The 288,358-nt window shown below is 40.9% G+C and overlaps 4 protein-coding genes and 1 long non-coding RNA gene across 9 annotated transcripts in view; 2 read left to right on the plus strand and 3 right to left on the minus strand.

Moving 5' to 3' along the window:
- Nucleotides 1–41,243: 41,243 nt before the first annotated feature.
- On the minus strand, nt 41,244–163,312 carry abcc1 (ATP binding cassette subfamily C member 1 (ABCC1 blood group)). Its single transcript, XM_079744587.1, has 32 exons — nt 163,217–163,312; nt 143,897–144,073; nt 141,751–141,879; nt 127,965–128,102; nt 117,200–117,325; nt 115,779–115,840; nt 115,408–115,539; nt 114,170–114,397; nt 102,766–102,943; nt 92,559–92,720; nt 91,770–91,862; nt 91,442–91,645; nt 87,121–87,267; nt 83,517–83,604; nt 82,723–82,792; nt 72,886–73,012; nt 72,494–72,670; nt 71,470–71,637; nt 68,957–69,140; nt 68,599–68,640; nt 67,707–67,758; nt 67,483–67,597; nt 67,154–67,361; nt 66,729–67,039; nt 66,292–66,491; nt 65,493–65,619; nt 64,504–64,605; nt 57,902–58,048; nt 46,354–46,512; nt 45,980–46,146; nt 42,176–42,370; nt 41,244–42,099 (listed from the first exon to the last, which is right to left on the minus strand). Exons 1-32 carry the CDS (start codon nt 163,271–163,273, stop codon nt 41,991–41,993), a joined length of 4,581 nt encoding a protein of 1,526 aa, XP_079600713.1. The 5' UTR covers nt 163,274–163,312; the 3' UTR covers nt 41,244–41,990.
- A 9,793-nt stretch (nt 163,313–173,105) lies between these two features.
- On the minus strand, nt 173,106–222,426 carry renbp (renin binding protein). 2 transcript variants are annotated; one of them, XM_079744592.1, is made up of 11 exons: nt 222,353–222,426; nt 222,137–222,237; nt 217,619–217,694; nt 217,453–217,528; nt 210,734–210,912; nt 201,818–202,045; nt 191,232–191,313; nt 179,040–179,215; nt 178,358–178,489; nt 178,140–178,227; nt 173,106–174,523 (listed from the first exon to the last, which is right to left on the minus strand). In XM_079744592.1, the coding sequence occupies exons 2-11, from the start codon at nt 222,235–222,237 to the stop codon at nt 174,450–174,452; spliced, it is 1,212 nt and encodes a 403-aa protein (XP_079600718.1). In that variant the 5' UTR covers nt 222,353–222,426; the 3' UTR covers nt 173,106–174,449. The 2 variants fall into 2 exon arrangements, with proteins under 2 accessions (XP_079600718.1, XP_079600719.1); XM_079744593.1 differs by having other exon boundaries at nt 222,328–222,357.
- A 1,760-nt stretch (nt 222,427–224,186) lies between these two features.
- On the plus strand, nt 224,187–226,892 carry LOC307081959. The gene is made up of 2 exons (XR_013812176.1): nt 224,187–224,655; nt 225,002–226,892. It is a non-coding gene; the product is annotated as an uncharacterized lncRNA (long non-coding RNA).
- Nucleotides 226,893–234,307: 7,415 nt separating this feature from the next.
- On the minus strand, nt 234,308–277,458 carry abhd18 (abhydrolase domain containing 18). 4 transcript variants are annotated; one of them, XM_079744316.1, is made up of 14 exons: nt 277,437–277,458; nt 275,851–275,959; nt 270,511–270,595; nt 267,713–267,813; nt 265,830–265,905; nt 260,447–260,533; nt 259,975–260,000; nt 259,670–259,808; nt 243,415–243,504; nt 237,843–237,944; nt 237,494–237,714; nt 237,261–237,391; nt 235,315–235,477; nt 234,308–235,127 (listed from the first exon to the last, which is right to left on the minus strand). In XM_079744316.1, exons 2-14 carry the CDS (start codon nt 275,940–275,942, stop codon nt 235,073–235,075), a joined length of 1,368 nt encoding a protein of 455 aa, XP_079600442.1. In that variant the 5' UTR covers nt 275,943–275,959; nt 277,437–277,458; the 3' UTR covers nt 234,308–235,072. The 4 variants fall into 4 exon arrangements, with proteins under 4 accessions (XP_079600442.1, XP_079600443.1, XP_079600444.1 ...); XM_079744317.1 differs by having other exon boundaries at nt 277,370–277,447; XM_079744318.1 differs by lacking the exon at nt 267,713–267,813 and having other exon boundaries at nt 277,437–277,452.
- A 9,604-nt stretch (nt 277,459–287,062) lies between these two features.
- igbp1 (immunoglobulin (CD79A) binding protein 1) overlaps nt 287,063–288,358 on the plus strand; it is a gene marked incomplete at its 5' end in the record, with an annotated part of 3,158 nt that continues 1,862 nt past the window's right edge. The window contains one exon of the mRNA XM_079745268.1: nt 287,063–287,536. Within this exon, the coding sequence (XP_079601394.1) occupies nt 287,063–287,536 (474 nt within the window). The remainder of the gene's footprint in view (nt 287,537–288,358) is intronic.

The following is a 288,358-nucleotide window of genomic DNA, read 5'->3' on the forward strand; positions in this document are numbered from 1 at the left end:
CTTTTGTAAGCATAATAACACGTTTGAATTGAAAGGAACAGAAATATTCACTTGTCAAGTTTTTATGCGTGTAAAATGCTTTTCAGAGCGAGAGAAGCACTTTTTGACCAACAATGTGATTCTGACCTTACAATGTTGATATTCCTCAAAACTAATGGAATCCACTCCCAAATGGTGGTTTATGCTTAAATAACCCTTTTGTAAGCATAATAACACGTTTGAATTGAAATGAACAGAAATATTCACTTGTCAAGTTTTTATGCGTGCAAAATGCTTTTCAGAGCGAGAGAAGCACTTTTTGACCAACAATGCGATTCTGACCTTACAATGTTGATATTGCTCAAAACTAATGGAATTCACTCCCAAATGGTGGTTTATGCTTAAATAACCCTTTTGTAAGCATATTAAGACGTTTCCATTGAACGTAACAGAAATATTCACTTTTCTAGTTTTTATGTGTGCAAAATGCTTTTCAGAGCGAGAGAAGCACTTTTTGACCAACAATTTGATTCCGACCATACAATGTTGATGTTGCTCAAAACTAATGGAATTCACTCCCAAATGGTGGTTTATGCTTAAATAACCCTTTTGCAGGCATTATAACACGTTTGCATTGAAAGGAACAGAAATATTCACTTTTCTAGTTTTTATGCTTGCAAAATGCTTTTCAGAGCTAGAAAAGCACTTTTTGACCAACAATGTGATTCTGACCTTACAATGTTGATATTGCTCAAAACTAATGGAATCCACTCCCAAATGGTGGTTTATGCTTAAATAACCCTTTTGTAAGCATAATAACACGTTTGAATTGAAAGGAACAGAAATATTCACTTGTCAAGTTTTTATGCGTGCAAAATGCTTTTAAGAGCTAGAGAAGCACTTTTTGACCAACAATGCGATTCTAACCTTACAATGTTGATATTGCTCAAAACTAATGGAATTCACTCCCAAATGGTGGTTTATGCTTAAATAACCCTTTTGTAAGCATATTAACACGTTTCCATTGAAAGTAACAGAAATATTCACTTTTCTAGTTTTTATGTGTGCAAAATGCTTTTCAGAGCGAGAGAAGCACTTTTTGACCAACAATGTGATTCCGACCATACAATGTTGATGTTGCTCAAAACTAATGGAATTCACTCCCAAATGGTGGTTTATGCTTAAATAACCCTTTTGTAAGCATATTAACACGTTTCCATTGAACGTAACAGAAATATTCACTTTTCTAGTTTTTATGTGTGCAAAATGCTTTTCAGAGCGAGAGAAGCACTTTTTGACCAACAATGTGATTCCGACCATACAATGTTGATGTTGCTCAAAACTAATGGAATTCACTCCCAAATGGTGGTTTATGCTTAAATAACCCTTTTGTAAGCATAATAACACGTTTGAATTGAAAGGAACAGAACTATTCACTTTTCTAGTTGTTATTTGTGCAAAATGCTTTTCAGAGCGAGAGAAGCACTTTTTGACCAACAATGTGATTCTGACCATACAATGTTGATATTGCTCAAAACTAATGGAATTCACTCCCAAATGGTGGTTTATGCTTAAATAACCCTTTTGTATGCATAATAACACGTTTGAATTGAAAGGAACAGAACTATTCACTTTTCTAGTTTTTATGTGTGCAAAATGCTTTTCAGAGCGAGAGAAGCACTTTTTGACCAACAATGTGATTCTGACCTTACAATGTTGATATTGCTCAAAACGAATGGAATTCACTCCCAAATGGTGGTTTATGCTTAAATAACCCATTTGTAACCATAAAAACACGTTTGAATTGAAAGAAACAGAAATATTCACTTGTCAAGTTTTTATGCGTGCAAAATGCTTTTCAGAGCGAGAGAAGCACTTTTTGACCAACAATGCGATTCTAACCTTACAATGTTGATATTGCTCAAAACTAATGGAATTCACTCCCAAATGGTGGTTTATGCTTAAATAACCCATTTGTAACCATCAAAACACTTTTGAATTGAAAGAAACAGAAATATTCACTTGTCAAGTTTTTATGCGTGCAAAATGCTTTTCAGAGCGAGAGAAGCACTTTTTGACCAACAATGCTATTCTAACCTTACAATGTTGATATTGCTCAAAACTAATGGAATTCACTCCCAAATGGTTGTTTATGCTTAAATAACCCATTTGTAACCATCAAAACACGTTTGAATTGAAAGAAACAGAAATATTCACTTGTCAAGTTTTTATGCGTGCAAAATGCTTTACAGAGCGAGAGAAGCACTTTTTGACCAACAATGCTATTCTTACCTTACAATGTTGAAATTGCTCAAAACTAAAGGAATTCACTCCCAAATGGTGGTTTATGCTTAAATAACCCTTTTGTAAGCATAATAACACGTTTCCATTGAAAGTTACAGAAATATTCACTTGTCAAGTTTTTATTCGTGCAAAATGCTTTTCAGAGCGAGAGAAGCACTTTTTAACCAACAATGCTATTCTAACCTTACAATGTTGATATTGCTCAAAACTAATGGAATTGACTCCCAAATGGTGGTTTATGCTTAAATAACCCTTTTGTAAGCATAATAACACGTTTGCATTGAAAGGAACAGAAATATTCACTTGTCATGTTTTTATGCGTGCAAAATGCTTTTCAGAGCGAGAGAAGCACTTTTTGACCAACAATGTGATTCCGACCATACAATGTTGATATTGCTCAAAACTAATGGAATTCACTCCCAAATAGTGGTTTATGCTTAAATAACCCTTTTGCAAGCAGTATAACACGTTTGCATTGAAAGGAACAGAAATATTCACTTTTCTAGTTTTTATGTGTGCAAAATGCTTTTCAGAGCGAGAGAAGCACTTTTTGACCAACAATGTGATTCTGACCTTACAATGTTGATATTGCTCAAAACTAATGAAATCCACTCCCAAATGGTGGTTTATGCTTAAATAACCCTTTTGTAAGCATAATAACACGTTTGAATTGAAAGGAACAGAAATATTCACTTGTCAAGTTTTTATGCGTGCAAAATGCTTTTCAGAGCGAGAGAAGCACTTTTTGACCAACAATGTGATTCTGACCTTACAATGTTGATATTGCTCAAAACTAATGGAATCCACTCCCAAATGGTGGTTTATGCTTAAATAACCCTTTTGTAAGCATAATAACACGTTTGAATTGAAATGAACAGAAATATTCACTTGTCAAGTTTTTATGCGTGCAAAATGCTTTTCAGAGCGAGAGAAGCACTTTTTGACCAACAATGCGATTCTGACCTTACAATGTTGATATTGCTCAAAACTAATGGAATTCACTCCCAAATGGTGGTTTATGCTTAAATAACCCTTTTGTAAGCATATTAACACGTTTCCATTGAACGTAACAGAAATATTCACTTTTCTAGTTTTTATGTGTGTAAAAATGCTTTTCAGAGCGAGAGAAGCACTTTTTGACCAACAATGTGATTCCGACCATACAATGTTGATGTTGCTCAAAACTAATGGAATTCACTCCCAAATGGTGGTTTATGCTTAAATAACCCTTTTGCAAGCATTATAACACGTTTGCATTGAAAGGAACAGAAATATTCACTTGTCAAGTTTTTATGCGTGCAAAATGCTTTTCAGAGCGAGAGAAGCACTTTTTGACCAACAATGCGATTCTAACCTTACAATGTTGATATTGCTCAAAACTAATGGAATTCACTCCCAAATGGTGGTTTATGCTTAAATAACCCTTTTGTAAGCATATTAACACGTTTCCATTGAAAGTAACAGAAATATTCACTTTTCTAGTTTTTATGTGTGCAAAATGCTTTTCAGAGCGAGAGAAGCACTTTTTGACCAACAATGTGATTCCGACCATACAATGTTGATGTTGCTCAAAACTAAAGGAATTCACTCCCAAATGGTGGTTTATGGTTAAATAACCCTTTTGTAGGCATAATAACACGTTTGAATTGAAAGGAACAGAAATATTCACTTGTCATGTTTTTATGCGTGCAAAATGCTTTTCAGAGCGAGAGAAGCACTTTTTGACCAACAATGTGATTCCGACATTTCAATGTTGATATTGCTCAAAACTAATGGAATTCACTCCCAAATGGTGTTTATGCTTAAATAACCCTTTTGCAAGCATTATAACACGTTTGCATTGAAAGGAACAGAAATATTCACTTTTTTAGTTTTTATGTGTGCAAAATGCTTTTCAGAGCGAGAGAAGCACTTTTTGACCAACAATGTGATTCTGACCTTACAATGTTGATATTACTCAAAACGAATGGAATTCACTCCCAAATGGTGGTTTATGCTTAAATAACCCATTTGTAACCATAAAAACACGTTTGAATTGAAAGAAACAGAAATATTCACTTGTCAAGATTTTATGCGTGCAAAATGCTTTTCAGAGCGAGAGAAGCACTTTTTGACCAACAATGCTATTCTAACCTTACAATGTTGATATTGCTCAAAACTAATGGAATTCACTCCCAAATGGTGGTTTATGCTTAAATAACCCATTTGTAACCATCAAAACACTTTTGAATTGAAAGAAACAGAAATATTCACTTGTCAAGTTTTTATGCGTGCAAAATGCTTTTCAGAGCGAGAGAAGCACTTTTTGACCAACAATGCTATTCTAACCTTACAATGTTGATATTGCTCAAAACTAATGGAATTCACTCCCAAATGGTGGTTTATGCTTAAATAACCCATTTGTAACCATCAAAACACGTTTGAATTGAAAGAAACAGAAATATTCACTTGTCAAGTTTTTATGCGTGCAAAATGCTTTACAGAGCGAGAGAAGCACTTTTTGACCAACAATGCTATTCTAACCTTACAATGTTGATATTGCTCAAAACTAATGGAATTCACTCCCAAATGGTGGTTTATGCTTAAATAACCCTTTTGTAAGCATACTAACACGTTTCCATTGAAAGTAACAGAAATATTCACTTGTCAAGTTTTTATGCGTGCAAAATGCTTTTCAGAGCGAGAGAAGCACTTTTTGACCAACAATGCTATTCTAACCTTACAATGTTGATATTGCTCAAAACTAATGGAATTCACTCCCAAATGGTGGTTTATGCTTAAATAACCCTTTTGTAAGCATACTAACACGTTTCCATTGAAAGTAACAGAAATATTCACTTGTCAAGTTTTTATGCGTGCAAAATGCTTTTCAGAGCGAGAGAAGCACTTTTTGACCAACAATGCTATTCTAACCTTACAATGTTGATATTGCTCAAAACTAATGGAATTGACTCCCAAATGGTGGTTTATGCTTAAATAACCCTTTTGTAAGCATAATAACACGTTTGCATTGAAAGGAACAGAAATATTCACTTGTCATGTTTTTATGCGTGCAAAATGCTTTTCAGAGCGAGAGAAGCACTTTTTGACCAACAATGTGATTCCGACCATACAATGTTGATATTGCTCAAAACTAATGGAATCCACTCCCAAATGGTGGTTTATGCTTAAATAACCCTTTTGTAAGCATAATAACACGTTTGAATTGAAATGAACAGAAATATTCACTTGTCAAGTTTTTATGCGTGCAAAATGCTTTTCAGAGCGAGAGAAGCACTTTTTGACCAACAATGCGATTCTGACCTTACAATGTTGATATTGCTCAAAACTAATGGAATTCACTCCCAAATGGTGGTTTATGCTTAAATAACCCTTTTGTAAGCATATTAACACGTTTCCATTGAACGTAACAGAAATATTCACTTTTCTAGTTTTTATGTGTGCAAAATGCTTTTCAGAGCGAGAGAAGCACTTTTTGACCAACAATGTGATTCCGACCATACAATGTTGATGTTGCTCAAAACTAATGGAATTCACTCCCAAATGGTGGTTTACGCTTAAATAACCCTTTTGCAAGCATTATAACACGTTTGCATTGAAAGGAACAGAAATATTCACTTTTCTAGTTTTTATGCGTGCAAAATGCTTTTCAGAGCTAGAGAAGCACTTTTTGACCAACAGTGTGATTCTGACCTTACAATGTTGATATTGCTCAAAACTAATGGAATCCACTCCCAAATGGTGGTTTATGCTTAAATAACCCTTTTGTAAGCATAATAACACGTTTGAATTGAGAGGAACAGAAACATTCACTTGTCAAGTTTTTATGCGTGCAAAATGCTTTTCAGAGCGAGAGAAGCACTTTTTGACCAACAATGTGATTCCGACCATACAATGTTGATGTTGCTCAAAACTAAAGGAATTCACTCCCAAATGGTGGTTTATGCTTAAATAACCCTTTTGTAGGCATAATAACACGTTTGAATTGAAAGGAACAGAAATATTCACTTGTCATGTTTTTATGCGTGCAAAATGCTTTTCAGAGCGAGAGAAGCACTTTTTGACCAACAATGTGATTCCGACATTTCAATGTTGATATTGCTCAAAACTAATGGAATTCACTCCCAAATGGTGTTTATGCTTAAATAACCCTTTTGCAAGCATTATAACACGTTTGCATTGAAAGGAACAGAAATATTCACTTTTTTAGTTTTTATGTGTGCAAAATGCTTTTCAGAGCGAGAGAAGCACTTTTTGACCAACAATGTGATTCTGACCTTACAATGTTGATATTACTCAAAACGAATGGAATTCACTCCCAAATGGTGGTTTATGCTTAAATAACCCATTTGTAACCATAAAAACACGTTTGAATTGAAAGAAACAGAAATATTCACTTGTCAAGTTTTTATGCGTGCAAAATGCTTTTCAGAGCGAGAGAAGCACTTTTTGACCAACAATGCTATTCTAACCTTACAATGTTGATATTGCTCAAAACTAATGGAATTCACTCCCAAATGGTGGTTTATGCTTAAATAACCCATTTGTAACCATCAAAACACTTTTGAATTGAAAGAAACAGAAATATTCACTTGTCAAGTTTTTATGCGTGCAAAATGCTTTTCAGAGCGAGAGAAGCACTTTTTGACCAACAATGCTATTCTAACCTTACAATGTTGATATTGCTCAAAACTAATGGAATTCACTCCCAAATGGTGGTTTATGCTTAAATAACCCTTTTGTAAGCATAATAACACGTTTGAATTGAAAGGAACAGAAATATTCACTTGTCAAGTTTTTATGCGTGCAAAATGCTTTTCAGAGCGAGAGAAGCACTTTTTGACCAACAATGCGATTCTAACCTTACAATGTTGATATTGCTCAAAACTAATGGAATTCACTCCCAAATGGTGGTTTATGCTTAAATAACCCTTTTGTAAGCATATTAACACGTTTCCATTGAAAGTAACAGAAATATTCACTTTTCTAGTTTTTATGTGTGCAAAATGCTTTTCAGAGCGAGAGAAGCACTTTTTGACCAACAATGTGATTCCGACCATACAATGTTGATGATGCTCAAAACTAAAGGAATTCACTCCCAAATGGTGGTTTATGCTTAAATAACCCTTTTGTAGGCATAATAACACGTTTGAATTGAAAGGAACAGAAATATTCACTTGTCATGTTTTTATGCGTGCAAAATGCTTTTCAGAGCGAGAGAAGCACTTTTTGACCAACAATGTGATTCTGACATTTCAATGTTGATATTGCTCAAAACTAATGGAATTCACTCCCAAATGGTGTTTATGCTTAAATAACCCTTTTGCAAGCATTATAACACGTTTGCATTGAAAGGAACAGAAATATTCACTTTTTTAGTTTTTATGTGTGCAAAATGCTTTTCAGAGCGAGAGAAGCACTTTTTGACCAACAATGTGATTCTGACCTTACAATGTTGATATTACTCAAAACGAATGGAATTCACTCCCAAATGGTGGTTTATGCTTAAATAACCCATTTGTAACCATCAAAACACTTTTGAATTGAAAGAAACAGAAATATTCACTTGTCAAGTTTTTATGCGTGCAAAATGCTTTTCAGAGCGAGAGAAGCACTTTTGGACCAACAATGCGATTCTAACCTTACAATGTTGATATTGCTCAAAACTAATGGAATTCACTCCCAAATGGTGGTTTATGCTTAAATAACCCATTTGTAACCATCAAAACACTTTTGAATTGAAAGAAACAGAAATATTCACTTGTCAAGTTTTTATGCGTGCAAAATGCTTTTCAGAGCGAGAGAAGCACTTTTTGACCAACAATGCTATTCTAACCTTACAATGTTGATATTGCTCAAAACTAATGGAATTCACTCCCAAGTGGTGGTTTATGCTTAAATAACCCATTTGTAACCATCAAAACACGTTTGAATTGAAAGAAACAGAAATATTCACTTGTCAAGTTTTTATGCGTGCAAAATGCTTTACAGAGCGAGAGAAGCACTTTTTGACCAACAATGCTATTCTAACCTTACAATGTTGATATTGCTCAAAACTAATGGAATTCACTCCCAAATGGTGGTTTATGCTTAAATAACCCTTTTGTAAGCATAATAACACGTTTCCATTGAAAGTAACAGAAATATTCACTTGTCAAGTTTTTATGCGTGCAAAATGCTTTTCAGAGCGAGAGAAGCACTTTTTGACCAACAATGCTATTCTAACCTTACAATGTTGATATTGCTCAAAACTAATGGAATTGACTCCCAAATGGTGGTTTATGCTTAAATAACCCTTTTGTAAGCATAATAACACGTTTGCATTGAAAGGAACAGAAATATTCACTTGTCATGTTTTTATGCGTGCAAAATGCTTTTCAGAGCGAGAGAAGCACTTTTTGACCAACAATGTGATTCTGACATTTCAATGTTGATATTGCTCAAAACTAATGGAATTCACTCCCAAATGGTGGTTTATGCTTAAATAACCATTTTGCAAGCAGTATAACACGTTTGCATTGAAAGGAACAGAAATATTCACTTTTCTAGTTTTTATGTGTACAAAATGCTTTTCAGAGCGAGAGAAGCACTTTTTGACCAACAATGTGATTCTGACCTTACAATGTTGATATTGCTCAAAACTAATGAAATCCACTCCCAAATGGTGGTTTATGCTTAAATAACCCTTTTGTAAGCATAATAACACGTTTGAATTGAAAGGAACAGAAATATTCACTTGTCAAGTTTTTATGCGTGCAAAATGCTTTTCAGAGCGAGAGAAGCACTTTTTGACCAACAATGTGATTCTGACCTTACAATGTTGATATTGCTCAAAACTAATGGAATCCACTCCCAAATGGTGGTTTATGCTTAAATAACCCTTTTGTAAGCATAATAACACGTTTGAATTGAAATGAACAGAAATATTCACTTGTCAAGTTTTTATGCGTGCAAAATGCTTTTCAGAGCGAGAGAAGCACTTTTTGACCAACAATGCGATTCTGACCTTACAATGTTGATATTGCTCAAAAGTAATGGAATTCACTCCCAAATGGTGGTTTATGCTTAAATAAACCATTTGTAACCATCAAAACACTTTTGAATTGAAAGAAACAGAAATATTCACTTGTCAAGTTTTTATGCGTGCAAAATGCTTTTCAGAGCGAGAGAAGCACTTTTTGACCAACAATGCTATTCTAACCTTACAATGTTGATATTGCTCAAAACTAATGGAATTCACTCCCAAATGGTGGTTTTTGCTTAAATAACCCATTTGTAACCATCAAAACACGTTTGAATTGAAAGAAACAGAAATATTCACTTGTCAAGTTTTTATGCGTGCAAAATGCTTTACAGAGCGAGAGAAGCACTTTTTGACCAACAATGCTATTCTAACCTTACAATGTTGATATTGCTCAAAACTAATGGAATTCACTCCCAAATGGTGGTTTATGCTTAAATAACCCTTTTGTAAGCATAATAACACGTTTCCATTGAAAGTAACAGAAATATTCACTTGTCAAGTTTTTATGCGTGCAAAATGCTTTTCAGAGCGAGAGAAGCACTTTTTGACCAACAATCCTATTCTAACCTTACAATGTTGATATTGCTCAAAACTAATGGAATTGACTCCCAAATGGTGGTTTCTGCTTAAATAACCCTTTTGTAAGCATATTAAGACGTTTCCATTGAACGTAACAGAAATATTCACTTTTCTAGTTTTTATGTGTGCAAAATGCTTTTCAGAGCAAGAGAAGCACTTTTTGACCAACAATTTGATTCCGACCATACAATGTTGATGTTGCTCAAAACTAATGGAATTCACTCCCAAATGGTGGTTTATGCTTAAATAACCCTTTTGCAGGCATTATAACACGTTTGCATTGAAAGGAACAGAAATATTCACTTTTCTAGTTTTTATGCGTGCAAAATGCTTTTCAGAGCTAGAAAAGCACTTTTTGATCAACAATGTGATTCTGACCTTACAATGTTGATATTGCTCAAAACTAATGGAATCCACTCCCAAATGGTGGTTTATGCTTAAATAACCCTTTTGTAAGCATAATAACACGTTTGAATTGAAAGGAACAGAAATATTCACTTGTCAAGTTTTTATGCGTGCAAAATGCTTTTAAGAGCTAGAGAAGCACTTTTTGACCAACAATGCGATTCTAACCTTACAATGTTGATATTGCTCAAAACTAATGGAATTCACTCCCAAATGGTGGTTTATGCTTAAATAACCCTTTTGTAAGCATATTAACACGTTTCCATTGAAAGTAACAGAAATATTCACTTTTCTAGTTTTTATGTGTGCAAAATGCTTTTCAGAGCGAGAGAAGCACTTTTTGACCAACAATGTGATTCCGACCATACAATGTTGATGTTGCTCAAAACTAAAGGAATTCACTCCCAAATGGTGGTTTATGCTTAAATAACCCTTTTGTAAGCATATTAACACGTTTCCATTGAACGTAACAGAAATATTCACTTTTCTAGTTTTTATGTGTGCAAAATGCTTTTCAGAGCGAGAGAAGCACTTTTTGACCAACAATGTGATTCTGACCTTACAATGTTGATATTACTCAAAACGAATGTAATTCACTCCCAAATGGTGGTTTATGCTTAAATAACCCATTTGTAACCATAAAAACACGTTTGAATTGAAAGAAACAGAAATATTCACTTGTCAAGTTTTTATGCGTGCAAAATGCTTTTCAGAGCGAGAGAAGCACTTTTTGACCAACAATGCGATTCTAACCTTACAATGTTGATATTGCTCAAAACTAATGGAATTCACTCCCAAATGGTGGTTTATGCTTAAATAACCCATTTGTAACCATCAAAACACTTTTGAATTGAAAGAAACAGAAATATTCACTTGTCAAGTTTTTATGCGTGCAAAATGCTTTTCAGAGCGAGAGAAGCACTTTTTGACCAACAATGCGATTCTAACCTTACAATGTTGATATTGCTCAAAACTAATGGAATTCACTCCCAAATGGTGGTTTATGCTTAAATAACCCATTTGTAACCATCAAAACACTTTTGAATTGAAAGAAACAGAAATATTCACTTGTCAAGTTTTTATGCGTGCAAAATGCTTTTCAGAGCGAGAGAAGCACTTTTTGACCAACAATGCTATTCTAACCTTACAATGTTGATATTGCTCAAAACTAATGGAATTCACTCCCAAGTGGTGGTTTATGCTTAAATAACCCATTTGTAACCATCAAAACACGTTTGAATTGAAAGAAACAGAAATATTCACTTGTCAAGTTTTTATGCGTGCAAAATGCTTTACAGAGCGAGAGAAGCACTTTTTGACCAACAATGCTATTCTAACCTTACAATGTTGATATTGCTCAAAACTAATGGAATTCACTCCCAAATGGTGGTTTATGCTTAAATAACCCTTTTGTAAGCATAATAACACGTTTCCATTGAAAGTAACAGAAATATTCACTTGTCAAGTTTTTATGCGTGCAAAATGCTTTTCAGAGCGAGAGAAGCACTTTTTGACCAACAATCCTATTCTAACCTTACAATGTTGATATTGCTCAAAACTAATGGAATTGACTCCCAAATGGTGGTTTCTGCTTAAATAACCCTTTTGTAAGCATATTAAGACGTTTCCATTGAACGTAACAGAAATATTCACTTTTCTAGTTTTTATGTGTGCAAAATGCTTTTCAGAGCAAGAGAAGCACTTTTTGACCAACAATTTGATTCCGACCATACAATGTTGATGTTGCTCAAAACTAATGGAATTCACTCCCAAATGGTGGTTTATGCTTAAATAACCCTTTTGCAGGCATTATAACACGTTTGCATTGAAAGGAACAGAAATATTCACTTTTCTAGTTTTTATGCGTGCAAAATGCTTTTCAGAGCTAGAAAAGCACTTTTTGATCAACAATGTGATTCTGACCTTACAATGTTGATATTGCTCAAAACTAATGGAATCCACTCCCAAATGGTGGTTTATGCTTAAATAACCCTTTTGTAAGCATAATAACACGTTTGAATTGAAAGGAACAGAAATATTCACTTGTCAAGTTTTTATGCGTGCAAAATGCTTTTAAGAGCTAGAGAAGCACTTTTTGACCAACAATGCGATTCTAACCTTACAATGTTGATATTGCTCAAAACTAATGGAATTCACTCCCAAATGGTGGTTTATGCTTAAATAACCCTTTTGTAAGCATATTAACACGTTTCCATTGAAAGTAACAGAAATATTCACTTTTCTAGTTTTTATGTGTGCAAAATGCTTTTCAGAGCGAGAGAAGCACTTTTTGACCAACAATGTGATTCCGACCATACAATGTTGATGTTGCTCAAAACTAAAGGAATTCACTCCCAAATGGTGGTTTATGCTTAAATAACCCTTTTGTAAGCATATTAACACGTTTCCATTGAACGTAACAGAAATATTCACTTTTCTAGTTTTTATGTGTGCAAAATGCTTTTCAGAGCGAGAGAAGCACTTTTTGACCAACAATGTGATTCTGACCTTACAATGTTGATATTACTCAAAACGAATGTAATTCACTCCCAAATGGTGGTTTATGCTTAAATAACCCATTTGTAACCATAAAAACACGTTTGAATTGAAAGAAACAGAAATATTCACTTGTCAAGTTTTTATGCGTGCAAAATGCTTTTCAGAGCGAGAGAAGCACTTTTTGACCAACAATGCGATTCTAACCTTACAATGTTGATATTGCTCAAAACTAATGGAATTCACTCCCAAATGGTGGTTTATGCTTAAATAACCCATTTGTAACCATCAAAACACTTTTGAATTGAAAGAAACAGAAATATTCACTTGTCAAGTTTTTATGCGTGCAAAATGCTTTTCAGAGCGAGAGAAGCACTTTTTGACCAACAATGCGATTCTAACCTTACAATGTTGATATTGCTCAAAACTAATGGAATTCACTCCCAAATGGTGGTTTATGCTTAAATAACCCATTTGTAACCATCAAAACACTTTTGAATTGAAAGAAACAGAAATATTCACTTGTCAAGTTTTTATGCGTGCAAAATGCTTTTCAGAGCGAGAGAAGCACTTTTTGACCAACAATGCTATTCTAACCTTACAATGTTGATATTGCTCAAAACTAATGGAATTCACTCCCAAGTGGTGGTTTATGCTTAAATAACCCATTTGTAACCATCAAAACACGTTTGAATTGAAAGAAACAGAAATATTCACTTGTCAAGTTTTTATGCGTGCAAAATGCTTTACAGAGCGAGAGAAGCACTTTTTGACCAACAATGCTATTCTAACCTTACAATGTTGATATTGCTCAAAACTAATGGAATTCACTCCCAAATGGTGGTTTATGCTTAAATAACCCTTTTGTAAGCATAATAACACGTTTCCATTGAAAGTAACAAAAATATTCACTTGTCAAGTTTTTATGCGTGCAAAATGCTTTTCAGAGCGAGAGAAGCACTTTTTGACCAACAATGCTATTCTAACCTTACAATGTTGATATTGCTCAAAACTAATGGAATTGACTCCCAAATGGTGGTTTATGCTTAAATAACCCTTTTGTAAGCATAATAACACGTTTGCATTGAAAGGAACAGAAATATTCACTTGTCATGTTTTTATGCGTGCAAAATGCTTTTCAGAGCGAGAGAAGCACTTTTTGACCAACAATGTGATTCTGACATTTCAATGTTGATATTGCTCAAAACTAATGGAATTCACTCCCAAATGGTGGTTTATGCTTAAATAACCATTTTGCAAGCAGTATAACACGTTTGCATTGAAAGGAACAGAAATATTCACTTTTCTAGTTTTTATGTGTACAAAATGCTTTTCAGAGCGAGAGAAGCACTTTTTGACCAACAATGTGATTCTGACCTTACAATGTTGATATTGCTCAAAACTAATGAAATCCACTCCCAAATGGTGGTTTATGCTTAAATAACCCTTTTGTAAGCATAATAACACGTTTGAATTGAAAGGAACAGAAATATTCACTTGTCAAGTTTTTATGCGTGCAAAATGCTTTTCAGAGCGAGAGAAGCACTTTTTGACCAACAATGTGATTCTGACCTTACAATGTTGATATTGCTCAAAACTAATGGAATCCACTCCCAAATGGTGGTTTATGCTTAAATAACCCTTTTGTAAGCATAATAACACGTTTGAATTGAAATGAACAGAAATATTCACTTGTCAAGTTTTTATGCGTGCAAAATGCTTTTCAGAGCGAGAGAAGCACTTTTTGACCAACAATGCGATTCTGACCTTACAATGTTGATATTGCTCAAAAGTAATGGAATTCACTCCCAAATGGTGGTTTATGCTTAAATAAACCATTTGTAACCATCAAAACACTTTTGAATTGAAAGAAACAGAAATATTCACTTGTCAAGTTTTTATGCGTGCAAAATGCTTTTCAGAGCGAGAGAAGCACTTTTTGACCAACAATGCTATTCTAACCTTACAATGTTGATATTGCTCAAAACTAATGGAATTCACTCCCAAATGGTGGTTTTTGCTTAAATAACCCATTTGTAACCATCAAAACACGTTTGAATTGAAAGAAACAGAAATATTCACTTGTCAAGTTTTTATGCGTGCAAAATGCTTTACAGAGCGAGAGAAGCAATTTTTGACCAACAATGCTATTCTAACCTTACAATGTTGATATTGCTCAAAACTAATGGAATTGACTCCCAAATGGTGGTTTCTGCTTAAATAACCCTTTTGTAAGCATAATAACACGTTTGCATTGAAAGGAACAGAAATATTCACTTGTCATGTTTTTATGCGTGCAAAATGCTTTTCAGAGCGAGAGAAGCACTTTTTGACCAACAATGTGATTCTGACATTTCAATGTTGATATTGCTTAAAACTAATGGAATTCACTCCCAAATGGTGGTTTATGCTTAAATAACCCTTTTGCAAGCAGTATAACACGTTTGCATTGAAAGGAACAGAAATATTCACTTTTCTAGTTTTTATGTGTGCAAAATGCTTTTCAGAGCGAGAGAAGCACTTTTTGACCAACAATGTGATTCTGACCTTACAATGTTGATATTGCTCAAAACTAATGAAATCCACTCCCAAATGGTGGTTTATGCTTAAATAACCCTTTTGTAAGCATAATAACACGTTTGAATTGAAAGGAACAGAAATATTCACTTGTCAAGTTTTTATGCGTGCAAAATGCTTTTCAGAGCAAGAGAAGCACTTTTTGACCAACAATGTGATTCTGACCTTACAATGTTGATATTCCTCAAAACTAATGGAATCCACTCCCAAATGGTGGTTTATGCTTAAATAACCCTTTTGTAAGCATAATAACACGTTTGAATTGAAATGAACAGAAATATTCACTTGTCAAGTTTTTATGCGTGCAAAATGCTTTTCAGAGCGAGAGAAGCACTTTTTGACCAACAATGCGATTCTGACCTTACAATGTTGATATTGCTCAAAACTAATGGAATTCACTCCCAAATGGTGGTTTATGCTTAAATAACCCTTTTGTAAGCATATTAAGACGTTTCCATTGAACGTAACAGAAATATTCACTTTTCTAGTTTTTATGTGTGCAAAATGCTTTTCAGAGCAAGAGAAGCACTTTTTGACCAACAATTTGATTCCGACCATACAATGTTGATGTTGCTCAAAACTAATGGAATTCACTCCCAAATGGTGGTTTATGCTTAAATAACCCTTTTGTAAGCATAATAACACGTTTGAATTGAAAGGAACAGAAATATTCACTTGTCAAGTTTTTATGCGTGCAAAATGCTTTTAAGAGCTAGAGAAGCACTTTTTGACCAACAATGCGATTCTAACCTTACAATGTTGATATTGCTCAAAACTAATGGAATTCACTCCCAAATGGTGGTTTATGCTTAAATAACCCTTTTGTAAGCATATTAACACGTTTCCATTGAAAGTAACAGAAATATTCACTTTTCTAGTTTTTATGTGTGCAAAATGCTTTTCAGAGCGAGAGAAGCACTTTTTGACCAACAATGTGATTCCGACCATACAATGTTGATGTTGCTCAAAACTAAAGGAATTCACTCCCAAATGGTGGTTTATGCTTAAATAACCCTTTTGTAAGCATATTAACACGTTTCCATTGAACGTAACAGAAATATTCACTTTTCTAGTTTTTATGTGTGCAAAATGCTTTTCAGAGCGAGAGAAGCACTTTTTGACCAACAATGTGATTCTGACCTTACAATGTTGATATTACTCAAAACGAATGGAATTCACTCCCAAATGGTGGTTTATGCTTAAATAACCCATTTGTAACCATAAAAACACGTTTGAATTGAAAGAAACAGAAATATTCACTTGTCAAGTTTTTATGCGTGCAAAATGCTTTTCAGAGCGAGAGAAGCACTTTTTGACCAACAATGCGATTCTAACCTTACAATGTTGATATTGCTCAAAACTAATGGAATTCACTCCCAAATGGTGGTTTATGCTTAAATAACCCATTTGTAACCATCAAAACACTTTTGAATTGAAAGAAACAGAAATATTCACTTGTCAAGTTTTTATGCGTGCAAAATGCTTTTCAGAGCGAGAGAAGCACTTTTTGACCAACAATGCGATTCTAACCTTACAATGTTGATATTGCTCAAAACTAATGGAATTCACTCCCAAATGGTGGTTTATGCTTAAATAACCCATTTGTAACCATCAAAACACTTTTGAATTGAAAGAAACAGAAATATTCACTTGTCAAGTTTTTATGCGTGCAAAATGCTTTTCAGAGCGAGAGAAGCACTTTTTGACCAACAATGCTATTCTAACCTTACAATGTTGATATTGCTCAAAACTAATGGAATTCACTCCCAAGTGGTGGTTTATGCTTAAATAACCCATTTGTAACCATCAAAACACGTTTGAATTGAAAGAAAAAGAAATATTCACTTGTCAAGTTTTTATGCGTGCAAAATGCTTTACAAAGCGAGAGAAGCACTTTTTGACCAACAATGCTATTCTAACCTTACAATGTTGATATTGCTCAAAACTAATGGAATTCACTCCCAAATGGTGGTTTATGCTTAAATAACCCTTTTGTAAGCATAATAACACGTTTCCATTGAAAGTAACAGAAATATTCACTTGTCAAGTTTTTATGCGTGCAAAATGCTTTTCAGAGCGAGAGAAGCACTTTTTGACCAACAATGCTATTCTAACCTTACAATGTTGATATTGCTCAAAACTAATGGAATTGACTCCCAAATGGTGGTTTATGCTTAAATAACCCTTTTGTAAGCATAATAACACGTTTGCATTGAAAGGAACAGAAATATTCACTTGTCATGTTTTTATGCGTGCAAAATGCTTTTCAGAGCGAGAGAAGCACTTTTTGACCAACAATGTGATTCTGACATTTCAATGTTGATATTGCTCAAAACTAATGGAATTCACTCCCAAATGGTGGTTTATGCTTAAATAACCATTTTGCAAGCAGTATAACACGTTTGCATTGAAAGGAACAGAAATATTCACTTTTCTAGTTTTTATGTGTACAAAATGCTTTTCAGAGCGAGAGAAGCACTTTTTGACCAACAATGTGATTCTGACCTTACAATGTTGATATTGCTCAAAACTAATGAAATCCACTCCCAAATGGTGGTTTATGCTTAAATAACCCTTTTGTAAGCATAATAACACGTTTGAATTGAAAGGAACAGAAATATTCACTTGTCAAGTTTTTATGCGTGCAAAATGCTTTTCAGAGCGAGAGAAGCACTTTTTGACCAACAATGTGATTCTGACCTTACAATGTTGATATTGCTCAAAACTAATGGAATCCACTCCCAAATGGTGGTTTATGCTTAAATAACCCTTTTGTAAGCATAATAACACGTTTGAATTGAAATGAACAGAAATATTCACTTGTCAAGTTTTTATGCGTGCAAAATGCTTTTCAGAGCGAGAGAAGCACTTTTTGACCAACAATGCTATTCTAACCTTACAATGTTGATATTGCTCAAAACTAATGGAATTCACTCCCAAATGGTGGTTTTTGCTTAAATAACCCATTTGTAACCATCAAAACACGTTTGAATTGAAAGAAACAGAAATATTCACTTGTGAAGTTTTTATGCGTGCAAAATGCTTTACAGAGCGAGAGAAGCACTTTTTGACCAACAATGCTATTCTAACCTTACAATGTTGATATTGCTCAAAACTAATGGAATTGACTCCCAAATGGTGGTTTCTGCTTAAATAACCGTTTTGTAAGCATAATAACACGTTTGCATTGAAAGGAACAGAAATATTCACTTGTCATGTTTTTATGCGTGCAAAATGCTTTTCAGAGCGAGAGAAGCACTTTTTGACCAACAATGTGATTCTGACATTTCAATGTTGATATTGCTTAAAACTAATGGAATTCACTCCCAAATGGTGGTTTATGCTTAAATAACCCTTTTGCAAGCAGTATAACACGTTTGCATTGAAAGGAACAGAAATATTCACTTTTCTAGTTTTTATGTGTGCAAAATGCTTTTCAGAGCGAGAGAAGCAACTTTTTGACCAACAATGTGATTCTGACCTTACAATGTTGATATTGCTCAAAACTAATGAAATCCACTCCCAAATGGTGGTTTATGCTTAAATAACCCTTTTGTAAGCATAATAACACGTTTGAATTGAAAGGAACAGAAATATTCACTTGTCAAGTTTTTATGCGTGTAAAATGCTTTTCAGAGCGAGAGAAGCACTTTTTGACCAACAATGTGATTCTGACCTTACAATGTTGATATTCCTCAAAACTAATGGAATCCACTCCCAAATGGTGGTTTATGCTTAAATAACCCTTTTGTAAGCATAATAACACGTTTGAATTGAAATGAACAGAAATATTCACTTGTCAAGTTTTTATGCGTGCAAAATGCTTTTCAGAGCGAGAGAAGCACTTTTTGACCAACAATGCGATTCTGACCTTACAATGTTGATATTGCTCAAAACTAATGGAATTCACTCCCAAATGGTGGTTTATGCTTAAATAACCCTTTTGTAAGCATATTAAGACGTTTCCATTGAACGTAACAGAAATATTCACTTTTCTAGTTTTTATGTGTGCAAAATGCTTTTCAGAGCGAGAGAAGCACTTTTTGACCAACAATTTGATTCCGACCATACAATGTTGATGTTGCTCAAAACTAATGGAATTCACTCCCAAATGGTGGTTTATGCTTAAATAACCCTTTTGCAGGCATTATAACACGTTTGCATTGAAAGGAACAGAAATATTAACTTTTCTAGTTTTTATGCTTGCAAAATGCTTTTCAGAGCTAGAAAAGCACTTTTTGACCAACAATGTGATTCTGACCTTACAATGTTGATATTGCTCAAAACTAATGGAATCCACTCCCAAATGGTGGTTTATGCTTAAATAACCCTTTTGTAAGCATAATAACACGTTTGAATTGAAAGGAACAGAAATATTCACTTGTCAAGTTTTTATGCGTGCAAAATGCTTTTAAGAGCTAGAGAAGCACTTTTTGACCAACAATGCGATTCTAACCTTACAATGTTGATATTGCTCAAAACTAATGGAATTCACTCCCAAATGGTGGTTTATGCTTAAATAACCCTTTTGTAAGCATATTAACACGTTTCCATTGAAAGTAACAGAAATATTCACTTTTCTAGTTTTTATGTGTGCAAAATGCTTTTCAGAGCGAGAGAAGCACTTTTTGACCAACAATGTGATTCCGACCATACAATGTTGATGTTGCTCAAAACTAATGGAATTCACTCCCAAATGGTGGTTTATGCTTAAATAACCCTTTTGTAAGCATATTAACACGTTTCCATTGAACGTAACAGAAATATTCACTTTTCTAGTTTTTATGTGTGCAAAATGCTTTTCAGAGCGAGAGAAGCACTTTTTGACCAACAATGTGATTCCGACCATACAATGTTGATGTTGCTCAAAACTAATGGAATTCACTCCCAAATGGTGGTTTATGCTTAAATAACCCTTTTGTAAGCATAATAACACGTTTGAATTGAAAGGAACAGAACTATTCACTTTTCTAGTTGTTATTTGTGCAAAATGCTTTTCAGAGGGAGAGAAGCACTTTTTGACCAACAATGTGATTCTGACCATACAATGTTGATATTGCTCAAAACTAATGGAATTCACTCCCAAATGGTGGTTTATGCTTAAATAACCCTTTTGTATGCATAATAACACGTTTGAATTGAAAGGAACAGAACTATTCACTTTTCTAGTTTTTATGTGTGCAAAATGCTTTTCAGAGCGAGAGAAGCACTTTTTGACCAACAATGTGATTCTGACCTTACAATGTTGATATTGCTCAAAACGAATGGAATTCACTCCCAAATGGTGGTTTATGCTTAAATAACCCATTTGTAACCATAAAAACACGTTTGAATTGAAAGAAACAGAAATATTCACTTGTCAAGTTTTTATGCGTGCAAAATGCTTTTCAGAGCGAGAGAAGCACTTTTTGACCAACAATGCGATTCTAACCTTACAATGTTGATATTGCTCAAAACTAATGGAATTCACTCCCAAATGGTGGTTTATGCTTAAATAACCCATTTGTAACCATCAAAACACTTTTGAATTGAAAGAAACAGAAATATTCACTTGTCAAGTTTTTATGCGTGCAAAATGCTTTTCAGAGCGAGAGAAGCACTTTTTGACCAACAATGCTATTCTAACCTTACAATGTTGATATTGCTCAAAACTAATGGAATTCACTCCCAAATGGTTGTTTATGCTTAAATAACCCATTTGTAACCATCAAAACACGTTTGAATTGAAAGAAACAGAAATATTCACTTGTCAAGTTTTTATGCGTGCAAAATGCTTTACAGAGCGAGAGAAGCACTTTTTGACCAACAATGCTATTCTTACCTTACAATGTTGAAATTGCTCAAAACTAATGGAATTCACTCCCAAATGGTGGTTTATGCTTAAATAACCCTTTTGTAAGCATAATAACACGTTTCCATTGAAAGTTACAGAAATATTCACTTGTCAAGTTTTTATTCGTGCAAAATGCTTTTCAGAGCGAGAGAAGCACTTTTTAACCAACAATGCTATTCTAACCTTACAATGTTGATATTGCTCAAAACTAATGGAATTGACTCCCAAATGGTGGTTTATGCTTAAATAACCCTTTTGTAAGCATAATAACACGTTTGCATTGAAAGGAACAGAAATATTCACTTGTCATGTTTTTATGCGTGCAAAATGCTTTTCAGAGCGAGAGAAGCACTTTTTGACCAACAATGTGATTCCGACCATACAATGTTGATATTGCTCAAAACTAATGGAATTCACTCCCAAATAGTGGTTTATGCTTAAATAACCCTTTTGCAAGCAGTATAACACGTTTGCATTGAAAGGAACAGAAATATTCACTTTTCTAGTTTTTATGTGTGCAAAATGCTTTTCAGAGCGAGAGAAGCACTTTTTGACCAACAATGTGATTCTGACCTTACAATGTTGATATTGCTCAAAACTAATGAAATCCACTCCCAAATGGTGGTTTATGCTTAAATAACCCTTTTGTAAGCATAATAACACGTTTGAATTGAAAGGAACAGAAATATTCACTTGTCAAGTTTTTATGCGTGCAAAATGCTTTTCAGAGCGAGAGAAGCACTTTTTGACCAACAATGTGATTCTGACCTTACAATGTTGATATTGCTCAAAACTAATGGAATCCACTCCCAAATGGTGGTTTATGCTTAAATAACCCTTTTGTAAGCATAATAACACGTTTGAATTGAAATGAACAGAAATATTCACTTGTCAAGTTTTTATGCGTGCAAAATGCTTTTCAGAGCGAGAGAAGCACTTTTTGACCAACAATGCGATTCTGACCTTACAATGTTGATATTGCTCAAAACTAATGGAATTCACTCCCAAATGGTGGTTTATGCTTAAATAACCCTTTTGTAAGCATATTAACACGTTTCCATTGAACGTAACAGAAATATTCACTTTTCTAGTTTTTATGTGTGCAAAATGCTTTTCAGAGCGAGAGAAGCACTTTTTGACCAACAATGTGATTCCGACCATACAATGTTGATGTTGCTCAAAACTAATGGAATTCACTCCCAAATGGTGGTTTATGCTTAAATAACCCTTTTGCAAGCATTATAACACGTTTGCATTGAAAGGAACAGAAATATTCACTTTTCTAGTTTTTATGCGTGCAAAATGCTTTTCAGAGCTAGAGAAGCACTTTTTGACCAAAAATGTGATTCTGACCTTACAATGTTGATATTGCTCAAAACTAATGGAATCCACTCCCAAATGGTGGTTTATGCTTAAATAACCCTTTTGTAAGCATAATAACACGTTTGAATTGAAAGGAACAGAAATATTCACTTGTCAAGTTTTTATGCGTGCAAAATGCTTTTCAGAGCGAGAGAAGCACTTTTTGACCAACAATGCGATTCTAACCTTACAATGTTGATATTGCTCAAAACTAATGGAATTCACTCCCAAATGGTGGTTTATGCTTAAATAACCCTTTTGTAAGCATATTAACACGTTTCCATTGAAAGTAACAGAAATATTCACTTTTCTAGTTTTTATGTGTGCAAAATGCTTTTCAGAGCGAGAGAAGCACTTTTTGACCAACAATGTGATTCCGACCATACAATGTTGATGTTGCTCAAAACTAAAGGAATTCACTCCCAAATGGTGGTTTATGGTTAAATAACCCTTTTGTAGGCATAATAACACGTTTGAATTGAAAGGAACAGAAATATTCACTTGTCATGTTTTTATGCGTGCAAAATGCTTTTCAGAGCGAGAGAAGCACTTTTTGACCAACAATGTGATTCCGACATTTCAATGTTGATATTGCTCAAAACTAATGGAATTCACTCCCAAATGGTGGTTTATGCTTAAATAACCATTTTGCAAGCAGTATAACACGTTTGCATTGAAAGGAACAGAAATATTCACTTTTCTAGTTTTTATGTGTACAAAATGCTTTTCAGAGCGAGAGAAGCACTTTTTGACCAACAATGTGATTCTGACCTTACAATGTTGATATTGCTCAAAACTAATGGAATCCACTCCCAAATGGTGGTTTATGCTTAAATAACCCTTTTGTAAGCATAATAACACGTTTGAATTGAAATGAACAGAAATATTCACTTGTCAAGTTTTTATGCGTGCAAAATGCTTTTCAGAGCGAGAGAAGCACTTTTTGACCAACAATGCGATTCTGACCTTACAATGTTGATATTGCTCAAAAGTAATGGAATTCACTCCCAAATGGTGGTTTATGCTTAAATAAACCATTTGTAACCATCAAAACACTTTTGAATTGAAAGAAACAGAAATATTCACTTGTCAAGTTTTTATGCGTGCAAAATGCTTTTCAGAGCGAGAGAAGCACTTTTTGACCAACAATGCTATTCTAACCTTACAATGTTGATATTGCTCAAAACTAATGGAATTCACTCCCAAATGGTGGTTTTTGCTTAAATAACCCATTTGTAACCATCAAAACACGTTTGAATTGAAAGAAACAGAAATATTCACTTGTCAAGTTTTTATGCGTGCAAAATGCTTTACAGAGCGAGAGAAGCACTTTTTGACCAACAATGCTATTCTAACCTTACAATGTTGATATTGCTCAAAACTAATGGAATTGACTCCCAAATGGTGGTTTCTGCTTAAATAACCGTTTTGTAAGCATAATAACACGTTTGCATTGAAAGGAACAGAAATATTCACTTGTCATGTTTTTATGCGTGCAAAATGCTTTTCAGAGCGAGAGAAGCACTTTTTGACCAACAATGTGATTCTGACATTTCAATGTTGATATTGCTAAAAACTAATGGAATTCACTCCCAAATGGTCGTTTATGCTTAAATAACCCTTTTGCAAGCAGTATAACACGTTTGCATTGAAAGGAACAGAAATATTCACTTTTCTAGTTTTTATGTGTGCAAAATGCTTTTCAGAGCGAGAGAAGCAACTTTTTGACCAACAATGTGATTCTGACCTTACAATGTTGATATTGCTCAAAACTAATGAAATCCACTCCCAAATGGTGGTTTATGCTTAAATAACCCTTTTGTAAGCATAATAACACGTTTGAATTGAAAGGAACAGAAATATTCACTTGTCAAGTTTTTATGCGTGTAAAATGCTTTTCAGAGCGAGAGAAGCACTTTTTGACCAACAATGTGATTCTGACCTTACAATGTTGATATTCCTCAAAACTAATGGAATCCACTCCCAAATGGTGGTTTATGCTTAAATAACCCTTTTGTAAGCATAATAACACGTTTGAATTGAAATGAACAGAAATATTCACTTGTCAAGTTTTTATGCGTGCAAAATGCTTTTCAGAGCGAGAGAAGCACTTTTTGACCAACAATGCGATTCTGACCTTACAATGTTGATATTGCTCAAAACTAATGGAATTCACTCCCAAATGGTGGTTTATGCTTAAATAACCCTTTTGTAAGCATATTAAGACGTTTCCATTGAACGTAACAGAAATATTCACTTTTCTAGTTTTTATGTGTGCAAAATGCTTTTCAGAGCGAGAGAAGCACTTTTTGACCAACAATTTGATTCCGACCATACAATGTTGATGTTGCTCAAAACTAATGGAATTCACTCCCAAATGGTTGTTTATGCTTAAATAACCCTTTTGCAGGCATTATAACACGTTTGCATTGAAAGGAACAGAAATATTCACTTTTCTAGTTTTTATGCTTGCAAAATGCTTTTCAGAGCTAGAAAAGCACTTTTTGACCAACAATGTGATTCTGACCTTACAATGTTGATATTGCTCAAAACTAATGGAATCCACTCCCAAATGGTGGTTTATGCTTAAATAACCCTTTTGTAAGCATAATAACACGTTTGAATTGAAAGGAACAGAAATATTCACTTGTCAAGTTTTTATGCGTGCAAAATGCTTTTAAGAGCTAGAGAAGCACTTTTTGACCAACAATGCGATTCTAACCTTACAATGTTGATATTGCTCAAAACTAATGGAATTCACTCCCAAATGGTGGTTTATGCTTAAATAACCCTTTTGTAAGCATATTAACACGTTTCCATTGAAAGTAACAGAAATATTCACTTTTCTAGTTTTTATGTGTGCAAAATGCTTTTCAGAGCGAGAGAAGCACTTTTTGACCAACAATGTGATTCCGACCATACAATGTTGATGTTGCTCAAAACTAATGGAATTCACTCCCAAATGGTGGTTTATGCTTAAATAACCCTTTTGTAAGCATATTAACACGTTTCCATTGAACGTAACAGAAATATTCACTTTTCTAGTTTTTATGTGTGCAAAATGCTTTTCAGAGCGAGAGAAGCACTTTTTGACCAACAATGTGATTCCGACCATACAATGTTGATGTTGCTCAAAACTAATGGAATTCACTCCCAAATGGTGGTTTATGCTTAAATAACCCTTTTGTAAGCATAATAACACGTTTGAATTGAAAGGAACAGAACTATTCACTTTTCTAGTTGTTATTTGTGCAAAATGCTTTTCAGAGCGAGAGAAGCACTTTTTGACCAACAATGTGATTCTGACCATACAATGTTGATATTGCTCAAAACTAATGGAATTCACTCCCAAATGGTGGTTTATGCTTAAATAACCCTTTTGTATGCATAATAACACGTTTGAATTGAAAGGAACAGAACTATTCACTTTTCTAGTTTTTATGTGTGCAAAATGCTTTTCAGAGCGAGAGAAGCACTTTTTGACCAACAATGTGATTCTGACCTTACAATGTTGATATTGCTCAAAACGAATGGAATTCACTCCCAAATGGTGGTTTATGCTTAAATAACCCATTTGTAACCATAAAAACACGTTTGAATTGAAAGAAACAGAAATATTCACTTGTCAAGTTTTTATGCGTGCAAAATGCTTTTCAGAGCGAGAGAAGCACTTTTTGACCAACAATGCGATTCTAACCTTACAATGTTGATATTGCTCAAAACTAATGGAATTCACTCCCAAATGGTGGTTTATGCTTAAATAACCCATTTGTAACCATCAAAACACTTTTGAATTGAAAGAAACAGAAATATTCACTTGTCAAGTTTTTATGCGTGCAAAATGCTTTTCAGAGCGAGAGAAGCACTTTTTGACCAACAATGCTATTCTAACCTTACAATGTTGATATTGCTCAAAACTAATGGAATTCACTCCCAAATGGTTGTTTATGCTTAAATAACCCATTTGTAACCATCAAAACACGTTTGAATTGAAAGAAACAGAAATATTCACTTGTCAAGTTTTTATGCGTGCAAAATGCTTTACAGAGCGAGAGAAGCACTTTTTGACCAACAATGCTATTCTTACCTTACAATGTTGAAATTGCTCAAAACTAAAGGAATTCACTCCCAAATGGTGGTTTATGCTTAAATAACCCTTTTGTAAGCATAATAACACGTTTCCATTGAAAGTTACAGAAATATTCACTTGTCAAGTTTTTATTCGTGCAAAATGCTTTTCAGAGCGAGAGAAGCACTTTTTAACCAACAATGCTATTCTAACCTTACAATGTTGATATTGCTCAAAACTAATGGAATTGACTCCCAAATGGTGGTTTATGCTTAAATAACCCTTTTGTAAGCATAATAACACGTTTGCATTGAAAGGAACAGAAATATTCACTTGTCATGTTTTTATGCGTGCAAAATGCTTTTCAGAGCGAGAGAAGCACTTTTTGACCAACAATGTGATTCCGACCATACAATGTTGATATTGCTCAAAACTAATGGAATTCACTCCCAAATAGTGGTTTATGCTTAAATAACCCTTTTGCAAGCAGTATAACACGTTTGCATTGAAAGGAACAGAAATATTCACTTTTCTAGTTTTTATGTGTGCAAAATGCTTTTCAGAGCGAGAGAAGCACTTTTTGACCAACAATGTGATTCTGACCTTACAATGTTGATATTGCTCAAAACTAATGAAATCCACTCCCAAATGGTGGTTTATGCTTAAATAACCCTTTTGTAAGCATAATAACACGTTTGAATTGAAAGGAACAGAAATATTCACTTGTCAAGTTTTTATGCGTGCAAAATGCTTTTCAGAGCGAGAGAAGCACTTTTTGACCAACAATGTGATTCTGACCTTACAATGTTGATATTGCTCAAAACTAATGGAATCCACTCCCAAATGGTGGTTTATGCTTAAATAACCCTTTTGTAAGCATAATAACACGTTTGAATTGAAATGAACAGAAATATTCACTTGTCAAGTTTTTATGCGTGCAAAATGCTTTTCAGAGCGAGAGAAGCACTTTTTGACCAACAATGCGATTCTGACCTTACAATGTTGATATTGCTCAAAACTAATGGAATTCACTCCCAAATGGTGGTTTATGCTTAAATAACCCTTTTGTAAGCATATTAACACGTTTCCATTGAACGTAACAGAAATATTCACTTTTCTAGTTTTTATGTGTGCAAAATGCTTTTCAGAGCGAGAGAAGCACTTTTTGACCAACAATGTGATTCCGACCATACAATGTTGATGTTGCTCAAAACTAATGGAATTCACTCCCAAATGGTGGTTTATGCTTAAATAACCCTTTTGCAAGCATTATAACACGTTTGCATTGAAAGGAACAGAAATATTCACTTGTCAAGTTTTTATGCGTGCAAAATGCTTTTCAGAGCGAGAGAAGCACTTTTTGACCAACAATGCGATTCTAACCTTACAATGTTGATATTGCTCAAAACTAATGGAATTCACTCCCAAATGGTGGTTTATGCTTAAATAACCCTTTTGTAAGCATATTAACACGTTTCCATTGAAAGTAACAGAAATATTCACTTTTCTAGTTTTTATGTGTGCAAAATGCTTTTCAGAGCGAGAGAAGCACTTTTTGACCAACAATGTGATTCCGACCATACAATGTTGATGTTGCTCAAAACTAAAGGAATTCACTCCCAAATGGTGGTTTATGGTTAAATAACCCTTTTGTAGGCATAATAACACGTTTGAATTGAAAGGAACAGAAATATTCACTTGTCATGTTTTTATGCGTGCAAAATGCTTTTCAGAGCGAGAGAAGCACTTTTTGACCAACAATGTGATTCCGACATTTCAATGTTGATATTGCTCAAAACTAATGGAATTCACTCCCAAATGGTGTTTATGCTTAAATAACCCTTTTGCAAGCATTATAACACGTTTGCATTGAAAGGAACAGAAATATTCACTTTTTTAGTTTTTATGTGTGCAAAATGCTTTTCAGAGCGAGAGAAGCACTTTTTGACCAACAATGTGATTCTGACCTTACAATGTTGATATTACTCAAAACGAATGGAATTCACTCCCAAATGGTGGTTTATGCTTAAATAACCCATTTGTAACCATAAAAACACGTTTGAATTGAAAGAAACAGAAATATTCACTTGTCAAGATTTTATGCGTGCAAAATGCTTTTCAGAGCGAGAGAAGCACTTTTTGACCAACAATGCTATTCTAACCTTACAATGTTGATATTGCTCAAAACTAATGGAATTCACTCCCAAATGGTGGTTTATGCTTAAATAACCCATTTGTAACCATCAAAACACTTTTGAATTGAAAGAAACAGAAATATTCACTTGTCAAGTTTTTATGCGTGCAAAATGCTTTTCAGAGCGAGAGAAGCACTTTTTGACCAACAATGCTATTCTAACCTTACAATGTTGATATTGCTCAAAACTAATGGAATTCACTCCCAAATGGTGGTTTATGCTTAAATAACCCATTTGTAACCATCAAAACACGTTTGAATTGAAAGAAACAGAAATATTCACTTGTCAAGTTTTTATGCGTGCAAAATGCTTTACAGAGCGAGAGAAGCACTTTTTGACCAACAATGCTATTCTAACCTTACAATGTTGATATTGCTCAAAACTAATGGAATTCACTCCCAAATGGTGGTTTATGCTTAAATAACCCTTTTGTAAGCATACTAACACGTTTCCATTGAAAGTAACAGAAATATTCACTTGTCAAGTTTTTATGCGTGCAAAATGCTTTTCAGAGCGAGAGAAGCACTTTTTGACCAACAATGCTATTCTAACCTTACAATGTTGATATTGCTCAAAACTAATGGAATTGACTCCCAAATGGTGGTTTATGCTTAAATAACCCTTTTGTAAGCATAATAACACGTTTGCATTGAAAGGAACAGAAATATTCACTTGTCATGTTTTTATGCGTGCAAAATGCTTTTCAGAGCGAGAGAAGCACTTTTTGACCAACAATGTGATTCCGACCATACAATGTTGATATTGCTCAAAACTAATGGAATCCACTCCCAAATGGTGGTTTATGCTTAAATAACCCTTTTGTAAGCATAATAACACGTTTGAATTGAAATGAACAGAAATATTCACTTGTCAAGTTTTTATGCGTGCAAAATGCTTTTCAGAGCGAGAGAAGCACTTTTTGACCAACAATGCGATTCTGACCTTACAATGTTGATATTGCTCAAAACTAATGGAATTCACTCCCAAATGGTGGTTTATGCTTAAATAACCCTTTTGTAAGCATATTAACACGTTTCCATTGAACGTAACAGAAATATTCACTTTTCTAGTTTTTATGTGTGCAAAATGCTTTTCAGAGCGAGAGAAGCACTTTTTGACCAACAATGTGATTCCGACCATACAATGTTGATGTTGCTCAAAACTAATGGAATTCACTCCCAAATGGTGGTTTATGCTTAAATAACCCTTTTGCAAGCATTATAACACGTTTGCATTGAAAGGAACAGAAATATTCACTTTTCTAGTTTTTATGCGTGCAAAATGCTTTTCAGAGCTAGAGAAGCACTTTTTGACCAACAGTGTGATTCTGACCTTACAATGTTGATATTGCTCAAAACTAATGGAATCCACTCCCAAATGGTGGTTTATGCTTAAATAACCCTTTTGTAAGCATAATAACACGTTTGAATTGAGAGGAACAGAAACATTCACTTGTCAAGTTTTTATGCGTGCAAAATGCTTTTCAGAGCGAGAGAAGCACTTTTTGACCAACAATGTGATTCCGACCATACAATGTTGATGTTGCTCAAAACTAAAGGAATTCACTCCCAAATGGTGGTTTATGCTTAAATAACCCTTTTGTAGGCATAATAACACGTTTGAATTGAAAGGAACAGAAATATTCACTTGTCATGTTTTTATGCGTGCAAAATGCTTTTCAGAGCGAGAGAAGCACTTTTTGACCAACAATGTGATTCCGACATTTCAATGTTGATATTGCTCAAAACTAATGGAATTCACTCCCAAATGGTGTTTATGCTTAAATAACCCTTTTGCAAGCATTATAACACGTTTGCATTGAAAGGAACAGAAATATTCACTTTTTTAGTTTTTATGTGTGCAAAATGCTTTTCAGAGCGAGAGAAGCACTTTTTGACCAACAATGTGATTCTGACCTTACAATGTTGATATTACTCAAAACGAATGGAATTCACTCCCAAATGGTGGTTTATGCTTAAATAACCCATTTGTAACCATAAAAACACGTTTGAATTGAAAGAAACAGAAATATTCACTTGTCAAGTTTTTATGCGTGCAAAATGCTTTTCAGAGCGAGAGAAGCACTTTTTGACCAACAATGCTATTCTAACCTTACAATGTTGATATTGCTCAAAACTAATGGAATTCACTCCCAAATGGTGGTTTATGCTTAAATAACCCTTTTGTAAGCATAATAACACGTTTGAATTGAAATGAACAGAAATATTCACTTGTCAAGTTTTTATGCGTGCAAAATGCTTTTCAGAGCGAGAGAAGCACTTTTTGACCAACAATGCGATTCTGACCTTACAATGTTGATATTGCTCAAAACTAATGGAATTCACTCCCAAATGGTGGTTTATGCTTAAATAACCCTTTTGTAAGCATATTAACACGTTTCCATTGAACGTAACAGAAATATTCACTTTTCTAGTTTTTATGTGTGCAAAATGCTTTTCAGAGCGAGAGAAGCACTTTTTGACCAACAATGTGATTCCGACCATACAATGTTGATGTTGCTCAAAACTAATGGAATTCACTCCCAAATGGTGGTTTATGCTTAAATAACCCTTTTGCAAGCATTATAACACGTTTGCATTGAAAGGAACAGAAATATTCACTTTTCTAGTTTTTATGCGTGCAAAATGCTTTTCAGAGCTAGAGAAGCACTTTTTGACCAACAGTGTGATTCTGACCTTACAATGTTGATATTGCTCAAAACTAATGGAATCCACTCCCAAATGGTGGTTTATGCTTAAATAACCCTTTTGTAAGCATAATAACACGTTTGAATTGAGAGGAACAGAAACATTCACTTGTCAAGTTTTTATGCGTGCAAAATGCTTTTCAGAGCGAGAGAAGCACTTTTTGACCAACAATGTGATTCCGACCATACAATGTTGAAGTTGCTCAAAACTAAAGGAATTCACTCCCAAATGGTGGTTTATGCTTAAATAACCCTTTTGTAGGCATAATAACACGTTTGAATTGAAAGGAACAGAAATATTCACTTGTCATGTTTTTATGCGTGCAAAATGCTTTTCAGAGCGAGAGAAGCACTTTTTGACCAACAATGTGATTCCGACATTTCAATGTTGATATTGCTCAAAACTAATGGAATTCACTCCCAAATGGTGTTTATGCTTAAATAACCCTTTTGCAAGCATTATAACACGTTTGCATTGAAAGGAACAGAAATATTCACTTTTTTAGTTTTTATGTGTGCAAAATGCTTTTCAGAGCGAGAGAAGCACTTTTTGACCAACAATGTGATTCTGACCTTACAATGTTGATATTACTCAAAACGAATGGAATTCACTCCCAAATGGTGGTTTATGCTTAAATAACCCATTTGTAACCATAAAAACACGTTTGAATTGAAAGAAACAGAAATATTCACTTGTCAAGTTTTTATGCGTGCAAAATGCTTTTCAGAGCGAGAGAAGCACTTTTTGACCAACAATGCTATTCTAACCTTACAATGTTGATATTGCTCAAAACTAATGGAATTCACTCCCAAATGGTGGTTTATGCTTAAATAACCCATTTGTAACCATCAAAACACTTTTGAATTGAAAGAAACAGAAATATTCACTTGTCAAGTTTTTATGCGTGCAAAATGCTTTTCAGAGCGAGAGAAGCACTTTTTGACCAACAATGCTATTCTAACCTTACAATGTTGATATTGCTCAAAACTAATGGAATTCACTCCCAAATGGTGGTTTATGCTTAAATAACCCATTTGTAACCATCAAAACACGTTTGAATTGAAAGAAACAGAAATATTCACTTGTCAAGTTTTTATGCGTGCAAAATGCTTTACAGAGCGAGAGAAGCACTTTTTGACCAACAATGCTATTCTAACCTTACAATGTTGATATTGCTCAAAACTAATGGAATTCACTCCCAAATGGTGGTTTATGCTTAAATAACCCTTTTGTAAGCATAATAACACGTTTCCATTGAAAGTAACAGAAATATTCACTTTTCTAGTTTTTATGCTTGCAAAATGCTTTTCAGAGCGAGAGAAGCACTTTTTGACCAACAATGCTATTCTAACCTTACAATGTTGATATTGCTCAAAACTAATGGAATTGACTCCCAAATGGTGGTTTATGCTTAAATAACCCTTTTGTAAGCATAATAACACGTTTGCATTGAACGTAACAGAAATATTCACTTTTCTAGTTTTTATGTGTGCAAAATGTTTTTCAGAGCGAGAGAAGCACTTTTTGACCAACAATGTGATGCCGACCATACAATGTTGATGTTGCTCAAAACTAATGGAATTCACTCCCAAATGGTGGTTTATGCTTAAATAACCCTTTTGCAAGCATTATAACACGTTTGCATTGAAAGGAACAGAAATATTCACTTTTCTAGTTTTTATGCGTGCAAAATGCTTTTCAGAGCTAGAGAAGCACTTTTTGACCAACAATGTGATTCTGACCTTACAATGTTGATATTGCTCAAAACTAATGGAATCCACTCCCAAATGGTGGTTTATGCTTAAATAACCCTTTTGTAAGCATAATAACACGTTTGAATTGAAAGGAACAGAAATATTCACTTGTCAAGTTTTTATGTGTGCAAAATGCTTTTCAGAGCGAGAGAAGCACTTTTTGACCAACAATGTGATTCCGACCATACAATGTTGATGTTGCTCAAAACTAAAGGAATTCACTCCCAAATGGTGGTTTATGCTTAAATAACCCTTTTGTAGGCATAATAACACGTTTGAATTGAAAGGAACAGAAATATTCACTTGTCATGTTTTTATGCGTGCAAAATGCTTTTCAGAGCGAGAGAAGCACTTTTTGACCAACAATGTGATTCTGACATTTCAATGTTGATATTGCTCAAAACTAATGGAATTCACTCCCAAATGGTGTTTATGCTTAAATAACCCTTTTGCAAGCATAATAACACGTTTGCATTGAAAGGAACAGAAATATTCACTTTTCTAGTTTTTATGTGTGCAAAATGCTTTTCAGAGCGAGAGAAGCACTTTTTGACCAACAATGTGATTCTGACCTTACAATGTTGATATTACTCAAAACGAATGGAATTCACTCCCAAATGGTGGTTTATGCTTAAATAACCCATTTGTAACCATAAAAACACGTTTGAATTGAAAGAAACAGAAATATTCACTTGTCAAGTTTTTATGCGTGCAAAATGCTTTTCAGAGCGAGAGAAGCACTTTTTGACCAACAATGCGATTCTAACCTTACAATGTTGATATTGCTCAAAACTAATGGAATTCACTCCCAAATGGTGGTTTATGCTTAAATAACCCATTTGTAACCATCAAAACACTTTTGAATTGAAAGAAACAGAAATATTCACTTGTCAAGTTTTTATGCGTGCAAAATGCTTTTCAGAGCGAGAGAAGCACTTTTTGACCAACAATGCTATTCTAACCTTACAATGTTGATATTGCTCAAAACTAATGGAATTCACTCCCAAATGGTGGTTTATGCTTAAATAACCCATTTGTAACCATCAAAACACGTTTGAATTGAAAGAAACAGAAATATTCACTTGTCAAGTTTTTATGCGTGCAAAATGCTTTACAGAGCGAGAGAAGCACTTTTTGACCAACAATGCTATTCTAACCATACAATGTTGATATTGCTCAAAACTAATGGAATTCACTCCCAAATGGTGGTTTATGCTTAAATAACCCTTTTGTAAGCATAATAACACGTTTCCATTGAAAGTAACAGAAATATTCACTTGTCAAGTTTTTATGCGTGCAAAATGCTTTTCAGAGCGAGAGAAGCACTTTTTGACCAACAATGCTATTCTAACCTTACAATGTTGATATTGCTCAAAACTAATGGAATTGACTCCCAAATGGTGGTTTATGCTTAAATAACCCTTTTGTAAGCATAATAACACGTTTGCATTGAAAGGAACAGAAATATTCACTTGTCATGTTTTTATGCGTGCAAAATGCTTTTCAGAGCGAGAGAAGCACTTTTTGACCAACAATGTGATTCTGACATTTAAATGTTGATATTGCTCAAAACTAATGGAATTCACTCCCAAATGGCGGTTTATGCTTAAATAACCCTTTTGCAAGCAGTATAACACGTTTGCATTGAAAGGAACAGAAATATTCACTTTTCTAGTTTTTATGCGTGCAAAATGCTTTTCAGAGCGAGAGAAGCTCTTTTTGAGCAACAATGCGATTCTAACCGTACAATGTTGATATTGCTAAAAACTAATGGAATTCACTTCTTAATTGTGGTTTATGCTGAAGTAACCCATTTGTAAGCAAAATAACACGTTTGCATTGAACGGAACAGAAGTATCAACTCTTCTAGTTTTTATGCATGCAAAATGCTTTTCAGTGCGAGAGAATCACTTTTCGACCAACAACGTGATTCTGACCTTACAATGTTGATATTGCTCAAAACTAATGGACTTCACTTCCAAATGGTAGTGTATTGCTTAAATAACTCTTTTGTAAGCAAAATAACACGTTTGCATTGAACGGAACAGAAATATCAACTATTCTATTTTTTACGTGTGCAAAATGCTTTTCAGAGCTAGAGAATCACTTTTTGACCAACAACGTGATTCTGACCTTACAATGTTGATATTGCTCAAAACTAATGGACTTCACTTCCAAATGGTCGTGTATTGCTTAAATAACCCTTTTGTAAGCAAAGTAACACGTTTTCATTGAATTGAACAGAAATATCAAGTGTTCTAGTTTTTATGCGTGCAGAATGCTTTTCAGAGCGAGAGAATCACTTTTCGATCAACAATGTGATTCTGACCTTACAATGTTGATATTGCTCAAAAGTAATGGACTTCACTTCCAAATGGTCGTGTTTTGCTTTTGTAAGCAAAGTAACACGTTTTCATTGAACGGAACAGAAATATCAACTGTTCTAGTTTTTATGCGTGCAAAATGCTTTTCAGAGTGAGAGAATCACTTTTCGACGAACAACGTGATTCTGACCTTACAATGTTGATATTGGTAAAAACGAATGGAATTCACTTCCAAATGGTGGTTTATGCTGAAGTAACCCATTTGTAAGCAAAATAACACGTTTGCATTGAACGGAACAGAAATATCAACTGTTCTAGTTTTTATGCGTGCAAAATGCTTTTCAGAGCGAGAGAATCACTTTTTGACCAACAACGTGATTCTGACCTTACCATGTTCATATTGCTCAAAACTAATGGACTTCACTTTCAAATGGTCGTGTATTGCTTTAATAACCCTTTTGTAAGCAAAATAACACATTTGCATTGAACGGAACAGAAATATACACTGTTCTAGTTTTTATGCGTGCAAAATGCTTTTCAGAGCGACAGAATCACTTTTCGACCAACATCGTGATTCTGACCTTACAATGTTGATATTGCTCAAAACTAATGGAATTCACTTCCAAATGGTCGTGTATTGCTTAAATAACCCATTTGTAAGCAAAATAACACGTTTGCATTAAACGGAACAGAAATATCAACTATTCTATTTTCTACGTGTGCAAAATGCTTTTCAGAGCGAGAGAATCACTTTTTGACCAACAACGTGATTCTGACCTTACAATGTTGATATTGCTAAAAACTAATGGAATTCATTTCCAAATGGTGGTTTACGCTGAAGTAACCCATTTGTAAGCAAAATAACACGTTTGCATTGAACGGAACAGAAATATCAACTGTTCTAGTTTTTATGTGTGCAAAATGCTTTTCAGAGCGAGAGAATCACGTTTTGACCAACAACGTGATTCTGACCTTACAATGTTGATATTGCTAAAAACTAATGGAATTCACTTCCAAATAATGGTTTATGCTGAAGTAACCCATTTGTAAGTAAAATAACACGTTTGCATTGAACGGAACAGAAATATCAACTATTCTAGTTTTTATGCGTGCAAAATGCTTTTCAGAGCGAGAGAATCACTTTTCGACCAACAATGTGATTCTGACCATACAATGTTGATATTGCTCAAAACTAATCAAATTCACTTCCAAATGGTGGTTTATGCTGAAATAACCCATTTGTAAGCAAAATAACACGTTTGCATTAAACGGAACAGAAATATCAACTATTCTATTTTCTACGTGTGCAAAATGCTTTTCAGAGCGAGAGAATCACTTTTTGACCAACAACGTGATTCTGACCTTACAATGTTGATATTGCTAAAAACTAATGGAATTCATTTCCAAATGGTGGTTTACGCTGAAGTAACCCATTTGTAAGCAAAATAACACGTTTGCATTGAACGGAACAGAAATATCAACTGTTCTAGTTTTTATGTGTGCAAAATGCTTTTCAGAGCGAGAGAATCACGTTTTGACCAACAACGTGATTCTGACCTTACAATGTTGATATTGCTAAAAACTAATGGAATTCACTTCCAAATAATGGTTTATGCTGAAGTAACCCATTTGTAAGTAAAATAACACGTTTGCATTGAACGGAACAGAAATATCAACTATTCTAGTTTTTATGCGTGCAAAATGCTTTTCAGAGCGAGAGAATCACTTTTCGACCAACAATGTGATTCTGACCATACAATGTTGATATTGCTCAAAACTAATCGAATTCACTTCCAAATGGTGGTTTATGCTGAAATAACCCATTTGTAAGCAAAATAACACGTTTGCATTGAACGGAACAGAAATATCAACTGTTCTAGTTTTTATGTGTGCAAAATGCTTTTCAGAGCGAGAGAATCACTTTTTGACCAACAACGTGATTCTGACCTTACAATGTTGATATTGCTAAAAACTAATGGAATTCACTTCCAAATAATGGTTTATGCTGAAGTAACCCATTTGTAAGTAAAATAACACGTTTGCATTGAACGGAACAGAAATATCAACTGTTCTAGTTTTTATGCGTGCAAAATGCTTTTCAGAGCGAGAGAATCACTTTTCGACCAACAATGTGATTCTGACCTTACAATGTTGATATTGCTCAAAACTAATCGAATTCACTTCCAAATGGTGGTTTATGCTGAAATAACCCATTTGTAAGCATAATAACACGTTTTCATTGAACGGAACAGAAATATCAACTGTTCTAGTTTTTATGCGTGCAAAATTCTTTTCAGAGCGAGAGAATCACTTTTCGACCAACAACGTGATTCTGACCTTACAATGTTGATATTGCTCAAAACTAATGGAATTCACTTCCAAATGGTGGTTTATGCTGAAGTAACCCATTTGTAAGCAAAATAACACGTTTGCATTGAACGGAACAGAAATATCAACTGTTCTAGTTTTTATGTGTGCAAAATGCTTTTCAGAGCGAGAGAATCACTTTTTGACCAACAATGTGATTCTGACCTTACATTGATTAATGTGGTCAAAAGTAATGTACTTCACCTCCAAGGGGTGGTTGCTCAAAACTAATGGACTCCACAAATGGTGCTGTATTGCTTGAATACAGCACCATTAGGTGCCATTAGGCTTATAAAAGCATGTTATTAGGCTTTTATAAGCCTAATAACACGCTTGCATTGAAAGGAACAGAAATATCATCTTTTCCAGTTTTTATGTGTGCAAAATGCTTTTCAAAGCTAGAGAATCACTTTTTGACCAAAAATGTGATTCTGACCTTATAATCTTGATTGTGCTCAAAACTAATGGACATCACTTCCAAATGGTGGTGAATTGCTTAAATAAGCCTTTTGTAAGAAAAATAACACGTTTGCATTGAACGGAACAGAAATATCAACTGTTCTAGTTTTTATGTGTACAAAATGATTTACAGAGCGAGAGAATCACTTTTTGACCAACAATGTCATTCTGACCTTACATTGTTTAATGTGCTCAAAACTAATGTACTTCACCTCCAAGGGGTGGTTGCTCAAAACTGATGGATTCCACAAATGGTGGTGAATTGTTTGAATAACCCTCTTGTCAGCCTAATAGCACTTTTATATTGAAAGGAACAGAAATATCAACTTTTCTAGTTTTTATGTGAGCAAAATGCTTTTCAGAGCGAATGAATCAATTTTTGACCAACAATGTAATTCTGACCTTTCAATGTTGATATTGCTCAAAACTAATGGACTTCACTTCCAAATGGTGGTGTATTGCTTAAATAAGCCTTTTGTAAGCCTAATGACACGTTTGCATTGAAAGGAACAGAAATATCAACTGTTCTAGTTTTGATGTGTGCAAAATGCTTGACAGAGCGAGAGAATCACTTTTTGACCAAAAATGTGATTCTGACCTTACAATGTTGATATTGCTCAAAACTAATGGACTTTACTTCCAAATGGTCGTGTATTGCTTAAGTAACCCTTTTGAAAGCATAATAACACGTTTGCATTGAAAGGAACAGACTTTTCTAACACTCGTCTGATTGTTAACATGTGAAACGGCCTCTCCGCGATGCATTTGTTGAATAGGGCTAGATCGAGAATCGGTCTCAGCCCTCCTGTTTTCTTGGGTACCAGGAAATAACGGGAATAGAATTCCTGCATTTCCTCTCCCTTCGGGACTTTGGAAATCACTTTTTTCACTAGAAGCTGCTGGAGCTCTGCCAAAAGTGACAGCTGTTGATCCTTGGATGACAGCGTTGCTTCCACAATCCCGTTGAATCGTGGCGGGACGGAGGTGAACTGCAGGGTGTGACCCTTGCTGATCAGCCTGTCCATCCATTTGGCCAGGGGGCACGCGCTCAGCCACTCTGAGTAATGCTCTGAAAGCGGCTGTGCAGCCTCTTGTTTCGATGTGGCTGTCATGGAAACGAGCCACGCTTGATCCCCTGGCGCCGCTGCAAGGGGAGGAATTGTCCTCCCCCATGGGGAGCTCTGCCCGAAAGGGCTGGGTGTGTGTGTCATTAACAGAGGCATGCCCTGCCTGCTCAGCTTGTGACAGGAGTGTAGTTTCCTCTCTCCTGAGCGTTGGGGCGCGAGGAGGAATAACACTGTCACTGGGCAGCAGACTGCTGACACTTTGAGCGAGCTGTGTGTCATTCGTAGACAGAGAGCTCGCTTTAGCGGCCGTCTCGCCGCATTTCATGCCAGGCATGATGTGGTGAGGGGAAAGTATTGTAGGGCTGGCTTGATCAATAATACAAGTTTTATTGACGGCCTGCCTATATGTGGTGGGAGATGAGTGTGAAACAGTTATGGCCGGGCCGATAGGCTCCGGCGTTAACTGGGGAGAAAGCAGCCGTCTTTAGTAAAGAGGTGTTTCTCGCTGTCACACGCTTCTCCCTCGCCCCTTAATTGCCGGCGCTTGTGGGGCGGGACATTGCCCCATGAGCCCGCTGCCAGGGACCTTCGCTGGCCGCTCGCCGCAGCCTGCGATGGAGGTGGGCGGGGCTGGTAAGCCGGGGGGCCAGGAGGAGGATCTGTGGCCATCGGGTCGAGACGGGCGGGGCGTGTCGCGGCCTCGAGCCCCCAGATGCCATGCAGCTGGTCCGGGCGTTGGGGGGCCTGAGGCATGGGGTGCAAGGCCAAGTTTTGCGGCTGCCCTGGCGATAATGCCCGGTAGCTCTGCCACCAAAGCTCCAACCACTGGAAGTGAGGTGGCGGCAGAGACGGGCAATGGTGCAGCCCCGAGCTCCGACCTCTCCATTCGGAGAGGGGGCGTCTCCCCCGGCTTCCCCTCTCCGAATGGTGAGGGGAAGCCGGGGGAGACGCCCCCTCCTCGTCGCGGTCGGTGTCGTCCGACTCCGAGCTCACAAGGAGAGAGAGGGCATCGTCGAGTGGGACAGTAAAGTCGTCAGAACCTTCAGCAATGACGGCGGCAGTGTTGCCTCTGCGCTGTCTGTCGCCCACCGGTAGCGCCGCACAATGCCGACACAGGCAGAGCGGCGAGGCCGCCAAGATGGCATGTTCATGCTCAAGGCAGCCCACGCACACTTCATGGCCATCATACGGCAAGATGTAACCCGTGTTACATGTCTTGCAGATGCGGATCGTCTTTGAGTCCATTATATCCATCTTATTATGCTACAAGATCGTCCTGAAGAAAATGGGAGCAGAACGTCCGCCGGCGCCCGATAATATCTGCAGACTGCGGACGTGATTGAGGCCCACGTTGTTCGTGGGCGGGGATTCCAAATTTTTCAGTGCTACGGCTCGCGCCTAGGGAAAACCCAATAGCGATGGCCTTAAAAGGCGAAGCCTATACGACATAGAACCATGCCATATTAGTTTTTGGTTTCTGGGACACGATACTGTCTCTGCCGAGAAGTTCTGCTGGATCTGAGATTAATAACTACCCAACCCTTGTTTGTTTTAAATGACAAAGTAATGAATTGTGTGTGTTTGTGTGCGACCACGGGTAATGTAAAAGCAATTCTGAGTAAATACACGTTAAAGTCATTTTGCCTTTATCGTAGTGCGGGGGAAATGCATCAAACATATTTAGATGTTTACAGTCCAAGCAAGTTTGAAGAATCAATAAATATGTTTTAATAAATCAGGAGATTTCCATGCCGAAAAACAATTGGATAATGAAAAAACAAAATATTGCTTAATAATAAAAGAATAAACTGCAAATTCTTGCCTTGTATTCCTGATTATTTGCAGATTAAAGCTATCCAACTAGATGTTTAAAATGTGGTACTTGGGAACCACAGGATAAACCATAAGGTATTCTGATAAATTAGGCTATTTAAATTCTCTATGCAGCAATTTATCAGGTTAAACAAATAAAATATATATATGAATATATTCTTGCGATGTTTGGGGTTGCATGAGTAAATAAAAGTTAGAGTAGCAAAGCGATACAACAAGGCACGAAAGCAACAGTTACATAAAATGTGAGAATTGCTCTTCTGAGTAATGACCAGGACTACAGCTCCCAGGTGATATTAAAGATGATGAATGAAGAGAGACAGATGGTCACTTGGCCTGATGGCACAAGCAGAGCAAAAGACGCCATTTCCACACAGAGCAGGTTCTCTGTTGGGCTCCCCCATTCACGGAACAGTTAGAAATACAGTCAGGAGATTGATTACTACTGCAGTAGCTCCATACAATTAAACATAGTATTTCTTTAACAGACTGGCTGATACAGAATCTGTTCTGTCAAAATATTTAAGAATAAATGGTTGCTTGTTTTTTGATACTACATGGCCCTGTTCCAGACCTCGGTCATGGTCCCAAATTGACTATCCAAGTCAATAATCAGTAAGATCTTGGTATGTTGAGAGATTCCAGTTATTGTCCTTCAAACCAGCCCAGAGTCTTTGGCCATCTTGTAGAAGATTCCTTTCTTAGCGATGAGATTAGTGGGGGAGTCAAATTCTGCGACCTTCCCGTTCTCCAACACCAGGACCCTAACAAAGACAACACTGATAAGATGTGATGAAACGAGATGCGACAGCATTGTGTGTAGGACATTTTTAATGCTACCTTTTATAGTCCATAATTGTGTTGAGGCGATGAGCTATGGTCAGGACGGTACAGTCGTTAAACTGTGAGCGGATGGTTGACTGGATCAGGTCGTCTGTCTCAAGGTCAACTGCTGCAGTGGCCTCGTCCAGAACCAGAATCTTCGTCTTCCTGAGCAGTGCTCTGGCAAGGCATACAAGCTGTCGCTGGCCAAGACTTCAGACATACCAGATGGACAATCAGTGACAATGTTAAATAAAACAGGTTTAAAGGGCTCTTGTCATGCCATCAGGTGTTGGTGTGATTAGCTGGTACAAGCCATTTGGCACAGGGAAGGAATGATTTTCATAGTGACATCACACGTTGGAATGTCCACCTAGATGTATGCTGGATAGATCAATCTAACAGCCTACACCGTGGACTGTAGTAAACGTTGCTCATCTATCCTTCATATATCTGGGTGGACACGCCCACTGTGAAACTATGAAAATCATTCCTTCCCTGTGCCAAACGGCTTGTACCAGCTAATCACACCCACACCTGGTGGAATGACATGAGCCCTTTAAATACAATAATGGACTCGTGTGAATGTTTTAGGTCTGAACACATTTTTAAAGATTAGGCTATTCATACCACCAGCGTTATGGCCTGCATCTGACCGGCTCAAAGAAACCCTTGTCCAATCTAACTTGGTAGGCCTACACTTGTTTTGGTGCTGAAATGACGTTTCATGACATTTCAAGTCTACTTAGTATTGATCTGCTTGGTATTAAGAACAAAATATAATTGTGAAACAATCACGTTTCAATGGCTGACACGATTTTTCTTCCATACCAATTATTGTCTCTGGTCGGTTTTGTAAAGAGCGTTGCATCAACAAACCACAAAACCAGACTTAATTTCACTACCGACATTAGTCGGTGTAGATTTGGGGAAGATTTTCATTAAAATGGCTGGTTTGGTTATCCCAAAGAAAACTGGGTTTGTGTCCATTATCCCCAGCTGCCATTGTTTCATGACAGGATAATTGTAGATAACAAGTCGGTCAGGGAAAACACAAAGTGTACAATGCAAGATATATATATATCTTTTTTGGTTTACCCTCGAAAAAATACTTACTTGTGAAGTATATTTGTTTATCCCAGAATATATATATGCGACTTAAAAAGGGTATTTATTAGTACATTTTCACTTCAATTCACTTTATACAAGGTATATATCAATGACCCAAGCAGGCACATCATATATCAGTGACCCTTCAATACAAAGTTACCCTCCACTCGATATAAGGACATGCATGCGGATCATCAGCATATCTTCAAAAGCCCTTTTTGAACCCGATAATGAGTCAAAATCAAATTTATTTGCGGTTTCTTTCAGCCAGAAAGTTTTGTGTTCGTGAATGAGGCTAGGTTATTTTGGAAGCTGGGTTTGCATCCTAAAACTAGACAGCATTTTGTCGTCTTTGCATAAGTCTGTGTGACAAAACAAGGACAGACACTGAAACCACCAGTGCAGTAGTCAGCAACAATTCCAAAATGTCAGTTATGGTACTGGGAATAGAGCATGCTGAACAGCAGCACTACAAGTTATTTATTTATAGATTTTTCATGCGACTTAATTGTTTAGGTTCTATGTGAGAGCCTTCTGTATATATTAACAGCATTTTGGGGTAATATCAGACAGGTTACCTGTGCCCTTTAGAAAAATAGATTATCACTTCAATATGAAAAAATACAGACAATATTCAAAGAGTTTTCCAGAACATACAATGTGTATATCAATTTTGTTAATATTGCCATTTGATGAATTATTTTATTGATTGAGATACTTAAGGTAAGATACTTAATGGCGGGAAGGCACGTGGCTTAATGGAGCATGGTCATGGGAAGACACATATACCAAGCGTCTACAGATACGACTAAGGATTTAGATCTGATATAAAATTATAAAGGCGAGCGGATGGTATATATGACCCATTATAAATCAATTAATGTACAGGTCAAGCAGTAGCTAATGTTCAAATGGGTTACATACTGCCATTCAGACATGCTGCCATTCAGACGTGCTGCCATTCAGACGTGCTGCCAGTCCGACATGCCGCCATTCCGACACCTTTTAGTACCGCCATTCCGACAGTCTATCAATCAGTGGCACCAACTTCAGGAAAACATTGGGGGATCATAAATATTTTGTTCAAATGTGTTCAACCAAAAGTAGCCATTTCAGTATTATTTATCTGTAATTTATTTGATTAATTCCAAATTTTGATTGGGATGATGTGAAATAACCCATTCCATCAATTGACCACTGCATTTTACGAGCGCGGGATGTGCACTTATTTAACATGCCCTGGGAATGTATAAATATTCCATGAAACTTAAAACTGGACCATTTATTAATTAGAGTTGGATTTAATCTCAATGCAGGACCACTATTGGAGTGGATTGGACGAACATTGGAATGAAATTAATTGTTTGGAGTGACGCGGCAGAACAAATCAAGGAATAGGCGCAGTTAACTTCATATCGGCCCAATGGCAATACAATGCGCTTTACAAAGGGGAAAGTCGAGAATATAGCCTGCCCCAGACCCACCCCTTTCCACACAAATTCTCGAAGGGGATCAATAAAAATAAACAGTTTTTGCCCATAGAAGGGAAATCCGTTAAACATAGACTGTAACAATATTCCCAACCTTTTTTTTTTTTTTTACCTAGGCCTATAGGTTTCCACTCAAAGGGCTAGTGAATATTCCCTCGCGGGCCGGATCCGTGTGTGTGTGTGTGCTGTGTGTGTGTGCTGTGTGTGTGTGTGTGTGTGTGTCTAAGACGTCAACCTCGTAGAGCTCTAAAAACAGAGACAAACGCTCTTCAAATAAGCCTACACATATTTGTAGGAGTGAATTTGCTCCAAATTCGATTTGTTTGCTGACAGCCTGCTGCTGTGGAATTGCGGACAGGTGTCATCGAAATTGGCCAGTGTAATAAGCCTTTAAGGTGGGAACGGTGCGGTTCATCTCGTCAGTTCAAGTATTGTTCATGATGGAATAAAGGAATGTCTTGTAATCTCCCTGCTTCTGAAATGAGCAAACATCTACGGCCAGTGCTCGTCCGCCCAGTGGACGAGCACTTTCCACTGTGCAGATTAAATCGCGCAGCATTCCACTGTGCGATTATCCCTGTTGCGTATGCCCTCTCACATTGTTGAAATCACATGCTGGATGCTTTAATCTTTCCATGTGTTTTTTAGTTATTTATCGGGCTATAATAAGACCACGTTGGCTATGTAATCGCAGACAAAAGGGGAAATTTCATAGTGGATGCTGGAAACCAGGACATTTTAGCGCCCCGACAGGCTTTTGCTGGGACTCGGGAAACGCAACTCAAAATCGGGACTGTCCCAATCACCAATGACGAATGTCAGTGTAGGACACTACAGCGCATGCAACTGAGAAAGAATCATATTAATTAATTAAAGTACAATGATAAAGAGTAATGCAATTTATATTAATGACCTCATGTCGGAATGGCGGGACATTTGAAAAAAAAGTACCTTAGGCTGCTCTGCGTGTATGAGGTTATGGGCTCAACCCCGTGCATCTCCCAAGACTAGATCTAAAGCCGACCATGGAAACGGAAATTGTCAGAGTGGTGGGACGTTTCAAAACAATGGAATTGCCGCCACTACGACAATTAGACGTCAATGTCGGAGTGGCGTTATGTCTGATTGGAAGGCGGTCCCCGGGTTAGGGTTAGCCCTAACCCTACCTCTTACACTTGGCTATAGAGTGTGTATGTACTGTATGTTAATGAACTGCCGGTACCTGAGATTCTCTCCTCCTTCAGAACATTCATGGTCCAGTTTGTCAGGAAGCCCAGACACAAAGCTCTTGAGGTGGGCCAGTTCCAGAGCTCTCCATACATCCTCATCAGAGTGTCCATCAAAGGGGTCCAGGTTCATCCTCACAGAGCCTGAGAAGAGCACTGGGTCCTGGAGATTGGAGACATGGTAGTCAGTCATAACTGCAGTATCTATGACTGTGTATATGTGTGTGTGGTAGGGATGTGTTTGAGAAGAGTCAATCATATAGCATAAATTAGATCAAGAGGCTAAACTGTTAACCTGGAATTGAGAAGAATTTTAAAAACTGAAATGAACCTTTTCTGCATGGTAAGGATTTCAGAGGGGTGTCCCTACCTGAGGTATGATGGTGATCCTTGAGCGCAGCTCATGCAGTCCTAACTCAGCGATGTCAATCCCATCAATGCAGATACAGCCCTCAGCTGCCTCAATGATTCGAAATAGACCAAGAGTCAAAGAGGACTTTCCTGCCCCTGTGCGACCGACAATACCAACCTAGGGGAATAAAACATTTATGTATGTTGTAAGTCATGAATCATAGATATGCAAAAATTAAGTGGCCATTTAGGAAGCAATTTTAAAAAATGGAAATTAATACAGAATTGAGCAAGAACGCTTGAGCCGTAATCCATGAAACAGGCTGCAATGTAATCCTTTGGGGCAATAGCACCTGGTCAATGTACGTCCTCTAAAGTGCTCGGTTTTGCTACTGAAAGACTCAGATTGTCATTATAAGAGACAACAGAGAAATACAACTTTTTTATTACCTTTCGTTTGAGCCAGTCTTTTTGTTATTGTTTCGAACAAAGTCTTGCTCAGGAGAAGTTTCATTCTGAAATCTGATTTGTTGTTGTTGCGGGAAGAGGAACAGTGAAAACATGATTTAGAGTTGGAGAGCGGTGGGCCGTAAAGAGTTTGTTTGAATACAGAAAGCGTAACTTAGGGTTATCTAAAGATTTGGGAGTAGGAGGATAGATTTTCTGACACACAACCTTTCTGAGTGAACCTTCTCATTGAGCGAGACTTAGATGAACACAATAACAAACAGACTGTAAAAAAGACAAATGCTAATAAAGAAGCTGTAATTCTCTTTAGGGATCCTTTCGATGTTGTCAGTCTCTTATACTTACAATGGGTCAGTGGCTAAAGTAAATCTTTAAGTTTGGGCTTCCATACCCATTTTCTTCTGTGTTTGGTTTTGTAAAAAAGGGAGTTGAGCTAAAACTACAATATGTTTAATATTTCCACTTAACCCTAAAGAGTGGGTTGAGGGACTCACCCTTGCCACTGTTACACACCGGGATGAATATAGATCACAAGTCAGTCAGACAGTACAAACTGTTCAGTGCAAGAATTTGTTAGATTACAATTTTTTACAGTTATTAAATAGCCGCTATTTTTTTTTTGTGGTCCTTCTAATAAAATAGGCATACTTGCTGCCAGTGGGGTTGACATGAACTTCTAAAAATCTCATTGAAAACCATCTGAATCAAACAAACAACGAACTGAGCCTGTAATTAATTATTATTAACATTAATGTGGATTGTTGTATATTTTTGTAAATACATTTCCCAGGTTTTTTCGGGGGAAAGGGAAAAGGAGAAGCATGTCGCCACGAAGGTCTTGATTGACAGGCAAGCATTACCAATAACAGACCAAACGGCCCAAAAAATACTAGAACTAAAGTTATGCTAGGTGCTCTACAAAAAGAAAGATGTACCTGTGGAATGACTAAGCCTTGCTAGCATTAGCATGTCAGCTGCTCATAGAATATTGCGCACATGACGAGTTGGCTCACGCAAGGACACACATTTCTTTCAGAAAAGGCACACGCGGCGACATGTCTGGTTAGTGTGGTTGCAAAGTAAGCCACACTATTGTTAACATGTCACAATATTTGTTTTCTTATCCTAGTTCTTGTGCGTGATTTTTGGTATTATCTCCTCAAATAGTGTTGGTATAAAAACCAAGCCCATTGCATAGATGTTCACATACAGTGGGGCAAAAAAGTATTTAGTCAGCCACCAATTGTGCAAGTTCTCCCACTTAAAAAGATGAGAGAGGCCTGTAATTTTCATCATAGGTATACCTCAGCTATGAGAGACAAAATGAAAAAAAAAATCTAGAAAATCACATTGTCTGATTTTTAAAGAATTTATTTGCAAATTATGGTGGAAAATAAGTATTTGGTCAATAACAAAAGGTCATCTCTCTACTTTGTTACATGCCCTTTGTTGGCAATGACAGAGGTCAAACGTTTTCGGTAAGTCTTTACAAGGTTTTCACACACTGCTGCTGGTATTTTGGCCCATTCCTCCATGCAGATCTCCTCTAGAGCAGTGATGTTTTTGGGCCACACGGATTTTCAACTCCCTCCAAAGATTTTCTATGGGGTTGAGATCTGGAGACTGGCTAGGCCAGTCTCCAGATCTCAACCAAAAATGCTTCTTACGAAGCCAATCCTTCGTTGCCCGGGCGGTGTGTTTGGGGTCATTGTCATGCTGAAAGACCAAGCCACGTTTCATCTTCAGTGCCCTTGCTGATGGAAGGAGGTTTTCACTCAAAATCTCACAATACATGGCCCCATTCATTCTTTCCGTCATACGGATCAGACGTGCTGGTCCCTTGGCAGAAAAACAGCCCCAAAGCATGATGTTTCCACCCCCATGCTTCACTGTAGGTTTGGTGTTCTTTGGATGCAACTCAGCATTCTTTCTCCTCCAAACACGACGAGTTGAGTTTTTACCAAAAAGTTCTATTTTGGTTTCATCTGACCATATGACATTCTCCCAATCCTGTTCTGGATCATCCAAATGCTCTCTAGCAAACTTCAAACGGGCCCGGACATGCACTGGCTTTAGCAGGGGGACACGTCTGGCACTGCAGGATTTGAGTCCCTGGGGGCGTAGTGTGTTAGTGATGGAAGCCTTTTTTACTTTGGTCCCAGCTCTCTGGAGGTCATTCACTAGGTCCCCCCGTGTGGTTCTGGGATTTTTGTTCAAGGTTCTTGTGATCATTTTGACCCCACAGGGTGAGATCTTGCGTGGAGCCCCAGATCGAGGGAGATTATCAGTGGTCTTGTATGTATTCCATTTCCTAATAATTGCTCCCACAGTTGATTTCTTCACACCAAGCTGCTTACCTACTGCACATTCAGACTTCCCAGCCTGGTGCAGGTCTACAATTGTGTTTCTGGTGTCCTTTGACAGCTCTTTGGTCTTGGTCATAGTGGAGTTTGGAGTGTGACTGTTTGAGGTTGTGGACAGGTGTCTTTTATACTGATAAGGAGTTCAAACAGGTGCCATTAATACAGGTAACCAGTGGAGGACAGAGGAGCCTCTTAAAGAAAAAGTTACAGGTCTGTGACAGCCTTGTTGCCAACTACAAACCAGATCTTGCTGGTTTGTAGTTGACCAAATACTTATTTTCCACCATAATTTGCAAATAAATTCTTAAAAAATCAGACAATGTGATTTTCTGGATTTTTTTTTTCATTTTGTCTCTCATAGCTGAGGTTTACCTATGATGAAAATTACAGGCCTCTCTCGTCTTTTTAAGTGGGAGAACTTGCACAATTGGTGGCTGACTAAATACTTTTTTGCCCCACTGTATATCAGTGAGCTGTACTGCTTTTTTACTTAATACTAACAGTATTATTATTTAATATGGAAAGTGAATGTGAATGCTTGTTACGTGTGTGGTTGTTTTCCTGTGTCTTCCTGTGTTTTCTGTAGGTCTCACGCCATTGGCTGTTCCTCCACCATCGTCCAACCCCCTGTCCAATCTGGGAGCTGTCTGATGGCCAATCAGTGTCATCAGGCCTTGATAACCTGCACCTGCCTGTCTCCATTGTAACACGCCATTGTCTGCCTGTTTGTTGGCTGTGTCATGCTGTTGCCTTTGTTTTTGAGATGCCATAGGGGTTTGGGTGAATAGGTAAGATACCCTTGGGTGTACACTACCATCACGTAGTTTCCCTCTGTTATCAAATCAGGTTAGAAGCGGGGCCACCCTCTGTATGTATTAGCTAGGTTGTATGTGTGCACTAGTTAGTTGTCACTTTATCTTGTTTTCTTTGATTTGGATCCGCTTATAGTTCCCTATTCCCCTTGGCGGAATGCTCGCCAAATAAATATACCTATGTTTGCTGTTGTGCCATGCGTTTCTCCCAGTCAGTCCAACAGATACATGTGTTATGGTTCCCCTACTTCCCCCCCTAGACGTAGCAAGCGAACATCCTGGAGCCGTAACAATGCTAAAATCAACCAGCCCAAACTTGAACAGGAGTAGATTATTTTGGCCTATGTAGACAGGATGTATGGAGGTCTCCAAAAGTTGTCATGCAACCACACATTTTCTTCAGAAAATGCAGATGTGGCGACATATCTAGTTTACCACTGGGCTTTTATATCCCATCCTCTGGTCAATTAGTTCAATTCCATGATGAGGGTTCTTTATGTACTGTCGGGCACTTTTATTTTTTTTTATCTGTTTATTAGGTTTTGCAAGTTTTCTCACGTTAAACAAACAAGTCATAAATATGCATCCCCCCCCTCCCTCCCTCCCGTCCCCTTAGCAGAGATAAACAGTAATTAGGAGATCGGAGGGGACAGGTCCAAAACATGTGAACCAGGTCAGCAGGTGATTGTCCACAACGGTTACATGCATCACTTGTGCCAGGAAATATCCTTGCTAGTCTAGCATTAGTATAATGAATGCAATGTACAATCTTACGTTGTATAAGGCTATGTCTGGCACATATTGAGGAGGTTTGAACCAGCCCCAACACAGTCTCCCACGTCCCATCCGTCAGCTCCACCCCCAAATCCCGCTCCCAAGCGACTCTAAGATTATTAAGAGTTTCGGGCCTAATGGAATCAATTTCAGAATGAATAGGGTGATTTGGAAATTCTGGATATTGCTTTTGTAAAAAATGTCTAATCTGGAAATAGCGAAATAGATGACCTCCAGGTAAATCGAACCATTCAGATAAGTCTGAAAATGACGAGAAAGTCCCTTTGCTGTACAGATCATCAACAGTTCTGATTCCCTTGTCAGACCAGGTTTGGAAGGTGAGTTCAGTACACAATGGTTTAAACAAGTGATTACGACATATTGGGGAGTAAGAGGATGGTCTGTTAAGACCAAAGTGCCTCCTGAATTGCGTCCAAATCTTTACAGTGTGTGTAACAGTGGGCATCAAGCTGATGACGGAGACAAGCGGTAAGCTTGAACACACTAAGGAGTAAAGAGACTGCTGGGAAGAGGACATCTCCATTTGCACCTAAAGAGGAGCGTTCTCCAGAGTAGACCAGTAGAGAAGCTTCTGAATATTGCATGTCCAATAGTAATTAAGAAAATTTGGAAGGGCCATCCCACATCGACCTGGGCCGTTGGAGATACACTTTCTTAATGCGCCGCAACTCGTTTCCCAGTAGAAAGGAGGATATAGTCTGATCAAATTTTGCGAAGAAGCTTTTCCTTATAAATACTGGGATATGTTGGAAGAGATATAAAAATTTGGGCAGGACAGTCATTTTGATAAGGTTAATATGGCCAGCCAGTGAGAGGGGCAAAGTGGACCAACGCTTTAAATCGCCTTTACATCGTTTAGTAATGGGAGAAAATTGTCCTTGAAAATATGAGGAAATGATTTAGTAATGACGATGCCCAGGTATTTAAACCCAGTGTCCATTTGTTTAAAAGGAAAGAGTGAATGAGGCATTCTAGTGGCCATTGGGTTTATAGAGAAAAGTTCACTTTTCTGAAAGTTCAGCTTGTACCCTGAAAATCTACCAAACTGCTCCAGTATAGACATAATAATAGGAATGGAAGAGGTTGGATTAGATATATACAAAAGTAAGTCATCTGCATACAAGGACACTTTGTGGGTGACCCCACCTCTCGCAATACCCTCAAACCCTGCCTCACTACGAAGCCAGATAGCTAAAGGTTCAATAGCAATCGCGAACAGCAATTGCTATTGAATGCCTTTTCTGCATCAAACAAAAGGACAAATGTGGGGGATTCAGAGCTTGGTACATGAATTATGTCAAGCAATCGCCTTGTGTTAAAGAAAGAATGTCTCCCCTGAATAAAGCCTGTTTGATCAGTCGATATCAGGTCTGGGACCACTTGTCGGAGACGGTTATAAAGGACTTTGGCTAGAATTTTCTGGTCCACGTTTAGAAGTGAGATCGGTCTCCTACTGCTGCAAAGAAGCGGGTCCTTATCTTTCTTAAGCAACAGGGTTATAGAGGCTTGAGACAGTGTTCCCGGCAGCCGATCATTCAGAAATTATTCATTATACATGCTTTGTAATTAGGGGGATATAATGTGAGAAAATGTTTTATTAAATTCCACAGTGTATCCGTCAGGCCCTGGGGACTTGCCATTTTGCATGACTTTTATGGCTTCTGGGATCTCAAGAAGTGAAAAGGTCCACCAAGGTTGCCGGAAGTGTTTCATCAAGAGCTGGGTAGCAAATATTTTCAAGAGGGTTGTCATGGTCCCAAATATCTGGAGGGCATTCAGAGGAGTAAAGATCGGAATAGAAGTCTAAAAAGGTTTTTTTTATGTCTCTTGTATCTGTGAGAACATCACCAGTTGGTGATTTTATTTTAGGGATCAGTCTAGAAGCTGCAGCTGAACGAGCTTGATAGGCGAGAAGTTTACTTGCTTTGTCCCCTGTCTCAAAAATATATTGTCTGGATTAAAGCAGAAGTAATTCAGCCTTACTTGTCGATAACACATCAAACTCGGCCTGGAGGGGAAGGCGTCTATTATACAGAGCCAGGGTTGGGACTACTGCATATTGGTTGTCTAGCTGTAAAATTTCCTCAGAGATCACAGACAATTTAATTGCTTCTAAATTTTTGGCGTGTGAGACATAAGAGATTGTTTGACCTCGTAAGTAAGCTTTGAATGCTTCCCATACAGTGGACTGGGAGACGTTAGGGGTTTTATTAATTTCAAAGAAAAATCCAACTTGAGAGGTCAGGAACTCCCTAAAATTATCATTGGACAGCATTTGGGAGTTAAAGCGCCACTGAATTGAAGGAAGGAGCTTCTAGGTAGGTTGACCTCCATGGAGGTGGGGGCATGGTCCGATATAACAATGCTATGGTACTTGCAAGAATCAACCTTTGATAAAAGTCTATCATCCACAAGGAAGAAATCTATCCAAGAATATGTACGGTGTACGTGCGAAAAGAATGAATATGCCTTGGTTGATGGGAAGTTGAACCTCCAGGGGTCAGACAAGCCCAGCTGCTCAGCATAGGAAGCCATAATCCTAGCAGAGCTAGAAAGGACAGTGTCTCTGGTAGATGACCTATCAAGAGTGGTGTCTTGGACCATATTAAAATCCCCCCCTATGATTAGGAAACTTGTCGAGACCTGGTAATGTAGAAAATAATTTGGTGATAAATTGACTGTCATCCCAATTAGGTGCGTATACACAGGCAAGGACTACAGGAGTGTTTTGGATGAGACCTGGCACAATAACATAGCGGCCGTTGGAGTCGGCAATAGCGCTGAGTAGTTCAAAAGCAATGTTTTTACGAATTAAAATGGCGGCGCCCCTCGCTTTGACATTAAACTTTGAGTGGAATAAGTGCCCAACCCATCCCTTTTTGAGTCTCTGAACATCAGAGGCAAACAGTTGCGTCTCCTGGAGAAAAGCTATGTCGGCCTTAAGATGTTGTAAATGGGTCATTATTTTGTTTTAGTAACCTTGTTTGAACCCTTGACATTCCAAGACACAAAGCGGATACCCTGAGTAATGTTTTAATCAGCCATTTGGGATGTAGGAGAAGTAATGTTAGCATATTGCCATTGCAAACAAAGCCATATAGTTGTTACACACAAGTGAAGAAAAAATGAAGGAAAATAAAAATGATAAATTCTCTGCTCCCAGATCCCGCCCCCTACCGCCGGCCCTTAATGCCTTCCCCCAAACAAGGCACCTTCAACACCAAATCCCGTCACAACAAACGACCGTGTAGGTGACACAATCGTTCTCTGTCATTAAACTAACAGACTAACTCCACTGAACTACACGAAAGTAGCTTAAATTAAACTTAAACCCTGGTAACCACAATCAGTCCTATTCTCAGGAGAGAAAATAAGTCAAAGGCTACCACTAACAGACTGAATAAAATAAAAGCAGCCAGCTAAATTTGTAAGCAATACATATTGAAAACTAAGCATGAGTACAAATGAAAACCAAAATATTTAATGGTACCAAATAATACAGCTTGGGGCATATGAACATCAGAAGCGCCACAAAGTATGCTCTGCTATATAATACAATTATGTAAACATTGGCTATACTTAGGACAAAAGCAGTGGGTTGGCTTACCATCGCGCACTGTCAAACTAGGTTAACGTCTGCGTATTCCAACGTTACGTTTGAAAAAAAAAAAAAGAACAAGTAGTCCAAGAAACATCCTTAAGTAGGTTACAATATCTGTTGTCCGGTCATGCAGTCGTAGGTTGGATAGTTTTCTGGAAGAAGAGAAGCGCCGTGTCTGGGTTTTCAAAAGTGTGGACAGTTCCCTGGAAGGTAAGCCGTAGTTTGGCAGGATGGATCAGACCAAACTTAACACCCGCTTGGTGGAGTTGTGCCTTCACATCCCTAAACTCCGCTCTGCGTTGGGCCAATGCTGCAGAGTAGTCAGGGAATATGTGGATCTTTCTCCCTTTATAGGACAGTTGTCCACATTCGCGGGATGTGCGGAGAATCAGCTCCTTTGGCTGGTAATAGTGCAGCCGCACCAGCATAGCTCTCAGAGGTTTGCCCGGAGGCGGCTTGGCTGCGAGGGTATGATGCGCTCTGTCTACAACAGGCGTGTTGGCGAACGATTCGTCGCCCAAGATTTCCTTCAGGAAGGGTCCCATGAAGGCAGTCGGATTGGCGCCCTCTTCGCCCTTAGGCAAGCCAATCACACGTATATTCTGTCGGCAGGAGCGATTTTCTTGGTCGTCCACTGCAGCTATGAGTTTAACGTTATCAGCAGCCACGGCAGCGCATTGGGCCTCGAGCTCCACCAGCCTACCCGTGACCTCATTCTGTGAGGTTTTCAGGGCATCGATTTTGCTTGTATGGACATTCACTGTTGTCTGTAGTGAAGCCATTGTAGAACGAAGTTCTTTGACAATTTGTTTGCGCATGGTTAGAGCTGTTGCATGGAATTCAGCCATAATTTCCGCCTGTAGCGCTTTCACCTCAGTGCGGATGGTGGCGATCATGCCTTCTCCGCCATTTCACAGAAGAGTCGTCGGCCAATTTTGTCGACATACTGCTTCCCCTGCGGCTTTTGTTTCTCCCAGACATCAATAACTAGTTAATACTTGTTTAAAGCATTCACGTGTAACGTTTCGAAGATGTAGTAGCTATATTTATTAAACAATATTGGAGAATTCAGTGGAGAGGCTTCAGAGCACGTCCTCACTCGGCCATGTCAAAACCGGAAGCCCTGCCAGGCACTTTATTTACAGTCATTGCTCATTCTTTTTGCATTGTGGAATTATTCATCAAATGCATCAACAATCTCCATATGTATAGGACCTTGTATCAAGCTGGGATGTACCAAAAAGCTTTAAAGGTCCCATGGCATGCTACTTTATGGTTGCTTTAATATAGGTATTAGTGTGCCCCTAACTCAGTATATGAAGACATTTCCGAAATTCAGCCATGATGCAGAATTACAGCCACTACGAGAGTGAGTTTGTGTAATTGAGCTTTCACCAAACGCACCGTTTGGGTGTCTGTAGCTTTAATGCAAATTAGGAGGAGAGAGGCGGATCAAGGAGGAGGGTGGGGGTGTGGGCCTGAGCATCTTGAGGCCACGGTGCTGTCACACCAAAATTGTACCGCATACGTATTCGCGTGCGAAAATTCCAAACCTGCCTGGCAACTGATGATCGCGTCGAACGTTGCCTGGCAACGGACGATCGCGTTGAACGATGACGTCTATTATCTAAATTAAACAACAACAACAACAATTAAACACAAGCTAGCTAGACTACGATAAACTTTAAGTTAGTTTACTCAGTTTACTAGCTAAATTCGATTAAACAATTAAATACAATGCAAATATAAACTATGATACTTTAAACACTCAGTTTACTAGCTAAATTCGATTAAACAATTAAATACTATACAAATATAAACTACGATACACTTTAAACACTCAGTTTACTAGCTAAATTCAACACACTACAAATATAAATTAAAAACAACTGTTTAAAAACATCTGTATTGTTATTTCTTCTTCATGAGCGCGAATGATTTTTGAAACCTGCCTGGCAAAGGACAATCGCGTTGAACGATGACGTAATGTTTCGACGCGGATTACGTAGGCGGTACAATTTTCGCCCCCGGTATAATTTTGGTGTGACAGTGCCATGCGCTCTGTTTACAGTGGATGTATCGCAATGGCAGTGTGGGGGGACATGCGACGTCTGGCCTGCAGGGGGAGTATGGACAGGTTGGGAGCGCACGGGATTGGCCGGGGGGATTGGACCTGGTGGTGAGCAGGTGTCTGCACTCAGGTCAATCAGGGAGGGTGTACTTATGTGCCTGCTTTCTGTTATAGTAAGAGAAGGAAAACCCGGAGCACGGACCCCCGAGATCCCACACGAGGGAACCCACACGAGTCCAGCCCGATAGAGACATTGTGGGAACGAACCCCTTTTTTCGTTACCGTTTCGATTTTTGTGTTCTCGTTTAAAAACAATAAAAGAAACCTCCCGCTGAGGGACAGCAACCCTGCCTGCTCGCCTTTGTGCATTTGTGGACCTGCTACAGGCAGCCTTAGGCCTTGTTCTGTAAATATTCTAGAACACTCCGGGTGCTCTGGAGGGAGTCATGGAGCTCTATATCTAAATAATATCATATTATACATAGATATCTATATCATATAATATATATTACCACGGCCAAAAGCTGGGTGCGCCTCCAGACGATATCATGAATCTCAAACGACTGTGTCGGGTTCTCCAATGTCTCTGGTTCTTCCACTTCCACATCAATCTGAAGTAGACTGAACCGCAACATGGAGGAGAAAGGGATCGTTGCTCGTGATTGTTGAACTTGATAGTTTCCCGCCGGAGCCCTGCTGCCCGCTGCCGAGGCACCACTGCCTCGCTGCCGTGACAGTGGGCAGCGAGCAGCGGGTGGGGCCCCGTGGCGATGGTGCTCCGCGGTGTTGGTGCCCCGCGGCGGTGGTGGCCTGTGATGGCAGTGGCTCAAGGCAGCGGGCAGCAGTGCTCCGGCAAGAAACAATCATGGGCAACAATCCCTTTCTCCACCGCGGTTCATGTACTTCAGGGAGTCAAAGCCAAAGTTCCTTTGCCCACAATTCCTTCTCAACCATGGCTGAGATAAACATCACTATGACTCTTGTTGCGGAAATACCAGGGACATCAGAGAACCCGACGTGTTATGCCCCATAACACCAACAGCAGAACGGTTATCCAAATAACAAAAAGTGTACAACACTTGCGCTACAGTGTGTGTATTCCCTTTCTCCTCGATACACACGTGGCGCTCGCACGGTTGTAGCTCATTGGGCAAAGCAGAGGGGGAGGTAGCATTTCCCTGTATGACGACATACGGGGAAACTTCCAAAATGGCGCATCTTTTCAAAGGCGGAGCAGAATGCCTAGTGCTCGTTTTACACCCAATGCAATTTCTAGCTACTGGGGGACCACATGTAGGCTAGGGGAACTCATATTAATGTAAGAAAACCTCAGAAAGTAAAATGTTCATGCCATGGGATCTTTAACCTTGACCTGAAGCAAACTGGTCACAAGGGAGCAGGGATCCCCTTATGCGTTCCTCTGCTTGATGAGAACATTCAGCTTATTTCAAATGTACCTTCTCTCCTCCCAGGATGGTGACTGTAATGTTGCTGATGGCCAGATCCTGGTCCTCTCGGTAGCGCAGACCAAAGTTCCTGATCTCAATGAGGCCCGCTGTTGGCCATCCTGGAGGGATGATGGAGGACTCTTGTTGCCACTCTGCCTAGGACAGCGCGAGCGAGAGAGGAAAAGTGATTTAAAAGTATAGCTGGTTGGGGAAAGTAGTCAATGGAAGTTTAACCCCTGTGTTTGACCTTGATGAAATGATTTGATTTGCTTTGTCAAACAAACCCTTTTGTGTTATATTCCTCTTTGCTACAGACCTGTAGCCCTGTTCCAACTATTATTTCTAGGGCTGAAGCTTATGATTATTTTATTATTAATGCACGTGGAAACACTAAAACATAAACCTGCACACACAGATAAGATAAAACTGTATAGATCACATACATGAAATACTGGTAACTATAAGTACATATCTGGTATTTTTCCATTAAACATGGATATAAGCTGCTGAAAAAAGACACATCCAACATTGCTTGCAATGCTTAAAATAAGAATTCTCAGGTTTGGAATTAGCCTTTTCAATGCAGTTTAATACATACAAACGTAAATAGAGTAATAAGTTGAGTTGTTGAGCTAATGCTCTGAGTTAGGGGTCGTGAGTTAGAGGCCATAGGCCTCAGAGAAAAGGTGGGCTTTTGTGTACTTTTTGAAAGTCTCCACGGAAGGGGCACAGCGGATGTGGGAGGGGAGCTGATTCCACAGAGTGGGGGCGGACACGCAAAAGGCCCTATCCCCAAAGGTCTTGAGTCTAGTGCAGGGAATTGCCAGCTGGTCCTTGTCAGAGGACTTGAGGGACCACAGGGGGGTGTAGGGGTGGAAGAGGTCAGAGAGGTAGTTTGAGGAGGTTGGAGGTCATCCAGGTTTTTAGTTCTTGCAGACAGTTGATGGGTGGACCAGGCGGGAGCTGAGTGGAGGGTTTGGCGCGGATGTATAGTTGAGTGTCATCAGTATAGCAGTGGAAACTGAGACCGTGGTGACGAATAATTTGGCCAAGGGGGAGCATGTATATGGTGAAGAGGAGAGGGCCGAGCACAGATCCCTGCGGTACGCCATGATTGACTGGAGCCAGTGTGGGGTTGGCAACTTTCAGGGTGACAATGTTTGCGTTTGGAAAGGTAGGACTGAAAACAGGAGAGAGCTGATTCCCTGAGGCCGATAAGCTGAGAGAGACGGGTAAGGAGGATGGAATGGGACACTGTGTCAAAGGCTGCAGAGAGATCAAGGAGGATGAGAATGGAGATGAGGCCATTGTCGGCGGCAGTAAGAAGGTCGTTGGTGATTTTAGTGAGGGTGGTCTCAGTACTGTGTCAAATTCTGAAGCCTGATTGGAGGGGTTCAAAGAGCTCATGGTAAGACATGTGATGTAGGAGCTTGGAAGCCACTGCTCTTTCCAGGATTTTACTTAGGAAAGGAAGGTTGGAGATTGGACAATAGCTGTTTGGGTTGTCAGGGTCCAGACCAGGCTTTTTCAGGGTGGGAATAACTGCTGCTATTTTGAAGCCTGAAGGCACCACACCAGAGTCCAGCGAGCAGTTGATGATGGCCGCAATTCAGGGACAGATGACAGGGAGGCAGGTCTTCACCAAGGTGGTAGGCATAGGATCCAGCTTGCTGGAAGAGGTCTTAGCTTTGGACACCAAGTCATGCACCTGGTCAGACTCCAGTGTGGTGAAAAAGGAGAAACAGTACTGCGTTGCGGAAGGTGGTTGTGAATGGATTCAACTTTGTTTTGGAAGAAATCCAAGAACCTGAAGCACAGGTCTACGGCGTCAGTGGGTTGGGGAGCATTGGGTGGGCGCATGAGTCTGTTGATGGTTTTGAAAAGCTTTTTGTGGTGGTTTTGTTGGTTATTAATAAGCATGGAGTAGTAGAGTGTCTTTGACTTAGAGAGAGCCTCCTTGCAGTCCCTTATATGGTCTTTGTAGGCCTCATGGTGTACATGGTGAGGCCAGATGCCTACTCAAGCCGGTGGCCAGCTGCCTTCCTCAGGCAGAGAGAAGGAGACCAATCGGGCTATGGGAGGGGCGACTGAGTCCAAGTTGAAGGAGAGAGCAGTATTGTAATGTTTCACCAGACCATCCACGGAGGTGTTAGGAGGGGGGTTGACCAGGTGGGTCGCTAGGTAGGAAGACAACAGGGATGCGCACACCTGTCTGGTTTTCCGGAATGTGATGGTTTGTTTACTGGGCTGACTGGGTAGGGGCACAGGAACAGAGAATGAGATAGCAAGATGGTCAGATATAGCCAGGTCATCACACTGAAGATGACAGGAGGTGATTCCAGTGGAGCACACAAGGTCAAGGGTGTGCCCCTTGGTATGAGTTGGTATGACATGTTGGGCAATACCAAAACAGTACAATAGTGACATAAAGCAAAGGGGCAGCTAGCTGAGTCCACATGGATGTTAAAGTCACCCAACAGAATGGTAGATGGATACAAAGGGCAGATGGTGGCGAGCAACCCAGAAAGCTCTGACAAGAAGTGGGTGGAGGTTTTAGGGGGCTGGTAGATAAGCAGAACTTGAAGCTGTGTAGCACCTGTCAGTGTGAAATTGAGTCACTCAAATGAAGTAGAGCTAACTGGGAATTCTTTGACCTGTAAATTAGATCTGTGAATGACAGCTAGCCCACCACCACGGCCAAGGCTATAGGCTTTTCGAATGTACACATAGTCTGGGGGAGTGGCTTGGTTGAGGGTTACAAAGTCCTGCTGGCTCTGCCATGTCTCTGTCAGACATAGGAAGTCAAGCTTTTTATCCAAAATAATATCATAAATGAGTAGGGCTTTGTTATTTAGTGAGCAAGTGTTCAGTAACATGAACGTGGCAGCCCTGATAGTGGAAGCTACAACAGGGGTCAAAGTGCAATTGATGCAGAGCAGGGGATGCAGGTTGACGGCCCGTAGGAGTGGTTTGTTTTGATGACGTTGCCGCAGTGAAGCATGGCACCTAACTGCGGGGACAGCTGGAGTAGTATCCATGTAAAAAAACGTATGTCGGGCACCCTTATGCACGTAGCAGGGGCGACGAAGAAGGCAGAGAGATCAGATGACCTCAAGGCAGTTCGGAGAGGAGAGGGTGCTGTGTTTGAAAAGTTCAGCTGCAGAGTACTTGTAGAGAGTCATGGCGCATCCGGCTGGGAGCACCAGGAAGTGTTAGCCTGCTAGCGCTGCGGCTAACTACACAGAGGAAAAGCCACAGCAGAATACCATGAAAGAGGCAGTCAGGGTAAACCAGGGCCCCGCTTCCCGAAAGCATCGTTAGCCTAAGTGGATCGTGAAGTGCGTCGTGCGAGCATCGTACAGTTTTCACACCGTTTCCCGAAAGCATCGTTGGCAACGAACATCGTGAAAACGCTCGTAGCTAACGAGGACTCCAGGGGTACTCGTAGTACCCCTGGAGTCCTACTATAGCCTCAGTGACCTCAGTAACCTACTATAGCCTCAGTGGCGTCACCAGCGGACATTCCGTGTATTGGATGTGTTTTATTAAAACACATCCAACACCACGGAATGCCCAGCTGGCACAATTTCGCGCTTTCGAGCTGCACTTGCTGTCTCTCTCTGATTTTAATTCAACCATCGTGGTTAAAATGTCCTAATATTGATCAATGGCAGAAGACATAGGCTACTGTAGACATGAATCATGCTGAGACCAGCGGGTGTCAGAGAATTTCTGCAGGCGTTTTTTGCTGCGATTGTTTGCATTAAGCACTGTAGGTGCTTCGGTGAGGCTGTGATGAAGTTCACTATTTATTGGACCGTGTCTAGACAGTAACAAACATCCCTGACCATAGTTAATCGCGTTTGTAGTCTACACTCAGACGTGAACTCATTATTGCATGCGGGTGTCTTCATTCATAAAAAAATTAAAAGATTCGGGAGTTTGCAATAATACAAATTATTCTAAAGAGGTTTAGAATCCGTGCACAGCCCCGCCTTCTCCAGTGAACCAAGAAAGCCCGCTCCTTGATGAACAGGGGATTTGACCCCCTCGGTTTTACACAGGAAACTTGAGATAAGAAGGTGAAATCGCTGGGCGTGCCAAGCTGCGACCGAACCGGCTTGGCAGTGTAAAAAGACCTAGGCTATAGCTACATCATCCTGCCCAACAATATGGGCAGGATCTAGACCAGGGGTCTCAAACTCAACTTACCTGGGGGCTGCTGGAGGTAGAGTCTGAGTCAGACTGGGCCGCATCAAGTATTTTGGAGAGATATTTTAACGCTTTTTAACCCCATTTTCCTGCAACATTCCTGCGTCTCCCCCTCCTACGGAGCCCATTTCAGCACCGTGTCAGTAGACAGTTACAATCCTACGAACGTTGTGAGTACAGTGAACGTGCGTTCATGTTAAGAGGAGTTTCGGGAAACGCTCCAAAGAAAGTTACGATGGATCGCAAGATCCATCGTGACAATGATCGTACAAGCGTGGATCCATCGTTATCGGGAAACGGGGCCCAGGTCATTTCCAACAATGTTGATCTGTGTCAGGCAGGGGTGTCCGTGTCCCGAAACACTCTTATTGGAGGTAGTCCACAGATCGTCTTGGGATGAGTGGAGCGCAGACGCAGATTACACAGGCTGACGAGATGGTAACAGCGCGATCAAACTTGTAATACGGCGATTTACAAGTCACTGTGGCGGCAACCTGTAGACCCAAGATTCAAAAATAGGAAGGCAAGTTTGGATTTTGAAAATTAGGTGAGTTTGGAAAGCTAAGAAGCACCGACATTCACGCCAGTGTCCTCTCAGCAGTCCTGTGACCTCTTAGGAGTCCTGTGACCAGATCCTCGATGTGATACAGGCTATTCATTGTAGATTTACACCACTAGGACATAATGTGAAGCCATTTTGTTTAATCCCCTTCCCATATATGGGGCCCTTAATCATTTTGACTTCATTAAAAATATACATTGGTCTTGAGCGAAAAAATACAAGTTTTCCATTGCTGCAGTTTGTTTTCGGAACGACAACCAAGAACCAAAATGTTTGCGTTCTTGTTATCAAAAAGGTATAAAGAAGTGGAAACTACGGCCAGACCTCTTTCAAAAGTGCATTAAAGGGAGCATAAATAATGCTATATGCATCTCAAGTCCATAAAGAAAGAAGCGGCAAAGGATTTTACACACACTTGTTGGGATACATTCAGAAACGTCAAAAGGTGGATTGGCAACAGCGGGAGATTCAAGGAATAGCAGATGCATACAAACATTGTATAGAAATCGAATATGACAATAGTCCCAAAAAGGATATGGCAACGCGGGTCACACAGCGTTGTGAAGCTCAAGATGCACGCAGATGCCCCTACTTCCTTCCTTGTGTATAATTTGTAAGAGAACGGACAAGTACATGACTGTGGCAGGCAGAAACATTGTCAGCAGGTAGGTAAAAAATATTAAAACTAATTACACACCGAATTTTTTGGACATTCAAGATTGGTTTATCATTAACAGTTTTAACTCAAGGGTTTTCATTTGCAAATCATTGAATTCTACTTTTTTATTTGAAGGTCAGTTACTGAAGGCTGCCGAGATGAAAGAAGACACTAGCATTCGTGTGCATATTTAAATATGTGTCCCTGGAGGGGTAATACAATAAATCCTGTTACGTACAGTAAATAAGTTCTTTAAAAGGTCTGCAATATTTACTGGGACCTCTGGAGAAGAATAGTGGGTTCTTATATTACATTAGCAATTAAATGTTAATTATTCCTGCACATTATTGAACATTACAAAATTAAAGCAATGACCATCTACATGGTCTGTATTTTAGAAAACAAATATTGCAAGGCAGGGGGTATTTCACCAACCACTTGCAATCAGAAGTTTTATCTTTCAGAATCGTTGACAAAAAATATTCTAAAATCGCTTTGTCGCTTTCAATTCAATTTTCTGTTATTTATAATACATTTAAAATAAACCCATTATGAAAAGGTTCTGGCAAATAAAATGTATCTTTTCAATTAACTGTAGGTTGACTCTTCCTGCCTGGTCTGCCAGAGAAAACCTCTCTCTTTGCAACGTCATATCATCACAGATTGTATGAACAATACCTCCAGAGGTGGTTTTCACAGTGTTTGTCTACATCTCTCATACAACCGTTTCTGCCTGTTCCTTTGCAATCGCAATCTCATAACCACTTTCAAATAGAGATTTAAAACGCCTTTGTAAACAAGGGCATTGATTTCCAAATAAGAATAAAACATTATTTACTGTGTCCCTTGCACAATTGGGTATTTGTATCATTGCATTTTGCATACCAGTCTCCCACATGCATAAAGAAAAAAAAAACGTACATTTATTCACTCTCCTCTATCATCTGCCTGCTGTAAACCACTGAGTGCCCATTAATATGCCTGTTGGTTATGCCCAATGAATAGCAAGTCCGATATCCTATTCTAATTTGCTAAGGCTAAGCACTATTTCTGTTGAAGACTGAATGTTATAATGATTGAAGCTTTTTTGAATGTGCAAAAATAAATTGGGAGTGACTCCAGAATAAGGAGTTTTACACATTGTAAGGACAAAGACTAGACAATATTATACCAACTTACCTCTTTCTCAGTGTCACCATACTCTTTGACCTTCTCTACTGCCACAATATTTGTCTCAAGTTCAGATGACATCCTTACCAGCCAGGTCAGAGAGGCAGTCATCTGCAAAGAGGCAAAGAGATAAGTGAATACAAATCAGGACCATTAAAGATAAAGTTAAACTTTAAGTTATAATATGTAACATAACCGCATTCAAATATCTTAAAGCTAAATAGTATATACGTTTATAATCCCAAATATTTCAAACAATGTTTAAACCCAGAGAACTGTTTTATTCAAGGTAACTATTTCATTGTCGCTTGTCAATGATGTCATATCACCTTTTTTTGTACATTAACGTTAGGTTACTTACAGCTATTTTATTAGAATTAAATTAATTAACATGAGTGAACAAGACTAGTCTTAATGTGCCAAAATTTGAATACAGGGTTAGACATTATTGTTATACAGCAATGGTGGTGAGGTCAAAAACTCTGTTGATCCCAAGCTACTTCCGAAAGTAATCAATATACATTTATGTATTTAATTATTGTTTTGATTGAGAGACGCCAATCAATCAGAAATGATCATTAATGGTACATCATATTGTACCATTAATGTAAATTTTGTCCTAATATATGTTAATTTTTCTTTATTATATTTACCATTTAATTATTCTATTTCAAGTTAGAAATCAACAGGCTTTAAAAAATAAACATTATAGCAAAAAGGTAAAAACTAAATGTGTACATAATATGAACATCAACAACAGCACAGCAGTAGTTCTAGAAGTAGTCTTTGTAGTAGAAGGTTCAATACGATTTCCATGAATTTGTCCTTCAAATTATTGTCTTTACTTTATCAAATCCACACACAAAGCACTATAAATACTGGAAACAAAAAGAAAAGCTAGATTCAACAGTATTAGCATGGAGAAACCTGAAAATATATTCATTGTCTAGATGAACAGGTGTAATGTCAAGTGTATGTGCATTGTTGTAGTTTTTTACCTGCAGAGCATAAGAAATAGACAGTCCAACTATCCCTGGACTCAAAGTCTCGCGGGCCATGACAGCAAACAGAGCAGCAAATGACACGATAAAGTTTCCCACAAACTCCAGGCGTACTGCTAACCATCTGTACAATGGAATGAACGGATCACATAAGAAAATATGAGCTGAAAAGCAATAGGGTCTTTATATACAGTATTGTCCCACCTGGCATTCATGCCCCATATTGTTTTCATCTTGTATGCGTTTATTTCCTCACTTGACCACTATTTGGTTGTCGAACCAGGTGTCGTCTCCTTAATTTACCACAACCACAGTTATGTCTTAAAAGGGTTCTAGTGCTGTTTTTCTGCTGGGATGTTTTATTATCAGCAACATCAACATTCATTCATCTTGATATTATTTTGACCAGGGTAATGTTTTTGTTTACCCCTACCCGTTTTAGGATTTATTTGGGTGGAATAAACCCTGTTAATATAAATAAATTAACTCTGCTTGCGCTCCTTGTTTTCTGGTGTTGGGTCCCTTGCTAAAACGGATTTCACTCTTTTGCTTCTATTGACAAATCTTGACCAAGCATCACATTTAGCATTCACTCAAACATTCTTTATTTTCTTGAGATAACCCATCAAACATTCACCCAACATTTCCATAGCTACGGATGATGATACTACTGAGGATTTTTGATCAATTTCTTGGGTAAAAATGTTGGTAAAAATACACTACTATTCCTCTTTCCACCTTAAGTGTTTTGTTTGTCACAATATTCATCAATATCCAAAATCTATAACCTGCTTACCTGTTGGCCACAATGCTGGGGTAGTAAGCCTTCTGATTGCGGTCCACACGCCGGTCACTCTCAAAGATAAAGCGCTGTTGTTCCCCGAAGGCGCGGATGACACTTGTGCCCAGAAGGGTTTCATTGAAGTGGGTGTAAACCGGTGATCGGCTCACAGACTCCAATCGCTTCAGCTGCCGGGAGGATGCAACATAGAACCTCTGGGAAGAGTCATGGGAGGAATTGCGGTTTTGTCAGATAATTTCATTGAAGATAGGAGAATGTTTTTTCAACCATAATCTTTCCTGTTTAGTCAACATGACATGCAGAGAAAGAAATGTGTTTGATTGTGCAAAGCAATAGGTGGTATATGATGATAAAAGGGTTAGGGTTAACAATAGGTGGTATATTATGATAAAAGCAGTTGTTTTCTAATGTGCCAAGATAGTGTTGCTCACCTGCACAAAGTAATATACCAGTCCCAACGGGGGTATGATGATGGCCACAAGGGGTGTGGCCACCAGGATGACCACGCAGGAGCCCAGCACGTTGAACATGGAGCCCATGAACATCTTTATGATGCTTGGAATGACTGAGTCAATCGTGTCCATCTCCTTTGAGAAGCGATTCACCAGGCTTCCACTTGGGGTGCGCTCAAAGAAGGACATGGGTGATCGCAGTACATCATGGAGCATACTCTGGTGGAGATACCGCGAGGCCAAAATGCCACCGATAGACACGACAGTCGAATAGCAGAAGACTGCCAAGCCTGGAGAGAAGAAGAAGAGGGGGGGTACGTCAACATTTCAAAATATTCCACACCTCCTTAAAATGTGTAAACATTTTCAAAACTGTGATATTCCCTATGATCCATAAGGCCTACCCTGGGATAGGCCTAAAACACTGTAAACACCCAATCTCATCTTCCTATATGGCTGGGTGCCATTGATGATAGGATCATCAGTCCACAGACTGAGCCAATAATTGGAGAAGAGGGAGGCCGTATGGTGAGCAAGGAAGAGCAGTAGGCTGATGCAGGACAGTGCCACCCCAATGGCCTTCATGTATTCCCAGAATACAGCTAGCCTCACCTATGAAGGACGGAAAAGGAGGATTTAAGAAAATGGTTGAAGGCAGATTCCAAAGCATAACAGAACGATACAAGCAAAACAAAGAGCTTGGCATGTTCAATTTCCCTGTGCCTTAACTAACCCGTCCAGTGGTGAGCTTGTCGGTCTCTGTCAGTTTGCCGACTTGTATGTTCTTGGCTTTCCTCCCCAGCACCTCGCTGCCCGCCTCGCTCATTGCCACGTTACCTCTCTTGCAGCTTTTTAACAAATAGTAAAAAAAATTCACATTGTGCATTTAAAAATACAGATATAAAAACATAGCTTTGGTTCTCAAAACAGAAGAGATGCTAATTATGATTAACTCACCTAATGAGAGAGGCTGAACTGCTATGAAGTAGACCTTTTTTGGTAACAGCATCTTGAAATATTTTTTAAAAGTAAGAATTAAGATCAGTTCTTTATGCGATTAAACATGTCTATGAATATTACAGACAAGACATCATAATTCAATTCACTTAGTTGTTAGAAATGTTGGCTCAGGCTGTGTATTATTCTGTGTAACCAGGGCAGGAACTTCCTCGGCGGACAAAGCAGTCCCTGCCTCTCTGCCCGGCCTTCATGCACTTCTGAAGCTCGTATACTGTATTTTTTCTGTCCCCTGCCCTGCCTCTCTGCTTGGGACGGGTACCGAAAACCTGGGCCCTCTGCTTTCTCTCAGAAGGAGAAATTAAAGAACTATATTTTGTATTTATTTAGGCTAAATCAACATTGTGATATTTATACCATATCAGGTTTATTCATTCAGATCTTTTATGTGTGATCGTCAGAGCAGACACCGATCGCCGATGGTTTTAATAGTTAAATATAAACTAATAGGATACCTATTACAATGGATACCTATTCTTATTGGTCTTGGCCGTTGTTATTATCATGGATTTTAATAATAGCGAGACTGACAAAAACCTACCAAGACAAGAAAGGACGTGTACGATCAGTACATTCAAGCTTTTCCTGCTTTAACTTTTTTATTTAATCTTTTGTCATTTTGTTCACTCCTTCACAACAGGGGGCCAGCGTGGATTATTCATAGTGGTGTATGTTATTAAAAAACGTGGTTGGCACTTCACTCCAAAGTATAGCGCATAGGTGTATTCTGATGATAGGGTGACGCTAGATCTCATGTTTTTTAGCACAAAATAAGATTGCACAGGGAACAAACAATGCTCCTTATCTTACAATATCACAACATAGACAGTACCTTCGGCATTTCTTTTTTCATTCTTCTCATCATATTCCTTATCTTCACAGAAGGGCAGGGAAAACAAGTAAATACAAAAGGTAAACAAATTATAATAGTGAACACAGAAAGAAACAGGTTTGCACAGAAATAGCTGAAATAGTTAAAACCAAATCAAAGAGAAGATGATGTCATCCTGAATTATAATTGTGCTTTTCTTATTACTTTTCAGTCTGGAAACAGTGACTCAATTACTTTACCCAACTGCTATGAACCCCATCAACATGACAAATCACAGGATAATTTCTACTAAATCATGAAAACACATTTTCAAACATGTCGGCGTGTGTCTATGTTTGTTGTATTGTGCTTCTCTCACCGCTGACATCAGGACTGTTTTCCTGCTCAGCGTTGGCATAGGTGTGGAGAAATTCGGCAAAGGCACCGTCTCTAGACATCAGTTCGACATAGGATCCCATTTCAGTGATCTCTCCATTAACCATGACCAGGATAAGGTCCACTTGGGGCAAGTAGCTCAGGCCATGGGTCACAAGCACGCGTGTCTAAATAAGATACAGGAAATGTTGCAATCAAACAAGTGAAATGGAAAACGACACCAATAGGAAAATTGGGAAAGTGAAAAACATGTTATAAATGTCATTGAATAATAGGGAATAACTAAATATTTTCATGGTTGAATAATGGTGGGTGGTATGAACGAATATTCGACTTGCGCCGACATTCACAAAGGCAGCCATGGATCATCGGCAATTATCACTTACTATCCTAAACGCACCATGCTCCAGTAATGCATCTTGAATTGAGTTTCCCTGTATGAGCTCACTGGCACTCTAAAGATGCGTTAAAACAAAAAAAAGAAAGTGTGGCGTGAATCCATACAAAGAATGGATGCAAAGGCGTGTTTAGCGCCAAATTGTCTGCCAGAAACGCAAATTGATTAGAGCAAACCAGCTGGTTCACGCGGATTGCACGCGATACTACTCGCGCAAACACTTTGCACGAGTTGAAATATTTTAATTTTGCCATGATTTTTTCTTGATGCTTTGTGGTGACAGCCAATCAGCATTCACTGCCTGAAGTCCAGAGTGAACCACAACATGAAGGAGAAGGGGATAGTTGCCGTTTGCAGACTCCCGGAGCTCTATGATATATATATAATATTATATAATAGATATTAGTATATGCAACACATGAACCTCCTAAGATGGCGCAATTTGATAGGTTCGCTATCTCAGGATATTGGGCAATATCCCATGATTGAGATCTCAAACTCGGGATATGTTCTGCGCGTGACGTTCGTCTCGTCACACTAATAAAAACAAATAAACCTCCAATAAACACAAATAACTCCCAGCAAAAAGTGTTATCTTGTTTATTTTTGGAGTGTTCACGTGGAGTATGTACTTAAACAATTATTCACCTGAGGCTCCATGAATAGTGGGGAATATAGGCTAATCCCCACTATTCACTTTGCCTTCGGAAAATAATTGTTCAATATCACTACCAAAAGCTGGGTGCGCCTCTGGATGACATTTTGAGTCCTTAATGACTGCGTTGGGTTTTCCGACGTCTCTGGTACTTTATCAACGAGTAAAGACTCATAGTGGGGGTAATCTCAGCCATGGTGAGAGTGAATTGGCGGAAAGAAACACTGGCATTCACAAGAGGTAAGCCCCTCCTCCTACACGTGCAGGTGTTTTGAAGTTCATGCAAGCAAACTCGCGCGAGTAGACAAACTTTACTCGCGTAAAGACGAACTTTACTCGCTATCGAGTATTCGATTTTGGAGTTAAGGGGAATTGAGTAACCGTCTCTGATTAGAACCGTCATTATATGACGGGTTGTTGACCTTGGAACTGTGTTATGTAGGTTTGTGCCTGTTGCTACTTACACTGGTGACCGTTTGTGTAAATCCGTTCCCGTCATTGTCTCTCCGCTAGCGAGAGTCGTTAGGTATGTTCGCTAATTAGCTTCACGACTAGCTAGGCTGGCAATATTAGCCCGTTGTTCTGAGTATTGCCCGGATAAGCCCCCCCAGTAGACAGACTTGGACATAAATTAGTCTGTATACCAACAGAAAGGGCATCACTCTGTAACTAACAAGGTAACTTTCCCAATGCGCTGCTGAATGACGTCTGACTCGCTCCCCGTACGAGACTAATTACCGCACTGGTGCCGTTTGTTTGTTGTGCCTACATTTATATTTATGCTTCTGTATGTTGTTTAATAATAAAAAGAACGACGAATGGGGTTACAGAACCAACTCCAATTCCCTCCATTAATTCGTGTTCATTTGAATGTGACATTCAACACAAAACTATCCAAATAGAACAATAGACTTTGACCCTCGTGAACGAATAAACAAATATTCGGACCCATCCCTATTGAATAGCCCTAACAACTTGATATTATGCTAAGTATTATACTGTGATATATATTAAAGTGCATTGCCAGATACTATATTTAGGTAATTTACTGATAAGTATGTTGTTACCTCGAGTTAGAGTATAAGTATAAACATGCAGCCCGCACAGACCTCCAAGAGAAGATAGCTTCATGCTATCTTATCTTCTACATGAACACACAGAATAAATTATACCCTGCTTGTGGCTTTTCAAGTTTGACGCAATTTAAGTTCTGAAGAATCTAGAGCGATTTTCTCAAAGATAAAGGACTTCATTGTTATTCCAATGTATTTTTTTGATATTTACAGATGGATGCTGTGATTGTGTGGATTATGTCGATAGCTCAAAAAACGGGGTCACAGCGTCAAGTCTGCATGAAAATGTAGCTGAAACTTGAATATAGCACATGTTCTGAATACAATAAATTCAAGATGCTAAGATGTCAGGCCCTCTCTAAAGATCCTACCGTGTGTTTCAGGAGCCCCTGGGGCCCGATGATCTCATCAAAGATGTGCTTGCCAACTTGGGCGTCCACAGCAGAGAGGGGGTCATCCAGCAGGTAGACGGCGCTATTACAGTAGACCGCCCGGGCCACGCTGACTCGCTGCTTCTGACCCCCCGACAGGTTGACACCCTGCAGAGAGACGCATGGAAACCATGATGGATGAAGGAGGTTAGGGTTAGGGTTAACCCTAACCCTAACCCTAAACCATGATGGATGAAGAGGGTTAGGGTTAACCCTATTCCTAACCCTAACCCTAAACCATGATGGATGAAGGAGGTTAGGGTTAACCCTAATCCTAACCCTAAACCATGATGGATGAAGAGGGTTAGGGTTAACCCTAACCATAAACCATGATGGATGAAGGAGGTTAGGGTTAACCCTAATCCTAACCCTAAACCATGATGGATGAAGGAGGTTAGGGTAAGGGTTAGGGTTAACCCTAATCCTAACCCTAAACAATGATGGATGAAGGAGGTTAGGGTTAGGTTTAGGGTTAACCCTAATCATAACCCTAAACCATGATGGATGAAGGAGGTTAGGGTTAACCCTAATCCTAACCCTAAACCATGATGGATGAAGAGGGTTAGGGTTAACCCTAATCCTAACCCTAACCCATGATGGATGAAGGAGGTTAGGGTTAGGGTTAACCCTTATCCCAAACCATGATGGTTGAAGGAGGTTATGGTTAGGGTTAGGGTTAATCCTAATCCTAAACCATGATGGATGAAGGAGGTTAGGGTTAGGGTTAACCCTAACCCTAAACCATGTTGGATGAAGGAGAACCACAAAGGAAAGCTTAACTGTGATTGATTCATGAGGCACCAGTTTTCCAATGGATATTCTAAATGAAACAATCCAAAAAGATGAGTGTTTTTGCAAGGGCATTTGGTTAAACATAAAAACTGAAATCTTTGAATGATTTAAGAGACAAACTCCACTTGATAGGAATTAAATCACATCCTTCAATTCAGCCAATGCCAAATACCTTTTCTCCAATCTCAGTGTTGTCTCCAGCGGGCAAGATGTCGAGGTCTGGTAGCAGAGCACAGGCCTCCACCACTCGACGGTACCAAGCCTCCTTCCACTCCTGGCCAAAGACGATGTTGTCCTTTAATGTGGCGTTTTGAATCCACGCCTGCTGGGGCACGTACGCAACGGAGCCCTAGGATGAGAGAAGGTTAGCCGACCCTAACCACATCAAATGAGGAGCAGTTCTACGGTATTAAAAGCTTCAATCTGGAGTCAATCTTTCGAGTCAGCCTTATTGAGAAAACAAAACATTAGGCCAGAATTATCTTTCAAATCAAAATGGTACATTGAACAGATTTTCATAATGAGTGATTCATGTCCATCGAAATCCAGCAGAAAATTAAAAACCTTGACGGCTACAGTTCCTTCAATTTTTTTAATTTCTCCAAGCAGGGCAGAGAGCAGCGAGGACTTCCCCGATCCAACATGTCCAACCACAGCCACCAAGGATCCCTCTCGGATATGAACATTCAGCCTGCAAACACATTGGGATATAGTTTCACTTTCTAGTATTTGAAGGATTGAGACCACATCAGCAGGCATAATGCTGAATGAAAATGTTACCAGACAAATTATTTTACCAATAGTGAAACCAATGGAGGGTTAGGGCTAGGGCTAACCCTAAGCCTAACTTTACCGTTTACTGTGTAGAACAGGGGTCTCCAACCTTTTTTCAACTGAGAGCTACTTAGAAAAAAATTAAGTGGCCAAGAGCTACTTGCATCACATCGCTTGTATTTATTTACATCATTCATGACTTAAGCTTCTGTTTGTACACTTGTGAAATTGCAGTACCCAATGCTTATCAAAAATAATTCCACATCAAAGGTCCAAGAAAACATCACTACTTTACACTTCTTGTGGGTCACATATACATCACTGAAAATTCACATCAATGTCAAATGAAACATTACCATTTTACACCTCTTATTATAGGCCACAATGTTCAAGGTCCATTATCACCATCTTACAAGCATCTCATTGTACACATGGGACATAAGTACACTAACTCTTTTAAAAAGTTTGTGAGATGACTGGCACTGCATGGAGTCCACCAAAGAGGTGTATGCTGGAGTGTATGCACTCAGGTTCACTCTAATTAGGGGTGGGAATCGAGAACCGGTTCCTACTCAGAACCGGTTCCAACTAACCAATTCCATCGGAATCGTACGCCTCCAACGTTATCGATTCTTCTTAACGATTCCGCACCACGTTTTCCGGTTTACTCAAAAATCTTGCGACGACCCTGCGCACGTCGACAACCTTCAAACAATGCGGCAGCATCATGGAGCGGAGGAAGCGATCGCAAGTCTGGCTCCATTTCACTAAACGCACTGAAAATGCTGCCGTATGTAATCTGTGCAATGCTGCCATTTCATGTAAGGGTGCAAACACCAGCAACATGCTAAAGCATTTGTCAACGAAACATGGAATTAAGTCCCAAGAATTCCATGTGTTCAAAAGCCTGCATGCGATTCAAACAAGCTCCACTGTGTCCTCCGTTGACAACGGTAACGTTCACATTACATATCCTGCATTGGCAGCCCACTGTCGCCTTGCAACTGCAGTTTTTATAGTAGTAGTGTAGTAGTTTTTATTAATAATGCCGACCTATACAAATTTCATGCATTTTAGATGATCGCTCTCAGGCAGCTGGCCCCTCGACATCGGCTCAAGTTACCCCTTTCACGCTAGCTGCTCAGGGTCCAGGAGCTAGGTGGAATGAGGAGAAAATTAACGAATGTCATCAGGCAGTGACCAAGTTCATTGTGAAAGGCTTACATCCTTTCTCCACTGTAGAGAAACCCCATTTTCGGTAGGTGGTCAATGAAACCAACAGCTAGAATGTGTCTATTCATTTGGCGTTTCTACAGTGAACTTTTAAAAGTAACGTCACAGTATGTGTTTTTCTGGTGGCTAATACATCATCAGAATTATATGTTAAATTACATGTTGATTCTGTCCTAACCACTGTAGTATTTCATTAACAAATGATTTTAGGGAGATGACAAGGGTGTTAAATCCAAGATATAAGCCCCCATCAAGGGAAGCTCTTACAAACCACCTGATCCCAGCCTGGTACCAGGTGGAAAGACAAAACTTCGTCTCAGAATTGAGAGATGTGAAAAAGGCAGCCATTACAGCAGATGAATGGACAAGCCTTGCCCAAGACCATTATATAACGGTCACTGTACATTACACCAAGCAGGGAAAGATCTTAGGTAAAGTCCTAAGAACCAAGGCAGTGTATGAAGCCCAGACAGGTGCTGTTGTGGCTGAGGAGATTGAAGAAATATTTCAGGAATTTGGCATTAGTGGTAAGGTTGTGGCAGCGACGGTGGATAATGCAGGAAATATGAACGTGGCAATGAAGAAGCTGCAGCTTGTCAAGCTTGGCTGCTTCGCACACACATTAAACCTTGCAGCCCAGAAGATCCACCAGTGCAACGCTGTCACCAATTGGGCAGCAAGGGTACGTGCCGTGGTGAAGTGGATGAGGAAGTCTACCATGGCCAAAACTGTCCTAAAAAAAAAGCAGCAACTCCTGAGTAAGTATCTATGCATAACATAAAGTGATATGAAACAAACTAAGTAATGATGGTTAATGATTATATGTTCATTGTTATGTGTCATATGCTTATGCAGATGTGCATCTAAATTTGTTTTTCAGACCTGCCCCAGCACTCACTGATTCTTGATGTGAAAACACGGTGGAATTCTCTCTATCTGATGATTGAGAGATTCTTTGAGCAGTTCCCTGCCATTCAGGCTGCAGTGATGGACCCAATGATAAAGAGGCAGTTTGACAAGGAAAAGTAAGGGATAGATTCTGTAACTATTAAAATAGGCCTTATTTTAAAACTGTTGATTATAAGACTGCAAGAGGAGGACTTGTGTGTTTATTCCTAATTATTTGCTGTTTCAGACTGATGGAGAAATTGATGTCCGACGACGTCAAGAAGGCAGAGGAGTTTGTCCAGCTGATGCGCGTGCTTTACACATCAACACTATGTGTCTCGAGTGAGAAAAGTCCAACCTGTGGTCAAATTCTACCCATCTTAAAGAGGTTGGAGTGCCACTATTCCATCGAGGCAAGGGACTCTGCATTCGCAAGGAATATAAAAGAGAAGATATGGACTGATCTCTCCACTCGTTACCAGGTGCCATGACTGATATTAATTTGCAGTTCATGAACGGTTGATTTCAGTATTTCAATAGCAAAAGTGTCCCCAGGTTTTTGAACATAAACGTTTCTTCCAGTGGTGGGCCGTTATCGGCGTTAACGGCTGCGTTAACGCGAGACTCTTTATCGGCGATAAAAAAAATATCGCCGTTAATCTATTCTCAAAGTTGGGTGAAAACCTGGCGAATTGCACTGTAGGGGGCGAGAACGAGTCAGACTTCGAACCAGTGTATGCCTACTGTCAAATTACCACATCAAACGTGACGTGCTGACATGGATGCAGCTATGAAGCCTCCGTGTTTGCTAAAGGGAAAGTTTATTTTTAAGAAGCTTCCCAATGGAAACCTTGACAAAACTAAGGTTGTTTGCACCTTGTGCAATGCGGAATTAGTTTACTGTAGGAGTTCTTCCAGTCTCAAGTACCACCTAAACGCAAAGCACCCCTTAGCTAATGCGGAACATGCCAAGCCAAGCAGTGCTGTAGCGCAGGGGAAGAGTCGTGTTCGTCAAACTACTATGTTTGAGTGCAACCGAGGCAAGCCCGTCAGCACAGCTTTATCAGACAATCTAACGAATCTCCTCGCTCAGTGGATCGCCACCAGCTGCCGGCCCATCAGCGTGGTTGAAGATGATGGGCTCGAGCTTGTTCTCCAGGCGGCCACAGGTGACCCATCTTACAAACTACCTGCAAGGCGAACTATCATGAGAAGAATAAATGACCAGCACGCCGCAGAGAAAGCCGCAAAAGATGAGAAGATGGTAGAGGCGACGTGTGTAGCACTGACTGGGGACCATTGGACATCTGTCAATAACGATAACTACCTCGGCGTTACTGTACACCTCATCGATGCCAGCTGGGAACTCATCTCCTTCGCTCTAGGTAGGCTACGTTATGTAATTTTAACAGTGTTGGGCAAGCTTAGCTATCAGTTACTCTACCATAAATAAAGCTTCACTACACAAAAGCTACCACCCAGGCAAATGTAGGCGAACAAGCTAAGTTACACAGCAAAAGTAGTTCATTCAATTTCAACATACATGTTTAAGTTGAACCAAATTTTAAGGAAATGTGTGTTCAAATTTGGATTGAATCTGTGATTAATAAGAAGTCTCAAAATTCCAAAGATAGGCCTACAAGTTCAAGTATGTTGCAGGGATATTCTCTATACTAATGGCTGCGCTGTGTTTAGCCACAAAAATACCCCAGAAATAGTGGCCAAGCTACTTCAAGAAGTTAAAGGGGTAGTTCGGAATTTTGGACATAGGGCCTGATTCCCAAGTTAGCCTTGGTGTTCTTTGTCATTGGAGACAGTTTTCAACACATTTCATTCAGTCCTTCTAGTTGCAGAGTTCACTCATGCTAGGCTAGCGCAAGTCAACGGGCAATGCTAGCCTGCTAATAAAACAGTCTTGCCCACTCCACAGTACACCCGAGGTAAATCAATTATAACGCCAGAAGTGAAAAGACTGAAAAGTTACTTGATTCAAGAAATAGTGAAGCTACCACCAAGCTACTGAGATTTGTAGTTAGTAACTAGCTTAGCTACAAGTAGTGAAGCTACTGCCCAACACTGAATTTTAAATTACATTATTTAATTTAATTACTTATTAATTACCACAACACCATGAATTACCACCACAACATTATGTTTGCTTCTTGATGATTGCTAGTTGTTTACTACTACTAGTGAACTTATTCTGATCTACTTTGTCTGTCCGTTAGGTGTGATGAAAACAGAGGAGCGTCACTTTGCCGAAGCGTGTGCCAGGCAGTTTCTCGACGTCGCTAATCAGTGGGGGATAACTGACAAAATCAGCACTATTGGAACAGACAGCGCTCCTAATATGGTGGCAGCAAGGAGGATACTGCCATTCGAGCATGTGCCCTGTGTTGCGCATGTTGTACAGAGAGCTATTGTAATGTCACTTCGGGAAGGTGGTTTTGATGGTGCACTGGCCAAGTGCCGTAAAGTGGTCGGACATTTCAAACACAGTCCGGCCAACTCAGACGAGCTGAATGCCCAGCAAGCCTCCCTTGGACAAGATCAGGAGCAACTCGTGCAAGATGTTCCAACACGGTGGAATTCCACCCTTGAGATGATCAAGCGTGTGAGGCGCAACAGAGACGCACTGCACACAACGCTGTCTCAGCAGAAGCACAATCTGGCCCTCCCAACAAATGCTGAATATGAGAAGTTGGCAAAGCTAGAGAAACAGCTGGAGCCATGCAGGTATGGTCTACAAATATAGCGTGTTCATGAATTGGCATACAAGTTAAATGTAATGTGATTAAGAACTTTAGAAATGTGTAATCTGAGTTAAATGAATTAGTCATTAATTAATTATTGCTCTGTGTCTGTCTGTCTGTCTGTCTGTGTAGGTACATCACTGAGCTCCTTGGTGGGGATAAGTATGTATCGTGCTCTGTGGTTCTACCTGCCCTGTGCCACCTCCAGCATGCGATGAAGATCTCAGATGATGATCCTGCCTATATTGTGCGATTCAAGGCTGCCTTCCCCACAGACCTCAACCAGCGGAGGGAGAAAATAAACCTGGAATGGCTTAAGGTATGTCAGACTGACCAGAATATAACTGCATTGTTTGATCATTAGAAACTGTTAAGCCAGTAGATCGGTCGATGTATAGATAGATTAATGAGTCATGAAGAAATATGGAGGTTGGGTTTGGAAAGTGAAATTTTCGTCAATCAATAATTATTATTTTTTGGTTCATTTTTTGTTCATCAAAGGTGGCGACTGCTTTAGATCCACGATTTAAGGACCTCAAGTGCTTGCCCAGAGCAGAGAGGGAGCCAGTGTGGGCAAAGCTAAGGGAGTTGGTGAAGGGAGAAGAACCTGCTCTGCAGCCACTCGGGGAGGAGAACCCTGAGCCACCCAAGAAGAAAACAGTCCTGCTAGTCATGGGATCAGACTCAGAATCAGATCAGGAGACACCAGAAGACAATACTGTGGAGAGGTACAAGGTAGAGCCCAGTGCCAGCTTAGATCAGTGTCCACTGAAGTGGTGGTCGGAGCACACTGCTGTCTATGGTAAGATTGCCCACATTGCCCGTAAATACTTGGGGACCCCTGCCACAACTGTCCCATGCGAGAGACTTTTTTCTTTAGCAGGCCATATTGTGCAGAAGAAGAGATCTAAATTGTCACCAGAAACTGTGAACAAGCTGGTCTGCCTGAGTGACTGGTGGAAGAAGAAGAAATAGATTCTCATGTTCTTAAGTTCATCATGGCCTGTCATGTAGGCCTAAAGTTCAAAATTCATGTTCAACTGAATAAACAGTCCATAAACACAAGTGCATCTTATTGAACATTATTTATTTTCATCACCAATTATCATAGTAGAACAGCTTTTTTCAAGCAGTTTGTGATGCATTTTGGAAACAGGAGATGAGCCCCTGGTCTAATGCGCCACCTGGCTTGAGAGACCCTTTCTAAAAGACTTACTTTTGGTCATTATTTAGGTAGCACACATATATAATGAATGCCTTCGGCAGAATTCAAATGAGCCATTTTAATCTAGATTAATCTAGATTAATTTCTAGATTAATGTAGATTAATCTAGATTAAAAATAATAATCTATGCCCACCTCTAGTTTCTTACTTTCTGAAATTAAGGATGAAGAGATCCAGACCTTCCTGCAGGAGGCGACAGTGATGGACCCAAGGTTCAAGCTGAAAATGGACAACGATGATGCCATCTGGGACAGGCTGAAGACCACAGCAGTTGTAGAGACACTCACAGAAGAGGTATGTGAATCACAGTCTGTGGTACAATTCCATTGTCTTGCCTATATGTTTGTTTATACTTAAGGTACCAGTGCCAGAAGACACGCGGAGGCAGTATGAGTATGTGGAGGAAGAAGAAGACGATGAGGAAGGCTATGTAAGCACAGTTCATTATAATGTCCATATGGTTTATTCATAATAATCCATTCAGACCACGCACCCAAAACAAGTTTATGGTTTATGGTAATTTCAGACTGTACCTATAAAGCACCCCAGGACGGCCCTAGAGGAGCTGTTTGGAGAGGAGGAGCAAGACATGCAGCAAGTAGCAACCCAAGAGACCCAGAACATTGGTCAGCGTGTAGACTTGGAAATACAAATGTACAGAGCCCTTCCTGCTATTACCATCTCATCTGACCCTGTTCTATGGTGGTGGGAGAAGAGGGACACTTTGCCACTTCTGTATGATGTAGCACAAAAGTATTTGTGCGCTCAGGCTTCTTCTACTCCCTCAGAAAGGGTATTCTCCACAGCAGGAGATACCATTAGTGCAGAGCGCTCAAGAATCCTCCCAGAAAAGGCAGATATGTTTATATTCTTGCATAAGAATTGTTGACGCTCAGTAAAAAAAAAAAAATCTAAAAGATGTTATGGAGGCATAAAGTTCATGCCTATTTAATTAAAGTGGATGTACGTATGTTCACTGTTTTGTTTACTTTTTATATCCCTTCCTAGAAAAGTGTTAAACTTTAATTTAATGATGTTTGGTTTGAGCTTAGTTAAGCTTAGTTATTACATGTAAAATATGTATATAAAAGTTTAGTGTTAAATCATAATTTAGCATGTTCAATTCTATGTGTCTTCCTGTTTTTTTTATTACTTATTTATTGTCAGTCTAACTTATTAAGACTATGTTTTCTTGTTTCTTGTTCTTGTGTTGTTAGTATGTAGAAAATAAAATGGTTACTTTTGGTGCAGAAGACTGTAGAACTCTTTTTTTGCCACTCAATGAACTACTCAGGAATCGGTAAGAGAATTGATAAGGAATTGGATCGATAGGCAGAATCGACAATGGCATTGATATTGATAAAAACTTATCAATTCCCACTCCTAACTCTAATACAGTCATTTAAATGTTCATCTGTCAGTCTTGTTCTAGATTTAGATTTAATGACATTCATGTCAGAAAAAGCAGCTTCACAAAGGTATGTCGAACCAAATAAAGCAGATATTTTAAGTGCTGCTTGGTGAATGTTCTTATAGTTTTCTGGGTCTACAAGGCTCCAGAAGTGTTGTGAGTGTTGCTGAGACTTAAGCTGAACATGATTCTGGAGATTTATAACCTCCATCTCCACAGGATTGACAGTGAACAGTTCAGCCATCTTTTCTGAAATCTCTGTGATGTCTACCTCCATAAATGGGTTGGCAATGAATGCCACACATGGCTGCAGCTTATCAAAATCCTTGAACCTATCCTCAAACTCCTGGCCTAGCTTTGACATGAGGTCACAATATTTATTGACATCCAAAACAAAGTCAGCCCCTGCATGGCTATCTAACATCTTAACTACTGTTGGGAAGTGTTGCAGTCTTTTGTTTTTCAGTTGCTGGAGGTAGAATGACAGTTTTGCTTTAAAAGCCTTAACAGCACTGATCATGTCAGAAATTGTTCGGTCTTTACCTTGTAACTGGGTGTTGAACTGATGAGTTTCTCTGTCATGTCTGTCAGGAACGCAAGATCAAGCAGCCACTCAGCATCAGACAAAAGTGTAGTTTCCTCCTCTCTTGACTCCATGAAAGCCTTGATTTCGCTCAGCAATGAGCAGAAGCGATGCAGTATTTTTCCTCGGCTCAGCCACCTCACCTCAGTGTGGAGGAGAAGATCACCGTATTCAGCAGACAGTTCCTGGAGGAGCAGTTTGAAGCTTCTGTGCTGCTTGGCCTTTGCGCGAATGGAGTTGATGATCTTAATGACAGGTATCATGACATGATCAAATCACATGTCTTTGGCGCATATAGCCTGCTGGTGAATGATGCAGTGATAGTTCACAATTTTAGGAAAGTCCGGGTCGGCCTTGCACAGTGCAATAAATCCTGAGTGGCGTCCTGTCATAGCTGGTGCGCCGTCTGTTGTAATAGACACCAGCTTTTCAAAAGGCACGTTATTTTCAACGAAGTACTTTTTCACAACGTTGTAAATATCGACTCCTCTGGTTGTGGTTTTTAGAGGAAGCAACGGCATGCCTCCACCAGAGATGCCTCTCTGGTGGAGGCATCTTCAAACACCATCCGGACAAACACAGCCATCTGAGCGGTATCAGCCGCATCCAACGACTCGTCACACTGAATGGAAAACCATTTGCACCTTATCATATCCCGCTCCAACTGACCCACTGCATCGGCAGAGAGCACAGACACTCGCCGTGCCACTGTGTTAGCACCAAGCTGTATATCAGCGATAGCTGACATGATTTCATTCTTACTTTTATGGTCCTTGAATAACGTGTCGGCCACCGCTGTCATTGCTTCCCTCACCATCCCGCCATCGGTGTATGGCTTCTTGTGCTTTGTCAAAATGTGCGCCACTTTGAATGATGCCTCCGTGGCTGCGTTGGCTTTCTTCGTCGGTCCGATGAATAAACATTGCTGTTTTTTTAAGGGTTGCTTTAAGCTGGTTCACTTTCTCAGTCCGTTGAGTGCTGCCTGCTGGAAAATCCCGTGCAAAGTTACCGTGGACTTGAGTGTGGTGGCGCTCCACGTTACCTCTTTTGCCGACTGAAACACTGCTCCCGCATATGAGACAAACACACTTGTCCTTCACGCTAGTAAAGAAGAACTCGCATTCCCACTCCACGTGGAAATTGTATGTTTTCTGCTTTTTCTTGACTTGGCCACCTTAGTTTTCCATTTTTGTTGTCTGTCTAAAGTTCTAGCAAATACCACCAAACTCCTCACTTTAGCTTAGTGAGCATACAACGTCACTCAAGACACACTTTGGCTACATTGCTTTTTATTCTCAGTTGATAGGCCTGTTATTTTTTGAATTGGAGGGGGTGGGACACCAATGTGACATATATGTGAAAGTGAGATGAGGTGCATTTACTGTTGTCGGAATATTATTTTTTAATTATTATTATTATTATTTTTTTTTAACAACTCAGTCGGGCAACCTATCAGGCGAGCTACTGAAAACCTGCGCGCGAGCTACCGGTAGCTCGCGATCGACGTGTTGGAGACCCCTGGTGTAGAACAAACCTCCTCAGTGTTGATGTTTCAGTTCTAGACCAACTGAAAGCCCCATCCACGATAGAGATACTGTTGGAGGCTGCAAAATGAAGAGAAAAATAATCAAGAATATGGACGCACATGGCGTGTGTATAATACACTTATGTATATTCACACACACACACACACACACACACACACACACACACACACACACACAGACATACCTTAAACTCTCGAGGGAAAAGCCTTTAGGTAACATAATGTTTTTTGGGGAGATGAGGGATTGAATATGCAATTTGTGGTAGATGTTTTGGAAAACAGCTTTGTGTAAATTGAATACTTTCTCATTTGTTTTATAAGCTGAAAGGTTTTCTCAAGAACTGATGTGAATACCGTGCGTCAGACAGCACCGATCTCTCCGTCTCAACAGAGACATTGATTTCATAGAAATATTATATTAATACAAAATATATTATATATTATTTAGACTAATATCCTATTTTTTCTGTTAAATTGTATGCAGATGCCGACATAAACCTTTTCGTCATAATTTGAAAAGTTAATTAGAGGCAGTTGGTACTTTCCTTTCCAATCCATTAGAGAGAAACCCTATCGAATATCATCAGGTATTTAACCAACAGAAAAGTTCCCAAAAAAGGCCTTTTGAGACAAATTTTAAAATATATAGTCGAGGATGGGTCTGGCCTGACAAATCAGATCCAACCATGCAAAATCTTCCTCTAAGACACCCCTAATATACACACAGACATACATATAAATATATACACACAGCAATACACAGCAAGTAAGAGAAAACTTACAGCCAGTCATTGTATTGCGATCCACACTGTCTCCCTGCAGTTCTTCATGAGAAAGAAATACTTGTAGGCGCTTCAAGGAGACACTTGCCTAGAAATGAAAATATTACGCAATTTACCTGTGTGGCAACACCCTTAAATAGCGGACAATACAGTCAAACACACTTTTGAACTTGTTAAATGCTTAAACAAGAATAAGGTTTGAAACGGGAAGTTATTTTTCATTTGGGTTTATGGTTCATGAGAAACAAATATTAAAAGGTTTTTTGAAGGAACATAATTAACAACTTTGACAGCAGTGCCAAACCTTTCGGACACTTGCTTACTTCCAGTTTCCCTGTGTGTGTTTAAGTCTTTTTGCACTTTCCATAATAAATAAAAATAAGTATATATAAAAATACAAAAAGACTACAATATTTATACTATCGTAGGAATAGTCAAAGGCACCGATATGCCCAATTCTTTTTGCATTGGTTTGGTGTTGATAACTCAAAAACAGTATAGGAGCTCCCAAAAATTGGCACAATAATGATAACAAGAAAATCCATTTCCTGCAGAAAATGCGGTAAGTGCTGTAGTACAAAGTGAGGTTGAAAATATTTTTCAATAAAGCCACATAGATTAAGACATAAAGAAATGTTAAATTGCTTAAATCAAGTGAAGGGATTTGAACAAAAGTTCAAAAGTCTAAATGTAAGTAAAGTAAACAATGTCAACATGCACACCATTTAAGAAAATGTTGGAAAAAAATAAAGTGACAGCTGAATGAAAAGCGCAAATGCTAAAAATGCAGAAATGTTAAATGAATTGAACTGAAGAATCTGAAAGGTCAAATGTATTGCCCTGCACTGCTGGTGCGTGCGTGCGTGCGTGCATGCGTGCGTGCGTGTGTGTGTGTCTTTAAGAGAATAGCGAGCCGGTGATAAAAAGTAGCCCAATAGAGCGGGAAAAACCGCCCAATCTGGCAACACTGCTGAACGTCCTCACGCTCCAGCATCAACGTAATTCAATGAGACCAACTGAAAACAAAGGTAAAAGGTTGAAAAATGATTGAGTTACGATGTCTTAAGAAGTAGGATTGTCAGAATGGGCAGATGTCTTCAATGACAACAGCTGAAAACGAAACAGGTATGAAACTAAAACTGTGATTCTTAAGAAAGTTTAAATGATATCGATATACCCGCACAAAAAATGACTCTTGCGCCTGGCGCAAATCTAAAAAGCGTTGGTCTGAAGTAGCCTAATTACCCGTAGGTGTGGTTTGGGCGTAACGTGCAATAAACCAATGAGAGTGCCAGCTCCCATCCCCTTTAAGAGCCATGAGCGCATTTGAATCTGACGAGTTGATATTTTGACAGTGCGTCTGCAGTCTCCGATGACACAGATGCACATGAATTTCAAAGTTCAATTGGCTTGGTTTATGGCCAAATTATATGGCTTAATTCACATATGGAATAAGGTTTTCTTCCACAACTTCAGAAATACTGAGCCCTCAAATAAATTTCGGCAAAGAAAACTTATATGATATAACATATGATATGCGGTAACTGTGGTTCTATTTATTGATATAAGCAATACATTTTAAACATTGTTTCTTATCAGTATTGTATGCATTATCGTTATCGACTTGTGTTCCTAATATGCATGTGTCCCCCCGTTAATATACATTGCCATCGACTGTATTATGCGTTACGTGTTTAGTTTGCGTGTGTTTAAACAGATGGATGCACACACGCGCACCCGCATTCATTCATTCTTTTACACATGCACACACGCGCTCCCGCATTCATTCATTCTTTTTAACACTCACTCGCGGTAAAACAATGTTTTCTCATGATCAAATACTCATCAATCCTAAAAGTTATGGGCATGTACACAATGTCTGTGTCAAGAAAATATGTGTTTGCTGTACGGTGTTTGCAGATGCATTGATTTAAAAGTACAACTTATTACCGCTGTATCAGCTGTTCTTTCCCAAATAATTTACCAAGAATGTGTGGCTAGGTAGATGAGAGAAGCAAAGTGTATGCGCGAGGTGCACAAGCAACATTATGCATGCGCCCTTAAAATATCTGAACAACGCGCCACTGACTTTAAACCAGGTATTTCCTGGTTTGTGGCGCAAGTGGTTTCTGAAACTGCAAAATAGCACCAGAACGTTTGCGCCAGAACACGCCTCCTCCTTTCGCCGAACCACCCCTTGGGGCACAAGATCAATCCCTAATTATCCGACGCGTGGCGCAGGAGGGAAAAGAACACTCTGCGCCAGTTGCAAACTAGCAACGACACATGCGCCAGTGATTAAGTCAATTGAGCCGGATGCAAGATAGGGCCCTTGGTGTTCAACAAGGGTTGGGACTTGGTCCATTGCTTTTTGCACTCTACATGCTTCCCCTGTGCGATATAATGAGTTAGGAGTTAGGAATTAGCTTCCGCTGTTATGCGGACTACATCATTTCTACATTCCTGTTGAATCAAATAATTCACCCCAGATCCAGAAGGTTGATTGCGGTCTGACTGCAATAAATGTCGGATGTCCCAGAACTAACTGCAGCTCTTTACAGGGAAGACTGAGCAGATAATCATCGGCCAAAAGCATGACCAAAGAAAGAAAAAATCGCTATGTTTCGATTGCTCTGTGTTAAAAATCTTGGTGTCTTGTATCACCCTTTGCTCTTTTTTGACCAACATGTTAAAAGTATAACTAGATTTGCATTCTTTCAAAAAAAAAAACTGACCAATATTATCTGCAGCAGATGCAGAGACACTCGTTCAAACATTTATATCATCAAGACTGGATTATTGTAATTAAGTGTTCTCTGGTTTACCACATTCACATATCACAAAAAATGTCTCCAGCTTGTACAGAAAGCTTCATCTAGACAACTGACTAGAACGAGAACATTTTAGCATATTACTTGCATGATTGTATAATACTATTTCTCTTCTCTCCACTGGCTGATCAGATTTAAAGGTGCTGTCTAAAAAATGACGGATGTCGATATATCTACTGTTAATGATGAGCAAAAGGAACCAAATACCTGTCTGAGGAGGAGCAACTAACCTTCACTCCGTGATGGAAAACTAAGTGTTGGGAGTGTTTACATGGATGTGCTCAGTTAACAAATTAGAGGTTCAACCACCACAGTAGATGATTTATAAAGATTTGGTAAATATGCAAACTTAAACGCAGATACCAATAAAAAAAAAATACCACCAACTGATATATCGTTTGGACTCTAGATAGGAGTAAAAATATAAAAATAAAAGATTTCATGTGCCTCATTGGTAGAGCGTGTGGCGGCAATGTAAAGCGATGCTAAAAAGGACTTCTTCAGGAAGTATTCTGCTCTGCCCTTCTTGTACACTGCATTGGAGTACACTGTCCAGTCAACCCACGTACTTGGAGACTTGAAGAATATCTACCAAGGGTGAAAACCCGTCAGCTTTTGGCTAAATTCAGTTTTTAGACCAAATGGGGCATCCACGAGAATGAGCTTGCAGATTCGTCTGGTTCCCAGTCCACACAATTCCTTAATTAAATAATAAGCACATTTGAAAAATCGAATGGTAGCTTGTAGTATGAGTTGAGGCTTGACACACTTACCTGCACCATGCTACTTATGACCATGGGTAGCATGTTGAGAGGAAAACGCAGGATATTGAAGAGTGCCAGTGATACAAAGACCTTCTGGGCATCCAGCACATTGCGCTCATCTATCAGCACATACACAGTAAAGGTGGACAAGGCAACCTGTAGTAGCAGAGATGGAGAAAAAAAAAGTAACAATTAGTTTATAAGTAATTATGTTGCATTATAAATATATAGAGTATACTCAGGGTGCGATTTGTGAAAAAACCAGAGGGGGGGATAATTTTGAGAAACATTTTAAAATGTTTCAAAATGAAGACGGACCCTGTGTATTTTGGTTGTTAATTATTACGATGTAATGGTGAAAATACTTTGGGTGGGGGGGATAATTTTTATCCCCACCGAGGATAAAAATAATTCAGCAGAGGGTAGGACGTGTAAACCAGAGGGGGGGATAATCCCCACCATCCCCACCGGCAAATCGCACCCTGAGTATACTGGTTAATCTTTACTGTCCCAGATACAAACATTACAGAAAATCGATAGATCTAATCTATCGATAGATCTAATCATTTCTACTCTACCTTAAACACATTTTTAAATTTGCTCAAAGTGATGGCATAATTCAGCTTTCCATGCTTGAATTGTAGCATTTTTTTTAGTGGATAAAAAATGGACTCCAGAAGGGCCTTATTACAACACTGCTGACATGGATTCTCGTCATTGTTGAATACTGTGTTACGTCTCATCATTCATTGACGTGTGGCACCGCTCTGAACTCGCAACAGTTACAGGCGGGTTTACAAGGGTAAACTGGGCATCGCATTCTAATAACGCTGTTCTGTGCGATGAGCTACAGTTTTAAAAGAAAACAGTGGGGATCAAACCACAATAGCAACTGTTCTGGACACTGTGTGGTTTATGTTTGTTAATGCCCTTAGTGGTGGTCGATGGAAATGCAACATGCTATAAAACAGGAATTAGCCATTTTGTCAGTCTACATGTGGCATTCAAGCCATGATTCTCATCTCCACAATCTCATGTCATCCTTTGTTGGGATACCAGTTAGACGCATTGTCTGTAGGTAACTGTTTCTGTTGGAAGTATGTTGCTGTAGAGACCCTTTCTTGCATTGCTTACTCCACAAACACATTTATTCGTTACTTGTACATGCTATGCTAATACCTTATGCCTACCTGTTAGCATCATTAGGCTTTTTGCTAGCAAGTTAATTCATGTTAATTTGTTAGCATATTCCCTTGTTGTTAGCATTGCGTCTAGCCTCAATTGTTGGTTCTCTTTATACTTAATGTATGACGCATGCCTTGTAAATTTACCTCTTCTGAGCTGTAACGCCAACATTTCCTTTTATTTTTTTATTTATTCTTGTGTTACAGTTTTAAAAATTACGAGCTTCAGTAAACAAACTCAACACAGAACCCCGTTCTCTTCGAGTCATTTGAAGGTTCATGTTTAACTGACTGGATAGCTGGATGTTCATCTAGTGAGAACAGTACAACAGTCTATCGTGGCGTGAACTAGTTCAAAGTTCAGTTCACCAATTTTAAAATGAACTAGTTCAGTAAAACGTTCATAATTAAAAAAAATTGAACTAAGTTCACAGTTCCAAAAAAGAAATAGTTCAGTTATTTTTTTCAATATGTTAATGTGAGCTGTTATTTTTTTCTGGTATTTTGAACATTGAGCCCCCTTTCTGGTTTGTCTAGGATGAAATAGAGTGGTTGAATCAAGTATTGTAGCGAAATAGAGTTTCTATCGTGTTTTATTGCATATTTAGCGCATTTTGTAAATCCCATTGATTTATTTTGGATGACTCATTGCTCGTTGGCCGGAAGCGGAAGGGGGGAGGGGGGGGGGTGTTCACGTTTGATTATAGTCTTTTCGCTCGGTTCTAGCCCTACTGTTGGGTCAGAGAACCAAGCGAAAGGACTATAACCAAGCCTAACCCTTTCCGTTTCCGGCCAACAAGCAATGATTCTAGGAGGTATTCTAGTCCGCTGATCGAGCCAGAGAGCTAACGTTATGGTTTGTACATATTCATAATTCGAATTTGTCCCAGCCTTTATACCACAGATACTCTAGGGTCTATAGCATATAACCGCTTTGTCTGATTACAGTTTAATTCATTTTCCACAATTTCCCAGCTCTCGTTTTGAAGAATAATCACGCGCCATTCGTTTCAATGGGAATCGCGACGGTCTATACTTTCAACATAAAGTGTACATATTTATAATTTGAAATTCTTCCTAGCCTTTATACCACAGATACTATAGGGTCTATAGCAGAGGTCTTCAACAGGGGGTCCGGTTGATTAGACATTTTTTTATTTCCCCCCCGCAATTTTTTCCACAAGTCTTCCACAGTCTTTAAATACACATTAACATGAAACCAACACACTTGCCACGTTTACATGGACACTTTTGATCAGATTTAAAATCAGAATAGATCTATTCCTATCATGCGATCTGAATGTACTATAAATATGGCATTTACAAAAGTGGTAAGCGTACGTTCATGCGTACGTACGGTCTCTCGCGCACACCTGACACATCTGGACTGGCTGCGACATTTTTATGTATTTGATTTTAATGAAAGCCCAGCAGGAGAGAGCTTTTCTCTGCCTGCTCCTTCAATTAAGAAGGAGGACAGCACAGCGACGTCAGTTTCTCGTCCGGTCTTTATATCTACCCCCTCCTCCGCCGTAAACAATACGTATTTGGATGGGAGTGTGCAGCAAAGAATGTTGGGCGAGAGAGAGTGCTGTTATGTAAGGGATAATGTACAGAACGCTGGTCATTATCGGGAAAATGCGATCAGCGATCAGCAGAGAAATAGTCCGCCAAAGACGTTGACGTCGCTTAGCAACCGGACACGCTGGGGTTGATAAGTTACCAACCCCCTCTTATCGCTTACTCGCGGAGTGATAAGAAAGACACAAACATCACTAATTTTCGTTTCCACATTTATGTTTTAAAAATGTCCATTTGAATTGCTTTTATGCATGATTACATGCAATGTTATGTTTATGAATGGCAGTGGCATGGCCACCCTACTCACTGTACCTTGCACATGTTTAAAATGAAAACATGAATATATGAACCTTTGTATTATTTGAATATCTTAGTATTGAATGCAATTTAACAAGGTACATTTATACATGGCACTATAAACCAGTTTAATATAAAACACAATTTTATTCAATATATAAGTAAGGGGTCCCTGCTCCATCTCTCCATTAGTTTTTAGGTCCTTGGCCTGGAAAACGTTGAAGACCACTGGTCTATAGCATATAACCGCGTTTTCTGATTACAGTTTAATGTAACAGTAAGCTGACAACAGCGCAACTGCAAATTAACCACACGGAGATAACCATGGCAACCGGTCAAACAAATTTTCTTTTGGCGATCATTCTGCGGGCGCATCCGCTGTGTTGATAAACAAATAATCACCCTATTGAACAAAGTTAAACCGAGTGAGCGTGCCGTTCACAGACACCAGAATGAACGAGTTCACAGTAACGTTCATCAGGCAGTAATACAGTACGTTCAGTTCACATTCGCCCAAAATATGAACGAGTTCATGATCTATCGTTCAATGAACGCGTTCAGGCACAACACTGCCCACTGCACTCCTGACCATCCTTGGAAGGAGGGATCCCCCACTCTGCGTTTCTTCTCAAGATTTCATCCTTGCTGATTATGGGAGGTTTTTTTTAGGATTTGCGCCACTAAAGGAAGCCTCTCTGTCTGCGTTGGCCTTCTTCATGGGTTTGGTTAACAGGACTGTTCGTTGTTCTAAGCTCCTTTACCTTCTGTGTTCACTGTGGTGAAGTGGCGCTCAGCGTTTACGGACTGACAGCTCGTACCGCAAATCAGACACAAATACATGTCATTCACATTTGTGAATAAAACCCTCATTGTTTCCCATTCTTTATGAGCCTGCTTGCTTGTTTGCGGACATCGCCTCATTAGACCGTTAGTAGTGTAACACATTAATTGACAGCTGGCCAATATTCATTTAGTGTCAGAAGGGGGCGGGATGTCTGTGAATTTGGTTGGATGGAAATTCAAAACACGTTTACCAAATTACTGTTACGAAATTGGTGAACCGATAAATATTCTTTAAAAATGTATCGAGCTACTCAGAAACGGGTAGTGAGCTACTTGTAACTTGCGAGCGGCATGATGGACACCCCTGCTATATAGTAGACTATATAATGTTATGTGTGATAAACATACAATTATTGTGGGCACATTGTATTACACATCTTCAAACTTCAAACTGATTTGAATTAAATAACACAACAAGCATTTACCAGGAATGGCGCGCAGACCCATGTAAAGGTGGATACTGCTCCAAGGTAGGCAGTCTTCTTCAGGACAGTCAGCTCACTCTCACGGATAGCAGTCACCTTGTCTTTGAAGGCCAGCTCCCAGGCATATAGCTTCAGCACCTTGATTCCATTCAGCAACTCGTTCATAAGCTTGATCCGGTTATCCTTACTCTTCATTTGAGCTACCTGTCTCTCACACACACACACACTATAAATATGGTATTCAATACAATTCGAAAATGCAACTATGGTTTAGTTGCCTGATTGCTGTAAATATTTCATATAATAATAAAGACGTATAATCTCCCACCTGGTAGGTTTTGGTTTTCATGGCGATTACAGCGTTTACAGGCACCATCATAACCATCACCGCTACTCCTGCTAAAACCGATGGACCAAGATTCTGTACGAAATAGGAATGGTGAAACATATGAAAACATGCACGTTGAATAGCCTTGATTTCAGGAGACAATGCAGCACAAATGTTTTTAACATAAACCAGAAATAAACGGGATTATACCAAAAAGGCGGGACCTGTTTGCTTCTATGAAGTCGAGCTGTAGGTGAAGGAGCGCTTCTCCGGAGATTTAGAGGTATCTCGTTAATTCTAATAAAATAGCCTGACTTGACTTACTGGAAAATGTGTGCACCTTAATAGAGCGCGTGCTAGAGTGTGTGTACGACTTATTAAAGTGCGCGTGAAATTTAATAACGGGCGTCTTACTAAAGCACGCGTGACCATTTTTCACTTTTCAGCTGAATTTAAAAGATAAAATGTTATTGTAAAAATGTCATATTCAAGCAGGCCTAAACAATATATACATATCTTATCACAGCCCACTATTTGTCTCCTACTGTGCCTTGTTTTGCTTGATTCTGCATTTTATATTTTTTATTCTATTATCTTTTTAGGTTGAAATGTTCCTAACCAATATAAAATCCAGAAAAACACACATTCTCTGAAATGTGACCCCTAGGTCCCCTAGTATGTGTTCACCCATTTGAGATACGAATATGAATGAATTTCAAGTTTCAAACTTACAACCGCATTCAAACTGAGCAGAAGTTTGAATGCGGTTGTGTGGTGAGGCGTCCGTACCTGCCAGAGGAAGTACAGGGCCAGAACGACTTGCAGGGGAGCAGACCAGACCATGTTGATGTAGGTGATGAGGTCCATGAAGCGCTGGGCGTCCACTGACATCAGGTTCACTATCTCGCCGACCGTGGAGGTGCGTCGGGCTGTATTGCTGATAACCAAAGCCTGAATGTAAATTACGGGAAAATGTTGATGTTATGGAGTAAAATGTACGGCATAAAGTTTGTTTATCTGAAAAGACAGACGATTGTTTAATGTGTAATAACTTTTTGTTGTTGTACATACATATTTATGAACAGGCAAAATACAATTGTAGTTACATATTAAACATTGTCATTACTGATATCAAATTCTAAACCTATGGATCTCATTTCTAACAAGCAGATTTTGATTTGACTCTTTTCTTACGGGTGTCATTCTACAAGTATGAATGATGGTACAAACTGACAGGGAACTACATTTTTGATTTGATTCAATTTATTTCAGACATATCAAAAATACAAAACAAAATGAAAAGCATGAAAATACAATAAACGAAAATGATGTTTAAATTATTTCACAAAAAAGAAAACAAATTACATATATTGATATGATATGCCTGAAAAGGAGTAGGTTAGAACTTATTTAAACCTACCCCTTTTCCTGAGCTCAAAAAATAATATTTATTATATTAGCTTCTTGTGTTTCTTATAATCTCTATACAATCTATCTATACAATTGGCGATACTATATTTGATATTTACAATTCATACATACATACAACTTGATATACTATGATTTTTAAAATATATTCATACAATGCATATATCTATATCTATATATACATATATATTTATACTTTCAATATATCTATATCTCTATATATTTATTCAATCAATATATCTATCTATACATATATATATTTATACAATCCATATATCTATATATACACACAAATAGTCATACAGTTTGTTGTACAATATTTACACTTTAAATATATATTTTTTTATATATATTTTTTTTTAAATCATTAATTTTTATTATTATTATTTATTTTTTATATATTTTCTTTCTTAAACCTCTCCCTCATCCCTGGACCTTTTGAAAATCATAGCTTTGAACCTTTTTTTAAACTGGATCATGTTTGGACATTGCTTTAGCTCCATGCTCAAACCATTCCACAGTTTCACATCACCAATTGAGATGCATTGACATTTTAAACTCGCGAACAGCTAGCATCGTAAAGTTTAACTGTTCCCCTCAAATTATAACCCCCCCTCTCTGTCAAAAAAAGTTTTTGAATGTTACCTGGTAGCAGTTTGTTTCTTGCTTTAAACATGATTTGTGCCACTTCATAGTCAACCAGGTCATTGAACTTTACGGTACGGGAATGTAAAAACAGGAGGTTGATGTGATCATAATATCCTGCTTTATTAATTATTCTTATGGCTCGGTTTTGAAGTGTGACTAGTGGTAACAGTGAGATTTTGTAAGTGTTCCCCTAGACCTCCACACAGTAATTTAAATAAGTTAAGATCATTGAACAGTAGAGAATATGCAATGATTTTTGATCAAATATATGCTTTGCTTTACACAGGACTGAGATGCTTCGTGACAGTTTAGATTTATCATGATTTATGTGAGGTTTACAGCTGAGCTTTGACCTTTTTGAGATCAATAAAAACACCAGCTGCATAATTATTTTGGTCTAAGGAATTTGTGAATTTTTCAACTAGCTCAATGACTGCTAATGAAGTGGATCGGTTGGGTCTGAAACATATTGGCTGTCAGTTAGTAAATTGTGCTTATTGATGAATTTGTTTAGTCTGTCAGCAAAGAGTTTTTCTACGATTTTTTTAAATTGAGGAAGCAGTGAAACAGGCCTGTAGTTTGTGAAGTGGTGTTTGTCTCCAGTTTTGTACAGCGGTATGACTTTTGCAATTTTTATTTTTCTGGGGAATTAACCAGTTTTAAATGATAAGTTACAGATGTGCGCAAGTGGTTTTGCAATTCCCTCAACGACATGTTTATCTATTCTAATGTCAATGTCATTATAGTCAGAAGTTTTGTTTTTACATTTATGAACAATCTCTATAAATTCGCTCTCTTCCACTGCTGTTAGAAACATTGATTTTGGATTAATGACTATGAAATCATATTTATTGTCGTCAGATCTCACAGAAACAGGGATTTTTTCAGCCAGTTGTTCCAACATTTACAAAATAATTATTGAGGCCATTAACTGCATCGTCCATATTATCAATAGTCATATAATTTTCAATAGTCATGTGGATAATTAACTTGTCTAGAACCATTTCCAATAATAATATTTAATATATTCCATAGACCTTTAATATTGTTTTTATTATTATCTATTCATTTGCTGTAATATTCTTTCCTACTAATTCTCATAATATTAGTTAGCTTACTCTTATATTTATTATATTTATTTTCTGCATCTTTGGTTCTAAGTTTTATGAATTCTTTATGTATTGTATTTTTCTTTTTACAGGCATTTTGTAATCCCTTAGTTATGCATGGACTGTCTGAATATTAAACATTTATATTGATCTATTTTATTGGACAATGTTTAGCATACAACTATTTAAATACCCCTAAGAATATTTCATATGCTTTATCAATATTTTCTTCTTTATAAAATAGTTCCCAATTTTGATTTATTAATTCATTTTTTAAAGCGTTCATTGACTCTTCTGGCCGTACTCTTCTGTACTTGAATGTACTCTCCCGTTTTTCCCTCTTGTAGTCAAACAAACAAACAAACACTGGCAGATGGTCACTGATGTCATTGATCATTAATCCACTTATTGTATTATTGTCTATAACTTTTGTAAATATGTTGTCGATCAATGTGGCAGAGTGAGATTTTATCCTGCTCGGTCTGGTGATTTTTGGATAGAGGCTTAAACTGTACATTGTATTGATAAAGTCTTTAGTTGGTTTGTGATTATTGGGATTAAGCAGATCTGTATTAATATTCCCACAGATGAATATGACCTTTTGCTTTGACATTGTGTACATTTTTTCCATCCATTCAGTGAATATATCAATATTGGAACCTGGTGCTCTATAAATACAGCTAACAATTACGTTCTTATTTTTTTCCATGCAGATTGCAACAGTTAAATATTCTAATAAATTTCCGATTGCAGTTGTCATTCCATGGCAACGGCGCGGCTAAGACCAGACACCGTAGCGACTGCTCCATTTAGACTGCTTTTTAATTAATTATATCGATTTTTTTTGCACATTTCTTTCTCAAACACATGCATCTATTGTGTATGACTTCTTAAGATTGAAGTCAGCACTTTATATCATCTTCCTGGGATTTTACCTGACTTTTCGAGTTGCCCGAGAGAGATCCTCTGAGATTGAATTCCAAACAACGAATCTTCACAGAGATGCTGGAGGAAGAAACATCGTGAAAAATAGTAGTGCACTCCGACCACCCTTGCCTAGTGTGCTCCTAACAAATGTTCAATCCTTAGACAATAAGCTTGATGACATCAGGGCCCGAGTTCGCTTCCAGAGGTAAGAGACTGCAACATAACGTGTTTCACAGAGACCTGGTTAACTTCAGAGGTCCCGGACCATACAATTCTATCAGATGACACATTCTCCGTATTTTGGGCGGACAGAACAGAAGAGTCAGGAAAGTCCAAAGGAAGAGGTTTGAGCTTCATGACTAACAACAGCTGGTGTAATCCAAGAAATATATCCGTTATGTCAAACTTTTTCCAGCACATCTCCTGTCCAACTAGGGGTGAAAACAGGCCGGATCACTGCTACACTCCATTTAAAGATGGATACAAAGCTACCCGTCTCCCAGCGTTTGGAAAGTCTGACCACACTGCCATCCTTCTTCTCCCGAAGTATAAGCAACGTCTAAAGCAGGAAGCTCCGGCAGTTAGAGAGGTGAGATGGTGGACTGACCAATTAGAGGGCATGCTGCAAGACGCGTTGACTGATGTTGACTGGGACATGTTCAGGATGAGCTCTGACAACATCGATGAGTTCACCGATGTGGTGACAAGTTTCATTTCACAGCTGACTGATGAAATTATCCCCAAGGTAACTGTGAAGGTGTATCCAAATCAGAATCCTTGGGTGGATAGATTTATCTGAGAGGCTTTGAACGCACGAACATCTGCATACAACAATGGCCTGTCATCTGGTGACATGACATCCTACAAAGTGGCCTCCTACCAACTGCGTAAAGTGTCTGACAGGGACTGAAGATGATGACTGACTACAGAGGACGATTGGCCACCTCGGTAGATATGGACCCTGCACTGGTAAAAGATTTGAACTCATTTTACGCACGTTTTGAGGTCAGTGACAATTTTTTTCACAACAACGCTGTTAGCCCTGCAGCCAGCTTAAACAACGGTGCTACCTGCGATCTGCCCGAAGACCAGTCAATCTCCGTCTCTTAGCATGACCTAAGAAGAGCACTTAGAGAAGTGAACAGCAGAAAAGCCGCTGGCCCAGGAATGCCGCATTCCTGGGCGATTGTGAAAATCATGTGCTGACCAGCTTGCACCAGTGTTAACAACAATCTTCAATCTGTCTCTAGCCCACTCTGTAGTTCCTAGGTGCCTAAAAATATCCACCATTATTCCTGTGCCCAAGAAGACCAACCCAGCCAGCTGAAATGATTACTGCCCTATAGCCTTGACGTCAGTGGTGATGAAATGTTTAGAGAGACTGGTAGAAGATTTTATATGTTCATCAACACCTGGATCATTACACCCCCTTCAGTTTGCGACCCAATAGAAGTACTGATGATGCCATATCCCATTTCCTTCACACCACTCTCTCCCACCTGGACAAAGGGAAGGGGAATTACACACGCCTGCTGTTCATTGACTATAGCTCGGCCTTTAATACCTTTGTGCCAGACATTTTCACAGTCACCAAACTCAAATATCTTAATACATCTCTCGGCTCCAGGGTGCTCAGCTTTTTGATGGACAGGCCACAGGCGGTGAAGATTGGGAGCTGTATGTCAAATACAGTCACTCTCAACATTGGCACCCCCAACGATGTGTTCTAAGTCCCCTGCTTTATTCCCTATACACCCATGATTGTACAGCCAATTACAACTCAAATTCTATTGTCAAATTTGCGGATGATACAGTAGTGATTGGACTCATCTCCAACAACGATGTTACAGCCTACCTGAATGAAATTAAGATGCTGACATCATGGTGCAATGACAACAGCCTTGACCTAAACATTGCCAAAACAAAGGAATTGGTGGTTGACTTCAGAAGGGACAAGCAGAGGCTACATCACACACCACTGAACATCCATGGTGCCCTGGTGGAGCACCATGGATAAATATCTTAAATATCTTGGGAGTAGTCATCTCTGAGGACCTTTCATGGACATCACACATCTCCAACCTGGTGCAAAAAGCAAGACAGTGTCTGTACCATCTTAGAAAGCAGAACAATTACAGAATATCCAGAGAGCTGCAGAAAACATTCTACTCAGCAACAATAGAGTCTGTTATTTCTGGAAAATTTCACAACCTGGTATGGAAATAGCAACTCTCAGGATAGGAAGGCCTTGCATAGAGTTATCAGGTGTGCAGAGAAAATCACCAACACTGCACTCCCTGGACTTCAGGACATCTACACTAGGCGTTGCCGGTCAAAGGCAAATACAATTTTAAAGGACTGTCATCACCCTGGCCATAAAATGTTTCAATGGTTGCCCTCTCGAAAGCGGCTTCGTTCTCAAAAGGCCAGAACAGAAAGACTGAGAAGAGTTTTTTTCCCCCAAGCCATATGGACAATGAATGCATAATTACCCCCTCTTCATAAACTTTTAATTTCATTCAAACCCCACCCGCTTCTCTTTTTATTTGATTTTTTTTCTATCTTCTGACTTTTCAATTATTATTAAACTTTGCACAGCTGGGAGTTGCAGTCGCAATCCCCATTTCACTGCCTTTTTGTTCCACAAATTACGCATGTGAAAATAAATACTTAAATCTTGAATCATTCCATCAACCATCTTGCAATTAAGGTTTTTGTCCATATACACAGCCACACCTCCTCCAGTCTTGTTCTCTCTGTTACTGTAGTTGAGTTCATAGCCATCTAATTCCAAGTCCACACCCTTTTCAGGGTCGATCCAACTTTCTGATATTGCAATTATGCAATGGTTGGGAAAATTGACGTAAATATTCTTTAATGTTGTGGAAATTTGCATACAGACTTCTAATGTTGAAATTAATGATTGATAGTTTCTGATCTGCCTTAATGGTCTTATTGTACTATTCCTCTGTGTAATAGCCGCAGTCAGCATTGATGTTAAAGAATAAGTTATTTTCCGGGTCGATATTGTCTTCCATGTCTTGTAAATTGTGCTCTGTATATTCAAATGTTTTCAGTTCAAGTTTATCATAATGAGCAATCATTTGGGTTAAAGGTACCGGTATAATGGCTCCAGATTAGGCCTGCACGATTCAGGGAAAAATATGAATTACGTTCTTTTAGCTTAGAAGTGATATGACGATTCTCTGCAACGATTTTTTTCTCACGAAATGTAATTTCCATTGCACACATGAACCATGAACTAAAAAAAAAATGGCAGTACCAAACATAGTTTTCTGGCATCTCTAGCACGTTGCGTTTCATATTTACATTTACAGCATTTAGCAGACGCTTTTATCCAAAGCGATTTACAATAAGCACATTTGTCATAAGAAGTGAAACAATATATCGCTGTCAGTACAGTAAAGATGTTCAAAGAACCAAATGCATGTACTTACAATCGCTAGGCTAACCCATTCCCCGTGTACAGCAATGATAGCAGCTGCTGCAGATGCTACACAATTAAGTACTATGAATAAGTACAGTGTAGATTAAGTGCGTACAATAAGTGCGTACATTAAGTGATAGTACATACAACATACAATGGTGGCCGGAAGGGGCTGGGTAGCTATGCAAAAATGAGGTTAACTCTGAACAGGTGAGTTTTGAGTCTTTTGCGGAAGCTGGTGAGCGACTCTGCGATCCTGACATCAGCAGGTAGCTTGTTCCACCACTGAGGTCCCAAAACAGAGAAAAGTTGTGACTTTGTTGATTGACCTTTTCTTGCTCTTAGCTATGGCGGTACCAGACGTCCATCTGAGGTAGTTGAGCGGAGGGATTGAGCTGGGGTGTGTGGGAAAACTTCGGTAGGTTGAACACGGGGCGCGCTGCCACATTCTGGATGCGCTGCAAAGGTTTAATCGCAGAGGCAGGGAGTCCAGCCAGGAGCGAGTTGCAGTAGTTGAGGCGGGAGATGACCAGTGATTGGACTAGAAGCTGAGCTGCTTACCTTGTGAGGAAGGGCCGGATCCTGTGAATGTTTTAAAGTGCAAATCTGCATGATCAGGCCAGCGCAGTGATGTTTGCGGTGCAGCATAACTGATTGTCCAGTACCACACCGAGGTTTCTGGCAGTTGGAGAAGGAGATACAGTGATGTTCTCAACAGTGATCAGTAAGTCCATGTGTGGGCAATCTTTCCCTGGCATTAGGAGGAGCTCAGTCTTGTTGAGGTTAAGCCTCAGGGGATGGGCAGTGGTCCAAGTGCTGACATCTGCCAGACGTCATATGGCCCTTTATAACTGATTAACGTGCAGTAACAAAAATGGATTGATTTATTTTGTACATATAGCAGCACATTGTCCTTAACTGCTGGCCTTTTATAACTACTGAACCAACTCCATACACCTGTAAATGAAAAAAGAAAATCGAAGTAATTTAAAACTTAAATCCACACAGGGGCAAATCCAGATCGCGATTTTATAGCGATTTATCGTGGAGGCCTACTCCAGATGTAAATGAATGATTTCCTTCAGAGTGAGTCATGAATGTGTAGGTTTATTACTAACTGTGTTTCCAGTTCGGACTCATTGAAACTCGTCCAGCTCTGCGATGTCTCTGATCACCATCACTTTGGCCTCCTCCGGTGTTCCGTTCAGCTTTATGAAAATTTTGCAGTTGGTTGTCCACGTGGACAACCAACTGCAACCAGTTTTGATATATCGTGCTATCCTGGCAATATCTACGTTTCGTTTTGTGAGGTGTTCATTGATGTAGACATCTGTCTCCTTCAGCTGCCTGCCTTGTTTCAGTAGTGCAATTTTGTTTTTACGGTTCACGAACCTCATTATTACAGACAGTTTGTCTGTGATGTTTTTGCAGGGCAGAGGGTGACAAGCCTCGATGGTGTTACAGTCAAAGTCGATGACTGTAGGAATGCTGCCACTTGTTGCTCCACAGACTCGGTATACTCACTGTGCTGCCGATTGCGGTAAGGTGTCGAGGCCTGTGCGTACGAGCGAGTGATGACTGCCCGCAGGAACGCCCAAGGTTTTATTTGGAGCCTCGTTATGATGACATTGTTCATCCTGGTGTATTGCTCCAGGTCTGACACTCTGCTTTCCAGGAACACGATCTTCTTGTCTTTCTCTTCGTTGTCCATGTCTCCATGTTCGTTCTTATGTCGTTGACTTCCTCCATCGCCGGTTGTTTTTTCGCTGGCATGGTGACGGCTTTCAGTTGTTAAATCTGTGTTCCTAATCAGTGTCGTTATTCAGTCCGTGGTCCAATACAGTTTTAAATTGTGAATAGTCCATTCAGAAATGTAAAGAATGATCCACAATTTCTCCTGGCTTGATGTATGTATCAGGTCGACTGCCTGGTATCACCAACAAAAACTCCCATAATGCACTGTGGGAAATTCATCCCTTAGTATCACGGAATGGTTGGGAAGGATTCATCTACTCATTTGCAGAGATAAAGGTTGAGAACTGTATTGGTTGCCTATCTTTTTAAAGATTGTAATGCTATTCATGTTAAAAAACACTAATAGAGAATTAAAACTTTACATTTTAGGATCGTTTGTTTGAGTTTGTCTCGAAGAAAAATCCATATTATTGTAGCGACCCAGCAGCATGGGGGGGATTGATGGGGAGTTTGTGGGGGGAAGGAGTTGCCCTAGTTCAGCCTGATAGGCCAGTTGGGATAGAGGGCGGGGACAGCTAGCCAGTGTTCGGTATCGCCATATTGTTTTGGGCACTCCTCCAACCCTGTTGTTAGGTTGTACGGAAAGAATAATAAAGCCTGGTTTTCCAGTTATACGTCAGCCCTCTCTGTCCTCATCTTTGTGCTAGTTAGCCCCCGCAGTGTCGGACCGCAAACGTTACATTATGAAGCAGTGAAACCTCTCATCCCTTCTTCACTAGGTTAAGCATATTGACAGCTGCCGCCAATAGATGGATAAATTCTGGTCTGTGCAGTTCAGCGATGGAGAAATGGCTGGGTATAAAGGGGACATATTATACCACCAGGTTTGAGTGTGATTAGCCTTACAAGCCGTTTCGAAAATCTGCCCCATAGGACATCACTAGTGGGCGTGTCCACCTAGATCTGTGCTGGATAGATGAGCAACGTTTACTTCAGTCCACTGGGTAGGTTGGTAGACTGATCTATCCAGCACAGATCTAGGTGGACATGCCCACTAGTGATGTCATATGGGGCATATTTTCGAAACGGTTTGTAAGGCTAATCACACTCACACCTTGTGGTATAATATGTCCCCTTTAACATTAAATATAATTTTCAATTGACAGATTATACAAAATACATATGAGGAATCAAATATCGAAGGGTGGCTGGAATCCTGGTTAAGTGCATTTCCTGCATTTATACATAGTTCAGTGAGTGGTGATTGCATGGTAACACCCACAAGCAAATGCTTACTATGTCCTTGACATTCCCATCATGTCATACTCATTACGTCTTGAATGCATTCACATATCTGTGCATTTTTGTGTAGTTTGTATTTACTCAGACTAAAAAGAGAAGACAACGCATCCTGAGAAAAGAATGCATTTAATCTGTAATGCAGACTGTACATATTGTACGTAGACATACAGTGGACTTGTTTCAATTGCTACAACTGACAATGGCGAGAAGAGGGGAGCTGTCCAGCGCACAGCATATCGTGTCTAATTACCTGCTTTCTTAAAGGCAAAGCATACACTAAGTGTTCCCATCCTGGGGGTGTTGCCCAAAATCATCAACGGTCGACCTCCTTAGACCATACACACTGAGGGTTGTGGTCTCTGAAGGAGGCCTGTGCAGTCTGTGCTCTACTGAGAAAATGTCTTCATTAGTTTTATAATTAGTTTTCCGTTGCTTATACCTTTCTGTAGACTGTTCCAATGACTGCTGTGCGCAGACGCATGCCTGTGACAAAACAGACGTGGAAGTACTTCTGTAAGATGAGTGTCTGCACGGAGGTGCACATTAAAAGTAGTGCAGTGTAAAAGTAGCCGTGCCAGGCGGGAGCATCAGCATTGTTGACAAAGTGAATAAGTAACCTGCGGGAGAAACAAGATGATCAATTGCATTGAATCAGACCATTAAATATTGATACTTTAACAAGTCACACTGAAAATATGTGGGTGATTACATAACTTTTTGCAAACCTTTTACCTTACATATATCTCACTATGTCTAGATCAAATATATTAAGTAAAATACAGAAATGTTAGGAATTCCCATGCTCCCAAAAATACATGTATTTTTTTAATAAAGGTTAATCTGCGTCAAAGGTTTTGAAATTGCAGAGAAAATAATTTTGTGATAATAATTTTAAAATCATCTCTTAATCCATAAAATGTATAACTTCATCTCATTATGTATGGAGTAACTAAATGACATGTCCACTTTATCAAACCTAGATTAATCAGATCAGGCATGTCAGTCAGGCTACTAATTCTCTTATATTGAAAAAGGATAAGGCCCCACTGTCCTGCACTAATTATCGCCCTATCTCTCTGCTTTGTGCAGATGTAACAATACTAGCTAAAATGCTGACTAGACGTTTCGAGTGTGTCCTTCCAACTATCATCTCCGAAGACCAAACAGGGAACAGACATTCCTTTCATAATGTCAGACAACTGTTTGATATTCTGTGTTCACCCACAACCTACCCTGAGCTTGTAATTTCAATGGATATCGAAAAAGGCATTTGACCGTGTGGAGTGGCCTTACCTGTTTTACACATTAAACACACATTTGGAAATATATAGATATCATGGATTAAGCTTTTGTATACATCCCCTCTTGCCTGTGTCTGCACAAATAATGGCTACTTTGACTATTTCTCTCTCGAACGTGGTACCCGACAGGGCTGTCCACTCTCTTCATTACTGTTTGCTATTGCCATTGAACCCCTAGCAGAAGCCCTCAGGTCCAGTCAGATGCTGGGTATCTCAAGAGGTGGCATAGAACATCTTGCCTCTGTCTCTTGCTGGTAGAATAAAGTGTATTAAAATGAATGTACTGCCGAAGTTCTTGTATCTTTCCAATGTATCCAATGTATACCTATTTTCCTTCCTAAAACCTTTTTCCATTCTCTTGATAGCACACTCTCATAATTTATTTGGAACAAAAGCACCCCTAGAATCAAAAAATAAGTTCTACAAAAACCTTAACAGTTGGGTGGCCTAGCTCTACCTAACTGTTTGCTTTGCTATTGGGCTGCAAACATTTGAACAATATTGCATTGGTACAGCACCAACAGCCAATCTCCACCATGGCTGCAGGATGAGGAAGCCTCATGTGATCCCTCTTCTCTGATGTTGCTGTTGAGCCTCCCCCCGACTTCGTCCCCAACCACGCACTCCAGTAGTGTTGTAGTGAAGAACTGCCTTCAAATCTGGAATCAGTTCATGCCGGCACTTTTGGCTACAGGTGTTACCTGTCTCGGCCCCAGTACATTCTAACCCTCTGTTCACTTCGTCAGCTATTGACAAGGATTTTTTGAGCTGGAAAGACCTAGGGATTGGGTCAATAAAACAGCTTTACATTAGTGGCATATTTGCTTCCTTCGACCAGCTAAAGCTGCTTGCAACTCGCCGCCTCCATTCATTTCAATGAGGGAAGGGCGGCAGAGGGGAGGCGGCTACAAAAGCGGCTGAAAACCAGGAAGCGGTTGCCGCCCACGTGAACGCGCACAGATCAGAACAGCAGCAGCCACAGCAGCAGCAGACACTTTTGAAAACGCCTGGCCCTTCACACCGCCGCGCTGAACCCTCCGGCAGCGAGGCGGTTATAAAGGTGGTTGCCGCGCGGCGGTGTCCAAGCACCTTAACTCAGGCTTTCAATTTGCGGCCCACTAATTTCTTGAGATACTTGCAAGTCAGAGATTTTGTTCGTAATCATTTTCCTGGCTTCCCTGCCCTCCGTCCTCCCACTCTTGTTGATACAATACTTGATGTTAACCTCAATCACAAAGGTACCATTTCAATACTCTTCTCAAAAGTCAAACAACAACCTCTGATGCTTTGCGCAATGCTTGGTCTGCAGAGCTTGGGGAGGATATAGGTCCAGTCGGATGGGAGCATGCCCTGAGGTGGGTCCACTCATCGTCTATCTGTGCTCGTTATGGAGTTTTACAGTGCAAAGTGATTCACAGAGTTCACTGGTCTAAAAGTAAGCTTGCTCGTATCTACCCTGACATTGATCCAAACTGTGACAAGTTTCGGCAACAACCAGCCAATCTCAGTCACGTCATGTTGTTGTCTTGCCCCACCATTGCTCCTTTCTGAACTTGCGTCTTTGTCTCCCTCTCAGCCATCACATCTGCCAAAATCCAACCCTCACCATTACTCGCCCTGTTTGGTGTCCTTCCCATTGGCCTATCACTGCCGTCCTACTTTGCTGAGCTTGTTGCCTTTCTCGCACTGCTGGCAAGACGTGCCATTCTGTTGCGTTAGAAAAGCCCTTATCCCCCCACTCACTCGCAATGGATAAAGGATGCCCTTCATTTTATGAGATTAGAGAAAATTAAACACACTCTTCGTTTCTCAGAACGGAAATTCCATAAAATCTGGCAACCTTTCCTAGATCATGTCAGATCTCTCCAAATAGACATTGACCCTGATGCCTAGACAACCTAGGTATAGCTGAACAAATATGCCTCAAGAACCTATGACTTTATTTGGATAGATTTATGACTATCTTGAACTTTGTTAAAAACACTAAATTCCCTAAGGATCCTAGGTTTTTAGACTTACACAAAAATCCTTTTTTGTCTATGGACCAATGTCTACATTCTGACATAAAGCGAAGTCTACAATAAAGATTAAAGCACCATCCAGCCATAAATGGCTATAGGGAGCGGTAAAACAATTAACTGAAAATGCAACCTTCTTCAAATTGTACCCAGATCGGGCGATAGGGGGAGCTATATCAATTAACGGAAAATGCAGACTTTGGACGGACATGTTTTCTGACCCCTTTCACCTACAGTCATGAAATCCTGTAGACATTTGTCCAAGAACCTGTAACAAAATGGCTGCTGGACGTCCAAATTAGCCCAAGTTAACTTGAGTCAATAACCACCAAACTTGAAGTATTTAAAGAAGCATAGGTCAAAGTTAACCAGGCTAAAGTTAATCAAAATGGGACTATATGGGGCGCTAAAGCGATCATTTGAAAACTTTAAAGAATCATAAGTCCTCAGCCTTTTGACGTATGGTCATGAAATTTTGTTCGCCCATTAACAGATCCAAGCTGAGGCTATTCCAGCGCTGTCAAGCGTATGCAAATGATTTAATTGTTTTTGTTTTAATTATTATGTTTACTTATTGATATTTTATTGTGTGTCTTTGTGACCAAATGAGCATGCATGTCTTGTACACGTATGTTTCTGTATATGTTAAGGCATGCATGTCCGATATTCACTACCATTATTACCTGTATCAAAACCCATTATACCCTATTTCATTCAGTACGTTTACATGACACTCAAGAAAGTCGAATTATTGGCTTAGTCCAACTATGATTGGATTATTAAGATGCATGTATACACCTTAAATCTAAGCGAGTTACTCATAGTCGAAATAAGACATCTAGATTATTCGATTGTTAGCCGAATTAAGCGTGCATGTAACGGATCGGATCCATGGACATATTATAGAATGGACACCGGATTCCAAAATGGCGCCCATTCATTCCTATGTATCTGCTCAATGGCGCAGGACAACATCAATGAGAGATATGCTTCCGCATCATGGGAGCCTAGCCACGACCTAGTTCATGACGTACCGGATGTCGAAATATTCTTGTTTTTTAGCATTGTTAGCATTGTAGCATCATAAGCAAGAGGTCTGAGCGATTGCAGTCGCATTGTTTACCGACCATGAAAGTATAAGTTAATTTCATAAATATGAAAGATTGCTCCATATAACATATAATACCAACAACATAGTAAATGTATGTTGGCCTAGAAAACAATACAGTTCAATGTTATTGCTTAAGAAACAGATTCCATCCAACTATTTACGAAAAATGCTATCAATAATTTATATACAAATAAATGGTTAGCCTACATATCGATCAGCAACGAGGTTGGACAACCTTTCCGCTGGCGAGACGACAAACTGGCTGCCATCAGGAACGTTTGGGACAGGTGGATGGAGCGCCTACCACTGATGTACAATCCAGGCCCTGAGGTGACAGTGGACGAGCACCTGGTCCCTTTCAGAGGTCGCTGTCCATTCAATCAGTACATCCCAAGCAAACCAGGCAAGTATGGGATCAAGATCTGGGCAGCATGTGATGTCAGCAGCAGCTACGCCTGGAATATGCAGGTTTACACAGGGAAACCTGTTACTGGAAGGCCAGAAAAAAACCAAGGCATGCGTGTTGTGTTGGGCATGACAGCCGGTCTCAAGGGGCATAAAGTCACATGTGATGAACTTTTCACATCACATGGGCTTGGTCAGGAGCTGCTGAAAAGAAAGCTCACCATGGTGGGGACAGTGAGGAAGAACAAGCCTCAACTTCCCCCTGCACTGGTGTCAACCAGAGGGAGAGAGGCACTCTCATCCAAATTTGCTTTCACTGACAAACACAGTCTTGTGTCATATTTGCCCAAGAAAAATAAGAATGTCATCCTGATGAGCACTCTACACAAAGACGCCGCTGTCAGCGAAGCAGAGCACAGGAAGCCCCAGATCATCCTGGACTACAACAGAAACAAAGGAGGCGTTGACTGCCTTGATAAGGTAATGTATGTTTTCATCTGTCATGCATTTGATTTACTTGTATTCATGCAAAACATTGCATTTTGTGTAAGACAGGTTCAATATTGTTTCCAATCTATTCATTATTGTTTCTTTCATTGTAGCCACTGCCCTGGCCGCTCACCCCCAAAACAGGGGCAGAAATGGAAGAGATGTGTGCCCCTAGAGACAATAAGACAAGACAAGTCTTACATGTTTTAAATGTGATGCCTATGTTTGCAAGGCACACTGCAACCTGATTGCAAAATGCCACTCCTGTGTGCACACACACACACACACACACACACACACACACACGATGTGTTCATGTTGATGTTCTGATGTTCTGTGAATTTGGTCATCTGTTTTGATTTTTCTGTCTTTGTGTCTATTCACTGCAGTTATTCATGTAAACCAGTAGTCTGAGTTATTGTTTACAGGTTAAAAGGGAGTTCAATAAAATTTGGTGATGATCAATGGTTTTTGTGTTAATGTAAGGGCAGTTAAAACAGGCCGGTCAAATTTGACCGGGAGCCCCAAAGTAAGGGGGGAGAAACGAACACGACACAAAGGTTAACTGTCATACATAGCTAAACAAGCAAATTAAAAAAATGTAATACTAACACAACTGAAATGTTTATTAGGCTATTAACAATACTATAAAAATGATACCGTAATGCACCCCTTCTTTGTCTTTGGATCTTTTGAATAAATGGATCAATAAATGGTGAATCGCAATGATCGCAATTGCAGAGGAACGTGAGAGTCATTGAGCAGCAGCTGAACCAGTCTAAAAATCCCTTTATCACTAAAACACTCTTAGTGATAAAAAGTCCCCTAAGTGCCTAAAAACCATCAACGTCATTCATGTTAAGTAAAAGGAAAAACCTCAGACACGAGAAGTTAACGGAGCCTTGCACTAGGCCCTCTCAAATGCCGAGCCGAAACAACATTTGTTTCACTATGACTCCTTTCAGCTGCCCACCCCTCCTTCTCCAGCAAAAAATAATAACATAAAACGGCTAATAAAACGCTTGAGGTGGCGTTTTGAAAAGAGCAAATTTACATTTTTTTAGTACATGGCATAAAGATAATTACGAGCCTTTGATTGATATCCAGTCATTTTTTGCGGAAACACATTCCTGTTCCCCACTTGTATTGGAGTGAACGGAGATATCTACTTCTGGGCCCCTTGAATCGAGGGACCCGTCCACAGCCTTCTTAAACAGCTGCAATACCAGGCCTGGCCGCTGAGCACTGGTGGATTGCGGAAGTATGCACTGTTCCTGGAGGCTTGAGCGGATCGCATGGAATCGTATTTTGCGTTCTGCGCACGCTCAAGATTTTTCCCGGGGGCCATGAGCCGGAAGCATAAGGAGACGATAGTCGTGTTGTCGCCGTCGGAAAACGAGAGACGGCAATTTATTTAAAAGGTGGCGAAGAAGATAGAGGAAGCCGGTGTCGTGCCAATGTAGTTACCCCCTATAAGAAGTGTATCATCATCAACATGCATTCAGTACACGCTATGCTTCTGTTACGAGAGTTAGCGTATGTGTGTGCGCGAGAATGGCAGTGTGTGTGTGTGTGTGTGAGTGACTTCAGCGAGTGAGTGGACGAGCGAGGAGAGCTAGCGGTTGCGCGTGTCAGTTTAGTGAATGAATGAGTCCGTTTGCGTCTGTGCAAACGTGTACTGTTAAGTTAGTGGAACTACGGATAAAGTACCCAGCCTGTCAATAATCGGTGGCCACTTCATTCCGACCTATAAGCAGACCCACTACCGGTCAAAGTGAAGGGTGTTACCCCCGAGAGAACATCGGCCCTGGAGGGAAGGTCTCCCCTGTGCTCCTCGACTACGGTCTGGGAGCCGACAGCAGGGAAGGTGTAACACTTCGATTTCACCCAAGGCTTAAATAAAAGTACATGCGTTTCTAAATGTTGGTCATCAACGAGGTTGTAAAGTAGTAACTTTGGGCACATCTGTCAAAATAAACATCTTTCTCGAATGCTGCGGCGGCCTGAGTTTGTTGTTGCTAGTGACGTAAAGAGGTCAACCGGTGGCTCTATTACCACTAGTTGAAATGGGCACAGCGCTACCTATCGTAGCGGGGTAAGAAATGCTTCGGCCAATGAATTGATTTTCTCACCACCATGTATACTCGGACAATTGCAGTTGTCCGATTGAGGAGCATAGTCGAACTACGGCCTTGAGCTGTGCATTTAAACGTACTGAGAGATACTTCTCTGTAAGGGATGGAAGGGGGTGCGTGTGTGTGTGTGTGTGTGGGGGGGGGGGGGGAGTCGGGGGTAAACAGTCTTTGTTAGCATCTTGTTTCACAGAATGTTTCAGTTTCACTTCATGTATGTGGTGTACTGTATTCTGTTATGCTCAAAATCTCAACAAAAGTCAGTTTGGATAAAAGCTTTTGCTAAATGCCCTGAATGTAAATGTGTTGGAATCTGAGGAGGAACTTATAAAGCTATAAGTACAGTCTGTATTACAGTTGTTGCTAACTCTATGCTGCAGTTGTTTATCCTCTAAAGTTTTGAAGGACTTTAGACAAGAATGGGATATTAGAGACGGATCTAATTCTGTGGGGTCCAAGTTGGGTTGTTTAAGGACAGTAGGCAGGACAGTTTATGCCGTTTAGTCCATAAGTAGGTATTTTATCCCCTTTCTGATTAGGGGTGGTATTTAAGCAGCCATTAGGGCAATTCTTTTGATTTAATTGATTAATTAGCAGTTTACTTTCCAACAGTTTGTGAAATGACTGGAGTTCTATACTCCAATAAACTCATATTTGTTTTTGTGTTTTGTACAGTAAGTTCCGGTTACATTTTTGCAACGTTGTTGTGTATAAAATTAGACCCTTGGAGGCGTTAGTGAGAAGCTCAACCCTTACTCTGACATCAAAATAAATCGTTGCTCAGACAGAGCTCCACCCATCCAAACACACGGCGTTATACTATAAATGTCCAAATAGCTTAACCCTCACGGACCCTAACCCTAGTGTTCTGGGTGGAAAGACAAAAACATAGCAATTATCGGGTAACATGGAATCGGGTAAAATGGAACATGGATCGCACTTATCGGGTAACATGGAATGGCTCCTTGTCCAAACCTCGCACGCTTGATACTGGTGTCCCTCAAGGCTCTGTACTGGGGCCTCTTCTGTTCTCCCTCTATACTAGATCTCTGGGCTCTGTAATTACATCCCACGGCTTTTCCTATCACTGCTATGCTGACGACACTCAGCTATTTCTCTCTTTTCCCTCATCTGACAAAGCCCTGATTACAACACGCATATCTGAATGTCTGGCAGAAGTCAGCACCTGGACAACTGCTCATCACCTGAGGCTTAACCTCAACAAGACTGAGCTCCTCCTAATACCAGGGAAAGATTGCCCACACATGGACTTACTCGTCACTGTTGAGAACATCACTGTATCTCCTTCTCCAACTGCCAAAAACCTTGGTGTAGTGTTGGACAATCAGTTATGCTGCACCGCAAACATCACTGCGGTGGCCCGATCCTGCAGATTTGCACTTTACAACATCCGCAGGATCCGGCCCTTCCTCACAAGGGAAGCAGCTCAGCTTCTAGTCCAATCACTGGTCATCTCCCGCCTCGACAACTGCAACTTGCTCCTGGCTGGACTCCCTGCCTCTGCGATTAAACCCTTGCAGCGCATCCAGAATGCGGCAGCGCGCCTCGTGTTCACCCTACCAAAGTTCTCACATGTAACCCCCCTCTTCTGAGACCTCCACTGGCTCCCTGTAATAGCTCGCATCAGATTCAAGATGATGGTACTGGCATACAAGGCAGTCGACGGAACTGCCCCTGCCTACCTCCAAGCATTAGTAAAGCCACACACCCCAGCTCGATCCCTCCGCTCAACTACCTCAGCTGGACGTCTGGTACCGCCATCGCTAAGAACAAGCAAAGGTCGATCAGCGAAGTCACAACTTTTCTCTGTTTTGGGACCTCAGTGGTGGAACGAGCTCCCTACCGATGTCAGGATCGCAGAGTCGCTCACCAGCTTCCGCAAAAGACTCAAAACTCACCTGTTCAGAGTTCACCTCGACTCTGCATAGAAACCAAAGCACAGCCACCATTGAATGTTGTACGTCCTGGCACTTGTGCATTGCACTTATTCAAGGTACTTAATTGTGTAGCATCTACAGTAGCTGCTATCATTGCTTTACACGGGGAATGGGTTAGCCTAGCGATTGTAATACTTGCACTTGGTTCTATGAACATCTTTACTGTACCGACAGCGATATATTGTTTCACTTCTTATGACAAATGTACTTATTGTAAGTCGCTTTGGATAAAAGCGTCTGCTAAATGCCCCTAAATGTAAATGTAACATAGCATTCTATTCTTGTTTACCCTAAATGAAGGTCATATTTAAGTTACAGTGGTAAAATGGCATAGATATGTTGATATCATATACAGGGCTGATAGGAAGTGAAATTATCTGTGCCTGAAATTATCAAATACATTCGAAGACACCATAGATAATTGCCTTTCTTGATAACAATAAAAAGAGCGGAACTCGCTCACACCATGTAGCCGATGCAACAATAAGTTTTTATGCATAAAAGTGTAAAGTGCTACCCAAGTGCGTGCAAAACGTTTTCAGTCCCATTCAGACCATCCTCAGTGCAAACATACAAAGGTAAAAGACTTCCTTATATAGACTATGCCTAGTTGGTGGCAGACATGTCAATCAAAAGGTCAGGTAGGTTGACGTGTTGACTAGACATTTTAAAAAGGCACCACTCATCTATTTTCACTTTTCTTGACAACATACATGGCCGAGCTCAAGCCTGAATTCAGCACCACGCCTGAACTCTATCAGGCCTGCATATAAGATATAGTACCACCTTTATGGGAAAAACAGACAACTTATTCCAGAACCTGCAACAGAGACATGCGGTGGACTGGCAGGTGTGTGTAGCCCCAAGAATTACAGATCAAGGCACAAAGTGCCTGCAAATAAGCAGGTAACCATGGAAGCAGAATTTTTCTTATGATAATTAAAGGCAGGCAAGATGCAACATAATATCACAATACACAGGGTCCTCATTTATACTGTAGAAAAAATGCAAAAGATAGGCCGTATATTTTACTTTGTTTAGAGAAAACTTTAAAATATTGTTTTTTTTTCAAATCGCCTTCCACTCTTGCTTCTACTTCTGCGCTACATAAGGGATAATGTTCTGACCAATGAACGGGGAATGTCCAGGTGACATGGACTGGCTTCCATCTTTGAGATGAGGGATGCAAAATGTTGCTAGGAAGGCTGCAATATCAGCGTCCATAGCACCCACCATAGCAACCATGACAGTCACGTGCCGTTATTTTAAATCGACTGCGCTTTCCGCTGTAGACCAACATAGTTGCACTATATAGTATACTATACTATAGTTATACTACTACAGTGTGTAGTCTAGTGTGAGACTGGGTGTAAGGGGCATACCTTGCGATACCCTATTTGCATTCCAAATTATTCTTATTCATCTCTATATAAATACAAATGTTACCGTCATCATTCTTTTTTTCTTTTCAAAGATTGCAATGCACGGCGCAAAGGGCCCTTCCTATGATTCAGGCTACATTTTTCTATAACAGACTGTTGTGACACATAAAAAAAAGCCTGTTATTGATGTTCAGACCTACTGTATGAAGCAGTGCTAACAATACAAACTCTTTACGTTATTATATATATGAAGTACATTTTTACGTTATATATATTTTATGAGAAGCAAAAGCAATGTTAAACAACTGTAGAAACATCATAATATCTCACTGATAACAATCTAAAATTTAAATTGAATAATTAATACTCCTGATATCAATTCTAAGTTAAGTTTAGAAAGAAGAACACAGACTTGTTTAACCTTGTTCATAACAATGAGCAGTTACACTAACCAGCCCTACAGGCCACACGGCACGGGTCAGATACTAACTCATAACTTTTAACATGGAAATTTGTCTTATATGATCGTAAACAGCGTTATCTATGACCCTTTATTACTTTGACTGAAGAGGTCCCCAATTTAGAGAAAAAAAGGGGTGAAATCCTTTTTCCATTCTCCCCAAAACACTATGTCCACTCTGCTGAATGCAGGTCGTGTTCTCTAGTGACCAAAGGGAACCGTGGGGAGCTCTGTCTGGGACCGAGTGATGACATTGTGTGGAGCGCTGTCTGGTACCAAGTGGGTCGTAACAATGGGGATAACACACCCGCCCTACGCTGCCTCTCATTGGCTTGTAACCCGCCCTACTCTCCCTCTCATTGGCTAGTGACCCGCCCTATTCTGCCTCTCATTGGCTTGTGACCCGCCCTACTCTGCCTCTCATTGGCTAGTTCTCGTCTTTGATAACTTGACAATTAACCTGACACTTGAATATATAAATATGTTATATAAATATATAAATAAATATATGAAAACAAAAAAACACAGACATCATATAACACAAAGCGTCAAAGGACATCAGAATGAACAACAAGACGGTGACTTACCGGAGGATCTCAGGTCCAACAAACATGAGGACATCCTGGATCATTTTATATAGCGAGGAGACGAGGAAGTGGGGACCGAAGGTCCGGCACATTGCCCAGAAAAGGGATGGCTTGCCCTTTTTCAGAGGTTTTCTGACAAGAAGAATCTCAGACTCATCCCTTTGCCGAGCTTCCTTTCCCTCCACATGAGAGCCACGATGAGCGGAGTAAATGGTGTTTTCCTCTGGTCTAAGAAAAAATGTGGATAAAAACAATGTTGCAATGAAAGTATCCCTCTTGATTGGCGTCATTTCAGTTCACAAAAACAACTCAGCACAGATTGGCACAACAGGCAATTTTGTATTAACATAAACAGTGAACATGATTTAATGGTACTGAAATAAATTAACTTTGCAAAATAATGCAGAGAAGTGCAAGGCCTTCAGATTACTTTATCCTATATACCGATACAGTTCAATACATTAAGGGTTAGTCCGGTGTCCAGGTCACAACGGCACTCACAGGGTATGGTTGGGCACTTTGGACAAAAATTATATCGAAATCTTTTTTTGAACTAAATCAAAACATTTCAGATCTGGTCCTCTATGACCCCCCTGTGACCCCCCTGGGACCAGGGGCGTAGCTACATGGGGGCCAGGGGGGGCCATGGCCACTCCTGGCCAGAGGTGGGCCCCCACAGTAATAACGTCCTGGCTACGCCCCTGCCTGTGACCCCCTACGACCCCACTGTGACCCCCCTGTGACTGATTGACAGATCTGACTTTATTATTCACATTCTCATCTGCGATTTCAGTGATGAGAAGTGGTAGTGTTTGTATTTGTATCGGTGTGGAAGAGGGTTGGAAGATGATTTATTAACAGTAACGTTTTTTATCTTAGGAATTAGATATAAAATAATTAATATGTAATAATAATGCAACATTTTCACAGAATCCGGTCCTCCTAGTCTACTGAGAAACCACCTCTGTTTAACGGCCATGATTTGTTTTGTGTTTAACAATCCCAATCCATGATCATCTCTGTTTTCAGCTAGTATGTGTTCTGGTAACAGTGTAAGGGAACCCCCTGTTTTAGCTTGATTAAAACACTAAGATTTAAGAAGGAGAGGGAGCCCTTTTCTCCTATGGCTCACGCCCATTATTCTTTGTATGAGCTAGTACATTTATTAAGCATGAGCAAGATGCAAACAATACACTGTATTGTGGTCCGTTCTTGTATGTGTATATGCGTCTCCTGACCTGTTGGCCTTTCGGCATTCCGCATGCCAACACCGCTCAAGGTGAGGGACTACAATCTGGGAGCAGTCTTTAGGGTTCAGGGACCACAGGTCCTTCTCTTCCAGGGGACGTTTGTATCCTGTTGCCATCAGCCTGGAAGGAAGAAGTGAATAGTAGAATACCGGCATTAAAAAAGCAAAACAGATGCATTGTATTTTAGGACAATATGGATAAAATAATCCAAATATACATAAACAAAACATATACCATACAGACACATGTATACGTGTGCGTGCGAGGATGGGAACTCATTTTCTAAATGCATCAACTAACCCTGCTGAAATCTGAATCTTGGTCACAGAATGTTATAAAGTTACTAGTTTTTTTCTTACCTTGTGATCCACCAGAAGCTTATTTTAGAGAGAAAGGGAGATCCACCCTCAGGACAAGGATTCTGGGTAATCAATCATTTGTAAGTCAGGTCTTTAATGCAAAAGATCAAAGCAATGCAATTCAAAAAGGAAGGAATAGGCAAATTACCAACAAATTACTTTGCTGAATAAACCTTAAATGGTTGATTGATTCTACAGAATGGTTTGAAATGGGAAACAGACATTATTTCCATTCCGTTTTCACAAAATTTTGGAGATGACTCCGCTGTTTTGATAGTGAAAAAACAATTAGCGTTGAAATATGGTTTCAAAGGTATGTAGGAGGCCCATGAGGTGGACGAGCACTTCTCAGCTCCAAAGCCCTTCTCGTCTTGGAGGCTGTAGGCCTGTAACTCAACTCCCCAATTTACATCAAAGGGAGATAAACTATTTGGTGATAACACCTAAACCTACTGGTACTGTTAAAAATATACTAAATATTTTAAACGGTTTCAATAATCATTCTCCGCTGTATCGATACACCAGCACTTTCTCGCTCTCTCTGTTCTCTCCAGCTGACATAGTCACGTCTCCTGTCACTCACACACACTGCGCTACAGCAGAATCATCAAACGGGCGTGTATTTCCTCTCTCTCTGATTCCCTAGATAGATTAATAGATGAATACTTTATTGATCCCCAGGGGGAAATTCAAAGTGACCCACCTCGCCCAGCCCCCTACCAAAGAGTTGATGGCGTGGTGGAACACTACAACCATTCCCTCTCTCTCAGCCTGGGCTTTGAAGCTCCTCTCACCACTCGCTATGTGTCTTTCTCTCGCCCTGCCCCCTGGTTCACCCCTGACTTTCACAGAACGTAGGAGGAAGAGACGATACAGAAGATCCAGCCTGACTGTCCATCGTGACGCATTCAAAGAACACGTCACAAACTAGAGAGACGCCCTTTCCCAGGAAAAAACAAGGTGTTACTCAACACTCATCAACAAAAACCCCAAATTGCTCTTCTCGAACATCAACCGTCTCCGTCACCCTCCTGTTGCCACTGAACCCTCTGATGCTGCTGACCCCTGCTTCAGGATCCTGGATTTCTTCCAGAAGAAAGTGGACTCCATCCACCAGCAGCTCCAGTCTCCTGGGTTCCCCCCCTGCCCCCCTCTTCCACAACACGATTCTCATCCCTCAGGAGCACTGAGGTGAGCAGGCAGCTATCTGCCTTCTCTTTCCACTTGATGCCGACCAGGTGAAACTGGTGACCTCAGCCAGGACTTCAACCATCCACCATCCCTGACGGTCAGGAGGAAGTAAAATATAACCTGTTTTTGATGACTTTGCACCAATTCAGTAGAATCATCCCTATAAAAGAACACACAAAAGTGCGAATGCCTAAGAGAAGACAGAGAAAGAGCAATATTCTGAAACTCACCTCATCTTTGATGGTCTGAGAGAAGAGTGGCGGCTGGTCTGATAGGCAGGAGAGGAACAGGGCAACCAACATCAAGGCATAGTATGTGTAAAATGTTGTGTCCCTCCACACGGACACAGTTGATGGCTAAAAAACATGCACAGAAAAAACAAATAGAAACAGAGAAACACTTGAATGAAAGTCGTAGGAGTTAAAACCCAGCTGTCCTGGACGGATTCCCAATGAGTCAAAATGAATTAGTATCAATGAATCATCCCCATGGGCTCTATCTAGATAGTTTTATTCCTCTCCTTTCCACTGTGAGCCAGTGGGATGAGAACGTTCTGATGCTTCCTCGTATACCTGTATTTCTTATTTTTTATTTCTTATCTTAAGGATTCTTATATCTTTGGTATTGATATCAATTAATTAATCGATTACCTCATTAGACCAACAACGCAGTGTCATTAACAGTTCTGACTAGTTTCTGCTCCTACAAATAGTGGTAAAGACACCGCCATACAATTTTTTTATGGTTCAGAGATAATTCAGACACTGTAGGCGTGGCTTTTTTACCGTCCCGCCCACACCAATATAGGCTGAAGGTTTTAAATTTAGATAAATGTAAAACGTAATGTGATCCTGACTACTGTAGATGCATGTCCACCCCTTGGCTAAGTTAGATGGCTAGGTAACATAAAGAATGACTAAGTCAGTGTGTGAGTGAGTGAAGGTCTTAAGCAACCCCAAGGGGTTGCCAGAAACAATTCTGGCACACTTTCTCCACCTCAGAATTGGTACAACCTCCGCCTTATTTTGAGCCGGGAAAAACCTTTTACATCCACACACTGTTGTAGAAAAGTTTAATTTAGTTATTTATGTTTCTAATGTTTTGTGCGATTTCAGCTATCTTTGAATTTAGGTTATGTGTGATAATGTTTCAGATTAGCTCAATTGAATAAGAAAACATTCTACACGTATGTTGGTCTTACAAGAATGTTAAGTCTTTTAAGCCCAAGTTGCCAAATGCAGTTTTCCTAGGTTGAATTTTGCCAGTATTCTATCACAATTAGCATATTCAGACTAAGGGTAACATATTATTTTAGTTTGTTTGCTAGGCTAAACAAAAATTGAATGGACTTTAATGGACATTGGTTTATGAAACGGAAGACACAATGAGAGCTAATTTGAAGCAACAATATCAAGATTTTATAATACAAATTCAGTGTCTCAATATTATATTGGAAAAGGGTTAAATGAAAGTGTTAAACACTGACTTCATGTTGTATATTTACTGTACTCAATACATTTCTATAAAACTGCTTGATATTTACCCAAGACAATGGCTCTCTCATGACATCAAATGGAATAGAACAATCAAGGTCAAGCTCAAACAACTTAGTACCTAACTTAGTCAGAGAATTAGTGACTACTGGCCTCACAAAATTCGATGACACACCAGAGAACATTAGGGCGTGGCAGTCGTCATTCTTAAATGCAACGCAGGGCTTAGGGATATGATATAGTATAGAATTGAACCTTCTAGTGAAGTGGCTAGGAAAAGAGTCACCTGAACACGTGAAGAGGATCCGTGCTGTTCTTATCACAAACCCCAAAGCTGCCCTTCAGCTGTCCTGGGACAGACTGCAAGAATGCTATGGCACACCAGAAATAGTGGAAAATGCCCTGTTTAAAAGACTTGATAACTTCCCCCGTCTGTCTGCTGGAGATAACTTAAAACTGAGAGAGCTCAGTGATCTTCTCATGGAGCTGTTAGCAGCCAAAAACGATGGATATCTCCCTGGCCTGGCCTACCTCGACAAGCCTTGCGGGATAAAACCCATAGTGGAGAAGTTGACTACAGGCCTGCAGGAAAAATGGCTCAATGTCAGCTCGAAGTACAAGGAACAGCACAGAACAACTATTCCTCCTTTTCCATTTTTTGTGGACTTTGTCTAGGGCCAAGCCAAGGCCTGAAATGACCCGAACTTCAGCCTGTCAATCAACAGCCAGCCATACAGCAAAGGTGAGAGAACTCTGTTTAAGCCCAGTGGAATCAAGACTGCTATAGCTGTGCACAAAAAAGATGTGTCTGCCACTGTTGACACAGGCTACACAGCATCTACAGACAACGACCCAGCTCGATACTGCCCTGTGCACAGAAAAGCTCATCCCTTGGACAGATGCAGGTCATTCAGAATGAAAACGTTGCAAGAGCGGAAAACCATCTTAAAAGAACATAAACGCTGTTTCAAGTGCTGCTCCCCAAGCCACCTGGCTAATGATTGCCAGGCAACACTGAAATGCGGTGAGTGTGACAGCGAAAGACACTGCTCTGCAATGCACCCAGACACCTCTTTGCCTTCCCATCCATTGCCCACTCCACAAAGAGATACAGCGACACAAGGCAATTCCCCACTCGAAGTGACGTCACGATGCACCAAAGTCTGCGGCAAGAAAAGCCGCCTGCTCAAAGGTGTGCCTGGTGCGCGTCTTCCCCCAGGGTCAGCCAGAGCGCTCCATCAAGATGTACACCATACTCGACGATCAGATTAATCGCTCTCTAGCCCGCTCTGAATTTTTTCACCTGTTCAAAGTCGAAACACATCGCTTCCCACATCCCCAAGCTGGATCCCGACGCTGAGATGATGATCCTGTTAGGGAGAGACATGAAACGCGTGCACAAGGTGAGAGATCAAGTCAATGGACCTCATAACGCACCCTTTGCTTAGCGTCTAGACTTAGGCTGGGTGATTATAGGTGAAGTGTGCTTTGACAACACCCACAAACCAACCCTGAGCATCTTCAGAACACACATGCTCCAGAATGGACGTCCGTCACTCCTCACTCCTTGCTACAACAGCATCAGCGTGAAGGAAAAACTGTGCTACGGCGGGGAGACCAGGTATGGCCACTCCACACACACACACTGAAGCCTATGCCAGCCGAGGAACGGCTTGGGCTGACTGTTTTCCAGCGAACAGACGGTGACAACAAGTGCGCCATGTCCTTTGAAGATGAACTCTTTACCAAAAAGAGACACAAAGCAGTTTGTTCTAAGACACTTTTATGTAGATGATGGGCTCGTGTCAATGCCCACAGACTCTGCAGCCATAGACCTGTTCAAACGTACCTGTGTGTCACTCGCAGAGTCCAACCTGAAACTGCACAAAATTGCATCGAACAGTGTCGCTGTGATGAGAGCCTTCGAACCCGAGGAACTGGCGACTTGGGCCTGGACGACAAGACTCTGCCTGCGCAGAGGAGTCTAGGCTTATGCTGGGACATCAACACAGACATGTTCACCTTTAAGGTAGCCGTCACTGGCAAGCCTTACACCCGTCGCGGGGTGCTGTCAATAGTCAACAGCGTCTTCGACCCGCTGGGTCTGGCAGCCCCAGTGGCGATCAGAGGCCGGCTGCTACTGCGAGATCTGTCCAGTGGAGTCCAGGGCTGGGACACTCCTCTGCCTGTTGAAAAGGTGAGCACATGGGAAATGTGGAAATCATCGATCAAGGAGCTGAGCATCCTCCATGTGCCCCGCTGCTATGTTCCAATGTCACTCTCAAAACCCATGTACACAGAACCTTTTTTCTGACGCCTCCAACTGGGCTATAGGGGCGGTTGCTTACTTGAGAGCTGTCACTAAAGAGGGCTGTTGTGAAGTTGGAATTGTGATGGGAAAAGCCAAACTGTCACCACAGCCAGAGCCAACAATCCCACGCCTCGAGCTCTGTGGGGCTGTCCTGGCTGTTGAGCTGGCGGAGCTGATTTTGGATGAACTGGACCACAAGGCAGACGCTGTTAAGTTCTACTGCGACAGCAAGGTGGTCCTCGGATACTTCTTTAATGGCTCAAAGCGCTTCTATGTATGCGTACACAATCGTGTGCATCGCATATGCCAGACAACATCTCCTGAGCAGTGTCATTACGTGCCCTCAGAACAGAATCCAGCTGACATAGCCACCAGGTCAGTAGCTGCATCACAGCTGATGGACACAATGTGGTTCAAGGGGCCGGACTTCCTCTACAATCCCCCAAAGCCAGACACGCACAAGCACTTTGAACTGATAGAGCCTGAAACGGATGTGGATGTCAGACCACAAGTGACTGTTTTAGCCACTCACATCGAAGCCAAGCCGCTCACCTCTGAAAGATTCAAGTGTTTTTCCAACTCCTTGCTGAGAGCCGTCTGCTTTCTGATACATAAGGTGCGTTCTCACAAGTCAAGCTCCATCTCAGACACTTCACAGCACGCATGTAAAGCATGGCATCAGTGTAGTAGGCCTCACACCCTGAAGAACTCGCAGCAGCGAGGAGACTCATAATAGAGACTGTTCAAAGAAACTCGTTTCCAGGCGAACGTGCTGCTCTTCAAGCAAAGAGAGAAATTCCCAATTCAAGTCCGCTCCTGACCCTTGACCCCTACATCATTGACGGCCTGCTGAGGGTAGGAGGGCGTCTCAGACATTCCTCCCTGGAATCAGAGGTAAAAGATCCCATCATTCTCTCAAATAGCCATGTCACCTAACTGCTTGTGGAACACCATCACATACAAGTGAAGCACCAGGGACGACAGTTCATCCATCAGAGCGGCTGGACTGTGGATTGTTGCTGGCAAAAGGCTGGTCAGCTCTATCCTCCATCACTGTGTGACATGCCGTGAGCTTAGAGGGAAACTGGAAGTGCAAAAGATGGCTGACCTCCCTCCAGAGCGGCTCGACACCTCTCCGCCCTTCAGCTACGTGGGGCTGGACGTATTTGGACCATGGACAGTGGTGACCCGACTTACTCAAGGAGGTGCAGCGCAAAGCAAAAGGTGGGCCATTCTGTTCACATGTATGTGTACCAGGGGAGTACACATCGAAGTAATTGAGTCTATGGACACAGCCGGCTGTATCAATGCACTGCGTAGATTCTTTGCAGTTAGAGGTCCAGCACAGCAGCTCAGGCCAGACAGGGGGACCAACTTTATTGCTGCCAGTGCAGAACTGGGAATGAGGCCTCCTGATGAAAAGCAGAACAGCATCCTGAATTATCTCCACAGCAAGGACTGCACATGGGAGTTCAACCCCCCGCACGCGTCCCACATGGGAGGTGTGTGGGAGCGAATGATTGGGGTGACACGCAGAATATTAGACTATATGCTTACTTACCTGACGCATGAGGTTCTATGCACGCTGATGGCAGAGGTGTCTGCCATAATCAACGCAAGGCCGCTGGTCCCCATCTCATCGGATCCCTCCTCTCCTGTCCTGTTGTCTCCTGCCATGCTCCTGACACAAAAGCCAGGCCTGCTTGCTCCACCAGGTGACTTCACTGGAAAAGATCTCCTGAAAGGCCATTGGAGATAAGTGCAAGTGCTTGCCAATTTATTCTGGAGCCGTTGGAGAAATGAGTACCTGAGCACTCTCCATCCAAGGCGTAAGTGGCACAGTACACATCACAACCTTCAACCTGGGGACATTGTGCTGTTAAAGCAAACTCAAGCACCAAGCAACAAGTGGCCAATGGCTCTGGTCAAATCAACCTTTCCGAGCGGCGACGGAAAGGTCTGCAAAGTTGAAGTGAAGACATCATCTCAAGGCACCTCAAAGACTTACCTGCGGCCCATCTTGGATGTGGTCCTTCTCCTAGAAAAGACTGAATAGAAATGGACTAAGAAAAAAAAAAAAGGGGTTTAAAAAGAATGGTTTGAAGTTAGTGGCATTACATGCCAGACGGGGAGTGTTTTGCCCTCAGAATAGTATTTGTTCTGCCCTCAGAATAGTATTCATGTTCAAACTTAAATGCACTTAAATGATTGAATGAATGTAGTAATTAAAACTTGTGGTAAGGAAATATGTGAAAGAAAACACACTCACACACACACAGTAATATAATATATATAGATATCTATTTAATATATGATGTTATTGAGGCATAGAGCTCCAGGACTCCCGCCAGAGCACCCGGAGTGTTCTAGAATATTTACAAAACACGGCCAAAGGCTGTGTGCGCCTCGCCATTGCGATACATCCACTGTAAAAAGAGCGCATGGTACCGCGGCCGCAAGCTGCTCAGGGCCACACCCCCACCCTCCTCCTTGACCCGCCTCTCTCCTCCTCATTTGCATTAAAGCTACAGACACCGAAACAGCGTGTTTGGGGAAAGCTCAATGTGCGACTGGCTCGTAGTGGCTGTTATTCTGCACCACGGCTGAATTTCGGGAACATCTTTAAATACTGTGTTAGGGGCCCGCTAATATCTTACTACTATAATAGCAGGCCTGTCGCACCAGTTACTCAAGTGCGCATGTGCCAAGCGTGAACGCATATATACACCACAAGCACGCACATGCGCACGAACATGCACGGCAACGCACACACATGCGCACACACTACACACACACACCACAAGCACGTGCACACACCACACGTCAACACAAAGGCAGCGACACATACACGGAAGCGCACACACACACACGCGCGCACACACATGCACAGGTAAAGACGTTTAACGGCTCCTCCATCGGCACACGCGCAGGTAAGAACACACACGCACGCCGCAGAAACACTCGCCCAGGTAAGACGTTGGGCCCTATTTTAATGGTCTGAAACGCAAGTGAGAAGCGCCAAGCGCAAGTAGCTTTGTGAAGTCTAAAAAGGGTTGGTTTGAAGTAGACTAATTACCCATAGGTGTGGTTTGGGCGTAACGTGCAATAAACTAATGAGAGCGCCGTCTCCCATCCCCTTTAAGAGCCATGAGCACATTTGAATCTGACGAGTTGATATTTTGACAGCGCGATTGCAGTTTCTGATGATACAGATGCATGACCACATGAATTTTAAACTTCAAATGGCTCAGTTTATGACCAAATAATGTCGGCAAAGAAAACTTAATATCATGTGCGGTAACTGTGGTTCTATTTAATGATATACGCAATTCATTAACAAATATCGTTTCTTACCAGTATTGTATGCATTATCGTTATCGACTTGTGTTCCTAATATGCATGTGTCCCCCCATTAATATACATTGCCATGGACTGTATTATGCGTTGCGTGTTTAGTTTGCGTGTGTTTAAACAGATGGACCATCACACATGCGCGCCCGCATTCATTAATTTTTTTACACATACACACACGCACGCCCGCATTTATTCACTCTTTTAAACACTCACTCGCAGTAAAACAGTGTTTTCTCACGATCAAATATTCATCAATCCTAAAAGTTATGGGCTTGTACACGATGTCTGTGTCAAGAAAATATGTGTTTGCTGTACGGTGTTTGCAGATGCATTGATTTAAAAGTACAACTTATTACCGCTGTATCAGCTGTTCTTTCCCAAATAATTTACCAAGAATGTGTGGCTAGGTAGAAGAGAGAAGCAAAGTGTATGCGCGAGGTGCACAAGTAACATTATGCATACGCCCTTAAAATAGCATTTGAACAACGCGCCACTGACTTTAAACCAGGTATTCCCTGGTTTGTGGCGTTTAGAAAGTCAATTGCGCTGGATGGAAGATAGTGCCCGTTATGTTTTTAAACACGTCGATAAACTGCCAGGTAAAACGTACTGTCTATAGACAGTAGAAATTGCGATAAAATAAGGGAAGAGACAATAGCTGTGTTCGAATTCGTTCCCTATTCACTCACTCACTATTCCCTATGTAGTGTTTTATACTGCATGTAACCCAGTTGGGATTCGGTTTCTGGTTATTCATAACAATAAACAACATATACGAGTATTATTTTTCATAATGTTTTTTGACGTTTGGGTAATGGTTGCAAACTTTGTAGATGTTATTTGATGTATTGTAAATGTTGTATATATCCTTTGCTTAATTGAACTGTGATATGGCCATCCAGCCAGGAGGGGGCGCGATGAGGTGTTTGTGGGTGAATGTGGTGAAGGCGGGAAGGGAGAGGAGAGAAGACATGCTGGAGTTGGGGAGAATGGAGGAAAGACGTTCGTTAGATGTTTTTCGTTGGAGTACCGTCTGTTGATGACATATCAGCAACTCTGAAGATGCAAGATAAAGTTCAATACGAACTTTATTAAAAAGCTCCACCGGACCAGTCCACATTAACGACCCGGTCAGTTAATTAACGCAAGGAGCTGAACAGTAGTGGCCTGCTAACTAGCGCAGCTAGCGACTCTACTACGAAGGGATTTTCCCGTGGACCGCCGCACCAGATAGTGAGTGTGACCACGAGAGTTGGTTCACCTTCCTCTGGCGAAGAGGAATCAAGCGACAAGCCAGTGAGGAGCGTCTTTGTCCTTTCGACAGACTTTCGCAGACTTTCCCGATACTGGCCTTTCCACGGACATTCAAGGACGCCCGTTGCCGTTCACCTGGACGTGTGAGTAGCCTACCGTGTTCCCGTTGGCTCGGAGGAGCGAAGAGGACTACTAAAATCAACAGGCCTGCAACAGGGTTTTCTTTTTGTACAGGATTGTTTTCTTTTGTTTTCTTTTATAAATTATGCCGGCTTAGTTTAGTTTAGTAATGTTATTATTACTTATAGCCTGTATTGTGATATTGTGATATGGTATCTGTGACATGCACGTGCATTTATATTTTGTTCTAAAATAAGTAAACGTTCTACTACTTACTTACTTTTGTTGGCTGCTTACTAATACGTGTAGTGTTGATATTGTGTATGTTTAGTGTTTAATATTCATTAAGGATGCTCTTGTTATATGGTTACCAAATATAGGAATTCAAAACTAATAATTTAAGATTGATAGAAGAACCTAGGGCCCTGCCCTCTTTATTATAGGGGTAAAAGGGCTACATGCACTATATAGGGAATGAACTAACGAGAATTCAGATGCGCCCACATCATGTTAACAAACCGGGTACTCACGAGGAAAGCTGGAGGTTGTATTGATGTTGAATGTTACATTTCCTTGATCATGGTTTTTTTTATTCATTTTGAATGTTACATTTTCTATGTTAAATCCCAAATAAATTGTTGACATTTCTAAACGAAAGCCGGAGTTCCATCATTAAATGTATTTGTTTTCGCGGTTATTCAGCTTCTTCTTCTCCTCCGGAAAAACACGACCGCATTACATTGTGGTATACGGGAGTAACATGTAGGGAAAATCGTATGTTCACTCAGATTTGGGGTAATTTAAGTCCACTATATAGTGCATGAAACTAACCACTGAGAATTCGAACACCACAAAATGGCAAACACCCTATATAGTGCACTATATCCGTAGGGAACGATTTTGAACACAGCTAATTTCTCACCTCAATAAGCAACGACGGGTCGTTCATTGTTATATAAAAAACGTTAAATTCAAACACGCACCGGCATATCAACACAGAAGTCACGTGATTCTTAAGGAGACAGTGTCCCTACAACACAGAACGAAAACATGTCAATAACCCAGTATGGTGAATTATGTCTATAGAGTCGTCCACCTGACTACACTTTGTTGCTCGAATGTAATATTACTCGCCTCCTTCAGCCTCCCGAAATGTCTTTACACTTTGTTGCTCAAAGCTAATATTACCCACCTCCTTGAACCTCCCCAAATGTCTTGTGATATTGATATCCCCCCCATGGACTGTTTTAGTTTTATTTTTCTTATGTTTTGTGTGTATTCTATGTGTGACTGTATGCTACTGCTGCCTGTCTTGGCCAGGACACTGGAAGAGATGTTTAATCACAATGATGATTATTAATTTTCAATGATCACACACTAGCTGCTTTCAGACAAACGTGTAAGTCCTGATATTCTCCTGATGGGCCGTATGTGTGAACAACAAATCCTGACATTTGTAGCCTGAAAATCTCCTGAATAATACTACCCCTGAGGTAGTATTTTCTCTGTAGGAAATGTAAATGACCTTATATGTGAATGAGGAGTAGAAAGTCTGTATTTCTCACACCACTTCAGTGGGCGTGTTGATGGCAGTTCTGCATGTCATCGAGTGGCACCCTAAATGATAATCAGCCTGTTCCCTTCTGATCGCTGAACGTTTAAAAAATATTTAAATGTTGGCACTGCTTTTAAGAGTCATTTGTGGTGAACGAATGTTATACGTTGTAAAATTATAGGCAAAATGTTATTATATTATGCGCTCAGAAATTTGTTACATTATCGACAGGGGTTTCCACATTATTGCTATGGGTTTAATTGAAACTAGAGGTTGAGCGCTCGCGAAAACTCTAGTCTATATTAGAGCATCTATAAAGTAGCATGCCATGGGACCTTTAAAGCTGTTTGGTACATCCCGGATTGATACAAGGTCCTATACATATGAAGATTGTTGATGCACTAGATGAATAATTCCACAATGCAAAAAGAATGAGCAATGACTAAATAAAGTCACTAAATGTAAATAAAGTGCCCAACAGTACATAAAGTAACTATGATTAATGTGACTATCAATATAAGCGCAAACAGAGGATCATGGGCATCAGGGCCATATATGTAGTCCTAAAACAACTGGTATTACGTTATGGTAGCCTATTCCGACTATGTTTGTTGATCTGCTTCTTTCAAACCATAATCACAGCGATGCTGCAGCGCAACGCTTCCTATTAGGGCTAAGGGCGGCATTTGACGAGCATAAACTGCGCACCACGGCGCTTTGGCGCCGCTGTGTTGCGGGCTTAATTCTGCACCAAGGCTGAATTTCTTCAACGTCATCAAATATTGTATTAAGGGCCCACTAACACCTATATATAAGCATCCATAAAGTAGCATGCCATGGGACCTTTAAAAGATTAAATAATTATATGTTGCTTACACACTCAGATCTAGTTCTTACATAATGCTTACCTGATAAAGCGTCTTGATGACCTTAGACCTGAAGGTAATTGTGGCACATAGTGCACCCACCAGCCAGAAGCTGACCATCACACCAGATGATTGGACACCTTTCCTTCGCTCGTATTGGATCAACATTGTGGCTAGCAACTGGAACACAACCAAAACAACACAATCTCATATTAGTGTTGCACATTTTCAACTGGAACACAATCAAAACAACATCATCTCATAATAGTGTTGCACATCATTCAATGAAAAATTAACAATTTTAAATAATTTTAAGTTAAAAGTTGTAAGTTAAATTGAAACAATTTAAAGTGGGGATTATTATTATGATCATAACTACTATGATTTTATCAACATAGAATCATTGAAGTTATGATATGTTAGTCAAATAAAGCCTCTGAAGGTTTGGAGAACAACAAAATGACTATTATTACTACTATATATAATGAATATTATCTGCATTATTATACATCAAATTATTTTCTGTCAGCCTCTCTCTTAAGACCGTGGGAAAGTTTTAGAGATGGGCTCAACATTAACCCAGAATTTATTATAGATTTTAATGGTACGCTCATAGTCTGAGAAATTACCACAGTTTGACGGTTTCCCGATTATTATGAATTAATTTATTTCACAACACTATGGATGTAAAAAGTCACACACAATAGCTCCTTCAAAACCAAATCCTACATTAATGCAGCTTGTTCAGAAAACGGGCATTAGTTTAATTAATTCAAAATAGAACAGGCATTGACATTGGCTGCCTGGTATCCAATCGTATACCTGCCAACAACACATCTCCACATGCATGATCCATGCTGTGCATCATTTTTATTCACTTCAGCTTTATGTGACCCTTAAGTGAAAAGGCTATACTTAAAGTTAACGATATTACTTAATTTGATCCTACAGTGTGGTTATACTGCACTTGCTTTTTGATCATTACAAAAAATGAGTACCCTGGCCAGACCATATTTTCCAAAAGAAAAATTACTACTTTTAAAAAGAAAAACGCACAATATAAAAGTTATAGTGATCAAATTAATGAATGTAATAAAAATAATGCAGAATTATCTTAATGCGCTGCGGGTGCCATTGCTAACAGAGTCCCTTTAAATGACTGTAGAGCGCGAGCGGACCAAAGAGAAAAGCTCAAGAGTTTTCCTAACGAAAGCCAATCACGCCCTTCTTGCCTTGGCCTACCCGCATATGAAAACAAAATGTTTTTCTCACATCACGCCTGATAAACATAAAGTCAACACACATGTTGAAAACTGTTTACATCAGCTGCGATGAGAATTTGTGGCATATTCCTATAATAAAGGCACAGGTAAAAAGACAGATGGAATACTCAACCTATAGCCTAGTGAAGATGAGCTTATGCTCCGTCCTTTCCTTTCACCAGATTTTTATAGTTGCATGCATGTCTTATTATTCTTATGATAAATAATAATAATAATAATAATAATAATAATAATAATAATAATACATTCAGCTTACATAGTGCTTTTCTAAAGTTCAAAGTCGCTTGACAGAATGAACACAGAACAAAATTATTTAATAATAACGTATGTAAGTAAAAAGATAAAATAGGATAAAAATAGGTAGCTAAAAAACTGAAATAGGTATAGAAGACTAGAAAGTTAAAATGAGGGAGGGGAGAGAAGGGAAGGAGGTTATGAGTTGAAAGCGATCATGAAGAGGTTGGTTTTGAGGGCCTGTTTAAATGATGGGAGTGTGCTAGCCTGTCAGACGTGCTAGGGGAGAGAGTACCAGAGGGAGGGTGCGGCCACTGAGAAGGCCCTGTCACCCTAGGGTCGAAGCTTGGTCCTGGGGGTTTTGTGTGTGTCTGTAGACTGGAGGAAACAGGTAGGAGTGTGTTGGAGGAAGAGGGCGGAGAGGTAGGGAGGTGCCAAGTTATTTATGACTTTAAAGGTGGTGGGTAGTATTTTGAAGTGAATCCTAGATTTAACTGGGAGCCAGTGGAGGTTTTGGAGGACAGGGGTGATCACGGCGGCGGATGGAGGTGAGCGTGTGGGCAGCGGAGTTCTGGACGCATTGTGATGAGATCTTTTTCAGTGGCTGCGTGGTTAGCGTTTCTGCCATTATTTTGGCAACAAGTCAAAGTAATTATTAATTTTAAGTATTAAGTAAGTATTAATTTTTCATTTGTGAGCCAAAGCACCAGACACATGATTGTTTATTTTCCAGAAGACAGTAAGGCTGTATTCTATGTTAGTTGCCAGCATCTCCTTTTTGTAAAACGAGTATGAATCAAGTGTGACTCGTTAAAGGAAAGGTACTGTGGCTGACGGCACGACAATGTTTCACCATACACTAATTAAAAACAACTGATGAAAGGTGCATAACACCTCCTAGGATCGTTAACAATTGAATATTATATTGATGATACCATTTTAAAAGTTTTATATTAGCATCAGCATAAAATTCTAAACAATACCCTCAAACACTAGCCACCAAATAAAAAAGTATGTGGTACTGGTGGAATATGGTCTTGAGCACTGGATATTGAATTTATGAAAGTCCAATGCAAAATACCCGAGCTATTGAAGAGTGAATCTAGAAAATGTATATGGTACTTATGGCTATTTTTTCTGCTTTATATCAATGACATGGAGTCAGCTTGTAACTGCAACCTCTATCTTTATGCAGATGATTCAGCCCTCTTAGTCTCTTATCAAGATAAAGCCGTGGTGGAGAGGTTACTGAGTGCAGAACTTCAGAAGGTCAGTACATGGCTATCTGAAAAAAAGCTGTCACTCCATTTAGGTAAAACTGAATCAACACTTTTTGGATCAAACCCAAAATGTAGGTAGTCACCTGGATTCAAGGTGGTAGTGGGTGAATCTGAGATCAAAGCCAAACAAACTGTGACATACTTAGGTTGCATTCTTGACAATTAATTAACTGGGAGGGTATGGCTGTGAAGGTTATTTCCAAAATTAATCAGAAAATAACATTTCTGGCTAGAACATCCCATCTCATTATAGGAAAGCTCTGGAGATACTGGCTGGGGCCCTAGTATCAGCCACTTTGATTATGCCTGCACTTCATGGTTTACAAACCTCCCTAAAATCCTCAAAAAGAAGTTTCAAACATCACAAAATAAACTAGTAAGGCTGATCCTTAAGCTACAACCTCCCGCTCATCTCACTCCAGCTCATTTTAGTAGCCTGAAAGCAGTCAATTATATATATTTTTATTTTATTTAACCTTTATTTATACTCGAAAAATTAATTGGGGGGTGACCCTCATTTGCAATGATGTTGAGTCAAACAAATGCAAAGCAAAAACAACAATACATACACAATATACAATGCAAATACACCAAATATACAATAACTGATAAAGAAAAAAAAAAAAAAAAACAATTACAGAGATATGTAGACTGGAAATAAGTTATTTAGCTTAATTAAAACAGTTACAGGTAGGCAGATTTAAGATAATATTTCTAAATTGTTTAAAGGATATGATGGTATTGATTTGAATATGTTGCTGTAAGGCAGGGGTCTCCAACACGTCGATCGCGAGCTACCGGTAGCTCGCGGGCAGGTTTTCAGTAGCTCGCCTGATAGGTTGACCGACTGACTTGTTAAGAAAAATAAATAAATAATATTCCGACAACAGTAAACGCACCTCATCTCACTTTCACATATATGTCACATTGGTGTCCCACTCCCTCCAATTCAAAAAATAAGAGGCCTATCAACTAAGAATAAAAAGCATATGTACTCAAGTGTGTCTTGAGTGACGTTGTATGCTCACTAAGCTAAAGTGAGGAGTTTGGTGGTATTAGCTAGAACTTTAGACAGACAACAAAGATGGAAAACCAAGGTGGCCAAGTCAAGGAAAAGCAGAAAACATACAATTTCCATGTGGTTATTCATCGGACCGACGAAGAAAGCCAACACAGCCACGGAGGCATCATTCAAAGTGGCGCACATTTTGACAAAGCACAAGAAGCCATACACCGATGGCGTGATGGTGAAGGAAGCAATGAAAGAATCCAGAATCATGTTCAGCTTAAGTCTCAGCAACACTCACAACATTTCTGGAGCCTTGTAGACCCAGAAAACTATAAGAATATTCACCAAGCAGCACTTAAAATTTCTGCTTTATTTGGTTCGACATACCTTTGTTAAGCTGCTTTTTCTGACATGAATGTCATTAAATCTAAATTCAGAACAAAACTGACAGATGAACATTTAAATGACTGTATTAGAGTGAACCTGAGTGCATACACTCCAGCATACACCTCTTTGGTGGACTCCATGCAGTGCCAGTCATCTCACTAACTTTTAAAAAGAGTTAGTATACGTACAGTGGGGCAAAAAAGTATTTAGTCAGCCACCAATTGTGAAAGTTCTCCCACTTAAAAAGATGAGAGAGGCCTGTAATTTTCATCATAGGTATACCTCAGCTATGAGAGACAAAATGAAAAAAAAAAAAATCTATTAAATCACATTGTCTGATTTTTAAAGAATTTATTTGCAAATTATGGTGGAAAATAAGTATTTGGTCAATAACAAAAGGTCATCTCAATACTTTGTTACATGCCCTTTGTTGGCAATGACAGAGGTCAAACGTTTTCTGTAAGTCTTTACAAGGTTTTCACACACTGCTGCTGGTATTTTGGCCCATTCCTCCATGCAGATGTCCTCTAGAGCAGTGATGTTTTTGGGCCTTCGCTGGGCAACACGGACTTTCAACTCCCTCCAAAGATTTTCTATTGGGTTGAGATCTGGAGACTGGCTAGGCCACAACAGGACCTTGAAATGCTTCTTACGAAGCCACTCCTTCGTTGCCCGGGCGGTGTGTTTGGGGTCATTGTGATGCTGAAAGACCCAGCCACGTTTCATCTTCAGTGCCCTTGCTGATGGAAGGAGGTTTTCACTCAAAATCTCACGATACATGGCCCCATTCATTCTTTCTGTCACACGGATCAGACGTCCTGGTCCCTTGGCAGAAAAACAGCCCCAAAGCATGATGTTTCCACCCCCATGCTTCACTGTAGGTATGGTGTTCTTTGGATGCAACTCAGCATTCTTTCTCCTCCAAACACGACGAGTTGAGTTTTTACCAAAAAGTTCTATTTTGGTTTCATCTGACCATATGACATTCTCCCAATCCTGTTCTGGATCATCCAAATGCTCTCTAGCAAACTTCAAACGGGCCCGGACATGCACTGGCTTTAGCAGGGGGAAACGTCTGCCACTGCAGGATTTGAGTCCCTGGCGGCGTAGTGTGTTAGTGATGGTAGCCTTTGTTACTTTGGTTCCAGCTCTCTGGAGGTCATTCACTAGGTCCCCCCGTGTGGTTCTGGGATTTTTGTTCACCGTTCTTGTGATCATTTTGACCCCACAGGGTGAGTTCTTGCGTGGAGCCCCAGATCGAGGGAGATTATCAGTGGTCTTGTATGTATTCCATTTCCTAATAATTACTCCCACAGTTGATTTCTTCACACCAAGCTGCTTACCTATTGCAGATTCAGACTTCCCAGCCTGGTGCAGGTCTACAATTGTGTTTCTGGTGTCCTTTGACAGCTCTTTGGTCTTGGCCATAGTGGAGTTTGGAGTGTGACTGTTTGAGGTTGTGGACAGGTGTCTTTTATACTGATAAGGAGTTCAAACATGTGCCACTAATACAGGTAAACAGCCTCTTAAAGAAGAAGAAGTTAGAGGTCTGTGACAGCCAGAAATCCTGCTGGTTTGTAGGTGACCAAATACTTATTTTCCACCATAATCTGCAAATAAATTCTTAAAAAAAATCAGACAGTGATTTTCTGGATTTTTTTTTTCATTTTGTCTCTCATAGCTGAGGTTTACCTATGATAAAAATTACAGGCCTCTCTCGTCTTTTTAAGTGGGAGAACTTGCACAACTGGTGGCTGACTAAATAAGTTTTTGCCCCACTGTATGTCCCATGTGTACAATAAGATGCTTGTAAGATGGTGATAATGGACCTTGAACTTTGTGGCCTATAATAAGAGGTGTAAAATGGTAATGTTTCCTTTGACATTGATGTGAATTTTCAGTGGTGTATATGAAAAAGTGTAATGTTTCCTTGGACCTTGATTTGAATTTTCAGTGATGTATATGTGGCCCACAAGAAGTGTAAAGTAGTGATGTTTTCTTGGACCTGATGTGAATTGTCAGTGATGTATATGAAAAAGTGAAATGTTTTCTTGGACTTTTGATGTGGAATTATTTTTGATAAGCATTGGGTATTGCAATTTCACACGTGTACAAACAGAAGCTTAAGTCAAAAATGATGTAAATAAATACAAGCGATGTGATGCAAGTAGCTCTTGGCCACTTAATTTTCTTCTAAGTAGCTCTCAGTTGAAAAAAGGTTGGAGACCCCTGCTCTAAGGCTACATTTACATGATGACGGTCTGAACAGAAGACGCAAAAGTGGCGTCGCGTCTTTACTTTTATTCCGCGTTTAGACAAGCGTTTGAGAGGAAATCTGCGCGCATACGGTGACGTAAAATTGTGTGGAATTCGAATGGGTTGGCATGTCAGGCGGCTAGGTGGTGCTGTGATACACTATCACACAACACCGCCATGTCTGAGCGCATGCGTAGAATCTTCCTTCTTCTCTTATCTGCGCCGCGAAAACCAAAACATAATTACAGATCCTTCTCTGTTCAGTTATACGATCTGTACATATCCTGTACATTTCGTGGAAAGACTCCTGTAAGTTTATTAGAGCTGCCAGAGCAGCTTGACGGTCCGACGCATGGAAATAATCCAACATGTTTGTTCATTTCCCTGTACTGGGGCATGTATGTGACGTAAACGCGTATGCGATGTGAGCAGATCTGAGCAGAGTTGTGCGTCTTCGCAGTGTAGACGGAAACGCTACGGCGGAGCCTATTCAAGTTTTCCACTCTGGAGGGTGGTTTCAGATTTTTGCGTTTTTAAGCCCCAAAAACGCCGTCACCGTCTAAACGAAAGGCAAAATATTTTGTCGTTTTTAGCCGCAAACGTCCTCGTGTAAACGGGGCCTAAGTCGTTCGAGGAGTCGGGCACTGAAGCTAAAAGCTGTCTTTCCAAGCGCAGACCTGACTTGAGGAACATGAAGCATGAGCATGTCAGTCTGAAATTCGCAGCACAATTTTAAGACAACTTGTTTTTACATATTATGGCGTGAAATTATGTCGTTATTATCTGTTGGCATAAGGATAAAAGGTAAAAGTATACCCAGTTACGTTATATAGCGATATGCAGCGGTTTTATATATACGGCTCCAGAACAGTTGCTGAAGATGTTTTAGTAAGAAGACCGCTATCATCAACCAATGTTACCCAGTGCTGGACAATATGTTAATCAATGTGTTCGACTTATCAATGTGTTATTGTTAATATTGTAATATTTCCTCTAAGGAGACTGCGATTTCGGTAGCAGACTAGCCTACTCATTTGTTGTGATTAGGCGGGTGTTCAAACGTTAGGAATTAGATGTTGCTCTTTTGATGCATAGCCTGTAGATTGTCATGCAACGTTATTTTAACGTTGCCATAAACTAAATTACGTTTCCATTAACTAAATTAAATCTGTCAGTGGTTTTAGATGAGGGGATGAACGCCTTCCTAGATGAAGAAAGATCCCAACCCCTCATGGGACCTCTATACCAGCAGGATTTTGACCGGAATGCCTACTTCCTCGATGAAGCCTGTACAGTCAGTTTTCAAATTGTCCTTCTAGGTAGATCATGAAGCAGATCTAGATCATTTTCACCACATCCTCAATTCCTGACAGAAACTGAGAGAGAGAGACAGGGACAAAGGACCATGGAGAGGATAGTATGGAGGAAGAGTCCAGCAGCTGAAGTGCATCACAGATGCAATGCGATGATAACTTTACTAGAGAGCGTACGCTCTTTCTTATTGATTTAATGAGGAGACACCTAGAGGCAAATGGGAGTGAACTCCCTCAGACTCGGGCAGAGCTTAATAGCAGGATAAAACATGGGAAAGGCTCAGAGACATATGTGGGGGGAAATGGCCGGTCAGCTGTCTGACCATTTTGGTCAGATATTTGATCCTGCACGGCTCAATAGAATATGGAACACCCTTGTAGATGGGTATAAAAAAAAATTAAGGATAACAGGAGCACAGGGAGGGGAACAATTCGCTTCAATTTTTACAATGAAATGGATGCTCTTTTGGGGGAAATCCATGATGTCGAGTTCCCAGTTATCGGAACTTCAGAGGGCATCCAGATTCGCAGGCCTGATCTGGTCAATGAGGGTGGGCAGTTACTTGCAGCCAGCCCATCTCCACAGGGTAGCATAGCTCCTAGCACAGTGAGCACAGCACCTAGCACAGTGAGCCCACCCAGAACAATGAGCACACCTAGACAGAGGTTTAGGTCATAGCAAAATTAAGTTTTGCTATGAACTAGCAAAACGTAGGTCATAGCAGAGTCGGCCAATGAAAGGAGGCACAGTGAATTGTCAGAGTCGGCCAATGAAAGGAGGCACCGTGAATTGTTAATTCAAATGAATCAGGCTCAGACCTCCTTTGAGGTTCTAATGAGAAAATATCTTAACAAGTCTTAAAGTGTTGGGTTAGGGGTAGGGTAAGGGTTAGGGTAGTGAAGCAAGATAGTAGTGATTTCTCTTGAAAATGTAAACTTAGTAGCCATAGCCTACTATACCAATTGTTTGACATATGTTCAGTGCCTATACTTCTTTTTGGACAACTTATGTGTTAAAAAAAAATTTCAATTAAATGTATTATCATAGCCTACTATACCATTTGTGCCAAAGTGCCAACAATTTTTTGGACATGCCTGTTAAAAAATGTCAGTTATTAATTTCCAGGGCTTATGTATTATGATTTTACATAAGTGTACTCAAGTAAAGGTTTTTTTTACTCTCAAACTGTTTGTGATGTTTACTTTTGATTTAAACACAAGTATGAAATGTATGACACTTATCTCAAAAACAAAGCAGAACAAATGTTAAGCAGAAATTACACAAAACAGATATGCCCATTGCAAGAACATGGTTTATTATTCAATGTCAGATGTTTTCGTCTTCTTGACGCAGACAACCACCTGGATGCTCTTCACAGATGTCTGCAGGACCTGTGCACTGATTATGGAGCATACACACAGACACGATGAGCATGACTACTAAATCCAGTCTGGCGTTCTGGAGATCTCTAACTCTCCTCCATTTGCACTTTAGTCTACAGAATGCCTGCTCTACCACTTCTCGGCGTCTACTTATCTTAGAGTTGCTCAGTTGGTCCTGCATGGTGAGGGCTCCGTTGTCCCTCTTCGGGGTCATGATGAAAGGGTAAGCTTGCCCAATATAGGCACTATCCCCGAGCAACATGAACCTCCCCATCTTGTCGTTCCAGTTTTCAAAAAAAGTGGATTTTCCTGGAATTCTTGCATCATGCATCATCATGTCTTCTCACAAATGGTGGGCCAGCTGACAGAAGCGGGCACCATGTTGCAAAAAGCTGAGAGCACTTCAACAATACATCTATGGGCTGATGATTGTGACATGTAAAATTTGCATGACATTTCACGAAAATTATTCTGATTGGCCAAATACCACAAAAAAAGTGCAAGCTTTTGTCTCAGAGGAATCGAAGAAGGGCCTCCTGTGTGCTCTTCATTTAGGCCCAGCTGCTTCAGTAGGTAAGTTATGTAATCAAACTGGGAGTGGGAAATGCGAAGATGTCTGTAAAATGTGTGTTCATCCATTTGAAATAGTACTTCCCATTCGGTACCAGTCTTGAGAATTTGCCGTGGTATAACACATTGGCCAAGTATTGATATTCTGAAAAGGAGAACATGAATTGTATGAGTTCCCAAATTACGGACAGATTTAGAAAAAAAATGAATGACACATAAAAATACAAAGACCACACATCAGAGGGGGGACTACTTAAACAGGAAGAATAACTACTCTGTTGTTGTAATATTGATTGACATTACATCAGGACAATTTTGTTGTACAAACATGCAATTTGTTTTCTGTCATACAGTTTTGTGCCGTTTAATAGGGGAAGGGGTGTAAGAAGACAACACGTAGCCTAGACAAATGGATAGACATATTTTTCTTTCGATGTTTTTAGACTTTTTAAAAGCAATTTTGCAATGAGGAAAGCTACAGTGCATAATTACCTCATCCGTCGTTTGGCCTCTTCCACCTCGTTTGTGTATGTAAGTACACTTAATTGCTGACAGTCAAAATGCTTCTTCAAAAACAAAGCGAGTATCAGCTTCAAATTGCTTTGGATGGGCTCTGGAACGCACCATTAATTTATAGATCAAGTCAACCTTCCTCGCGGGCTCCGGCCGCAGGCTCGGCAGCCCGGCCGCGGGCAGCCCTGCCCGACCGCGGGCTCCGCCGACCGGCCGCGGGCATCCCTGTCCGGCCGCGGGCTCCTTAGGCCGGCCGCGGGCAGCCCTGTCCGGTCGCTGGCTCCTTAGGCCGGCCGCGGGTAGCCCTGCCCGGTCGCTGGCTCCGCCGACCAGCCGAGGGCAGCCCTGCCCGGCCGCGGGCTACGGAAACGTCAATATAAGCGAACAGAGCCGCACTGTACCGCAACGAACAATAGCGCACCGCTCGGTGGAAAGAGGCATTCGACTGAGCGGGTTCGTTGGTTCTCTTAACAAAGACTTGAGGGGATAAACCCTCCCTCCTGGCTGCTCCACAGCCAGGACTCCTGCTTATTGGTTCATAGCGCAACCAGGGCTTCAGCCTATTCGTGAATAAACGTAGGCGGGAACCAGATCCCTCAGCTAGTCACACCCACTCAGAGGAGGACTTTCCTCCTCTCTCCAATAGAGTGGTGAAGTCACGCCTCTTCCGGTAGAGCCCATGGGACCTATGAGATCGAAAAATACGAATGGGTTTGAATGGAGAGAAAGTAATTATTTTCCGGTCCCAGTCTTTATATGCCCTGGATTACACACGTTTGTGGATTTAAATTATAATTTTTCATGTCAAGAGTTTGACCGTTTATTGTGCAATTGTTCAGTTAAAGGCTGTAGAGAAAACACAATGAGAAAGATTACACGTCTCGTATGTGACGTCACGCTCCCTGACTGGCGTGGACAAGACCGACAATCTCCCCATCGGCATAACTGAAACTCTCAACATGCCTCGACTTATAATGGTTTATAATGGTTTTCACCTCTCTGGATGCCGTCATCCTCCCCTTGGAAAAAAGCAGTGAAGTGGAGCAGAGAGATCACCATGTCTGTACCAGAGTGGTGGTGACGTATATCATTCGCGTCGAGAGCAGCGAGGGGCTGTAGTTCACAAAACGGCCTCACACAAAACCTAACATTATCAAACTTTTTCGCGAAATTCTTTAGTTTTCTTTGCATGAAAAATTATCATTTAAATCCACAAACAACAGATGTGTAATCCAGGGCATATAAAGACTGGGACCAGAAAATAATTACTTTCTCTCCATTGAAACCCATTCATATTTTTCGATCTCATAGGTCCCATGGGCTTTACCGGAATGGGCGTGACTTCGCCACTCTATTGAACCCCAGCCGCCAACACTTTCGGGGAAATGAATGGGAGTCAATGGAGGCTGAGGGAGGAACGTTCTCCCTGAAGTAATTGTCAATAGGCGATAGGGGGTGCTAATGTCCCTTTACCCAGGGAAACAAACATAACATATACAAAGGCATTAAAGTAGTCCTATTTAAGGGCATTCATTCATTAAGTAGTCTGGACAATCTACATTTTTTATTCTTAACAATGTTAAGGAGGATCTTCCTCCCTCTCCTCACTGGAGAAGCCTCCACTGATACATAATGGTGTGTGTCATAGGCATCTCCTGTGATGAACCTCAAAGCAGAGTGAAAAACCACATCACATATACAACATTATTAAAAACGAGGTACCTAAATATTTATGCAATTATTCTTCAAGGATACTAAACACACATAGCTACAAATAACTGATCTTGGGCCCTATTCTAACGCAAGTAGCTTTGTGGGCGATTCCATGGCGATGTTGCTATTTTACCGGCAGATGAATGACTCTTACACCCGACGCAAACCTAAAAAGGGTTGCCCTGAAGTAGCCTAATTACCCCTAGGTGTGGTTTGGGCAAAGGGTTCAATAAACCAATGAGAGTGCCAGCTCCCATCCCCTTTAAGGGCCATGAGCGCATTTGAATCTGACGAGTTGATATTTTGACAGCGCGTTTGCAGTCTCCGATGAGACAGATGCATGACCACCACAATTTTAAACTTCAAGTGGCTCAGTTTATGGCCAAATAATATGGCCTAATCCACACATGGAATAGCGTTTTCTTCCACAACTTCAGAAATACTGAGACCTCAAATAAATTTCGGCAAAGAAAACTTAACACACATATGATATGCGGTAACTGTGGTTCTATTTGATGATATAGGCAATACATTAACAAATATTGTTTCGAACCAGTATTGTGTGCATTATCTTTATCGACTTGTGTTCCTAATATGCATGTGTCCCCCCGTTAATATACTTTGCCATGGACTATATTATGCATTACGTGTTAAGTTTCCATGTGTTTAAACAGATGAATGCACACAAGCACGCCCGCATTCATTAATTATTTTACACATACACAATCGCGCGCCCGCATTCATTTATTCTTTTTAACTTGCGGTAAAACAATGTTTTCTCACGATTAAATACTCATCAATCCTAAAAGGTATGGGCTTGTACACGATGTCTATGTTAAGACAATATGTGTTTGCTGTACAGTGTTTGCAGATGCATTGATTTAAAAGTACAACTTATTACCGCTGTATCAGCTGTTCTTTCCCAAATAATTCACCAAGAATGTGTGGCTAGGTAGATGAGAGAAGCAAAGTGTATGCGCGAGGTGCACAAGCAACATTATGCATGCGCCCTTAAAATAGCATCTGAACAACGCGCCACTGACTTTAAACCAGATATTTCCTGGTTTGTGGCGGAATTGTTTTCTGAAACTGCAAAATAGCACCAGGGAACGTTTGCGCCAGAACACGCCTCCTCTTTTCGCTGAACCGCCCCTTGGGACGCAAGATCATTCCCTAATTTAGCGACGCGTGCCTGTGGAGGGAAAAGACTATCCGCGCCAGTTGCAAACTAGCAACGACACATGCGTCGGTGTAGAAAGTCAAATGCGCTGGATGCAAGATAGGGCCCCTTGTGTTGATCAGATTTAGAAGTCGCATCGGAAAGGGCTCTTTTTAATATTCAGCCGTAGTTTTATGGAATGGGTTACCTGCTAGTATAAAGTCTCTTGTCAATTTTAAAACAGCTTTAAAGAAATGATTGAGAAGCAGACAGTCATAGGGTTATTTATTATGGTATCTCTTTTATAGATTGTTATAAAATGGGTTGTGTGATTGGACTGTCATATTTTACTTTGTTCCCGCACTGTCTTGTACATTATCTTTAACACATACACTTACATACACCTATATACATGCTTACACTACCAAGGGACCACAATGGAAATAAGCCCATGGGCTATTTTGTGTTATCCTTTTGACCTGTCCTGCACACATGCACAAACGTATGCTTACCTTTGGGCATGTGTCAATAAAGAATTTCAATCAATCAATCAATCAATCAATCAATGGCTGACCCCGTGTTTATAATAAGTTAAAAGGTTGCTCAGCCAGTTAATTATTGTTATAAGTAACGGTAACAACGGCGGACACAAATATATTGGTCAGTGTGGAAAATGTTGACAGGTGAACAGGATGCATGTACACATTTGTAAAGAAAGTAATTCTGACCATAGTGATGCCCAGTAGAGTTGGGCTGACCAGGTAGACGGATGGAGGCCCATTACTGACCCGGTTTTTCTCCCAGAAAGTATATAATACATCTGCCCAACAGATGAGCCATAGAAGAAAACCAACCACCTAAAGAGAGGGGGGAAGGACAGATCATTTTAAAAAAAGACAACTTCTCATTTAAAATAAATTGAAGTAAATGTAGGAAAATAACTGGAATAATTGGTCCATAGAATAGCATGCATGTACATGTGATTTTGCAAAAGTGGGCAAGACTGTGTGTGTTTGAAATCATTATATATAATTCACTGCAAGGTTGGGAATTTTCTATAAAATTTGATTTCGGAAAATGACCAGTTGGAGAGGGCAGTGGGTACTGTGGCATCCCGCCGCTGAACCACGTCTCTCCCCCCAATCAGCGCGATCGGGGACACCTGGCCGGAGGAAGGGAAAGGACCAGGAGCCGGCATAAAAGGGGCACCAGACCGGCCGAACGAGAGAGAGTGACACGGAGGGAGTAAGCACCAGGCCGGGCAAACGGGCAAGCGACACGGGAAGCGACACGGAGGGATTCCGCACCACGCCGGCGATCTAGAGGCTCACGGAGACCCTAGCACGAGGATACAGACTATGGATTCTTGTGAAATAAACGCAGACTGCGGCTTTAACCCTTGCTTTCCGTGTAATTCCTACCGGGTATCTGACACTCGGGGAGACGGGCTGCCACAGTACTATCAAGTTTTTTGTTTTTTTCTAGCATCGCTGAGAGAAGAAGATTTAATTGACAGAGGCTCAGAAGAAACTGCTCACACTACTTTAAAATATATTTTAGAATACATTATATATTTTATTATTTTTTTATAATTATTAAATAAATAATTTTATAATAACAGTATTAATATTTGGTAGCAAGAAGGGGTGTAACGGTATGCATATTCATACAGAAAAATCCATCACTCTTTCTTAGAAAGTTAGTATCCAAAAGTAAACTGTGAAAGCAATACAGCTGCACACCTTCACGTTATCAAAATAACTGATATTCACGTCTCACGCTGCAAGTAAACAATCGCATGTAGCGCCGGCCGCTATCGAGATGAATGATCAATGATGTAACAGATGGTGATAATTAAAGATCTATGATTGTAGTCTACCACTAAGGATGCAGTAAGATGGTTGAGAAACATAAAAAGGCTGTTACCTTCGCCTTGTCCTAAATCTTGTACAGTCTCCATGGTGACTATGACAAACATACTCAAATGTGATTGAGCTGTAAAGAATCTCCCTTGGTGCAAATAAAGTAATTCAACTCAATGATTTGTCATTTTATTCTCATGTGAATCTTGACACTCCAAAAAAATAAAAACAAAAATCAAGCTTGCAACTCTAATGTGAAGCATTTCAAGAACAGTTCAAGCTATTTTCTACATTAATGACTTAATGATTACATAACTTTGTGGATTGATAAAAGGGTATACTAGATTCGATATATGAGGAGTGTGTATGTTTCTCTCCCATAATCGGTTCAGTCAGTACTGTCCTGACAACAGTTTTTCATTCTTCAGAGTTTAATAAATGTAAAACACAGGACTGAAAAAACGTTTTGACACGTAGTCGACTTAACTTTTCCTAACACTGTGACTTAATTTGAGATGGTTCGGTAACGATCATCTTACTGAATTTAGAGATGACAAAAAGTGATCGTTTTGTGCATAAAATAAATGAGTGCTTTTATCAGATGTACATGGCCACCTACTGTTCAGGCGGGCAAACTGTCTGATATACGAGTAGAATTCTTCAGAGTGCTCGACATAAAGATATAAAGTATTTGCAGGGAATCGCAGTTTCAACCCCCGCAGGAGCGTCTTGGTAGATGTAATCAGCGAGTTGTGTGTTTATTGGTAGATGTTAACAGCGAGTTGTGTGTTCATTGGTAGATGTAATCAGCAAGTTGTGTATTTATCAAACCTATGTTTCAATGTATTTAAATAACTGCCCTGACCCTGATTTTATTTTTACGCTTGGTGTTTCTAAAATTAGATTTGACGAAAAATGGATATAAATATGTGCATTGCCTATTCAATGATTAAATTGGGGCGTTAAACCATCATCCAATTTAAAAGGTTTTCAGTATGCATGCTTAACTCACGGTTTTGGCTTTGTTGAGGCTGCTCATGCAGATGTACCCCAGGTCATGGCGGTGGAGGTAGATGAGGTAGCCTGGGGTACACAGCCAGAAGTAAAGGCAAGGCAGCCATACCAGTGCACTATTCTGGAAGCACTGGGTCAGGTCTGGGTTGGGCGTATTCCACGTGCGATTCCAGTCCTGTCCAAAATAAATAAGGGAATGACGTTAGTTTTCAAGATTAATTCAATCAATATGGTCAAACATTTACTGACGGGTAGTACAGAAGAATAGACAAGTGTAATTATCACCATCAACAACTATTGAGTTTATCATCTTTATTATATTATGGTTTCGGGTACGCTGCTGAAATTGGGGATGAAGCCTAAATCACGCTTAGTTCAACACTTGGAATGTGCAACATCGATTTCTTCATACCTTTATAACATCCCAGGGCAGTGGAACTCCACCTACCCGGGCCGGCGTCTAATCGTTGGTGAACGAACAGATTTCAGTCTCAACCACCATGCAACGTTGAAAGCTAATTATATGGCCTGCTTCATAACTTGGCCAAAATGTTGGCCTAATGTATTCATAAGATGTCTGAAATTTCAGGTTTTTTTATGGTAATGAAATCATAGTCTGTTTTTTGTCTCATCGTTTTGATTTGAGCCTATGGCTTTTCCGAGTACCGGATACATATTGTCTATAAGTCAGCCTTTTTTTAAAAAAAAAACTGTTAAACAGTTTTATGCCCGCTTTTTGCCTTGTTGGATTATTGTTGGCCGATAAGTATTGTGGCAAGCAGCACGGGAAGGACGAGACGGGAGCCCAGGTTGAACCAATTATGAAGTTCCGTGCCCCATACACCTCACGACTACTGACTGCCTTTATTAACGACCAACCACAAACATGGAAACCAGCGCACCCAGTAAACGAACACGTCTCTCTTGGTGACGGTGGCGGCAGCGATGCACACAACATGTCAACACTCAACAACACACAACTAATTAACTACCCCAACCCATTAACCCAACGACAAAACAAGTTGACAAAAGCCCCTTTTGTCAACTGACAGCCCCAATTCCCTGGATCCCCTGCGCGATCCCGGAGGAGACGCCACAGTATTATTGGAATTGGAATACAGATTTTGTCATTTTTAAATGTTTCCAAACATTTGAGCGTCACAGGAATTTTTCATATAGCCTATAGAAAAATAACGATTAAATCGATAGTTGATCGTTCATTTTATTGATGAACAATCAAGGACATTTCTTCAAATGCCCATCCCTAAGCAACATTGTACATTTTGCGCAATAACCTACAGGAAAGGTCTGACAAAATGAATCATGATACGTACAGAGTGTATGACAGGCGAAACGACTATGTATTATGTAATTATATGTTAAATCTGGTTAAATTGGTGGTGGGTGTGTAGGCCTACTATTCTTACAGTCCATGGTATTATTCGTTATAGCTCCTTTCCTTAACTAGTCCAAACCAAACAATGTAGTGTTTCGTGTGTAGTATCTGGCGCTTTTCTTACACATTTCAAGGCATGAACACATTTCTGTCGGCTCAACAAATTAACAATTGCCTGATAACCTGTGGACAAGCAATTGACAAGCTTGACAAAACCCAGCCTACACAAGCCGATGCCGAAGTCATGTCTGCTGCACTCAAAGCGGTGCTTGCTTCCCTTGTTGGGGATGCTGAAACTAATTCCCGTCTTTAAGATTGGAATAGGCCTAGGGCTTGTTTTGTATCTTCATGCAAGAAATTTGAAAAATTAATAACTAATTTTACATTTATTTTTTTATATGCACATTAACGGTGTCTCAATAACCAAAACGTTAGAAATAAAGAGAGAGATCCCGGCGCAAATGTGACTTTTTCTAATGACGAGCCAGCGAGCCATGCTTGTTAAAATGTCAGCAGTGGTATAACCTTCCAGCTGGATCAAATGCAGCTCATCTTGGAAATCGTTCCCATCAAAACAAAGCCGAAAGTATGCCGGAGGTATTTGCTCCACAGAGGCAACTATCTTCCTTGTACATAAATTTGTCTGTGGCAAGTTCTTCAAAACCGTGTCCATGCACACACTCCTTAGAACCTCAGCATCGGTAAATGGTTTGCTAAGGTTGAAGAAAACCCAGAAAGCCTGAACAGATGAAATTGTTGGCCTCCCTTTTTCAATTAACGTTTGGTTGATGATTCTGCTGGCATGGGAATATCCAGCTTTGAAGGTTGCATTTTTTCACCCAATGTTTACTAGGGCTGGGCGATGTGGCCAATATTTTAGTTGGAGGTACACTGCACTCTTGCCAGTCCACCGCATGTCTCTGTTGCAGGTGCTAGAATAAGTTGGATGGGTTTACCATAAACTTGCCAATACATCTGTAACATAGTAATCAATGCCATTTCATCACTGTTATTGAAATAAGAACCTGAGTGAATAAAGGAGTAAAATACTACTGCTTTGCTAGTTTCCCAAAAACACTACATGAACGTTCCAATCTGCCTCGAACACGTCATTAACATTAACATTTAGCAGATGCTTTATCCAGAGCAACTTACATTAAGTACGTTTGTCAGAAGAAAGAAACAATATATCGCTGTCGGTACATTAAGGATGTTCATAAAACCTTGTGCCAAGCACTCGGGCTGGGTTATTACATAAAACCCAGCCCGAGTACTCCCTTAAAGGGGTAGCTCGGAATTTTGGACATAGGGCCTCCCAAGGTAGCCTTGGTGTTCTTTATCATTGGAGACAGTTTTCAACACATTTCATTCAATCCTTATAGTTGCAGAGTTGGCTCGCGCTAGGCTAGCGCACGCTAACAGGCAATACTAGCCTGCTAATAAAACAGTCTTACCCACTCCACAGTACACCCGAGGCAAATCAACTATAATGCCAGACGGTCGATGTAAATGTCTGTGTTGACAGAATAATGTTAGAAGTCAAACCAACCTTGGATTGCATTGCATTTTGAGGGACTTGCTGTGTCTCAGCAGCAGTGTTATATTCCTGGTAGTAGGCTACGGCAGCGGCGGACTGATACCTAGGTTAAATTCCGCTTCTACTGAGAAAGTACTCCCTCAAAATGCGATGATTCATGCGATGCGAGGTTATTTTTATTTCTAACATTATTCTATCAACACAGACATTTACATCTATAGTCTGGCATTATAGTTGATTTGCCTCGGGTGTACTGTGGAGTGGGTAAGACTGTTTTATTAGCAGGCTAGTATTGCCTGTTGCCGTGCCCTAGCCTAGCACGAGCAAACTCTGCAACTAGAAGGACTGAATGAAATGTGTTAAACTGTCTCCAATGATAAAGAACACCAAGGCTGACTTGGGAATCAGGCCCTATGTCCAAAATTTCGAACTACCCCTTTAATGTCTATTGCCCCATCACAGGGGGGATAAAAAAAAAATAGGAAAGTAATAATGCAAATGAGGTGTGATTGGGATCCGATTCAACTAGAGGAAGCTAATCAGAACACACAATGCATTGTGAGCTGGATGCACGCTTTCCCTGGATAAAAAATATTTGCTGTAAGACATGGTGAAATCTGGAGCCAAGAGAACTACATGAATTGTTTGTAATGTTTTGCAAGAAAACCTGTCAGATATAGGCAGTAGGGCTGAAGGATTAATCGGATTCAAACCAACATTGTGATATCATAGAACGTGATATGCAAATTGCAAAGGCGATTAAAAATAAAATAGATATTTTGTCTATTTATTTATTTATTTTTTACTGCTACTGACTTGAGATCAGTAAGATTCGTATTTATTTTTAATTTACAATTTAATAGTTAAGTAAAGATGTTATAATATCAATTAATCTAAACACAAAGGCCTGGCATAAAGGAAAGAGCAGTTTATGTTCACCGCTTCCAATGTTGTGTTGGTCATAATACAGAATGATTTATTGCTTGTTTAGTGAATAATACAGAACATTTAAAAAAATGCGCAGACAAAATCACAATCGCAATAGTAGTCTAAATAATCCCCCTATTGTTTTGCTTGAAATTTAACTTTGATAGTAGCTCCATCAATTTTTTTTATTTGAATGAAAACACACTGTTTCGAAAAACAAAGAAACATTTTGATCTATTTTGTTGACAGAGGTAGCATGCATTCGCTGAGCGAATGTAGCAACAACATCGTGTGTCGCAACTGCTATTTGCTAACACAGTAAACAACAAAATATGACACACACATGTGCATCAACAGCTGAAGTAGTCATGCATTTTTTAAATGAGCGAAAACGCAGACAGTGAGCAGGTATAAATTGACGCTGATCTAAATCAGCGGGTAAAAGTTAGCAGCAGTTTGGATATTCGCCGGATATTCAGTTTTGCAATCGGATTCATCTTGCAATTGGCTTAATCAACAAAATTGCACTATGACAGGGGTAGTATGTTGAGGACAGTATAGGTCACCATATTGGCAAAAAATATAAACAAATAAATGGCTCCCTAAAATTTTCCCGAACTGAACTAAAATGTTAATCTTTTACGTTTAAAGTTCAAACAAAAACAAAAAGTGCAGGGTGTTCTAATGAAATTAACTGAAAATTTAAATGAATAAATAGTTCCCTAGTTAAAGCTAGGGTGGGTAATTTGGGAGAAAACAGCCGTTGAGATTCCGTTGTGTTCTCTCTGGTCCCTCCCTGCCACGCCCTACCTGCTGTAGCTCCTCCCTCCCAACGTCAGTTATGCGCGTTCATGTGAATTCAGTTACATTGATAGGAAGACGAAACACCATGTCTGATTCCGAGGTAATTAAACATTAGTGCTGATAACTACATAAGTACATATTGAGCATCAACGTCTTACTCACAGACATACCATGTATGTTATCTTAAAATCATTGTAATTGTGCTGGTAGGCCTAAGAAAAGTAGCTGTATCAGCCAAGCAAGATAGCAAACTAATTGCAACTGTAATGCATTAGCATAAGCTGCCAGAGCTAGTAACCTGGTCATCAATATTATGTACTGACGTTTTGAAGTGATGAATTATACTACAATAACGCCAATTTTTTGCATTATAAGAGTGTACAAGAAGAGAGCCCAGATGGCTCTGGGGACGATTATGTCCCAGGTCCTAGCAGCACAGGATGTGGGATATATAGGGTCAGCGGACGGCCTGCTGCTAGAGGCAGGCAGCCTAGGGGCAGAGGCAGGGGACGAGGAAGGGGACGAGGTCGCGGTCGGGGAGGTCTTGACAGGGTGGGGCAAGAGGACATGGCCTGTGTGGAGACACGGGCCGTGTGATTCAACGAATCACAAATGAGCAAGTATGTTTATTTCATGTCATACTTTAACAAAAAAGGGGAGCCAATTGTCAGTATAAATGTATAAGTAAGTAATTGTACATTTCATATGGAACATGGAATATCATATGCTACACTTCCCTCGCTCTGCTTATCTTGGCAGTTGTGTCAAAGTAGCTTTTACACAAACGTGACTCGGACATTATCCACAGTTTAGTTGAGGCCTAGGCTACGTGTGAGCACAATCTCTGTTATTCCGACAGGTTAGTGTGACCATAACTAACATATAAAACGGACCGGAAAACAACCATGGGCTGATGCAAGACATCCTACAGAATCGTATTGAAACGGTTACATTACAGAACCGTAATGTAACGGTTATCGTGGCTTTGCCTAATAAAAAACCATACCAGCCGACACTTTACATATTCTTCACAATATACCATGGAGAGATAACACTATTCCTTACCTGTCTATAAGAAATGTAGCCATCTCAGCATCCGATTTTAAGTTTCTCAGGTCACGTAACTCTCTCCATCGCTCATAAGCCACGCCAATGTTTACTCTGGTTTTATTTCGAGCTCTCTCCGCCTCCCTTTTAGTAGCTGTCCTTTCAACAAGTGTCTTTCCTCTTTTTTTCGCTGTCCTAGCGGTGTTAGTTGTTGGTATCCGAGGAATGGGAAATTTAGGGGCCGTTGATGAAGACATTGCTATTCATTTGTTGTCCACCATAGTAGTGCAAAACTGTCAGACTGCTAGGCTTGTGAATGCTCACGCAGGGACGCACCAACGTCGTTGCCAAGGTGAACGGATAGTCCCACAGCCAATAAGAACGGAGAATCAGAGCCTCGCTCTGATTGGTCAAAGTGTACATGAGCGGCAGCATTTTTGGGGGCGGCACACAGAGGCAGGGGAGACCAAAGTGATGAGCAGATATTCTCAGAGCACTTCACCTACATATAGCTGACTGGCTATTATGACAGTTTTGCCAAATATTACAGTAAAAAAATTACGCACCCTAGCTTTAAACAGCCATTATTGCCCGACCAGTTTTCTCTCAGACAGACGGTGCTTTGTTTTCAGTTTCTGCAGCTTCTCATTTGGCTTTCACACACACATACACGCACACACACAAACACACACATTATTCTCTAGCCATCCCCTCATCGTGCTTCCCTGCAATAAAACTCTCTCTCTCTCTCTCAATAGTATCAGCAACCTTGTCTCAAGTGATTAAACCGTTAAAAAACACTAAATAGCCTACAGCATCTTCACTTTAATAATCAGTGTTTATCATAGGAACAGACAGCTGCTGCTAACGTATTGGGCCTCACAGTAACGTTAGTAGTCGTGAGTTGTAGAGTTTCTCTACAGTCTGCTGAGCGTCTAGAGCCAGAGAAGGAGAAAGCAGACTGCTGGGCTAACGTTACGCTAAAAGCTAAACAGCCTTCACCTTAAAGCCTAAGGGCTCGAGGGGCTCCGTGGTTACGCAGTTGGATAGCGCATTATGCAGTTGTAGAAGTATAACCACCGCTTAACGTGCTTCCCTGCAATAAAACGACTGAATTAAGTTTATAAGGTTTTTACTCTCTCACTCACACACAGACTACTATCATGGACTATTTCCATATCGATATTACCAGCAACCTTGTTTCGAGTGATTAACAGGCCTGCCTGGACGGACTGCAAGCGAGCAGAGCTGCCGCTTATGTTTATATAACGTTAATGGGCTCACAGTAATGTTACTAGTAGTTTTAAGTTGTAGAGGACTGGGATTTTTATTACAATTCTGGGAGAGTCTGCTGCCTAACGTACCTCGAAACCAAACCAGACAAAACTTTTTCTCCTCTCCGCCTTGTGTGTGTGGGCACTGTGCATGCACAGCTTTCACTGCTAATTGGCTGTTACCCGCCGTGGCTCTGCGTGTAACCATAGCGTGTAACCAATCAGATGGTGCTGTGGGTGGGACAATGCTGGAGACAGCGTAGTGACAGCAGACAGAGAAGCGCGGCTGCATCAGAGCCAAAATAACCCAGTTTTAAATTGATCTCTTATCGGCCGTCGGATCAAAAAAAAAGGCTGATGCCGATATGCGTCAAAATGCTGAATATCGGCGTCGACCCCTAGTTTGAATAATACCTGGAACAATCATTACCCTCAAGTAAGGTTCTTAAACAACGGAAATGTTGTTCACTCCTCCAGTAAATAGGACAGACCTTGGCTACGACTTGGCAACGGGAGGTATTTTAGTCCACTCAGCTATGAGCCAGAGAGCTAACGTTATGGATTGTACATATTTATATTTCGAAATTCGTCCCAGCCTTTATACTAAAGATACTCTAGGGCAGGGGTCTCAAACTCAACTTACCTGGGGGCCGCCGGAGGTAGAATCGGGGTCAGGCCTGGCCACATCAAATATCCCACAGAATAAAGGAGCACAACTGACCCAATCTAAGTTAATGATTGGGCAATATTTAGATCATGTTGGCTATGTAATCGCTGACAACAAGGGACATTTCATAGTGATTGGTGGAAACCGGGACATTTTAGTGTCCTTTGGCTTTTGTCGGGACTCAGGATACGCAACTCAAAATTGGGACTGTCCCGGCAAATCTGGGACATCTGGTCACCCTATCACAAGTGATAAAAAAGCGTGGCAAGCTACTCAGCAAAAAGGTGCGTTTGACAACAACACGCTGGCCGCACTATTACTAAACTTTGATGTCAAGTAGGGGGCCACAAAACATCATCCCGCGGGCCTCAATTGGCCCCCGGGCCGCGAGTTTGAGACCCCTGCTCTAGGGTCTATAGCATATAACCACGTTGTCTGATTACAGTTTAATGCATTTTTCACAATTTACCAGCTCTCGTTTTGAAGGCTAATCACCACGCCATTCATTTGACTGGGAATCGCGACGGTCTATACTTTCAACATAAAGTGTACATATTTATCATTTGAAATTCGTCCCAGCCTTTATACCACATATACTATAGGGTCTATAGCATATAACTGCGTTTTCTGATTACAGTTTAATGCATTTTTCACAATTTACCAGTTCTCGTTTTGAAGGCTGAACAGACAATTTGACTGGAACTACTTAGCAGGTGTCAGGGATTAATGGACACCCTGCAGCCAATCAGAATCGAGTATTCCAAAAAATACAAGCAGCGTATTGATCTACTATTTGATGACGCTGTGCTCAGTCAGCACCAAGTAGAACCGACAAATCAGCGGGCAACCTGCCGGGTTAATGCCCTCCTCCCAGCCAATCAGAATCAAGCATTCTTAAATGAAGTACAATAACATCAAATAATGACGCGTAATAAGTAAAATCCCACCATTGACAAGTACTACAGCAATCAGAATGAGAAAGAGAGATTTTTGGTGAATATTTCAAACTATTAATTGCATCCTTATTCTCTATAATGCAAAATATGTAGGTGATAATCACCAAGAGGCAGGGCAATAAACAGTTTGATATGCCCAGCTCTCAGACGACTTACCGCCCGACACGAAGTCGAGAGCTGTAACCTTCCACGAGCCAGGCATATCAAACTGTTTATTGCCCTGCCTTTAGGTGATTATCCCGTTTATTCCAGTTCTTGCTTGCCAACACAATAAAACAATTCAAATACTTTAATAATTTTGTTTCTTCTTATTCGTATTGCATGCTTATTAGATGTATAGAAATTTGAGTTAAACTCCCTCAAAAAGTAGTCCTCTTTAATTACGATCGATACCATGGTCACTTGCCAAAGAAGAGAAATTAAGACCATTTATTTATATTTTTTAATGCGTTTTACAATCAAAATATAAAGTTTTTCACAAGCCATAATTTAGTTTCCCTGTTAACGCCTGAGGGTTTGACTAATACCTGGAAAAATCATTACCCTCCCGTAAGGTTCTTATGCAATGGAAACGTTGCTCACTCCTCCAGCAAATAGGACGGACCTTAGCTACGACTTGGCAACGGGAGGTATTCTAGTCTGCTCAGCTATGAGCCAGAGAGCTAACGTTATGGATTGTACATATTTATAATTCGAAATTCGGCTCAGCCTTTATACCAAAGATACTCTAGGGTCTATAGCATATAACCGTGTTGTCTGATTACAGTTTGATAAATTTTTCACAATTTACCAGCTCTCGTTTTGAAGGCTAATCACCACGCCATTCGTTTCAATGGGAATTGCGACGGTCTATACTTTCAACATAAAGTGTAGATATTTATCATTTAAAATTCGTCCCAGCCTTTATACCACATATACTATAGGGTCTAAAGCATATGACCGCGTTTTCTGATTACAGTTTAATGCATTTTTCACAATTTACCAGCTCTCGTTTTGAAGGCTGAACAGACAATTTCATTGGAATTACTTAGCAGGTGTCAGGGATTAATGGACACCCTGCAGCCAATGAGAATCGAGCATTCCAAAAAATACTAGCGGCGTATTGATCTACCATTTAATGACGCTGTGCTCAGTCAGCACCAAGTAGAACCGACAAATCAGCGGGCAACCTGCCAGGTTAATGCCCTCCTCCCAGCAAAACAGAATCAAGCATTCTTAAATGAAGTAGAATAACATCAAATAATGACGTGTAGTAAGTAAAATATCACCATTGACAAGTACTACAGCAATCAGAATGAGAAAATGTATTTCTATCGATTCTTTGGTGAATATTTCAAACTATTAATTGCATCCTTATTCGCTATAATGCAAAATATCATCAAATAATGTCCCGTAGTAAGTAAAAACCCACAATTGGCAAGTACTACATCAATCAGAATGAGAAAATGTGTTTCTATTGATTAGTGTTGATTTCCTTCCTGAAACAATTCCATAGTAACGTGTATGCCACCAGTCTGTGGGGTGTAATTTGTAGACGGTCCCTAAAACAGATAGCAGCCGGATAGAGCTTTCCTCGCAAAGATATCGATAGGAACAACATGTCGCTGTGATTTTTGTTGATACGGTGTTCTATACTGACCTCAACATACTACACCCGTAATGAAATGCAATTGTGTTGATTAATCCGATTGCGTAGTAAATGAAAACCGAATATCGGGCAAATATCGAACCTGCGGCTGACTGTTACCCGCTATCAAAATCAAGAAAAAGACGATGAATTTGTGAAGAAGAAAGGGGGCTCCTCTATCGTTTGGAACTAGTTTGGTTTCAAGATCTCCGACCTCGACCAACAAACAATACTTTGTAAGTTGTGTCGCAGTTTTGTTTCAGCCAGAGGTGGAAACACCAGAAACCTGGTGAACCACCTGAAAACGATGCATGTCCGTCAATATGAGGAATGCACCCGAATGCGTGCAACAGTTTGCACTGGAGTACGACCCAAGACGAGACTCAGCAATCAATGAATTATTATTATTATTATCATCATTATTATTACCGAGACAAACTTTCATCACCTGGGCCCCGTTTCCCGATAACGATGGATCCACGCTCGTACGATCATTCTCACGATGGATCTTACGAACCATCGTTAATTTCTTTGGAGCGTTTCCCGAAACTCCTCTTAAAGGGTAATTCCGGTGTAAAATGGATTTGGGATATGTTTTGTATGATAACGAGTTGAAAAGTTTGTTTTGGACCACAAAAACGCATATAGACACTTTCTTCAGTTCTTCATTTCAACGCTTTAAACTTGGAAAGATTGGGGCACTGGTTATGGTAAAAAGTAAATCGCTATTTTAAACCACTTAAAAGGCTAAAAGTAGCCCGAAACTTCTCTGGTAGTATAATAAGGGTCTTAACATATAAAACAAGGCATTAAGAACTTTGTAAGTGTACAGATTTTCTATTATAAAATGAAATTTTATACACAAAATACCATCAGTAGATCACCCGTCAACGCCATTTTGTTTTTAAGACTCAATAAGTAGATTGGCGAAAACAGAACTTGCGTGTTGCTGACGGATGTCACAATCTCTTTGTTCGCCAATCTACCTATCGAGTCATAAAAACAAAATGGCGTCGACGGGGATCTACTGATGGTATTGTGTGTATAAAATGTCCTTTTTAATAAACAATCTGTACACTTACAAAGTTGTCAATACCTCGTTTTATATGTTAAGACCCTTATTATACTATCAAAGAAGTGCCAGGGTACTTTTAGCCTTTTAAGTGGTTTAAAATAGCAATTTAGTTTTTATCATAACCAGTGCCCCCATCGTTCCAAGTTTATAGCGTTTTGATAGAATCGGCTAAAAACAGCCAACTGAAGAAAGCGTCTATACGTTTTTGTGCTCCAAAACGAACGTTTCAACTCGTTATCATACAAAACATATCCCAAATCCATTTAACACCGGAATTACTCTTTAACATGAACGTGCGTGCACTGCACTAACGACGGTAGTAGGATTGTAATTGTCCACTGACACAGTGCTGAAATGGGCTCTGTAGGAGGGGGAGACGCAGGAATGTCGCAGGAAAATGGGGATAAAAAAGGTTAAAATATCTCCCCATCAAGGCCAACAGAAGAGTAGCCTATGAAAAAAATAGACTGCAATAATATGAATGCTAAAAAGATTATATTTTCAGGCATTTTCCCCCCTGAAATAAGTTCATATTACAAAAATCAAAAATAGCTTGTGTGACAACTACATTTATCTTAATGTGCTTGAGATTTCTGAAACATGCTTTGCGCAGCAAAGAGAGCCGACTTTATCTGATTCTGCATGAGGTTTAATTGATTGGCGCCCACTCTCTAGTCTAGAATCTTTGGTGTAAACATTAAAAATGCAACATTTCATTAATTCATTATCATTCAAACGCAGAGACTGGGCATTGGCACACGGCTATTTCTGACCCGAGTAGTAGAGCTTGGTCTAGATCCTGCCCATATTGTTGGGCAGGATGATGTATAGGCCTTTTTACACTGCCAAGCCGGTTCGGTCGCAGCTTGGCACGCCCGACTATTTCACCGTCTTATCTCAATTTCCAGTGAAAAACCGAGGGGGTCAAATCCCCCGTTTGTCAAGGCGCGGGCTTTCTTGGTTCACTGGAGAAGGCGGGGCTGCGTATGGAGTCTAGACCTCTTTAGAATAATTTCCATACTCCCGAATGTTTTTATTTTTTATGAATGAAGACAGCAGCATGCAAGAATGAGTTCACGTCTGAGTGTAGGCTACAAACGCGATTAATTATTTACAAGTGCAAAAACGCAAGCATATTCTTTATTTTGCTGACCACTTGTTTTTTATCCCGACAAAAGCCTCGTAAGGAAAGTTCCTCTGCGTCTCTCTCGTAGATCGCACCATCTTTCAAGTTCTTTGTTTAATGCGACTGCCTAACCTTCTCTCACATGATCAGCAGTTCGCGGATTTCACTTATATATATTGGTATATTGGGGTGCTAGGTCAGGCAGGCAATTTACCTCGGGCAGTGTAAACGCGCGGACCGTGCCGCGAAAAACGCGTGCATACGACGGCATATTTGGCAGTGTTAAAACGCATTATGATGGTGCTGGTAATGTAAGCGGGAAAGCGTGCGGCGTTCAGGCACGCATCGCAGCACAGTTTCCCGCAGCAGTCTACGTTCACTGCAGAAACCACGCTCTAAACTTGGCGATTGTGCACTCCACTAAGGACAGGGATGTCCTTAAAACGGTCAAATAAATAGTGAACTTCATCACAGTCTCATTGAAGCGCTTACAGTGCGATGCAGATCGATACATTTCGGCTGCGCATGTATTTTTGGAATTTTAAATTGCTGCAATAAAATATGTTGTTGTTGACTTCTAACATGTCTGTCTTTGCTGTTTAAATCTAACAGTATAGTCTATGAGTAATATATCGGCGGTAACCACTGTTTTGGGGGTAGGCCTATTGTGAAATTGTGCCAAATGGACATTACGTGGTATTGGATGTGTTTTAATAAAACGCATCCAATACACGGAATGTCCGTTGGTGACACCACTGAGGCTATAGTAGGCTAACGATGCTCTTAGCACCCTACGAGTACCCCTGGAGTCCTCGTAAGATAAGAGTGTTTTCACAACATTCGTTACCAACGATGCTTTCGGGAAACAGTGTGAAAACTGTACGATGCTCGTACAACGCACTTCACGAACCACTTAGGCTAACTATGCTTTCGGGAAACGGGGCCCAGGTTCATGTAGTGATAATGGGCAACATTGCTTTGGAGAGAACCTTTTGGCTGGGGCTGGTTTAAGACATCTGGTTACCCGTTTTCACAATGTTTTAGACTCTAACAGGCCAGACAGCGGCCGACTATAATGGTTAGATTAACCACACACTATAGATATTTTTTTCTCTTTGAGTTTGTTGCTTTAATTTTCTTATTCTCCTGTGTTCTTTAAATGTTTTATTTAATTTGACATCATATTTAATTTAATTTACATTACCTTTGTTCATGTTGAATGTTTGCATCAATTGCACATAAAAAAAAAAAAAACTTTTCAGGTTCTTACTATGTCCAATGCCTCACTCTTTCTGGTTATTTAAGGTTAAAATACATATTTTACCTTATAATGTAATTTAACTAAAAAGGGTTACTAAACTGTCTGCGAATTATTTTCGCATAGACCATGATATTAAGTTTAGCCAATACCGCCCACCACTAATGCACAAAAAGATTTTAATGTTTTGATATTCAAATGACAAGTAGGTCAATTTCTGTTAAAATAACAAATGAGAAATTATGTGTGGTCCATGTTTCAACTGGATCTGTGTTGGAAGTAGGGCTGTGCAATAAATCAAATTTTGATCACGATTTCGATTCTTGGTTCAAACGATCGAGTTGGAACGATTCTTTTGGAATTTTCCGTTGTCTATGAGGTTTTGTGAAAGAGACACGCATGCGCAATTCAGTCCCTCCCCCAGAGCATTAAACGCGGCCCCTGTGTGTGGTCACCTTATTCAGAAAACAGTGCGAGCGAGATGGCAGAGGGAGGACAGCCGCGTTTACTTGATAAAAAGGGTAAAACGAGTTCTCTAATATGGCAACACTTCGGATTCGAAGAAGCCGACGAGGCACAGGCCCACATAATGTGCAAAATGTGCTACAATGTTATATCTGCACCCCGTGAAAACACGACAAACTTGTTTAATCACCTAAGGCCCCGTCCACACTAACCCGGGTAAATCTACAAACGAAGTGTGGACAGGGTAGACGGAGGCTTTCAGAAACGATGACGTTCGGTTGCCATGACACTGTGCCATGACGCTGCCACAAGCTTGCGCTCAAAACCGAGACGCTCATCAAAAAAATGGCAGGTGAAATGCAAATGATGATCTCTCTGTACAATGTACTAATTTATCTCCAGATACAACTCAACATATTGGCTCAAACATATTCGTTGCTCCAACGCCGGAGGAGAGTTCTGTACTTGAAGTTCTTAAGTGATTGTAAAAAACCCGAAAAACAGCAGTTCAAACCGTACTTGGAGCGGCGTTTCTGGACAAGACAGGGTCGAAAATGATTAACCATCAACCGTAAATATCAGCTGATCGTGCGCCTGTAATCTAAACAGAGAGGTGTGGCGGAGTTGCATAACCATGACAACAACTGTTATCAAAATAATTTCAGTGTGGAACGTGGATGCAAAACATTCCGAAAATGTTATGAAAACGATAGTGTGGACGGAGATCATTTTAATTGCGGATGTGCGTTTTTACATTTACCCGGGTTAGTGTGGAGGGGGCCTGAGACGCAATCATAAAGTCGCTTACAACGAATTGGCAAAGAAACAAAAACACAAGACAACAACCCCGACGACAGCAGGACAGTCATCGATTTCAACCGATTGTTCTGTCTTATTTAATTTTCTAGCATATTTATTTTATTCATTGAAAGTTGTATAGAAATTACAGAACAGCTGGATACATATTTATTTGTAGATTTTTTTCAATTTGAACATTTTCAATTTTTTTATTTGAACAGTTTGTGTACTGTGTAGTTTAAGAATTTTGAAAACTCAGTTACCTTCTTTTTAAAAAAGCCGAATAAATGCATTTTATTTTCAAACTCAAAAACAATCGTTTGAAGAATCGTGGTTTCAATCTTGACCAAAAAAATCGTGATTCTCATTTTTTCCAAAATCGAGCAACCCTAGTTAGAAGTTTAAGTTTATTTTTGCCAAGCTAAATTCTAAATGCAATTTTTGTGTAAGTTCAAGATCTGAAATAATGACACCCTGGATCTCCACTCCAAATGCATTTATTCATCAAGCAAATATATAGTTCTAATTAATCATTTCGATACTAACATTTCTCTCTACCTCAAATGGTATTGTCCTCCCTTCCTTCCTTCCTTGTGAGCATATAATAACTTGCTGAGAAGCACAAGAAATATCCCTGCCAAATCAAAAATGCAATATTCAAATTCATACAATAAGGCATACCGAACCTTGAAAACATAATGCGAAGCCCATGATGTTCATTATGAAGGCTTTCTATTGTTAGATTGTGTTAGATTATATATGTGTTAGGCTACGTGGAAATCTGGTCGCGACAACTATTTTATTTTATTTTAGAAGACACATTTACCACTGCGGTCAAGTCAGCAGTCATTCGTTCATCCGCGTCAAGCCAGCCGTCACGCAAATCTTCGTACACTTCTACTCTAAACAGCCTTTGTGTGGTACCTCGCAACGTTTTCAAAATAAAAGCCTTCACCAACGTTTGTGTGTTTGTGTGGATCGCTGCAATCGCTACCAGATCGGCGTGAAAACGTCCAAAACAAAACAAGGGTGTTCAAAGGACCAAGTATGGACGTGAGGTTTCAATGGACATTTTCTCCGAAACGTATAAATCACATGGTTCCTTGTGTACAAGTAGTCAGTACAACGGTTAATATGGTCATATCAGTCAGTGCCGGGGGTGTTACACCGAATTCTGCGACCCACTGAACAGTGTGACCCAAGAGGGCGCTGTTGCACATTTTCTGTAACATGCACCGTGTGCATTATAACCAAAACATAAATAAAACATAACATTTCCCCCCACCGGTGGGTCTTTTTTTTGACACTAATGCTAATTCTAAACAGCATTTTACACAGTAGCCTATAATAGGAAATGCTCAAAGGTAACTCAATGTTATTTAACACTGACTGTAGCTTTTTATAGGGAAAGAAGTAAAGGTGACGGACTGTACTAAACTACCTATCCATTGTATGGGTCTGTGGAATGCTAATCAAATCAAATGTATTTATGAAGCACATTTAATAACAAGATGAGGGGGTGGGGGGAGATCTTAAGTTTTATTTATGTTTTAGTCATGCCTGTCTACGCTTCAAACTCGCGCATGTTGCAGGAAATATGCAACAGCGCCCCGTGGGGGTCACACTTTTCGGTGGGATGCAGAATTCGGTGTAGGGAACTTATGTATAATTTTTGTCTATAGCTAACTTCAAAGTGCTAACATATTGCAATTTGCAAAGGCCAAAATATGCATATGTGAGGTTTTTAAAGGACATTTTCTCAAAACCTATACAGTAAAATTACATGGTTACTTGTGTACAAGTAGTCAGCACAACTTTTAATATGGTCATATCAGTCAGTGCTGGAACTTATCTATTATTTTGTCTATAGCTCACTTCAAAGTGCCAACATAATGCAATTTGCAAAGGCCAAAATATGCATATGCAAGTGGGGTTTTCAAAGGACATTTATTCAAAATCCATACAGTAAAATCACATGGTTCCGTGTGTACTAGTAGGCAGTGTAACACTATGTATGATCATATTAGTCACTGCAAGAACTCGTCTACACTTGACTTCAATGTGTTACCACAATGCAATAACTGCAAACTCTGCCAACTCTGCATTGCAAACTCATTGTGTTTATCTTCAACAGCCATCATTTTTACCAAAACTTATAAATGCCTGGTCTGAGGTCTAGTTTTAGTGTGTTTCTCACAGCTCATATGTCAAACTAATTGAAGTCTGTTGTCCTTTGTCAAGAAATCTATTAATTATCTGTATGACTTTATATATTTTAATGCTCTGTTTTTGTATTTGCAGAAATGTTCTTTTTTGAGTAGCTTATGGGCCGATTCTATATACTCCTTCGTCCAGGACTATTGCGATGACCATCCAGTTTTTCAGTTTAACGGTTTTCACTTGATATGTGTTCTTTCTGAAGGACATCACTTCTTCCAACCACGCACTACCTACTATTAAAAGTGGTTAATTTGAGCCAGATCCTGCCGGAACCAGATCCGGCACCTCTTAATTTTAGCCTCCCTGTGTTCCGGTACTTATTTAGGCAGATCCGGTACCTCTCATAAAAAAATAAAAACATGTTTAAAATAATATATGCATACATTAATTTACAGAACAAATCCCAAGACTTTCATGCCAACAAACCACGCCTGACACTTTTGAAATACAAAAACAGAACATTAAAATATATAAAGTCATACAGATAATTAATAGATTTCTTGACAAAAGACAAGAGCCTTCAATTAGTTTGACATATGAGCTGTGAGAAACACACAAAAACTAGACCTCAGACCAGGCATTTATAAGTTATGGTAAAAATGATGGCTGTTGAAGATAAACACAATGAGTTTGCATTGCAGAGTTTGCAGATATTGCATTGTGGTAACACATTGATGTCAAGTGTAGGCAAGACAGAAAAACATTCTTGTAGTGACTAATATAATCATACATAGTGTTACACTGCCTACTAGTACACACGGAACCATGTGATTTTACTGTATAGATTTTGAGAAAATGTCCTTTGAAAACCTCACATATGCATATTTTGGCCTTTGCAAATTGCATTATGTTAACACTTTGAAGTGAGCTATAGACAAAATAATAGATAAGTTCCAGCACTGACTGATATGACCATACTAAACGTTGTGCTGACTACTTGTTTGAAAACCTCACATATGCATATTTTGGCCTATGCATATCCCACCGCAGTGCACATGAACGTCCGCTGTCAGAAACACGCGTCGTGAGCGTCATCACTGGCGAGCCGTCTCGTTATCACCAGGACCATGAACGCTCCTATAGACACAATTATAACACACAAACGGAGGTGAAGGCTTTTATTTTGAAAACGTTGCGAGATACCGCACAAAGGCTGTTTAGAGTAAAGGCGCACGAAGAATTTGTGTGACAGCTGGCTTAACCGCGGATGGACGAATGACTGCTGACTTGACCGCAGTCATTTACCATGGTTGTTGGTATTCTATTATATTTAATTCAGTGTTCAATGAATGAACACAAATATTCTTGAAGTATTCAGGCAAGCCGTGAAAACAAGTGTAACATGTTGGCCGGCGGATTGTTGTGACTCAAAGCCCTAACGTGACGCTCCATCTGGAGTGAAGAGCATCACTCAGCCAGCCTAATGGTGTGTTCCTGAATCCTCGGACGCCAGCCTTCCGAGTTGTAGAGCATTCATAAGCGTTCCTGTTCGTCTTTGTGATTGTGTCATGAAATTGGCTAGTCGTTGTTTATTGTTAGCTACATTAGCCTCTTTAGCAAACCAGCCCGAAAACAAACACAACTTTACAAAAAAAAAATGGTATTGCACGCACAGCAAGACCATGCAATGTATACATTGTTGACCGGAATGAAGTAGCAATGTAATCAAGTGTGTAAGAGCATTTAAAATCGACATTAAAATGACCTACGTGGTACAAATACAAAATAAATAATCTCTTCACGGGCGCAGCCATTTTGTTGAGAGCGTCACCACTGCTCTCGGTCTGCTCAAATTTCAAAGATGAAGACAAAAAGGGGGCGTGCCTCCGAGAAATGCCGCAAGAAAGCTGGGAGATCTTCGACTTACGACTCGGAAGTCTGGCGTTCGAGGATTCAGGAACACACCATTACCCTATCCCTAACCCAAACCTGTTCACACAACACCGGATAACTTTTATGATACCTCTACATCCCTAACGACCATTAGTCGGGTAACGTTCATAGTGAACTGACGGTGATCAAGTACCTCCCGCCATGGTAAGCTAATCTGTAAGAGGCTGGCCACAGGACGCCGGTTACTTAACATCGACCTCATCACTCAAAGCCAACAGCGGAAAGAAGGGCCATGAATAAATACATACCCAAAACGGATCGGATCCGTCTAGACTGCAGAACTTGTCAAATCCCATGAGCGCCATAACAGTACCGTGCACTTCTCCTTGGATGTTATGAAAATAGCCAGTATGGATTTCCTAAAGTCGTTGTGAGTTTGGCGTCAACCAATCAGGTGTCACCAAGAAATAGACCCGCCCACCGGCAAATCAACCAGGCCATATTTATCTTCCTCTTCTTCTTCCAAGTGCTACAATGGCGCTTTAACAACGAAACGCGAACCACCGCCACCTACTGCGCGATATTTGTGAGGCTGCCATTGCCTTTATTTTATTGTATTGACAGTACTGGGCTCTTACATTATAATGCATGCCATATTGAGTCAAGAGAGTTTAAGTTCTTTAAAATCCTAAATCAACGTCAATATAACTTAACCTATGCTCAAAAAAGGATTGTTTTGTAATCTCTTGCATGAGATAAACTGTGGCAATTTCGAACACAACAATGTTTCCATTCATTAATTACTAAACAATAACCAGAAAACACTACTACCAACATAATAACTAATAATCCAAAACCCTATCGATGCGCATGGGTTTTGGACAAAGCATTTCAGGCCCGACAGTACCTTCGACGAGAGAGTTGACAATGACTAGCCAATGAAAACGGGAACACAATAAGTGCTGGAAGCCAGAAAATTACGTCACGTTCTCGCTAGCGTAGGTCAGATGTACCGGCATACCATGCAAATGGACAGCACCAGGGGCGTTGCCAAGGCAGCTCGGGACAGTCTTTTATTTGGGGTGGCACTTGATTGTCAAAAACTTCCATTTAAAAACTCACACTCCGCGTCATTCAGAGCGGCGGTTTTCCCGCAGCACTTCAGGCCATAAACAATGGAATTGAATCAACATTCTAATGGACACTAATAACGTCTTATTGATAATCCCATGTTATTGGAATGGGTGCTTGGATGTTGTGCGAAGTGTCATGATTATGTGAGGGGGTTCGTAACGTCCTCATAACATGAGGATGTTTTAGTGTAAATGAAAGAAAGACATGTCATTGTCATTTTAGCAAATCATTTATTTAGGTAAACCATAGCGTTGTGCAATATTTATTAATAATATGAAAATCGAAGACTTTAAATAAAAATGAGTCAAAATAAAATAAAAATAATAATGCATATATTTCAGCTTTCTTTTAGGCCGTATCTGTTCAGGATATATATATATATATTTTTGTATTTTTTTCTCGGGGGGGGGCAGTAGGGTGGCCACCCTCTGACCAATGGTCGCCGTGCCCCCCTCCCCCACGTGGCTACGCCCCTTGATAGCACCATTAGTGTCATGACTGATTGCATACAAGGGAGAATAACAACAAAAAATCAAGATGAACAACTTTGTTTAATGGAGGGTTCCGGTTGCAAAGCAGGAACCAGCTGCGTCTGAGGCATGCAGAGGGGAGAGGAACAGCAGGAGAAGACGGATCTAAGGAGGTCCTTAAGAAAGAGTAACCATCAGTATATTGTGTTTGGAGCGCAGACGTGACGTGAGGGCCGTCAGGCCGCTCAGTTTCACAAGCTCTTTGTCTTGAAGTAGCCTTTCACACATTGCTAGAGCAAATGGGCCTTCTAATGTAATGGCCTGGCTATTGTATGAGTATAGAACTCCTTATCGGCCTATGTTAACCTTACAGCATAACATTAATACAAAATCACCCGTAAATAATTCTTTATACATAAATATTGATAGCATACCCGAGTGAAAAAGTAGTATATTTAAGTGTATTATACTTTTACTTTTTGTGCTTCATTTAAAGTATGTTTTTACTTTGTACTTTTAAAAAGTGTACTTCACAATAGATGGTATCAACTTTAATGTGCTCAAAATAAGTATACTAATTCTGCAATACTTAGTGGTATTGCATTGTACTTAAATGTTTCTTTATTTTAAGCGTATTGTCAATTCTACGTAAGTGTACTTACTACCCCTCAACCCTATCCCTACGAAATGGGACAACCCTTCAAGACCCAACAGTACGTCATAAGTAGTCGTTGACAGGGTTTCGATCTTTATTTTAATTTTATTTTCTTTGATCTTTTGATACAATATCCGTCTCTGGAATTTCACTGTATAGTTTGAATGTTTTAGGAATGCAACCTTACCCACATGGAAAAACATTTTTATCAATAACTTGGTCGGTTTTAAACCATCAGTGTATGTTTAATCTTTCTGTCTTCCTGTGGGTTGGGGGGCTTAGGGCTACCAATGCAGAGGAGGTGCTTGAGATGGAGGGATGAGCTCCTTACCACCATGGACACGCCCAATATCGTCTGATCTCCGATGATAAGCATGGTCGGGCCTGGTTAGTACTTGGATGGGTGACCGCCTGGGAATACCAGGTGCTGTTAGTGGTGTCGGGTGGTGGCCAATAGGTGGCGCTCTTCCCTCATGCCTTAACATCAATCCTGATGCCCCAGTGCAGTGACGGGGACACTGTGCTGTGGAAGGTGCCGTCCTTCGGAGGAGACGTAAAACTGAGGTGTCGACTCACTGAGGTCATAAAAGGATCCCAGGGCCCCAAAGAGTAGGGGTTTCCCCGGTTTCCTAGCCCAACCAGGCTCATTCAATCTAGCCCCCTAGCCCCCCTCCTGTATAATTGGCTGACTCATTAATTCCCTCACTCTCCACCTCAAGCTGGTGTGTGGTGAGCGTTCTGGTGCACATTGGCTGCCGTGCATCACCCAAGTGGGTGCTACACACTGGTGGTGGTTAGTGAGGTCCTCCCCTTCACTGTAAAGCGTCTTTGAGCAGGGGCGTCACTAGGTTTTAAGGACAGGGGGGGCTTAGCCCCCAGGAGATGCACAGAATGTGAGCGAACGTTTAATTTCACAACAGCTAACAAAAACTGAGAAATTGCACGTTTTGGACAGATTTAACAGAGATACTTTACTGTGCAAATGTTTAAGGCCACCATTACATTTTTAACACAGTACAACAACAAACACAGGAAGTACTGTATGTTTACAGCATTAACAACATCAAAAAGAAAAAAATCCACATAGTTACAGTGCCGTATTTAACCAATGCTTCTTATTCATTAAGAGCCCACATGTATTAGCCAAAACTGTATGCAAAAAAAAGAGCACTGTGTTCTCAGAAAGTACATCATTTTAAAATAACATGGCTACAATTGGCAGTTACTTGTTGGGTGGAAGCATCAAAGAATGTCGTCTGTTTTTAAGGGTGGCAAAGGCGTCTATCACTCTATTGTGATTTATGGTGCTGAAGCTCCTCTTTTTCAATTGACATGACTGCAAGACTGTGAAGTCTTTTCTGACCCATTGTTTGACGTAGCCAGGAGTGCAGCCAACGCAGTGCACTAAAGGACCTTTCACACGAGCAGCTGCTTACAGGCACTGTTAGGGCAACTTGGATGGTTGACTTCAGAGAGGGAAACATGTCTGAATCAAGGAGGTTGTGCACAGTCAACATATCTTTGGGTGAACATCCAGCCTCTGTTTTCCGGGCAAGAAAGTTTCTGGCCACCAGAACCTCCTCTGTTTTCAGGTCAATGCTGTAGTGTTTTGCAAGTTCATTCAAGTGTGATTCACTCAAGAAGTTCTCAGACTTAGGACTGCATGCCTGTATGCCTCTTAGTAGCCCTGCATCTACACTGCAAAATCTTTGCTCAAGCTCACCAACCATCCTATCCACACAAGGGAAAAGTAACTCTCTTTTCAATGTGTCTGAGTTGTTCAATTCAGTGCGTGCACCTGCAGTTGTCTCCAGCACAAAATCATCCATTTTCCTCTGTTTATGCCTTGTCCTGGCACCTTGTTCAGGGATACTGTGGGTGGGGCACAGGGCTTTGGTTCTCTCGTAAAGCTCTGTGGCAAATACATCTGTGCGTTTGCCCTTAAGTGTGTCACACACTGCTTGTTTGCAGATGAAAGCTTCTGCCAGGTGTAAAGTCTCGTTCTGAAGGAGTTTGTGGAGTTCTTCGGTTACAGACAGAAGTGACTGAAACATCAGTAGTGCATAAACTGCTGAGAACTTATAGAGCTTTGCTCTGAGACCAACAGCTATAGGGGATCTAATAGCAGAAAGGCACTCCAAAATGGCAGACAATGTGTCAAGAACTGCACTGATTGACCGCAGCTGACATGCCCAGCGAGTGTTTGAAAGTTGCACAAGTTCAACTGTTGTCAATCCAAGCCTTGTCTGAGCCTCCATGAACTTGTGATGATTCACTAGGGAGGTGCTGAAGAAAGAGTAAACACACTCCAACAAGCTGAAAAGCTCCACAGCCTCTTGGATGGCCTTGCAAGTATGGCATAACACCAGGTTGAGTTCATGAGCATAACAATGCACATAGATAGCTTCAGGATGGAGCCTTCTAAAGTGTGCTTGTACACCTCCAGTGGTCCCACTCATGACAGCTGCGCCATCATATGTTTGTGCTACACACTTAAGCTCTGCAAGACCGTTGTTTTGAATCTGCTGCTGCAGCTCATTTGCAATGGACTGGGCATCAAATGATCTCATCTCTGCAAGTGCTAGGAAACGTTCCTTCACTGCCCCATCTGACACATACCTGACACAAACAGCTAACTGCTCTGATTTGACATCTCTTGCCTCATCTGCCATGATGGCACAGAGTTTGGACTTTGTCATTTCAGTTACAATGACACTTGTCACTTCCTGGGCACAACAGTCAATCATCTCATTCTGGGAGGTTGCTGAGGTATAATGAGCATTTGATGGGGGGTTATGTTTTTGAAGAAAAGGATCAAATTCCTTCAAAAGCTCCATGCACGCAAGAAAATTCCCTCTGTTTGTGCTGTCCTTTCCTTCATCATGGCCACGAAAAGGGAGTCCCTGTCTCCCTAACATAGAAGTGACTGCAACAATTCGCCTGAGATATTCTCTTCTCTCTACTATCTCACTCACATTTGCAGAAGCTATCATCTGTGCAACGTCTCCCTGTTTTCTAGTTGCCTGGTAGCTTTTCCATGCAACAACACTGTCCTTATGTGTTTGTGCAATCTCATGTTTGCCAAAGATGACTAAAGCTTTCTTCCAGTTCTTGCAACCACTACTGACCAAACTATCATGTTTGATGCTTTTGCCGAACACTCTACATGGGAAGCAGAAAGCTGTATTCTGATTGACTGAATATTCTAACCAGTTGTGCTTTTCAAACCAGTTGTGGTGAAATGCTCGCTTCTGCGTACCAAAGCTATCTTGTGGGTAGCTCTTCAGCTTTACCTGTCTGGGCCCTGTGTCTTTGTCACCTAAATCAAACCCTGTAGTGGAGTGAGATGCTGCAGCTGCTTCATCAATTTCCCACTCTGAGTGTGTAAGCCAGGTTTTTATTTGTCAAACAGGGAGCATTTGGCAATTACGTGGGACTTTCTGCTGTTAGCTGGGGGACTGCAGCTAATTTATTGTTACTATCAGCAGTGATACTTACTCTCTTGAAAAAAGGGTTACGTTTTGAAAAAAGGGTTTGTATGTCCATTCTTGTTCACGTTCTTCTCCTAATGCTGCTCTAGTCGGTTCTGTGTGCTCCGCTCCCGGTACACACACTGCAGGTACCCAGGTACCGAGTGCAACCTAGGTTGCAGGGAAAACGTAAACTGGATTTCAGTGATGTGGGCGTGCTCTATATGAACAAGTGGAATGGACTCGATAACGACGCACTGACTCTGACTCTCTACCGCTTCCATAAGGGAAACTAAGATTTATGATCACATTTAAGTTAATAATAACTGGTTATATGATTATTTATCTAAACTCAAATTCTCGCCACATTATATTGAATTTGTCGGCACTTTTTTGCAAAAAAAAAAAAAATAATAATAATTTATAAATGAACATAAAATTATTTAGGGGGGTTTAAGAATATTTTAGGGGGGCTGAAGCCCCCCTAAAATAGGCCTAATGACGCCACTGTCTTTGAGTGTCTAGAAAATCGCTATATAGATTCAATCCATTATTATTAGTGATCTCCAAAAGAAAACATAACAAATAAGGAATTATATGGCAGAACTGGGTTATATGGCCACATGTTATGCACAATATTGGACCTTGCCTCTACTTTGGATTGCAGCCCTCATTTGGATTATTATTATTTTTTTACCAATCAAAGTTTGACGAACCTGAAAAGCCCTCTATCACCGTTTCCACGAACTTCCACGAGCTCGGCTGGAGTCCACCGTGAGAGCTTTTTCTGACGTTGGCATTGGCAGACGGGCTACCGGCTGACTAGCTGCTGGCTAGCGGGTCAGCTGTTGGCTGGCTGCTAAGTGGCGCTAACCTTGTTTGGCCAGCGGCTAGCGAGGCTAGGTGGCATCCGTCCTTGGTTGGCATGGCGTTGAGTTATTCCTCCTCACAACTCCACAAACTCAACTCTGCAATCACTCTTGGACTTAACATCCCCATCATAAATGAACTCGGACTCTTGCGTCTCCCCTGTTATGCCCACGGGAGTACACACAGAAATTTTGTTTACCACCAGCAGCCTGAGCAGTACATTCCCTCCATCCTCCCTGGACGTCCGTCGCACAACTGGTACGTCGTCAGAGCACTGCCACCAAGAGGCCATTTCATTCTAAGCAGGACAGAAAACGTGGAGTGGATTACAGCCTACTCCGGCCCCTAGAGACACTCTGCTACCACCACCCTTGCACCCCCTGTTAAAATTGAACTTTTAAATGCACAATCCCTCAATAATAAGGCATCTTTTATTCATGACCACATCATCAATGAGGAGATACACTTCATGTGCCTAGTTGAGACCTGGCAACAACCAGATGTCTTCTCTAGTCTTAATGAAGCCTGTCCCCCTGGCTATACCTACCTCAGCAAAGCTCGCACCACTGGCCACGGTGGTGGCCTTGCCGTTGTTCACCGGGGAAACTTTGAGTTGTCCCCCCTGTCCCTGCCTGTCCACTCATTTGAATGTCTTGCATTTAAATGCAAACTTCCACTTTGCACTACAATTCTCCTGATATACCGGCCCCCTAAACCGAACCCAGCTTTCATCCCCGAGATATATGACCTCCTCACCACACTCTACACAACCCCAGGGAATATCATCATACTCAGTGATTTTAATATTCATGCTGACAACCCCCCTTCGTACTCTGTAGCTGAATTCATTAATCTTCTTGACAGTCTCAACCTCACCCAACACGTCAATGTCCCAACACACTCCAGAGGCCACCCTCTTGATTTGTTGATCACCAACTCCACTTCCATCAGCAATCTCTCGCTGCACGATCTGGGCGTGTCCGACCATAAGGCCATCTCAATGGAGTTACCCACCCTGTCCCCCCTCAATAAGCCCGACAGACAAATCAGTTTCAGGAACCTTAAAAACATCAACCCAGTCACCATGACTACTGACGTCCTCCATCTCTCCGCTGCCAAACCCCTTCAGTCACTGAATCTGTGGATCTCTACAATTCATCACTCTGCACCATGCTTGAACGCCATGTCCCAGTCAAGCCCAGAACCGTCACCTTCACATGCTCAGCCCCCTGGTACACCAGTGAGCTACGACTACTGAAGAGAACGGGGCGTGTCCTTGAACGGCGTTTCATGGACTCAGGACTTGCTGTTCACAAACTAGCTTACCAGGAACATCAGAAGGCCTACAGCAAGTCCCTCAGTGACACACGGTCCCGGTTCTACTCCCACATAATCAATAATAGCCCTGGTAACTCCAAGAAGCTTTTCTCAACCATAAATCATCCATACTGTCCACTGACGACGCAACTGCATGGAATAAAGCATCTGTCCAACATGTGTCAATAACATAATATTTTTATGTGACACTGTAAACACATAATCAAATGTCAATTAAATCCAAAGTGTGGAAAACCAAGCCACATACTCCTCATCACAACCGTTATATTATTGTCCGTTCCTCTTGATGCTTTTCATGACAAATCAAGCATTAAAAAGGGGTTATGTTCAAGAACATTTTACGTGGGTGATTACAAACTGATTATCCAAGGTGTTCTCGGTCAGTCTTATTACCGTAACCCTATAAATGCAGCGGTGAGCCCCGTGCGTAATGCTGCACCATGGCACTGCTGGAGGACCATGCAAATGGCAGGATTCGGAGGGAGAGGGTCTTCAGGGACCATAACGATTTATTAGTACATAAGAATATGTACCTTCATGTCAGACCACTTCTTTTTTAATTCTGGGACTGTGCGCTCCGTGCCACTGACAGAGTTCACTGCTGCAGCAACATGTTGCCACTCAGTCTGCTTTTTGTTGTTAGTGATCCCAATCCTGTGACCGCCGAACAAAACTACTTTTCAGGCCTCCACCTCACCCACAAGTGTCTCCACTTCAACCTCCTTGAAATTTCGCTTTTTTGCTTTTCTCAGTCCTTCTGCCATTGTTTCCGACAAGACATAATACTTGCATCTGAGTCTGTTTTATATGCAGATCGCATTCATGAGGTTGTTTGCATTGACCATTTATGGTTAAAAAGGGGCGTGTACAGGGCAGAACGTGAAGCTGATTCAGCTGCGCACACTTGTAGGCACTCTGATTTATAAAGCAAAGATTGCTTAGGGGTGTGCGTACGCAGGGTTTTTAAGTCAGAATATCTTTTGGCACACGCAAAACTTGGCTTTTGGGCGTACGTACACTTTTAGTAACGATCCCACGCAGTTTTATAAATGAGACCCCTGACCTTTAAGGCCCACATTGAACATCTTTGCAAAACCTCCTTCCACCTCAGGAACATTGCAAAACTCCGCCCCATACTCACTCTCCACGATTCCGAAAAACTTGTCCACCCCATTGTCTCCTCCAGGCTGGACTACTGTAATGCACTCATCAGGATCCCCAGGAAGAACATCCAGCGGCTGCAATACATCCAGAATTGTGCTGCCAAGATCGTGATGGGGGTGCAGAAGTACCACCACATCACACCCATCCTCAAATCCCTCCACTGGCTTCCTGTCCAGTGCAGAATCAAATTCAAGATGTCCCTTCTGTCCCACCAGTGCCTCCATGGCACTGCCCCCCTATACCTCAAAGAACTCATCACTCCCCATTCCTCCTCACACCATCTCCGCTCTGGACAGGCCAACCTCCTTCAGCTTCCGAGGACAAGGCTCAGAATTATGGGCGATCGCGCCTTCTGCTCAGCTGCACCAAGTCTGTGGAATGCTCTCCCTCTTGATTCTTGTAAAAAAGGCCTAAAAACTCATCTTTTTAGAAAAGCCTTTGGCTAAACTGCTATTTTAAATGATTATTTTTTCTCTGTTATTTTTCTTTTTAATCGAGTTAGTATTTTATGTTGTATTTCCCTTAATGTGCATTGTAGCACTTTGAGGTCATTAAATTGATGTAAAGTGTGTTATAAATAAAATTTATTATTATTAATTCATTATTTTGCACAAAAATCAGCAAGTGAACGGACAAGCTAAATCAGATAAGCTGTATGCATGTAATATTGCAGTTGTCCAATTGAGGAGCATAATCGAACTATGGCTTTAATTGGATTAAGCTGTGCATGTAAACGTAGCTACTGATTGATCCACAATTCTCCAGGCTAATAAGCATTTTTAAAACTAACTATTGGATTACTTGGTATGGAATTAAAGCTTATCTTCAACCTGGAGTCCCTAGAAAATGGAACATGTGGATATCATTGTCCCATTTTGTTGAACAAAATGGGACATGGGCCCATTTTGCAGCTCCCCTGCCGTGGACCGGGGCCAGGCTGCCTGTGGCCGGGCTGCAGAGCCTGCGACCGGGGTGCCCGCGGAGCCACTGGCGTGAGTCCGGGAGCTCTGCTCTGGGAGTTTTGGTGGTTGTGCTTGTTATAAAGAAAGTACCTATAAAACATTCAAACGGCATAATGATAAGGTGATGGTCATCATCATTTATTTAATGATTATTAACATAGAAAACACTTACATTTGTGATTTTCGATCCTGTCGCATCTTTTCGCCCACCATCTTGCCTAGGATTTTTCCATTTTCTCGCAAGGCATTGCGGGAGCAAGTCACAACTATAGCGTTCTAAGTTTCTTTGAGTGTGCCCATCGAAAATCTCAATGTTGAGGGGATGTTAGCACTCCCCTTTACCCCTTAAGGGCTCTTTATTGCTCCACGTTCCCGCAACGCAATGACCACGCAGACAGATAAAGCCATGCAAGCCAATCAGAATCCTCAGAATCAACAACGAATAACACAAGCGACTTCCTGTTCCTTTCACAACAACCAATATGGCCATGATAGCCAAAAAAACTGTATACATAGGGCGCTCGCATGACGTTAAGCATTTCCTGGCGCATAATGTGACGCTTGAGAACCTAAAACCCTGTTTCTTCCAGTTGACACGACAACACATAACCAGTGTTAACAGAAATCTCCACTTTGGCCGAGGTTTTAGGAATAATCCTTTTCTGTGATAAAAACAGTGTTTTCATGTAAATGAGAGGCCAAACGGCGTGGAAATATCTGCGTTTTCCCTTCGTGTAAACGGGGCCTGAGCGTCAACGGGCAACAGCGATGGGTAGGGCTGAGATTTTGCTTGAAGCAAAGAAACGGGATTCAACCCATACTTGTGGTTATTTATATAATGTATAAAACCAGAATAGACATAGAACTTGAGTGTGCAATCAATGTAAAAAAGAAACATCATACAAACAAGAACCAGTGATAAAATGGAACTAATGTTGCAGATTACAAACAGGCATTAATAATCACATTTTATCAATAACTTTTTCAAAGGGTCCCAAAAAACGGTTGCTTTTGAACCAAACCTTCATGAGTAGAAAATGAAGCAGCTTTAATCTCATTAATTAGCTTTCGTTTTACAGGTTTCAATAAAACAAAACAATCAGGTTGCTTCTGTTCATCTGTTTTTTCAAAAGAAAAAGGATGCGACGTAGGCTCATATTAAAAAAGATTGAACTACACAATTAACATGTTCGATTTTTGTGAACAGATACAGTACATTGACGTTTCAAAAATAGGTTGCATGAATATAAAACAAGTTCATTTCGAAGTTGCCTGTTTTTTTAAGAAAAGCATTGCACAAATCATACACAATTGGCATAATCTGGAGCGCATATCACAATAATTTCTTGGACGATTAAGCACTGTGGTGATCAAACTGCTGTTCAAAATGGCTTTACATATCAACCAATTAAGGTAAATTAAACTGCAACAAACTGATCGATTATTGATTATTGATTGATTATTGATTGAGAACTGATTCAGTTTTTATCTCCTAGAAGCCCATCGAGGATACGCTCACACATGTACAGGCACCGTGGGACATGGAAGAAACCTAAAGAAGATAGAATATTGGTTATTGACAGCATTACAGTTTAAGGGGACCACAGTTTGATCTATGATTGGAACAACAGAGTACATGCACAAACCATCAATGCATAAAACATGGTCTAACCATTGCACACGGGATGCTACATGCTGTCTCTAAGCTATAATAGGACAGCTAGTGGACCGGACCACTAGCTGTCCTATTATAGCGAAGCACAATGGTGTGAACTAGTTGATTTTGTAATTTTGTCTGCTTTCACCAGATGCATTGAAATATTGTATTGTCACCAAATTATTATTTTTAAATTCCTTGTTAAACATATAAACGTTTGATTATAGTGGTGTTGGAACCCTTGTATCTATTAACATATATCTGCCCAGTTAGGGACAGAGCCTAATGTGATTTTATTCTGTCTATCAAAGACACATTAGGCTTCGAATAGCTTGTCAAGCATCCTATCCAAAATGGTTGGATTACAATGGATCACCACTAACACGTGGCGATGAAGTTTTAGGGGCCTATCTTGCATCCGGCGCAATTGACTTAATCACTGGCGCATGTGTCGTTGCAAGTTTGCAACTGGCGCAGAGCGTTCTTTTCCCTCCTGTGCCACGCGTCGGATAATTAGGGAATGATCTTGCGCCCCAAGGGGCGGTTTGGCAAAAGTAGGAGGCGTGTTCTGGCGCAAACGTTCTGGTGCTGTTTTGCAGTTTCAGAAACCACTTGCGCCACAAACCAGGAAATACCTGGTTTAAAGTCAGTGGTGCGTTGTTCAGATGCTATTTTAAGGGCGCATGCATAAAGTTGCTTGTGCATCTCGCGCATACACTTTGCTTCTCTCATCTACCTAGCCATACATTCTTGGTACATTATTAGGGAAAGAACAGCTGATACAGCGATAATAAGTTGTACTTTTAAATCAATGCATCTGCAAACACATATTTTCTTGACACAGACATCGTGTACATGCCCATTACTTTTAGGATTGATGAGTATTTGATCGTGAGAAAACATTGTTTTACTGCGAGTGAGTGTTAAAAAGAATGAATGAACGCGTGTGTGTTTATGTGTAAAATAATTAATGAAAGCGGGCGCACGTGTGTGCATCCATCTGTTTAAACACACGCAAACTAAAAACGTAATGCATAATACAGTCCATGGCAATGTATATTAACGGGGGGACACATGCATATTAGGAACACAAGTCGATAACGATAATGCATACAATACTGATAAGAAATTATGTTTACAATGTATTGCGTATATCATTAAATAGAACCACCGCGAACAGTTACCGCATATCATATGTGTGTTAAGTTTTCTTTGCCAAAATTTATTTGAGGACTCTAGTATTTCTGAAGTTGTGGAAGAAAACCTTATTCCATGTGTGAATTAGGCCATATTATTTGGCCATAAACTGAGACATTTGACATTTGAATGTTATGTACATCTGTCTCATCGGAGACTGCAGACGCGCTTTCAAAATATCAACTCGTCAGATTCAAATGCGCTCATGGCTCTTAAAGGGGATGGGAGCTGGCACTCTCATTGGTTTAATGCACGTTACGCCCAAACCACACCTACGGGTAATTAGGCTACTTCAGACCAACCCTTTTTAGATTTGCACCAGGCGCAAGAGTCATTTTTTGCGCCGGTAAAATAGCGACCACGCCATAGAACCGCCCACAAAGCTACTTGTGCTTGGCGCTTCTCACTTGTGTTTCAGACCGTTAAAATAGGGCCCTTAGACCTAGTTATCTCACCTTATACCTATACTACCTAGGATTTCCAGGATGTTGTTTCTTGCCCCTGGATGACCGCAGGGATACTTGGCTGCAATCGTAGTGTTCATTTTGTCAGCTATTTTAGATTTAGTCTTAGTCTTTAGACGAAAATGCTTATTAGTTTTAGTGACATTTTAGTAATTGTTTTCCTTCGTAGTTTTAGTCTAGTTTTAGTCTACCAAAAGTCCTTACATTTTAGTCAACTTTTAGTCATTACTTTTAGTCAAAATGTTTTCTCTTTTTAAGCAAATTAAATTAGGATAACCCCTGATATATGGACACCTGCTAAGTAGTTCCAGTCAACTTGTCTGTTCTGCCTTCAAAACGAGAGCTGGTAAATTGTGAAAAATGCATTAAACTAATCAGAAAACGTGGTTATATGCGATCAACCCTATAGTTACTGTGGTATTAAGGCTGGGACGAATGTCAACTTATAAATATGTACACTTTATGTTGAAAGTATAGACCGTCGCGATTCCCATTGAAACGAATGGCGCAGTGATTCGTCTTCAAAACGAGAGCTGGTAATTTGTGAAAAATTAATTAAACTTTAATCAGACAACGCGGTTATATGCTATAGACCCTAGAGTATCTGTGGTGTAAAGGCTGGGATGAATTTCAAATAATAAATATATACAATGCATAACGTTAGCTCTCTGGCTCATAGCTGAGCGGTTCATCGCCGTCATTCTGAAATTGGGTCATCAGCAGCACCTGGCTGGTGTTCAAGCTGCGCACATCCCTCAACCAATTCATTTTGACAGACTAGACGCACAATTGGGGGAAAATATCATGCATTTTGAATGTCCACCACACCACTAACATTTTTGTCCTGTCTTGTCAACAAAAACTAAACTTACATTTCGTCGTAGTTTTTATTATCAAAGATCTATTTTTATCTCGTCAACGTTTCGTCTTAGTCATGGAAAAAAGGATGTTGAGAAACATTTTTGGTCATATCATTTCGTTAACAAAATGAACACTGAATCGTATCAACCTCGCAAATATTGTAGCCCTGCTAGATAAGTTCCCCCATTAACTTGATCCTCTAGTCTATTTGACTACGCTGACGGTCTCAGCAATGTCTTAACTGTGGCTGTTTACTGCTGCTCCTCTTATTGTTAAAAAGCTGAGAGACGTAAGAGCAGGCAGGAATATAAACCTGCCATGGTTTATGAATCAGAGACGGGGACTCGAGTTGGACGTAAGTCCCACATAAATACACTAAATAGAATAGAGTTTATGTCCCACATAAACAGGATGAATAGAATAGAGTGTATGTCCCACATAAACAGACTAAATAGAATAGAGTATGTCCCAAATAAATAAACTAAAAAGAATAGAGTCAACTTGAAGTTGCTACTAACGCCTCGCAAACAACAAGAGTACTTACTGCCATTGATAAAATTGTCTTTTGGAAAATCAACGTATGCTATTTTATTTCCATAAGCCCCCCTCCCGCACCTATTGCCGAGTGTGCTCGCTTGTCAGCCAGACTGGGACAGGTAGAGCAAAAATGTAATAGTATTGCATTACTTTGGCTGCAGCTCCACACAGGCTATTACATTTGTATAGAAAAAAGCAGATTTGACATTTAGCCTGAATTTTTCATTTTTGTTACACTTGATACTTGAATCTGACTCGTGCCCAGAGGCTTTAGATTTGTCTCAGACTCTAGTTCGAAGTCTTCAGATTGTACTTATATTTTAATGGCTTGTGAATATCTCTGATATGAATTCATCAGGAAAAATTACACATTACAGATTTAGATCCACCATCAACCGCATCTTTATTCTAATAGTAGCCCATTCCTGATTGAGTATCTCATATGCTATTACCTTTAAATGGACCTCCTTTGAAATCCAATGCCACCTTCCCTTCTTGTGTTAAATAGCCAAACCATTCACCATTTTCAGGATCGGAGAACTGAAAATAATCAGACAACTTATTACTGAACACGATGATAAAAATGGTTACAATTAAATGAAAGTCACTGCCTTGTGTATTAGAATCAACCTATAATTCCTGAAATATTTTGGGACAGAAATGAACTCACATGGCTAAAGGTGTACTCGTAAACTTCAGAGAATCTGTCAAGGAGAGTTGGTTTCTTGGTGTTGTTGTAAGCCATCAACAAGGCAATAAGAGCCTCGCAGTGAGGCCACCACAGCTTCATACTCCATTCCAGCTGATAACAGAAAAAAAGATCAATACTTGTGTCAATATTAAAGAATATACAAATGTTTTCCTTAGTGTCTGACATGGAGGTAGACCTCGCTCTAGCTTCATGTATAAGTTTCAGGAAAGAAGAGGATGGACATTTGGAAATGATTAGAATGTTTGCCAAATGATATAAAGTATGTTTCATTGAATAACATTGTATACTAACTATACCGCTTGCATTCAATTTTAGTATTGATAACATTTCATTATTTTTTCCCCTTTGAAAGTAACTGATTAGTAGGCCATCTACAATTTTTTGCAAATGTCAAAATCACTTAGATTAAAAGATAAGATTAGAAAGCAAGGAAACCAATTGCGAGTAACTGAGTAACCTCACCCTAACTGCTCCTCATGGCTGACAGCGCCGTCAGTGGGTGAATGTGTGCATGAACGGTTGAATGTTAGGCAATAATTGAAAAAGGTTTAAGTAAGTAAGTTAAATGTTAATGTAAAAAGATGATTTCATTCTAATTGTTCGTTACCAACATGAGCTTAAGAAACAGACAAGAAAATACCTGTGTAGGACAATGACCATCTACATCCAAGAAGTAGAAGAGTCCACCATGCTCTTTATCCCAGCCTCTTTGAAACTGGAGTTCAATGAATTTGCTGATAGCGGTCAACTGAAGTGACTCGTCACCATGTGTTCCACAGAACTGCAGCAGGAACCATCCAGCTTCTAAGGCATGTCCTGGGTGCCAGGTAGATACACATGAAGGATACACATTGTTAGCATCTACAATAGTTCAATGTCTCTTTTCATCACACAATGCCTCACACGTGTATCCTTGTGAGATCCTGTGATATTCTGTATCTCTCTGCCGATCCCTCGGTCGCATTCAATAGTACATAATTTAAAGGTCCCATGGCATGAACATTTCACTTTATTAGGTTTTCTAACATTAATGAGTTCCCCTAGCCTGCCTATGGTCCCCCAATGGCTAGAAATGGTGTTAAGAGTAAAACAAGCACTAGGTATCCTGCTCCGCCTTTGAAAAAATAAAAGCCCAGACGGGCCGATTTAGAATTTACCCATGTCATCATCAGGGGCAAGGCTTAACTCCCCTTTCTCTGCTTTGCCAACCCAGAGAATTTGGCCGGCCAATGAGACAATGAGCTACGACCGTGCGAGCACCACATGTGTAATGCAAGTGTTGTACACTTCTTTGTTATTCGGATAACCGTTCTGCTGTTGGTGTTATGACGCATAACACACAACACAATAACGCAAGCTTGTGTAAAGCTCCCATTTGGTGAAAAGGCTAGACTGTGTCGGGCTTTCCTACCTCTGTGGGGGTTATCTCGGCCATTATCTGTTGCCCGTGACTGTCTCCCGCTAGAGCCCCGCTGCCCGGAATCCGCCACAGGGCTCCTCCGGCAGCCTCGGCAGCCGTGGCTCCGACGGGAGACAATCCCGGGCAATAATCCCTTTCTCTTCCATGTCGCGGTTCAATCTGGACTTCAGGGAGTCAAAGCCAGAGTTTCTTTCCCCCAATTCCTTCTACACCATGGCCGAGATAACCCCTGTGTTGCCTCTCCAGGCATTCATTTAATTTTCTTACATTTATTTCTTAAATAATTATATGTAAAACGGGATGTGGATAATTACTTTACCGTTGAAATTAGCTAATGTATAAATTCAGATTATTCTGCCGTTTTAGCTTTGCGACGATTGTCACTTCCGGTGACGCATCTTCCTGTTAGACTTACCCGTGTAGAAGGAATGGCAGACATGTGAATCACCTGAATGTTATCTGCTAGCATCCATTTGGAAGCATCAAAAAGGCAATGCCGTGAGTTTGTTTAATTGTTAGAGGACATGTTAAAGATAATATATTATTGTGGATTTAGTTAAAAACGATGTTTGATGAGTTGACGTTTTGGATAGCAATTGTGTACAAGCTAAAATCAATGCTAAAAGCAATGCAATTGGCAATCAGAATATCTACATACAGTGTTACAAAGTTAATATTATTATTTACTATGTACAACATGTTTATTCATAAATGGACAGACAATATTTTTGTATTCTTTTATTTGCAGTTCTCACTGTTGATGAGGAATTGTGACAGTAAATGGTCAACCTTACTACGACTGTCTTCATTGGCTACGGTTTAACTACGGTTTAAGTGTTTAGTCAGAGTTACAACACACTGCACGAGAACACTACAGTGAAAAGGCAGCATTGGATGTTTTGAAGTGGTCGCGATGGCAACAAGCAACAGGTTGCCTGCCGGCAGTGCTAGGAGCAGCAGAACATCAGCATCATCAGTAAGCAAAGCTCACGCCCGGGCTGAAGCAGAAGCAGAGTCTTTGCCGTAGATGTAGGGAGGAAAATGTTCGCAGCTCCATACGATTGCGAGCGCCTCACGCTCTGTTTGAGAGTAGCGCCTCTCCACATCGCTGAGCGCTCGGCTTGCATATGCGATGATGTGTTTCTTTTCTTTGTCCTTTTGCAGCAGTATCGCCCCTAGCCCTACCGGACTAGCGTCGACGATGAGCTCTGTTTATCTGTTTGGATCGAAGTACGCCACCGTGGTCTCGCTGGTGAGACTCTCTCTCAGCGTGCTCAGCGCTGCGTCCTGTTCCGCACCCCACAGCCAGGAAGTGTTCTTCCTCGTGAGCTTTCTCAGGGGCTCTGTGACTGTAGCGAAGTCCGTGATGAAGCGTGAGCAGTAGCTCGCCATGCCCAAGAGGCTTCTTACCTCTGCTGCATCCTTGGGCTTGTCGGCTTGGCCAATGCCGTCAACCTTTTTCGGATCAGCCGCCACCATCGGACAATATGAACCCGAAGAACTCTGAGTCTTGTTGAACTCACACTTCTTCCGGTTCAGTGTGAGGCCGCGTTCTTTGAGTCTCTGAAACACAGCTGTCAGGCTCTTGTCATGATCAGCCTGTGTCACCCCGTAGACGATGATGTCATCGCTGAGGTTCTTCACCCCGGCGATGCCGGGGTGTCTGATGGATGGCATTTTGAAACACCTCTGCGCTGAGGAGATGCCAAAGTTCAGGTGCTTGTACCTCCTCAGACCCAGTTGCGTTGTGAATGTGGTAATGTACCTGCTGCTGGGATGCAATTCCTGGTGGTATCCCGATGTTAGATCCAGCTTTGAGAATACAGTCGCTCCATTCAGTTTGTGAATGACGTTTTCTATGGTAGGAGTCAGGTGACGCTCTCTTTGGATGGCTGTGTTTGCCTGGCGCATGTCAACACATATGCGCACCTTCTCTGGATCTTTGGACTTTGGTGGCGTTACGATGGGCGAGACCCAGGGTATTGGGCCTGTCACTTTCTCGATGATGTCCTCAGCTTCGAGTTTCCATAGCTCAGCTTCAACTTTCTCACGTACATGAAAAGGAACTCTGCGGTGCGGCTGGGACGTTGGCTGTATGTCTGGGTTGATATGTAATGTCACTTGAACGTCCTTGAGCTTACCTATGCCATCAAACAGCTCAGGGTGGCTCTGCCACAAACAGCTCTGCCACTGTGAGGCTCATGCAGGGAGGGCTGATAGAAAGATAAAATTTTGATCATACCCAGTTCATCAGCTGTCTGGTAGCTGAGTAGGGAGCAGCCATCGCCTTTGGTCACGTAGAACGTTCCATCTGTTTTGTTCTTGTCTTCATGTCTTCTCACTGATAATGTTTACTGCAGCGCCGGAGTTGATCAGAGCCGATACCATGTGTCTATTCAGCTTGATTCTTGTCAGTGGCCGCTTATAGTCACTATTGCTTTTAACGGTGTACGCATAGGATTCATCACTGCTTGAGGACGACTCGCCCTGAGCTGGTTCACTTTGTGTTTCTACCTGGTTGACTTTTTTCCTATAGCCTTTCTTGAATGGCTGTGTTTCTCTTTGCTGCTCTGTGTGTCGTGGTTTTGACCTACACTGTCTTGCAAAGTGATTTTGCTTCCCACATGCTATACATTGTTTGCCTCCTGCAGGGCATTCATTTTGGTGTGGCCACTCACCCCCGGAGTTCCTGCATTGTGCGTCGCTGCCACCTACTGCACGTTTTTGGTATGCCTTCTTCTGGGGTTGTCTATGCCAGTGGTTCCCAAACTGTGTGCCGCGGCACACTGGTGTGCCGTGAGGCAAGTCCAAGTGTGCCGTGGGATTTTGTGACAACCATAGCCTACTGCAATATAGTATACAACTAGACAAAAATAATTATTTTAATTTACTATATACTACTTTGAATGCACTCATTCCATAATACAGAGGCAAACTCTTTATCTAAAAACTATTTGAAAAATCCTCAAAGAGGATCCCACATTTCGCTGTTCGCGCAGTTGCGCAGGTGGGAATTTAATTTAGACTGTGACACATCAAAGGCAGTAGGTCAACACAACATTAAAACATAAACAAGAGGGAAAATGGAGCGCTTTCTCGTGCGGAGCAAACCACCAACCACCAGTGCAGAGACTGCCGAGTCCGACAACCCACCGAAAGAAAAGAGGAAAAAAACTGTCAGCCGACAGTATCATGAAAGTTACCTGTCTCATGGCTTCAGTTGGACCGGGGATGTCAACATTCCTCAGCCGGAGTGCGTCCTCAGTCGGGAGAAGTTAGCTAATGCTAATATGGTTCCAAGCAAGCTGAAGAGGCACTTGGAAACCAAACATCCCTTCCACGCTGAGAGAATCCTGGCCTATTTCAAAAGAGCGCGGGATCTGAACCAGAGGCAGCAAGACCGTTTGTTGGATTGTGTGAAAGTGTCTGAAAAGGCAATGGAGGCTAGCGTGCTAACATGCTAGCGGAGCTTATTGCAAAGCAAAAGAAGCCTCACACAATAGCGGAGACACTCATCCTCCCTGCTTCCAAAATAATTGCAGGTGTCATGCTGGGTCCAGATGCCGCAAATGAGCTATCCAAGGTGCCGGCATCTGATAACACAATCAAAAGAAGAATAGATGACATGTCAGAAGACATTGAACAACATTTAACAGAGAAACTGCAGGCGAGCGGCAGATTTTCTCTTCAAATAGATGAATCGACCGACATAAAGTGGGGCTGCCCAGCTCCTGGCAAACGTCAGGTATGTTGACGGTGACTCTATTAAAGAGACTTTTTTCTTCTGTAAAGAAATGGCAAGCCATACAACGGGAGAAGAAATATTCAAGATAACTGATAACTACTTAAAAGAAAACAATCTGTGCTGGAGTATGTCTGTCAGTCTGTGCACGGATGGTGCGGCATGCATGACGGGGAGAGTGAGAGGCTTTATTGCAAAGGTAAAAGCACAAAATCCACAGATAGTGACCAACCACTGCATTTTGCACCGAGAGGCATTAGTTGCCAAAACCATGCCCCCGGAGTTGACTGAGGTGCTGAATCAGGCTGTGCAGATGGTGAATTACATCAAATCAAGGCCCCTGAAATCTCGCCTTTTCTCCCAGCTGTGCGCTGAGATGGGAGCCGACCACCAAAGCCTGATCCTCCACACAGAGGTACGATGGTTGTCTCGGGGGAAAGTCTTATCCCGTTTTTACGAGCTTCGGGAAGAGCTTTTGGAATTTTCACGTGAACACGCTGTCCCACATAAGGACAGGCTCGCGGATGAGAGCTGGTGCGCCAGGCTGGCTTACCTTGCAGACATATTTGTGCATCTCAACGAGTTAAACGCCAAGCTTCAGGGCAGGAATGAAAACATTTTATTATCCACAGACAAGATTCGGGGCTTTATGGGCAAACTGACCCTGTGGCGCGAGGCTTTGGAACAGGGCTCCATGAACATGTTCCCGCTGGCATCAGCTGCGCCACAGGCAGCCAGTGAGCGCGCTATATATGCCGAACACCTTCAGACCTTAAAAGAGAGGTTTGAGCGCTATTTTCCACGTGTGGCGGACATCGAGGACAATGACTGGATCCGAGACCCATTCAACCAGTAGTCCGAGTCAAGCGAGAAGCTCACTATGAAGGAGAGAGAGGAGAGCGCAGAGCTCCGTGCGGACCGCACGCTGAAACTGAAATTTAGTGAGCTCACACTCGATCAGTTTTGGTTGGTTTGTGCATCAGAATATCCAACCATCTCCCACCACGCTATCGACCAACTTCTTCATTTCCCCACCACCTACCTGTGTGAGTTGGCGTTCTCCACTCTTGTTTACATGAAGAACAAGACCAGGTCACAGCTCTCTGTTGAGCAGGACTTGCGAGTGGCCATCTCCTCCGTGCCACCAAGGATTAAAAAAATCTGTGCGCCCCGACAGGCACATGTGTCTGATTTGATTTGTTAGTAGGCAGAATATTTACAAAAAAAGCCTGATTCTAAATGTTAGTTATAATTTGTGGGTCAGATTCAGGACCATGCAGCTTTCTCATGGACAGTTCTCTGCTGAATTTCTGTTTCCTTTGCCTCACCTGTCTGGTGAAATGGGTGTGTTTGATTAAGCCCAATTTGATAAAGTTTAAATATTTTTGTGAAGTATTTTGTTAATAAATATTTCATGAGTAGAATATTGTCTTTGTCACATCTTATTTGGCATTAGTAAATAATTATAAACTTAACAGATAAACAGATGATATTAGTGATAACACGTGTTATAAGGCTATTTTGCACAATAGGTGTGCCTTGAAATTTTTATTTGTCCTTTGGTGTGCCTTGGGCACAAAAAGTTTGGGAACCACTGGTCTATGCACTCGATTCACTGCGGCAGTGAGATTGGAACCCTCTTCGATTCCCTTTGACTGTAGTTCAAGAGTCCTGCCGTATTCAAGGAGTTCTTTTAATGTCTTATTTCCCTCCCTCAAAGCGTATTTGCGCACCCTGGAGGACGTGCAGCTTTGGATGATCTGTGACTTTATTTCATTGTCCACATCACTAAACTCGCAGTGTTTTGCCAGCATGCGAAGTCTGGTATTATATGCATCTAAATGCTCACCGGGCTGTTGTGCAGCTTTCCTTAACACGTAGACCTCGTACTGGACATTCCTTTTGGGCGAGAAGAATTAGTTGAGTTTTATTTTCTCGTCTGCATACTTGTCTCCCTCTGCCACCACTGTGTCATATATGTTGTGCACTATTTCGCCGGCCAGATGTAACAGGAGGGCTTTCAATCTTGGGTCCTCGGTTATGTTCACAGCTTTGGTGTCTTTCTCGAATCTCAGATAGAGCTGGGTTCACTCTCCGTATCAAATGGTGGTAGGCCTATGGACGGGCCTTGCGCCAGCATCATGCTGCGAGTCCGGTTGCTAACAAAAGAGCACACTCACTAAATGGTTAATCTCCGTCGCTCCAAACTTCCTTCCGCACGCAATTTCTTCACGCCGACTGGGGAAACGTCGGTGTACTCGTTTTTAGATCCTCGTCGCCAATGTGATATTTATGTGTATCGTTTTAGAAATAATCAAGCGGAGCTTCGCACTATGTTGCTTTATTGCTGGGGAACATACCAACCAACCGCGCCCAACACATCACTTCCGGTTTGCCCTTAAAGTAACGTAATGATGTAATTAGTACGTGCAAGCTTATGGTCATCATTAACACTGATATAGTCTACTGGCGTGATCTGAATATTACAATAACCAACCCCATCCCCTTAAAAGCTGTAGAACCTCCTGAAGGTTCTACAGCTTTTAGAAAAGTTAATATTATTATTTACAACTATGTACAATATGATGTTTATTCATAAATGGACGGACAATACTTTTTTATTATTTTATTTGCAGTTTTCACCGTCTGTTGATGAGGAAGTGTGACAGTAAATGGTCAACCTTACTACGACTCTGTCTTCATTGGCTACGGTTTAGCTCGGTGTTTAGTTAGAGTTACAACACACTGCACGAGAACCCTACAACCCACACCGCGAGTCTTGTTGTGGAAGTACCGGGACACCACAAACAGCAACAATCCCTTTCTCCCCCATGCCTTTCTCCTCCATGTCTTCAGTCTGTACATCAGATTGGTTGTGGAAGTGGAAGAACCAGAGACGTCGGAAAACGTCGGCTCGAGGACTCCCGCCGCAGTACCCGGAGTGTTCTAGAATATTTACAGAACATGGCGAAAAGATGTGCGGCCACCAGATGATATTATGAATCCAGGCCATTGCAATACATAGCGCATGGTACCATGGCCGCAGGCTGCTCAGGGCACACCCTACAGCTTGACCCGCTGCTCTCCTCCTCATCATTTAAAGCTACAGACACAGAAACGGCACGATTGTGGAAAGGTCATAGACCTCTGAAAATAATTCCCGTCTCCGAGGCCCCGGTTCCCTCGGTCAAATGTCTATGGGAAATAACATGGCTTTTCTGAATGATTGTACATAAAAAACTCTGTAGGTGGCGAAGAATTAAAAGCTGCGTCATATTTTGATCTCCACACTCCCCACATTTAGTTGTGACTGGGTTTTTGGATTGTCGGTGCCTTTAAAGTAGTAAACAATTATTAATGCTACTTTAACCGCAGCGATCCTCTTATAAGACTGCGATTTGTCTACATGACTTTCTAACTTGAAAGTCGGGTAAGTACATTTTCCTTTATTAACTAGCTATCTCCAGCTGTCATAATATGTGGAATCGTTTGGGTGGTTTCGCCTTCCATTCGCGTTTTCAAATGCGCTCTTCTTTTCTCTCTTGGAGGGAGTCCCGGATAGTGAGCTGGTTTTCAGTTCATCTTATACCTATAAATTAGGCAGCACGGTGAGCAATTGTTCGCTCCTTATTTGCGCATATTTATTTTGCCTAATTGGTTTGATGGCCTCTGTGATTTAATTTTTTTGGTAGTATAAGCCAGCCATTAAGCTGTGCCTTAAGTCATCTATTGTTTGAGGCACGTTTATGATTTGTGTGGACTGCCGGGCCCCACTGGAGCCGGAGGATGGCCATGACAGGTGTCCAAGCTGTCTGGGCATGGAACACTTAAGGCAGGGTTTGACTGAACAGGCTTGAATGAACTGCAGTTGCCTGAACGTTGCCGCACAGGCTGCTAGGCTAGCCTAACTAGAGGGTATGTTGAGCCCAAAAAGAGCCCCGAAAGCGCGGAAACGCAGAGCAGACACACGGGAGGTCTCCACTAAGAAGAGGCTTAAACTCCCAAGGCCAGATCCTTTGAACCAGAAGGTAGACACCCTAGCTTTAGAGTTTGCTCGAATTAAGGCAATGCTGCTTTACTTACAAAGGCCGGGAGCACAGCCTGCTGAAGATCAGGCAGCAGCCACTTCACGATCTTCATCAGAGCAGCCCCCTGTACTGTCCCCTGCAGTGGATGCCAGAGTGGAAGATGTGCTTTCTATCAGGGCCTCAGAGAGCCTAGCGACGGTTGATGAGTGGGCTGACGATCACAGGGATGTGGAGTCTTATGACTCCTTCACCCAGGATACTTAAGGACGCAGTTCACTGAAGGGCTCAGTTGCTAGCCAAACATCAACGATCAAACCCGCTGTAAGAATGGCACTGGCACACCTGGGCTTAGATGCAGCACCAGCGCAGGTCAGTATGTAAAGCGCCTTTTTCAAGCAGGTGCCTTTTTCAAGCAGGCCCCTTCTACAGTCTTTCAGCATTCCTCCATCAGCTCCCTTTATTGAGGAGTTACAGAGATGGTCATCATGGTCTGGACCGCATGCCGCATATAGAGCCTGCACTTGCTGCCCTTATTCTTTCACCTGATGAGGCATTAAGGCCAGACGCACGTTGTCCTTGGCCACAGTGTCGCCTGACTGACAAGCTAATTGGGAAAAGCTTGGCGGTGTGGGTTGCACGCATAGGCAACTCAATTTCCCACCTCATTCTGTCCCTATCACAGACCTTCCAGTCCTTGGGAGCAGACCAGTCTGCAGAAACCCTGAGTGAGGCCTGAATCAAGGCATTTGCCTTCATGAGAAGAGAGCTAGGGAGACTAATGTCGTCCCTGACCCTGGCACAGCAACAGATTTGTCACCAGTCACCACTGTCTGAGCCCTGCAGGAAAGCCCTTCATTCCCTCACAGTGGTTCCAGGACAACTCTTTCGGCCTGCCGCACAGCAAACACTGGAACGCAGCCTAGAGGTAACGCGAACCAGGCAGTGATTTGCTAGCCTGCGCCGCACATCTATTCGGGGGCAGAGGCCCACTACGGCAGCTAGTACTGTTCAGCCAACATCGCGGCCCTTTGCACAAGTGTCATCAAGGCCTAAGCGGTTTTGCCACCCAGCCGTCAACCGAACCTTTCGCAGGCCTCAGCGCACAGCTGTGAGGTCCGGGCCCTTCTGAAAAAGGGGGCCATCGAGCAAGTAGGACCACCATCACAAAACAGTGAGTTCTATTCCACATATTTTTCAATTCCAAAGAAGGGGGTTGGACTTCGCCCCATTCTGGGTCTAAGGCCTTGAACAGCCACCTAAAGGTATTAAAATTTCATATACTGCATACAGCAGAGTTATCACAAAGCGTCAAGCAAGACGTCTGGTTTGCAACCATAGCCCTGAAAGATGCATATTTTCAAATCCCAATTGCACCTCACCACAGGCAATTCCTCTGCTTCGCCTTCCAGGGGAGGTCTTACCTTTTTTATAGGGTCAATGTGGCCACGAACCTCGCACCATCTCATGCTGCAAAGAATACCTCTGTGTCATTGGCTGCTATGGGCATAAAAGGAGAGAAACTCATGGTGGGCCCCCATGTTCCCCTGACCTCAACCCTATCACATCAAAACAGCAGCTCTGAGAGGCTATTCTGACATCCTGCAAAGATATTCAAGCAGAAACTCTCCAAGCACTCACAAGAAGGTGCTATCAAAGAAGAGGTCCTATGTTAACATGTAACTTGGCCTGTTAAGATGCTTTCGATTGAAATATCTTTTGATTTCAGTAAATATGAACTCCTAATGCTACAAATTCAACATTGACCATTTTTAGTTCTTTACAATTTACAGTTTTGAAAATCTGTTGTGGATAATAATTTGGAACAGTGCATTCTGAGTTTTTTATTTTTGCAAAAAATACTGTTGTCATTGGGAGGTTTGTTCAATAAAATTTGAATCATAATCAGTTGATGAGTTGAAAATTATACTGGCTGTCATTTGCACAGGCTATTTAGGAAAATCTGAGGAAAATATAATTTGCATAAAAAATTGGAACACTGTGTAACCACTCGACTTGCACGTGCATTTGATGGATATTGAGGTGCTGAAAGCACTGTCTCTGGCGGTCATCCGAAATTCATAGAACCGTGGTTATACACGTAACCATCGATTCAATGCTGAGAACATCACCACTTTTTTACAGTTCTGCTCGAAATATTCTTCTCCTGTCCGCACTTCTCTTTCAGATAGTTCCTGTTTGGAGCCTCCATCGCAGTGTTTTTTAACCATTCATAATTGTAGCTCTTATATCTTGCCCATCAGTTTAGCTTGTAATCGTGGACGTTTGCGCATGCTACAACCAGTCTACGAAACAGGATGATATTGAAACAAAAATATAAAAGGAACGGCAAAACTTATTTTAAACCCCATTTGAATTACCTCATGATTAATGTATTTCAATTTGTACTCGTATTTTGACGTTTTTAAATGCACAGAGATTCCTCTGCGTACCACTAAATAGCGCACAACACAGTTTTAGAACCAATGCTTCGGAGTAAATAAAACCTATCCGAGCAGGTGGAGAGTCCCTTGAACACCTTAACCATTGTTTAAAAAACAAACTGAGGATTTGCATTGGATCTTTCCCCATTTTTGGAATTGTTGAATGAATGAAGTATGAATCGTTAAACGTTGAGCCATGCAAACCTTTGACCAGTAAGGTGATGCATCTGTAACTCACACTGCACAGTTTAAGCTGCATCTTAAACGTGGGCCATGATGTGGAGCTCAAAATAAATAAATAAAAGGAATATTATCGACCTTCAAATGAATGGGAGAACGTGGACGATACAGTGTGTCTGTTTTGCAGAGAATGCTTGTCATCAAATAAAATTTGTTGCACTATAAACTCTGCAAAACTATGGATCCAGCTTGAATACTGGGTCATTTTATGTGCCAAGCATTTCAGGTTTAAATCACGGTTATGCAGCAATGTGATAAAAGATGGAAATGTGGGGAAAATTACTTATATTCATCCTAACTACACTGTAAACCGGAACAGTACTACTAACTAATAAAGATTGTGAACACTACAATCAAAATCTGTCATATAATGGATAGAACAAAACTATTTGATTCTTTTTTTTTACGTGGCTTTTTAGATCTGAGTAAACCCTTCTGGTTAAATTATTATTTATAAGTAATTGTATTGACTTGATTGACGTCACAACGAAGAGCCGGCTCTTTCGGCTCACAAACTGCTCTTCATTTAGAAGATCCTTCCTTTCCTTATGAGTTTCATAAGGAAAGGAAGGAAACTCACAAGACTTCCTTGTTGCGAACAATGATACCAATTCAAAATAACCGCATTTCCACCATTCCTGACTGATTATCTAAATCATTCAGAGTAAAATTATCATCTCAGTTAGGGATGTGAACATAATTGGCCATTTGCCATTTGTTCGAAAAGCTTAGGGTCCTGACCATCAGCAAACATTTTGACAACTTTTTAACTCAATACAATCTGTGTAGTAATGCAAAGACAGGACTTATGCATCTGTACTCAGATGCATTGGGTTGTTCTGTTCTGTTGTCTTGTCTTTAACCTAAATAGTAACCTCTAGGGGGATGCCATATTAGCATATTCATAGATCCTGGCATAGAAGTTTTGAAGTGTTCATGGTACTTGAGATGAAAATGTTACCTGGGTTCTGCAGTCGTCCCTGGCAACCATTTAGTTCAGCTCCCTCCAAAGAAACATTCTCCAAGATAGCCATGCCACCTCTCTGTACCAGAAGAAGAAAGGGACGTTTATACTCACTTTGTGTATCATTTATAGTGGTGCAACGGTTCACAGGTTACCAATGATCCGTACGGATCAACCCTCACGGTTCGGGATGCAAGTGAACCGCGGATCGGCTGATAAAAAAAAAAGTTGTGCGTTCACGTGATCAGCGCATGTTTAAAGGAAAATTTCGGTATTTACAACATCATGAAGTATCGTAGCGAAATACAGTTTCTGTCGTGTTTTATTTGGCGTTCTGTAAATCCCATTGAAACGGAAACCGGAAGCGGAAATTTTTGTTTGGTTGTAGTCTTTTCGCTCGGTTCTCTTATCAACAGTAGGGCTAGAACTGAGCGAAAACACAACAACCAACCCCCCTTGCAATGAGGAATGAGTCTTCCAACAGAAATCAATGGATTTACAAAATGCCAAATAAAACACAACAGAAACTGTATTTCGCTACCATACTTTATGAAAAAAAAGAAGATGAGGATGTCTGCATTGCCTGGGAGAGTGTAGACTCTAAACTCTCCCCAGGCAACATCCTGAAATTAAAGTTGTAAATCCAGGGTAAGGGATTATTTACTATCCATGTTAAAAAGAAGGAATAATGCCTCAGATTGCATTTTTTTAAATATTGACTATGCTTAAAGGAAGCAGGATTATTACCTATTTTTTCACTTTATTTTGTTTTTACACATTTGAAGATTTTAATTGAAGTCACATTTGTCTTATCTTTTTTGTTGTTGTTGATCCGAAAATGATCCGACCCGTGACTCAAAAACCGTGACACGATCCGAACCGTGAGTTTTGTGATCCGTTGCACCCCTAATCATTTAAAAAACACTTGTACCCTCCATGACATCAGAATCATTCTTCTCTCTTCTCTCCACTCATTATTTGAATGAACTAGTTACAGCATTAGCAGCTAACTGACTGACACCTCTCCACCAGGTCACGGTGCTCCTTGTGTCCAGGTTAGATGTCTTACATGAGGCTGTGTTGGAGTTGCTTCAAGACACAGAGCAGTGGAGATGGGAAGAAGCCATGGCACAGTAGGCTGGATGTATGATGGCCCAGGACAATCAATTAGTTGCTCATAGGTCTTTATATGGTGGAGTACAGATATTGTCCTAACTGGATGGAGGAGGGTGGAACAACAAAGAAATAGGCCTTTCCACAAGAGGCACAAAATGGGATAGGTAATGAATTTGAGGCCTGTCCCCAATAAACTGGCAACTTCATCACTGAAGTTAATTACCTCCTTGTGAACGTGATACTTAAGCATACTAAATCAGAGACACAATCAAAGACATTAGGAAAACGATGTCTTCAAAGGGAACGGGACTGTAATGAACTCATGAATGAAACATGAATATGTTTCTAATGGAGACCTGGCTAAATAAAGGCCCTGCTATCCTCATTTTGACCATTCCATAATGCAAGCCAAAAGGGTATTTGCCTCTATATTTACTTGAAATAACTTCAGTGGAAAACCTTTTCTGCCAAGAAATACAAAAGGTAGCCAATAGTTAGTATAATCACTTACATATCTTATTTTTGTTGTCGTTTCTTCGAAGCTAAGATGGCTAAGAAGGCTAACATTGCTCGTTTGGGGAAAAACAGCAGCCTCCTCATCAGGATGGGTTCCTGAATCACTTTTTTGTGATTGTTACATTCGATGTACATTATACGTTCTGCTGCTTTATATGATATATCAAACACTAACACTAACATATGTAGTTGCTACAAACACAGAGTGAAAGCGCTGCGAAAGCAATTACTGCTGTTAGTGGTAGACTGACAAACGGTTCTAAACAGGACGAGGCATCAATGCGTACCTACCTTTTCCGGTTTGAGTCTCTAATGCTGTTTTGTGATGTGCTTTTGTGTTTATTTTTATTTTTTTCTCTATGGGTTCCGGGAGGGCTCGTCCAAACACGCTTGCGCATATGTCACTGAGCAAAGAGAGGGAGGGGGCATCTTCGATCAAGTCACATGCTACTTTCCAGATCGCAGTACAGTGCAATTCTGTTGTGTCTTTGAAAGAAGTTATTTTTAGTCGGCGATCAAATTCAGACAAATTGGCATTAAATCAACCAAATTTAATAATTAAACAGGCTTCTACAAAGGGGGGGGTGTCATACACCCGAGGATTTTCAAAAAGCTGTCTAGCAGGCTGTGATGAAGCTCACGCAGTGTTCTGCTCATTGACCAATTAAAGAAAGGCCAGCAGATTAAAAAATTGCGCCTATTTATTCCTATGAAAACTGCTCAATGGCGCAGGGCAACATCAAGGAGAGATTTGCTGCCGCATCATGAGAGCCAGCTACGCCCTAGTGCATGACGTGCCGGATGCAGAAATATTCTGGTTGCGTAGCATTATTAGCATTGTAGCATCATAAGCGAGAGGTCTGTCTGCACATCCCTTGGTGACTTTAAGTGATAAAAAGTCAACAAAGTGCCTAAAAACCATCAACGTCATTCATGTTTAGCAAAAGGAAATACCTCGGACACAAGAAGTTAACGGAGGGCACTGAGCCCTCTCGGATGCTGGGCCGAATCAACGATTGTTTCACTACAACTCCTTTCAGCTGCCCACCACTCCTTCTCCTGCAGAAAATAAATAAATAAAACGGCTAATAAAACGCTTGAGGTTGCATTTTGAAAAGAGAAAACTAAAATAGTATTAGTACATGGTATAAAGATAATTATGAGCCTTTGATTGATACCCAGACATTTTTTGCGGGAACACATTCCTGTTCCCCACTTGTACTGGAGTGAACGGAGATATCTACTTCTGGGCCCCTTGAATCAAGGGACCCGTCCACAGCCAGCTTAAACAGCTGCAATACCAGGCTTGGCCGCTGAGCACTTGTGGATTGCGGAAGTATGCACTGCTTCTGGGGGCTTGGTTCTGCTCAAGCTCCCAGGAACAGCGCACACTTACTTTCTCTTTTCAAAACGCCACCTCAAACATTTTATTAGCCGTTTCATTTATTGTTTTTTTGCAGGACAAGGGGGGGTGGGCAGCTGAAAAGAGTCGTAGTGAAACAATTGTTGATTCGGCCCAGCATCCAAGAGGGCTCAGTGCACGGCTCCGTTAACTTCTCGTGTCTGAGGTTTTTCCTTTTACTTAAAGGGATACTTCACTGGTGGAGATTTGAAGGTTATATGAAGTAAATAATTCTATGTATTATAAATGTGCGAAAAAAATTGAAATCGGTTCATCCTAGCATGAGAAAAGGCAGAAAGTGTCTCTCTGGCTCAAAAGTAAGAAATCCTCCAACTCCCACAGTGCATTGCGCTCGCTGCACCACCCGCCTGTTTCCGTTTGGAGGGGGAAGGACCCATTATACTAGTGAAGTGAGTAGAGTGGTAGCGCAAGCAAACTTTGTGTAAACATATCCCGGTGATATGTTGACTAGTTTAGACTTCTGCTCTCGTTTTTTCAAACGCATCATTTGTATATTACTGTACAGCATAAAAACAATTGCTAATTAAGCATCAGGTGCGTAGGAATGAGTTTAACATTGGGGGGGACACACATCGGAAACCTGACAGATCTGTTAATGGTTTGAAATACAGAAATATGTCATAAATTAACTACACTGAAAAAAATCACAAATATATTTTATTCTACTAAAAAGATACATTTGTAATTGTACACATTTTAAATGGCAGTAATGAACTGATAAATATCAAATCAATTCTTTAATTGCACGCTCAATCATCCAGTTTTTTAGAATAAGAAGCGGTGACAAGACGCTGTGTTGCGCTTTCAAAATAAAATAAAATATTTTTCTCCACCTGGTATAACTTTTAGGTGGGACAAATGCGCCTGTCTCCAATATTGGAGGGGACACGTCCCCTCCGTCCCCCCCGGTTCCTACGCCCTTGCTAAGCATATCAGGTATTTGTACTCAACCTTTTCTCCCCGGTTGAAATAAGTGTTTATCTTATACAGTAGGCCTACTTTAGTATAACAGCACTTGGGTTAGTAAACAAATCACAACAACCAACATGAATTTGAATAGCCTATACAGCATTACACAGACTTCAAGCTAATGTAACGTAGCCTATGCTCTGCCAATAAGATCGGCTACTTTCAGATAACTACATTGTCACATTCCCCGGGACTCAAAACTATTGTAGGCAATGTGTTAGTGAAAAAAACAAACGCTAACTCTATGGTCAGACGTCTGTTTGTCCCGGCGGGCATTGGCTGGCGTTTCCAGTTCACTTTCTGGGTCCGGAAATATGTATCCAATACCAAACTGTCCAGATAAGGCGTAAACCTGGTTGAGAGGTTACACACGGCCCCGTCCTCACCAGATTCAGCCATTTTTCTAGAAGAAACTGGCATTGCTGAAGTGTCTATAGGCGAACAGAGCAAACCGGCGCGCTCCGGCGGCTCCTCGTCCTCGGCAACAGGCAAGGCTTGTTCAGCTGCAGCAGCCTCCACCTCTATTTGTGTTGATTCTTCCTGGCTGTATTCTGGCTCGTACAAATAGCCCTGAATGTCCAAATCTAACAATGGATTTTCAAAATCCACTTCGGCTGTTTCACATTGCAAATTTGTTCTCTAGCTAAGCGGTGAAGAAACATGGAGGACATTGTGTTTACATCTCGTACGCGAGCTCCCGCCCCCCCTTATTCCTTATTGGTGGGCTCACAAATTAGCGGAAACAGTGTTTTGTAGTTCTCTGCCCCTCTAACAGGCAAGCAAAGTTTTACTGAGATGACGTCAAAAAAAAAAAAGAAAAAATAACTTTTTTTATATATTACAATAGCAATTTTGTAATGATAGAACGCCGGTTCTGAATCGGTGAAGTATCCCTTTAACATGAATGACGTTGATGGTTTTTAGGCACTGTGTTGACTTTTTATCACTGAAAGTCGCAGAGGGATGTGTAGAAAGACCTCTCGCTTATGATGCTACAATGCTAACAAAAACGAGAATATTTCTGCATCAGGCACATCATGCACTAGGGCAGTGGTTCCCAACCTTTTTTCTCCAGGGCCCCCCTAATTCACTTCACCCCCCCCCCCCCCCCCCCCCCATAACCATACATTTCTATTTTTTGTGCCTTTATTTAATGAATGCATTATTTTCGTAGCTTACAGTGCATTGCATTAATAGGCCTACATTCATTAATGTGAACCTTGGGCTTGCATTCCTACAGCCAGGGCTGGAATGTCAGGTGTAATATGAGTGAGAGCCAGTCTTAAGTCGTTGTGCACCTCCAGTCTGTTGCGTGCTTTTGTTTTGATGGCGACAAGCGCGCTGAATGGCAATAATGCATTTGCGAATTGGTGAGAGAGGCTGCAGAATGGGGTATGTTTCATCCCTTTTCCCAAGCCACAATGGGACAAGAGAAAGTGTGTAATGTGGCCAGAATACCAACTGAATTTAAGCTTGTTACCTTCTGTATGTATTTTTAAGTTTTGATTATACCCCTCCATAGCGTAATGTATTCCCTTTCGATTCATCCTGGAAGAAATTAAATCCTTTTTCGCGCAAAACCTCTCCAAAACCTGCTTTGATATACTGTCACCTGACATTTTTCCATGTTTTTGTTATTGAGTCTGGTTTGTTTGTCCGAGTTTGTCATGGTAACGACGGGGGGAGTGATTTAGCGACAGGTCTATTTTCAATCGCGGGGCCCGTGAGATCTAAAATAGTTCTTTCAAGCTCGGATGAGCTGTTATAAAGTCGGGCACGGGCGCACTGCTGCTGCATTTGCTACATTCTGAAATTGCGGCACTGCTCGGACGTAAATTTGCCTCTAGCCGTCAGAGGTTTCATGCCCCCCCTTGGCTCTCTGGCGCCCCCCATGTTGGGAACCACTGCACTAGGGCATGGCTGGTTCCATGGGCGTCAGTTTGGTTTGAAATGTGCTGGGGACAGAGACGCATTCGGAAGTGCATTTTCAGAAGTGCTAGGTACAATGAGGATGCACTCTTTTTTCTCTCTTTAGTGCAGGTAATGAAAGGTTCTGAAAGACGGCATACCCACGTAGCTAATTACTAGTATACAAAATCTGTCTGGCACGTTTTATGAAGAAACCGTTTCCAAAAAGCATCGGACATATGACCCACTATGTTCTGCTCCATGTATCCAATGTTGACTATGTGACATGACATGGCTAAGCTACCAACATAAACAAGAGGAGCTAGGAAAGGAAATTAACTGCGTGTTTAAGTTCAGAAGGGGCAAACGTGTGGCTACACACAGCACTACAAAAGTCGTCTTTTGTAGTGCTTATTCCAGAATTCAAGCAAAGCAAGAATGACCAAAAGTCACTTTGTGTCAACAAGAGACTGACTTCACCGACTATCAATTGCAAGTTAAAACAGCCGACCAGTTGAGTGCAAAAAACACAAAAGACCTCGCCACAGCACCAGCAAATATTAAGCAATAAATATCGCGTCTTACCTTTATTTATGTGGCAGTGGTCTGCAGATGCATCCCGTTGTGTAGCCTACATAGTAGTAACAGTTCAACAGGTTATCGTTCTGATACTGTTCATGGTACTAGCAACCTGCTCTGGTGCTTTTTACCTACGTATTCAGGCTAAAATGACTTGATTGTCTGATGCCTCATCATCCCAGCCAAAGAGTATTGGTATTATGAGTAATGGCTACTTGCCAAAACGAAAAAATAACTTCACACAGTGTGTCTGTTTCCAATGTATTAGTTATCATTCGTAGCGTTGATCAGCAGAGAAATGGTTCGCCAAAGTCGTTGACATTGCTTAGCAACGGAACACGCTGGGGTTGATAAGTTACCGGACTGCGGAGTGATACAGATGAAAGAATCCACTTTCCTTGACAGCGGTCAAATATGCTGGACGCAAGCATTCCACTGCATTGAGAAGAGCCGCGTAATAAACAAAAAATAATTGACAGCTGAACGTTGGGAAGGCCCATGCAAGAGAATGGAGCAGTCTACAGCATTGAGAAGAGCCGTGTAATAAGTAAGGGATTATGTATAGAACGCTGGTCATTATCGGGAAAATAAGCCCCGACGGGGGCTCGCGGGCAACAATCCCTTTCTCCACCATGTCGCGCTTTATGTACTTCAGGCAGTCAAAGCCAAGGTTCCTTTCCCCCAATTCCTTCTCAACCATGGCTGAGATAACCTCCACTACGAGTCCGTCAGAGAACCTGACGTGTTATGCGCCATAACACCAACAGCAGAACGGTTATCCAAATAACAAAGAAGTGTACAACACTTGCGGTACAGTGTGTGTATTCACAAACACACACACACACACACACCTGTGGCCCTCGCACAGTCAGAGCTCATTGTCTCATTTGCGGGCCAAATTCTCTTGGTGGGAAAAGGGGAGGTAACATTTTTAAATCTGCGAAAATTGCAAATCGGCGCGTCTGAGCTTTGTTTTTTCAAAGGTGGAGCAGGGTACCTAGTGCACCTAACGCCATTTCTAGCTACTGGGGGACCATAGGCAGGCTAGGGAAACTCATATTAATGTAAGAAAACCTCATAAAGTGATTTTCATGCCATGGGACCTTTAAAGGCACTCTCACCGAAGAATGTTCGTGATCGGGGAATGTCATACATGATTTACCCATATGAACAAAAGAGAACATATGTAAGCCGGCAATTCGCCCAATGTTGCGGTATAAAGAAAATTATATAATGTTCCAACCTACAATTTTGCAAAGAAGGACAACCAACACATTCATACAAGCTACAGTGATGAGTACGAAAAACAGAATTAGTTACAAATCTTAGTGCTGCATGGTATACTGAATCCAGCATTTTCAAAGATGATTGGCATGCATGTATAAATATCACCATAATCCAGTTAAGACAGAAATGTTGCTTGGATAAGTATTTTTCTTACACTAAAAGGGGAACAGCATTTGTTCTATGTTTTTTGTTTCACACTGTAAGACACAAAATATTTTTAGACTGGAACTCGTTCAATAATTCTTATCTAGTGTAACAATCTGACAAACAGTTAGTGTTCCTTACTTCATTTTGACGAGCACATAATTTTAGTTTTTTCAGAGTATAGTATAAGTCTCAATTTGTGGAGATTCTCCGGAAAAGTGTTGAAAGCAGATTGCAGTTCTTCTGTGGCACTTGCTAAGGATGAGGTAGAGAAATACAAAATGGTGTCATCCACATAAAAATGACACTTTGCTTTTGTCACATTTTGACACAAGTCATTTATATATTTAGTAAATAAAATGGGCCCCTGGTGGACACCATTTTGTGTAAGTAAGGAGTTTGAGGATACATCATCAGGCTGAACACTTTCTGTTCGGCCCCTCCAGTAGTTGCCAAATCAGTTGACAGCTTTTAAAGACATTGCAATATCCACCAATCTCTCAGTAAGTTTACATGCACAACTTGATCAGATTAAAGCCATAGTTCGACTATGCTCCTCAATCGGACAACTGCAATTGTCAGAGTAATACATGGCGGTGAGAAAATCAATTAATTGGCCGAAGCATTTCATAACCCAGTATGATAGGTGGCGCTGTACCCATTTTAACTAGTGGTAATAGAGCCACCGGTTGACCTCTTTACATCACTAACAACAACAAACTCAGGCGGCATTCGAGAAAGATGTTTTCAGTAGACAGCTGTCAGTTCACTTCGGGTCCATGTCATTTCTCCGATGCTCCATTGTTCTGACATCTCTGTCGTATGCGGCTCCACCGGGAGTCCGCATACAGCAAAAGTCCCTTTCTCCTCCATGTTGTGTTTCAATCTGGACTTTAGAGAGTCAATGCCAAAGTTCCTTTCCCCCAATTACTTCTTCACCATGGCCAAGATAATCCCCACTACAAGTCTTTACTTGTTGCTGAAGTACCAGAAGGTCGGAGAACCCGACGCAGTCTTTAAGATACATAATATCAGAGAATATCCCCGTCAGTTGGGCCGCGGCACCATGAATGAATAAAGATCATAAAAAAAACAGATGTGCCTGAAGTTACTACTTTATAACCTTGTTGATGACCAACATTTAGAAAGACATGTACTTTTAATTCAGCCTTGGGTGAAACCGAAGTGTTATGTTGCGTTCACACCAAAAGACACATTTGTCGCCCGTTCGCGTTGTCTCAAGTTTTTTGCGGGACAAATCAAATCGGGACACATCTGTCGCTGTGCAAGTTTTGTCAGGCGAATTTGTCGCGCCACATCTTTTGCCGGCCAAGGGTGCTTCATGCCAATTCATTCTCAACCAAGACCACTCCATGTCTTTACCTGTTGTGGAAGAGGGAGAGATGTCGGAGAACCCTACGCAGTCTATTCATAATATTGTAATGACCACGGAAGAGGCAGTAAATGAAGAATTTATTAGACAGCGATTTATTAGATACCTAATAAACCGTTGGAACACACAAGACCGGTAACTATAGCAATGCCGGTAAACTAACCCCGCGAAGCCCAATTCCTACGAGAGCTCCCCGTGCTACGGCCATCCGGAGGCGCACAGAGCTTTTGGCCGTGATATTGTATAAAATTCCGGAGTCGCAAACGGCAACAATCACTTTCTCCTCCATGCTGCGGTTCACCCCGGACTGATTGTCGCGGGTTTTCTCTAGCGAAAAATTCGCCCGATTCACGTCTCTACGTTGACTTTGTAATTGTATGGAATCGTGTCACCCCTTCGTGTTTCGTGTGAATGCACAGTTACACCTTTCCTGCTGTCGGCTCCCAGACCGTAGTCGAGAAGCACATGAGAGACATTCCCTCCAGGGCCGATGTTCTCTCGGGGGTAACAGCCTTCACTCTGACCGGCAGTGGGTCTGCTTATAGGTCGGAATGAAGCGGCCACCGATTGACAGGCTGGGTACTTTATTTGTAGTTCCACTCACTTAACAGTACACGTTTGCACAGACACAACTGGACTCGTTCATTCACTAAACTGACACGTGCAACCACTCGCTCTCCTCGCTCATCCACTCACTCGCTGAAGTAACTCACACACACACTGGCATTCTCGGGCACACACATACACTACTTTCGTAACGGAAACGTAGTGTTTACTGAATACATGTTGATGGTGATACACTTCTAGGGGGTAACTACATTGGCAAAACACCGGCTTCCTCCATCTTCTTCGCCACCTTTTTAAATAAATGGCCGTCTCTCGTTTTCCGACGGCTACGACAACACGACTATCGTCTCCTTATGCTTCCGGCTCATGGCCCCGGGAAAAGATCTTGAGCGTGCGCAGAACGCAAAATACGATTACAATCGAATTGACCGTATACATGCACGCCTAATGCGACTATCAATCGAATAATCTAGGGGTCTTAATCCGACTATGAGTAACCTGATTGGATTCAAATTTTACTCAGACTAAGGCGTATACATGCATCTTAATAATCCAATCATAGTCGGAATAAGACAATAATTTGATTTTCTTGAGTGTCATGTAAACACACTTTCTGAGAAAGGACAGAGTGGTCAACCTCGGTGGTCTTTAAATCTATTTTTGTAAATCCATCAGTCTTACCTGAATGTGTTGCAGGATTTTTTTAACACACCATTGGCCGGTCTCTCTATACTTCTCGACCAGATCCTGGTCCCGTTCCTCTGTCAGCTGTTGTACCAGGCTCAGCAGCATCATGGGCACAGCCATGCTGTTTATAGGCTCGTCTCCAGGAAGCTTGGTCCTACCAAGTTCTGACGGGTCCACTCTGACCCAGTGAATGACATGATCCATCATCTGTTCTGCTTCTGCCTACAAAAACAATAAGGAAAATGACTGAATGGAATTTTATTGCAATCCATATATGGACAGTCTTCTGATATAACGTGCATTCAATCAGACCAGATAAAATTGTCATTAAGTTTCTGCCTTTCCCTGGAATGTTAAAGAATATTTACGAAATGAAGATCTGAAACAAAGTGAAGTAACGGCATATTTGCATATATATATACATATATATACAAATATGCCGTTGGAATAAAATTGATACAAATCCACCGGTGGCATCACTGTTATTTGAAAGCTGGTGGGCAGCATGTCTTTCAAGCCTACTCTTGATTTGTAAAAGTAAATAAAAAAATCTGGGCCTATTTTTGCCCTCAATGACTGAAGTTATTGGTTGTAATTTAGCTATGTTTATTTTCAGTTACAATTGTTTTAAGAAACGACTCAAGACCAAAAGTGATACCATTTAAAATGCATCATGCTCTGAATCATTCACCCTTTCCACAATACCAAACAGAACGGTCAGAGTAACAAACTAGTAAAAGAACGAGAAAATTACTGCAAACAACCTGATCTATAGGCATGGTACCTAGCAAGGAACGTCGCATAGCAGCACCAACGTGAACTTGACACTTGTCGTGGCGTTTGGTTGACCTATCAAGATTTTTCACATCAGTGAAACCATGAACAGCCCACGTTGGAGGTTTGCCATTATTCATTAGCAAACAGGGCCAGCAATACAGTCGATTGCTAGTAATGCTACCAGTAAGCCATGAGTACCTAGCAAACCTTGTAGCACCCACAACACTGACGTTGCCATTACTTTTGGTGATCTCGATTTTGCGATGTGGTCTACCTTTTTCTTTGGTCGCTAACTTAGCACTGTAACTCAATGAATGGAATGCTTTGTGTAATTAAACATGAACAATGTCCTCTTCCTCTTCTCTTGTTTCCAATGTTTCAATTGTACACTTTATTCGTAAATGTTAGAATCCCGTTATCCTACAGAGGATTTCACCTGCTTTGCGTCTCTTAGACTGAGCGGCAATGCAGGCAGAGCGGGTTTGTTATCAACAGCGTTGATAACAAATTTGGGCAAATTTCCCGCCCAATGATAATTTATCCAGCCTAACGTGGTTAAAAGTAGCCCAATTGGGTGGGAAATCTGCCCAATCTGGCAACACTGCTCACCAGCCAGGGATCCTGCTTATTGGTTTATAGCGCAGTGCGAATAGATTTTTGCGCGAATCAGACGGCTTAAGGTCACGCCCACTCAGAGGAGGACTTTCCTCCTCTCCCATTGAAACCCATGTCACTTCCTCCCTGAAGTAATTGTCAATAGGCGATAGGGGGTGCTAATGTCCCTTTACCCAGGGAAACGAACATTATATATTCAAAGGCATTAAAGTAGTCCTATTTAAGGGCATTAATTCATTACAGTAGTCTGGGCAATCTACATTTTTTATTCTCAACAATGATAAGGAGGATCTTCCTCCCTCTCCTCAATGGAGAAGCCTCCACTGATAAATATATATCAGTGGCCTTGTCACACCAAATTTGTACCGGGTACGTAATCCATACGTAATCCATTCCAAACCTGCCTGGCAACAGATGATCGCGGACGATCGCGTCGATTGACGTAGGAAGGTTCAAGAACATTCGCGGTTAAACACTCGGTTTACTACACATTAAACACAGAGGTTACTAGCTAAATTCGATTAAACAATTAAATTCAATACAAATATAAAGTTAGGAACGCTAATAAATGTATTTTGTAAAGTTAGGGCTATCTGTCTTGTCGCGCTCATTGAACGACTTCGCGAATGTTCTTGAACTCAATGAACGACTTCGCAAATGTTCTTGAACCTTCCTACGTCAATCGACGCGATCGTCCGCGATCATCTGTTGCCAGGCAGGTTTGGAATGGATTACGTATGGATTACGTACCCGGTACAAATTTGGCACTAGAGAAGGATTTATTGATTCGTTTCCGCGAACCAGTTCGCGTCATTCAGTTCGCCAAGAGGAGTCGTTCGCGAATCGTTCGTTCGTTCGTTCAGTCGAGTTTCCGGTAGCGGTGAATCGAATCATACACGGTTCTCTGAGTCAGTCAGACTCAGCCCCTTGTTCGTTAGTTAGTTCGTTCATTCAGTCGAGTTTCCGGTTCAGTCGAGTTTCCGGTAGAATCATGGAATGAACGGCTCAGACTCAACGCCTCCTCCGTTCTCATTCTCATACGTCAACATTACAACTTTAACCAAACGCAGCGGGATGGGGGGTGTAGTTGATTATTGGATGTTTGACATATCAGCAAAATAATAGACTTGATTTAGTAATGATGGTGGGTGTCCGGGTGTTTTAGGCTCCCATAAACAGAACCCTGTGCAGCCAAAGACTAAATCTAGCTGCCAAAATTAACACTGCCTTCAAAACGAGAGCTGGTTAATTGTGAAAAATGCATTAAACTGTCATCAGACAACGCAGTTATACGCTATTGTAATGACCTCGCCGGTGACAAACCAGGTCACTGAAAACCCGTAACCAACGGCAAAAAGCCACACTAACAACAACCGGTTACCCGGGCAACCCCCCAACCCGGTCCCTTCAACGTGCAAGCCCCCACCCTCCTGTTCTCCCAAGGCCCTCCCCCAGCTGACCTGATGATTCGCCCCCCACACTGATTGACAAGAAGAACATCCAATGCATGCACAGAGAACAACTGGCATAACGGACAACGAAATACAATGCAACACATAACACACAAACTCTTTAAATGTCCCAGGGTCGCTACACTATAGACTCTAGAGTTTCTGGTATAAAGGCTGGGACGAATTTCAAATGATAAATATGTACACTTTATGTTGAAAGTATACTGTCGCGATGTCCATTGAAACGAATTGCGCGGTGAGTAGTCTTCACAACGAGAGCTGGTAGGTTGTGAAAAATGTGGTATAAAGGCTGGGACGAATTTCGAATTATAAATATGTACAATGCATCCTTTAAATACGTCCATGCAACAGATGGCCAATGTGAATAATAGATAGCTCGCTCACTAAGCCCATTTGTTTTTTCCCCATTAAACCTGTTGATTTCTGTCTCTCATTGACTAAAATTCAACGAGAGCGTCCTAGACTCAGTCCTAGAACAGCATACGATTGGCTGGCTCTCGTGAGTCGTGACGTCTCTCAGTCGGTCCCTCCTCACCACTCACACAGTGAGTGAACGAACTGTCAGCGATTCAGCGACTAGTGGGTCTGGGAGGAGTCGACTCTGAGAACGAACGAGGCGAACGAGGCGAACGAGGCGAACGAGAGAGAGGAACCAGTTCAGTTCGTTCGTCTTAACGATTCGTTCATTCGAACTGATTCGTTCGCGAACGAGTCAACACTATTTGGCACCCGGTACAAATTTGGTGTGACACCCTTTCTTGTCTCTCTCTCTCTCTCTCTCTCTCTCTCTCTCTCTCTCTCTCTCTCTCTCTCTTCTCGACCTCGACCTCGACCTCGAAGGGCATTATCCCGCTTATACCACGGTCACTTGCCAAAGAAAATAAATTAAGACCATTCATTTATATTTTCATGCGTTTTACAATCCAAATATAAAGTCTTTCACAAGCCATAACTTTTTTCCCTGGTAACGCCTGAGGGTTTGACAAATTCCTGGAGCAACCATTACTCTCCCGTAAGGTTCTTATGCAACTGATCGTTGTTCACTACTCCAGTAATTAGGACGGACCTTAGCTACGACTTGGCAATGGGAGGTATTCTAGTCCGCTCAGCTATGAGCCAGAGAGCTAACGTTATGCATTGTACATATTTATAATTTGAAATTCGTCCCAGCCTTTATACCACAGATAATATAGGGTCTATAGCATATAACCACATTTTCTGATAACAGTTTAATGCATTTTTCACAATTTACCAGCTCTCGTTTTGAAGGCTGAACAAACAATTTGACTGGAACTGCTTAGCAGGTGTCCGCATATCAGGAGTTAATGCACACCCTGCAGTCAATCAGAATCGAGCATTCCCCCTGACCGTGTTATAAATATATATATATATCAGTGGAGGCCTCTACAGTGAGGAGAGGGAGGAAGATCCTCCTTAACATTGTTGAGAATAAAAAATGTAGATTGTCCAGAACACTTTAATGAATTAATCCCCTTAAATAGGACTACTTTAATGCCGTTGTATGTTATGTTCGTTTCCCTGGGTAAAGGTCATTGGCGTCAGTTTGGTTTGAAATGTGGTGGGGACAGAGACGTAATCTGGAGTGCTTTTTCAGAAGTGCTGGGTACATTGAGGATGCACCTTATTTTTCTTTAGCGCAGGTCATGAAAGGTTCTGAAAGACGGGATACCCATGTAGCTTACTAATATAAAATTTATACAAAAAAATGATGTCTTACACGTTTTATGAAGTAAGCGTTTTCAAAAAGCATTGGACAAGATGACCCACTATGTTCTGCTCCATGATGCACTCAATGTTGACGTGACATGGCATGAGCTATACCAACATAAACAAAGAGGAGCTTATTACCTACGTGTTTAAGTTCAGAAGGGGCAAACGTGTAGCTACACATAGCACTACAAAAAGATTGAAAAAGCTAAAAATAATTATAGCTGAACGCTATATATCACATCATGAGCTGGCTGTTCTCAATTCACAACACACATCCATCCAATCTACAGGGCATTCTGACCGAAACCCATGCACTCCCCCCCCCAACCACAAAGACACAATTATTCCAGAATTCAAGCAAAGCGAATGACCAAAAGTCACTTTGAGTCAACAAGAGACTGACTCCACCGACTCCACTATCGTAATATCCACTAGTCTATACCCAACATCGTAAGAACGCAAACACTGGATAATTTAAGTTAAGCTACTTGGAGGCTATGGCTAGTAGTACTATTTCAAGTTAAAACAGCTGACCACATGAGGGCAAAAAATGATCTTGCCAAAGTACCAGCAAATCTTAAGCAATAAATATCGCATCTTACCTTTATTAATGTTCCAGTGGTCTGCAGATGTATCCCGCGGGGTTGCCTGCATGTCTGCTACCTAACCACATCCATTTAGTTCAACAGGTTTTCGCTCTGATACTGTCCATCTGTGGTACTAACGGTCTGGTGTTTTTTTCAGTATTCAGGTTCATGTATTCAGGCTAAAATTAATTGACGGTCTGATGCCTCATCATTGCATACCAGCCATAGATTATTGGTATTAATATCTCATTCATTGTCCAAGCCAGGCTGGCGCCTCATACAAAAATAATCCACAACTACGGTGCTGCAGAGGGGGCATCTAGTCACGACTGAAAAAAGACGAGATAGCGATACAACCAGAGCCCGACATTCTCTCATCCTACCTAGTTAATTATACAGCATAATGTCAAAAAGGAGTGGACAGGACATCAGAGCTTTTTTTAAATCTAAGCAGTTGAAGCTGACATGCACAGTAAGTGTGCTAGTGTCTTATGAGCTCAGCTAAATTAATATTATTCTAGAAATATGTCATTCTTGAGTTTTTTTAGTTAGCTAGCCTCTACCAGCGCGACACACTTTTGGCTAGCATGCCTAGTGCTACCGGAGTGTTTTGCCCTATGTGCTTTAACGTTTAGCTTTCCTATTTAAATTAATTTTGAATTTATAACAGTACGGATGATTTATTTTATTTTCACTTCGATGGCGTTTCGTTAGCAGTTTGCAGACTCCCCACTAGATGGTCGTAAATCATCCATATTATTTGTACCAAGTAACAACCATGGTACCAGTCAACCGCACACTTCAAACCAATATTTTGTCAAAAACCAATTACAATATTGATAACATATATACCACAACCAACATAATTTTTAATTTTAATTTTAATTTTATTTTAATTTTTTTGGGGGGGGACAAAATTAATCTTGCCGAAAACTGGTGGGGACGCGTCCCCGGCGTCCCCGGCGTAATCGACGCCTATGGTAAAGGTACATTAGCCCCCCCCCTATCACCTATTGACAATTACTTCAGGGAGGACGTACCTCCCTCAGCCTCAATTGATTCCCATTCATTTCCCCGAAATTTTTGCCTCAAACAATGTTAGGCTTACAGCCAACGTAAATAGTTGTGAAATAATGTTCTTGTTGTTCTTTTAATTGTTTGTTACTCTGACCATTCTGTTTGATATTGTGAAAAGGATGTTAGTGATTCCGAGCATGATGCATTTTAAATGGCATCACTTTTGGTATTATTTCTTTAATTTTCTTAAAACAATTGTAGCTGAAAATAAACATAGCAAATTACAACCAATAGCTTCAGTCATTGAGGGCAAAAATAGGCCCAATGTTAAGCCCAGAATTTTTTATTTAGTTTTACAAATCAAGAGTAGGCCTGATTTGACTAATTGGCTTTGCATCATTTCCTTCTGCCCTTGTAGTCCAAGACATGCTGCCCACCAGCTTTCAAGTACAATGCGGCCACTGGTGGATTTGTATCAATTCAAATAATTATCCCTTCCTGCTATTTTGTAGTTCACCAAATCACCCTTAAACAACTTGAGTGTCACATACTTATGCCACAATAGGCCTGACTTTAAGTACCACCAGCCTCCACTGATATATATATATATATAGCCTGTATATATATATATACACATACATATATACATATAGACATAAACATATAGACCCACACACATATACACACACTACACAGATATATATGTACTAAATATATAAATGTATCAATATGTATTAAATATATAAAAGCGTCTGCTATATGCCCCAAATGTAAATGTTAATGCATATATATATCACATATTCATATATAAGGGGCTGTAAGAATTAGCGCGATAATAACGCGTTAACTCAACCTTATTTTAATTCCATTGATAAAAACGAACGCATTAACACATGTTCTCTTTGTTTTGATTTTCACTGTGATTTTGAAAAGTTTTGCCCACAGAATGTCAACATTCATATCAGAATTAATTTTTGTTATTTTAGTTCTACTTACTTTACATTCAATTACACTTGAAGTAAGTGACTGCCTGAGTACAATTCCAAAATCTGTGGTAGAACTTATTTGAATTTAACTACACTACAATTTAACTATACTGTTTATTTACAATCGTACTAAGTAACTGCCTGTTTACAATTCCCAAATCTGTGGTGTTCCCTAAATTTCATATTCAATCCACACTGAGTAAGTCAATAAAATTCCCTCAAGATCACTTGGTCTAGTTTTTGCTTATTAATTACATTTGGTATGAAGGATAATCTGTCGTTCCAATTGATCATCTCATTTAACTTCAATTAGAATAAACCAGATTAGAAATTGTAATCGTTTGACAGCCCTAATGCACACACACACACACACACACACACACACACATTAGTCAATTGAGTAGGTCCAGACTCTCTATGCAAATGAAATGAAGCATGAGAGTCTGGTAGATCTAGGCTAGGTTCCGCTGGCTAGGAAATGGAAATATTTCCTGTCGGGATTGATGAATCTGGCAGCAATTTTTTCAGATCATTCACTAATTAATAATCATACCCCAATGCAATGACCACTGTATGTCATATTTATGTTGATGAGTGCAATGATCATGGCAAGCTGAATATTTAGAGGAATAAGTTATAGAGAAACTGATAGTAGAAACTAATAGTTCTTGAATTTCTAAAGATGAAATGTGGAATCTATTTAAATTATCCACCACATTATTGAGTGTGTGAGTAGATGGCAGAGTCTATTATGCCATTTCAGTGTGTGTGTGTGTGTGTGTGTGTGTGTATGGGCATATGGGCATATGTGGCCAACAGGCCACATATGCCCTTGCCAATTAAAGAGGCTTCTTTCTCATCTTAGGGCAGTATCCGGAGCCTAGGGAGGCGTCAATTCTAGAGATACGAGCGATCAAGATGTTCGAGAGACCCAGAAGCTCAAGGCCACAAAAACAAGTGTAATTTCCACACATAGCCACAAGAGGTCAGCACCAAGCCACAAACCAAGTTGCAATCCCAACACATGGCCGCAAGAGATCAGCATAGAGTACAAATACGGGTATCCAGGAGGCAGGAGTTCAGCGCCATGCTTAGCCAATCAGAGCACATAACTGAGTTCACGCCTGTCCAGTATTAAAGTCACAACACATAGCCCAGGGGGCCAGAACGCTCCAGGTGAAGCATCCTTCAGATGCCCTACTAAGTGTATCTCCACGCGTGCCTATACAATTCCCCTCCTTTTGCTTCATAGACACTAGACTAAACCTTTACCAAATAAAGTGAGTTAAAAGCGATCCTGATTCGAGTACCTTTTCCAAAGAACACGACAGTGTGTTCATTCACCAAGCATGGCTTAAGACTAACATTTTCTCCTGCTTGCACTGGTGGCAGTAACCGTTTCATTTGGTGGCACCCTAACCAATTCAGTCGAATTTGGCAATAATAATAGAAAATTGTTGATTGTTATATACTAAAAGTAAAATCATAGTTTTTAGTGTAAACATTGGATATGGCCTACATATAAAAACTAAACGTTGGTATCCTCTCCTCTGTTGACAGGCAAGTTGGGGCTTGCTGGGATCCCCATCCAAGGGCGGGTCGGTGAGAGATGACCAAGGAACAGCGTTACCGCGTCTCAAGAGTCTTCTCCATGTCCACATCATATACTCCCTAAAGTCGACTTTAAATACAGACAGACCGGAAAAGGTTCTAAAATGCTTTTACCTGCATATCTTTGTCTCCAGTGACCCGGCTTAATTCATCCATTGCCATGATGTAGAAACACTCACTAAAGATGGAGCGCTGAATCTTTACGGGTTTACCGTCCTTCGTTAAACAAAAGGCACATTTCCATGTAGTAGAGTCGCTGGGAACACGAGCAAACTGTCTGAGGAATTCTCCACCTATAGAAACAAAACATATGTCAACCCAAATGACTTTAGTGTTCCTTTCATAAATAACTGATTTGTCCCAATACTGTTTCATTAGGAGTCACTAGGAGATATGAGCCATAGTTGAATACTGTAGTTGAGCTTGAATCCAAGCCGAAGAAAAGACCCACAACAGACTCTAGAACTTAGAGAATAGTGAAAGAAACAAAAACATCCAGTGACTGGCATTTCAAATTAAAAACTATTTTTTATTGAGGGAAGTCAGAAGAGAATATCCGACTGGTTCACACTGACTGAAAGGCAAGAGTCACTCAAATAACCAGGACAATGCTGTGCAGAAGAACATCTCTGAACCCACAACATGTAAAACATTGAAGACCAAAGACTTTATTAGGCTACTAAGTCTTTGAAAAAAATGTGCTTTTTCTGGGGTCTGTAGCTTTAAAGGGATACTTCACATATTCAGAACCGGCGTTCTATCATTATAAAATCACTATTGTAATATAAAAAAAAAGGTTTTTTTCCCTCAGTCCAACCCAGTCTTCCCTTGACCCAGCTTTTTCTAATTTTCTCCTGAGATGACGTCTGACGTTTGACGTCATCTAAGTAAAACTTTGCTTGCCTGCTAGAAGGGCTGAGTACTACAAACCACTGGTTCCACAAATTTGTGAGCCCACCAATAAGGAATGAGGTGGGGCGGGAGCTCGCGTACGAGATGTAAACACAATGTCCGCCATGTTTCCTCACCGCTTAGCTAGAGAACAAATTTGCAATGTGAAACAGCCAAAGTGGATTTTGAAAATCTATTGTTAGATTTGGACATTCAGGGCTATTAGTACGAGCCAGAATACAGCCAGGAAGAATCAACACAAATAGAGGAGGAGGTTGCTGCGGCTGAACAAGCCTTGCCTGTTGCCGAGGACGAGGAGCCGGAGCACGCTGGTTTGCTCTGTTCGCCTATAGACACTAACACAGAGTCCCTGTGCTGTAGCGAATTGCAGCGATGCCAGTTTCTACCAGGCACGGCGTTATGGGTAGGCCTGACGGACCTAGGACCACCCACCGTTCAACAGGCCTACCCAAAACTTTTCTTTAAAAAAATAAAATAATCTTCTGAAATGCTTTATTTTTGCAATGCAGCAAACTTTGTTGATATTGATGCTTGATCCGATTTGCGTTAAAGGGCTGTTATCTTCGTGGATGACCTTGAATTGGCGGTAGGCTATTGTATTTGTTATTATCTCGTAGTAGCCTAGGCTACATTGAATGCATCTTCTTTGTATAATAAGCCAAACTCAGTCTGTTGCTAATGATATCGAAATATTGTTGAAAACTTAAAACAATTCAACAGAATTCTGAAATAGTCGGCCTCATGTTATACGAGCATAACTAAACTATGTGGAAAATATTAGATTCCTGACCACTTTTACAGTCTATAGGCCTTAGGCCTACAGAGTGACGCACTAAAGCACAGCCAGGTATTGGGTAGAGGTGTTGCTGCGTTGTCTCTACAACAGAGACAATAACGCAGAGATATCAACATGAGCAATTCTAACTGGAGAGACGGTGTAATCCGCGAGCTGCTGACCATCATGGGAGAGAAGGTGATGCAGTCGCATTTAACAAAGACGTTCAAAGATGGTGCGATCTACGAGAAAGACACAGAGGATTGTTCCTTCGTGCCAAGCCGCGACCGAACCGGCTTGGCAGTACTGTAAAAAGGCCTAAGGAGTGATCGCGGATAGGTCCGTCCTATGCACCGAAACTTTTTACAATGCAACAAAATATTTAAAGAGCATCAAGCTATTCAAATCTCTATTATGCACAGATAATAACAGTATATAAGTCAGTCATTTGTATTAGGTTAAACAAGGATTTGATAACGTTTTTAATTTAAGGACCAAACACTATTGTTCTGGCCCATCCACAACTGGAATCCTGGCGCCGTGCCTGGTTTCTACTAGAATCTGGCGAGGCTGAATCTGGCGAGGCCGGGGACATGTGTGTAACCTCTGAACAGTTGGCTACTGGATACATATTTCCGGACCCATAAAGTGGAAAACTGGAAACGCCAGCAAAAGCCCACCGGGAGAAACGGACGTCTGAGCATAGAGTAAGTGTTTGTCTCTTTTACTAACACATTGGCTACAATTGTTTTGAGTCCCGGGAAGGCCCGCCGCTCCCTATACACAGAGTACGCAGAGTGCGTAGGGCACCAAGTACCGGGGGGGCACCAAAATAATGGTTTGTAAAAAAATAAAAATAATTATTACATTATTGAATTAAAAAATATATATAAATTAGTTATGCAGAGGCCCACCGTTGTTTTTTCTTAATTGCATAACCTATCACTCAATTTCGGCAATTATATGTTTTTACCTAATATATAAAAAGAGGCTCCCCTTCCCCCGTGAATAATAATAAAAAACATTTACCACTTAGTAAATGCCTGCTTATCTATCCATTACCTATAATCTATCTACTATCGCAATTAAATTAACACAAGCTAGCTAGACTATGATACACATTAAACACTCAGTTTACTTGCTAAATTCAATCAAACAATTAAATGCAATACAAATATAAAGTTAGGAACGCTAATAAATGTAATTTGTAAAGTTAGTGCTATCTGTCTTGTCGCGCTCAATGAACGACTTCGCGAATGTTCTTGTACTCAATGAACGACTTCGCGACTGTTCTTGAACCTTCCTACGTCAATCGACGCGATCGTCCGCGATCATCTGTTGCCAGGCAGGTTTGGAATGGATTACGTATGGATTACGTACCCGGTACAAATTTGGCACCCGGTACAAATTTGGTGACACCAGCAGCGGCCCTGGTCCCGGGGAACGTGACAATGTAGTTATCTGAAAGTAGCCGATCTTATTGGCAGAGCATAGGCTATGTCACGTTAGCTTGAAGTCTGTGTAATGCTGTATAGGCTACTCAAGGCATAATTTATCTTGCTTTGCTAATGTTGTTCTTTCTTACAATATCGGCTTCCTGTGTTGTCCAGACCAGGTGTTTTCAAATGGGTTGAATGTGAGCCTCCCCTTAGAGTAGGTAAGGACAGCCGAGTCCCCTCCCCCCCCCCCGCAAAAAAAAATATATATATATTCCCGTCCGCCTGACATAACACGCCTCTTCAGTAAATGCCATCTTTTGTGTGTTCCAGGCAATGATGACTTTCAATAACTAATCAAATGTAAATGTTTTTTAATATTGTATTTGAAGACATTTTATTTCCACAACTTTTTTAGAAGTGCATTCATAAACGATTCTTTGCAACAGCAAATAATTTCCAACTTCATGCAGGCCTAATTGAGGCTACTTTTAAAATCACTGAACATCAGTAGGCCTATCCACAAGTCAACAAAACAAAGCTACAACCGACGACACCCGACGGCTGAAATCGGCGCTGTGTGTCTGGGCCTTAAGCGCACATTTGAAGGAGATGCACATCGTCTCCAAAGAAATCAGCACAATGGACAGCTCTCGGGTCAATGAACGGCAACGGCATGTTATGAGATCGAACAGATTCACATATTTTCATCAAATTTGTTAACGATTTCAGCCACATAAAACCACAGATTTAAACCACAAACAAAATGCGCCATACTCACATCATTTGCACTATGCGCAGCATCAACCCTATGGTCCAACCAATTTATGCATTCAAGACACAACTTTGACCTTCAATTTAATCGTCCATATCAGTGATAACAATAAGGCCTTGCTTTTGAAGGCAGAGGTGTTCGATGCTGGGCTGCACTGCAGAGAGAAATAAACGCAAGTTGTCCTCCACCTGCAGCCTTGATCTGTATTTGTTTTTAATCAGGGTCAGTGCGGAAAAACCACACTCACAGAAGTAGGTTGAGGTGAAGGGGATTAGGACTTTCATAGCCTTTGTGGAGATCTGGGGGAACTCGCTCTCCACAGAACCAGAAATGCATTCAGGATCATATTTCCTACGTTTTTTCTCCTTCCTTAATGCTGACTTCTGGTGACTTGGGACAAGGAAACGATGCATTTTAAAACTAATACAAGCACGCACAATTAGCGATATCAATAGAGCTGCATACAGATGTGTATCTTTTCTTTGCGTGTTGCGTGTCGCGCCTCCCCTGTGGCTCTTTGGCGCCCCCCAGGGGAGGCGCGCCTCACCTATTGAAAACCGCTGGTCCAGACCATCAGAGCTAATTACCCAGCACAAGATGGGCAGTACCGTGGCTACAGGAGACAGTAGATGGTCAAGATGAGCTGTGACTATTTTGACTCACGCACCCTACTCGTTTTATTTTTGTAAATAGTTCATATTTTTTCATGAATAAAACTTCAAATTCATGTTGGTTGATTGATTACTATCCCAAATGTTGTTAGACTTAAGTAGGCCTACTGTATAAGATAAAGACTTATTTCAACTGGGGAGAAAAGGTTGAGTACAAATACGTGATATGCTGAGCTACTGTAATTAGCAAATAGTTATTATGCTGTACAGTAATATACAAATGATGCGTTTGAAGAAACGAGAGCAGAAGTCTAAACTAGTCAACGTATCACGGGGATATGTTTACACAAAGATTGCTCGCGCTATCACTCACGCTAGTATAACGGGTCCTTCCCCCTCCAAACAGAAACAGACGGGCGGTGCCGCAAGCGCAAAGCACTGTGGTAGTGGTTGGTTTTTTTACTTTTGAGCGAGAGACACTTTCTGCCTTTTCTCAGGCTAGGATGAACCGATTTCATTTATAATACATAGAATTATTTACTTCATATAACCTTCATATCTCCACCGGTGAAGTATCAATTTAAATGCAAAGGAGCTGCTGCTCATTGAAAACAAATGAGTTATTAGAGTGAACCGCAGCATGGAGGAGAAGTGATTGTTGCCGTTTGTCGACTCCCGGAGCTCTATGTCTATAAAGTTATAATAATAATATATAGGTATCTATATAATATAATATCTAATTTCACCGACATAAACTATGTGCTTCTCCGGATGATATTATGAATCATAAAGACTGTGTCTGACATCTCTGGTACTTCCACAACAAGTAAAGACTCATAGTGGGGGTTATCTCGGCCATGGTTGAGAAGAATTGGGGGGAAATAACTTTTTTTTTTTTTCTGAGTTTTGACTCTGAAATCCAGATTGAACCACGACATGGAGGAAAAAGGGATTGTACTCCCAGAGCTCCGGCGGGGAGTCAGGCGGTCACATGGCAAACTGACAAGGAATATCTATTTTTGTATGGAATCTCCCTGCTTCTGAAATGTGCAAACTTCTCAGCCCATCGCTCGCCCACTGGTCCACAAAATCGTATTTATGCTCTGATGGGAGGGGGATGGTGATGTGGGTGGTAATATTGGCGGAGTACTTTCAGAAATGCATATCTCACTCAAAAATCACGTACAGACTTATTTCAAAGTTTTTTATGCGTGTGGCAGCAGCAGAGACCCGAAACAACACCACAAATCCCAGGAAAAGTGTTGTTTTCATAGTATGTCCCCTTCAATCAAATTTGACGATATCAGCAATAAAAACAATCTTGAATATAAAAAATGAGCGAACATGCAAATGTGATGAACTCGGTCGTTTGGAACTGGTTTGGTTTCCAGATCTCCGACCAACAAACAATACTTTGTAAGTTGTGTTGCGGTGTTGTTTCAGCCAGAGGTGGAAAAACAGCATGTACGTCAATATGAGGAATGCACCCGAATGCGTGCAACAGTTTGCACCGGAGCACGACTCAAGACGAGACTCAGCGATCAATGAAGTCATATTTTGCTGCCCCCGGTGTTACGAGAAAGTTCCCAAGCTATGTGTTTCCTGATCGTGTGCAAGTTGCAGGCACGACCATATTTACCCAGATGAGCCAGATGAAGCAGAGCTTACATCAGCATTTTCATCAAAGTTCCACAAACCTCCCTTTAGTTTGTATGTGTCGAATCTTGTTATAGTTGGAAATGGATATGTGTTACAGAGGATTACATGAAAGGCACCTAAAACACATAATTATATTAATTATTTGTCTCCATACTTAAAAGAAACGTGAAGAATTTGTCACACTCTCCGATACAAATTTATAATGTGTTACTACACCACTGTGACAACTATTCTTCACCTGGTTTGTGTAAGTAATGCTAATAGGCAACATTAGGAGAGAACATTTTGGCTGGGGCTGGTAGTATTTGGCGGTACCAAATATAATGCATTGAGTTGTCTTGGTTTCCAAAGATTCTAGAATGTTTCATTCATGATTCAATGATAAATGTTCAGCATTGGTAAGGATTACGCATGATATTTGTCATGTTTCTTTATTGAATGATAATTTTCCTGAAATACAGATTTGAAGGTGTTTTGACAGATCTGCAGAACTTTCTATAGTATCAACATGGGGGCTAAGGCGGTTAATTAAAGCTTTGAGAAAAAACATCATTGCACCCAATGGAAATGTAAAAAAATTGTAACCCTCCTGGATACAAGATAAAAAAAAGTGAATGTGTTCAAAACATTAACTAGCCCTAAAGAATGAAATTAAATTGACCCACCAGCTTTTGCAGCTTGAAGAATTTCTTGCTTGTGAAAGCGCTCCATTGTTCGATACAAACGGCAGTACATCCATACCTAAAATATAATAAGTGCATAATCATCATAATACAATGTGATATGTGATGTGCATGTAATATGTATGTGTCTACCTTTGAAGTGACCTACCTGTCTGCCCTGCAACCAGACATACTTCAAATCATCGTAGACCTGTCCCTTTTTATCGATGCAAGTGAAAAACCCTCTACACGAAGAAGAAAGAGATTAAGGGTCAGAATAACTACTCTACACATACTATCTAAACACAACGTTTTTCTAGATAATATGAATTGTGGAGCAATTGTATTTATAGTGCATAAACAATGCCAAAAATATGTATTTTTCTCCATCATTGTAAACAAAATGTAGTGTTGTATATCCTAAAACTTAACAAGACATTTTTTAAACTAATCACAAACTAATAATCAGGTTAACAACCTCAAGGGGCTGAGCAGGCAGTGAGCAGAGCATAGCACTGGGATGGCATAACCCTAAACCTAACGCTGCATTATAGCCGCAGGTTAGAATTCATGATAGACTTATAGATAGAGGCTTAAGATGCAGGAATTTAGTTACACATCACAAATAGAAATGCATTATTGGCAGAGAATCTTGATGGACCAAAGTGCTGCAATGGGGATCTTTAAAAGAAAAACATCTCTGAACCATGGAAGGATTTGAAAAAAACTGCATGCTTCTTGCTTTGACATACCACATCTCAGATAGAGCAGGAACATGGTTTAAATCAATCAAGTGTTGCAATTTGATGGTTTTTGTTTAAGAGTTCTGGGAAGGCTGGGGAAAACGTTAACTCCATGGCTACGGTAATAGTGCATCAACGATGATGCCTTTAATATTTGTCTCATTGTAAGATAGATACAAATCACATAAAATCAAAGGCCCCAACACAGTTAAAGGTTGGTCTGGCAGGTTGTGCAGCTGTTGTATCTCTCACTATAAACCATCCCTCCCTTTTCACATCAATACAGCGTCAACACATCACACTATCGTATCAACAACACATGCATATGGTATAGCTCTCTGGGTTCAACCCTATTTTAGGATGTCTTATATACAATTTTCATATGTGCGTAATTGTTTCTGATAGATAATCACACATTTTTATCTTGCATACATGAAACTATTTAATTTGCATTTGTATGTGTTGTGGCAGACGCCAGGGAGGAGTGAGGGGAGTGGTAGGCCTGGCAACCAGCTGGCTCCACCCCCAGGCCATATATGGAATTCCTCCAGTTAACGAGGCAGGCCTGAATGCCATTCAGCTGGATTGTTGCAGTTGAAAGGGAGAGCAGGCTACCACAAGCCAGAGCTAGGGCTAGCAGGATACAGAGAGGACTGGATCATAAAGGAGGTGGATGACCCTTTTCCCACCCTGGTTGTGTTTACTAGGTGAATAAACCATCCTAAGTTGAACCTGCTTTGTGTGTTGTGTCAGTATTGTCTATTCAACTTGGTGGCGTGGAAACCCCGCACCCACAGGCCCGCTTCACATGGTGGAGAATGCAGGCAACTAGTGTACCAAGTTGAATAGATAAAACCCACATGAAGAACATGGAAGCGTTGCTGAGAAAACTGGTGGAGGAGACCATGGCACAGCAGGCAATGTGTCAGGAGCTGCTAGGAGTGCTGACAGCCGGTCATGTTGGCAGGGCTGCAGGTGCGGCAGTTCCCTATCCTGGCACCTAGCAGGTTTGTCTCGCCGTGGCAAGAGACGCCCCCGCAGAAAGAGCCAAAGCCACCACCGCAAGAGACGCCGCCGCCGCAAGAGACGACGCTGCTACAGGGTATATGACAGAAGTATATGTGCATGCGTTTGTGTTTCTCATATGCATGGCAAAGTGTTTCAGACGAGTATATATATTTGTGCAGTATGTATTTTTGAGCTTTACAGACTACATATCGTGTGTGTGTGAGTGTTTCAGTAGTAAGAGTGAGAGTGATTCAATTGTGAATGTAAGAGCTTAAAGGGGACGTATTATGCCACCAGGTATGAGTGTGATTAGCCTTACAAGCCGTTTCAAAAATCTGCCCCATATGACATCACTAGTGGTCGTGTCCACCTAGATCTGTGCTGGAAAGAGCAGTCTACCAGCCTACCCAGTGGACTGAAGTAAACGTTGCTCAATCATCCAGCAAAGATCTAGGTGGACACGCCCACTAGTGATGTCATATGGGGCAGATTTTCGGCTTGTAAGGCGAAACACACTCACACCTGGTGGTATAATATGTCCCCTTTAAGTAACTGTACATTCACACCAAAAGCTATAAAGCGTTTCAAGCAATAAACGCCCATTCACTTTCTATTAGACATGCGCGAAAAAGCAATAGGAGCGATAGAACGCTTGAGCGATAGCAATAAAGCTGTAAATGAGAGTTGAAAACAGCTCAACTCTATGCAAATGAGCTGGTAGCGTTTCAGCTGTAAATGACCGCCAGCCAATCGGAATGTAGATGTCTCTCGCCGGCGTGGGACCCAGGAAACATACGTGAGAAAGTTCCTAGTTCCTACCAAACAATTTGGTTCCTTCAACATGGTCCGCGAAACAATAATTGCGGCTGTTGCAGGGCATGGCATATTGAACGACGCGAGCATGTTCATTTATAGGGACAGGAATAAAAAGGCAAAGGCGTGGGACGTTGTGGCCAAAGAAGTTGGGTTGCTAAAATGTCCCGGTTTCCACCAACCACTAAGAAATGTCCCCTTTTGTCCTTGATTACATAGCCAACGGTTATTATAGCCCGATCATTAACCAAAAAACACATAGAAAGAATAAAGCATCCAGCATATGATTTAAACAATGTATGCAACAGGGAATGCTGATGGAAACCAGCGGACGAGCGCTGGGCGGAGATGTTCGCGCATTTCAGAAGCAGGGAGATACCGCACAAAAATCTATTTCTAATTTGTCAGTTTGCTGTGTGTCTGCCTGGCACAAATGCTCCAGTTGAGCGGATCTTTTCCATAATAATCAATACTAAATACACACACAGACACACACAATTAGACATAGAATATCAATCAAATAGGCTCAATGCATTGGAATGCTCACGACCAGCATATTTGTCCGCTTTCAAGGAAAGTGGATTTTTTGCCTCTGATTCACGTCATCTGTATCACTCCGCAGTCCGGTAACTTATCAACCCCAGCGTATTCGGTTGCTAAGCGTCGTCAACGACTTTGGCAAACTATTTCTCTGCTGATCAACGCTACGAATAATAACAAATACATTGGAAAAAAACACACTGTGAAGTTATTTTTTCGTTTTGGCAAGTAGCCATTACTAACAATACCAATACTCTTTGGTTGGGATGATGAGGCATCAGACAATCAAGTCATTTTAGCCTGAATACATAGGTAAAAAGCACCAGAGCAGGTTGCTAGTACCATGGACAGTATCAGAACGATAACCTGTTGAACTAAATGGATGTGGTAGGCTACACCACGGGATGCATCTGCAGACCACTGCCACATAAATAAAGTAAGTAAGTAAGACGCAATATTTATTGCTTAAGATTTGCTGGTGCTGTGGCGAGGTCTTTTGTGTTTTTTGCACTCAACTGGTCGGTTGTTTTAACTTGCAATTGATAGTCGGTGGAGTCAGTCTCTTGTTGACACAAAGTGACTTTTGGTCATTCTTGCTTTGCTAGAATTCTGGAAAAATTGTGGGGGGAAGTACATGAGTTGCTTGGTGTAGGCTAGATTGGATGGAATGCGTGTTGTGAATTGAGAAAAGCCAGCTCATGATGTGATACAGCGTTCAGCTGTGCAACAAATATTTTTTTCCTGACGTCTTTTGTAGTGCTGTGTGTAGCCACACGTTTGCCCCTTCTGAACTTAAACACGCAGTTAATTTCCTTTCCTAGCTCCTCTTGTTTATGTTGGTAGCTTAGCCATGTCACGTTTTCAACATGGATACATGGAGCAGAACATAGTGGGTCATATGTCCGATGCTTTTTGGAAACGTTTTCTTCATAAAACGTGCCAGACAGATTTTGTATACATTTTATTCCTTAGTAATTAGCTACATCGGTATGCCGCCTTTCAGAACCTTTCAATACCGGCACTATAGATAGAAAAAAGAGTGCATCCTCATTGTACCCAGCACTTCTGAAAATGCACTTCCGAATGAGTCTCTGTCCTCAGCACATTTCAAACCAAACTGACGTCTGTGCATATAAGCAATCGCTCCATTAATCAATTATTCAGTGTTTCGTGTATTTATGCTTATTATTCTTTTTCTATTGACCCAACTTGTGACTATCTTGACTATCGCTCCTATCGCTTTATCGTTCATGTCTAATTGAAAGTGAATGGGCGTTTATCGCTCAAAACGCTTTACAGCTTTTGGTGTGAAAGTACAGTAGGGGAACAAGTGTCTCAGTAGTGAGTGTGAGTGTGTGAAATGTGAAGCAGCTGAAAGTATATGTGTTGTTACGATACGATCGTGTCAGAGACTCCATAAGATTAGTTCATTTTAATATCCAGGTTCTCTTAACTATATCTTGAGTTTTGAAGCTGGCGACCGTTGAACGTGTTGAATTAGTTTGCGTTCGTCGCACGCTCGTAGGCATACAATTTAGCATTTTTTATTGAACCTGAAATCAAAACACAATACTTTGGCTTACCCATATTTCGTGTCGTGGGAATTAGTCAGCCAGAAGTTCACTACACCGTCGAGTTCTGTGCGAATTTTCTCTCGATACTGTTGCAACATGACGACTGACATCTAAAACAAAAAAATCATAATTAAGGGTCACGAAGATGTGTTGTAACACATCTGTTGTATGTAAATACTTAATATTTTACAACTGCATACATCATTAACGCGTAAAGCGTCTTACGTTGAAAACCAAGGAATTGTTATGATCGGAAGAGCTGGGGAAGTCACGAGATTCGCCCACGTGAATATCACATGAGCTGCTGAGTAAACATCAAATTGGAATGACTCCACCGTAAAGTGTGACCCCAGGGGGCGCTGTTGCTGAGGCAGAAGCTGTGTTCGAAATCGTTCCCGATCACGGATATAGTGCACTATATAGGGTGCTCGCCATTTTGTAGTGGTGTTCGAATTCTCAGTGGTTAATTTCATGCACGATATAGTGGACTTAAAATACCCACAATTTGAGTGTACATACAATGTTCCCTACATGTTACTCCCGTATACCACAATGCAATGCGGTCGTGTTTTTCCGGAGGAGAAGAAGAGGCTGAATAGCCGCGAAAACGAATATATTTAATGATGGAGTCTCCGGCTTTCGTTTAGAAATGTCAACAATTTATTTGGGATTTAACATAGAAAATGTAACATTCAAAATTAATTAAAAAAAACCTTGATCAAGGAGATGTAACATTCAACATCAATACAACCTCCAGCTTTCCTCGTGATTGCCCGGTTTGTTTACATGATGTGGGCGCATCCGGCTGCGTCACACAAATACCTGGCACATGTACTGACGCAAATGACGTTTAGAAATGTTCAGCGTAGTGTCCGAATTCTCGGTTGTTCGTTCCCTATATAGTGCACTATATCATAAACACGATATAGGGAATAGTGAGTGAGTGAATAGGGAACGATTTCGAACAAAGCTTAAGTGAAATTAGGTCACCGTAAAGTGTGACCCCAGGGGGCGATGTTGCAAATTTTATGCAACATGCACGACTTTGAAGCGTATACAGGCATTAAGAGCGATGGCGATAATGTTACGTTTTAATATTATTCATGTTTCTGCATGTAAACGACTTCATAACCGTCTACGCCTTAAACTCGTTCATGTTGCAGAAAATGTGGAAGGGCGACCCTTATTAGTCTTGAACCACAAATGCATTGAAATAAATTACTTAATTCCATACACCTTTGACTTTTTTTTTTACTGTCAATGTATATTATAAAGGGAACATAGTAGCACGTCATGATTATATGAACTACAGTCAATAAAGACTAATAAAGATTTAATAGAAGCAACATAGTATAAAGCTCTAACTGATCTAATAAAAAAGGAAGAAATGTCGATGTATATCTATTTTTTTAATTAAATTTTGGAAAATAAACATTTGCCATTTACCTTGACGTTTTCAAATTAAAGCATGCAATGGCATATATGGTATTAATGTATATTAGCCCAATCACTTGACAATATTCCGTCAAACAAACGGTCAGTGCCAGGATTGATTTAAAAGTTGATTTAAAGTTTCCTCATTCATTCGTCTCTACATCTTCACAAGAGATGCATCTTCCTGGAGTGGATCGTACCTCTAGTTATGTATACGTCAAAAAAAATATAATGCATTATGTATTATGGATACAACCCAGTCTCACACCATAATTTAACTAAGTTGGTCCGCAGCGGAAAAAAAGTTTTACAATAACTTGTCTCAATAAAACGTACGTTTGTATATTTGTTTATGGATGTGTACGTATGTTTATTTATGTTTGCGTATGAATGAGATTGTATAGGCCTACGTACGTTTAGACATGTGTACATATAGAGTTCAGATGCAAAAGCCTCTAAACGCCACCTCCGTCAAAAATGAGATAAAGACATTGAGTGAATGCTCTCCGCACGTAGTATACGTTAATCAAATAATTTCGCGTCCAACCCCGCTATATACCACTCTTTTCCTGGTCTGAAATCTCCATTTGTAGGCAAAACCATGGACCTATAGAGGGTTTTCACCGACGTCACGTCTTGGGCAGTAACCCGGATGCGCGGCCATGTTGGAGGCACTCGATGTAAACACTGCGCTGTAATGCATGTAAACTCTGCGCTGGATAAACGAAAACGCTGCGATGGATAAAGGTCATAAACCCAAGAAAAGCTCGTCAAAAGGCGTTATAGATGCAAAGGCATACAGGGAAGGACTTGGACCGGGCGAAAAAGCACGATATTTGAGGAAGTTAGATTTGATTGGTGGTGCAGATCCCTACGAGTTGGCTCCCTCGTCTTGGATCAATGACGACCCGGAGAGTCTTCCGTCTGTTTGTTATCCTGACATCGTCAACTACCTGGTTTTCTCGCCAAGCCCATACACAGCGGAAGACCTTAAAGCGTACAAAAGTTTGGAGGCCTATAACCAGATGGTGTGTGGATGGGTGAGGGAGATTCAATACCAAGTCATCGACGACAGATGTGTTGCGAAGGCCAAAGTAAGTAATGCAATAATGTCTTTAATCAACCTAACCATAACTGTATGATATCATTGCAATACCCAAGGTGTAGCCAGGTGATTCTCAACCGTTTTTCATTTCAAGGACCCCCAGTTTGATATGCAGTCCACAGACCACAGTCTAGATTGCTATGTACACTGTACACTATCAACTTTATTTATAGTGCATTTATCACTATCAGAGTTTATAACCTCTGGGGGCCTGTGTGGCCACATTGTGAACAAGTGATGCAGATAAGCCTAACTGTTATTCATTTTTTTAAAGTGAAACGGTGAGAAACTATTTTGTTATTCTTACTTATTTGGTTGTCATGTCTTTTATTCAGGTTCTCCATTCTCAATCAATCCGAGAAACACCCCTGGAACCCTGGATAATCGCTGAGAAGTCTGGTCGGATACTTGGAGCCCACTGCACGTGTATGGCTGGCCTCGGAGAGACGTGCACACATGTTGCTGCATTATTGTTTCTCATAGAAGAAACAGTGAAGTTGAGGGACTCAAAGACAGTGACGCAAGAGAAGGCGTATTGGCTGTTACCTACTGCACTGTCTAAGGTGGAATACAGGGAATGCCGGAAGATTGACTTCACTGTAACCAAGAGGTCTCAAGTAAAAGAGCTGGCAGGATGAAATGTGCTGCTCTTGGACAGCCACTTGAGGACCCAAGTGATACTTCCACTTCTTCTACTGTTACAGTTGGGAAACCGCAACAGCCAACCAGTGATGAACTGTCATCATTATTCAGTGCTCTTAGCGCGACTGGATCAAAGTCTGCTATTTTGTCCCTGATTGAGCCTTACTCTGACAGTTTTGTTCCAAAATTAATTGGAGAAAATTTACCTCTTGTGTTGACGGAATTGCGAAAAGACGAAGCAGTTCACATGGACTATAGTGAGCTATTGTCCACATGCAAAGATGTTGAAATTTCTGTTTCAGAGGAGCAAGCAAAGGCAGTTGAGGCCGCTACAAGGGATCAAGCTTCCTCTAAACTGTGGTTTAGATTTCGCGCTGGTCGAATCACAGCATCTAAAATGAAAACTGCATGTTGCAGTGATCCAAAACAGCCAGTTCAGAGCTTAATCAAAAGTGTATGCTATCCTTGTGTATGTCATACAGATTCACATCAAAAGCCACTACCTGGGGCCACTAAATTTGCACGTGATATGTTTATAGATGTACATAAGGAATCTCATGAAAATGTTAAAGTACACGACACAGGTTTTTTCATAAATCCAAGTGTGCCATTCTTGGGTGCTTCTCCCGATGGCCTTGTTTCTTGTGATTGTTGTGGTGTCAGTGTAATTGAAGTGAAATGTCCATTCTGTGTGAAAAGTGACATGTTGGACAGTGTATCCTATTTGGAGAAGGACAGTGAAGGAAACTGACACTTAACCGAAACCACCAGTATTTCTACCAGGTGCAAACTCAACTTGGGGTGTGCAAACTGGAATCTGCCTATTTAGTTGTTTGGACAGAAAAGGATTTGCATGTTGAGTGCATTTTATTTGATGAAGAGTTTTGGGACACAATATGCCAGAAAAGCAAGAATATTTTTGACACAGCCTTTATGCCAGAGTTAGTTGGCAAGTTTTACACACGGCTTTCATCTACCATGGCCAATGTGTCCTCGCAACCTGGAGTATCTACCTCGGCTGAATCACATGGCTCTGATTGTGCTGCAAGTGCCAGTGGCCAAGAAGAAACCTGGTGTTTCTGTGGCCAGGTTGAGTTTGGAAAGATGATTTGTGTGACAATGCAAAATGTCATATTAAGTGGTTTCACTACTCGTGCATTAATGTCAAGGTTGCACCAAAGGGAAAATGGTATTGCCCAAAGTGCCAAAAGCTACCTAAGTTTGAGCCAAAAAAGGGAAAGAAACCTTTGAAGTAAAAAAAAAAAACTGTATTTTTTAGTGTACTGTTGTGAAGTTACGCACTTCAGGCACTTTGTTTTAATGTTGGTTAAAACAATATTTAATTTATTTAGAAACGTGTACCTTTTTTGAAACTGTTCTTTAAATATTTTTAGCATTTGATTTCAAGTTGGTGAGATTTTGCAATGCTATACTGACAAAAAAAGTTGTAAAACTCAAATTACATACAAAATTATGTTCGCACTATAGTATACTGTATATACTATAATTTATAGTACTGTATAGTTTATAAGCTATCTGTTCTGATAACTGTGTGGTTTTCCTTTAATAAATCTGTGTTCTGATGATAGTGTTATGATGTGTTCTCTTCCACAACAATACATTAAAAAAAACTGTAAATTAACAACCATTTATAAATAATTTTAGGCTATATAGTCTTTTTATTGACAAAGTGCATATAAAAATATTCTTCAGTTATAATCAACAATGGATGGGCAAAGGTTCACCAGAGCACAACAGACAGGTGAACAAAGCTGGGTCATCAGTCTCAGAATCATCAGTCTCTGCAGCAACTCCAGCATCAGCAGCAGCTTCTCTCAGTCTCTGCTGGGTTCTATTCCTACGACGGCTGTAGCGTGATGATGTCCCAGCTTTTTCAGGAGACCTTTGCTGACCTGTCATTCCGACAGATGGCACCCAATCTGGGTCATCCTTTTGATAAAGGTCAGACCTTTTACCTGGAATACAATGAGAAATACAGCACATTGTAGCTCTACATTTTAAGAACTGTGTTGCTACTGTAGCAGGCTATTAAATATGATCCTAATCAGATATTAAGTCAATAATGCAACATAAAAACATGTCACTTACCTGACAAGAAATGGGCCGAACAAATTCGGACGTTGTCCAGATTTTTGCCACGTAGATCCTGGTTCAGCTTCGCTAACCACAAGCGCCTCCTTTCCTCTGACAACTTTTAGCATTGTTCTCCTTGATTAGTTATAACTTTTGGCAGTCTGTAATACTCCAAATGTTTTTCGCGGTCTGACCGATTGGTACAGCCAAAAACACGGCAATAATTTACCATTTTCCACGAAGATATTCGGGATCTACTGCGGCGTGCGCTTTATTTACCTTGGCGTGCGGTTTATTTACCTTGCCGAGTACCTCCAACATGGCGACTGCCGGATTGATGACGCGCCGTGAAAACCCTCTATTAAAGAAAAAGGGCAAAACCCTCTAAACACCGCTTCCCTTTGTCAACAAAACCCTCTACGTTCTGAGAACCAATCACAACGCAACATGGAATCATGTGACTTCAAAATGGCGGCGCACTGAGGAGCCGGCTTTTTCGACAGCTGACAGATATCAACAACACAGTACATTTACGTTTATATTCTTTAGCGATTCGATTAGGATTTTGATGGCTATGGATTCTGACGAAATGGACGAACCTGTCCTTGTGACAGGTTCGTCGGCTGATAAAAACGGCTGACAAAAACGCCGTCGTCCCGTCAGTTCTGCTCGTTCTATGGCGAAGAAAAGCCGTTAGTGGGGAGGGCTCCGTCGCCAGCATAGCTTGCAGCCATAAGAATGTGTCATGCGCTGCTGTAACATTGACGCCAACAGACTTAGCCCACATCAACGGCAGCTGTATTCGACCGACGACAAAGCGACACAAGACTCCATAATTCTTTCGCATATGGATGCGACGCCGTGCAAACGGAGGAGACCTCAATTTTACTCTATAGGGCCTACTATTTTAATCTAATATTGTGTTTGTACCAGAGTTTTTATCAGAAAAATGTTGCACTGTTCACACACTACACTATGAATCTAATAGTAATTTTATACCAGATGAGTTCCATGGTTCATTAGGCCTACCTCCTGTAATGTAATTAGATTTTTTATAGTTGAATCTGATGCCCAAACATCAGAAATGAGATTACTTGACCACTTTTCACTTTTTTTCCGATTCATTTTTAATATTATTTATTGTTGGAAAATGTATTTTGTTTTGTTTATATATTTTTGCAGTTATATTAATTTATATTATAATTTAATATATTTTTGTATACTGCAGGTGTATAGAATGTATTTAACTTCTGTTTTTGTTAAAATAAATGTTGGCATTTTGTGCCATTGGAGTTATGCTTTGTGACTGTATTATTATTATTATTATTATTATTATTATTATTATATATACATGACTGCATCCGAAAATTATTATTGAACACGGACATCGATAATATGGATGTTCTACACGACCCCCATCCCCCATCCACACACACACACACACCAAACCCTCTTGTTTAATTTCTGTTAGCTTTCATAATTTTCAGTGTTTTCTGATGCATCTTAAGTGATTTTATTACTTTTTACGATGCCTTGTCCAAAGAAGTGGATTTAGAGGTTTTTGCCAAAAAAGTACCTGTGGATATAGCGGTTTTGACGATAAAAGAGAATTTAATTTGGTAAAAAAAAGAAGAAAAGTGACATTTAAAAAAAACAATAATAATAATAATAACCTTATCATTGCCTTTAAAATAAAATGACAGAACTTGAACATAGCCTGACAAAAAATGCTAATTTATAATAAAAGTGGTCAGATGGACTTAGAGGCTTTTGCATCTAAACGCTTAAATATGGATGTGTAGTTATGGATCCGTATATGTATGCAGTATCATTTGTATGTGTATGTGTAGCAGTGTTAATTTTGTCAGCTATTTTAGATTTAGTCTTAGTCTTTAGACGATTATTAGATCTAGTCACATTTTAGTCATTGTTTTCCTTTGTAGTTTTAGTCTAGTTTTAGTCAACGAAAAGTCCTTACATTTTACTCAACTTTTAGTCATTACTTTTAGTCAAAATGTTTTCTCTTTTTAAACTAGTTCAATTAGGCAAACCCCATATACATTGTTGTGCCTGAACGCGTTCATTGAACAATAGTTCATGAACTCGTTCATATTTTGGCGAACATGAACTGAATGTACTGTATTACTGCCTGATGAACGTTACTGTGAACTCGTTCATTCTGGTGTCTGTGAACGCTCGCTTGGTTTAACTTGTTCAATGGGGGGGTTATTTGTTTATCAACACGGCGGATGCGCGCGCAGATCGCCGTGTTGTTTGACCGGTTGCCATGGTAATCTCAGTGTTTTTAATTTGCAGTTGCGGAGTTGCCCGCTTACTGTTACATTAAACTGTAATCAGAAAAGGCGGTTATATGCTATAGACCCTATAGTATCTGTCGTATGAAGGCTGGGACGAATTTCAAATTATAAATATGTACACTTTATGTTGAAAGTATAGACCGGCGCGATTCCCATTGAAACGAATGGCGCGGTGATTATTCTTCAAAACGAGAGCTGTTAAATTGTGGAAAATGAATTAAACTGTAATCAGACAACGCGGTTATATGCTATAGACCCTAGACTATCTGTGGTATAAAGGCTGAGACGAATTTCGAATTACAAATATGTACAAACCATAACGTTAGCTCTCTGGCTCATAGCTCAGCGGAGTACAATATCTCATAGAATCATTGCTTGTTGGCCGGAAACGGAAAAGGGGGCTGTTCACGTTTGGTTTTAGTCTTTTCGCTCGGTTCTCCGTCTCATCAGTAGGGCTAGAACCGAAAAGACTACAACCAAACGTGAACACCCCCCCTATTCCGTTTCCGGCCAACGAGCAATGAGTCTTCCAACAGAAATCAATGGGATTTACAAAATGCGCTAAATGTGCAATAAAACACGATAGAAACTGTATTTCACTACGATACTTGATTGAACTACTCTATTTCATCCATGACAAACCAAAAAGGGGGCTCAATGTTCAAAATACCGGAAAAAACGAATAGCTCACAGCAACATATTGAAAGGTATCGACCGTCGCGATTCCCATTGAAACGAATGGCGCGGTGATTCTCTTCAAAACGAGTGCCAGTAAATTGTGGAAAATGAATTAAACAGTAATCAGACAACGCGGTTATATGCTATAGACCCTAGAGTATCTGTGGTATAAAGGCTGGGACGAATTTCGAATTATAAATATGTACAACGCATAACCTTAGCTCATAGCTGAGTGGACTATACCTCCTGTTGCCGAGTCATAGCTAAGGTCCGTCCTATTTACTGGAGGAGTGAACAGTTGCATAAGAACCTTACGGGAGGGTAATGATTGGAAAATATCGTGCATTTTGAATATCCAAATAGCACACCACTAACATTTTAGTCCTGTCTCGTCTCGTCAACGAAAGCAAAACTTACATTTCGTCATAGTTTTTATTATCAAAGATCTATTTTTAGCTCGTCAACGTCTCGTCTTGGTCATGGAAAAAGATTGTTGACGTACATTTTTTGTCATATTTTTCATTGACGAAATTAACACTGATGTGTAGCAATTATGGAAAAGTTTTTGAATTCCACCAAATATCGCCCATTTTACTTCAATTTTGTTTATTTGCGACCTCTGCTCGTCCTTTTGTGGAAGTACTTTTACGTTTAATTTAAAGGGGACATATTATGAAAACAAACCTTTTCCTGGGATTTGGGGTGCTTTTGGTCTCTGGTGCTCCCACACGCATACAAATTTTGAAAAAAGCCTGTACATGATTTGGTAACCCTTAATTTTACAGTCCCCAAATTACTAGGTATTTACCTGGTAAATATATGGTAAATCATAGTGTATTACTGGGTAATTACCACTGGTAATAAGGTAAATACAGAGGAATTACCCGGTAAATATATGGTAAATCATAGTGTATTACTGGGTAATTACCACTGGTAATAAGAAGGTAAATACAGAGGAATTGCAGCTGAAGTACCAAGTAAAACCTCCACTATTACTCATCAACTCAACTAAGTACCGGGTATAGTTGTAGCTGTTTTAGGTTGGTAATAACTCTGATATTATTGTATACTTCCTAGGAAATTAGGCAACCAATTCTTAGAAACACCTATTAGTTCAAGTTACAATTGTAGTTATTCAAGTTTTATGTTGGTAACAGCCCTAGTTTAATGATGTACTATCTAGAACTTAGCATAGTACTTTCCAATAAATTACTTTTTCTAACATAGTTTTTATTCATAGCTACACCCATTTAGAAAGGGTTTATTCGATTTACCTGGAAACCACCTCCGCAGGAACAGTTTTCCTCTAGTGTCATGGTACATCTTCTAAAAAAAGTAAGAAGCCGTTGGTTTCCATGGTGTTACCACGTTATTACCATATAGTTTGTAATAGATACATTCCATTGTCCATGCAGTAAACTGGAACTTGTACCATGTACGTTCTGCAACGTTACTAAGTAAAACATGACAATTTATCCAGTAAGTAAACTGAAACTGTACTGTAAAAGGAAGTCGCGTTTGTTTCCATGGTATTACCAGGTTCCTACCATATAATTTGTAATCGATTATTCCCTTTTCCATGCAATCAACACAAACTTGTACCATATATGTTCTACAACGTCGTTCACCAGTAGTTAAGCACTTTAATTTTAGTTATAAAACCCCAAACCACTGTTGATGAAAGGCATATTAATATTAAACAAAATCAAAGGCTTATCTTTCAAACAATGCATATCTCACAAACAGGCACTGAACACTGAAAAAATCGGACAAAAAAAAAGAGCCGTCCACATCAACTCAATTTAAATGTATAACCATAACCAGTTACAACTTACCAATTACCAGTTACAACTTATATGGTAAGAGCCTGGTAATACCCTGGTAATACCATGGAAACAAACAAAGCTTCCTTTTACAGTACAGTTTCAGTTTACTTACTGGGTAAATTGTCATGTTTTACTTAATAACGTTGCAGAACATACATGGTACAAGTTTCTGTTGATTGCATGGAAAAGGGAGTAATCTATTCCAAATTATATGGCAAGAACCTGGTAATACCATGGAAACAAACGAGGCTTCCTTTTACAGTACAGTTTCAGCTTACTTACTGGGTAAATTGTCATGTTTTACTTGGTAACATTGCAGAACGTACATGGTACAAGTTCCAGTTTACTGCATGGACAATGGAATGTATCTATTACAAATTATATGGTAAGAACCTGGTAATACCATGGAAACAAACGCGACTTCCTTTTACAGTACAGTTTCAGTTTACTTACTGGGTAATTTTTCATGTTTTACTTGGTAACAGTAATCAGTCATTTTCTCTACTACACTCCATACCCATTAAGCGAAGGGAAGGAATCAGTTGCGTATAAGAATACGACTCCTCCCAGTCCAAATGATTTTACACTAAAACTGTTTGAAAGTATTCAAATTATTAACATATTTATGGAATAACTACAAAACTGTACAATGAAGTATTATTTGAGCAGTCCTCAACAGTTCTGAAGGAAAATGATTATGTCTGCCTTTTCTGGGGCAAGGCATAATCTTTCCTGGAGTTTAACATATTCGCTCCACTGGAGTGGAGATGACTGGGCACATGTATAAATACTGGCCAGGTCAAACAAGATGGAGACGGTCTCCTCTATCATTTAAATCCAAAAATGGAATCATATTCATATTTTTCGATCTCCTAGGCTCTACCGGAAGGGGCGTGACTTCGCCACTCTATAGAGCTCAGGAGTGCACAAACAGCAACAATCACTACTCTCCACGCTGTGGTTCACTCTGACAGCTCATTGGTCAATGGGCAGCAGCTCACTTGCATTAAAGCTACAGACACCAGAAACCGCGCATTCTGAAGGGACTAAAACAGGGGAATAGCGGTAGGCAAGACTTTTTTTTCCTAAAAGCTATTTCCAGCAAACAGCTTAAAAAACATGCTTTCTGGAACTCATATACTATGTTTACTTGTTGGAAAAAACACCATACATGTTTGCTTTAAAATATACATTAAAACGACCAACATGGCACAAATACAAAGTAAATACATCTCATTACGGGCGCAGCCATCTGTTTGTCGAGTCGTACGGTTACTCGAGCTGAAGCTCAGCTCGAGCTCAGTGGACTCTCAGGAGTCTGGGTCGGACAGGTTAAAAGGAGGCGTGCCTCAGTGAAATATCATGAAAGTTCTACACACAAAGTCTCCTTTTAAAGAGCCCTTGACATGAAAAATTCACTTTCTGAGGTTTTCTAACATAAATATGAGTTCCCCTAGCCTACCTATGCTCCCCCAGTAGCTAGAAATTTCGTTGGGTGTAAAACGAGCACTAGGCATTCTGCTCCGCCTTTGAAAAAACGAAGCTCAGACACGCCGTTTTGGAATTTTCCCTGTATGTCGTCATAAGGGGAGATGCCACCTCCCCTTTCTCTGCCTTGCCAGCCCAGAGAATTTGGCCCGCCAATGAGATACGACCGTGCGAGCGCCACGTGTGTGTGTGTGTGTGTGTGTGTGTGTGTGTGTGTGTGTGTGTGTGATTACACATACTGTAACGCAAGTGTTGTACACTTCTTTATGTAACCGTTCTGCTGTTGGTGTTATGGCGCATACCACGTCGGACTCTCGTCTCTGGTATTTCCACAACGAGACTCGTAGTGGGGGTTAGGGTTAGAGAGAGGGTCTGAGAAGGAATTGGGGGAAAGGAACTTTGGCTCTGACTCCCTGAAGTACATGAACCACGACATGGAGAAGAAAGGGATTGTTGCCCGCAAATGTCTCCCGCTTGAGCCCCGCTTCCCGCCGCCTCGGCGCTGCCTGCTGCAGAAGGCGGTGGTGCCTAAGTGCTGCCCGCTGCCGAGGCGGTGGTTCCTCGGCAGCGAGGCTCCGGCGGGAGACAACCACGGTCAACAATCCCTTTCTCCTCCATGTCGTGGTTCAGTCTACTTCAGATTGATGTGGAAGTGGAAAAGCGACGCAGTCGTTAGAGATTCATAATATCATCTGGAGGCTCACACAGCTTTCGGCCGTGATAATATATATTATATGATATAGATATCTATGTATAATATGATGAATATTATCTAGAATATTTACAGAACACGGCCAAAGGCTGTGTGCGCCTCGCCATTGCGATACACCCACTGTAAACAGAGCGCATGGTACCGTGGCTGCAAGCTGCTCAGGGCCACACCCCCACACTCCTCCTTGACCCGCCTCTCTCCTCCTCATTTGCATTAAAGCTACAGACACCGAAACGGTGCGTTTGGGGAAAGCTCAATGTGCGACTGGCTTGTAGTGGCTGTAATTCTGCATCACGGCTGAATTTCGGAACCTCTTCAAATAATGTGTTTGGGGCCCACTACTATCTATATTAAAGCATCCATAAAGTAGCATGCCATGGGACCTTTAATGGAACCACCATGTATTCATGCATCAAATTTCAATTAAGTTAATAATAATAGTAGGCAAGTTTATTTTAACCAGTTTGAGTTTTTAAACTGATACTTGAAACAGTTGTGTACATTGATAATGTTTCATAAGAAAATCGTAATTGTTGAACTACATAATGTTCCTCAAGGAGTATAGGCAAATGTTTTCAGTTCAGCGTAGTAATTCATCCAAGTCTTTGGTTTGTTCTTGGAAAAAGGTATCCATGGCTGTCCTTGCTATCAATGGTTTGAGTATTTCTGTTGGAATCTGTCAAAGGCATCATAGATGGCTTTTCTGAAAGAGAAAGGGAGCTTTTCATTTAATCTATATTCAAATGTCACCTTCAGAATACAGAACGCTTCATATTCTGCCTTTAAATGTACATATCGATAATAGAATAATAGATTTTGGCTATATTTCCATTTCATTATTGTTGTGCACAGATTACACAGCTGCACAAGTCCCTCTACAAGTGGTTTACCTGAAATGGTTCTGTTTGAATAGATACGCGCCGATATGTCCTCCCTTAATGTATCTGACTTCACATCCAGGCCAGATCTGCTGTAGACTGAGGACTCCGGTACGAGGTATGTAGGCGTCCTCCTCCGCTTGAACCACAATAATAAGACTGGGATCTACAGGGACTGGAGGGAAATATTCAAAAGAGGAAGGTTAAAAATCCTTCCCTGTTCTTGGCAATGTAATTGTAGTAACAAACACTTCAGAAACATTTTACCCTTTATGGGAGAAATTTACTATAACATTTAATATCTAATTATTATCTGTGTGTGTGGAGAAACATTGGGGCTACACGGTGCGCTGCAGAATGCTACCATTAAAGCTGCCAAGAAAGACAAATTTTCTGGCAATTGGGATATTCTGATCAAGAGTAATAATTTCCCTTTATATCACATTCCAGTTTTAAAAGGATGCATTAATAACTGTTTTTTACCTTTTTATGTAACAAAAAATATTGAACTTATTAACTAATGAATAGCGCATTAAAGGTACTTATCATATCATAGGTAGGCTGAAAATAGCTACATCATGCCTTTAATCACTTATGAGACATTAAAAATGTCTCATAAATAAAATACATAAATTATAGCAATATATACAAATGTCCATGTAAAATAATCAGTCGACTATCAACCTAATACAATCTGGATTCTGTGTTGATGGAAATCAAAATGTCTGATCAGATATTCTTATTCTTTCATTAAACAGATTAGTTAGTGTGTTATTTTGCAGATGATATTTAGAGACAGAAGAGCAAAAATAGGAGATACATACACAATACACAAATTGTAAGAACTTTTGCGACTTGCAAGAGCAATGTAAGTCTAACTCTGAGGCTGACAGGTAATGCTAAATACTTAAGCGGATTGATTGAGTAGAGAAAAAAATATAAAACAAACCTAAAAATCTAAGAAGTGAGCATGTATTAAAAAACAATTTTACGTGTGCGTAGCATCACTCTCAAATTTCATAAAGAAGCCCATCTTCTCCTGGCAGTAGTGAGATGTATCTACAATTGGTCTAGGAAGATTTAATTATTTCGGCTTCGTCATTAAGCTTCTGTGATCAGGAACTAAAAAAGTGTGCGTCTTAAAATGCTACTGCTCGACCTTGAAAGAGGTAGACTGAATAATGATTTTTAAAGATTAACTACGATTAATTAATTAGAGTGACGAGAGCAAAATTATCACTTAGTTATTGTTCTGAATTACCCAATATGTGACATGTGTTTGATATGTGTCACTGGCCCAACATTAGTGAGATAAAGCCATCAGAACCACTCCATATTAAGCTCTAGTTGTAGGCCCCCAAACTAGTATGTTGGTTAAGGCGTTTGGTTCAGACAGCAGCATATCACGGCCAGAAATTAAGAGCTCAATTTTTTTTACACAGCCTTTATCAATGAATAGGGTTCTTTCTCTAAGCAGTGGAGATTGAAAGAAAAAAATGTACATCCCAAATGTGGATTTAAAAATAAAAAAGGCTAGTCCTTCTATAAAAGTGTATCTGAGGCCCCGTCCACATGGAGCCGAAACGGGCGAAAACGATCCGGTTTCGTTTTAACTAACTGCGCAAGCAGAGAAATTATCTGAGCAAGCAGGAAAACACTTTGCAACAACGACTGCATATCTGCTCCCTGTGACAGTTATGTGCTTCTTCAGTTTATGAGAAGGGTTAGCCTTAACCTAACCCTAACCCTAACTCACTTAATGCACTTCTACTGGCTGTTCCTGCGACCAGATAAATACTGCGTGCCATCATAGATGGCACGCAGAAACCAACTAGAGCAAGGTCATCACAACTACAATGTAACATTTCAGCCGTGCTGGTTTAATGATGGTGGACTAGCCAGGCTGGCTAGCTCCAAAAATCCTTAACATCCACCAGTTTGTGTCGAAAAATACTTACGTGGAAAGTTAGCCATGTGTGTACATTCATCCATTACTCCCTTCATAAAACGAAGAGACTCCCATTGTGAGAATGGCTGATAGTTGGTTGCAGAGTCCTTGCTGTTAGTAGGTACAGCATCGTTAGCTGGCCTATGAAAAGGAAGCAAGAGCCGTCAACATCATAGTATTTAATGTCATTAAATGTTAAATCAACATTTGCTTCTTTTTTTTTTACATTTGCAATTGAAATACCTTGGAAGAGTGTCAAAGCAATGTCTCCTATTGTGTGAGACTATTTTTTCTAGTGCATCTTCAGAACTGTTTCCATCCGATTCCCCACTTATCCCCACTCTATATCTGGGATAACGGATTGTTTCTTCTCCATCTCCACTGAAAGACACCAGATGGTCTAGTGAACTCAAACTGTCCTGGGAGATCTTTACTAGATCCTGGGCCCTTTTAAAAGAATCCACCTAATAGAAACACATATAACATTAACTTTTTTTTTGTTGATCTCATTTGTGCACGAGGAATTTACTTTCTCAACAATGTATTAAGTATTTTTTTTATTTTCATTTGAGATATATAAGGTACAACTTACCCCACAGTATTCAAGAAACTTAGTAATTTCCTCTTCATAAACTGAGTTAATTGCATACTGCCTATCCAGTTCTCGCCAATTCACAGCTTTACTCAAAACACCCTGAAACCAAAGAGAATAGAAGAGTTTAATTTAAATGTTCTATGGTTTTAAACAGTTTGACACAAAGTAGTACAAATGTATATAATAACTTAGGGATCAGTTTGGTTTATAGTATTTCGCAAGGGCGTAGGAACCGGGGGGGACGGTCCCCTCCAATATTGGAGACAGGCGCATTTGTCCCACCTAAAAATTATACCGGGGAGAAAAATATTTTATTTTATTTTGAAAGCGCACTACAGCGTCTTGTCACCGCTTCTTATTCTAAAAAACTGGATGATTGAGCGTGCAATTAAATAATTGATTTGATATTCATCAGTTCATTACTGCCATTCAAAATGTGTTTTCCTTTACATTTACAAATGTATCTTTTTAGTAGAATAAAATATATTTGTGAATTTTTTCAGTGTAGTTAATTTACGACATATTTCTGTTCAAACCATTAACGGATCTGTCAGGTTTCCGATATGTGTCCCCCCCTATGTTAAACTCATTCCTACGCCCCTGGTATTACGTAAAGGTGTGACACTGTAGCCTGCATAGCAACACAAAAACATTCAATCTCTTGTAGCCTACAGTATGTTTTTGTCACCGGGGATACCAGAGAAGTACGGAAATAACTCCGTCTCATTTATCACATAATCGTATTTGCACAAAACTCGTGGTCAATTCGATTTGATCACGAGTTATAGCACCCCTGGTGATCAATGTGATACCAAACTTTTTGGGGACCTCCTAATCCTATTTTACATAGGTGCATTTCATATTTCGTCACCCTCTTAAAGTAATGGCCTAATTCACCTTTTTGCCAAAATGATTTTCTTGCCTAAATCAGCTCTTTGTGATGCTAGCCACCTCTGGTAAAATCCCCAACATCCTCAGTTGAACAGATCATGACATGATCTGTTCGTGCTGATTTAGGCAAGAAAATCATTTTGGCAAAAAGGTGACTTAGGCCATTACTTTAAGAGGGTGACGATATGTAAAAAATAATAATAATAATAATATAATAAAAAATAAAAATATGCTATATATTTTTAGGTAAAAGTAATAGCGCATTGAACTTATATAAGCCCTATTTTTTAGATAATAACTGAAAATTAGGATGAATAATACTAAGTAGGACTGGTCCCACAAGGTGTTGACAGCCAGTTCAGTCATCACTCCTACACACAGCTGTTCCTCTGTCTGTGTTCCAATGCTGTGGTCCTCATGGGACTGAGGGCCAGCCCAGAGGGCCAGCCCAGCGTCTCTGCTTCTAGTCCTCAGGCCTTTAACCGGCAGAAGCAAGAAAAGCTCCTCTTACACGCAGCTTGAATATGCCCTCAAGTTTATATGAATCAACACTTTGCTGTGAGACTGATGCAATCACACCATACTATGTTAAGAATCAACCAATCAAATCACACAAAAAGCAGCAACGGTCATCTCACTTGCATAATTTAAAAATGTGGTTTCCTAGGTTAGTTTTATTACATACAATTCAGTCTGATGTTGCTGCTCCCTGCATCAGGGGCTCAAATATAACTAAATAATAATCTCCTAGGAATAACCATAGAATAACAAATGGTGTCCACGGTTACACTGAATAGTTAATGAAATAAACAGTAGTACAATAGTGTCTTCTTTTTTTACACATTGGTCTAATAAGGGTTAATAGGGAAAATAAGAGTTGCTGGCTTTACTGCAAAATGGCTGAAAAGTATAATCTTCAAATAGCCGAGGGACATCTCTGCTAAGGAAACATCTGGACAGCTGCATTAGGCGATGGATGCTGCATACATTCAGATTCTTAGATTCTCCATAGACCAGGGGTCGGCAACCTTTGTAACATGGAGTACCAGTTTAAAATTTTCTCCTCATCTACTGTGCCATTATCAACAATAACGCAAAGTTAAATTATGACACAAAATACAAAAACATTTCCAATATACCTGGAATTTTATTCTCAAAAATAACAGTATCTGTATTCTTAACAAAATAGCCACATCAACATTTCAAAGACGAAAAACAGCTACACATTTAAACTAAAACTAGTGTAGGCCGAGGCAACATCAAATTATCAGATGCCTACCAGACAGTCAGTGTGATCCCTGGCTTTTATGAACAATAACGCAAAGTTAAATTATGACACAAAATACAAAAACCTTTTTCCAAAATAACTGGAATTTTATTCTCAATAATAACAGTATCTGTATTCTTAACAAAATAGCCACATCAACATTTCAAAGACGGAAAAACAGCTACACATTTAAACTAAAACTAGTGTAGGCTGAGGCAACATCAAATTATCAGATGCCTACCAGACCGTCAGTGTGATACCTGGCCCTGCTTTGCTTGACTGAGCTCTGTGATCTGGGGCTTGTAGTTAGTTATTTTGAGTTGCAAACATGCCTCAGAGTGCTCCGTTGTTAACTGACAGCGGGTGGGGCTGAGCACATGTTTCATGTGTGAGAACACCTGCTCACAGAGATATGTGGACCCGAAGACTGACAGCAGCGCCAGTGCAATGCCCCGGAGACAGCAGAATTTCTCAGGTGCAGATGCCCAGCAGGTGATGATGTGGGCTCCATGATCTTTTACTGGTATGGCTTTCCAACTGTATTCTGAGCTCTGCAAACTTGGTCACCCACAGTGTTGAGCTCTTCAGCACAATCAGCTGCATTTCCATGTCCTCTGTATCCATCCAGTCGATCAGAGTAGCATCCAAATCATGTCCATCAAAGCTGTCGGGCTTGATCAAGATAGAGAACATTGGTCCGTACCTTTTAAAATCCACAAATCGTGTTGTGAACTCCGCCTCCAGCACACGCATGTACGTGGTTATTTCAGCGGTGCTGATGTTGCGCAGGGAGGACAGCTCTCTCAGGTGTCGGAAGTAGTGGAACGTGGAGGTGGAAATGTCATCTGAGAATACTGCCAGCTTACCGACAAAAGCCGTCCATGTCTCAAACATGTCCAAAACAGTTTGTCCTGCACTTTGCAGTCTGAGATTGAGCACGTTCAGATGTCCCGTAATGTCCGCCAGAAAGATAAGTTTCACAATCCACTTCTCGTCCTCCAGTTCTGGATACTTTTGGCCCTATTCAGCCAGAAAGGCCTTGATAGCATCAAAGCAGCTGACGAATCGCTCCAGAACTTTTGCACAACTCAGCCATCTCATTGTTGAGTGGAGAGGCAGATCTGTGTATGCGCTGTGCAGCTCCTTGAGCAGGGACCGAAACTGCTGATGCGTCAGTGCAGATCACTTCACTTTGAAGTTAATAATCTTTGTCACCGTGGCCATAACTTCATTGAGAACGGAATTTGACATTTTTGCACACAGATTTTCCTGATGTATTATGCAGTGGAGTTTCATGATGGGGTGGCCGACTTTTTCTTCTATCAGTTTGACAGCTCCCTTGTGTCTCCCAACCATAGCGGGGGCGCCGTTTGTGGTCACTGCAAACACTTTTCTGATGTTAATCCCTCGCTCTTCAAAATGTTCAATTAATGCCTTGGCTACGTCTTCACCTTTTGTAGTATCAGGCATTGGCTTTAAGCAGCATAGTTCCTCTGTGACAGTTGAATCACAGTACCTTGCCATGACTACCGAACGCAGGATGTCATTCACATTCATGCTTTCATCAAGTGCATTGCTAAATGCCGCAGCACCTTTTAATCCAGCTGTTTGCTGAGCTCTGACATTTTCAGCCATTTCATCAATACGTTGCTGAACACTTCTAGCTGACGTGGGAATGTCCTTTACTCGTGACTTGATCGTTTCTTTATTTGGCAAGCTTTCAAAAAGAGCATCTGAGCATCTGAGAAAATCCTTCTTAATAAATTTGCCATCCGTAAATGGCTTCCCATGCTTTGCAATGCAATGCGCAATGCGATAGCTCGCTTCTGTCCCGTGATCTTTAGCAGTGGTAAAAACCTTGAAGGAGCTAGCTTGTTTTTCATATCTGGACACTGCACGTTTAATTGACTCTACTATGTCTGCTTGGTCTTTGAAGATCTTCTCGTGCTTCGTCTCAAAATGACGCTTAATACTTGACGTTCTGCACACAACATTCTCACAGCATAAAGTGCAGAACGGTCCTTCACAAATACAAACCCAAACTCTTGTGTCCAGCAGCACTGGAATGGCCTAGTTTTAGCCGCAGCGGGCGTTGCCATTGTTCACAATATCATGCTCTGACATTCATTCATATGTCAGCACGAAGACAGCGGACAGCGCGCTTGGTCACGTCACACACTTTGATCTGAAATTCTCGCGCCTTGCCGCCTGCAACCTGACCAATGGCCACACTCCAACATCAAATCCATGCAGTGGTGTCCCCCGGGTCCTAGTGCCGGCAGTCAAACGCTGGCTTTTATTTTTAAAACAGGACAGATAAAGTGAGTATGGTAATTACACTGAGTGGCCGGCGTATCAGTGTTTATTCCGCGGCGTGGCACGCGTGCCATAGGTTGCCGACCCCTGGAATAGACTCAAAGAAGCAAAATCTGGAGAACAATAACTAATACCAATGCACTGGCATCAGGCAGTGGACAGAGGGGCCGACACTGGCATCTGGCAATAGACAGACGGGCCGACAATGGCATCAGGTGGTCACATGGGGTCCGACACTGGCATCAGGCAGTGGACAGCGGGCCGACACTGGCATCAGGCGGTCACAGAGGGGCCGACACTGGCATCAGGCAGTGGACAGAGGGGCAGACACTGGCCGTCTGGAGGCCAAATCTGACCACTTTATCTTGCAGAGGATAATTTTAGACAATGAATTCAGCGAAATGGTTATCTCTGTGTATTTTACCATTAAATTAACAGCAACTGATTGAACTGATTGAACGAGTCCTTTTTACATCTGAATGGGACAGTGCACTATGCAAAGCAGCAGATAACAATCAACAAGTTGTTGACAATCAATTTGGGAAAGCATCCAGCATTTAATGTGGTCTAAACAGTCCCTGAGGTTATTTAAGCTGTGAGGATCATTAGGATTTAGAGGATTATAACTGGGCATCATCTGCATAGCAGGGAATCTACTAGTTGAGTCCTAGAGGATAGGGGGGTGCTGCATGAGTTTTACCTGGGCATTGGTTGGCTACTAGAAGACAATGTATTACAATGTATTTTAAGTGGGTGACTGTATTCTTCATTTCAAAGCCATTTAAGATTATCAAAGAAAGTTAAATGCATGCGTCATACCATGCCACTTGCATAGGTGATTTTTTTGGAACTCGCAAGCGACTGAGAACAGGCCGCTGTCCCTGACAATTCTGCCCAACGATGAAGAGAAAATGCATCAAGATTTTTTCCTGAAATATGCATCCCTAATTTATGTAGAATAATAAACTATATCTCATTCGTTATTTTAAATTTTTGTTATTATTAAGCAACAACAAAAGAAATCATCCTTAAGATTAAAAACAAGATTGACAGAAAAACCCAAAGATCTAGAGTACAGTAACCTGTAATCATTACCGTGGTGAAGACACTCGATGCAGTCGACCAGGAGAGACAGGGAATCAGAGGAATGGGTTTGGGCCAGTTAGTCACAGACAGAGACGCCATCTGAAACAAACACACAATATGTTACAAAGGGGTGCATCTTAAAGACCCAGGTGACATGAATTAAAACTAAACTAATATGTTAATAACTTCAGAGCACATCTATATATTAGTCATTGATTTATCTTTGATAAAGAAAACATTTTCTGTGATATAATGCGGTTTATAAACACCTATATTTGCTCATCTGAGATTTTTACAGGATTGACTTGGCATGGTAGTAATATGGTTTTGATGGATATCTATCATGCATTTAGTTAGCATTGTATATGACCAGTGTTTCCCCCATATGCAACCAGTAGGTGGCGCACCGCCAACAATTTCCAACAACGCCCATGAGTTTTTCAATTTGTGTAATTTACGTGCAGGCCTATCTCCTAAAATTACTAAAACTTGCGTGGATTTATTTTTATGTTGCGAGTAGGACCTGAGCGATATCAATAATGTCACGTGGTGCGTGCGCTGAAACAAACCGGATATACAAACTGGATATACCCGGCTGGTCTAGTTATACCCACTTCACGAGTTTGCTTCTGTTAGTTCAAAGTCATTTGAAAGACAATAATGGGGAAATGCTAATTTTCGGACCTGTGGCTGGAGGAATCGATATTTAAAGAATGATCGCAAATAGAACATTTGTTTGACCGGTTGCCATGGTTATCTCAGTGTGGTTAATTTGCAGTTGCGGTGTTAATTAGAGATGTTGTCAGCTTACTGTTACATTAAACTGTAATCAGAAAACGCGGTTATATGCCAAGTCGTAGCTAAGGTCTGTCCTATTTATGTGAAAAACTTTATATTTGGATTGTAAAACGCATGAAAATATAAATGAATGATCTTAATTAACTTTCCATGGCAAGTGACCATGGTATAAGCGGGATAATGCACTTTGAGGTGTCAAAAACATGTTTGATCCATCGTAATTAAAGGGGACTACTTTTTGATGAACTCAAACAGAGTATACATTTAATAAGCATGCAATACGAATAAGAAAAAGCATTATTAGTAAAGAATTTGAATTGTTTTATTATGTTGGCAAGCAAGAAGTAGAATTAATTGGATAATCAGTCTTATTAAAACGGTTTGTGCAACCAACCGCACAACAAGACATGATTGCGGCTCTTGTCGCTCTCGTCTCTTTCTGCATATGACATGCTCGTAGAGCGGGGAGTGACGTAGACTGATAATCCCTCTATAGAAAGTACACTGGTGTGAAATTGCGCTACGGTATGGATTTTGACGTTACCGTGAGACCGGTGTGACCGCGTTTACATGGACACTTCTGATCCGATTAGAAGTGGAAGAACAGCTCAATCGTAATAAAAAACTATCATATATACGGCTCAATCGGAATACAATTCTCTGATCGGAATATAATTCCATGCGGAATAGAAGAAGTGGTGTAGTCCGCTATAATCGACATGTATACCCTTATTCCGATTGGTTTATGGTGGGTGCGGCTACTTTTTAACTTAGAGAGACGGCATCAGCAGCTGCAGTATTTCGCAATTGGTCAGTCGGTACTTTTATGCATACCGAACTTGACCACTGTCAAGGAAAGTGGATTTTTTGCCTGATTCACGTCTTTCTTATCACTCCGTAAGTAGTCCGGTAACTTATCAACCCCAGCGCGTCCGGTTTCTAAGCGACGTCAACGTCTTTGGCGGACTATTTCTCTGCTGTTTTGGCAAGGAGTCGTTTAATAATGTATAGAACGTCGCCGGTCATTATCGAAAATTGTCACAACTCAACACACAGCGTGCCCTCCAGGACTGCAGAGGGCACTGAGGAGTCGGCACAAGGCCAGCTCAGCTGAGCTGGTGAGGAAGTGAGCGGCCATGTTTAAATTCTACCCCGCATGGCTTGTCAGTGCTCATTCATGGTTTGCATGCTACAGGTGCTACTTCTCTTGTGAACTTCTTTGGAACTTTGGATACGCTAACTTTTCACTTGACACAGCTCGCCTCGACTTCGGATTTTTGGATTGCGTTTTGGACTGTTCGCGTGGACTCTCTTTGGATTACCCTATTGAACCCTGCTTGTCCCTGACCTTCCCTTTGTCTTGCCCTGTCTGGCTGCGTTGCTACGCTGATTGAACTCTGTGCTTTGAACCTGGACTGTGCCCTTGACTATGCTTTGGACCTACCTTGGAATGTACTGTAACCAAACTAACTTTACCTCTGCCCTTGACCTTGAATGAACTCTAAGTTTAACTTTAATCCCTTGTTGAATTTTTTGTGGTCTTACCTTCTGAGTGGACTTTTATGATTTGTTGACCACTGTCTAATTTATTTATACTGAACAATTAAACTCTGAACTGCATCTGTGACTGTGCCCATCCTTCTAATCTGACATCATGAATGAGCCAGATCAAAGTGGCACAGCGGATGTAGAGGAGCTTCGATCCTTTGTTCAGAGACTCAGGGTTACAGTACACAACCAACAAGATGGTCTGCAAAAGATGGAGGAAGCACTCAATCAGATTGGCCATCGAATGAGGACTTTGCCTGATCCTGGTTCTCCTATCGTTATGTTCCCTGCTCCAGTGCCTACCGTTAAGCTGTCCCCCCCACCACCCTTCTCTGGGGAGCCGGCTGCCTGCAAGGGCTTTTTGACTCAGTGTTCGTTGATCTTTGAATTGCAACCAGCAAACTTCCCCACACGGCTAATCGGAAAGGCCTTGGACTGGGCTACCGCCTTATGGACCCATCGACATCCAGACTGCATTTCCAGTGAGCGGTTCATGGATGCTCTTCGGCGAGTCTTCGATGACAGCCTCACTTTCCCAAGGCCCACGGTCAGTCACAGAGTATGCCATCGAGTTCCGAACCCTAGCAGCTGAGACCGGATGGGAGGGTGAGGCTCTAGTGACTGCTTTTTACCAGGGGTTAAGAGAGTCCCTGAAAGATGAGATGGTGAACCGAGACTGGGGCGAAGATTTGGATGACATCATCACTCTAGCCACAGCTCTGGATAAACGCATGCGAGAAAGACGAAGAGAACGTAGAGTTTCGCCCTCTCCCGCCGACCCGGGTCCCAGGCTCTCCACTGCCATTACCACCACCACCTCGGCCTGGTTCTCCCGTACACCATCAGGGGGAGGAGCCAATGCAGCTTGGTCATTCCCGGCTAAGCCAAGAGGAGAGACAGCGCCGCTTTCGGCAGGGACTTTGCATGTATTGTGGAGAACCAGGTCACATGAGCACAAACTGTCCAAACCTCCAGGGAAAAGGCCGCGCCCACCAGGAGCCGGAGGCCTTCTGGTGAGCGGAGTTGTCGCCTCTGCTTCCACGTCTCGCTGTTCCCTGCCTGTGCGTCTGTGCTGGGGTCCCAGCAAGGGGTCTCAAGTAAGTCTACAAGCCTTGGTTGATTCAGGGGCAGCAGTTAACTTGATGGACCAAACACTAGCACGCCAGTTACAGGTGCCAATCACTCGTTGTGAAACTCCAAGAGCAGTACAGGCCCTAGACGGACGTCCCCTGGGGTCTGGCCGACTAGAGTTCTGCACCCAGCCCCTGCAGATGCTTACACTTGACACTTAGAAAGCTGTGTTTTCTTCTTAATTGACACTCAAGATCCTCTTGTCTTAGGGTACCCCTGGCTCATAACTCATCAACCCTCCCCATTGTGTAAGAGTGCTAGTAGACTGGGCTACTAGCACTCTTACACAATGGGGACCTGCCTGTACAGCTCATCGACCACCAGACCAGCCCACCGTCTCCAGTGTTGCCACTGTAGCTGCCCCACTGGCTGATACCCCAAAGGTGCCTGTCATGTATCGTGACCTCAGTGCAGTGTTCAGTAAGGAAAGTGCAGCCTTGCTCCCTCCACATCGTAGTTATGATATGGCTATTGACCTCCTTCCTGGCACAACACTCCCACGAGGTAGGCTTTACTCCCTGTCCATCCCTGAAACAAAAGCAATGGATACTTACATCCAGGAAGCTCTCCAAAATGGACTTATCCGGCCGTCCACTTCATGGTTTGGACAGATCATAAAAACATTGAGTATATCCGTGAAGCCCGCCGACTCAATCCTCGTCAAGCCCGGTGGGCCCTCTTCTTCACACGCTTCAATTTCACACTTTCCTTTCGACCAGGGTCCAAGAATATCAAGGCTGATGCCCTCTCTCGCCAGTTTGCCCCAGATAGCCTTCTCGAGAGGCCAGAACCAATCATTCCTGACAACTGTGTCGTTGCCCCAGTCCGTTGGGTATTACTGGAGCAAGTGCAAGATGCACACCGCCTAGAACAACCACCACCTGACACTCCACCCTCCAAGACTTTCATGCCAACCGCACAACGGCCACTGGTGCTTGAGTGTGGTCATAATTCTCGTTTAGTGGGTCACCCAGGGCGGCACCGAACCATGGAACTAATTAGCCGTATATTCTGGTGGCCGTCTATGAGGGAGGATGTTGCGTGTACTTGTCATTGTTGGGTTAGACTTTGCTACATTGGCCAAAAAGGATTTAAAGATGAACTGAACTGAAATGATCGATAACGTGTTAGTTATGACCATTATAAAAACATGACACTAAAAAATACATTAAAAAAATCAATATATAGCTCTTTTTACCAACAAAAGAGAATGCGTTCGTAAGTATCAGAGCACCGACATTTTCTATGACGTCACTGGCCTGGTAAGACTCGTTGCTGCAGACACGAGAACGTCTTCTAGACTCTACGGCGGCAAATAGTGATTTTAATATGGCTGGTTACGCGTTTGAGCCTGTGATGGACATGCCTTTAGTGTCCGACTACCACCTTGTGGAGAGGGATCAATTTCAGGCTCCAGCTCCACCTTCGGATCGTGTGGGTGTGACTGGTGTACGTGTGGGTGCTGCCGGAGCATGGACACTGCCGTTGAATCGGTCAGTCCGAGAGGAACAAGAACAAGGCGAAAACAATCTTTCCCCCTCCATTTTCCTTTGATGCGTTTCAGGAATATCTCTGTGAAGACAGACTCATTGCGAAAACGCATCGAGCTGTACAAACGCTGTAGTACCTACATATTCATGGCGCTAGTTCTCCACCAAAAAAAGTGGAGTGCATTAAACCTGCGCGCATGCAGCCTGCGCGCTGTATACAAACATTCAAGTCGAGGAGGAGATAGCAGTTGTTTAACCTTTTAGATTGAGTAGAAATACTTTTTAATGTAAAGTTAGTGATTAAATTGGCCCCCAAGGGGCTGCATTTAAAGCTACAAAATTATAATGATAAAAAAAATTCTAAATTTCAATGCAACTCTAACGTCGCTTCAGGCGTCCACACGAAACCGCATAGGTCCGGTTTTATCACCCTGGGACATGGTTTCACCAAAAAATCGGCTCCATGTGGACGGGGCCTTAAAGACATGTTAGATGCACTTAGGGAGATACACCCGCGGACGAGCATAGATGTGAGGCGGATTCACGAGTGTCACGTTTACTTTAGGTGGATGTTGGATGTTTACTTTTTGGTGGATGTTGATGGATACTGCACAGATACATCTTACTATGTAACTACTTACTATGGGAGTTGAACTCCCTTTGCATCATCAATCGGCTAGTCGGCGAACATCAGGGTGAGTAGAAAGGGACATTTGTGGAACTTGTTTACAGACCCGCCGTGGTTTAATTAGCAGCTTGGAAAAAGAGATCTGTGATATCGTCAGAGTAATAGTTTATACACTTTATGGTCGGAGTGCTAGCTTGTGGAGATTGACATGAAAGGGGCTATCGGTGGGTTAGCCAGTTTTAAGGCTGCCAGCCACGTATTAAGGGCTGGTTTCCTATTCAAAGGTAGCCTGTGGAAATGTATGATAACCCCAGCTGCCTTGGCCCTGTATAATTCATTACTGCATCCAGGGGCAATGCAGTAGACCTGGTTGTTTGGTTTTCCGTAGCCATTTCAGTGAGCCTCAGAGTCTGACTCATTACCTGCTATGGCTTCTAGAGCCACAGAGTAGGAGTAGGTTACCATGCCAGTGACGTAGCTGATTGTTGAAATCCAGAGGTGTCAAGTAACGAAGTACAAATACTTTGTTAACTTACTTAAGTAGAAATTGTGGGTAGCTATACTTTACTAAAGGAATTATTTTTTCTGCCTACTTTTTACTTATACTCCTTACATTTTCACACACTTATCTGTACTTTCTACTCCTTACTATTTAAAAATGGCCTCGTTACTCCTATTTAATTTCGACTTGTTTTCATTCCGGCGTCATTGTTCAAAAAAACACAAAAAAATAAACTGTACAGATTTGTGCCATCGGATAGAGTGAATTTGGGTTGGATGAGAATAGAAACATATACCATTCTGACACCCTATTGGTTTATACGCGATGCATAGCACCAGCACATGACCAAAGGCCTTCTACATTCTCTGACATGACACAAATCGCGCCACATTCCAGCTAGGAAATAGCAGACGTGGTCACAGTAAGGACCATGACGTGAGGAATCGGATTGTAACAAGAACAGAAGCCTGTCATTTAACTGTTCCAGAGTGTCGATGAGTGTAAATGTAAGGGTGAGTTTGGATATGTTAGGCCTATGGCTTGAGTGTTGTGCATGTATGTGCATGTAGCGACCGCACTCGGCCCAAGCCCACGCCAACCCCGATCCGACCAGCGCTCCCACGGAGAATGTGTGTGTGCGTGCGTGCGTGCATGCGTGTGTGTGCGAGCACTACAACCTACTACAACCCGCTAGGAGGAGTGAGTGAGTGAGTGAGTAAGTAAGTGAGTGGGTGAGTGAGAGAGTAAGTGAGTGAGTGAGTGTGTGTGTGTCAGTTGCTGTACATACAGGATTGAGTCCAAAGTGTTTGTTAAATCTAGTTATAATGTATACTGTACTGTATATAGACAACCATACAAGGGTCACCATATCTTCCGCTTCATGAAACACATGTTAATGCTCAGTATTACACATTTATGGTTATTTAATGTATTTGCATTGTACTAATATGCGTTCATTTTCAATGGGCATAAATGTGTCTGAAACAGGTGCATCCCAATTTTTTCAACATTAACATCATTAAATTGCCTTTTAGAAAAAAAATTGGGGAAGTGGGGCAGAGCGCTATAGCAGTGTGCTGTGTGTGTGTGTTAATAATTCAAGGATGGGATAAATGCGAAGACCAAATTCCTTGTATGTTTGAGCATACTTGGCCAAAAAGCTGATTCTACTTCTAATTCTTCGGCCTAAGCTTTTGTCCTTAATGGCATTTTTCCCCCTTACATTACTTTTACTTTAATACTTAGTAGTAGTTAGTAGTTTTGAAACCAGTACTTTTATACTTTCACTTAAGTAAAAAGCTTGAGTTGATACTTCAACTTCTACAGAAGTCTTTTTAAACCCTAGTATCTATACTTCTACTTGAGTAATGAATGTGAATACTTTTGACACCTCTGTTAAATCCAACATGGCGGCGCCCCGTAACATAAACAACACTTTGACCGTACAATTTTATCCCTTTTAGCAAGTTCAGCCATTTTTAGTTATTGTGCCAATGAGAAGGCACGACAATACATCTGTTATATCAATTAAACATCAAATTTCAGTTCAGTTCATCTTTAAGGTCACTCCTAATTAGGGGTGCAACGGATCACAAAACTCACGGTTCGGATTGAGTCACGGTTTTTGAGATACAGGTCGGATCATTTTCGGACAACATCAACAAAAAAGATAACTAGACAAATGTGACTTTAATTAAATCTTGTGTAAAAAAAAGTGTGTAAAAACAAAATAAAATTAGGTAATAATCCTGCTTCCTTTAAGCATAGTAAATATTTAGAAAAAAACTGCTTGTGTCCACATAAAATAACAACTTAACTTAAGATGTCCTTCCAATGTATAAATTAAAACTTAAAATATTAAAAAAAATATGAAGTGCAAACTGAGGCATTATTCCTTCTTCCTTTAAACATGGATATTAAATAAAATAGAAAAGGCTTGTGTCCACATAAAATAAAAATGTAACTCAAGATGGGCATCCAATGTATAAATAAAATCTTAAAATATTTTAAAACAAAATAAAGAGCAATCTGAGGCATTAGACCTTCTTCTTTTTAACATGGATAGTAAATAAAATACAAACCCTGTTTCCAAAGCAAGCACAGCAGACCCGGATTTACAACTTTAAATTCAGGATGTCTGCATTGCCTGCACTCTTCCCAGGCAATGCAGACATCCTCGTCTTTTTTTTTTCATCAGGTATCGTAGCGAAATACAGTTTCTGTCGTGTTTTATTTGGCATTTCCTAAATCCATTGATTTCTTTTGGAAGAGTCATTACTCGTTGACCGGAAACGGAAAGGGGGACTAGTTGTAGTCTTTTAGCTCGGTTCTAGCCCTACTGTAGATGCGGAGAACCAAGCGAAAATGCTTAAACCAAACATAAACAGCCCCTTTCCGTTTCCGGTTCCGGTCCGGTTTCTGTTTCAACGGGATTTACAAAATGCCAAATAAAACACGACAGAAACTGTATTTCACTACGATACTTGATTAGGAGCATCAAAGAACACCACTTACCACTAGGTGAGTTGCACATTTCTGAAAACAAACGTTTAGGATGTTTTATGGAGAGGTTTATGAATTCCCATAGCCAGCCCTTCTGAAGCAGGCAGGGGCCACTCGAAATGAGCCAAATACCCGAGACAGGTCAACATTTCAGTGTCAAACACTATATTTCATCCTAGACAAACCAGAAAGTGGGCTCCATGTGCTAAATACCGGAATTGTCCTTTAAACATGCGCCGATCAAGTGAACGCACATTTTTTTTATTTTCTGCAGTCAGCCGATCCGCGGATCACTTGCGTCCCAAACCGTGAGGGTTGATCCGTTGCACCACTCAGGCACGGCGTTATGGGTGGGCCTGACGGACCTAGGACCACCCAATGTTCAACAGGCCCACAAAAAACTTTTCTTAACATATTTTAATTATTATTATTACTGTTTTTAAAGGCTTCTGAAATGCTTTATTTTTGTAATGCAGCAAACTTTGGTGATATTGATGCTTCTTCTGATTTGCGTTAAAGGGCTGTTATTTTTTGTGGATGACCGTGAATTGCCGGTAGGCTATTGTATTAGTAATTATCTCGTAGTAGCCTAGGCTACATTTGAATGCATCTTCTTTGTATAATAAGTCAAGCTCAGTCTGTTGCTAATAATATCGAAATATTGTTGAAAACTTAAAACAATTCAACAAAATGATGAAATAGTGGGCCTCATGTTATACAAGCATAACTAAACTATGTGGGAAATATTCGATTTCTGACCACTTTTACAGTCTATAGGCAGTGGCGGCTGGTGATCAAAATTTTTGGTGGGGCACAGTAATAGACCGGGGGTCTAGGGTTCCCCCCCCCCATAAAAAAAATTGAATTTAATAGATTTGATTTCCTGTATCCTGGTGCATTTTGGGGATGGCCACTACCTATTTACCTACTATTCATTCAGATTCATAGCCTACAACCATTCCACCAGCCATTGCTATTTGACCCATTGTTGTTATTCTGATATTGAGACAAATCATGGTCACTGTCCTATAGCGTCCAATTTTGTGAGTCTCAATGTCTACTTCAATATTAAACACTCTATTACACACAGATCAAATAACGGTTTATTAGTCAGTCATTTGTATTAGGTTAAACGAGGATTTGATAACATTTTTAATTTAAGGACCACCCACAATTGGTCTGGCCCATCCACAACTGGAATCCTGGCGCCGTCATTCAGTAAAAACACTAAAACAGTAGCCAGCAAGGGGACAAAACACTTTGGTACCTGCTTACAGCTGGTAAGATGCTTTAGTGTATCTTTTTTTTTTTAAAATAACTACATTTTTAATGATGCACACAACACTTCATTATTTGGAACCATGGAGCGATAGTGAGCTTGACGGAGAGCAGACAGCTGCTGACAGCGTCACAGTTTTTCACCACGATAGCTTGTCGTTTTGGAATAATAATATATATTCGGACAGCTCGGCAATGACCATATTTAGAAAGATCTTCTGAAGAACAGTTATCTGTTGGTCGAACACACGGGGCCGGTGAGTTTGTCGGAGGCTGCTCCCCCTATTCGTTTCACTAGAAACGATCAATCCTATTTTTTCTAAAGGGCTGTCAGACTCAGCGCCACAAAGTCCTTCACAGCTCCTCGTCTGTAATCTGCGGGTCTCTTGCACTAGTGCAGGTGGTGTGCTCCGGTAACACGGAGCTGTTCCTTGTTCTTCACATGGGCTTTAGACACGGGTCCAATCAATCAGATCGAAAACGGAATTATGTTTTCTTGCCTACTTGTTATTTTACATTTATTAAATAATTAAGGTTACTACAAATAATCAGGCCAACTCTGATATTATTTCTTTTAGGGCTGGGCGATAAAACGATAACGAAATGTATCACGATAGACACGTAATCAATATCAATAGAAAATGTGTTAGATAGAAAATTTCAATATTATTTTTATTCCTCGTTGTAAGAAACCGGAGCAAAAAGTCTACTTCTAGCTCCGCTTTGAACCAGAGGTTGCGAAGCAAGGTTGGTTGCACCAACAAAGGCACTCGTCCTCTGGTACCTAGCAACGTATGGAGTGACACGCTAATACCCAATCATGTAACAGTATCAAGTTTGGTTGCGCCATCTCGTTGTCTCGTGTTCACAGAAACGGCATGCTGTGCAACAAGAAATCCTGTCAGCCAGGTACTTTGCCACAACTTCTGACCTGTGGTCAAGCCGTACTTCAGAGCCATACATTAGCTTGACCATTCATTTCATACACCACGAATTGAATCTGAAAACCAGATGCCTCGAAACAGCATATTTCTCTGACGATCACACAGGAGAAAATATAGCAGAAGGCTTGAAGGAGGCACTGTTGACCTGGTCTCTAATTGAAGACAAAATGGTGTGCATCACCACAGACAGTGGGGCAAATGTAGTGAAGGCAACTTCACTGAACGACTGGACCCAGCTACAGTGTTTTGGCCATCGTTTGAACTCTGCTTTTGGTGAGTAGCATTGTTATTTTGATGGCACTCATCCATGTTGGTTCGTGAATTGATTTTATTAGCCAATACATTAAGATTATATAATTATTATTATATTATTGATAGTTTTTATTATTATTATCCATCAAAGCAGCTTTACACTGACTTACTGACTGACTCAACCTCATCTATTATCTGTAATTTACGCTGTCATTGTTTTTCTGCAGGTGCCGCAGGAAAGGACTAAAGAGTGCACAGGGCTTTAGGTGTTTGCAAGAAAGTGGCCTTTTCTTACTCATGGAAGAAAAAGAGTGTGCTCTCCAAAGCACAGCAACGTCTCAATCTTCCCACACACCAGCTGATCACAGAGTCACTAACCTGGTGGGGCTCGAGACGAAAGATGGTGGCAAGGGTCCTAGAGCAACAAAAGGCCATCATCAATGATGGCCATCAAAAGGCCATCATTGACACCGTTCTGTCTGCTGATAAAAACAACAGGCACCTGATCCCAACATGGCTGGACATTGATGTCCTTGAGTGCATGAATGCGGCCTTAACTCCTCTCCTGGAGTTCACAGACTCCCTTTCTGGGGAGTCATATGTGACAATGTCTTATGTGAAGCCTGTGCTCCACCTGTTCCGCACCAATTTGCTTAAAGTAAACGAGGAAGACACTCAAAAAAGAGATGAAAACAAAAATAATGGCCTATCTTGATGAGAAGTATGCTAGCCCTGACACAGACGATCTCCTTGACATGGCTACCTTGATGGACCCCAGGTTTAAAGTCCAATACATTAGACCAGAGAAGGTAAGGGCCATTAAAATGAGAGCAGTGTCTGAGGGGGTGAATGGAGGCCAGTCACAGGCAGGGGCTTCTGAGGGAGCAGCAGACCAAGGTGCAGAAGGAGGAGCTGCGGCTGCCATTGAACCACCTCTACCGCTGGGCGTGAAGAAGCAACGCAAGTCATTGGGGAGCTTCTTCAATAAGCAGAGTCAAGAAGAAGATGACTTGCCTCTCACTGAAGAACAGAAAGTGGAGAGTGAGCTAGAAAGGTACCTGATGTGCCCTGATGCAGACAGTGAGTCTGAACCCGTGGACTGGTGGAGGCTCCATGGACACAACTTCCCAAGATTGTCTCAGCTGGCAAAAAAGTACTTATGCATCCCGGCCACCAGTAGCCCCTCAGAAAGAATTTTTAGTACTGGGGGTAATATTGTTACATGCACCAGGGCAGCTTTAAAACCAGAGAAGGTCAACCAGCTGGTGTTCCTAGCACAAAACCTTGACTGAAATATACTCAAGGGTAATTGAGTTAAAGGGTAATTCCGGTGTAAAATGGATTTCGGATATGTATTGTATGATAAAGAGTTGAAACGTTCGTTTTGGAGCACAAAAACCGCATGTAGACGCTTTCTTCAGTTGGCTGTTTTCAGCCGATTCTATCAAAACGCTATAAACTTGGGACGATGGGGGCACTGGTTATGGTAAAAACTAAATCGCTATTTTAAACCACGTTTTGATAGAATCGGCTAAAAACAGCCAACTGAAGAAAGCGTCTATATGCGGTTTTTGTGCTCCAAAACGAATGTTTCAACTTGTTATCATACAAAACATATCCCAAATTCATTTTACACTGGAATTACCCTTTAAGTCTACCTCAGTTATACTGGAATTTCTTCTATGTTTACTAAACACTGCATATATTTAAAAAAAGAAATGTTATTCAGGGTGAAGAGGGTGAACTTTTTTGCACTAAACTTGCAGTAAGAAATATATATGTAGATAGTTCTTCTCGGGTCTCAGGTTTCTATATGTTTACGTTTTACACTTTGCACATGTTTTTGTAACACTTTATTTTTGTTAAGCACTTTATTATTGATGATTGTTAAGTTTTCATTGTGATGGTATTTATTTGAGTGTTTTCCATGGCTGTGTTGTTGACATTCATTTCCATTGTCTGCCTACAACCAGAGTAAGGTTAAGATTAAAATAAAAAAATAATAATTTAGTATATTTTTCTCCTGGTCCTTATTTTAAATAGGTCATACAAATTTTCGATAATTATCGATATCAACCGATATGAAACACATGTATCGTGATACAGTTTTCAGCCATATCGCCCAGCCTTAATTTCTTTATCAATTTCAGCCAAATTATGGACAATTTAGTAGATTCTGCAATATTCTACCTCAAGTCACCTCAGCCAGGACTTCAACCAGTAGTCTGGACCCAATGCCCACCACCCTAGTTAAAGCCTGTCTTCCCATTCTCTGCCATCCAGTGGAAAACATCATAAATGCATCTCTGGCCTCTGGTGTAGTACCATCCAGCTTTAAAATGGCGGTAGTCATCTCCCCTCTCAAGAAGCCAGGCTCGGATCCCGACGATCCCAACAACTATCGTCCAATCTCTAACTTCCCTTTTCTCAGCAAAATACTGGAAACAGCAGTGGCTGGCCAGCTTCAACACCACATGTCCCACCATGAGCTCTTCGAACCCTTCCAATCAGTTTCAGAACTCACCATAGCACTGAGACTTGACTTGCTGACTTGCTGCTTGCTGCCGACAATGGCCTCACCATCCTCATATTCCTTTACTTTTCTACATCCTTTGATTCAGTCTCTCACACCATCCTTCTCTACCCCCTCTCTGAGCTCATTGGCCTCAGTAGCACAGCACTGTCCTGGTTCCGGTCCTACCTCACAGACTGGAAACAATTCATCACCCTCAATGGCTCCACCTCTGATCCAACACCTCTCAATCATGGCGTGCCCTATGGTTTGGTGCTTGGTCCCCTGCCGTTCACTGTCTACAAGCTGCCCCTAGGTCATATCATCCGGAAACATGGACTCAACTTCCACTGCTACGCCGATGACACACAACTCTATATCAGCACAAACCCCTCCTCATAGCTCCCACCCACACAACTTGTCAACTGCTTTTAGGAACTAAAATCATGGATGACCACAAACTTACTCAAACTAAACCGCAACAAGACAGAGCTCATGGTGGTGGCTCCTGCAGCACTGCTCAGGGAGGTTGAAGACCTGGCCGTGGTTGTGGATTGCTGCTCAATTTCCCCATCTCCTGAGGTGCGCAACCTAGGCGTCATCCTGGACTCCGCTCTCTCCTTCCGGTCCCAAATCAAGAACATCACCAAATCCGCCTTCTACCACCTCAGAAACATCTCATGACTCCGGCCTTCACTCACACATTCAGTAACTAATTCATCCACGCCTTCATCCCCTCACGTCTGTGCTACTGCGACGTCTCCGGTCTGGACTATCCCCAAGGCCCTTAGCAGACTCCAATATGTTCAGAATTCAGAACCAGGGTTCTAACCCACACAAAGCCCTGGCAGCATATCACTCCAATCCTCCAACAGCTCCACTGGTTACCTGTCAGGTCACGCATCAACTACAAAATTCTCCTGCTCACCTACCAATCCCTCCATGGGCTCTCACCGCAATATCTCAGAGATCTCCTCCACCCCTACACTCAGTCACGCTCTCTGTGGTCCTCTGAAGAGGACCGGCTGGCCATCCCCCGCACTAGATTGCGGACCTTTGGAGACAAGGTATTCTCTGCCAATGCTCCCACACTATGGAACAGCCTACCACTCCACATCCGCTTTGCCCCATCCCTGCCCATGATTAAAAAACACCTCAAACATTCCTCTTCACTAAGTCCTTTAACCCCTAACCCCCCCCCCCTTCCCCTCTCCCCTTTTTTGTTAAGCGACCTTGGGTATCTTGAAAGGTGCTATAAAAATCCAAGTTATTAGACCTCAGATCATAGGAGTCCGAAGTCTTGCTGATTTTGATTAAGCACGTTTTTAAGCCACACCCTATTCCTTAGTACTGGGGCTTTTTTTATTGTAAGGACTTTTCTTGAGGTTAGTTTGAAGATATTGGTCCATAAATAAATAATTTTTATCTAGGTAAATATCTGTAGGACCCTTATGGTAGTAGGTGTTTTTGCAAAATTATAATTGGCTGAAATTCTATCCCGACAGAAGTCATTCTTTGAGGTTCTTGAGGCATATTTGCTCGCCATGAGGAGACGTGTGTGTGGGCAACGTTTGCTCTCCATGGAATTAACCCTGACCTAACCCTAAAGGTGCGCTCACACCAAAAGAAACATTTGTCGCCCGTTCGCGTTGTCGCCCAAGTTTTGTCGCGCGACAAATCATAAACTGTCGCTGTGCAAGTTTTGTCAGGCGAATTTACTGTGGTTCACCCCGGACTGCACTGCAGGGAACGGTTGGCCGGTTGAACGCTGATTGGCTGTTAAGTTACACATGTCACTCAGTGGCCACGCTGTTGAACGCTGATTGGCTGTCATCACGCGAATGTTGCGGCAAAGATGAAATATTTCAACTCGAGCGAATTTGTCACGCTACAAATCCTTGTGAACGTGCTCGCCTGTGCAGGGCGAAAGTGTGGCGCGACAAAAACTTGTCGCCGGTTTTCTCTAGCAAATAATTCGCCCGGTTCGCGTCTCTACGTTCACTTCGTATGGGATCGTGTCACCCCTTTGCGTTTGGAAGAAACCGCTTGGAAGAAACCCTGACACTGCACATACCCTAACCCTGACCCAACTCTAACCCTGACCCTGAACTAACCCTAACCCTAAATCATAAGATGACTTGAGATTTCAGTTCTGTGTTGGAACAGCAAAGAAGCAAGTCCCATAAGCTGATTTAAAATTTGCAAATTAAAAATAAAGATGATATAAGTGGATAGATGTACGGTGTAGGACTTGTCATCGATGGTATTGTCGGATAGAATAATGGTTCTTGTTCCACGTGAGGTCTTTAAGTGTCCTCTACCTGCCCAGCTGATGAGTCTAAAGAGGACAACTCACTTATGGTCAATATTGGGAATTTAAAGGTTTTATTTGACTTTTATTTGTTTCTGAAATGTATAAAATGAATATGTAAAAGCAAATAGGTGGTTTGAATATTTTAAGTTTTGATGAAATTGCACGGTAGGTCTAGCGCTATTCACCCGAAGACAAATCACACAGGCGCTATTCCGGTCAACGGATCGCCATAGAAGGAAATAAACATTTCAAAACCTCCTTAATGGACAATTATCAGTCTTTTCGGGATCAGCAGCAACACAAGCATGACAGAGCATATTGTGATCAAATGCATGGCAGACATGTGAGCTGTTGTTATAACTCACATAGCCGCCCATGGAGATGCCGGTCATCCCCAGTGGCCAGAAGCCTTCTCTCTCCAGCCAGTTGAGGAGGACGGCTGACTCCAGGATCAAAGCTCCGCCCATCACCAACAGGTCGGAGACGTTCTTCAAACAGGACCGCCTACGAGAAACAACATCAGGATAAACTCATCTCAGATTCTAGACGTACGACACCATGACCATTAGTTTATCTTTGATCATGGAGAACGATCTGACAAAGATCAAGCAGTGGAGGAAGGGCTCGTAATAAACAACACAGTAAGAGTCATTACATTCAGGATACTTACAGCTGGTCTTTAGGTTTACGGTAGCCATGTAGAGATTGTGTTAAGGCACCAGAACAAGGTGGAGTAAAAATAACAAAGAATCAATAATAAATAAATTACGGGGTAGATTAAAAGACATAGCTGGGTTTTCTCACACACGCATGCACACACACACACACACTATAGCAATTACCCGATTAAGATGCATGTGACATACTGCTATCAACAGACTTATTCCAGTTCAAGCCAAAACAAATCCGATTTTTTAAACGTCCTATAATGTGTGGTCCTTTACAAGCATAATATATAGAATGATTAAATGTGTATATATTTTTTGTGTCTATTAATTATTATCGAGAAACAAACGCTTCAGCCTAAAAACATTCACCCCGAGGTTTGTTCATAAAATGTGTAAGCTACTTCAGAAACACTTGGATTCTGCCAGGCAGATTTAACAAAACAGGAAGGTGATGCAATACAACAGTACAAGGATATAGTAAGGGTTCTCCAGCAGCAGGGAGGCCATTCCCGCCTCTCTGACCATCGGTCTGGCCATAAGGGTTCGTCGACGCCAGAAAAACTATCAACACAAAGATTTAAAGAAAACGTTAAGACCAAATAATACAGTTTATAGGCAATATGTAATTCCAGCTGCTGCCGGGTTGCCCAATCAAATCAATTAAAAATATGTAGTTTGATGACGTCGTGAGAAACAGTGGAAACATTGGATTTGTTGTAAAAATAGCAGACAGAAATCATGTTCACGATCGAGTTGTCCCTTTATTCTAATGAGATTGGCGCAAATAACATGTTAACTTAAAAACTTCCCATTAGTTGAATCGACCAAAAAGCTGTAGATACCATTATGTGGGGTTGATTAAAGCGTTGACTACCGAAACAGCTGTAGATACCGTTATGTGGGGTAGGTTAAAGCTCTGGATAATGTAGCGCATTGGGGTGTTATCAGTGGTCAAAACAACCATACTAAAAATCATCACCATGTGGAATGTTGCTGTAACTTTACAAAATAACCGTACAGGTTACAGTGTTTCCCACAGAATGAGATTCTACTTGTGGTGGTAGCTGTCTAGTTAGTTAGTGGAGCTGATCAGTGGTACGCGTCCCGTGGGTTAGTCAGTGTGGACCGGCAGCAGCACTCCTCTCTATATATTGTTTGGTAAATTTCTCTACACATAAAGGAAATTACAAAGTACCCTGCCCTAAACAATAGCCTCACAATGCCATTAAACTGGAGAAGCCTCTCATTTTAAGAAGTTGGATTAAAATTGCCATTTAGAAAAGTATCCCATTAGCTCTAAACCAGTTGCATTTCTCAACTGGTGGGTCGCGACCCAAAAGTGGGTCACAGACTCATTTTGAATGGGTCGCGGAATGTAAAAAATAAATAAATAAATAAAATAAAATAGTTAACATTAGAGCTACAACTAGTTCCAGTGATTAGGCCAAGATGGGAATTTCGGTTCTTTTTAGTAAGCCTGATCATTTGGATCAGCTCACCAACAAGAGCCGGCTCTATCGGCTCCCAAACGGCTCTTCATATTTTCACTTATACCTTTTATAATTCAGCCAAATGTAGCCCGTTTTGACTTATGATTCAGATGTGTAGGCCTATATATCACTTAAAATATTCAATCCATCCTTTGTACTGAAGTATTCAAAAGAAAAAAATACATTTTGCTGTACAATTTGCTGTAGCTGATTGTTTTCATTGCAGTATGAGCGCAACGCGCGTCCCTGCTAGGGCTGGGCGATTAATCGAATTTTGATCGCGATTTTAACGTCAAACGATCACAAAACTAATATAATCAAGTTTTTATTTACCGAATACCCTTCATTTCAATAAATGTTTTATAGAAAGTGCAAAACAGCTGGATACATATCTGTAAATTATTTTAGATTTGTACATTTTCTTTCTGACCATTTTGTTTATTTATTTAAGGCAAAATTTCAAAGTTCTCAGTTACAAAGTGTTTTTGGGCGAGAAATGCTGAATAAATAAAAAAAATAAATAAATCATGTTTCAAACTCAAAAATAATCGTTTGAATAATCGTGATGTCAATATTAACCAGAAAATCGTGATTATGATTTTTCCATAATCAAGCAGCCCTAATCCCCGCCCCTCACTGCTTAATGGTATGATCCTTGTCTATCCACACATGATTGGTTGCATGCATGAACCTGACAGTCACTGCACACACGCATAGCATGCACAGAACACCCGTAGCGCAGAGGTCTTCAGTTCATTCTGCCTAGACAAACTTTATATAAAATACAAAAAATCGAAACGTCTCGCGGTCGGGAGCCGACTCCCATCGTTCACTTTAAAGAGCCGACTCTTTGAACCGGCTTGTTAAGTGAGAACAGAAATAGCAGCTTATCTTCCAGAGAATACATCACCTTACGCTGAGCTGTTTAACAACAAAATCTGTCTCGCACAAGTTGCGTATCTTGCCGGTGTGTTCAAGCACCTAATCACATTAAACGTGTCTATGCAAGGGAGGGGACACAATATGTTTGAACAGTCTGACAAAATTGCTGCATTTAAAAAGAAGATCGCATTGTGGGTACATCATATATCAAAAGATACACATGTTTCTCAATGCTTGTCATGAAGCACAACGGCTGGACACAGTGGCCACTAAACTGCAAGCTCGGTTTCTTAACTACTTCCCGGAGAAACATGGAAATGATAGCTGGATACCTGACACCTTCGGAATCGACAGCGTCACATTGCCAAGCAACGAAGGGAATCAGCTGGTGGAGCTGTCATGTGATCAGACTCTGAAAGGAAATTCAGTGAGGTAAGCCTCCCCCAATTCTGGTGCAACCATGTAATGGTTGCAATCAAAATCCTCCTACCATTCAGCGCTATCTATCTCTTCTCAACTTTGGTCCAGCTCAAGTCCAAGCAGTGGAACAGGTTGGACGCGGAGCATGATCTGAGAGTAACTCTGTCAACCATCACCTCAGACTTAGAAACTCTTATCAGGAGAAAAGCACATCCCCAACTATCTCATAAGCTTCCCTGAATGCTTGGTTAGTAAAAAACGTCCGTTTAGTAGGCCTACTTGAAGATTATATTTGTGTTGTCAGTTATGATGTTCATCTTTTTCATATTCACCAGAATCCGCAGCACGCAGTATTAATGGATCAGTTTGTCAGATTGCCTTGAATGCAGGGAAAACAGGCAGTTTAGTAGGCCTACTTGTAGAGATTATATATGTGTGTCTACTCTAAACACAGTTATGTTAATTTTTTTCATTTTCACCAGAATCAGCAGCACGCTGTTTTGATGGATCAGTTTGTTATTGCTAGAGTGCTCTGTATGAAGGGATTATTTAAGTAATGATTAGCCATGATGACATTGTGTATGTGTGATTATTTTGGAGAAATTAATTTGCTTGGTTTGAATAAAAATGGGTTGCAACACTGATTATGGCTGCGATCTGAGGGAAACACACATACACTGTATATAATACTGGTTCAACCAACATACACTGTATGTAATACAGGTTCAACTAACATATTGATACCAGCATACAACACAATTAGGTAAAAAGCCCCCCAAGTAACAAAGACTGTTAAAACCTGGCCTGATGATGCCGCACAGCAGCTGCAGGACTGTTTTGGAAATACCAACTGGGACATTTTAAAAAATCAGGACTTGGAAGAGTACACCTCCACCGTACTCTGCTACATCAAGCATTGTGTTGACCCTGTCTCTGTGGACAGGCGCATCCGGGTGTATCAAAACCAAAAACCCTGGATGACAAAAGACGTCCAGACCCTGCTGAAGGAGAGGGACACCGCCTTCAGGCCTGGAGATGAGGCACATTACAGCGCTGCCAGAACCTGCCTGAAGAGAGGCATCAGGGAGGCCAAGACAGCATATAAGAGGAAGATTGAGGGCTACTTCAGCAGCAACAACTCACGGCAGGTGTGGCAGGGGGTCCAACACATGCTGAGAGACTGCGCTGACCAACTGGCTGATGTCTTTACTGATATATTCAACCAGTCCCTGTCCCAGTGCATGATCCCACCCTGCCTGAAGTCCTCCACAATCATTCCTCTACCAAAAAAGACTACTGTCAGCAGACTCAACGACCACCGGCCGGTGGCCCTTACACCAGTCATCATAAAGTGTTTCGAGAAACTGGTCCGGAGCCACACCACAACAAGCCTGCCAACCACTTCTGACCCCCACCAGTTCGCATACAGAGCTAACAGGTCTACAGAGGACGCCATAGCCACCGCGCTCTACTCCACGCTGCAACATGTGGAACATCAGGGGAGCTATGCCAGGCTGCTCTCCATAGACTTCAGCTCTGCTTAATACCATCATACCTAACAGACTGCTCACCAAACAAATGAACTTTGGTCTTTCACAACCCATCTGTTATTGGATTAAAGACTTTCTGACAGAGCGCTCCCAGAGTGTTAGAGTAGGTGCCCATCTTTCCTCTGCACTTAGCATCAGCACCGGCTCCCCACAGGGCTGCGTGCTGAGCCCCTAATCTACACTCTCTACACCAATGACTGCATCCCTAGCCACCCCAGCAATTCCATCATTAAGTTTGCGGATGATACAACAGTGGTGGGGCTCATCTCAGGTGGGGATGAGACTGCATATAGGGAGGAGGTCCAAAGACTGTCTACATGGTGTGCGGAGAACAACCTCTTCCTCAACACCTCAAAGACCAAATAGCTGATCATTGATTATAGGAGGAATAAGCCGGACATTAAGCCCATCTACATTCACGGGGAGAGCGTGGAGAGAGTCTCGAACTTCAGGTTCCTGGGCATACACATTCAGGAGGACCTGACCTGGACAATAAACACCAAGGCGCTTCTGAAAAAGGCCCAACAGAGACTGTATTTCCTAAGGATCCTCAGGAAGAACAATCTTCAGGAAAATATGCTGTTGACCTTTTATCGCTGCACCATTGAGACTGTCCTAAGCTACGGCATCTCGCTGTGGTTTGCCAGTTGCACTGCAGCTGAAAGGAAAGCACTCCAGAGGGTCATAAAAACTGCCCAAAGTCATTGGATGTCTACAATACACTGCCTCAGGAGAGCTCATAGCCTCCTCAGAGACTCATCCCACCCAGGTTTGAACTGTTGCCCTCTGAGAGGCGTTACAGGGCAATCAGATCAAAAACAATAAAAAACAGTTTCTACCCCAGAGCTGTTATTTCTCTAAATAATGCAGAATTATAAATTATTGCATTATCATACCAATCTGACTATTAAATGTGGCTGACATTTTTGTATATATATATATTGTTTTTGAATTCTTAAACATTCTATATTTTTTCTATATTTTTTTTTATTCTATTTTTTTTTCAACTTTTCTCTTTTTTTTGGCTTTATAAAAAAAACGTTTTTTTGAAAAAGCACTTATTTTGAGAGCTTCTACCCCAATTTCGTTGCACTTTGCGCAATGACAATAAAGAGATTCTGATTCTGATACAATGTATATAATACAGGTTCAACTTAAATACACTGTATATAGTACAGGTTCAACCAACATACACTGTATATAATACAGGTTCAACCAACATACACTGTATATAATACAGGTTCATCTAATATACACTGTGTATAATACAGGTTAAACTAACATACACTGTTAGCTTTGGCGTCTTCTCTGCGGAGAAAAACCAACAATAATCCTTCCGCCTAGAATGATCATGTTGTGATTCAGAGTGTGCAGAGAGGAGGAAATTCAATGGAAGGGAAACATTATCAATCGAGGAAGTATTATTCTCTCCGAAAGATACACATTTCACAAAACATACATTTAAAGTAATCATTTCTTAAGTACAAGGATTAAATAAAAATAACAAATACATACATGGTCTCCAGTCCCAGCCAAGTGGATGCATACTGGTTTATTTCTCTGCCACCTCTTCGGAACTATGAATTGAAACCTAAATCAGAAAAACACAAATAAAACTCTACTATAGACCTTTATTTCACTTAAGTACAAGTGCCTAAAGGTTAATGCTATTAACGGGTTTTACCATTCAATACTATTCAATTAATGGGATTGAATTACATTTCAAAAAATGTCTGTTGCTGTTTAGACAAAGAATCTTTAGCACATGAATTCATGATTTCTACTTTGTATAATTTGTTCAAAGTAAAAATAGAAAAGCATGGAGGACTTATTGTGCCACAGAAAGAATGAATGAGTGCTAAGTAGACTGTTTTGATAAAGAATACATAAACACATATAGTTGTTAGCAACGATAACAGTGACTACATGTTATTGGGAACATGGTGAGCACGGCCTAATGCATACATCTTAGTAGACATCAGTAAATTACAATATTTTTGGTCGAGGTCGGATTCAAACAGTAGATCTCCTGCACAATATTGTTGGGCATTGTCTGAACAAATGAGGCCCATTAAAGAATCACCAGCAGGGGCAGAATCTTCACACTCATTCATTGACAAATGGTGAACTTGGTTAGTATGGTAAAATGGCACCATCATCTTCCTCATGCTCTACCAAAGCCCTCCATGGACATAGAATTGGCCACGGGCATCTGAGACTATATTTAGAGAAGGAGCAGTATTCAATGCGTGGAGGAAATGGTAAGCTTGTTAGGTATGGTAAAATGGCATTTGTATGCCATAAAGACAGGTTAATCGGATGAAAACATTTATAAACCATCACCACTCATATTTCAAAAGTAAACACTGGCAGAATCCACAGTAAAAAAAAAAAACTTTTGAGAAATGATGTGTGTACCCCTTTAAGGCCCAGCCTGCATTGGAGAAGGGCCACGGATTAGATAGGGGAAATCCAAAACAATTTATTCACCTTGTTTTTGGAGATATATACTTGAAATTTGGCTTGGGTATACTATGGAATCACCTCTTTTAGCCTTATGGTAGGCCTTTCACAACTGAACTCAGGATGAACTCATGTCCGAAGATGATCAGGAGTTGCCACATTTGACACATGCAACACACAACAGGAGATAAGAAGTATCAGACATGTTCTACATGTTGAAGAACCTCCGTACACCCGAGGCGAGGGGCGGTGTCTGGGCGCAGCGTGGAGGAGGCAGGATGAGATGTTTTGTTTAAAACACAGGAAGACAGCAGATGAGGGTTAACCCTAACCCCTGATATCCATACCCCACCGCTCCCCTAACGTTAGGCCTGGTGGTACGAACAAAGAACCCCTAACTGGACGAGACGCGTGGACGTGTGGGGGCGGTCAGATGGGCAGCAGGCGCTCTGCGGTTTATATTAGCGTTCAAATTTTGTTCATATCAAGACTTTTAACAAAGTGATAACAAGGAGAAGATAACTTAGATAAAGTGGATTTATTGCATAAAAAAAAAATTTAACTTTGCAAAACATCATGAACACAGTAGAGCTTTCAATCTTCCTCTAAAATCCCATTGGAATTTCATTCTTTATTATTTTTAATATTGTTAATTCTCTGACTCTCCAATCCTCCCGAATTTAGAGTAGGGGCAGAATAGGAGTTACCTTGCTTTAACAGCGTCTGGTGGCAGAATAGGAGTTACCTTGCTTTAACAGCCTCTGGTGGCAGAATAGGAGTTACCTTGCTTTAACAGCCTCAGGTGGCAGAATAGGAGTTACCTTGCTTTAACAGCCTCTGGTGGCAGAATAGGAGTTACCTTGCTTTAACAGCGTCTGGTGGCAGAATAGGAGTTACCTTGCTTTAACAGCCTCAGGTGGCAGAATAGGAGTTACCTTGCTTTAACAGCCTCTGGTGGCAGTATTCCAGGCACCAAGTGTTCCATAGGAGAAATGAAGTACCCATTATGGATATGACAGTCGAAGTGGTCTTCTCTCTTCGAGGAGTAGCAACAAAGTATTTCAATGGTTAACATATGACAGTTGGTGAATATTAGATGTATTTGCAACATTATAAGTCTAATAATAGAGACCATGGCCAATGAGTCTGTGGTCATTTGATGAAAACATACATTAAGAAGCTATTATTTGTCAACAGAAACTGACAAAACCAAATATCCCAGTCAAGAAGGCCTGCCTGAAAAGCAGCCTTAGAGTATCACTGCATTCACATACGTTTAGCTTCAAGAAAGACCTGACATGTTTGTTCATTGGGTTTATTGTCGAGTAGAAACACAACACTGCCAATCCTATGTGGATGCCGTATTTGTCTATCGTCAACGGTGATAAAGACATGAGGTGGTAACGATATTAAGCAGAGCCTCATCGTACGCCACCAAGGTAATTGGACAATTAATGACTGCTTCACCTGCATGCATTCAATGATTTATAATTAGTGTGGTTGCTTTGCAACCACACTACTACACAATACTAGATATTGGCCTATCCGATATTCAATATATATATATATATAAATATATATATATATATATGTATCTGTATCGCCGTATATGTTTGCCGATATGACCAGATATGAAAACTTTTGAAATGGTGTTGATTTATTAGCGTAATCACCTCATTATAAATCCTCTAGGGTGGTGGTTCAACATCTCTTTACAGTGCACATCTATATGAACACTCCCAACACTAGTAGTTTTACATCCTGTTCTGTGTGAAGGTGAGCAGCTCAAACAGCGCCAACCCTCAAACAGGTCATTGATTCCTCAGCTCTGGGTTTAATGCAATGCTGCTTGGGCCCAAAGCACGGCTGGAGGGTGAGATCCCATGGAGCCCCCCGCCAGGATACCATGGTATACATTTATATACACAGAATAAAGGCCTATATATCTTTATTTTCAATATCGGCCGATATATAGATAGGCTCTACTGTTATATAATTATTTTAGGGGGCCAAGTACAAAGTGCGAAGGCAACCTATTGTAATCATTAGTGTTTTATTATTCTTATTCCGAAACGTTTAACTTGCACATTAAAAACTGCTGCGTCGCTTTTTGTGTAACTTTCACCATCCCTAGAGGCTGACTAAATATAAACAGAGAGGACAAATTATACTGATTGGCCCAAAGGTGGCGCTATAGCAATCTTCCAAAAGCGCAAACTTCGAACATGCCTATCCCTTTTCACAGTCAGAGAACAAATGTTACCCGGGAACCCGTAGCAGGGAACTAAATGGCGGCTGCACGGCCGAATTAGCCCAATAGAGGTAGGTGCCTTAAGACGGGGTTAACTTAAGTCAATCATCAAAAAACTGGTGTACTAAGAATAAGAAGCATATGTACGGTTAACCAGGATAAAGTTAATCAAAATTCTACCTTAGGGGGCACAACAGAGATTAATTGAAAATGTTAAGACACATAACCCCTCAGCCTTTGGCGTACGGTCATGAACGTTTGATTGGCCATCACCAGATCAGAGCTGAAACGTACCTCTTTGGCGCCACGGTAACTGGCAATCAAACAAAAAAGTCAGCCCCATTTTTCAATGAATCATAATTCTGTTCCAAAGTGGCCCAAGGACTTGGATTGGGCATGCTCGCTCAATAGCCTAGCTTGTTAGCATGCTCATGAAATATTAAGCAAACATCGAGTCGGCTCCTGCAGCCACACACATATTCTTTCAAAAATGCACATGCAGCGACATGCCTAGTTGGTCCTATTTATGTATGCGGTCAATATATAGTGGTAATGTGCACTACAAAAACAATACAAATCAAGTGCTGTCATCACCGTTGCCCATAATAAGCGTTACAAATTCTATCGAATCAGGTGTGTCCTTCTTGAGAAACCCAGAAAAACCACTACGCAATGTTTCCGGGAGTCATACTATGTCAGACAAATCATCGTATTCTCGCATGTTGGTCCAATAGCCTATACCATTTATACTTTTGTTGTATGGAAACAAAGTAGTCCTACCGGTGTTTTAATATGTCTTACCACTAAACCCAAAAGTACCGTCGCTTTTTTATAACAACGATAATGTAGAGAGAAGAGGAGAGGGGAGAGGAAAGGTGAGAGAAGAGACTAGAGGACAAGAAGAGGAGGGAAGATGAGAGGATATAAGGAGAGGAGAAACATGGACATCTTGAAGTTTAGGGAAACCAGTTCAATAAAAGGGTTAGAAATGCAGCAGGCTACAAGGCATTAGTCTAATATCATCATATGCATGTACTATAACAGAAGGCGATCTGGAAAGTTATTGTGGCCAATCTGAGGGTTTAATGTCCATCACTTGGAATAACTACCGCAGTGAAAAAGGAGGGAGTGCTAAACACTCATTAGGGATTTCAATCTATACACAGCTAGACAACGTCTACACAACGAGAGGAGGCGAGTTGAACTTAAATCACGGCCTAGACAATCTACATAACCACTATCAACCATCAACCTGGGATCTCAACAAACCGGCTATATCTGTGTTCTAACTCCATTGCAAATAATTTAACTGATTTCTGAAAGCTTTGTAAAGTTTAAGAGACATTAGTTTAGATATTTATTGGAATTTTTCATAATTATGAAAGTGAATTGCTTTTGGCTACAGAAACAGTCGCAAGTACAAAACACATACTCACGCATTGAAGAAATTCACAAAAGGTACAAAATGCAAAAATGTTGTACCTTATCCATGTAAACAGGATAGTCTTTTGGCACCAGGTGCTTGCATCTCTCTCTGTCCCCAATGATTTTACGGAACTCGAAGATTCTGACAGAAAGAAATAAACAAAGTTAGTCCATCAATCATTTTCTTGTTACTATGCAACAACTTGATGACCGTAAATACTAGGGTAGGATAAACATTATTTTTAACCATTGCACTTTTTGCCTGTTGAGAGGGCATTTTTAATCACTTGCAGGACAATTATATACTATTGGAATATTTAAAAATACCTTGTTAAATCTATGTTGCATAACCAATATCTAATGACTCTTATTCAATCATACTTATTCAAACTTACTTTTAATTAACCACTTTCAGTTCAACAAGTTGGTTATTTTCAAACAGTGCTGGCACAAGCCTTTAATGGGCACTAAACAGATTTAGACTTGGGCCCCCCCACTGCCTGGAACAAATCCATTATCAATTATATCAGTTGTAGATGTGTTTCTTACATCATAGCATTGTCAGCCTGACATGGTTTTAATCTTAAAAAGTTAGACAACTCACAAGAATGGTCTGGTGTTAATTTGCATTTTAAAGGGGACATATTATGAAAACAGCACTTTTCCTGGGATTTGGGGTGTTGTTGTGGGTATATGGTGCTCCCACACGCATACAAACTTTGAAAAAAGTCTGTACATGAATTTTTGAGTGAGATACACATTTCTGGAAGCAGCCTGACTCCAGCTACCAAACGAGAGAGTCAGTTTCGGAGCCCCCTCCTACGTAGGAAAGGGGGCATTTGAATATTGCCTCCCACTTCCCCACTCCCCTCCAATCAGAGCATCGCTAAGATTTTGTGGACCAGTGGACGAGCAGCTCCGGCGGGGGGAACTTGGCGCTAGCCCTGCAGTACAATCCCTTTCTCTGGCGCCGAGCTCACCCCGCCAAAGCTTCGGCGGCAGTCGGGAGGAGGAGACATGGAGTACAAAAGGGATTGTACTCCCGGAGCTGAGCTGCCGGAGTGCCGCCGAGTTCCCCCAGCCGGAGCTGCTAGTCCGCCGGAGCTGCTAGTCCGCCGGAGCTGCTAGTCCGCTGAAGCTGCCACCTAGCTTCGGCGCCAGTTCAGCTCCCGGAGTACACCGCCGTACTGCGGCCGGACGGACTGACGGCGGCCGGACTGCAGTCCGGCAGCTCCGGCGCGGGGAGCTCGGAGGCAGTCCGGCAGCTCAGCTCCCGGAGTACAATCCCTTTCTTCTCCATGTCGCGGTTCATGGACTTCAGAGAGTCAAGGCCAAAGTTCCTTCCCCCCAATTCTTCTCAACCATGGCCGAGATATCCCCCACTACGAGTCTTTACTTGTGGAAGTACCAGAGACGTCAGGCACAGTCTTTATTATTCATAATATCATCCAAGGCGCACATAGCTTTGTCCGTGATACTAGATATATCATATAAATACCCGTATATAATATTATTATTATGTTACATTATATTATATAGATATAGAGCTCCAGGAGTCAGCAAACGGCAACAATCCCTTCTCCTCCATGCTGTGGTTCAGTCTGACAGCTCATTGGTCAATGGGCAGCAGCTCATTTGCATCAACGCTACAGACACCAGAAACAGCGCATTCTGAAGGGACTGAAACAGAGGGGAATAGCGGTAGACAATATTTTTTTTCCTAAAAGCTATTTCCAGCAAACAGCTTCAAAAACATGTTTTCTGGAACTCAAATATTATATTTACTTGTTGGGAAAACACCATAATATGTCTCCTTTAATATTCAAATTGGTACGGTGCTTAGGGTCATACTGAACGTGGTATACTGAAAAGTATAGCACGATAAACAGGCAGACAATGCATTAACTTAATTACATTAAGTTAATTACTTTAATGCATTTTGTGAACATTTACATATTTGAATATAGTTGCAAGCTACACTTACGGGGTCCTACAATACGGCGAGTAGGATGGCCTAATGAATGAATACGTTTGGTCGTGGTCGGAGTCGAACCAGCGAGCCCATGGTCGCGCAATCATTCAAAGTTTTTAAAGATCCCATGGCATGAAAATTTTACTTTATAAGGTTTTCTAACCTTAATATGAGTCCCCCTAGCCTGCCTATGGTCCCCTAGTAGCTAGAAATGGTGTTAGGTGTAAAACTAGCACTAGCTATCCTGCTCTGCCTTTGAAAAAACAAAACTCAGACGCGCCGATTTTGAATTTTTCCCTGCATGTCGTCATACAGGGAAATGTTAGCTCCCCTTTCTCTGCTTTGCCCAATGAGCTACGACTGTGCGAGCGCCACGTGTGTGTGTGTGTGTGTGTGAATACACACACTGTAACGCAAGTGTTGTACACTTCTTTGTTATTTGGATAACCGTTCTGCTGTTGGTGTTATGGCGCATAACAGGTCGGGTTCTCTGACGTCTCTGGTATTTCCACAACAAGACTTGTAGTGGGAGTTATCTCAGCCATGGTTGAGAAGGAATTGGGGGAAGAGAACTTTGGCTTTGACTCCCTGAAGTACATGAACCGCGACGTGGAGAAAGGGATTGTTGCTCGCGATTGTCGCATTAAAGCTACAGACACCGAAACGGCGCATTTGGGGAAAGTGGCTGTAATTCTGCACCACGTCTGAATTTCGTGAACGTCTTCAAATACTGTATTAGGGGCCCACTAATATCTATATTAAAGCATCCATAAAGTAGCATGCCATGGGACCTTAAAGATATTCTAGTTTTAAAATATAATTTTTTACACTGGCAGTCAATGGGCGGACGGCTCTGATTCTCTGACACTTCAACTACTTCAGACTTCGTAACTTGGTCAATTATTTTTATTTTACATTTTTTAAATGGTGTGCATGTATACATTGTGTTTAGGGATGTAATGGTTACCGGTGTAACGGTAAACCCCGATAAAAATGTTGTCGATAACAATTACTATTTTCATTTCAAATAGATTTTTTTATTATTGCGGTGCACAACCACCCCCGCGGTGTGGAAACCGTGTGCTTAAATCCTTCCAAGCGCTTCATCCGAGTCACCTGAAGTTGCCGCACAGGCGCACTGTGTAACCTGCAACATAATGTTTTTAAGTTTCGATTCAGTTGGAATCATGGTGTAAGGAGTAGACGACAGACCTCAAGACATCCATCAGCCTTCTAATGGGGATGTGCATTTCTGGCAAAAATACTATTCAATATTCGCTGAGAAGTATTCGAATAATATCCGAAAATCGGTCAATCAAGAACCCCCGACGCACGCACGCACACACACACCTCGGATACACGCACACACAATGACACAGGGAGAGGCTTTTATGATTTGTATGAAATCAATCAGTTTATTTCACCAACTGCGCCATCAACATTCAACATCAAAATTATTTCAACGTGGGCTTAGGCAGATAGGCTTACATGCGCCAAAAACAGATCGCTATTTATTTTTTTATTTTACTGAACACAGCCTGCATGACGGTGGCTCAGTCCTCGGTCGCTTAGCAACCGATGACAATTTTCCTTGACAGCGGTCATTATATGCTTAGCAACGGTGAATTAACAAAAAAATATTCACCACCGGAAGTTGTGAAAGCCCATGCAAGTGAACGGAGCGTTCAACAGCATTGAGAAGAGCCGTGTAATAAGTAAGGGATAATGTATAGAACGCCGATCATTATCGGGAAAATAAGCCCCGGCTTAAGGGGATTATTTTCGATAAAGACCGGCAACGTTCAATACATTATCCTACTTACCCCACACGGCTACTTGCCAAAACGAATAAATAGCTTCAAATGGTGTGTCTTTTTACAATTTATTTGTTTCCAGCATTCGTAGTGTTGATCAGCAGAGAAATAGTCCGCCAAAGACGTTGACGTCACTTAGCAACCGAAGACGCTGGGGTTGACAAGTTACCGGACTACTTGCGGAGTAGTGGTGCAACGGTTCACGGGTTACCCGTGATCCGTACGGATCAACCCTCACGGTTCGGGACGCAAGTGATCCGCGGATCGGCTGATAAAAAAAAAAGCTGTGCGTTCACGTGATCAGCGCATGTTTAAAGGACAATTCCGGTATCAACAACATCATCAAGTATCGAAGCGAAATACAGTTTATATTTTGTTTTATTTGGCAGTCCGTAAATCCACTTGAAACAGAAACCGGAACCGGACATGTTTATGTTTGGTTGTAGTCTTTTCGCTCGGTTCTCCGTATCAACAGTAGGGCTAGAACCGAGCGAAAAGACTACAACCAACCCCCCTTGCAATGAGCAATGAGTCTTCATTGCTCAAATAAAACACGACAGAAACTGTATTTCGCTACCATACTTGATGAAAAAAAAGAAGATGAGGATGTCTGCATTGCCTTGGGAGAGTGTAGACTCTAAACTCTCCCCAGGCAATGCAGACATCCTGAATTTAAAGTTGTAAATCCAGGGTTAGGGATTATTTGCTATCCATGTTAAAAAGAAGACGGAATAATGCCTCAGATTGCAATTTTTTTAAATATTGACTATGCTTCAAAGAAGCAGGATTATTACCTAATTTTTCACTTTATTTTGTTTTTACACATTTGAAGATTTTATTTAAAGTCACATTTGTCTTGTTATCTTATTATTATTTGTTGTTGTTGATCCGAAAATGATCCGACCCGTGACTCAAAAACCGTGACACGATCCAAACCGTGAGTTTTGTGATCCGTTGCACCCCTATTGCGGAGTGATGCCAAAGACGTCATTAGAGGCAAAAAGTCCTTTGTTTTCCTTGACAACGGTCAATTATACTTAGCAACGGTGAATTATCAAATATAATTCACTGCCGGAAGTTGTGAAGAGCCCATGCAAGTGAACAGAGCATTCCACGGCATTGAGAGGACCCGTGTAATAAATAACGATAGTCACATTCATTATTCGATGTTCTACGTGACTCCGACTATTCAACGATTGTTGCCCATCCCTACCTTCTAAGAGGACTAAGTCTGAAGTATGGGCATATTTTGGGTATTTAAAAATACCGCGATAATACCGAAAACTGGGATAATTTTGGTCTCAATAACGGTGAGGTTAAATTTTCATACCGTTATATCCCTAATTGTATTCTCCATTTAAAGCCCCCTCAAATTCCTTCACTTGATTTAAGCCATTCAACATTGTTGTTATGGTATAATTCAGACTTAATGAAATTATCATAATTCCTAATTTACCAGCACAGTAATGGACGATATGTAGAAGTTCAGAAACCTTACCCAGGTAGCTTATAAAATTCAGAATAAAGTTATATATCCCTATAGGTGATCTTATCCATGCACCTACTACACAATAAACATGTATATTCTTTCCCTCTTCCTCTTTAATGTACCTCTTAAAATCTTCAGGTTTTCCCCAGCCCTGTATGAAGAGCTTGGTGAGTAGAAGCCGTCTGTAAAGGACGTCCAATCGACTGACAGCCATGGGGAACCAACTAGAATCTATATTATTAAAGAAACATAAATGTCAACATTTAGAAGTAATCAAATCAATCAACAAATCAAAATGGATGCGCAATTCAGTGCAATGAGCAGTTAACTGAATATATCAATTCAGTCAAAAACTGTCAGTTAAAACAGAGACTGAGTGGGGGATCCCACTCTCATCTTCTCCTATGGTGCTACATTCTGAAGGAAAAGGTGTGCACACCGAAGAACATGACCCTAACGCTGGGGCAATCTGGGCAATCATTTTCTTCTTTGAAGGGGTAAAAAAACCCTTCAAAGAAGAAAATGATTGCCCAGATCGGGAAGACCTTCCGTTTATTTGCTCCCAAACCCCTTTTCCGTGTGTTTATTGTCGCTGTATGGCGTATTGTGTGATCACTTCTGTGACCAAAGTAGTTTATGACTGTTGACTACAGCAGTGTAGTCACTTCTGTGACCACAGTAGTTTATTACTGTTGACTATAGCAGTGTAGTCACCACTGTGACCACAGTAGTTTATTACTGTTGACTATAGCACTGTAGTCACCACTGTGACCACAGTAGTTTATTACTGTTGACTATAGCAGTGTAGTCACCACTGTGACCACAGTAGTTTATTACTGTTGACTATAGCAGTGTAGTCACCTCTGTGACCACAGTAGTTTATTACTGTTGACTACAGCAGTATAGTCGCTGTCGTCGGCAACAGAACGGTTTATTGCCCCCAACCATGTCTGTAAACGTGAAGCGGGTTATTATAAAGGTTGATTGATCCAGATCATCGAAAGTCTACATCAATCAGTCTCGATACCATACTGCTCCATTCCTTGAGCTCAATGATTACTGACAGGACTTGACGATGCATTATCCCCAGCTTAGGTTTGAGGAAAGGAAACGGAACCATCCATGAACTTTGGGAATGGAGCCACCGAGTTGAAAACCCTCATAGTATTACTAGAGTAACAGTAACTACAGTACTACTAACTACAGTAACAGTACTGAGTTACAGTTAGTACAGTAACAGTACTGAGTAGAAGCAACTATACTAACTAAATTAACAGTAACTGCAGTTCTACTAACTACAGTAACAGTACTGAGTAACAGTAACTACAATACTAATAACTACATTAACAATGACTACAGTACTACTAACTACAGTAACAATAACTACAGTACTACAAACAACAGTAACAGCTAGTCTGAGTCCTGGAGCTGCAGGCAAAAACACGTTGGACGTTTGCGTCCTTGCATCCTCAAACTGGTTAACTGGACAATTAAACGAATATATTTCCAGTTAAACGACCCAAGATGACACAATGATGGTTAACCATTAAGCTACTAGTTATTTCAAGTTAATTCACAAAATGTTAACGCCCCCAGTTTGCATGTAAAGCTACATGTGATAACGTGCCTGTGATTAAGTACCTCACAAAACTGTGATGAAGTTGTCTTCTGCTTTGAACGACAGCAAACTACCTTAAAGTTACATTACCTTAAAGTTGTGAGTTCGAACGGAAGGACGGAAGCCGGAAGAGGTTAACAGGAAATGGAATTCGAGGTATTTCATATCGACCATTAATTTGCGGTGAAATAACAGTTGTCAGAATCCGATAAAAACGCAAGCAAACATATAGATTATATCAAATTGGTACGAGAGCACTGGATTCGTAATAGAAACACATTTCAGTTCAAAGTATCTACTGGACAGTATAAACCTTTAGCAACAGAGGGAGGGGCTCCCCGGACTACAATGGTACAATGTGTTTTTCTACATTAAGAATCTACTATACTCACTTAATTTGGTAAAAAAAAAAAAAAAAAAAAAAAGGATACTACTCAAGGTTATTCTTGAGTAGATCTACTGAAATATACGGAAGAGCATTAGGGCCACGGAGTAATATATTAATTCTAAATCTCTGAGAAAAAAAGTCAAAATTTTCGAGAAAAAAGTCAAAATTTTCGAGAAAAAAAGTCGAAATTTTAAAAAGTCGAAATTTTCGAGAAAAAAAGTCAAAAGTTTTGAGGAAAAAAGTCAAAATTTTCGAGAAAAAAAGTCGAAATTTTCGAGAAAAAAGTCAAAACTTTCGAGAAAAAAAGTCAGAAATCTGTAGAATGCAACCCTCCACGGCAGTGACATTCACTGGCGGCCAGTAGATGTCAATGGCTGAGACGGAGTGGCAGAGAGACACACGCATTCCGCTTGGTGGTTCGACTGGAGGAACCGGGGAGCCATGGCTGCGGCAGGTGGGTAGATAATACATGTTTATGCTGCATTCTGTGATACTCAAGCAGTACCCTATATGAGGCGAGTGGGAGTGCGGTTAGATGATGCCGCGGGTGTTGTTTGGCTAGCCACAACTATTCGGCTAGTTTGTGCCGTGTGGCTAACTTAGCCTGTGACTGCTTCGTGGAGTTCAACCAGACAACTTGGCCGCAGTAGCCTACGTCGTTTGGACATGTAAAACTACTTGGCTTTGGAAATGCGTTTAATAATATAATGCAAGGTAGCCTACCGCACGCCAGACATTTACATAGTGCTACACAGCACTAGCCTGGCTAGCGCCTAACACTTCTCACTAGATAGATAGATAGATAGATACTTTATTGATCCCCAAGGGGAAATTCAAGGTCCCAGCAGCTGAAGACACCACCGGATAGAACGTACGTACAAAATACGGACGTAAATTGCCACACGTTGAGCATGAATGGACATACAATACAATGTAAACAGGAAATACAAAGCAAATCAACAAATCAACATGACTAAGGGAGCAGTAAAATAGCCTACTATGGATAAGATGTGCATGAATGTAGGCTACTGAGGATTGGTACTGTGATCCAGTATGAGGTGTGTGTCAAGTTGGTAGTGCAAATAAGTCCAACAGTGCAACAGTGCAAGATTAAATTCTAGTGAAATAAATATGTACAGTACAAAATGTAAAATGTAAGCATAGTAAATAAAAAAAACTCCACAGTGCAACAGTGCAAGATTACTTTCTAGTCACCAGCAATAAATATGTAGGCTACAGTACAAAAAGTAAGCATAGTGATAATAATAACAGTACTAGTATAAATATATGGACAATTAAAATAGACCTAACATTGTAATAATATAAGAGTTATAGCAGCAGTGCAAGGAAATGCGCCTACTAGATCCCCTGTAGTAAACATAAATGTGTTGCCTTAATGCAATTGCTAAAGTTATGTTGCACAAAACCGTAGAAGGGGGGGGGGACACTACACATAGGACGAGTGTACTCCAGGTGAAGGGTTTGAGTTCAACAGAATATCACTGCACTTTTTGACAATGAAATTTCATTCTGTCCTTGTTAATTACAGCATATGCCATCTCTTTTCTAGGCTGTCTCAGTGTGTCAGATTTCTTACGTCAGAGAAGAGCCCCAGAACATGAAATACAACACTTGGAAGAGGACAAGGTAAAGTGTTCAGATGACAAATGTCAGGTTGTGCTTTTCTGGATATGAATGTGTACATGTACGGTAATGTAAACACTAAATGGGGGTTGATGCCTTAGAACACTTTTTATTACACGTGTAGTTTGGTCAATGATGTTTTTTTTGGCTCAGACGTCAGATGGTACAACCACAGCTAATGCTCATCAATTAATTAGTAATTGGCAATTAATGTAAAGCAATTAATATGGTTCATAGACAATCCACTAAAAACAACATTTAATCCATACAATAGTGGCATTAGCTGTGGTTGCACATCCCTGACATGTGCTACTACTAAAATATCATTTGCCCAGTTATACATCTTGATGAAGACTAAAGTTAACACCATTATGTTGACCACCACTGCCTTGTTGGACTGAGCAAGTGTGTATAGGTATTTGATACTAATTTGAGCATGTGTGGTGCATCCATTGTATGTGGAAGGAGGAGGAGAGCAGATGTGTAACTTTTCAACAGCCCAGTGATGTCAACATCAGGGAGTTGGTGGGGGATTCCATTAGAAAATGGGTATGGGTAAATAGTATTCATTTTATGGGCTGCGTTATGAACAAGTTGATAACCACTAAGTTACCAATGTCAGAGATCTATCATGTCAAAACAAAAAGTAGGGATGTGTTTGGGCAATCATCACCTTTGAATGTCAAGTCCATGGGTGTAGTGTACATATTTTATGCACAGTTTGATAAGAACCTTTTCACTCTGAGGTGTCCTCACTTTTGTTGCCAACTTTTTATACATTAATGGCTTTAATGAGTTGTCGACAGGAAAATACATCTATACTGGTATTACATTACACATGCTACCGACTAACTACTTGAAATTGAAACAGTCTCATTTTTCTGGTGTTGTCAAATTTTCAGCTTCCAGGAGTTATAGAAATTGGAACCTATCAATTCAATTACACACACACACACACACACACACACACACACACACACACACACACACACACACACACACACACACACACACACACACACACACACACACACACCATATTTTATTGTAAGAGAAAAACAACTTACATTCGATTTTGTTTGTGATTTTACAGATTGACAAAGACATAATCCCGTTGATGGAAGACGATGACCTGGCAAAGTACCTTTCATCATTCGGGGATCGTCTAGCTCTGAAGAATTTTTGCAGAACTGGGACTGCTCTTCAGAAGCACAAAATTGGTCTTTTTGAAAAACTCAGGAACAAGCAAAATGAAAGAAAAGCTGAGGAAAACAGAAAACAAAATGCAGAACCAGGTGGTACATCAGCACCTACTTCAAATAAGAGGCGTAAGGCAAGCCACCGAAAAATTGAAATTGGATGGTTGCACTGTGAGGGAGGAAAAATGAAGCAAATCAGAGCAAGGCAGGGAGGCGGGACCAGAATGGTACCTATTGGAGTGGAATGTGGCATGAATGAGGTTCTACAAAGAGGAAAGAAGCTCTTCTTTCCAGATGGAATGTCATCAAAAGGACATGAATCGGGGTTTAACTTTGAACTCAGGGACTACAAACAAAACCCTGTGCAAAAGGATCTTACTGTTGGGTTTATCTACGACACTTTGTGCATGGCTCGTTTGCAATTTTACATTGCAACTACCGCTAAGGTAATTGCAATTGAGGATGAGGATGAGGAAGTGACCTTTGGTCCAGGAAGTCCGGGTGGTGACATTGATGGTGATGATGATGACACAGAGCCCTTTGAGTTTGTGTTTGAGCTGCAGCCATCACCGGGTTCTTCCTCCTCATTTCTAGTAATGAACGCTCCACCTGACGAACTGCTCTCCACAGTATCCCACGATGCCTCTTCAGCACAACCATCGCCTGTATCCCACGATGCCTCTTCAGCACAACCATCGCCTGTATCCCACGATGCCTCTTCAGCACAACCATCGCCTGTATCCCAGGATGCCTCTTCAGCACAACCGTCGCCTGTATCCCACGATGCCTCTTCAGCACAACCATCGCCTGTATCCCACGATGCCTCTTCAGCACAACCATCGCCTGTATCCCACGATGCCTCTTCAGCACAACCGTCGCCTGTATCCCACGATGCCTCTTCAGCACAACCATCGCCTGTATCCCACGATGCACAACCACCTGCCACCACATCACAAGCCAGTGCTACCAGAATAATAGAAATACACCATGGTAATTGCCTGAACGAGTTGATTAAGGAGTTCATGGATCCTGCTGTGCTCACGCAACAATTCGTTTTTAGGAGAATTCTTCCAGACAACAGTGTGGAAAAGGGGATTGGTGAAGGGGTTGTTGAAAAGGCGCAGAGATGTTTACTGCGCCTTTTGGGAAGAATTCTATGATCGCTGTACTGTTGGAACAACAGTAAAAGTTCCGTTTATTAGGCACGACTTTAACCGCGAGACCTGGCAGGCCATTGGCAGAATTTTGCTCAGTACTTGCCTATAAAATTAGCTCTTCCTCTGATGGAGGACTTCTTTCATGGATGTGTGTGCTGTGACATCCTGGATAGTTTCCTGAACTATGTCAGTTCTCAGGACAAGGTCATCCTCAAAGCAGCACTTGAGGATTTCTCAAAGGTGGATTACAATGACCTCATGGATGTGCTGGAGGCATACGAGTGCAGAAAGGCTGTCAACGCCCACACACTGCCACAGATCTTGGAGGAAATCGCCCATAAAGATCTCATTCAAAAACCAAGATACGTTATGGACTGCTGGAAAGAGGTGACAAAGGGAATGATCGGCATTGATGAGCTGCGGGCACACTATGAGGCAATCAAACCCACTCCCAGGAGAGTCCAAGGCCTCCTGGAATTTGAACAGGTCACCACCGCAAAGCAGCAGGAGGTGGTAAACCACCTGAGACGGTACCTAAGAGAATCAGATGACGAACGTCTTGGAAAATTTCTGCGTTTTACTACAGGCAGCGATGTAATAATTTGTAGCAAAATCCAGGTTGTCTTTACAAAAATGTCAGACTTCTCCAGAAGACCCATTGGTCACACATGTGGATGTGTGTTGGAACTGTCAGATAGTTTTGACAACTTCCCAGAGTTTAGGTCAGAATTCAATAAAGTCTTAGACAGCAACATCTAGGTAATGGACATTGTTTAGTTTTCTGATGTTTGCAGAATGCTTGCCCTGTTGCATGCATTATTGCTCAGAGATGATTTTATAGGTCTTAGGAAACAGTTCTGTGTGAATATCGCAATACTTATGTATTTTTACAGCCAATTTTACAGGTGTACTTATAACATAGCTCAAGCTATGTTTAGTTCAATATATTTCAAGCAATGTTCAATGAACTCTAGTTAACGTCTGTGCATTTCAGCATGACTGTCTTGAATGGTTTTTGAATGCATTATTGCTCAGGGATGGTTTTATAGGTCTTTGGAAACAGTTCTGTTTGAATATCAAAATACTGAAGTATTCTCTACTATCTTAACGCACAGCCAATTTTACAGGTGTACTGCCTTGAATGGTTTTTGTAGGCATATGTATTGATTGCACATTGCACCATTATACTGTACTTGTGCTGTTTTCTGCAAAAATCATTTCCATTAAATGCTTTATAAATAGTTTACATAGTTGTCTTTATTAAAATGGTAATAGATACTGCGGTCTGCAGTCATGGGATCTTTGAAAAGTAAGAAAACAACATACAAGGGGTCTTTTTTGAAAAAGCAATTCAATGTGTCAAACAAAAATGTGACAATACACGTATTTCATAAAATGTACATAAACTTTCATGGCATTACAGTGCCATTTTGTGGATGATTCGAGGATGTGAGGAACTGCACTGCTATTTTGCCCTCAAAGGCAGGGAGTGCCATTTTCCCCTTAATGTACAAATCCCTAGTGTTAATTTTGTATTGTATCAGACTCTAGTTGCAGGAATGTACAGAGCTACTTTGGGGTAATTATGGAATATGTACAAAGAATAAGGGATAGCATAAAAACTAGAATATACTAGTACACCCTTCTCCATGGAACTAAGATTTGTGTATGAATACAAAGTAGGAATACTTTCACCAAATACTTGAAACATACTTTATTTTCACAGCCCTACAGAATAGCCCACAGGCAATACTGTACTACTGTGCTCATTGAGCTGTACTGTACCGTATGAAAAACTGTAAATGTTCAAAATTCATTTAATGAGGGTTGAATTTGAAAAGTCAAACTCAAACAATGTCTCTGGCTCTTGAACAACAAACTTAAAGGTAGGTTTCCTTCAGTCCAACAATATCATTTTCACAGAACAAACAAAATCTTACTTTCAGTTCATTCAACAATACATACGATCTTCAGCCCAGTAACAGAGAAACTCAATCCACAGGTAAGTAAGTTTCAGTACAATTCCCAAGGCCAGAATCACAGGTACGTTTTCAGTGAATGCTCCACACAGCGTCCAGTCAAGAACAAGAGTGCATGAAGCTGAGTGTATGTGTCCCCCCAAACTCCACCCTCATACTGAGAGTTTCTGCCTCTCAAAAAGCCCTCTAGCTCAGCTGTTTTCAAAGAAGGGGCCGGGGGCCCCTGGGGGGCCACGACATGATAGGGGGGGCGGCAGCAGGTTGTCAGGAAAAGTATACAGTAGAACAAAATAAATCATTGAATAACTAATGTATACCAAAATGAAGAAAAACAAGCTAAATAATATTCCCATTAGTTAAGAACTGCATTATATTAATCTATTGCACCTAACATTACAACTATTATCGTTATTTTATACATCCCTGTTATACACCCCTGCCCTGGCTCATTGGCCTCTTGGGATGTCACACTACACAGTCATCTCTACTGTGTTAACCTATTAAAGTGTAGCAGATGGGGTATTGCCACAGTCTTGTAGGGATTAAACCTCTACGCTAACCTAGGGAGGACTGAGCAGGACAGGATCTGACTCCCCCTTGCCCAATGCCTAGTAGGATTAGTGCTGTCGTGTGGCAGCAGGTGGTTTCCTAGATAGATAGATAGATAGATAGATACTTTATTAATCCCCAAGGGGATATTCAAGGGACATTCCTATTTAGCAGTCACTTGCTAGAGTGAGCTTCAGGATCTGCAGATTGTCAGGGTGCCTGAAGGGTGTTTAACTGGTGTGTAAATGTGTACGACCCAACTAGTCACCACCCCAAGACTATCCCAACCCCAGCTAAACAGGTGAGGTGTCCCTTCCCGCAGGTTAGAAACAATACGAGTGGGCAGGTTAAGTGGAGGCTTGCTCAGTGGCAATTGCAATCAAAAGTCTCTCCAAGTACCACTGTGTGTGTGTGTGTGTGTGTGTGTGTGTGTGTGTGTGTGTGTGTGTGTGTGTGTGTGTGTGTGTGTGTGTGTGTGTGTGTGTGTGTGTGTGTGTGTGTGTGTGTACGAGTGGATGGGTAAAGTGGAGGCTTGCTCAGTGGCAATGGCAATCAAAAGTCTCTCCAAGTACACAGCAAGTGCTGATGCACCCAAACTGTGGGCACAGACGAGTAGGTGAAATCCTCAAAGATTATTTTGTATCTCCTCTCGTAACAGTGTGTACAGTTCAGCAGCTTCAAACGCATCTTTAGGAGTGTTCCATCCATTTTCTTGTACCAGCAATGTGGACAGATCGTAGACTGTTTCATCACAAGGCAATTGACCCTTGGGTGTGCACTCCTCCTTACAAAGGTCAACCTCCTCTTGATTAAATAACTTCAGTCTGTCCTCCCCACTAGAAATCTGCGGGGCTGTGTAAAGTAGGATTGGACGACCTCCAGACTGACCCCTGGATGTAGCTGGTCTGATTCTATGAGTATTCCATGTCTGCACAACTTCATCCAGCTCTTTCTGCAAGACAATGCAAATGAAATTAAAATGATATAATACACACATTTGGTTTCTGCACGGTTGAATGAATTAGGCTAAATTAAGTTTCGTTTCTGCGCAGTGCGAGTTTATAAGCAAACAATCTACGCCTGCAGTTTCAGCAGAGGGTTGTAGAAGTTTCAGCACATTGAGTGATCCCATAATTCCATGCGAGTTAATGGTAATGCAGTAATATTAGATTACACTGGCCTGAAGACTATTAATACATTTTTTTTTTATGTTTTCACATGTAATGGATCCTATAGTCGTGTGTTTTTTATTATGTACCTGTAACTAGCCTACTAAACTACTTCGTTTCCCCAGGTCCTTTGCAGAGAATTGAAGTCACCCTTAATGTGTATTGCATGTAGGCCTAACAGAAGTAATACATCTCCGAATAATGAGTTTTTGCATACCCACGATAGGACTCACTTAGCCATGTCACATCGGGGTTCGCACTTGCCTAATTGCGGTACACCATATTGTATGTTTCATTTTAAATGGCATTTTGATTAAATCGATTCTCACATTGGGTGATGATGCAAACAGTAGCATAGCCTACCTGAACTAGTTCGAGGAAGCAGAATTGCATTAGGCTCTTATCCAAGGCATCGCCGGAGAAGTGGCCAGCATCTTGCAATGATTTGAAGAGGTTCATCCAAAACTGCACGCTCTGTTTGCGAAGGATACCCCACCATGACTCAATGCGCTGGTTTGCAGTGCTGCGGCCATACAAGAAACTTTTGATGCCTGCAAATGCATCGGAGTGCTCTCTTCTAAGGAAGACTTGCATGCCCTCGACGTGGCCATTCTCAGTCCCCCTATCTGCTCGCAGCCGCTCCGGACAGCCCCCCACACGTTCGATGCACTTGGTGTAATATGAGGCAATGACTTTAGGGTCATTGTTGGTGGTATACGCCTCCATCCACAATACGTACCGACTGTAGCCATCAATGCATCCGTTAATGCAAATTCCAAATGGCTTCAACTTATCGTATGAATCCATGTGCCACAGTGCGTTAGGCCCCGGGGTTGTGTACTCACGCCGCCTCAGACGACGTGCCCGTCTAATTTCCACCCCACGAGGATCAAGTGCCCTGAGTATCAGCCTTATAGTCCTTTGAGACACCACAAACCCCCTCTGGATAGCTCGTAGGTGTAGCCAACGATTCCCCTGCATCTGTCCATTCCCATGCAGTTCCTCCTGCACGAAGGCTATCACATTGTCTATGTCCGACTGATTTCGCCTCCTACACAGTCCAAGTTCACGACACCGCCTCTTCCAGGTCCGAATAGAAATCACAATACTGTGATTCTGTGCTAAGACTGCAAGGATCTCTTTGTTAGATAATCCAATCTCGAAGTAACATTTAATTAAATCCTCCATTTCAGCAGCACTATGCCAGGACACGAAGTCTGTCAGCTCCAGCTCTGAATGACCTGGTTCTTCCTGGTAGCCTACATTTCGATTTTTTCTCGAAAATTTCGACTTTTTTTCTCAAAACTTTTGACTTTATTTCTCGAAAATTTCGACTTTTTAAAATTTCGACTTTTTTTCTCGAAAATTTTGACTTTTTTCTCGAAAATTTTGACTTTTTTCTCGAAAATTTTGACTTTTTTTCTCAGAGATTTAGAATTAATATATTACTCCGTGGCCCTAATGCTCTTCCGTAGAAATACAAAGGGTACAACCAACCTTTTTTATTTATTCTATAGATTGACTGTAGATGGCAGCAGTCCGCTGACTTCTGTCTTTATTTGTCGGACTTTCACCAGGAAGAAGAGAGACGTCACGTTGGTCCAAAGTATCGCGAGACTAGCTGAACCTGGATGGAAGGCAAGATGGCTGACTCGGGCAGCATCCACCAAACGGATGAGGATAGCAATGGTAAACCGAACAAGTTGTCTGATTTGTTAAATCGTGGATGGCAAATATTTGAAGAAGTAGACACCACAAATGAGCCGATTGGATCAAACCACATCCAAGTTAAAATTAAACGTGGGATAACGGCGCTGGAAGATGTTACACGAATGGTGGCTGAGCTTCAACTGTTCAGTCGGAACGAGCTTCTAGAGGAAATGGCGACGGCCGACCTGCGGTACCTGCTGCTGCCCGCGCTGCTCGGCGGCCTCACGCTGCGGCTAACGGACCGGGACCGCCGCGCGCTCACCGTCACCGCGGCGCGGGAACACTTCCACGCGTTTCTTAGAAGATGCAAAGAATACCATGTGTCAGACTTCAAGCTGCCCAAAGCCCCACTGGAAGCGGACGAAGAGTCCAGATGTGCACCATCTACAACCAAGGTAAATAGTCCGTACAGTCCAGATGTACACTATCAACAACTAAGGTAAATAGTCAGTTTAGTCAAGATGTTCACTGTAAAACCAAGGTAAATAGTCAGTTTAGTCCAGATGCTCGCTATCTACAACCAAGGTAAATAGCCAGTTTAGTCCATATGTTCACTATGTTAATAAATTATCGTATTGTGATAGGCTTTTGATCAATATCAAGATAAAACATTAAAAATATATTGATAAGAAACTGGACCACCGAATCTGCGTAGCTGGGTTTGTTACACAAACAGGGTTCAATGCTTATTTACAATATTTGATGAAGAACAGTTGAAGGTCATTAAGTGTTAAACAGAAGTGTTTAAATCCAGCATGGTAATTTCTAGTCTTTTTAGGTAATTACAATTATCAATAGTTATCGATATTGATCAATATGATCAAGTTATATCATGATGTCTTTCAGCAATATCGCCCAGGCCTACATTATTTACCACCAAGATAAATAGTCAGTTTAGTCCCAGATGTTCACTATCTACAACCAAGGTAAATAGTCAGTTTAGTCCAGCATGTCCGCTGCCGATAATTTGTTATTTATTTGGACAAGGTGCATAGGAAACCCACAAGCTCTTTTCGCCAATGTCTCGGTCTATCGCTATCGTTTGTGTTTCGTTTAAAACGTTCTGCAGAATAAACGTATTGTAGGTAATTATTTCCGGTTATTATTACCACAATGTTTTTGATTATCTTAGGGCTGGGCAATATGGACCAAATACCAATATCTCGATATCTTTTGTTTGAATGGCGATATACGATATTTTATCGATATTTTGAACA

Source organism: Pollachius pollachius (assembly GCF_949987615.1).
Source record: "Pollachius pollachius genome assembly, chromosome: 10".
In the NCBI taxonomy this organism is placed as follows: domain Eukaryota; kingdom Metazoa; phylum Chordata; class Actinopteri; order Gadiformes; family Gadidae; genus Pollachius; species Pollachius pollachius.

What these genes read in the sequence shown, in the direction of transcription:
- abcc1 (XM_079744587.1), bottom strand. Translation starts at nt 163,273, where the DNA reads ATGGCGCTCATGGGATTTGACAAGTTCTGCAGTCTAGACGGATCCGAT. An exon ending in TCGCAATACAATGACTGGCT is followed by an intron (nt 82,793 to 83,516) that starts GTAAGTTTTCTC and finishes TTCATTTTGCAG; the next exon opens with CCTCCAACAGTATCTCTATC. An exon ending in CTATTTCTTATGCTCTGCAG is followed by an intron (nt 64,606 to 65,492) that starts GTAAAAAACTAC and finishes GCCTCTTTGCAG; the next exon opens with ATGACTGCCTCTCTGACCTG.
- abhd18 (XM_079744316.1), bottom strand. Translation starts at nt 275,942, where the DNA reads ATGGCTGTCAGTCGATTGGACGTCCTTTACAGACGGCTTCTACTCACC. An exon ending in GCATCTCCATGGGCGGCTAT is followed by an intron (nt 243,505 to 259,669) that starts GTGAGTTATAAC and finishes TGTTTGTTTCAG; the next exon opens with ATGGCGTCTCTGTCTGTGAC. An exon ending in TTCAAACAGAACCATTTCAG is followed by an intron (nt 235,128 to 235,314) that starts GTAAACCACTTG and finishes TTTCTCTTTCAG; the next exon opens with AAAAGCCATCTATGATGCCT.
- renbp (XM_079744592.1), bottom strand. Translation starts at nt 222,237, where the DNA reads ATGTCAGTCGTCATGTTGCAACAGTATCGAGAGAAAATTCGCACAGAA. An exon ending in GGGACGACTGCAGAACCCAG is followed by an intron (nt 179,216 to 191,231) that starts GTAACATTTTCA and finishes CCTGGCACCCAG; the next exon opens with GACATGCCTTAGAAGCTGGA. An exon ending in CAAAGGAGGTCCATTTAAAG is followed by an intron (nt 174,524 to 178,139) that starts GTAATAGCATAT and finishes TATCTTCTTTAG; the next exon opens with GTTTCTTCCATGTCCCACGG.